Source organism: Bos indicus, chromosome 10, assembly GCF_029378745.1.
Source record: "Bos indicus isolate NIAB-ARS_2022 breed Sahiwal x Tharparkar chromosome 10, NIAB-ARS_B.indTharparkar_mat_pri_1.0, whole genome shotgun sequence".
Taxonomy (NCBI): Eukaryota; Metazoa; Chordata; class Mammalia; order Artiodactyla; family Bovidae; genus Bos; species Bos indicus.
The window spans coordinates 68,311,294-68,599,651 of NC_091769.1; the positions used below are offsets into that span (position 1 = coordinate 68,311,294).

Genomic DNA, 288,358 nt, shown 5'->3' on the forward strand with positions numbered 1-288,358 from the left:
TTTAATACGTTGTCTAGGTTAGTCATAACTTTCCTTCCAAGGAGCAAGCATCTTTTAATTTCATGGCTGCAATCACCATCTGCAGTGACTTTGGAGCCCAGAAAATAAAGTCAGTTTCCCTCCTGACATTTTTGACCTGATCACCCACCTTCTCAAAATCTTCAGTAGGACTTCTCCTCTTCAGGTTTAAATTATTCATCCTATATTTCAAATCTTTCGGGGATCTCACCTCTTCCTTATCTCCTTTTATTTATTTACTGTTCCCTGCTTGCTTCAGTTAATGTGTCTTCTTTGGCTCTGCTCTACTTACTCATTCTTATCCCACACATAGTCTTAAAGATAACTCCTTCTACACTCTAACATTTTGTTTACACTCAAAGTTTGCTGCTTTGTGGCCACCAGAATTATGGTTATAGACAATTTAGAGGTGTTTTCCCAGCCCACCTGCTGTCTTCTCTAAAATTTGCTCCCATAGCAGCTATGCTTGGACTTCATGACCCTAACCCTTAACTGCCCAAGAGTGGTTTTTGTTTTAAGCCACTAAATTTTGGGGTATTTTGTTTTACAGTAAAAGACAGCTGATACATCATTCTTCTCAAAAGTCGCTTCATAAAATCTCTAATTGTGAGTTAAAAAAATATGCTTTAGGGCCACAGTCCTTTGAACTTAATAGTCATATGATTTTATTATAAAAAGATTATAGAGTGTAAGAAACTTCTCTGTTGAATATGATGTGTCATATAAAACATATGGTAAGTCTGTGATAAATGCCAGAAAGATTATGATTTTTAAAATGCCTAGAGGAGGAGGGAGATGGCAAGGGATTTGATTTTTTAAGAATTTTCTTTTCTTGCTTTCAGCATCTGTTGTCTTGGTCATAGAAGAGTGTATAGATAACAAAACATTTAACATTTAATAAAATGTTTATAATTTCATAGAAGAAATTAATTTGGCTTGTTCAGTTAAGATTCTTTCCATTCCTTGTGTTTGATCAACTGTTCATCTTTCTGTCATATTGACTTTAGCCAATCATGACACAGGGACTGAGCTAAAGAGGGGGAAGACCCCCTCATATAATTGACCAGTGAACAAGCAACGAGAAAGGTTAACAGGAACTTAAGTCGACCAGGCAGGTGAATGTTTTACAAATTAACAGTCTTTATTTTTGTGGATCTTAAAGTGTTTAATTCCCCCATTACTCTGATTAAGTTGCCACCATGTTTAGCAAAAGGAATGGAAAATGCTTTGCCTTATTATTTAGCTTAGTGGAGCAGTGATAACTTCTATTTGTTATCAGGTGCCTGTTCCCACTTCCGTGGTTGACTGTGGGAGTCAGCTCCATCTGTGCTAAGCTTGTCTATCAGCATGCCCTTGGAGTTTTTTGTGTGAACTGGCATGTGGTAATGGAGGCTAGGTCACTCTGTTTCACGTGCTGATTTTGCTGCTAAACACACCCAGTCACTGCACATGTGTGATTGTAATGACTGAAATTAAAAGATTTTGAAAAGGTAAGGAGAAAACAAATGCATTCAGAATAACGTATGTTCAAATGGACATTCATAAGCAAGTTGGAGATGGATGAAACATCAGTTCAAAATGTTAGACTGAACTTCCTGATATCAGCTGATCTTTTAGCCCCCCTCATAATCATGCTGTTATATAGCACCTTACAGTTTGGAAAGCATTCTCATTTGGGTTCACTTCTTTATGTATTCCAATTTTCTAGCTGCTGCAACTGGAAATTTTCACAACCAGCAGGAAAGCTACAGATTGTGGAGACTCTGCCAACTGGAGTCCCACACCCTCCCTCACTGTCTCTCATCTGAGATAAGGATTTTACCTCCAAAGTATGAGCTCTTGGGACTCCCAGCTATATCTATCACAGTGCCTTAACATAATAGATCCTAAGTAAATATTTATCAAATTAACTTACTTACAGAGCTGCACAAAGCCAGTGCAGGAAGCTTTCAACACATATTTATTGATTCATTGTTATTTAATATTTCCATACCCCCATCCCACAATATTCTTCCTGCAGTTTTATTTAAAAATGACAGTGCTAAATGTGTTCTCATACTTTGCGGTACATTAGTTACTGTCATCTACATTATCTCATTGGATTTTCTCAAAAACCTTATGAGCTATATAGGCAGGAAATTATTTTTCCTAGTTCACAGATGGGCTAACTAGAAAGTGAAAGTGTTAGTCGCTCATCGGTGTCCAACTCTTTGCTACCCCATGGATTGTAGACTGCCAGGCTCCTCTGTCCATGGGATTCTCCAGGGAAGAACACTGGAGTGGGTTGTCATTCCCTTCTCCAAGGGATCTTCCCAACCCAGGGATTAAACCCAGGTCTTCTGCATTGCAGGTGGATTTTTTTCCCCATATGAGCCACTAGGGAAGCCCAAACTAAAGACATTAAGTGATGTAGAACTGAGGTCCCTGTCTTGTAAACTAGCTTGTTTTCTACTCTTTGAGGATGACTTTCTCCTGCCTCAGTTCAACCTGCTTCCTGGAGTCCCTGTCTCAGTGGTGAATGAGGGCAGGGAGACCTTTTTCCAGCGCAATCTCATTGTTACAAGTGCCTTTCATTGTTTGCGATAACTCTGGTCCTAGGCTAAGAACATAAAACTGAAGTCTTTATTCCAAAGTCATTTATCTGTATCTTCCAAAATGTGTATATTGATTTTTCATTTTTATGGTCTCGTGATGTCTATGTAGGTAAAATTGTTACAAGATTTTATTACTTATTGTTTCAACAATCCTGCTCAACTCTCCAGTGATTTCCAGTGTCAAAGAGAAGCAGTCATTACCCCAATGCCTGTATGATATGGCTCCTACCTACCTCTCCAGCTTTATCTTTTCTTTTCTTTATTTATCTATCTATTTGTTTATTTTTGGCCGCACTGGGTCTTTGTTACTGTGTGCAGGCTTTCTCTAGTTGAAGAGAGTAGGGGATATTTATTCTCTAGTTGTGGTGTGTGGACTTCTCATTGTGGTGCCTTCTCTTGTGGCATACAGGCTCTAGGTGCAAGGGCCTCAGTAGGTGTAGTTCATGAGCTTAGTTGTCCCACAGCATGTGGGATCTTCCAGGACCAGAGATTGAACCCATGTCCCCTGCCTTGGCAGGTGGATTCTTATCCACTGTACCTCCATGGAAGTCCCCAGCTTTATTTGACACCCCTCTCCAGCTCACACAGTGAGCTCTGCAACATGAAGTTCTTTCTCTTCCTCGTATGTGCCAAGCACAGTCCTACCTTAGGGCTTTTGCACTTATTGCAGTTTGTGGATGGAATATTGTTTCCTCAAATCTTGCACAGGTGACTCTGTTCTACCATTCAGTCAACTGCTCAAAGCCTCCTGAAAGAGGACTTTACTGGTCTCCTTGTTAAGTGAAAAAAGCTAGGTATATAATAGGACACATAGCGTGCTGCCATTTCTGTGTATTTTTAAAAGATTATACAAACACACACAGAGAATAGTGCTGGGAAGATACACACACACAAAAATGATAACTGGTTTCCACTAGGGAGGAGAACTGCAGGATAAAAGTAAGATTAAAACATTTTTTACTCTTTTCCATTATTTGAATTATTTACTATCTGTATCTGTTACTTTTTGAAATAATTAAAGCCTCTTTAAAAGAATGAGAAGAGCCCAGTCGATTGTCTAAACCTAACGAATTGGAAATAAAACAGGAATAAATATTTAATATTTTACTTAATAATTCAAGTGTACAGGTCCTGGTGAGATGGATTCTGCTTAAAAGCAGTTTATCTTGACAAAGACCTAAGATTTTGTTGATCACAAGCTCAACAGGACCCAACCACAAGGCTGTTAAAGGACTGAATGCCATCACCCAACAGCGGCAGAATACAGATTCTTCTCAAGTGCACATGGAACATTCTCCAGTATAGATTACATATTAGAGCACCAAACACGTCTTAACAAATTAAAGGTGATTGAATTTATATCTAGTATCTTTTCTGACCACAATGGGCTAAAACTAGAAATCAATAGCAAATACAGTTGGAAAGCTCACAAATATTTGGAAATTAAACAACACACTCTTGAACATCCAAGGAACAAAGAAGAAATCAAAAAGGAAATTAGAAAATACCTTGAGACAAATGAAAACAAAAATACAAATACTGGGACCTTCCTGGTGGTCCAGTGGTTAAGAATCTACCTGCCATTGTAACATGTATATTACCATATGTGAAATAGATCACCAGTCCAGCTTCGATGTGTGAGACACGGTGCCTGGGGCTGGTGCACTGGGATGACCCTGAGGGATGGGATGGGGAGGGAGGTGGGAGGGGGTTCAGGGTGGGGACACATGTATACCCATGGCTGATTCATGTCTATGTATTGGAAAAACCACTACAATAGTATAAAGTAATTAGCCTCCAAGTAAAATAAATAAATTAATTAAAAAATAAATTAATTGGGGAAAATGGACATCTTTATGATACTCAATGTTCTAATCCAGGTTTGTCATCTGCTTCTTCCTTGATCTGCATTTTAACATTTTCCTCAGTTTTGTTTTACAATTTGCAGTGTAGCAATCTTCAAACATTTTCTCAAACTCATTTCTTAATAAAGTTTGTAAAGTATTTATGAAAAAAAGAAAGAATCTACCAGCCAATGCAGGAGACACAGGTTCAATTCCTGGTCAGGGAGGATCCCACATGTCAAGGGACAGCTAAGCCTGTGTGCCACGATTACTGAGCACACACGCCTAGAGCTCATGTTCTGCAACAAGAGAAGCCACTGCAGTGAGAAGCCTGTGTACCACAATGAAGAGTAGCCCCTGCTCGCCACACCTAGAGAAAGCCTGTGGGCAGCAACAAAGACCCAGTGTAGCCAAAAGTAAATAAACACATTTATTAAAAAAAAAAATGCAAATACCAAAACTTATGGGATGCAGCAAAAGCAGTACTAAGGGGCAACTTTATAGTGATAAATGCCTATATTAAAAATGAAGTAGGATCTCAAATATGAAACCTATTGCTATATATCAAGGAATTAGATAAAGAAGAACATAAGGCTGAAGTTAGCAGAGGGAAAGCAATAAACATTAGAAAAGAAACACAATAGAAAATAGAAAAACAGGAAAAATAATCAATGAAATTAAGAGTTGGCTTTTTGAAAAGATTGGCAAAATCAACAAGTCTTTAACAAGACTAAGAAAAAATAGAAAGACTCAAAAAATCAGAAATGAAAAAGGACCTTATTACCACTTTCACAGAAATAAAAAGATTACAAGAGTACTGTGAATAATTGTATACCAACAAATTGGATAACCTAAAAGAAATGGATAAATCCCTAGAAACATATAACATACCAAGATTGAATCATGGGAAAATAGAAAATCTGAAAAGGCCAATTACTTAGGAAGGAGATTGAATCAGTTATTAACCTCCCAACTAAGAAAATTCCAGGATCAGATGTCTTCACTGGTGAATTCTACTCGAAGAATTAATACCAATCCTTTTCAAACTCTTCCACAGAATTGAAGAAGATGAGTTTAGTATCACCCTGATTTCACAGCCAGAAGATATTGCAAGAAAAGAAAAGAAGATTACAAGTCATTGTTACTGATGAATATGGATGAAAAAGTCCTCAACAAAATACTAGAAAAATGAATCCAGTAGCACATAAAAAGTCTCATATTCCATGAACAAGTGGAATTTATCCCTGTGATGCAAGGACGGTTCAACATATGAAAACCAACCAATGTAAGACAGCATATTAAAAGAACAAAGGATAAAAATCTCATGATGATCTCAACAGATGCAAAAGAAGCAATAGATAAAACCCAGTACCCTTTCTTGACCAAAAAAAAAAAAGACTTAACAAACTAGGAATAAAAGGAAATTATCTCACAATAATAATGGCCTTATACAAAAATCCCAAAGCTAACATCATACTCAACGAAAAACTGAAACATTTCTAAGAATACACAATGGGAAAGGAGGGTTTCTTCAGTACATGGTGTGGGGAAAACTGGATAGCCACATGCAAAAGAACGAAATTGGGCCCTTACCCTACACCATACACAAACATCAACTCACAATGGATTAAAGACTCAAGCAGAAAACATGAAACTGTAAACTCTTGGAAGAAAGCTAAGAAGGAAATCTTTGTGATATCAACTTTGGAAATGATTTCTTGGATATGATGCCAAAAAGCATCAGCAACAAAAGCAAAAGTAGACAAGTGGAACTACATTAAGTAAAAGTAGGCACAGCACAGCAAAGGAAATAGGCAGGCTACAGAAAGGGAGAAAATATTTGCAAACCATATATCTGATAAAGGGTTAATATTCAAAACATATAGAAGACTCTTATAACTCAATAGCAAAAACACTAAATAACCCAATTTCAAAATGGGCAGAGGTAATGAACAGACAATGCAGATGTCCTCCTTGGCCTTGCAGATGTCCTCCCAGCACGGGGAGCACGCCAGCCTCCTTGCTTCCAAAGAAGATAAGCAAATACAACAGATATCTGAAAAGATATTGAACAGCATTTTCATCAGGGAAATGTAAATCAAAATCACAATGTGATACCACTTCACACTTGTTAAGATGTTCATTATCAAAAAAACAGAAAATAGCAAATGCTGACAAGGATGTAGAGACACTGGAACCCTTGTGTCCTGTTGATGTGAAATGGTGTTAGTAAATCAGAATGGCACTTCCTCAAAAAATTAAAAATAGAACTACCATACAGTCCAGCAATCCTACTTCTGGATATTTATTCAGATAGTTAGAATCAGGATCTCAAAGACAGTTGCATTCTCATGTTCATTGCAGCCTTATTCACAATAAGCAAGAGGTTAAAGAACCTAAATATCCACTAATGAATGACTTGATTAAAAAAAAAAGTTACATATACATACAATGGAATATTATTCAGCCATAGAAAAGGAACACTGTCATATGTCACATATGAAACCTGAGGACAATTTGCTAAAAAATAAGCCAGTCACAGAAGGATAAATACTGAATGATTAAACATATATCTAAAGTTGTTAAACTTAAGCAAGTACAAAGTGCAATTTCTAGGAGAGGCAGGGAGGGAGAAATGGGAGTTGCTGTTCAATGGGTATGAAGTTTCAGTCAGGCCAGGTAAAAAAGCTCTAGATATCTGTTGTACTGTATTGTGCTTATACTTAACAGTACTATCAGTTCAGTTCAGTTTAGTCCCTCAGTTGTGTCTAACAATTGGTGACCCCATGGACTGCAGCACACAAGGCCTCCCTGTCCATCACCAACTCTCGGAGTTTACTCAAACTCATGTCCATTGAGTCAGTGATGCCATCCAACCATCTCATCTTCTGTTGTCCCCTTCTCCTCCCACCTTCAATCTTTCCCAGCATCAGGGTCTTTTCTAATGAGTCAGCTCTTCGCATCAGGTGGCCAAAGTATTGGAGTTTCAACTTCAGCATCAGTCCTTCCAATGAATATTCAGGACTGATTTCCTTTAGGATGGACTGATTGGATCTCCTTGCTGTCCAAGGGACTCTCAAGAGTCTTCTCCAACACCACCATTCAAAAGCATCAATTCTTTGGTGCTCAGCTTTCTTTATAGTCCAACTCTTAACATCCATCCATGACTACTGGAAAAACCATAGCTTTGACTAGACAGACCTTTGTTGGTAAAGTTATGTCTCTGCTTTTTAATATGCTGTCTAGGTTGGTCATAACTTTTTCCCAAGGAGCAAATGTCTTAATTTCATGGCTGTAGTCACTGTCTGCAGTGATTTTGAAGCCCCCCAAAATAAAGTCTGTCACTGTTTCCATTGTTTCCCCATCTATTTGCCATGAAGTGATGGGACTAGATGCCATGATCTTAGTTTTCTGAATCTTGAGTTTTAAGCCAACTTTCTCACTCTCCTCTTTCACTTTCATTAAGAAGTTCTTTAGTTCTTCACTTGCTGCCATAAGTGTGGTATCATCTGCATACCTGACCTTATTGATATTTCTCCCAGCAATTTTGATTCCAGCTTATGCTTCATCCAGTCTAGCATTTCTAGTGATGTATTCGGCATATAAGTTAAATAAGCCAGATGACAATATACAGCCTTGACATACTCCTTTTCCAATTTGGAACCAGTCTGTGGTTCCATGTCCAGTTCTAACTGTTGCTTCTTGACCTGCATACAGATTTCTCAGGCGGCAGGTCAGGTAGTCTGGTATTCCCATCTCTTTCAGAATTTTCCACAGTTTGTTGTGATCCACATAGTCAAGGGCTTTGGCATAGTCAATAAAGCAGAAATAGATGTTTTTCTGGACTCTCGTGCTTTTTTGATGATCCATCGGATGTTTGGATCTCTGTTTGATCTCTGTTTCCTCTGCCTTTTCTAAATCCAGCTTGAACATCTGGAAGTTCATGGTTCACATACAACTGAAGCCTGACATGAAGAATTTTGAGTATTATTTTACCAGTGTGTGAGATGAGTGCAATTGTGCGGTAGTTTGAGCATTCTTTGGCATTGCCTTTCTTTGGGATTGGAATGAAAACGGACCTTTTCTAGTCCTGTGGCCACTGGTGAGTTTTCCAAATTTGCTGGTGTATTGAGTGCAGCACTTTCACAGCATCATCTTTTAGGATTTGAAATAGCTCAGCTGGAATTCTATCACCTCCACTAGCTTTGTTCATAGTGATGCTTCCTAAGGCCCACTTGACTTCACATTCCAGGATGTCTGGCTCTAGGTGAGTAATCACACCATGGTGATTATCTGGGCTGTGAAGATCTTTTTTGTATAGTTCTTCTGTGTATTCTTGCCACCTCTTTTTAATAACTTCTGCTTCTGTTAGGTCCACACCATTTCTGTCCTTTATTGTATCCATCTTTGCACAAAAATTTCCTTGGTACCTCTAATTTTCTCAAGGAGATCTCTAGTCTTTTCCATTCTATTGTTTTCCTCTATTTCTTTGCACTGATTACTGAGGAAGGCTTTCCTATCTCTCCTTGCTATTCTTTGGAACTCTGCATTCAAATGGGTATATCTTTCTTTTCTCCTTTACCTTTCACTTTTCTTTTCATAGCTATTTGTAAGGCCTCCTCAGACAGCCATTTTGCCTGTTTGCATTTCTTTTTCTTGGGGATGGTCTTGATCACTGCCTCCTGTGGACTCTAAAAGTTTTGTTGAGGGTGGATCTCATTAAAAAATTGGTAGATCCCACGATACTGGATGCTTGGGGCTGGTGCACTGGTACGACCCAGAGGGATGGTATGGGGAGGGAGGAGGGAGGAGGGTTCAGGATGGGGAACACATGTATACATGTGACGGATTCATTTCGATATTTGGCAAAACTAATACAATATTGTAAAGTTTAAAAATAAAATAAAATTAAAAAAAATTGGTAGATCCCAATTTTTTAAAAAAGTGAGTGTACCTCACACTAGCAATCAAAGACATGCAAATAAAAATGATCACCTGTCATATTAGTGAGGGTTTAAAAATGCTAGTGAGAGTTCCCTGAGGCAGGCTCTCTCATTTACTGCTGGCTGCAGTATAACTTGGCAGGCATTATCATTTTGAAAAATGGTTTGGAAATATGCATCAAAGGGTCTTAAAAATGTTCATGCCCTTTGATGTAATAATTTTACTTGTAGGAAACTGTTCTCTTGCAGTAATAACTAATATAAATATGTTTATTATTTAGAAGACCAAAAGTTAGAAATCTTCCCAATGTTTCATAAGAGGAGGGAAGGGTAATAAATGTTGATACACAGGACAAAACAACAAAAATGAAGTTTTAGTGACAAGAAAAAACTGCTCACAATGTAATAAGTGGAAAAAAGGGGGTAAACTGTGTGAGAGGTGACTAGACACAGTATTATCACATCACATAAAAACTTAAAAAAGGTGAAGGAAATACATAAAAATGTTACCCAGGGTTGTTTCTGGGTAATTAGCTTATGGATAGTTTAAATAAAATAAGATACAAACATATCCCCTTTTTAATGCTTTCTAAATTTCTGACAAGGAGCTCAAGTTACTTTCCCAATCAGGGAAAAAACAAATGTATATATAAAATTTAAAAACAAAAATGTGATCTAAGTTTTCATGAAAAAAAAAAGATATTTATCATAAAATATATTTTTGAATGTATCTTCTTACTCTTTAGTCTTTGGAAACATAAACATCTAAGGTAGAATGGAGAGTGACTAAAAATTAGACTATTCTAGAAATACTGGAAGTTATTGGATTGATTTTATTTAAGGTATGGTTAAGGCAAACATAAACTTCTTCAGTAAACCTTTCATTCTAACTTAAAAGAGATAGGTATAATTGAGGCAGGGGTAATGTAAGAGGAAGCGTAACATTTTTTATTTTGAAGTTAACATATGGCCTTAGGTACCCAAGAAGCAGAATCAGCCCCCTGTGGGACACTGTGGGTGGGTCATTCTCTTCAGGAGAGTGGTTTAGGAGAGACACAAATGGAATGGCAAGCAGGGAGGGGAGGGGTGGGGGTCTGCCCTGGCAGCCAGGTCAGTCAAGCCCACCCTGGCTTTCAGTGGGTTGGCAGATGGCACAGCCAGATTGTCCCACCAGCCTAGAGCTACTAACTAAAACAATTACATTCAGGAAGAGAAAAATTCATGCTACAATCAGATTCCTAATGTTAGCAGGGAATGGTGAGGGTAACGCTCTAATTGGTTTAAGTTGTGAACAGAAAACTGTAATGAGGAATAGACAGAGAAAGGTGCAAACTGGTTTTTATGGAGACACAAGCCACGGACACTGAAAAAAATCAAATTTATGCCCCACCACTCTGTTCCCCTCGCAGCCTTGTCATTTGATTCCCCTTGAGAGGTGTTTGTTTTGTTTTTCTGTTTTTTTTTTTTTTTTAAACTTTCACTTATATATTTTCTTTAAACCAGACAAAAGCAAATTTGGGGTACTTGGGCCCAATCTAGAAAACAGACATGGTTTTGGTGGGTCTGTGCTGTATTTAAAACCTAACAACAGAACTTGTATGAGTTGCCTACAAAGTTAAAAGTTAGGAGATTTGGCATAAAACACAGGATTTGCACTTTTAAAAGAAAGTCAAATTTAGCGACTTTAATAAGTAAGCTGTTATTGTCACATGGCAACAAGTAACTGGAGAAGAATGACTGATGCCCCTCTGAGATGGCACCAATTTGCCACAGTCCTCACTCGGCCCTTTTGCTCATTTGGATTTCCTTTCCTCGTCCCTGTATGCATTCCTGAGGTTTTCCAGTGTATGATTCCCCGAACTGGTTTGCCAGCCCTGAGTTGCCTAGGATAAAAAGCTTCCACTGCTACAAAAACTAGATTCAAAGCAACATTTCCTTTAAGTAACTCTGATAAAGATAGACCTGATGAAGAACTCTTAAACAAGCTCAAAGAAATGCAGGGAGAGCAAAAAGAGAGAGATGGCCTTCTGGAAGTCAGAGTCGCTCTATGGGAAACTCTCCGTTCTCGAAGACAGCTAGAATGGAGGTCCTGCAAAGACTGGGCACCCTATGGGAAACTCTCAGCCTAGTGTTTGAAGCTTAGTAGGAGGTTAATAAATGTTTGTTTCTATCTTCCTAAGAGCAGATGCAGAGCACAGCAAGGAGGAAATGGAGCCAGAACAGTATAATGCAACGCACAAAAGCACAGCATGCCAAGAGAGAAGGAGAGAGGGGGTAATTGTAGCTTAGACAGCAGTAGCAGCAACAGAACAAGCCTAGAGAAGTTAGAATGACAAAGCCAGGTACTATAATAACCGGGGACTTCATAACCACAGCATGATCCTGATAGATCTTTGCTAGTCACACATCTATATGGTAAGTAGGAGCATAGAGTAGATAGATGAAGACTACATTAATTAGGCAGAGAAATTCAGACAGAAATTCACACCAAGACACTAGTGATGAGAAAGCATTCAACCCTTTAGTGAAGGATTGTTGGTTTAAACTAGTAATACACACACACATGTTACAGAGGATATGTAAAATATGCAGGATAGCTGTGTGCAGTTGAAGAATTTTTATACTTAGGTGAAGTAAGTTGTTTAAAATTTTTTTGTGTGTTTTATTTACCAATGGTGTGGCTTAAGTTACTTTGAGACAATTTAATTCTAAAGCCCCAATTAAAAAAAAAATTAGTCACTAACTGAAGTAAAATTTCCTGCAGATCATGTCACTGTAGCAATAACCTATCAGAGAATGTTAGACAAAGGGTACTGAATAGCGCAATGGAAGGTTATCTTAACTGTGATGAAATTTTTTTTTCCCTAGTCCTTTGCTTAGGGTCATAGCCAACCAGTCAGTGTTTATACATAGTGTTTGCAATATGTATTTAAATATTTAACAATCTTGAGAGGCAGTGACTGAAAATAATATGTAGTGTCCAGTATGAGTGCTTAATAAGTGGTAAAATACTGCATGATGAGAAACAGTAGTCAGTAAATCTATTATACTCTAAAATATTTCAAAGCCTAGTAACTATTTAGAAACGCATAAAAAAGCAAACATAATGTGTTGGCTAAATTATGATAATAAAGGAAACTTTATAGTCACTAAAAAGTTTACTCAAATACTTTTCTTTTAAATTGCTTAGGGGATTGAGAGAAGGTATGGGAAAGGGGAGAGAGTATGGATTAAAAAAAAACCACACACACACAACTGTTTTTTGAACCACGTGGAAGTCTGCTGACGACAGACCGGGTTGCTACATCCTGCAGAATGGAGGGGTGTTCCAAGCGCCTTCAAAACTCCCTCTAATCCAGTGCCAACTGGCAGAGCCTCCAAATTTCTAGACTTCTTCAAGCTTTAAAGGACTGGGTTTTGGAAGAGGAGGCTCCAGGTGCGCGTGTGGAACACCTCCGAATGTGTGCCGCAACACGGTGACACCGGGAAAGCAAATGCTCCCATATCCGGACAGCAGGTTCTTTATTTACAGCTAGCTCACCCGAGGAAACTAAGTTAGGCTTGGGAACCTAAACCGCCGTGCTTCCGGGGATCCTGCGCAGCCTTCGACCGCTGGAGAACTCGGCGACCAGGGCTGAGGTGCCCGCGCTGTTAAGTTTGGGGACGGAAGCGAGAGAGGAAAAAAAAAAAAATAGAGCTGCTCCTTTAAGAACTTCCTTTCCCTTTTACTCTATGTTTACATAACACGGGGGCGAGCCGCCGCTGGGCCCGAGGGGGCGGGGAGGGGACCTGGGCGGCCCCACGCGCCAGGGGAGGGGGCGCCGGGTGGGCGGAGGGCCGCGGGCTTCTCGCGGAGGGCGGGGCGGCTCCCACCTGCCCGCGCGCGGGCGGGGCGGCTCTGCGGTCCGGCCCCCGCCCCTCCCCCGCCCGCTGCCCCCGCCCCTCCCTGGCTCGCTCGCTCCCTCCTTTCCTCCCTCCCTCGGGGCTTCGGCGGCGGCTGCGGCGGCGGCGGCTGCGGCGCTTCGCGCGGTGGGTCTCCCTGCTGCCCGGTCCCATTTGTTGCCGAGTCCAGCTCGGGGCAGCGGCGGCGCTCGGAGCTCTAGAGAGCCCGGCAGGGCAGCCACGCAGCCACGACGGAGCAGCCGCGGGACTGGCCGCCCCGCGCCCCCTTCGCCGCCGTGCCCTTCCCCGGCGCGCTCACTCCCTTCTCGGGATGGGATTGTAGCGGCGGCGCGGACTCAGCGGGGATCGCGGCGGAGGCAGCGGCGGCGGCGGCGGCGGCCGAGCAGGGCTCCATGTTTTCCCCCGGCCCGGAGGAGCACTGTGCCCCCAATAAGGAGCCCGTGAAATACGGGGAGCTGGTGGTACTGGGGTGAGTCCGGGGATCCCCGATCAGGGGAGCTTGGGGGCGGACAGCAAGCACTCCGGGCTGGGTGGCCGCCGCGCACCCACATCCCGGAGCAGGGCCATCGGGGTGTTTTGGGGGTTTTCTGGCCATCGGTAGGGCGCTTGGGCCGGTAGGAGCGTCTCGGAGGGCTGGGACGGCGGGGGTGGGGGTGGGATGCCCCCATTCGCGCGCGCGGGTCGCTGCGGCGAGCACAGGGATGCGCTATCCGCGCCGAGGACGGTGGCGAGGGAAGTGGCGGAGCGCGATCAGCCCGGGGCGAAGGCAGCGGCGGGGACTGGGGCGACCTCGGAGCCCCGCGGGGTGTAGCGTTCGGGGACTAAGTCCTTGGCATTACTGCGGGGGCAGAAGCTCGACTTCCCCGCGTGCCCCGGGCCGGGTGTCGGGGATAGGGACCAGGGTTGAAGCACAGCCGTCGTGGGCACCTCGCGGTGTCCGAGGACTACCCTGCCACCTTGGCGAAACTGAGAGGCCCCCAGGGTCCCTCTGCTCCCGCTTACTGTGAGCCCGGGGCCCGGAACTCCAGGCGCGGCACCGGCGGCTCGGCGCTGCGGGCAGTGGGATCCGAGCGAGGGGCGTCCGCGGGCAGCGCCTTGCATATTGTTATGGTGACCGCCGCGGCAGCCGCAGCCGGAGGGCAGTGAACTGTCTGCGACCCGGGCGGCCGGGCCGGCCCTCGGCTCTCTCCGCCGGGAGTGTCGTGGAGGGGGCACGAAAGCCGCTGCGCCCGCCCGGGCTCCGTGGCGCGCGGGGCTGCATCCTCTCTGTCCTTCGGTCCTGCGATTCGGCCTCTCAGATGTCCTCCCAGCGGCGGGGAGCTCGCCAGCCTCGCCTGCCTCTGCTCCCTCTCGGCTTGTGAAAACCACATTCTGAAGATAGTAATTATCTACAATCTTTAAACGGCAGCAATTAGGGACTTCATCTACTTCCTGAGTTTCCTTGTGACATTTCTATTGTTTACACTTAATAAGCCTAGAGAGAGGCTTCGCTGGGATTAAAGCAGGATAAAGTGGGCAGTGAAAGGGAAGCGGAATGGGGTGGGGGGAGTGCGGTAAATTCGGGAGAAGGAGCAACTTGGGTTTAGCCTTGGAGGAGAAAAGAGAAAGGATTATTTTTTCCTTTAGATCTGTCACTGTCGGAAACCCGCGCTTTTGTGCTCCTCTCTTGAAAGACTTGTGTTCTGAAAATTATGGGTGCTGAAACGTAGGCTTAGCACACATGTGAAGAGTCATGGGTATGGAAGAACTCAGGGCACTCTGAAAAATGTGTTTTGATAACTGAATACCTTGAAGTAAGTGCCGACTTAAAGATAATTTTAAAGCGACGAATTTTTAAGAGAAGCTTCCAGACGCAGCCCAGCTCAAAGTTGTCCAGTTTGGCGTAGTTTGTAGCTACATTGTTAGGTGGAGTATCATTGGAACGCTCATTTACCTATTTGGAAGCTGTTTCAGACAAGCATTTTTCTCACCTGCATCTAATTGCATTAAAAGACAAACATCAAGATTCAGTGGAAGGAGAGAGGACTGGCAGGCAGAAAGCTAGAGTTTAGCTTTGTCTTATGTAACCTCAGCCCAGCCTAATTTTGTGCAGTTTGGTTTTGTTTGTGTGGCTGGCTTCAAAGTATGTTTAACATTGTGAACCTGACACGAAAGATTAACTTAGGCCAGGACTTTATTTCATTATTTCCTTTTGAGGAAATAGTCGTTGAGATGTTTCATGAAAGCAGGGTGTGAGTGGGTCTGGAGAGGGTTTGTGTTCATAGCTGGAAGTGCAGGACATTCCAAAGCCCCGAAAAGGATTTTTACCCTGAATTGTCCTCCAATCAGGCTTATACTAAAGCAGGCTATGTAAATACGTTGCCAGTTGCATGTGCTCTGTTATTTACAAATGTTTTTCCAGGGGACACTTAGTATGATGGAATTAAGTGTTAGTTGCTCAGTCCTGCCGGACTCTTTGCAACCCCATGGACTGCAGCCCACCAGGCTCCTGTGTCCATGAGATTTTCCAGGCAAGGATACTGGAGTGGGTTGCCATTTCTTTCTCCAGCGGATCTTCCCAACCCAGGGATCAAACCCGGGTCTCCTGCACTGCAGGCAGATTCTTTACAAACTGAGCTGCAAGGGAAGTCCATGACGGAATCACACTTCTGTTAATATTTTAGGCCACTCAGCAGTTGATGTGCACCTCCTGTGTGCCAGCACTGTTTAGGCATGGAGGATCCAGAAGAGCACAGGGAGCTATTTCACTGTGGTGTGGAGTGGCAGATATAAACAGAAGGAAACATGTAAACAAATGAATAATAAATGGCAGTTTCAGGTGCCGCCAAGTTCTCAACAGAAACGGGTTAGCTTAGGAGACATCTGCAATAGGTAGGTCTTGCCTTCTTTAGCTGGGAAGGCAGGGAAGGTTTCTCTGAGGAGGTGAAAGGTGAGTTGAGACCAGGCTCTGAGAAGATGCTAAGTTTGGTTTTTCAATATTTAAGAAGAATTGGGGCCATTTTCTATTTTTGAGAGTAGTTCTCTGACTCTCTAACAATATTGAACACACTGAAGAATGTAGGGAAATAGTGAAAAGGTAGGTAGACTCTAAGGCAACCCGTATTAATCATTATCCTACCCTTAGGACTTGAGGTAGTGCCCTCCCTCTTAAATCACCAGTGATGATCAAATAAAAATTATTATCAGTGTTGCATGTCTGATCATCTATAACATAATGTCAGAATTTCTAGATTTTTTTATTGATGAAATTAATCTTGAAATCTAAAAATGCCCCATATTAGTATTCATAAAAAGCTTTTTGCTTATAAAATACAGTGCATTTTTCATTAAAAAAAAAAAAAAACTGTTGTGTGATTGCTCTTTTTTTTTCTCTTCTAAATTTTGTAGTAAAATGTTGCTAAGAAATCCTGGAATGCAGATTGAGGAGCTATATATGTATATGTCTATATTCATATGCAAATACTTTGCGTCTTTTCATGTATTACACAATGTTAAGAGAATCCCAGTTAGGATTTTTGTAGGGTCATCATTTTCTTAGCAGCTTGGTAGAATTTAATTTTTTCATGATTCCAGCCAGTGAATGCATCAGAGCCACAACTTTTTGCTGTGTCCATTACGTAATGAAATGTAGAGAAATGATGATCTACCTCTCAGGTCTTTTTTGCTGTTCATTTTAAACCTGGCTAAAATGTTAAACTTGGGGAAGTGTGTCAGGATTTGAGAGGTAGTTTGATGTAGTTTGTTGGTAAGAGTATGAACCAGCATTCAGGAGACCTGGACTGAATTTCTCCTTTCTTGCCCACTGGCTTTGTGGTAGTGGCTTAGTCCTTCACTCTCTGGCTTCCCAGTTGGCCCAGTGGTAAAGAATCCTCCTGCCAATGCAGGAGATGCTGCAGAGGCTGTTTGCATCAGGAAGATCCCCTGGAGTAGGAAACCTGCTCCAGTATTCTTACCCGGAAAGTTCCACGGACAGAGGAGCCTGGTGGGCTACACAAGGAATCGGACATGACCGAGTACATGCACCCAACCCTCACTTTCTTCCTGTTTCTTTAGCAATAATGAAATATGGTTGGATTGGGTAGTTGTCAAGAACCTTTCTGGTTTATACCCTGTAATGCTGGTCAGTGGCTCAAATGTGGGAAACATAGTTAACATAATCTCAGTAATTCAGCATGCATTGATTTTGTGTATTCCTTTCGGGGAGAAATATCAATAACCTCAGATATGCAGATGATACCACCCTTGTGGCAGAAAGTGAAGAGGAGCTAAAAAGCCTCTTGAGGAAAGTGAAAGAGGAGAATGAAAAAGTTGGCTTAAAGCTCAACATTCAGAAAACTAAGAGCATGGCATCTGGTCCCATCACTTCATGGGAAATAGAGGGGGAAACAGTGGAAACAGTGTCAGACTTCATTTTGGGGGGCTCCAAAATCACGGCAGATTGTGATTGCAGCCATGAAATTAAAAGACACTTGCTCCTTGGAAGGAAAGTTATGACCAACCTAGACAGCATATTGAAAAGCAGAGACATTACTTTGCCAAGAAAGGTCCATCTAGTCAAGGCTATGGTTTTTCCAGTGGTTGTGTATGGATGCAAGAGTTGGACTGTGAAGAAAGCTGAGCGCCGAAGAATTGATGCTTTTAACTGTGGTGTTGGAGAAGACTCTTGAGAGTCCCTTGGACTGCAAGGAGATCCAACCAGTCCATTCTAAAGGAGATCTGTCCTGGGTATTCATTGGAAAGACTGATGCTAAAGCTGAAACTCCAATACTTTGGCCACCTCATGCAAAGAGTTGACTCATTGGAAAAGACCCTGATGCTGGGAGGGATTGGGGGCAGGAGGAGAAGGGGACGACAGAGGATGAGATGGCTGGATGGCATCACTGACTCGATGGATGTGAGTCTGAGTGAACTCCAGGAGTTGGTGATGGACAGGGAGGCCTGGCATGCTGCAATTTGTGGGGTCGCAAAGAGTCGGACACGACTGAGCGACTGAACTGGTGGTGCTAGAATTTGAATGGGAACTGTGGTTTAATAGTGGAAAAGATAGATGCTGTGATTACTTTTTTGGAAGTTGGTATGTGCAAAATAGCCATTTTTAAAAGTTGTAATGGTATACATATATCTGACACATTGGTGTTAGATTGTACATGAAGGTGTTCAAAATTTGATAAGACTTTCTGTTCCAGGTTTTAGGAGGGCAGTGATGTTTCAAAATTAAGCTCAGTAGGCTAAAATAACCAGCACAAGGAAGAGATAATCTGATGATGAAATTTGAGAACTGAAAGGGCCCTAAAAGGCCATGGTACATACTTCGCTCTTTAATTTTACCAATGAGGAACACGAGACTCCCAGAAGGAAGGAGGTTTGTTCAAGTTCATAGTTAAGCTGGATCACTGCACTGCCAGGTCACAGGTTCCCCACTTCAGGGCAGATTCCAGCAGTGCTATCAGTTCCCCAAAGCTGCAGGTTTTTTGTAACTTGCATGAGGGAAGCTGAATCTCTTTCTGGATTCAATTTGAAGCATGCAGCTCTCTCGCTGACTAATGGCCCATCATGATTTTTGGAAACATATTGCTTTACTCTTAGTTCCCCTCACCTCACTGCTGAATGGATAATGTCTTTTGCAAAGCTTTCTTTTTCATTTGATGCTTCACAAAATGTATTTTTATTGGATCTCTCAACCAAAGGTTTTTTTTTTTTTTTTTAATTTAATTTAATTTTTTTAACCTAGAGTTCACAGATGGAATCCAGGGAGCCCTTGAACTAGGATGGTGGGAAAATATATCTTTGCTTTTACTGGATTCAAACTGAGATTTAATATTTTACTCCATTATGTGTATAGGCAATAAATAGACCTGCTGCTGGATTTGCTATTTAATGCATTAATCCAGAAATGCATACGTTATTGTATCACAACTTATCTTTGATAACCAAGTATGATTGACTTCATTTTTAAGCCTTTGTATTGTATTTTATACGTGTAAAATTGTTTTTCTGCAAAGGGCTCAGTATACTTTAAAGACTGCCAGAAGGATCCTTTGCACACAAAAAAAATGTTAAGAATTTCTGCAGATATGACTCAAAAATAACATGTTGTAGTTGAAACTGCTCGAGATCTACAAAAGGCTGAAGGTCAGGGGGTACATGTGGTTTTCCCTTTGGATTGTGCAGCATTTTATCAGGTAAGACAAAGAGGGCTGTTGCTGGGAGAGTTTATGGTCTTTATTTTTCGAAACAAGCAGCTCCAATTTCTAGATGCCAGTTTTGTCTTAACCTTGGCACTGTGCCTTGGCCCCCCTCCTTGGTAGTAATAAGAAACCTTAAAATACATCCTAACACTTTTCCTTTTCTTGTCCTCCTCTCTAATTTGGGCCCAAACATCAAACACTAGTATCCTTTATAGACGGAAAGGTCTTTGAACTTAAAAACAAAGCAAAACAAAACAAACTCGTTGCTATCTCTCAGCATTTGGAGTGATCTGAAGAGCACAGATCTGTTTGTGTGGATGGAGTGTCTACTTCTGTAGGCTATAAAGGGTTGTGATGCGACTGGCTTTGGGTTGCTATATTTTCCTTTACTAACTTTAGCCTTGTTTGGAGTATGTGGCTGTCTGTGTGGTTTCTTGTCTGGGTCTCTCAGATTTATTTGTTTCTCTCTTTAACACACCAAGCCTGAAACCTTCATTAGGACTTTTCATTTTCAGTTGTATTTCATCAGGTGATCCATATTTGGGGATGCTTTAGGTAAACAAAAGCAAAACCAGCTTGCTTCAGGGTTTAGTAACTTTGCATGTATGCATGCTAAGTCGCTTCAGTCCTGTCTGATTCTGTGTGACCCTATGGACTGCAGCCTGCCAGACTCCTCTGTCTATGAGATTCTCCAGGCAAGAATACTGAAGTGAGTTGCCATGCCCCTTTCCAGGGAATCTTTCCAACCCAGGGATCAAACCCACATCTCTTAAGTCTCCTGCATTGGCAGTTGGATTCTTTACCACTAGCGTCACCTGGGAAGCCCTCCAGCAGCTTTACCAAAACATATCAGTAAAACTGGCAAAAGGATGAAACATGTATACAGAAAAGACCAAAAAACCGAAAACATGCTAGTTGCCATCTTTGAAGGATACCACCCTTGTCATGTTGAGGTAGTGGTTTTGTGTCTGCTATGCAGGAATCAGAGAAGGCAATGGCAACCCACTCCAGTACTCTTGCCTGGAAAATCCAGTGGACAGAGGAGCCTGGTAGTCGCTCAGTCGCTGCAGTCCATGGGGTCGCTAAGAGTCAGACACGACTGAGCGACTTCACTTTATTTTTTCACTTTCATGCATTGGAGAAGGAAATGGCAACCCACTCCAGTGTTCTTGCCTGGAGAATCCCAGGGACGGGGGAGCCTGGTGGGCTGCCGTCTGTGGGGTCGCACAGAATCGGATACGACTGAAGCTACTTACCAGCAACTTAGCAGCAGCATGCAGGAATCAGCAACATGGAGACATGGATTGGCTTTGGAATGGAGACAATAGCCCTTGATGGAGCTCGTTGGTATGGGAGTAAAATAACTGAACAGGAATTTCTAACATCATCTGATTTAACTAAGGGTTTCTCCTAGGATGAGCAGAATCTATTTTATAAGAAGAAAATGGAAGGTAAGAATGATTCCGTTAACGGTTCTTATTGAGCTTACTGTTACCTTCATCTTCTGGAGAATAAAAATAAGGAGAGCAAAAAGTGCTTCATAGTTCTTCACTTTGTCTAAATCAGCTGTTCTCAACCACTGTCTCAGCCACCTTACATGTGATGATCAGTTTTGAGGTATGTGGCCAGTAATTTATGACATGTAATAAAGTGTGGATCTTTCAAATGATTCCAAGATGTCTTGGTAATACTGTGACTTTACCCACTTGCATTCTGCTGTGTTCTCCCAAGTGGGAGAGAAAGAGGTGGGGTTACATCAGGCAAGCCAGGGATTTATTCATTCAACAAATATTTAATGGGATTGTACTCTTCCAGGCACGGGGGATATAGCTAGGCAAGGCAGACACGTGAGTTACTGTCTTATTCTTGTCACAACCCTTTAGGGAACGGCTATTACAAATATTCAGTTCATTTATTTATTCCACCAATATTTGAGCATCTGCTACATGTTGGATGCTGTCCTTGGCACTAAGGGATGCAGTGAACAAGACAGGTATCATCTCTGCTGCCATGGAGCCTACATAGAAAGCAGTGTAGAGCATAGGCTGTGATGGGGGAGCAGGATGGGTCACCTAACCCTGTGCTGGGACAAGAAGAGGCTAGCCAGGCGGAGGTTAGAGGGAACACTTGCTCTAGCAGGACGGCCCACGGTATTCTAAGATCCAAAGATGAGTGTACATGCTCCTTTGAGGAATGGAGAAAAGTCCCAGATGGCTGGAAGAAAGTGGTTGAAATGAATCATGTGGGCCAGGAGGGTGGGAGGGCAAGCCCGGCAGGATTTGGGACATTATCCTACGGGCCTGGGAGACTGTAGCTGAACTGTCAGCTCAGAAACTGGTAGCAGAGAAAGCACTTCCGCAGAGTGGGCTGCAGCAGTGGCGGGTGGAAGGAGAAGCTCAAGTCGAAGCGTGTAGGAGCCAGGATCTGATTCCTGTCCCTCAAGACGTCCAGTCACACCACTGTCCCGGGTTGTGAGTGGGCTGCCACTCGTTCACTGACTCAGAAATACTGACCGAGGAGCAGCACTGCCCTGGGCACTGGGCTGCATACAGTAGGAGTGAGGTAGACAGCCCTGCAGGGAGCTCACCTTTCAGTGCAAGAGGTGGGCGGTACAGACAAGCAGCACCTTGGTAGATACAGCTTTAATTCAGAGAGGGCCCCGGGAAATCTGACACAGGACACGGGGCAAGAGAGTGCTTGGGTGGCAGGGCAGGGGGGACTAGTTGGGTCAAGTGGAAGGGATAAGGTAGTGGGGCCCTGGAAGATACAAAAATCAGGGGAAGCATTTCTCAGAAAGGAATTCTGTATCCTCTGAGAGCTCCCAACCTTTTCCAGTTTTTTTCTTTACTTTCAATCCTGTCTAAGCCGCGCTGGGTGGGTTCCACTCTTATGGGCCATAGGATTCTGAGTAGTCTATAAGTGTCACATGCTCAGGGTGGTAATTGCATTCTCTAGGGCTCCTTGACGGAGAAGGCAATGGCACCCCACTCCAGTACTCTTGCCTGGAAAATCCCACGGGCAGAGGAGCCTGGTAGGCTGCAGTCCATGGGGTTGTGAAGAGTTGGACATGACTGAGCGACTTCACTTTCACTTTTCCCTTTCATGCATTGGAGAAGGAAATGGCAACCCACTCCAGTGTTCTTGCCTGGAGAATCCCAGGGACGGCGGAGCCTGGTGGGCTGCCCGTCTATGGGGTCACACAGAGTCAGACACGACTGAAGCAACTTAGCAGCAGCAGCAGGGCTCCTTGAGAGGATTTACTCTTCCCTCCTAGAGGACAGGCTTCCTCCCTTAGGGTACGGGGTACACCTTTTCAGGTGCACAGGAGGTGGGATTTCTCCGGCACACTGCAGCGCCCTGCTCAACTCAGCCTCATCTCTGGGGCTCAGGGACTGTTTTCCTCGCTTGGGAAGGAACGCGGATTCCCGAACACAGCTGCAGTTTTGTAAACAGCCTTCCCCACCTGAAAGGTCCAAGTTAAAGGCTTCCTGCAATACTAAACATGTACTTTACTGACATCAGATACCCCTGTTTCAACTTTTGTTTGTTTTTCTTTTTGTCAGTCACCTAACAGTCATTTTGTCACCTGCAGAACGTTCTGCCTTGAAGGGAAGCAGGCCATCTGTTCCCGTTCCACCAGCTGCCGGAGCTGCACTGCGGTGCACAGGGGTGGTGCCGAAAGGCTGCGGTCATTATTGCTGGCTAACGATGGCTGGGGTGCAAGCCTCCTCCTGGATGACAGACCTAATAAGTATGCATTGGGGGTATTTTCAGCAGCAGATTTAAGACTACTGCAAGTCATTCTTGATTGAGGTTTTATGTCCAGCCATCTGCATAATGCTTTTCACTTGCAAACACTTAACTCCATTCATACCCGGCTTTTTTGCTTTGTGTTTAGGATAAGAATCTCTAGCCTTGTGCTTCCATTCTAATTAGTACTGGTTTAGCAGAATCCAACCCAATCGGGCGGTTGTGTATTTGGCTTCCAGGCTGTTGGTATGGAACGGCTGTTTACTATTTCCAAGCACCTTCCAGGCGCCTTCAAAGCCCGCCTCCCCCCACGTCCTTCAGTCTGTACCTGGCCTGCTTGTGCCTCCTGCTACAGGGTTGTGGGGCCTCTATCTGTCTTCAGAACTTGTGATGGGTGACAAGGAGGGGTTTCTGGAGCGCTTGATTGATAAACTGATTACCTTGAGGAAATCTGGCCCTTTTTGCGCAAGGACCACAAACACAAAGAATTGTGCTTCTTGCCAGATCCCCAGAAACTTACAGACTGGGTCCTTGCTGTGGTGTGTGAGACTGCATTAGAGTTTGGGTGCTTTTATTACAACATGCTCTCGGATAGAATGCAGAATGGAGGCTGTCGTTTTGCTCCATAGCTATTTGTCTAAGGTATGCAGGAGAGCTACTGGAGAGAACAGAGGACTGTACTGTGTATGCTTCTCAACAGGGTTTTTGCATTCTTGAACTATTTCCACATAATAAGCATTCAGTTGTTTGACTCTGTAAACCATTCAGTGAAAGAACTGTATTTAAAGGCTGTGTGTTGAGGTGGACATTACCAGACTCTCCCAGTAGGACTTGCAAACCCATGTTTTCCCCCAAGTATCTTCAAATCAGGCCTGCGTGCTGGACCTCTCTGAGGTGGTGTCTCCCCTCCCCCTGCATCTGGGCTGGTTTTGTGGTTTGCTTTGAACCATCTTTGTGATGGAGGTCTGTGACTTTTGGATGCTGGCTTAAGGGGTGTTCTATCTTCCGTTTTTGTTCTCTATACTAATTTGCCAGGCTGCTATATAATAAAACACCACAGGCTGGGTGGCTTAAACAGCAGAAGCTTGCTCATAGTTTTGCAAGCTGAAGTCCGAGATAAGGTGTCAGCAGGTTGGGTTTCTCCCGAGGCCTCCCTCCTTGGCTTGCAGATGACTGTCTCTTGCTGTGTCCTCATGTGACTTTTTCTTGTGTAGGTGCCCATTCTTGGTGGCCCTGCCCCTCATATAAGGACACCAGTCATGTTGGATTAGCGCCCACTATGTGACCTAACTTAACTTTGATTTTAATATCTTTAAAGGGGCTTCCCCAGTGCCTCAGTGGTAAAAAATCTGCTTGCAATGCAGGAGACATGGGTTCGATCCCTGGGTTGGGAAGATCCCCTGGAGAAGGGAATGGCAACCCATTCCAGTATTCTTGCCCAGAGAATCCCATGGACAGCAGAGCCTGGTGGACTCCAGTCCGGGGTCACAAAAAGTTGGACATGAGTGAAGCAACTTAGCACTCATGCACACACCTCTTTAAAGACCTTGTCTCCTAATACATTCACGTTCTGAAGTGTACTGAGGCTGAGGACTTCAACATATAAATTCAGTCTACAGCACCTTCTTAAAAGGCAGTTACCATGTAAAGAAGTCTTGACTGCCCTGCCGGAGAGGGTGGCTCTGGCAGGATTACAAAAGGAGAGAGGCCTGGCCAGCCCCCAGCCACTCCAACCACTCTGCTGAGGCAACTGACCTTGAGTAAAGCCATCTTGGCTCCTTGGGCCCATCAAGCTGCCCAGGCCACACCACATGGAGCAAAGATGAGCAATTTCCTTCTCATTCTGCCAAATCAATGAGTTCCAAGTGCTGGTTGTCCTTAGAAGCTGTTGTGTTTGGGGGTGGTTTGTTACATAGCAGTAGACAACTGAGACACCGCAGTATTACACTGGTGTGTGATTCAGTTGTCACATCTGACAGACTAATGGGAATTTATTCACTGAGTTTTTGTTTCTTTCAGGTTATTGATTATTTTAATAAGCACAATTTCAGCCTTTTAGATGAGTTATTCCAAACATTAAGTACTGTATAGCCTGAAAAGCTTAGCTAACAAAAGCATTTGTGGAATAAGTTTATTATGTGTAAGTCATCTGTGAGTCTCTCTGCATTCATTAATCTCCGTAATCAATATTATCTCCTGAAATTCTTTGAGAGCAGGCAGTTGAAGAATGACCCAGCAGAGCTGAAAACCATGCTTCTGGAAGATTGGAGCATAAGCAGCTTTAACCCCAGGACAGCTAGTGGATGATGGACTTTTCAGCTTTTAAAGGCCACCCAAATGAAATAACAGAGCTAACAGAGATTTGAGGAGGTGGGAAGGTCATCTGTACGAGCATCCTACAGGGACAGGGCAATGAAGAGCTCATTTGTGTGAGTTGTACCTGTGACTGTCCGTGGTAGGAAAGAAGTATAGTTCCTGGGTCTCCTTTTCCCCACGGGTTGTGTGCTGGCTTGGGGGCAAGCAACGTCAGAAGGTGGCCTGGCATGGTGCAGTGTGGGCTGGGCTAGTGTTCTCCCTTCAGAAGCAGACAGTATGACAGCTGAACTGCTAGCCGTGAACACAGTCCTCAGGATGGAGAGAAAGAACTACAGACTCTGCAAGTGACTGCCTTCCAAGTGAGCAAGCAGCTTGACATAAAAAGAGGAAAAAGGATTCCTGTAGTAGCTGAAATGAATGGAATATCTTAAAATTCCCCCAAATTCTGTTTAAAAAGTTCTAACATTTGTCATTTGTAATCAGAAATACTGATGCATATAAAATGAAAACTTTTGCATTTAAAATTTATCAACTAAGTGTAAAAGAAGTTTAAACAAATGCTCAAATGGTATATTATGTAGCTTTTATAATTTTGTAGATTGTAAAGCTTAAAACTACACTAAAGGGACTTCCCTAATGGTCCAGTGGTTAAGGATCTGCCTCATGTAGGGGCCATGGGTTCAATCCCTGGTAGGGGAACAAAGATCCCACATATAGCTGAGCAACTAAGCCTAAGCACCACAACTAGAGAATCTGTGGACTGCAACGAAAGAGTCTGCACAAAGCAAGGAAGACCCCTAATGCCACAGCTCGGACCTGACGCGGCCAAATAAATACTAAAAAAAGAAAAAAAAAACTATACTAAAACTACACTAAAACCTATACAAATGTATAGGTAGGTATATTTTATTGCACATGTATGGATATATTGGGAGAAGGCAATGGCACCCCACTCCAGTACTCTTGCCTGGGAAATCCCATGGACGGAGGAGCCTGGTAGGCTACAGTCCATGAGGTCGCTAAGAGTTGCACACAACTGAGCGACTTCACTTCCACTTTTCACTCTCATGCATTGGAGAAGGAAATGGCAACCCACTCCAGTGTTCTTGCCTGGAGAATCCCAGGGACGGGGGAGCCTGGTGGGCTGCCGTCTATGGGATCGCAAAGAGTCGGACACGACTGATGCGACTTAGCAGCAGCATGGATATATTGAATTAAATGTGGAATTCACTGTACATACTAGAAATCAGGCAGTATCTAAGCGTATGCAGTAAACATTACCCACTCGGTTTGTGTGAGGTGATGCTGTTATGGTTGCTGTTTTGGCAATGCTGATGATCTAATGTTTAGGAACCCACGTAAGGGAATGCCCTCCAGGGGCCTACAATCTAAGGGCAAGACAGATAACTAAGCAACAAACCATACATGGTGTCGAGGAGAGATAGATGTAGGGAGCTGTTATTTCAGATGTGCTGCGTGCCAGATTCTTTTGTTTTTCTTAATCAGTCCCAGGAGTTAGATTGTGTTATTTGGAAAGTGAGGCTTCTGTTCAGGTAACTCACCTTATCAGTGGCAGAGCATGACTGGAAGGTAGGTTTGTATTACTGTGAAGCCTGATTCTCTCCACAGGGTGAAGGTTAAAGGCATGTGAATTGCTGGGAAACTGGGGAAAAAATCCTGGAAAAGGCAGCTTTTGAGCAGAGTTTTGAATTTGGCCTGGATTTTTATAAAGCAGTAATAGTAACGGTGTGGGGTTTAGAAACCTTGAAGGATTTGGCTGGAGATTGAAGTCCTTGGGGAAGGAAATAGAGTTGGAGCATCATCAGTTGGTTGGCATCTTCTCAAGCTGGGGATACAGCGGGTGATAACAGAGTGGTCCCTGCCTTCTTGGAGCTTATCGTACATCAGGAAAGAGGGACTTTGAGCAAACGAAGCCTGGGCAGGTGAAATCTCTCTTCTTTTGCCATTGTCTGTGATGACCTAGGCTCACGTGTGTATTTTGTTTACAGCTTGGAAAGGGGGCTTCAAGCCCTTCTTCTCTCTGCATTTGCCTGGATTCTCACGTCCCTGGGTATTGATTTTTTTCCTTTTCTGTCTCTTGATCTTCCTGTTAGTATTGATTAAGGGGAAGACCGTCCCCACTCCCTCCATTGCCTCCCTGATGGTCCTCAGTGCAACTTGTTACAGCAGCAGCACTGGTTTAGCTAATCTGAGAAGCACAGGGCCAAGAGTAGGCCAGGAAAGGTGTGGTGCCTTTCAATTGCTTATTCTAAGTGTGTCAACTTTAGACCAGATGCCAGTTAAGACTTTGATGAAACTATTGACTTAGACCCTTCTGGAAGCTGGTGTGGCTTTATGCTGTTCAGTTTCAATCTTCCTGTGAGGGCAGTTAAGCCTTTTCTGTTACAGATGTGAGGTGCACATGACCCAGGATTTCTAAAAAAAAAATATCCTTAACAAATAGACATCCTAAGATATCAGATGGTAAAATACTGAAGGACAAATATAGCCTCTTGATAAGCAATGTTAGATGTTGTATGGGTGAAAAGCAGACACTTGGACGCTTTGCAGGGAAGTAATTAAATCAGGAGGTTCTGATAATGTAATAAACTACAAAAGGGCGAAACTTGAGTGGTTTACACACTAGAATGCCCTTCGATTGAATTATTGTCTTATAATAGTTGTCTGCCCAGGTACTACTGTTTTAAATATTTAACAATAGCACAACTCATGATTTCCCCAGAGGGGAGAGAAAAGACACAAATCTTCATCACCTTAATAATTTGTGTGCCCTCCTTCTACCCACCACCTTTACCTCCCATGACTGTCAAAGCTCCTGTTTTGGGTTTACGAGTTGAGAAATCACATCCCTGAAGATTAAGCATACAGCTTCCATGTTGGATAAGAAACAGCACTGCTCCTCTGAGTATGCTGGGAACGTGCAGCCAGGGTGGTGAGCCTGCTGGCTTCTTGAACTCCGAGGGGATCCTCTGGAGGAGGAGGAGTTCTCCCCTTCACCCTATCTTCAGGGGTGGCTGGGTGGAGTGGCTTTTCTTTCTGTAGGGAGCATGGGAGCCTGCCTTCTCTCAGCTGCTGTACCATCTACTGACTGCAGGAGGTAGCACTCCAGGTCCCTTGCACAGCGTGAGATGCCTGTTCAGTTCAGTTTCAGTTCAGTCGCGTCCGACTCTTTGCGACCCCATGATGCCTGTTAGGGAGCCCCAATCCCTGCCGCCAGCCAGGTGCTGAGTTTCCTGGGCCCTCAGAGGAGGTGATGTCACCACCTCCATTGGAGAAATGGGGAAGCAGAGATGCCTGGAGATTGAGCTTCACCTAGGATCCTGTACAGTTATTAACAGTAAAGGATTGGAAGCTCAGGAATTTGAATCTGGGTCTCAGATTGCCCATATTGGGCTTCTCAAAACCTGGACATCTTATGTCTTTAAATCTGAAGGGTGGAATGCTTCATGTTTGGCATTAGATTCTGAAGTTGTGATTATGACAGTAGAAAGGCGGGCGATTCCCCTCTGGACCAGCCAGGCTGGGGTACACAATGGTATGGACGACAGCTCCGCGGGGAGCCGGCCCCTCCTCACAGTGTGACGGCTTGTCCTCTTACACTTCCCTTTGTGTTCCTCTCCTTCAGGGCCCTGAAAGGGTCAGAGGACGCCTGCCCCTGTTTTTCCTGTTGCCTCTGTTCAGATTAGATTCAGACAATAGAGCTTGCCCTCCCTCAGGAGATAGGTTCTCCTGTGGCCCTTTACTCTCAGCTGAAATGCATCTTTCTCTGATCTAATTGGGTTTTTAAAAAATCCGCTTGACTACTCACCATGTTAGTTTACCATAAATCACATACTCTTCGATTTTGCTTGTGTACTTATTTCACCCCAATTTCTCCCAGGGTTAAACCAGTTTTAAGTTTGTGTCCGATTCTTGTAACTTTTAGAGGTTAACACTAATCATTAATACTAATCATTTAGCTTTTCTCCACTGATAAATTCATAAATGGATTTTTTTTTGAGGCAGACCATTTATATTCAGGTAATATGGAATTAGTTTTAAAAAGCTGTATGTTGAAAAGATGTATAGAGAATATTAATGACAGTTTTGGAAGAAGGAAGACAAATCATCCATGATGCTAATGTTATTTTCACTTTTTGCACATTCACTTGTAATATTGTCTCTGTACAAAAACATTTTATGTACTTCATTTTATACATGGTTTATGGGCTGTTTTTTGAAGTGTTAGTTAACTGACCCTGATTTTAAGAGAATTTAATTAATGTTAGACATTTAACGTAAGCCAAATGTATATACATTTTTAAAAACAATAGATATTGATTAATAGATTATCTAACACAAATTCTGCTTTTTGTTTTTTTGAGGGGGGTTTGCAGAATCAGAATTGCCATGTGATTTCTAAGGTCTCTGTTCTAACAGGATATGTGGGAGGAGAATTATTCAGGGTTATTCTAGCCACTGTTTGAAGACTTTAAAAAAATCTCTGAAAAGTTAGTGTGTATGCTAAAGGCATGATTTCTGAAAATACATTTGTTAGGTTCTTAGAGAAAAGGACCCTTTGAAGAATACTGAATTCTACACGAGAAACATCCAGTCAAGCCCAAGATAACGTACTTCTTTGCCTTGCGGCCTACTCTCTGAGCTCTATTTTGGCCCCCCCGCCCCCGGCCCGCCCCGTTATGTGTTCATGGAGAAGGAAATGGCAGCCCACTCCAGTGTTCTTGCATGGAGAATTTCATGGACAGAGGAGCCTGGCGGGCTACAGTCCCATCGGATTGCAAAGTCAGACACAACTGAGTGACTAACACTAACTTCTAACTAACTATATGTTCATAGAACTTTCTTTCTGCTCTTTTCTCAATTGCTTTCACACACATGGTTCTCTCTCCTTGCTGCATCCTGCTCACCTGCTAAGATTGAACTCAGCTGTTATCTCCAGCAAGAGGCCCTTCCTGACTCCTCCTCCCTTTTCCTGCAGGCTAGAGCAGTTATTTCTCTAGAGCTCTCTGTGCCTTGTAAACGTCCTTCCTTATGGATCCTGGACAGGGTAGGGCTGGGGCTCCCTTTTCTGCACTCCGTCCCAGCGTTGTGCTACAACCTGGCACTTGTGGATCAGTCAAGGGTATGGGTGAGAAAGTGTGGCTCTGGAAATGTGAGCTTTTAATGTGGATGGTCTCTTCCCCCATTTCTTCGCTCCCTGATCTGGCTTTTAAGAATGATTATTTACTTTTCAGTAGGTATTTCATGCATTTCTGTTTCTTTAATTAGCTTCTTAAAGTATTCTCCTGTTTGCATCTTCCAAGGTAAATTGAAGAGTTCTTCAGTACATGAACATGGTGAACACTCGTTAGCAATTGTTTAGCCCTGAAATGATGGTGGATTTAAAATTTTCCTTTTACACTTAAAGATAAGGGGTTAAAGTGACTGAGGACAGAGATGTGGTCTGAAACTGACAGGAATTTCAGCTTTCAGCTTTAAATGTAGTATTAAAAATCTCCTGAGAAAAGTCAACAGATCCAAACACATTTCGATGGTGATAAATCTTTTTTTTACTTAAAATTAGTTGCTCTGGTTTCTTATCTTTCCACTCTGAAGTCACAGATAAGTATTCTTTCCATTATTTCTTTACTGATATTTATCACAGCTGGTTTTTGTGTTTGCATGCTGGTTGGGTTTGTGTATTTTCTCAGTCTTTATCTGCTCCGTTCCAACTCCTTTCTTTTGATTTTTAGAGAGCTTTATACTTATAACATATGTATAGTGTTTGCTGTTCAGCCAATTTCCCAATGTGTTCTTTTTTTCATGTCCCTACAAACATCCTTGCTGTTTGTTGACTTTTCCTCCATTCTGCCACGTTGAGTACAGCTCGTTATATATTTGAAGCAAGACAGCTGGGGTGCTCTGGAAATCAACTTGAGTTTATTTTTTCATTCCTTTTCTTTGTTTATTTAAAAAAAAAAATCATTATCACAAGGAACTGGCAATCTTGTCATTAAACTCTGTTTCTTTTGCTGGGGAGAGTTGTGTTTAGCAGGGGGTACAAGCCATCTTTCCTCCCTGGTTTTCTTTTATTCTGCCCCTGTCTCACTCCAGTTTCCCACCCTGCCTGCTGTTTAGAAGTTAGAATTCTCCAATGAATATTTGTTTCCTTTCACCATTCCAACTGCAGTTCTTAGCAGGACCATAATAGATAATGAAATGTCAAAAATTCAGGTTATTCATGAGATTTATAACAAATAAAAAGGGAAATGTGATATTTTTTAAAAATTACCTACCCATTGGAGAGCAGCTTGGTGGTATACATTATTATTATTATCTGTATTAAGAACCTCCTTTGTGGTACCTCTGCAACCCCTAAGCTATATTCTAAGTATCAAACATACACAAGCCAGGCTCTGTGAGCAGTGTGCTGACTCATGGCTTACCAGCAAGGAGAAAGGAAATGGTCTGCTGCTCAGCGTGTGCACAGATCTTTGGCAGTAAGCTGCAGTCCGTATGATTTGTGACTTGTGGTTCTATAAAGTGGCTTAATGAATTTGTTCATTTAGTTTTGATTGGGTTAGAACAAGAGACTGTATTATGGTATTTGGCTGATTATTTTTGCCTTGTTGATTTCCTTTCTGTTGTATTATTTGGCACCTGCTCTCAATAAAACTATGATCTAAAAATTGCACGTGTTTTCTCAGAATGAGAAATGTTTAGAGATGGTAGCTCGGTGGTTTTTGGTGAAATGCTGGTTGATGAGTCAGTTGATTACTGAAGATCTGTTTCAAGTGCAGTTTCTCCAAGAGTTGACATTTTTGGCTTTGTGTTATAAATATATTAGCTATACATGGTCACTATTATTAAGTTGAAAACAGCCTTTATTTTTCTGATAGGATATATTTCAAAAGCTGGAACTCTTGTCAGTTCTGTACCAGAAGTAACTGGGTTAAAAAACGACTAACAATATGCTGCATTTTCTGCTTATTAAGTAATTTTAACCGTGTAACCTCAGTCTTATACAGTACAGAGCTAGTGAAATAGAATGCTTCAGGAGTGGCATACTTAAGGACCACTGAAGTTTTGCATTAACTGATGATTAAGCAGAAGTCCCTGTAGAGGAAATTTTTAAAAAGTGATATCTAACTGACATGTATAACATAGTCGTTTCTGTTGTACAACAGGATGATTTAATATTTGTATATATTGTGAAATGATCACCATGGTAAATCTATATGTTCATCACTATACATAGTTACATTTTTTTTCTTGTGATGACATTTAAGATTTGTAGAAGATGAAAAAAAACACTCCAGTTCATGATGATGCTATTCCAAATCTAATATGAGTCTGCTTGAGTCTGTCTTTGATGAGTTAGGCTTGCCTTGTTGATCCTTCTTAACATTAGCAATCATTGAATACACTGTAAATTTAAAAGGCAGAAAACTGGAACTCAAGGGTATCCTCTGCAGTGCTTCTCAAACATTTTGTAAGTTAGATTTTTAAAATAAAAATAATGTTAAAGGTAACTGAGCTCTCTATAAGACCGACTATAGGGACGGCATTTCTCTTGGCCAAGGGCTTCATTGGTGCCCTTACGTTCTGCATATTTGGGTTTTCCAGCATCTCCCAGGAGGTGGGGTGGAGTGTTGAGGTCCTCAGCTTCTTTGATCAGAGCCCTTAGGTTCTGGATTTAGATCGTGTGGCAACAAAATAAACACATTTGCTTCTGTAGAGCATATAATTTAGAAGCATCACTGCTAACTGCCGGATTATATTTTTAACCTTTTACACTGGTGGTTTCACTTAATCTTTTGGGTTGTTGAAGATGAGATTAAATCTGGGTTTCAACTGAGGAGGACTGGGACCAGCAAGGAAAGCTCAAGCTATCATATGTGATAGATCATTCTCCAGGGCTGTTCAGTTAGAGGGATGCCTTTTGTTGAAACAAGAATAAAAATAATAATTGAGTACTCCAGCTCACTGACCTTGGTGATTGTGACATCCTCTGATGTAATTTATTGAGTGCCAAGTGTTTTTAATTGATGGATAAAGCATGGAATTTGTATGGGATGCCTGCCAGTGGTCTCACTCTGAAGTTGAATGTCTTTCTTGTACTCTTTCTTTTTCTCTTCCCTTTCCTCCCCTCCTCCCCCTCTTTTCATAGGTGTGCGCTCTGAGATCATTCCTTTCCAGGGAGACTTTGGCGGTTTGCCTTTGGCAGCTTCCTCTGGGAGTCTCCTGTGAAGAGCCCGCCGATGTAGTCAGTCTGTGTTCCAGCTCCCCCTTGAAAAGCCGTCTTGCGCTTCCCTACCCTGTGAATAAAGATGATGATGGTTTTGTGGGGCTGGTCCTACATCTGCTGGGAAGGTTTGGTTGGGTGATAACAAAGTGAATTTCCCCCACCCAGTGAAAACTAATTTTCATCTACTACTTACTGCAGAGGAGATGGGGGCATCAAGTTTACAGCCAGGAGCCTGAGATGGGGTCTGTAACCTCTTCCAGAAGGTGATTTATGGCTTTCATTAGCCTAAGAATCCCACCGTAACTTTTCTTTCCTTGGGAGAGGCTGTTGATTGTGCCTAATAAGATGGTTTTCTCAGATGAAATTTGAGAAATTTCTTTTTAGTCATTGGATTGAGTAATAAGAGAAAAAAGAGCAGTTTGAGCTGTGTAAACAAGTAATTGCTTTGTATCTGGATTAATGTGGAGGAAAAGAATGAAAACCTAAGCTGCCTGAAGCTTAGGGAACCATTGGATCCTGTTCTGTGGCCAAGATAGCACACTTTTCCCCAGGCCCCGTCTCCTTGTCACCTCCAGAATATTGTGATCTGAGCGTGTTAGGATTGATTCTTCCGCTGAAGATGATGTACACGTGTAGAAAAGATGGTTTTGTGCTTGTTTACCTTCTCGGGGTATTTAGCAGGATTGTTTGTGTGTGAGAAACCGCTACTAACCTTCCTGTGTGATCTTTAACTTTACCATCAGTTGTTTAAAAATCTCGGTTATCCGTGTGATCAGATTTGAGGCTGGTGGTTTGGGTTTAAGATCTTAAACTGTTCCAAGTTTAAGTTGCCAAGATGCTTTATTTAGGGAAGTAAACAGATTCATCTTTGTAGAAGAGTTCAGAAACCTGTTAGAGGGATGATTGGATTATTCTTGTAGCAATGTTACGCGATTGCAGACATTTCAATTTGAAGTGAGGGCCAGCTGATCTGCTCTGGGCTGCAGTTCCTCTCTGACCATCACTTCCTTACCTCTCTGGATTCTGGGGGGCCCCAGGATGTTTACTTCCTTTGGGCAGTGTCCGCTGGGGGAGGGTGCTCCCTGAGCTCTGCTCTATGCTCTCAAGGCTTCCAATGGATGCCGCCTGCCCCTGTCACCCAGCAGCCTGTGTGTGTTTTGTGCTCATCAGAGCATCACAATGCTCAGAAAACTGCTTTCTCCATGAACTGGCTGTTTTTGTTTAGAGTAGTCATTTTCATGAGTAGGTAAAAGTAAGTTCAGGAGCGTTCTTTGAAAATTGTACATGTAGTTAGCAAAAACTGCTGAAACCCCAAACAAACTGTATTTTACACAAAGCATCTTCTGTTCAGAGTTTTAGTTCTACCGTGGAATTAGCAAAGCATCTTTCAGAGTTTGAACTTATCTTCTCTTTGAAATTCCCTAGAACTTTTAAATCAAATCAAAATACAGGTGGTTCTGAGGGTTTTTTTGTTTGTTTGTTTGTTTTGCCTTTCAAAGATTGAAAAATATTCATGAATTATTGTCTACAGAAAAAGACGGAAACGGCAACTATTTTACAGAAATACTGTGTAATAGGGTATTTACAAATTTGAATTTGTAAAGTTCTGACTTTGGAAACTTCATAAAATGATCTATTTGGCACATTTAAGAAAAAGTGGAGTCTTATTGTCAGAGATGTGTGAACAATGACCAAGTATTAAAGTTGTAAAGATTTGATCCATCAAGTTAAAACAGTATGCATTTTATTCCCAACTGTACTTGATTTGTGGCATAACGAAAAGATACGGTGAGCAAATTGTTTTCAATATCTTGTCAATCTAGTAATGTCTATTGTACATGCACACAACTTGTTTGAAGTCTCAATAGCATGATTATGGAAATACTCAGTTCATGTTGAAACAGTTATTTCTCCTGTGTTGTTGGTGTGTTTGTTTTCTCAGGTGCCTTTTCCCAGCCTGGCTTTCTCTTCTTTCCTGCTGACAAAATTGATAAACATGTAGGGAGGCTGTGGGAAAGGATGGGGGTTACAAGGGATTCAAGCTGGTCCGGCCAAAGGGAGCTGAAGGGATTTTCAGGATGTAGGCAATACAGTTGCAGGGACAGCTGGGTGGAGGTGGACTCATTGGATAAGCCACAGAATCCTTAATTACCTAACTGTAGGCCTGGCTTCTCAGATACCCTGCATCATAGGGCATAACCTACCCAATCCTTGGCCTTGGTGTGGTGCTGGCCGGGGGAGGGGCAGAGAGCGAGGCAGGGCTGGTGAGGTTGAACAGAGTGGGATTGAAAAATACTGGGTTTTCTCTGTATTTGGTGGTTTCAAGATTTAATTGTCTTAGACTGGTTATGAAACTGTAATGAAAACTAGTAGTCTGTGTTTTGTGTATGCAGTTGCTTATTTACTAAGCAGAGTTTAAGCAGAGTAAACTCTAGTTTTTGGTTTATTGCTGTTTTATCGTTTGTTGAACGGATTCCTTTTTCCTGCTCTGTTCCTCCTCTTCCCATTGTTTCCTTTCCTTTCCTTTGGGTTCCTTTGTATTTTGGTCTGTGCTTTAAATCTTAGATTGACTTCTGAGTCAAGTGCCCAAGGGCCTTTTTCACTTATGCCTGTTTTTGGGTTTCTGCTTGCCTTGTTGTCCTGGTTCTTCCATGTTGCAAGTTTTTTTTTTTTAAAAGTTAAGTTTCTAAAAATATAATTCTGGTAACCAGGGAGACTCCCCTAGCACAGATGAAAAACAGAAAAGCTGGGGCCAGGAGAAGCCCTGACAATAATCACATCACACACTCCTCCCATTTGGTTAGTCAGCTTTCTAGTTGGTAAATCAAGCTCCTGTCTTTGGAGAGAGTGGTGCCCACCAGCTTCCCTATTAAAAAGGAGATGTGGGATTTTAGTATTTGAAGCTTGTTATTGGTGAGGCATGTCACTGCTGCTTAAATTTGCTTTCATCAGAAATGAGTAATTGCCTGAAAAAGAATCTTTTCTTCCTCACCCCTTCTCTCATTTCTTCCTTGTTGAAATCTTAGTGCACATCTGTGAAACAAAGATGCAGCCCTGTTGGTTATGACTGAGTCGTGCTTCAAGCGTGTCGTTCAGAGCAGGTGTCTCTTCCACCTACAGATCTAAGTTGATTGTACTTACATTTGAAAAGTTTGTAATTTTACAGAACTGATGCATCTTTCCCATTAATATCTTCAGAATTTGTAAAGACTAGGTAATAACAACCTCTTCCCCCCAAATAAAAACAAACAAACAAACTCTTTCCAATCCTGGGTACCTGTTTTAAATGATTTAAAATGGTACTGCTGCTGCTGCTAAGTCACTTCAGTCGTGTCTGACTCTGTGCGACCCCATAGATGGCAGCCCACTAGGCTCCCCCGTCCCTGGGATTCTCCAGGCAAGAACACTGGAGCGGGTTGCCATTTCCTCCTCCAATGCATGAAAGTGAAAAGTGAAAGTGAAGTCGCTCAGTCGTGTCCGACTCTTTGCGACCCCGTGGTACTAGTGGTTGCTTAAAATGAATCATTTGAATATATTCTTGTTAGGTGCAAACTAATCGAACTTTTTAAAAGTAGCAAAAGCCAGAGTCAATACAACAGTACTGGATCCTTAATTTGTATTTTGCTTTTACGGTGAAGGCTAAAAAGGAAAGGACATTAATTTTAAGCAAATCTTTAAAAATGACTCTTTCTTTGGGAAGTAACTACTTTTGAAAGTTTCTGGGTAAAGGCAGCTGCCTTAAAGGGTTGTGTGCAGAGGCCACACAGCCCTCAGTGAGATCCCAACCTTCTTTGTTGTTGTCCAGTCGCTAAATCGTGTCTGACTCTGTGTGACCCCTTGAACTGCAGGACACCAGGCTTCCCTGTCCTTCACCATCTTCCAGAGTCTGCTCAAACTGACTCCATTGAGTCAGTGATGTCATCCAACCATCTCATCCTCTGTCTCCCCCTTCTCCTCCTGTCTGCAATCTTTCCCAGCATCAGGGTCTTTTCCAATAAGTTTGCTCTTTGCATCAGGTGGCCAAAGTATTGGAGCTTTAGCATTAGTCCTTCCAATGAATATTCAGGGTTGATTTCCTTTAGGATTGACTGGTTTGATCTCCTTGCAGTCCAAGGGACTCTCAAGCGTCTTCTCCGACACAACAGTTCAAAAGCATCAATTCTTCAGTGCACAGCCTTCATAGTCCAACTCTCACATCTGTACATGACTACTGGAAAAACCAGTATAGCTTTGGCTATACAGACCTTTGTCAGCAAACTGATGTCTCTGCTTTTTAATACGCTGTCTAGGTTGGTCATAACTTTTTTCCCAAGAAGCAAATGTCTTTTAATTTCATGGCTGCAGTCACTGTCTGCAGTGATTTTGGATTCCAAGAAAATAAAGTCTGTCATTGTTTTCATTTTTTTCCCCATCTGTCTGCCATGAAGTGATGGGACTGGATGCCCTGATCTTCGTTTTTTGAATGTTGAGTTTTAAGCCAGCTTTTTCACTCTCCTCTTTCACTTTGATCAAGAGGCTCTTTAGTTCCTCTTTGCTTTCTGCCGTAAGGGTGGTGTCATCTGCATATCTGAGGTTGTTGATATTTCTCCCAGCAATCTTGATTCCAGCTTGGAATTCATTCAGCCCAGCATTTCGCATGATGTACTCTGCATATAATTTAAATAAGTAGGGTGACAATATACAGCCTTGATGTACTCCTTACCCATTTGGAACCAGTCTGTTGTTCTATGTCCGGTTCTGACTATAGCTTCTTGACCTGCATACAATTTCTCAGGAGGCAGGCCAGGTGATCTGGTATTTCCCTCTCTTTAAGAATTTTCCACAATTTGTTGTGATCCACACAGTAAAAGACTTTTAGCTTAGTCAATGAAGCAGAAGTAAATGTTTTTTTCCTGGAACTCTATTGCTTTTTCTATGTTCCAACGAATGTTGGGAATTTGATCTCTGGTTCCTTTGCCTTTTCTAAATCTAGCTTGTACATCTGAAGTTCTTGGTTCACGTACTTCAAAAAGCCTAGCTTGAAGGGTTTTGAGCATTACCTTGCTGGCATGTGAAATGAGCACACAATTGTGTGGTAGTTTGAACACTCTTTGGCTTTGCCCTTCTTTGATATTGAAATGAAAACTGACCTTTTCCAGTCCCGATGCCACTGAGTTTTCCATATTTACTGGCATATTGAGTGCAGCACTTTAATGGCATCATCTTTTAGGATTTGAAATAGCTCATCTGGAATTCCATCACCTTTACTAGCTTTGTTAGTAGTGATGCTTCCTAAGGCCCACTTCACACTCCCGGATGCCAAGGACAGAGAAGCCAACCCTCTTTAGGAGGGTCTTTGTCAAGCCCTCCCCATGGAATGAGCAGGAAAAGAGAATGTTGAAGGCTTGAAATTATTTTTAGTTTTTAACTTTATGCTGAGGACTCAGTGTTTTCAGTTTGAAATTTTGGTTCAACTGTAAGACAGGGAAAAATTGATGATATGCACGAGCTAAAGCCGATAGGGTCTGTGGATGAGTTGCTGCTGCTGCTGCTAAGTCGCTTCAGTCATGTCCGACTCTGTGTGACCCCATAGACGGCAGCCCGCCAGGCTCCGCCATCCCTGGGATTTTCCGGGCAAGAACACTGGAGTGGGTTGCCATTTCCTTCTCCAAGTGGACGGATTAGGGCCTGACTTTTCAGGAGAGGCTGGTTTTTCCGTGGGTGAAGGAGGAAGGCCAGAAGAATGCGCAGATGCAGGGAGCTTGGAAGATTGCTGACCAGAGCTTGTGGAAGTTGACATAGCAGCTGAGTGTTTATTTCTATCCTCATTACTCTTGTAAGTTTGTCTAGTTGTCCTGTCACCCAAAGAGAGTGTTCATTCAGTAATAAAAGAACAGTAGTCTTGTCTGGTTGGTCAGAACCCAAGAGGCTGGCGGCAAAGCTTGGACCGTTAGGCTGTGATGGCTGGTGCCTAGTTCTGAATTGCTTCCTTGTAAACCTGGGGTTCCCATGGATGAGATAAAAGTATAATTTGTTTTTTGCTTATTTTGTTTTCTTTTAGTTTTGAGATAGAGTTGGTATACAGCACTGGGTATGTTTAAGGTGTATAGCATAGTCCCTTGACTTGTATTCCTTGCAAAATGATTACTACAGTGAGTTTCAGTTCAGTTCAGTCACTCAGTCGTGTCCGACTCTTTGTGACCCCATGAATTGCAGCACGCCAGGCCTCCCTGTCCATCACCAACTCCCGGAGTTCACTCAGACTCATGTCCATCGAGTCGGTGATGCCATCCAGCCATCTCATCCTCTGTCGTCCCCTTCTCCTGCCCCCAATCCCTCCCAGCATCAGAGTCTTTTCCAAAGAGTCAATTCTTTGCATGAGGTGGCCAAAGTACTGGAGTTTCAGCTTCAGCATTATTCCTTCCAAAGAACACCCAGGATTGATCTCCTTCAGAATGGACTGGTTGGGTCTCCTTGCAGTCCAGGGGACTCTCAGGAGTCTTCTCCAACACCACAGTTCAAAAGCATCAATTCTTCGGCACTCAGCTTTCTTCACAGTCCAACTCTCACATCCATACATGACCACAGGAAAAACCATAGCCTTGACTAGACGGACCTTTGTTAGCAAAGTAATGTCTCTGCTTTTGAATATGCTATCGAGGTTGGTCATAACTTTCCTTCCAAGAGTTTAGTTACCATCCATTGTTTGTATAAAAGTGTAACTTGTTTTAGTCAATTTAAGACAAAGTGATATGATTAAAAAACTAAAATGTTTAAAACTCTTCAGGTGTTGTTATGTCTCCTGTGTGTCTAGATCTGGAAAATTAAATGTAGCATAGATGTTGTTAGACCAGAATCTCGCGTGAATCTTCAGGACCCTTGCATCGGGAGCTTCTGTGGAGGACGGGCTGGCAAATACACACCTATCCCTCTTTTGTCTGCCAAGATTTTTCTGAGGTGGAATTTGTCTCCCAGCTCTTAGGAGGTGATTTGTTTCATGGGCCATATTTATGGATTTGAGGTATTTTATTACAAGGAAAGTGCCTTGTAGCATTGTACAAAGGCACAGGCTTAAACAAATGAGCAATGTATTGTTTGCAGCCATTCAGTGCAGTATCAGCGTGTTCTGATCTTTTCCAGTTCTAGAGAGTTCTTTCATGAACAGTGATCTCTAATTTACTGTGACTTGGACCCGCCCATCCCTCTTTAGTGACCTTTGAAATAAAACGTAGCTGTGAGCCCATGAGCAGAATTTCACATACTGACAGTGTTCAGCCTTTTACATTGTTGCTCATCCTCTTAAACTCAAGTTTTCTTGAAGTAAATAAACAATAAATATATTATCCATTTAAAAATCTGTGGTATAAAATTGGGACATGCCACATCTTGAATGTGATAACCTCTGATGGGTCTTTGTGTCCCCACTGAGCTGAGACCCTGTGGGGCTCACACTTGGAATCTGCTCCGCTGACCAATGACTGTCCTCCAGTGCTCACAGCCGAGTGTCAGAATTAGGGACTTTGTGCTTAGAAGTGAGAGCTTTCCCACTAACTCTTGGAGTCTGTTTCATTTAGAGCCATTTCTTCCCAAAATGGAAGAAATGCAAAAAGGAAATCATTTCCTGTCCTGTCATTTCCCTGAACGCTATTCTTGGAAGAAAGGGTTACTAGAGGAAATCTCAAGGTTACTAGCAATCTGCAGTCCCAGCAGTGACAAATTGACATAGCTTCTCATTTCTTTTTCTTTTTAACAAATAATTGCCTTTTCTTAAGGAAGCTGTCACATGTTTGTCATTGAAGATACAGAAAATACAGAAACATATGAAGGGGGACATCAAGTGCGCACAGGTCCCAGCACGGGAGGAGACAGCTGCTGCCGTGTCCCCTGGCCACCCACAGGTCCCACCTGCTTCTCTGCCCGGCACACTCACTCAGCACGTGCAGAACCAGCTAGAATCGGATCCTGTTCTGGGTCTGCCTACACTTCTCAGTGGCTCCCAAGGCCCTGGCAGTCTGGCTCATGCTCCTGTGTTCTCCTTTCCTCCCCCCTCAGTCTCTGTCACAGCATTTGTGTCCTTTATAGACCATCTTTATGGACCACTTCCTATTTTGTATTTTGTTTGTTTATTTGGGTTTGGTCTGTCTCTCGCAATGGAGTGTGAGCTCTGCAAAGCACAAGGGCATGTCACCATAGTATCCCTAGGGCTGGCAAGTGCCTGGAATATTGTGGGGGCTTAGAAGTTTAAGATGCAATAAGTGAATGAATGAATATACACAATTATATATACACATTTGTCCTTTACAAAATTCTGTTTGGTTTTTTTTACCCCCCATCTTAGTAGTTTCTTTTCATTTTAAGTGAAGAACATGAGATTACAATGGCGTACTTTTTTTTTTTTTAAGGCACTAAAGGTTAGTATTTTTAGTAAAAAAATAAGAGTATATAGTCTTTCTATTTTAAATTAAAAAGATCCAGACTACTGTACTATATTTAAAACTTAAAAAAAAGAAATTTAGGCTGGATTTAGATCTCTTTTTTTAACCTGTACTTCTTTTTTTCTTTTGAATAATTTTAATCTTACATAAAAATCACGAAAATAGCACAGAGTTCACGAATACTCTTTGCCCCACTTCCTCTAATGTTTATAAGCGTTTGTAACCATGGAGCAACATTAAGATCAGGAAACTGACACCAGTACAGTACTAGAACCTGAACTACCAGCGTTACGGACGTGCATTTCGGAGATGGTCCCCTGCTGACTGTTTCCCATTCTGGGACCCAGTCCAGGATCTCACATTCCATTCGCTGTCCTATCTCCTTAGTCCCCTCCAATCTGTGACAGTTCATCAGTGTTTCATGACCATCACTCTTCTGATGAGTACCGGTCAGCTGTTTGTAGATTGTCTCTCAGTGTGGGTTGGTCTAACGTGTCCTCATGAGTAGATGGAGGCTAAGCAGTTTTGTCAAGAAGTAACATGCCAGTGTTCTTGCCTGGAGAATCCCAGGGACGGGGGAGCCTGGTGGGCTGCCGTCTATGGGGTCACACAGAGTTGGACATGAGTGAAGTGACTTAGCAGCAGCAGCAACATGCTCTACTCAGGATAGCCTGTCAGGAGTATGTGAAGGTGAAATGTCTTACCTTGAGCATTTGGCTAAGGTGATAGCTGCATAATTTTTCCTCTGTACTGATACTGTTTTTCCTTTGGATCAGTATCTTGTGGGGGAGACACTTTGAAACTGATTTTCGTGTTTTCTGTAAACATCCCGCATCCGTCTTGCCTGTAGCAATTTGCACTATGATGTCTGCCTGGTGGTGGTTTTGTGTTTTCTTCATTCTGCTTACATTTATTATTCGGAATTCTTCTGTGAAGAATTGTCCCTTCTTCTTTTATGTATTTATTATTCATATCAAGATGAAGTTATGGATATTGTATTTTATGGGTTATCTCTAAAAGTATTACTGTTCATTTTATTGCTCCAGTTGTTCATCTCCACTGGGAGCTCCTCCTTGTCCTTTTGTCATATACCCCAACCTTTGTCAATGCTTCTTTGTTTTCTGGCACCATAAGATGTTTCGGGCTTATCTTGTATTTTTCCTGCCCCAGCCCTGGAATCAACCATTTTCCAAGGAGCCTTGGTTCCTTTTATTGAAGAATGATATTTCAAAACCAAGGTCTTAGTATTAAATGAGCTCATTGCTACCAGGGTATTATTGGTTCTTTGCTCTCTCAGTGGACAGAGCTAGGAAAACACACACACACACATATACATATTTATGTATATGCTATGTCACATGTCTGACCATGCGACCCTGTGGACTGTAGCCCACCAGGCTCCTCTGTCCATGGGATTCTCCAGGCAAGAATACTGGAGTGGTTTGCCATGCCCCTCTCCAGGGGATCTTCTTGACCTAGGGATCGAACTTGGGTCTCCTGCATCGGTAGATGGTTTCTTTACCAATAGCACTACTTGGGAAGCCCGTATATATATATGTGTGTGTGTGTGTGTGTGTGTGTGTGTGTGTGTGTACACACTAACCTGTGCTTCCATGTACATCTATATTCTTTCTGTATCTTTGTAGAAATATATTTATTAAGAGCCATTGGTCTATACTGGTCCCTCTCATTCCAGTCCAACATCACGCATTTCATTCTAGCCTTCTCTCTTACTTCTAACTTATTTCTTAGGCAAGGAGAAACCCGATTCTCATGATCTATAGTGTATTTAGTTTTTAGTTCAATCCTATTGTATCATTGAGGTTTCAGCTAGAGAAACAGAACTATTAGAAGATATATTAAAAGATTTATTGCAAGGAATTGTCTTATGTGATTGTGTGGGCTGGTTCGGCAAGGCTGAAATCAGAGCAGGCCATCAGAAAGGGCAGAATGGGACTCTTGGGTGTGAACTGAAGCTGTGTCCACAGGTGGGATTTTTTTAAATTAATTATTTTTAATTGGAAGGTAATTACTTTGCAATATTGTGGTTTTTGCCATACATCAACATGAATCGGCCATAGGTATCCATGTGTCCCTCCCATCCTGAACCTCGCTCCCAATTCCCTCCCCACCCTATCCGTCTATGTTGTCACAGAGTACCAGCTTGCATGCCCTGCCTCATGCATTGAACTTACACTGGTCATCTATTTTACATATGATAATGTGTATGTTTCATGCTATTTTCTCAAATCATCCCACCCTCTCCTTCTCCCACTGAGTCCAAAAGTCTGTTCTTTATGTCACAAGCAGGATATCTAAGGAAGCCTTAGCTTTGCTGTTAAAGCCTCATTGAATCAGTCCCATGCAGATTATCTGGGATAACCATAATCAGCTGGTTATGGGCTTTAATTACATTTACAAGACACCTTCACAGCAACCCCTAGGTTAGTATTTTATTGAATAGGTGGAAACTGTAGTCTAACCACATTGGCTTATGATACTAACCATCACACTTTGCATGTGAACGAAATGGTGACAGAATTGCTAACCCATAACTCTGAGAAGCAGATACAGTAGTGCAGCTTGGTTTTTAAGCACTCTGTTTTCTGTGTAAAATTTATGGACACAATGGTGAATATAGAATGACGTTTGTCATAATCTCCAGTTACCCCTGCTGTTTGTAATCCTGTTTATTGTTTGTCTTCTCACTGAACCCCTATTAATTTTTGCCCTGTATCCCCAAGACTGGGTCTGGAGCCCTGCACAGTGACTGCGTGTTGAATGAGCAAAATGAGTAAGACCACCCATATCCTAATATTTCTTTTCTGCCAACTTTCTCCTTTCCCGGTGTTCAAGAGAGAATAGTGAAATAGAGGACGCAGTTTGGAAGGGGATTAAAAAGAGACTAAAAGATGGGTGTTAGGTTAATAAATCCTGGTTTCCAGGGAAGTGTTTTACACGTGTTCTCTACATTGGGATAGTTCACTAACAGGCGGAAGTCCATCCTGCCCCTCCCTGCTCCTCCCGCTCCTACCCCTACTCCCACCACGGTCAGTTTTCTGTCTGAGAAAAGAATCACTTCCATGGTTTAAAGCTTCAGAATAGATTAGTTGAGGGCATTACCAGACAGTAGCAATTCACATTTTTGCGGTTTAGGAGTAGTAGCATAATGTAGACTGTCATTTATTGAACCATATTTTATGAGTATTTCTCCTATGCTGTGCATTTGGGCTACAGAGAGGAAGAGATGCGGACTCTGCTATTAACATATATATATTTTAGTGCATTGTTTCTAACTTCAGTAATACATAGTTCTATTTCAAAGGGAAAAATGTATCTTGCATCCTCAGTGTTGACTTACGTTACTTTTGTAATGATGTTACTTAGGTATGTACAACCACGTTACTAGGAATGAACACATTATGCTTATATCTTTTACCACTAGAAACCAAAGCCAATTTGCAAGTCATGTAAATCCAAATTAACTGAAATTAATATGACAGATGAAGTTGTTTTGCTAAATCAAAAGCAAAAATGTTTGTATTAAACATTTTTTATACAGAATTTTGCATTGACTCATAAGGATTGAAGGTTTTTAAATATAAATTTATTTATTTTAATTGAAGGCTAATTACTTTACAATATTGTATTGGTTTTGCCATACATCAACATGAATCTGCCACAGGTGTACACGTGATCCCCATCCTGAACCCCCCTTCCCCCTCCCTCCCCATACCATCCCTGTGGGTTGAAGTTTTAATGCTTCTTTTTCTCACTATCAGTTCCCTTCGGGGACTGAAGTCTTTGTTCTTGTTCGGTGCAGTGTAATTTCACTGGGCCTTCTCTTGACCCTGATGCTTCATTGGCATAGTAGGTCTGCCTCCATTGGTTTCTTGTTAGAGCTAGATGATGAAAATGGGAATAGTTTGCATCATCTTGATTCTAAATGCAGAACAAACTGGGCCACTGAAAAAGAAGACAGAAAATATGCTTCTTGATATCTTACAGAGCACCAAGAGTACGTCCACGAATCCCTCCTGGAGAAACATTTGTTCAGGATAGAGAGAGATGTGCAAACAGAGTTCCCACATGAACCCAGTGCTGTGCTGGAGTTACATGTAAGGTTCATTGGGGTGGTAGGCGAAAATGGTAGTGTTTGCAGGGGAAGCTTGAAGGATGAGAAGGAGGAGTTGGAGAACTAACAGCATGTAGAAGGTCGTGGGGCCTTGTAACACGGGGAGTTCAATAGTGTTGTTGGAGTATACATACTACAAAGGAGAACTTTTGAAGTTGATGGTAGCATTCTAACATAGTCTCATTGTGAAATTCTGGTGTTTACATGCTGACAGATAAATTTTGCTTGTGTTATAACATTCATCTTAGAGTCTTCATATTTTTTTTTCTGTTGATGAGCAGTCTGTTTTTCTTTTTTACAGCTTTATTGATAAATAATTTATATACCATTCCATTTGCCTGTTTCAGCATGTATTTCAGTGGTTCAGTAATATATATATTCATTTATGCATTCATCACCCCAGTGCAGTTTTGGAACACTTTCATTAGCCCATAATGTTCCCTCATGCCAGTCTGTAGTGAATTCCTGTTCTTTCCCTTGGCTCTAAACAACCACTGATCTGCTTTCTGTCCCTATAATTTTGCCTTTTCTAGTGATATCATTGGATCATACCATATGTTGTCTTTTGTGTCTGGCTTACTTCATTCAGCATAATGTTTTTGAGCTTCATCCATGTTGTAGCATGTATCAGGACATCATTCCTTTTGATGACCACGTGATATCACATTATGTGGATGTGTACCACATTGTGTTTTTCATACCATTTGATGGACAGACCCCTTGGACTGTTTCCAGTTTTCGGCCATTGTGAATAATGCTGTTGTAGTCATTTGCTGATGGCAAGTCTTTGTGTGGACATATGTTTTAGTTTTTTTGGGGTTGTAGAATTACTGGTCTCATGATAAGTGTCTGTTTAACTTTTTAAGAAACTGCCAAACTTTTCTAAAGACTGTACCATCCCACTGAGTGTATAGTCTTATTGGCAACATGTCATATTGTATCTTGGGCAGAGGGAAGGAGAAGAGATCAAAGTCACTGTCATGGGTTGAGTTACTTCTTTGACTCCCACCTGATGTCCTGAATTCCTACACCAGCACCAAATTGCACAGGATGGCATGCTGACGGCGTTGCTTTCTTTTTCTCTTTTATTGGAGTATAATTGCTTTACAGTGTTGTATATGTTTCTGCTGTACAGCAAAGCGAATCAGCTACGTGTATGCATTGGTGTCTCCCTCTTAGGCCTCCCTCCCTCCCCCACCCCACCCTCCTAGGTCGTCACAGAGCACAGAGCACCGAGCCAAGTGCCCCGTGCTATACAGCAGCCTCCCAGTAGTATTTGTTTTACACGTGGTATTGTATATATCTCAGTGCTACTCTCCCAATTCATCCCTCCCACTCTTTCCATGCCGTGTCCACTTTCTGTTTGATGTTAATTACTTTTTCTCTTTATGAACTCTGGTTTTATGTGAACTATTTGTCGGACACTAGAATCTGCAAAAATACCCCAGCAGTAATCTCCAGTCTCCTCATAGCTGTCTTATCCTTTAATAAACTACTCTGGCCCAGCTTTTAGGAAGTAAGGGAAAAGCCAGGAATGTTGTAGGAGGATGAGCAAGTATTTTTAAGTGTGTGGTTTGGGTGTGTGTTGAGAAGGAACGCTGGAGTATCCTTAATGTCATTACCCATGCGGTTTGTTGACCACAGCGTCATCACTCTGGCATTGTCTCTGAGTCAGATTTGGTACAAGACTCATTATTCTGTTTGTAACTGGTCCAGGAATAGACTGGTTGAGGTTTAAAGTGTTACGAGCATCAGGTGGGAAGTACAGATGATGTCATACCTTTTGGTCATGATGTGAAGTCCAGCATCCAGATCGCTGTCTCTTCAGTCTGCCTCCTTTCCTGAAGTCCCTGTGTAATTGATACTGTGGGCTATGCAGACCGTACCTGGCAGTCAGCCTAGATCCTTCTTTCACGTCTCACATCAAGGTGTTTTAAAACATTTTCTTCCTTACATCCCACCTGCCTCCTCTTTCCCATCCCTGCCATGTCTGTTGCCTCCTGATTCTTTTTCATCTTCTCCCCCATTCTAGTTCACCCTTCACTGGTCTACTGGAGAGGTCTGTTATCAATGGAAAGCAATTTGTGTGACCCTGTTAGGATTTGTGTAAAAACATGTGTATGTGTGTGATTGACTACAGGATAAAGTGTAAACTTTGCGTGGGGTAGAGACCTTGACACGGGCAGCCTGCCCTCCTAGGCTACCTCCAGTCCGAGTGCACTGCTCACAGCCTCCTGCCCCTCTCTGGGGCTTCCAGCCTCTGCAGGTCCTACTCTGGTGTCTGGGAGACCCTGTCCTTCCCCACCCGTGTCCATTCCTAGCACATAACTTCAGCCTTCTGCGAGTTAGTTTAGGTGCCTAGGCTGCCTGAAACTTTCCCAGATGCCATACTCTGCCCTCTGGTTCTCTTGCCTTGCAGGGCTTTTCACAGACCCCTCTGTTTCTTTGATCTTGTCCCAGAGTACTGTCACCCTGTGCTGCTCTGTCCCTTTCTAGGCTGTGTACCCCCTGGTGGAAATGCTTTTCTTATACATTTGTGACCTTGGCGTCTAGTGCAGCACGTGGTACCAAGTGTGCACTCAGTAAGGATGTGCAGGTGAGAGAGCCGAGGGGTCTGGGCTAAAGGTGGTGGGAGCAGCAACTGCTCGGTCACTGCATCTTCATGCAGCTTTAGATCCAAACCCACGTGCTGTTGAAAGGACTTCATGAGAAGTGCCTCCTCTTCATACTGTTTCAGTAATGAACACCCTCATGCTCAGAAAATGGAAACTTCTGTTTTACCCAGATCCTTTATACTAGGGCTTAAGCCTTCTTTTCTAGCCTTAGTATATCCGGATCCTTCTGTGAAAGTAAACAAAACATGTAAGCCAGAATTGTAATAATTCATAGCACTGAAACAGGAGTTGGGAAGTTAGATGCCAAGATGTGTGAACTTATTAGATAGGCTTTAAACCATATATATCCCCAAGTATTGAAAAGTGAGGGCTTTGTATACAATGTTCCTTTTCCTGTTTAACTTTCTCTTTATGCACAGTTCTGCTTTATTTTGGGTATATATTGTGGATGCAGCAGTTCATTCTTTATCCCTTTTTATTTCTACAACTTGCCCAGTGTAATGCCACGTAGAATTACACTTTATAAAATAACACCTGCCTGCATGAGCTTGAGCCATCTGTGAGGACAGTGCTGTAAGGAAGGAAATGGAAAGAGAATCTATCCCATCACCAAGTATTTGGTTTCAATGGTTCCAGTTTCCTTGGAGGTGGGAGCCCACCTTTTACGTTTTTAGAAAACTATATTACAGTTGTGAAGGATCTTTTTAAGTCATTCTACTAAATTAATTTTTACCTGATCTTCAGGAGTTGTATTCTTAATTGATTTCCATATTTTATCACTTTTCATACCTTTGCAACATGTGTGGGTAAGGTGTTCAGATCTCTATTTGAAATATTAGATGCTTTATTATTTTTGTTCTTGGTTTAAGAGCAGGTATCTTTTGGTGGTGGGGGTGGGGGGCGTTGCTTCCCAAGTGGCACTAGTGGTAAAGAATCCGCCTGCCAGTGCAGGAGGCACAAGAGACACGGGTTCAATCCCTGGGTCGGGAAGATCCCCTGGAGGACAGGATGGCAACCCACTCCAGTATTCTTGCCTGGAGAATCTCATGGACAGAGGAACCTGGTGGGCTATAGTCCATGGGGTTGCAAAGAGTTGGAGGCAACTGAACACACACACACATCTTTCAGAGGATAATGCAGATATTTTGTGTTTTACTTTTATAATTTTTAAGGGAGATTTAATGTCCTTTATTGGAGAAGGAAATGGCAACCCACTCCAGTGTTCTTGCCTGGAGAATCCCATGGACGGAGAAGCCTGGTAGGCTGCAGTCCATGGGGTCGCACAGAGTCGGACACGACTGAAGTGACTTAGCAGCAGCAGCAGCAATGTCCTTTATGTTCAGAGCATACATTTTTTTCCTTTTTTGGTGAGGGGTTGGGGAGAGACTTAACAGCTCCTGCTTTCCTATAACTTTCTGTGCTGGCCCCAGCGACATTGTGGACAAGATTGATGGCTTTTTCTAGAAATCCATGGCATAGACATTACCGATATTGTTGAGAAGAAATTTTAATAACTTAGACCTCTATAGTTATGCTTGGTACTTTCCTTCTCAAGGCAGGTGTAAGAATAAATAAGGTAAAGTGCTTTGATCTCCTCAAAAGCAAAACAGTTCGAGAAGGAATCATAATGGGGATTATGTCCCTGGCAACAAAAAGCACTGTGTAACTGTCAAGTATGTCTGATGGTTAACACTAAGACTCAGTGTTGACTGCCAGAATGCCAACTTGAGGGAAACCGTTTCTCCACAGGTAGCCAAAGTAAAGAAACTCATTTGAACAGAGTTTAAGAATCAAGATGTATTTTAATAAATGCCATGAGTGTTGATTGATCGAATATAACCTTGTTATTGATTCCATTATCTATTTCTCTTACGTTTAGTTTTTTTTTTTTCTTTTACCATTTTGGTAAATACTTTTGAGTAGTCACAAAATTTTCAGGTTAGCCTGTAGATCTGACATAGTACTTAGTGGCGCAATATTTATTAATGAATTTTGGGAGTAGATACTTTACTTTACATAAGTAAGTGTTTAAATATCTGTTTACATGTATTTTGAACTGTTTATAATACTTGAAAAATACCTTAGAATCTTTTGTTTCTACAATTGTAAATATTTGAAAGCCTAGCTGGTAGAAAAGGGACAGGTTTAGTTGTGTTGCTTAAGACCTGACATGGAGAACTCGATAAAGAAACCAAATGTAATGTAACGTAGAGAAGACTCGTATGGGCCCCAGCACAAGCTGGCTGCCCCATGGCTGTGTGCCAGTAGTGGGCGGCTGGGTGGCAGTCTGTCTCAGACACAGAAGAGTTGGCTGTTGGTGGCAGTGGGAAGGCTAGACCAAGGTTTCTTCAACCCTCAGTTTTGTGACCCCTTGGACTGCAGCACGCCAGGCTTCCCTGTCCATCACCAACTCCTGAACTTACTCAAACTCATGTTCATCTAGTCAGTGATGCCATCCAACCATCTCATCTTCTGTCATCCCCTTCCTCCTCCCACCTTCAATCTTTCCCAGCATCAGGGTCTTTTCCAGTGAATCAGTTCTTCACATCAGGTGGCCAGCGTATTGCAGTTTCAGCTTCAGCATCAGTCCTTCTAATGAATATTCACAACTGATTTCCTTTATGGTGGACTGGTTTGATCTCCTTGCAGCCCAAGGGACTCTCAAGAGTCTTCTCCAACACCACAGTTCAAAAACATCAATTCTTCAACCCTAGATCCTGAGAAATCTGATGGAACTTTACAGATAAGACTGAAGTCTTAGGGAGATTAAATGATTTTGTCTTTTGGAGGTTAAGAACTTAAGAAAACAAGACCTTCACGCACCTTTGTCATATTTATAGCCAAAGCTTAGAAAAAAATGAAAATGAGATTGAGGATAAATTGAGGGTGTGTTGCTGACCAGTGTCTGGCAGTGACATCTGCCCGCATCCACCCATGATACCCTGTGTTACTCTGAAGCATCGTTGTTCACTCTAGGAGCAATTTTAAGGGTTTAATGCCACATAGCTGTTGCATATAGAGTCCCTTCTGCTTCTTCCTGTCCCCTGCCCCCTTCTCCCATCCATCTGGCGAATTTTTTTAATCATTCTTTTTGTTTTTACTAATTTTTCTGAATTAAATTTTTTAAAATTAATTTTTATTGGAGTATAGTTGTTTTACATTGTTGTGTTAGAGAAGAAATCTGTGGAGTGATGCACAGATGGGAAGTAAAAATTCATCCGATTAATCAGCTATAAGTATGCATAGTATGTATAATATTACAGTATATTATGTTTCTCCCCTGTGACCTCTCTCTCGACCCCTGTGTCTCTTTAGCCCATACTTGACTGACCCAGGCTTCCCTGGTAGCTCATCTGGTAAAGAATCCGCCTGCAATGCGGGAGACCCCAGTTCAATTCCTGGATCAGAAAGTGATAGGCTACCCATTCCAGTATTCTTGGACCTCCCTGGTGGCTCAGATGGTAAAGAATCCACCCGCAGTGCGGGAGACGTGGGTTCAATCCCTGGATCGGGAAGATCCCCTGGAGAGGGGAACGGCTACCCACTGCCCTAACCCTAACCCCTAACCCTGCAGTGTTCTGGCCTGGAGAATTCCATGGACAGAGGGGCCTGGCAGGCTACAGGTCGTGGGGTCGAAAAGAGTCAGACACGACTGAATGACTTTCACTCACTTCACTGACTGGCCCCGGTGCTCCATTCTTGGTGCTCCCTTTGGACTTCAACCAGATCCACTTTAGAACAACTGTGTTGTAGTGGTGTGTGTTTCTCTGGGGACTGAACTTGCTAACTATGAATTTGATAATGCCTCAGCCATTGGAACATACCTGTTCTGCCGGGACTCAGTCAGAGTGTTTGGGTTTTCACTCCAGCTCTGTAATGTCAACTGATTGCTTCATGGTGCCTCAATTTATCATCTATTGGCTGAGGATATTAATAGCATCCCCCTCCACCCACTGCCATATAGGTTTGTTAAAAAAATTAAGGAGTTAATATGTGTGTTTAGAATAGTGTCAAGTAAGCATTTAATAAGTTGTAGTTATTATCTGGACCAAAACTGAGAACCAGGTTATTAAGAAATGCATTACTAAGTTTTTTTTTTTTTTTTTAAAGAAAGCAAAGCATGTTCTGAGCTAAAACAAAAATGCGGCTAAGTTTCTCTTAATAAAGCTACTCCCAAAATACACCAAAATAGTAGAGCTGAATTGTAGTAGATGTTTCCACTCTCATGAAAAAGCCCAGCATGGAGCAATCCATCATTGCTACAGTCCATGGGGTCCTTCGAAAACCCATCTCCATTCATGTTATTACTCTCAGGGAGCTGGTCTCACAGAGTACAAGGGTCCTGTCTCCCATCCGTATTCCAGACCTCAGGGAAGAGGAAAGTCAGGAGAAGTGCTCTTAGCCTGAAGGAGAGGAGCCAGAAGTTGCCTATATCATTTATGGTCCTAGTCCTGTGTCCCCGACAGTCACATGACCACACTTACCTGCAGGGGAAACAGAGGGTTTCCCCCAGTTGGACTGGTTAGAGTGCCAGCTCTGCCACTGAACGGCTGTGAGACTTGGGGGAAGTTGCTTCACCTCTCTGTGCCTATTTTCTTGTTTATAAAATGGAGGTAAGTGAAGCATCTGAAAGTGAAATCTAGTCACTCAGTCATGTCCGACTCTTTGCGACCCCATGGACTGTAGCCCCCCAAGCTCCTCTGTTCACGGAATTCATCAAGCAGGAATACTGGAGTGGATTACCATTTCCTTCTCCAAAGTGAAGTACCTACTGTGCTTCAGTTAACTCAAAGCATGGAGTTACCGTGAGGATTCCATTAAGTTCATTAATACATGGGAATCATTCAGGACAGTGCCTGGCACAAAGGAGACATTATGTATGTATCAGTGACTATGATTATTTTACCAAAAGATAGAAAGGAATATGATTATTGGGGAACAGTGAACAGTCTCTGCCATTAGAGGACAACCAGAGACTGAGCTCCCAGCCTGCCTCATTAGCTGAGGTTTCTGGGTGGCTGCAACTTTGTTATAATCACTGCAGGTCCCAGGAACTTTTACACTCCTGTCTTGCACAGGTCTTGTTTAGGCCTCCCTTGGGTCAGTACAAGAAAGGTTTATGAGCTGTGTTTATGGTTTTGACCTCTTAGTTTCTCATTTCTAGCTCTTCCTTCACTGTGGCTTGTCATTAATATACCAAGGAAGTAAATTAAAGGAAACATTCTATTTACAACTATATTAGTTTATAACATTCATTCTTCATTATAGTAGTTATAGTAGTAAAAAGATGATTGTAAAGTGAAGTCCATTTCCAGTTGGTGTTAATCAGAAAATGTGTATAAATGGGAAATGGAATTGCAATATGCAATACAGCTGTTTCTAACTTCTGCTTTTTTTCCCCAAGACATTATCCCCCTGCGTTTGTAGTAACAGTGGGCTGCATGGTGTAAGTGCATTCTTCCCTTCGCAGTTCCCAAACTTGACTGCTTGGTCCAGGAAATTGTTGGCTCTGCACATGCCATGAGAGTGGGCTGTTAGACCAAGTCAGTGGGAAATACTGTCTGCCATGTCTTCCGCTTGGTGATTCATGGGACATATTAGCATATTATGGATGTGAGCAAATAAACCTGCTTAATTTTCTTTAATTCACTTGACAGACTGGCTTCAAAATGAATTTTTTTGTTTATTGATTTGAGTAGTGATGCTATAACTATTTTTGGTGAAGAGGATTCTATATGTACTGGCTTGCTGCTGCTAAGTTGCTTCAGTCGTGTCCGACTCTGTGCGACCCCATAGACGGCAGCCCACCAGGCTCCCCCGTCCCTGGGATTCTGCAGGCAAGAACACTGGAGTGGGTTGCCATTTCCTTCTCCAATGTATGAAAGTGAAAAGTGAAAGTGAAGTCACTCAGTCATGCCCAACTCTTAGTGACCCCATGGACTGCAGCCCACCAGGCTCCTCCGTCCATGGGATTTTCCAGGCAAGAGTACTGGAGTGGGGTGCCATTGCTTTCTCCGTACTGGCTTGGACAGTATGAAAAATCCCAGTCTGCCTCCCAAGTTTAAGGCAGATCAGGCTGCTAATTGTGTGAGTTGCCTGCAGTTCCTGATCTTAACTGCATTCGAGTCAAGGTGTGAACAGAAAGCCTAATACCATTTTCATCTGGAGGGAAACCACCAGAAAGACATGGAAGTTTGGCATTGCATGATTAGTGGTGCAGAGAATTTTCTTCTTTTAGGAATTAATCTCTTCTTATAGGTAACAGGAATTTCAGACTTAAAATTTCAACAGTCTCTGTCTTTATACCCAAGAAATCATTTTCCTACCCTGATGATAAATTACAGGGGTTAGAAGTTTGATTAGGATTGTACATAAAATAAATAAATATATCTGTGTCAAGAATATCTATAGTAAAAATGGAAAACTTGGGAATCTTTACAAGTTTTAAAAATTCAAGAATGATAGGTGCAAAGAGGTTTTTGTAGAATAACAGCTTTCACAGCTGTGAAAAACCAAGTTCTTGGGTGCCTGAGAAAATCTATGCATGAATGGTCTTTTCAATGTGGCCGTTTAACAACTTAGACACATTGTGGCCTTCTTTTGAGTATAAATTTAAATCTTCTTTAGGTCCTCAGGGTTGATTTTATTTCTAGGTCTTGTTTCAGATCTAAATTGATTAATACTGTATTCTTAGAAGTCCACCTTTATTTCGTGAAATATATACTTTTAAAACATTTAATTCATTTGAAAAATACACTCAACATAGATGTTTTTAAAAGATACTGAAAATATAAGCACTAAATCATATAGTTTCTAACAATAATTGCTTAATATTTTAGTGTGTTTATTTCAGTCTTCCCTATTAAATAATTTGAACATGTTAGAGATGATACCATATGCATATTTTTTATTCTCTGGTTTTCAAAATCCTTTTTCATTGCTATTAAGAATTTGCAGTAAATATAATTTCATCATATAGAATTATAATTATCAAGTTAATCCATTATTATTGAACAATTTAGGTTATTTACAGTCTTTTGCCATTATAAATAATGACATAGTTAACATTTTTGTGCATAAAACTCTACTTATATTTCAAAACTATATTGTGAGGATAGATTCCTTCAAATTAGTTACTAGCTCAAAGAACATAAGTACATTTATTAAGGCTGTTGATACATATTACTAATTATTTTACAGTGAGGTTGTGCCAGTTCAGGGTCTTACCAGTGATATACTTGAATTCTGTGTCATTTCAACAGTTTGATAATTTTATTGGCAAATAACGATCTTGATTTAATTTCATTTTCTGATTACTGATGAGATTGAACGTTAAAAAGAAATGTCCTTTAGCCATTGTTTCTTCTCTGTGAATGTTCTATTCATGTTCTTTGCTTATTTTTCTGTAGTATATCTGTGAGGATGTCTGTTTTTCCTTTTACTTGTAGTAGCATTTACCTATTAATGTTATTAAGCTTTTTCATATTATTACCAGTGGTTTTTCTAGTTTTGTTGGACATATAATTTTAGAGTTCCTGATATGCAAAAGTTTCACATTTTTACGCATTTAAATGTACCAATATTTATGTTTGTAGGCTTTTTTTTTTTAACTGTGTTTATGTTTAGAACATTATTATTGACTTAAGTAGGGCTTTCCAGGTGACACTAGTGGTAAAGAATCCACCTACCAGTGCAGGAGACACAAGAGATGCTGGTTTGATCCCTGGGTCAGGAAGATCCCCTGGAGTAGGAAATGGTGCCCCACTCCAGTATTCTTGCCTGGAGAATTCCATGGGCAGAGGAGCCTGTGGGCTACAGTCCATGGGGCCACAAAGAGTTGGACATGACTGAGCACTTATATGATACATAGTCAACTTTGGAATTTTTGTGTGCAGCTCTAAGAAATTTTTTTCTTTCAAAGTAGATGGTTGGTTTCTGTACACGATTGAATAATCCAATTTTTTTGCATTGGCTAGTGGCCCTTACATCATCTTACATTACTTTATCTAGTCAAGGGTCTGTTTCTGGGGTGTTTCTTCTCCGTTGGCCTGTGGTTTTTGTTCTCAAGTAATTGACATTGACATTGACAAGTCGCTCAGTCATGTCCAACTCTTTGCGACCCTATGGACTGTAGCCTACCAGGCTCCTCTGTCCATGGGATCTTCCAGGCAAGAGTACTGGAGTAGGTTGCCATTTCCTTCTGCAAAAATATTTCTTTGAGCCCCTTTTTTTTGAGGGGGCAAGAATACTGGAGTGGGTTGCCATTCCCTTCCCCAGGAGATCTTCCCTACCCAGGGATTGAACCCGGGTCTCCTGCATTGTAGGCAGACGCTTTACCGTCTGAGCCACCAGGGAAGTCTTCCTACAGCAGTAATACTAGTTTTATATCTTCTTTTCCTTCAGTTAATACCTCTTATTTCTAACTCAGTGTTCTTGGTTAGACTAGGATTTATTTTAGAGTGGTGTTTAATAAAAATGGTAATGGTAAGCATCCTTGTTTTGTTCCTGATTTTTAATATAAATGCTTTTTAGTTTACTCTTTTACTGTTAATTATGAGATGAAAATATTTTATTCTCAGCTCTTAAAGACATTAATCTGAAACAGATGAAGATATCTATCAAATGCATTTTCAGTGTCTGTATTAAGTGTGCATTTTTTAAAAATCCCATGTAATATAACCAATCTTAGAAAGTTATACATTTGGAATTATTTCCAATTATCTCTAATTTTAGACTTTTTCCTTCATAGTGAAAGAGAATTCTTTATATAAAACTTTCATTTGGTATATATTTTATATTTTTGCTTTTTTAGCCCAAAGATTTTAGATACTGAAGAAACTATGTTAATTGTTTTTGAAATTCATCTACTTTTTGCTGTATAATGCTGTGTAACAAATCATACCCAAACTCAGTGACTTGAAAGAAACAGTCATTCGTTCTCATGAGTGTGGGTTGGTTGAGATGGCTCTGCTCTAAGGTGTGATGGAGTGGCTCTATTTGTGCTGTGTTTATGGGATTTGGATCTCCTCCAAGTGTCACTTGTCCTCCTTGGCAGGCTGGCTGGGACATACTCTTCCTATGGCCATGACAGAGGTGACAGAGGATAATCCTAACTGCCAAGCTCAACTCAGACCCCTGCTTGCATCATACGTTAACATCCAGTTGGCTAAAGCAACTCACTTGGTCCAACCCAAAATCCAGGGCCAGGAGGTTAACTGGAAGTATAAAGTCATGTCAAAGGGCATATTTTCAGGGAGGAGTGAAGAACTGGGACCAGTATTTCAGTCTACCACATACAGTTTATGCACCTGTCTTAATTGAGGTGATGAGATTAAAATAAACATTGGAGTGATAATAAATGTGTGGGATTTAATTTGGTTTTCAAGATTATTAATTGGCAACCAGTGTGGAGTATAAGTTGGTAATAATTCTAGAGATTTCCATATTAAATGAAGAAAATCAGATAAGTATATGATATGATATCACTTAAAAGAATATCTATATGTATATTTATATATAAACTGAATCACTTTGCTGTACACTTGAAACTAACACAGCATTGTAAATCAACCATACTTCAAGTGTTAAAAATGGTTAAAAAGAACACATGATTACTAATGGCAGAGATGTGACTCAGACTGCCCTCTCTCCCAAAAAAGACGGTGCAAATTCAAGAATAAGATAAAGTGATAAGTCTTTACCTGGTTTTGAATTGTACAAATCTTTTACTGTATTAAATTCATTTCTTGTTATACTTTAGTTTTTTCCCTTTGTGTGATATTTTCTCTTTTTGTTGTTGCTTTAGTCACTAAATTGTGTCCAACTCTGGCAACCCTGTGTACTGTAAGCCAGCAGGTTCCTCTGTCCATGGGATTTCCCAGGCAAGCGTACTGAAGTGGGTTTCCATTTCCTTCTCTAGGGGATCTTCCCAGCCCAGGGATCAAACCTCTGCATCTCCTGAATTGCAGGTGGTTTCTTTACCACGGATCCATGTGGCTTATTTTCTCTTCTAGGAATACAAAATTACTGCAGGGTAGTACTTAAACAATAATTTTCACCCCTAGGGTAAAAAAAAATGTTCTTTGATATAAAGGACTAATCCAATGGCAGAATAAAAGATGTAGTCATCAGTATCTTAAAAATAATGTAAATAGCCTTCTCTATGCCTCATGCTTTGTGTACCTTCCGATATTCAGTGAAAAAAAACTCTATTGTTGGCCCTCCAGTGATGCTAAAAAATCAAAGATTCAATACTGTATAAAAACAAAAACAAAACCTTTATTTGGTGTTTTTTTAGTGGCAGTACTGGTTTAAAATGAAAAAGGGAGGAGAAAGACTTCAGATAATATGCACATGGCTAAGTATTAGATAATAAATATTTTTATTTTCGCGAATAGTTCTGTGGACTGGATTCGCTTTGCATGCTCTTATCTTTCCTGTGACCTGGTTGAAAGAAGCAGCAGGTTGGGGCGTGCAGCCTTCTTTAGTCCCAGGAGTTGAATGAGTGTGGAGAGAACAGAGAGAACAGGGGTCAGTGAGGGGTGTGCTGCTGACGAGGCTGGAGTTAGGGCCTCTCTGGACAGCTTTACCCTCATCTCCCACCCCTAAACGGCTCCCGAATCCAAGCTGTAGGATGTTAGGCCTTCTTCCTACTTGATGGGAGGGGAAGGTGAGGTTCTGAGATGTGCAGGGACTTGTGTGAGTGTGGGACTCCATGCAGGGCCAGCGTGGGGCCTCCATTGCCTTCCTGCTGTACTTTCTGCTGCAGAGAGGCTGAGTGAGGGTGTGTGGGTGTATATATCCCAGAAGAAGGGCTGAAAATCTACTGTGTGTGGGAGCAGTTCTGTGTTCCTGATAACACAGAATGTTTTAATGTTTCGCCTTGGGAAATACTGCAGTACAGGGAAGCTGGAAAACCTCAAGACAAAAAGCAACGTGCGAGTGTATCAACAGCTACACCTCAGCTGCCGTAAAGGCTTGAGGGGTCTTTGGACAGCCACAGCCTCACCCTTCTGAGACAGGATCCTGGTATTTGAGTTGGAGGAAATGCCTTGTCCATATCGAATTGAAATGTTTGAAAGAGGTTTGGGAATCTCTTTTTAATATTGAAATTGTAACTCTGTGTTGCTATCTTTGTAGCTGAGAAAACAGTCTCATCTTAGGTAAGTTCACAGCATGAGCTCGGAAAAGAATTGGAGCTAGAAATCCTCTCTTGATCCCTTAAACGATTATCATTATTTCCATACCAACATGGTGACTGTTTCATTGAGACTTTCCTTGGTTTTAAGGTACCATGTAGAGGTGAAGGGGAGGTACACAAAGACACAGGAACTCCTCAAAGACCATCCAATCCAAATGTGTGTGTGCATAGTCTCTGTAGTCGTGTCTGACTCTTTGTGACCCCGTGGACTGTAGCCCAACAGGCTCCTCTGTCCATGGGGTTCTCCAGGCAAGAATACTGGAGTGGGTTGCCATGCCTTCCTCCAGGGGATCTTCCCAAGCCAGGGATCAAACCTGGGTCTCTTATGTCTCCCGCACTGGTGGCAGATTCTTTACCACTAGTGCCACCTAGGAAGCCAACAGATACATATGATAGCGCAAATAATGAGGCTGTAATGATGCTTTATTGACTATGCCAAAGCCTTTGACTGTGTGGATCACAATAAACTGTGGAAAATTCTGAAAGAGATGGGAATACCAGACTACCTGACCTGCCTCTTGAGAAACCTATAAACAGGTCAGGAAGCAACAGTTAGAACTGGACATGCAACAACACACTGGTTCCAAATTGGGAAAGGAGTGCATTCAAGGCTGTATATTGTCACCCTGCTTATTTAACTAATATGCAGAGTACATCATGAGAAACGCTGGGCTGAAAGAAGCACAAGCTGAAATCAAGATTGCCGGGAGTAATATCAATAACCTCAGATATGAAGTTGACACCACCTTTATGGCAGAAGGTGAAGAAGAACTAAAGAGCTTCTTGATGCAAGTGAAAGAGGAGAGTGAAAAAATTGGCTTAAAGCTCAACATTCAGAAAACGAAGATCATGGCATCTGGTCCCATCACTTCATGGCAAATAGATGGGGAAACAGTGGAAACAGTGGCTGACTTTTATTTTTCTGGGCTCCAAAATCACTGCAGATGGTAACTTCAGCTGTGAAATTAAAAGACACTTACTTCTTGGAAGGAAAATTATGACCAACCTAGACAGCATATTAAAAAGCAGAGACATTACTTTGCCAAGAAAGGTCCATTTAGGCAAGACTGTGGTTTTCCCAGTGGTCATATATGGACGTGAGAATTTGGACTATAAAGAAAGCTGAGCACCAAAGAATTGATGCTTTTGAACTGTGGTGTTGGAGGAGACTCTTGAGAGTCCCTTGGTCTGCAAAGAGATCCAACCAGTCCATCCTAAAGGAGATCAGTGCTGGGTGTTCACTGGAAGAACTGATGTTGAAGCTGAAACTCCAATACTTTGGCCATCTGATGCGAAAAGCTGACTCATTTGAAAAGACCCTGATGCTGGGAAAGATTGAAGGCAGGAGGAGAAGGTGATGACAGAGGATGACATGGTTGGATGGCATCACCGACTCAATGGACATGAGTTTGGGTAAGCCCCGGGAGTTGGTGATGGACAGGGAGACCTGGCGTACCGCGTTTCATGGGGTCGCAAAGAGTCAGGCACGACTGAGCAATGGACTGAACTGAACTGAATGATGTAAAGCCAGTGTCAGGCACTTACTTACTGGCTTATGTGTACCTTCTTATGCACAGTTGGAGCAGTGTGTTAGTGTGTTCACTATTGTGGTGAATTGACATGCACGCCTGGACGTGGGGATCAAGGTATGGGGTTTCTCAGACTCCTCGCTTCGTTTACACATCTGTTCCCTCTGGTGTCCCAGGCCTGTTCATCCACAGTGTCTCAGTTACAGTAGTTGCTTGTGGTTTATCTGTGCTGGTGACAGAGATGTTGCTTTCGAGGGAGGGCAGCACCTTCAGTCTGTAACAGGAAGCGAGGCTGCCTCTGGAATGTGGCCTTTGGTGCTGACAGCGCCTCCTCTCCTGTAACTCACGTTCTCATTCCCGTCCACATAGGTGCTGCTCTGTGAGTTCAGGCTGGTTAAGATCCAGTGTGATGCCTCTGCAGTGTTCTGGAAGCCCTTGGCATGCCCTCTCTTGCTGTTATTTCCTATAGAAGAGTCTTTTTGACAAATGCATTTTTTAGGTGGCAGGTGTCTTCTCAAGAATGTATCTTTGTGTCATTTGCCAGGAGGTGCCTTGAATTTAAAAGTTGTCAGTATTGGCTACTGGAAACAGTGCACAGTTTGGAGTCAGACAAAACTGGGTATAGATTTGCATGCTGCCTGCCGCCTCTCGGCTTCTCAGGTGATGCAGTGGTAAAGAAGCTGCCTGCCAATGCAGGAGACTCAAGAGATATGGATTCGATCTCTGGGTCAGAAAGATCCCCTGGAGTAGAAAATGGCAACCCATTCCAGTATTCTTACCTGGAAAATCCCATGGACAGAGGAGCTTGGAGGGCTACAGTTCACGGGGTCACAGAGTCGGACATGACTGAGCACATTTTATGTACTGCCCGTTTCCAGCCATGTGATTTATGTGTGGTTCAGTCATTTGAGCCTCTTACTGCCCTCTAGGAGCCTCCCTCACAACGTTTCTTGGCACATAGTAAGTGCACAGCAAATGCCATTAAAAAGAATTAATGTGTGAACTCTGGATTTTAAACCAAAAGAAACCATATATTACTTTGTGAGGTTTCTTACAAGTGTTCTTCATTGTCCTCTGCAGCTTCTAAATACCTTTACTAATTATTTGCCCTGCATATACGATGAGCTACGTTTTCATCACACGTTTATTCAATAAGTGGAATTTTTTTTAAGTCTCCAGATTTTTTTTTTTTAATGTGAAGCTTGAAAGGCCCTGTTTAGCAGCAGCAGCAGCAGCAGCCGAAACAGATGTGCCTGCAGCGCTTGGAAATCTTGTTTTTACAAAGTCGCTGGCTGAAAACCTTGCCAGGCCAGAGAACATTCTAACTTTCTTTCATAGGATAGTAACTTTTTGCCTTTATGAGCAGGATCTCATCTGTCTGTCTGGGTTCTGCTCTGCTGCACAAAAGACAGACCGTCTGTCATGTAGCTGGCTTGGCAGGTGTCAGTGCCTGTTGCAGGCACTAAGGCAGGTGCTAGACATGGATTCACATTCTGGGGGTAGAAGGGTGGCGTGGGGAAGGGACCAGGCAGGGAGGTGAGAAGGGCATGGGGAAGATTTGGTGACAGTGCTTGCCTTGCATTAGATCAGAGGTCAAAGGGGAGGCTGTGAAACCAGGAGAGGGAGACCATGCTGAAGGGTGTGGCTTGTCGCAGACGTCATCATCTATGCCAGACCTAGGGGATGAACACATCCACCATGGTACTTAACACATGATTCTCTTAGGCGAAGCACACTGACTGAAACTGCCCACCCTGGCCAGGCACCATAGTAACCATTTGCATGAGTTGTTTTATGACAAGAGGTCCTGGTAAGGACCACAGAACTAATAAGCTACCACCAACCAGAAGAATTCGGGAAAGGTCAAAAGGAGACACCATGTGTCTGACCACCTCCCGGAATCCTTCTCGCTGGCATCCATCTTGGCTAAGCAATGCATGCACCACCAGGAAGGACTCTGAGTCAGAATGAATGGGCAGAGACAACCGGGAAACTAATCCCATCACCATAAAACCTGAGACCAAGCCAGGTGGCAGAGCAGTTCTCCTGTTCTGGAGAGGTAAGCTTCCCTTACCCTGCTGCTCTTCTCCTGGGTGCTCCTTCTCCATAAAAATCTCTTACTTTGTCAGCACGCGTGTCTCCTTGGACAGTTCATTTCCAAGTGTTAGACAGGAGCCCACTCTCGGACCCTGGAAGAGGTCCCCCTTCCTGCAACATTTCTGTGAGCCAGGAATCTGGGCAGTACTCAACCAGGCAATTCTTCTGTCCCATGTGGGATCAACCTAGGTCAGCTGGTGTAGTCAGCTGATGGATGGGCTGGTCTGGAGGGGCCACGGCAGCTTCAGTCACACGTGTGCTAATTGAGCAGGCTGTCGGAAGGCTGGGCTCAGCTGGGACTGCTGACTGGAGCCACCTCCATGTAGCCTCCTTGGCATGGGAGGTCCCAGCTTCCTTACAAGGCAGCTCTGAGCTCCCAAGAGACAGAAGTTCTAAGGCTTTTACAAGACCTGGCTTTGCAAGTCTCAGCATGTCACTTCCTTCCCATCCTGTTGGCAAATAAGCCACTAAGGCCAGCCCAGGTGTGGGGAGATGGAGTTAGACTCATGGTCCCTGGGAGAAGTAATGGGAACTTCTGGCTGTTTTTAATTGACCATGTTGTGTACCTTGATAGGAGAGCCATTGAGAGACATAAGGCGGCAAGTTGGATGATGGGTAGATGACATCATCAAATGTACTTTTCGATTTGGAGGCAGATGATGTGTGCTCAAGGTTGGAATTGGGGTGGTGCGGGTGGAGTCCTGTTTCAAGGTTCTCGGCTATGAGGAGAAGATTAGAAAGAGAGAGGAGGTGCTGAGTGAGGCTCCGTGTTGGAGAGGCTTGCTTGTGTTTACTTGGCTGGTTTGCTCTGAAGAAGGGTGAGGTCATCAAAGACCCATTCTTTTCCAAATCACACTGGCCTCTTAACTGATGACATGCCATTCAAAGTCTCTCTCCTCCTATCTTTGGCGATACAACTTTCTCTTGGTCCTGGTTCAGTGGCCTGTGACTAAGAGGGGTTTACTTATTTATTTGAAGGTATAAAAGGTATTTCTTGCCATATTTGTGCGTCTCTGCTCCGCCGATTGAAATTAAAATGTTTCTGTATATGTTAAGTTGACATTCCTGGTTTTTGTGTTTTCATCTTTATATTAGATATGGCTTTGGGGTTGTAGGTAGAAGAAACCAATCTGAGTTAGCTAAAACCAGAAAGGATTTCATGAACAGGGGTCAGAGTACATTTGGGCCAAGAGACACCCTTAAGGATCCTCTTTGCATCTCTTTTCATTTCTTGTCCCTGTTCATCTGCTTTGCTCCTCACTTCTCTGCTGCTTCATCACAGAACAGACTCTGACATCCCCACAGCTCCGACGCCTACAGTTTGCAGCTCTGGCCATCCACACAGACTGGTGGGTTGTCTCTGGGTCCCGGCTTTGTGTTTTCTGACATGAGACTGTCATTGGCCAATTTGGACCAAACGTCTGTCACCAGCCACTCAGTGGGGAGGGTGCTGGCCTGGCCATTTCATTCAGATGTAGTACTGGGCTTACCTTAGGGTGTTCAGGGCTGGATTTCCTAGAAGGGATGTCATAGTGAGCAGGTCTCTTAAAAAGCATCTGCCACATTCTTTGACTAGTTTCAGCAGTGTGTAGTTGAGAGAAAGGTGCAGCGGAGAGCTGGGCAAATGTAAGGGGCACAGGACACCTTGCCAGATCTTGTACCAGTTGTTCCAGGCCACAGTGATGAAAACGTCCCTTTAAATTGTTTAGACCCTGCCTTTAATTCACATATGTTTCTCTTGATACAGGGCGCTCATCCTGGTGTAAGTGATGTACAAATATATTAAGACACAGTTGATTTATAATGGTTGTTTAATCAGGGATATGTTTGTTAGAGTAGCGATCACAGGTATGTTTAAGAAAATCATGTCCATTATTCTGATCTTGGCTCTAAAAAAGGAGAGGAGTAAGACCTGAAACAAATGATTTCTGTACTCTGGAGACATTTTCTGTAGCTGACGTTCCTTTATGATGGAGATGGAAACAGTTAAAAACACAGCAGGAATAACTTCTGGTAATGTAAATCCATTATCATACTGCAGCTACAGAATAGTAAAACAAACACCGCAAACCCTTGTTCCAACTTTTGCTGTTCGCCTTGGGCCTCGTGTCCCCTTTGCCACACTGCCCACCGTGCTCTCTGGGTAAGATGGGCGAGTGGCAAAGGCAGGACTTACAGGAGAGCGTGGAGCCGCCACCCACGTCACCTCTGACTTTGGTGCTTGGCGGGAGCCTCAGAGTTGTCATGTTTATCCACACAAATTTGCAACAATTCCTCTTTTGGTTCTGTTCAAAAGAACTTCTGCCAAGAGGGAGCTGGAGAATAAACAGGGCATGAGACAGAAGTCAGAATGTACAGACACCTGTAATCTAGATTAGAAAATACAGGTGAAATGGAAATGCTCTTGCACACCTGCGTTCTTTTTAAACACTGGTATTGGCTTTCAGGCAGGGGTCCCCACCACCACCACCCCCCCCCAAAAAAAAAACGGGGGACTGCATAGCAGGAGGTGAGCAGGTGAAGCTTCATATGTATTTACAGCTGCTCCCCATTGCTCACATTACAGCCTGAGCTCCACCTCCTGTCAGATTTGAGATGGCATTAGATTCTTCCCTCATGGCTTAGACGGTAGAGCGTCTGCCTATAATGCGGGAGACCCGGGTTCAATCCCTGGGTCAGGAAGATCTCCTGGAGAGGGAAATGGCACCCCACTCCAGTATTCTCGCCTGGAAAATCCCATGGACAGAGGAACCTGGTAGGCTACAGTCCATGGGGTCACAGAGAGTCAGACACAACTGAGCGACTTCACTTTCTTAGATTCTCATAAGAGAGTGAGCCCTACTGCGAGCTGCTCGTGCCAGGGGTCTGGGTTGTGTTCTTCTTATGACAGTCACCCCCAAACCATCCCCCCAACCTACCCCCTGGTCTGTGGAGAAATTGTTTTCTACAAAATCTATCCCTGGTGCCAAAAAGGTTGGGGGTCACTGGCTTACGGTATTAATTTAGGGAAATCTGCTTAAGGACAAGTACTATTTCCCAGGTGACTTTTTAAGATAGTTGATAGTTTGTGGACTAAAACTCTGCTTTTATACCTTTGGGCTTTTTAATGGGCAACCTTATAGAGGCATACTTTGTTTAATTTTTAAGGCTAGCTTTCGCTAACTTGACAGTATAGGGTTCAAATAGCAATTGGAATGGAGGTAGAGAATTTGGAACTTTTAAGAATGCAAGCAACTAAATTTGATCTTACAAATAAAGATCCTGCAGACATTAAGATGATTTGAGAGTGAGAGATGAGGTTTAATTAGTATGCTCTTTTCTAACCAATTCATTTAAAAATATTTCTCTAGTGTTTCTCCAGGGTCCATTAGGATGACGTTTGTTGAATTGAGCTGGCGCTAATAGAGCCTCTGCAGAATTCTCATTTGCTTATTTATACTTGGTCTCTTCTGCAAAGATTTGAAGAGTCTGACTTTATAGAATAAGGAACCTATAATTACTTGGTATATCACTCTTAAATTAAGTTTCTGGAAGTGATTTGAATTTCATTACAGCCGAAGTCTCTAAGTCTGTTTTGTATCCCTTTTGTGGGGTGGTTAGTGGACAAGTCTTTATGAGCATTCCTGTCTTTTCCCTTAATTCTATCAGACTTTTATTCTGAATGCCTTTAAAAATCTACAAATAAACGAACTCTTTCATCTCTGTTTATAGGTACAATGGTGCTTTACCTAATGGAGACAGAGGCCGGAGGAAAAGCAGATTTGCTCTCTATAAGCGGCCAAAGGCTAACGGAGTCAAACCCAGCACAGTCCATGTGATATCCACTCCACAGGCGTCCAAGGTAGGGGACTCCTTGGAATGGGGAGGGCCGACAGTGAATCGTGGGTGTCCTTGTCAGCTGCTCTTTCCTTTCAGCCTCATTTCTCTGTGGGCCAGTGTCTCAGCCATTTAAGCTGGATAATCTTGGTTGTGAAAGGCTGTCGTGTACACAGCCCATTGTGTGTTTCACAGCATCCCTGACCTCTACCTGCTAGAGGCCAGTAGCATATCAACCCGCATGTCCCCAACCGCTTTTGGGACAACCAAAACTGTCTCCCAAACTTGCCACGTGTCCTCTGGGGGCCAGGAGGGTGGACACACCTTTCCCTCTGTCCCCTACCCCCTCCCATATGAACCACTGCTTTAGGAGGTAGTGGCGTCAGCATATATCAATTGAGGATAGTTGTGGTTGAGAGAGAAACGATGTTCCTTTTCCTGAAGAGTGTTCTGTATTAAATTTTGGTATAAACCTCATTAAGATTTGCTGTTTTCCTCTGTTACTTGAGTAGTGGGTGTTTTCACACAATTTGCATGTACATGGAATTGAATTTGTGTAATTATTAGATTGGAAGTAAATAGAGCTAAGTGCAATAAGAAGTCTATGATACATACTTCTTCTTGTAATTGAAGAAGTATGCATTCTATGCATTCCTTCATCTGCCTTCAACAAATGCCAGCATTATCCCATGGGCCCTACTTGAATTTCTCTGAGGCAGCTACAGGTTGCCCCGTCAGATGAGTGTGGGGAGGTAAACGAGGTAACTGGACACATACTCATGAGTAACACCATCCAGCTGACTGTGGGGTACTGCTGCCATGTACCTGTGTCAAACCTGCACTTGACTCATAGAGCAATTTATTCTTGATGTATGCGATTGCACACTGTAATTAACAGAGCACACTAATAATTTGTATAAATTATATATATCAGATCTTGGGTATGGTTTTTACATTCTCCCATGGGGAACGTCTTCCTTCCCGACGTGGAATTGTACATTGAAATTTGGTACGGTGACCTTTGTGATACCACCAACAAGAGAGTTAAGAACCGAGTGAAAGGCCCATGGCTGATTCTACCATGCTCCCAGATTAATGTATATAGTTGATTGGAATGAGGTTTTATGAATATTCATGTTTTTTGAAGGCCTTTAATTTCTGTTCTGCATATTAGCTTTTAATGTGTGATTAAGAGAGAATACTTTGACACCTGTAAAAAATCAAAATACTACTTTTTAAGACATTTCACAAATATTCACTTACATTACAGGCTGAGGTATTTTATTCATATGTATATTTATACCAATAAAATGATTTTACAAGTGGAAAAAAAATGAACATTTTTTTGAATATTTTTTCATTTTTTTATGAATATTTCATTTGTTTTCTGATCTGTAAGTGTAGAGGAAGCCTGAGTTTCCATTCTGGTTTATATAGTCTACCTATTAGATTTTATAACAATTTTTCTTTTAATTAAACATGTTACTTAATGTGTATAGTTTACTTTTTAGAAAATAATTATATCTATATGAAGTTATTTTATATGGGGCACTGGCTGTATATATTTATCATAATGGGTTTGAACCATCTGGAATAAATAAGAGACTTTCTTTCTTTCTTTTCTTTTTTTTTGCTGAAAACCAGCGGTTCAAAGAGAAATGAACAGCTTCATGGAAGCATATGTGGTATTTATACTCAGAAACAGGTCACCTCTGTTAACCTTTTTATTTAAAAGTTCTTGTTGTTTCTGAAGCAGTGCCATGGAAGAAGTTTGCGAGATTGTGCCAATTAAGAATCTTTTGTATTAGGGAGGGAATGGTTAGACCAGAATCTATCAAATACCAAGGAAACAGGAAAGAATAATACATAGTGGCCATATTTTTGGCTAGAGAAAGGGAAATAAGGTGCAAGTTTTAGGCAGGGAAGGACACTCGCTAGGGTAAACAGAGGAAATCAGCCTTACTGATTCTGAGAAAAGGAGGAAGTGAAATGGCAACAGAATCTTGGAAAGTCAAAGAATTATGAGAAATATTTTATAGTCCAAAAATATTTGGAGGGGAAGGATACCAAGCCAAATGTTTTTAAGCGTGTGATGAGTGCCAAAAATACTCTGCTATTATAGACATGGTCTTTATAATTTTGTCTGTGGATCGATATTTATCTTTTCTCCTTTTGGTTCTGTACCTTTTCATGTCTCCGTTTTTCAATCACAGATTTTATATTGATACAATGGCTTCAGATATTTAAAAAAATTATAGAAATCTTTGGTTTCTTAGGCTTCATGTTATGGTAGGATATGAAATATACCTTCCAATAGCTACTCTTAGAATATCATGTGTCTTCCTCACTCTTTACCCACCTCCATCTGCTCTAGTTTTAGCTTTTTCTATTTTACCTTTGTATCTGGAGTTTATCTGATGATATTTAGATTATAAATCTTTTGGAAGCGGTCTAAATCTGTTTAAAAGTATCATTGAGAATACTAATAGTAGGGGAAATTGTGTTTTGGTGTTACCACCTGGAAAAAAATGCATTCTCAGGGCCTCCGTTTCTCATTTATAAAATGAGTTTGTGATGGGCAGGAGCCATGTGGATTCAGGGAAGGTATTTTGGTTACAAGCAGCAGAAATAATTCTGGCTATATCATGCCAAAAAAAGGAAATGTGGAGACATTATTAAAGGTTAGGATGCAGCTAGCTCTCTGAATTGGGGGAGATTTTGAGTAACCAGGTTTTGTGAGAGAAGTGAACCAGAGTGTTCACAGGAGTTAACGTAGATATTCTTTCCAGGGTGTTATAAAGTGGCTCCACTTTTTTAATTTTCAGGAAAGAGAATCCGATAGGTGTGCACAGGGTCCGTCAAGCATGACCAAGGGAGATGAGTGGACCTGACATTTTTATCGTGAGCTGATCACTTGCCCATACTGCCTTTCCCTTACTCATCTTGGGACCTGCATGTCCAGGGCCTCATGCACAGTACTTCATCCTACCTGAACTGGTACCTTAGTCACAAATCCCTGTTTTTCTGTTCCCTTTTGAACTCCCACCCCCAGTCGACATTGCCCGGCTGCTCCTGTTGCCACCTGCTCTGTTGGCCCTGGACAAAGTCTCATGTGTTAAATCTTTTCCTCAAATGCTGCTCCTCTACCTCACCTTAACTGAGTCCTAGTTTTTCCCCAGGATGCTCTTTTTCCATCTGTTTAGTTCATGACACTAGAAATGATTTCATTTTGCTTCCATTTCAGTCTCTTCTTTTGTAACCCTATGTTTTTCATCTAAGTTCCTTCCTCGCCTCCTCCTCCGGACCTCTCTGATCTATAGCCCACTCTTCTGCATATTTCCATGACCCAGGCCCAAGCTCAGTCTCCCTGACTCTTCAGGCCCCATTCAGCCATATAGGAGCATCCATGGTGTAACCTTTTTTTTTAAAACACATCCATGGTATAAATTGAAAAATTGTAACTTTTCAGTTTCACAGACTGTCACTTCTGTTCCACTTTCCCTACTAATATGATGGACTTGAGAGTCCACTGTCACTTAACCTCTACTGTTACCATAACTTCGAGTTCATTCTCGTGTATGCATATACTTTGCTTATCTGATTTCATCAGGGCTTACAGTCCTTTAGCCTGTCCTTACTTGCCATGATTGTTAGTGTGTTTCAAGTCTTCCTTCCCACTCACTCTGTTTCCCATCAGAAGGCCTGGGTATGTGGTCGTCTTGGCAAAAGCTGTTTGACCTGAACCAGCACATGCTTTGCTGTGGAATTTCTAATGCTGCAATATGGGTAATGAAAGGATCATCTTTGAGTGGAATTGTACAAGTGAGATCTATTAGGGTGGGGGTGGTTACTGTTCTTAGAACGGGAAGGCTTGGCCTCTTGACTAGGTTGTTTCTTCCCTCTGCCACAATCATTCCTTCTGCCCCACAGTCTGGGGAGAGACCAGGGAGACCTCTTTGCTGATGGTGGTGGCAGCTGGAAAATGGGCCCTCTTAATCTTCTATGCATCCCAGCATCCAAGCTAAGTCAGGTGAGGGTGGCAAGTGTGTGCCACTGTTGTGTAATTGCTATTTGTATAATCACTATTTTTATAATCCTCATTTGTGTACATATTTGCTGTTGAAATAGTAATACTCAAAGATATTTCTCCTGTTATGTAACGTGTTTTAAAAAAACGAAACAAACCTGAAGCCCTGTTTTACTTTTAGCAGGTCTATTACATAGATATTGGGCATTTAGCAATTTATTTCCATTTGTGTTCAACGGATATTTATCTAGCCCTTTTCTGTGGCCAGGCATCATTCTAGGTATCGGATGTACTATAGGGACCAAAACGTGTCTGCATGGAGCTCTTTGTCTTGTGAGTAGGCAAACAGTAAGTTATCATGTGGATACATTCTTAACTGCACATTTTGAAGAGCATGGTGCAGAAAAAGAATAAGGGGCTATGAGAAGAGGAGATGCAGAGTTTCGTCTGGGTGTATGGGGAAGGATCTCTAAGGAAGTGTCTTGTGAGCTTCAAGCTGAAGAATAAAAAGGAGTTAGTCAGGCCAGCAGAGAGGTCTGGAACTCTTAGGGTTCTGGTTGGAAGAAAAAAATTTTTTTTTCCCCAAGGAGAAACATTGAAGGGTGTTCAACAAAGAGCGTGGCATAATATGACTTAGAATTTAGGTCGATTTATGCTTGTTCATTTACTTTTCAGTGATGGGGGTGGGCAACGATTTTACTCTTACTTAACCTGTAAATAGTAGATCGTTGTGGTGGGGTTGGTGATGATGCCTGATGGGTAAATATTTTGCTGGCAATGTGGTTTAAATTTAGCAGCATTACTGTGGAAAACTCTTCATCATGGTTTCCCCTCTTAGACTGTATTTTATTGAAATCTCCTTTTTTGGAAATTTTTGCTTTTAAAAAGAAATTGAATAGCACTGTGTTCCAGTTGGCATTATTTCAGAATGGAAAGTATCAGTGGTCCTAAGAGTGACAGTTTAGAGAAAAATTAGGGCTATTTAGTGTGACTGTCACAACCAGGACTGCTTTTAAGCTATTTACATTGGGATGGCTCTACTGGTTGATAAGATATTTAAACTCTTCCTTATCAGTCAGTGAATGATGTAATAGTAAATGTGAGAAGTGGTAAAAGCTAATAATACACATTTCAGTGTGAACTCATTAGTTCAGCTGATTTTCTGGGCTTTAGTGGGGTCTGGTTTTGCAGCACTCATGATCTGTCCAGCCTGGGTCTTAGTGGCGTATCTCCACTGCACATTCCTTGTGAAGCTGGAGCCTTCTGTGCTTTCAAAGAATCATCTGTTTATCATTATCTTCAGATTTTTTAAATTACTACAGCTTTTTAAATAGTTGAGTTTTAAATAGTTTTTATTTTGGTTCCTTTCGTTGTTACTGCACTATAATTCTTGCGTTAGTAGTATCTGTTGTTTTGATATTTATAAATGCAAGAACTAATTTTATTATATTATTATAAATGAAGAGGCAGCAAAATTTTATTGTCTTAGACATCATAAACATGAATATTCTGAATCTGTCAGAGGCGATAAAAAAGAAATATTAGTAGTGAGCTGAAATCCAGAATATCTCTTGATACTCCACAGGAATACAAACCTAAAACAAATAATTTGTATGTCTAGGGTGAAACACAGTTTGATTATTTTAACAAATAACATAAACACGAACAGCCTATCTTTTTTAAAATTTATTTTTTATTGATGTATAGTTGAATTACACTGTTGTGTTAATCACTGCTGTACAGCAAACAACCAACCTATCTTTATTCCTCAAGGGACTAGCAAAAGAACAAACTTAAGCCCAAAATTAGTAGAAGGAAGGAAATAATAATAATAAAAAAGGTAAGAGCAGAAATAAATGAATGAGCCCAAGGAGATTATAGAAAAGATTAGTGAAACTAAGAGCTGGGTTTTTTTCACTATAAACAAAAGAAACAAGTCTTTAGCTGGATTCAGCAAGAATAAAAGAGGACTCAAAATTCGAAATGAAAGAAATGTTACAACTATACTATAGAAGTCAAAAGATCATGGGAGACTGATATGAACAACTATATACCAACAAATTGGTTAACATGGAAGAAATAAATTCCTAAAAACGTAAACTCTACCAAGACTGAATCATGGAGAAATAGAATATCTGAACAGATTGATTACTAGCAAGGAGATTATATCAATAATCAAAAACCTCACTACAGACAAAAGTCCAGGCCCAGACTTTGGTGAATTCTACTGAATGTTTAATGAAGAATTAATACCAATATAATCCTTTTCAAACTCTCCCAAAAAGTTGAAGATGAAGGAACAGTTTTAAACTAATTTTTATAAGGCCAACGTTACCCTAATACCAAAACCAGACAAGGACACTACAAGAAAAGGAAAAATACATGCCAGTATTCCTGATGAACATAGAAGCAAAAATCCTCAGTAAAATTTTAACAAACTAAATTTAATAGTACATTAAAAGTGTACATCGTACACTTTGATCAAGAGGGATTTATTCCAGGGAAGCAAGAGTGATTCAACAACTGCAGATCAATCAGTGTGATATGCACATAACAATATGAAGGATAAAAACTGTGTGTTCATGTCACTAAGTGCAAAAAAGCATTTGACAAAAAAATCCATTTATGATTAAAAAAAGACCTCAGCACACTGAGCACAGAGGGAATGTACCTCAACATAATGAAGACCATATACGATAGCCCACAGCTAACATCATAATCAGCAGTGAAAAACCAAAAGCTTTTTCTTTAAGATCAGGAATAAGACAAGGATGCCCACTATGGCCACTTGTATTCAACGTAGTACTGAAGCCCTAGCCAAAGCAATTAGGCAAGGAAAGAATGAAAAAGTATCCAAATTGTAAGGGAAGAAGTAGGATTGTCTGTTTGCTGATAACTTGAAATTGCATATTGAAAACCCTAGAGATTCCACCAAAGAACTTTTAGAACTAATAAATTCATTAATGCTGTAGAGTACAGAATTCAGTAATGAATTATAAGAGTAATGAAAATAATCCCACTTACAGTTGTATCAAAAAGAATAAAATCGCTCAGAATAAATTTAATCAAGGAGGTGAAAGATCTGTACACTAAAAACAAAAGTCATTGATGAAAGAAATTGAAAAAGACACAAATAAATGGAGGGCTATCCTCTGTTCATGGATTAGAAGAATTAATACTGTTAAAATGTCCATAGTACTCAAAGCAATCTACAGATTCAATGTAATCTCTATCAAAATTCCAGTACCATTTTTCACAGAATGGAACCACACAAGGCTCTAAATAGCCCAAGCAACCATAAGGATGAAGAACAAAGCTGGAGATACCATACTCCTGCCTTCATTCTGTATTTCAAAGTAATTGCATCATAATCAGAGCAATATGGTATTGGCACAAAAACAGATATATAGAGCAATGTAACAGAATAGAGAACCCAGAAATAAACCCACACATATATGGTCAATTTATGATGAAGCCAAGAATACTCAATGGGGAAAAGATAAATGCTGTTGGAAAAATCGGACATCCACATGCAAAAGAATGAAACTGGACCACTTACACAAAAATCAACTCAAAGTGGATTAGGATTTGAATGTAAGGCTTGAAACCATACAATTCTTAGAAGAAAACATAGCTTTTTGACATTGGTCTTGGTGGTGATTTCTTGGATTTGACACCATAAGTAAAGGCAACAAAAGCAAAAATAAGCAAGTGTGTCTATACTAAACTAAAAGACTTTGGCACAGCAAAGGAAACTATCCACAAAACGAAGAGGCAACCTACTGAATGGGAGAAAACATTTGTAAATCTGTGTCTGATAGGGGTTAATATCCAAAATATATAAATAACTCATATAACTCAATAGCAAAGCAAAGAAACCATAATGATATGATTTAAAAATGGGCAAAAGATCTTAAAACACATTTTTTCCAAAGAAGGCATCCAGATGACCAACAAATACATGAAAAAGTGCTCAACGTTACTAATCATCAGTGAAATGCAAATTAGAACCAGAGTGATATCACCTCATGCCTATTAGAATAGGTGTAATCATAAAGACAAGAAATAAGCATTGGAGGGAACCCTTGTATACTGTTGGTGGGATTGCAAGTTGGTGTAGCCACTGTGAAAAACAGTTTGGAGATTTTTTCAAATAACTGAAACGACAATGACCACGTGATCCAGCAATGTAACTCCTACACGTGGAAAGGAAATGAAAAAGAAAATCTTGAAGAGGTATCTGCTTGAATGAATATCCCATGTTCATTGCTATATTATTTGCATTAGCCAAGATATGGGAACAACCTGTGTTCATCAACAGTTGAGTGCATAAAGGTGTGACATATATACAATGGAATATCGTTTAGCCATGAGAAAGAAGGACATCTTGCCATTTGCAACAGCATGGATGGACCTTAGGGGCATTGTATAAGTGAATTAAGTCAGGGAAAGACAGATAACTGTGTATCACATATACATGGAATCTGAAGAGGTGAATTTATTAGAAACAGATTAGAATGATGGTTACCAAGGGGTGGGGGAAATGTGGAGATGTTAGTCAGAATATAACCCCCCAGTTACAATTTGAATAAGTTCTGGGGATATACTGTTTTAAATATTTGAGAACTGCTAAGAGGGACTGCAGGGAGATCCAACCAGTCCATTCTGAAGGAGATCAGCCCTGGGATTTCTTTGGAAGGAATGATGCTAAAGCTGAAACTCCAGTACTTTGGCCACCTCATGCGAAGAGTTGACTCATTGGAAAAGACTCTGATGCTGGGAGGGATTGGGGGCAGGAGGAGAAGGGGACAACAGAGGATGAGATGGCTGGATGGCATCACTGACCCAATGGACGTGAGTCTGAGTGAACTCCGGGAGATGGTGATGGACAGGGAGGCCTGGCGTGCTGCGATTCATGGGATCGCAAAGAGTTGGACACGACTGAGCGACTGATCTGATCTGAAGAGTAAATCTCGAATGTTTTCACCATACGAAAGAAATAGTAATTTTGTGAGATGATGGAAGTGTCATGAAATATTTCATGAAAATATCAAATCAATCTTGACAACATATCTGACAATGCACCTTGACAACAAGGTATATGTTGTGTACTTTGACAACATATCCCATTATAGCTGGAAAAAATAAATAGAAGTCAGTTTTCAAAAAAATGAGAAAATAACTTCCCAAAATATTTTATCAAAGGGTATTTCTAAAGCAAAGGAAGAAGTATTTATGAAACACTGACACAACATACTATATAAAGTAACTTTCTGACTTGAAGTATTTATCAACACTTCAAAAAATAGTTCTTATATGAGTGTATCATGGCAGAGTTATAGTCCTGATTGTTGTAAAACACATCTATTGAGATAAGGGAACAACTTTTTGGAAAACTTAAGAATTAGGCAGTAAAATTTTGGTTATAGACAAAGCTCCCATCATTTCACATAGAAGTGGTTTAATAATTTACTTAAAATGCAATATTCAGGATTTGAAGATAGATGCTGGTTTTTGTTGACCTCACAGAGCTAAAAGGAATAGCATCTGAAATATATTAAACTTTATTGTCATACCCAAGAAAAATGGTCTTAATGAGAAATATTTACATGAAAACTTCATGAATTTTGTTCAGGTGGTGCAAGTATAGTGCTAGGGAGAAAAAAGTCTGAAATCATAGGAAAACTTCTAGATATTTTTATTTGATGTTGTTTACTTATTTCTGGATCATGGCATAAAAAGATAGAAGTCAAATAAACTTATGATTTATTTGATCTTGTGTTATTTAACTTCTGGTATTTGGTATACGTAAGAACTTGGAATTGAAATAAGTACAGTTGACCTTTGAACAACACAGGCTTGAACTGTGTGGGTCCACTTATACATGGATTTTCTTTTTTCAATAGTAAATGCTGCAGTACTGCATGATCTGCAGTTGATTGAATCCCTAGATGCGGAGGAACCATGTATATGAAGGGCTGACTAAGTTATACTAAGATTTTTGTACTGCATGGAGGGTGTTTGCCCAAAGCCTCCATGATATAAACTTCAAGGGTCAGTTGTAGTTGCCTTTGGATGGACTCTGTTTGGAAATCATGTAAAGACGACGGCTTACTTTAGTAGATAGCATTTGGATAATTAGTTTTATTTGTTTTTAAAGATTTAACTTTATTATATGCTATTCTAACTAATCTTATTTCTTAATTTTAGAAGAAAGAAAATTGCTAACTATTAAAATGGATAGATTTCTTTGACAAATAATAGGTAATAGAACATATAAAACAAAATACAAGAAACTGATAGAAAAGCAGAGAATGTTAGAGAAACATTTCAAATGAAGTATTCCAAGAGAAAAATTATTAAATTATCCAACAAGTTACATGAAAATATACTTATTTGATGACAAATCTGAGGAATTGTTCAAAGAAGTTATATATATTTAATATATTGGTTCTTTTTAGTATATTGGTTCTTAGAATTTAGCTAGTTGATTTTTATCAAAGCGCCATAGATTGAAGGTAAACAGTATTTTATAAAAATAAGCTAGATAATTGAATATGACAGTTCAGTAAGTGATTTTCATAGTGGTGATAGAAATAGTGAATAATATTAAGGTTAGAAAAAAAGTTGAATTTAATTGACATTAGTTCACCATAAGATAGTATAGTATTTACCAAGAACAGTACTATGTTATGGAGAAAACCTGTATTATCAAGACTTAATTCACCTGTTGTCTTTCAGTAACTAGGGGGTATTACTGAAAGAGCTTGGTTTGTTGTACTGAATCATGTCTCAGACATTGCTTACTTGTGACAGACGCACATCAAATAAAGGCTCACACCAGGATTTTTAACAATTAACAGATGACTTGGAAATTATTAACATGATTTGATGAATGCTTGGTGTTCTAACTTGCAGTTTTAAACTGTGTGTAGTTCATACTTAGAGAATAAAATGGAAGGCTAAATTTTTTTTGATTTATATGCTTATTAATTTTCATTATAATTCTGATTGTTAAATATTGTCACTCCTGACATGAATAATTTTAATATATCTGAGATTAGGCGGTTATCTCATTTTTTGTTTTATGTAGCGTGAGTTTTAACATCAATAATTGGTTATTATTAACTAGTACATTTCAGTGAATTTTAACTCAGTACATTTATTGATGCTTTTCTGAAGTTTTTGATAGTTACTACAAATAGTGTTACATGTAGCAATTTGCAAGTTCTCTTCCCCTCCTACTGTTTTTGGTTTAGCTTTGACTTCTGTTCACAAAGTAAGCAACAGTAGGCTTGCTTGTTTAAGTACATTTTCTTTCAAATCACCAAAGTGAAGTGTTGAGAATTTTTACTGCTGTGTTCAAGTGAGGCAGCTTGACTTGTATTGGTACTTGTATTTGACTGGGATAGCATAATGAGCAGCATTTCCCCATTCAGATTTGTGTGAGAGCCTTTATGGTAGGTTTTAAGATTTGTATAGTACTTTTAAGATTAAAGTTTGAAATGTGATTCACTGCTTACTGAGAATAATTCCACAAAGTTGAGGACTATTCCATTTTTCTTAGTCTCTGCAATTAATACAGTTTGGTACTAACATTTTTGTCTCCTCTAGTCCTTCTTCCAGCATACATGGTTTCATCGTTTCAGGCACTAACGTCTAATTGTGAGGGGTTTTGTGTGTGTGTGTGTGTATATGTAGAATAATTGCTGCCTTCCTTTCTGTTCATTGATATTTAATCTGAACTTATGCTTTGCTGTGTGGTATGAGCAAAATTATTCATTGATTCCTAGCAAAAGAGACAGTTTTGTCTTTTGTATTTAACATGTGGTTGGCAGACTAGTGCCCACCTGCCCCCTCCCCCCGCCCCCCCATCAAGATGCTCATGCCTGGTCCGTGGAACCTTGTGAGTATCTCGCATGGCAGAGAGGACTTTGCCAATGAAGGTCATGGAGCTTAAAATAGGGATTTTACCTTGGATTGTTGGGGTGGCCCAATGTAATTGCAGAACTCCTTACAAGTGGAAGAGGGATGTGGAAGACTCAGATGTGAGGGAAGGAGCAGCAGGAGGGTTTGAAGCGTGAGCAGGACTCAACTTGCTGCTCCTGGATTTGAAGACAGAGGAAGGGGGCTATGGGCCTAGTAATGTGGGCAGCCTCTGGGAGCTGAGAACGACTGTGGCAGACAGCAGCAAGGTAACAGGGACCTCAGCCCTGCCAGCACAGGGAACTCAGTTCTGCCAGCAGCCTCAGTGTCTCTGGAAACAGATTCCTCCTAGAGCCTCATAAAGGCCCACAGCCTTCCTGACCCCTGGATTTCTGCTATGTGAGACTTGGGCAGAGAAACCAGTCAAGCCTACCAACATCAGACCTGTGCGATAATAGAGGTGTCGTGTTTGTAGCTGCTAAGCTTGGTGGCAACTTTTTACAGCAGCAAGAGAAAACTTACATATAGTATTTCATGGGACATGAGGTACAAAGTACCTTGAATTCTGAGCAGTTCTTAAGTTTGAAAAGGATAGGGAAGCCATCAAAGAATTGGCAGGCAGAGAAGGTGGTTTTTGGTTCTTTTCTCTCGGATCCAGAGTATTGGAGCTGGAGAGCTTGACTCTAGCATGTAGTAAATCATCAGTGTAATTATCTGCATTACTGATATATAATAATTATATGATTTACTTGATTCATGTATTAATTGGAAAAATCATATTTAATTTGTGTTGTCCTGAAAGCACCATTTTATTAAAAAGTTGCTTTTAACATGTCAGTGTGGGTTAATATTTGTATTTATATTTATAATTAAGCCTTTGCCCAAACCTATTTGAATTATGACTGATTCAGTCTCTTGAACCCATCCTGTCTTTTCATGGAGGAAGAGAATCTATTGCTATAACTTTCTTTAATAAAAACATGGAACATGAAAGTTGGAAGGAACTGTATTCAGACTGACTTTTCATTTTACACATGAGAGACCTTACATGCAAAGAAGCCGTCTTTGCACTTCTCAAGTCACTGAGTAAGCAGTCTCAGGTCACTGAGCCATGCCCAGGACCTAGGAGTATCAGTCTTTTGGTGTAAGTGGAGAATCCCAGGGACGGGGGAGCCTGGTGGGCTGCCGTCTCTGGGATCGCACAGTCGGACATGACTGAAGCGACTTAGCAGCAGCAGCAGCAGCAGGTGGAAAGTGCCATGAAGGACAGGAACCAAGTTGGTTCTGCTCTTAGATTCTTACCTCCCAGAAGTGTGACTTGGAAAATCCATTTGTTTCCAAACTGGGAGTCCTGTGATGACGAAAGAGATGAATGTGGTATTTGTTAATAAAAATGGAAGTTACTTTGTGAACTTAAGGATCATTAGCATTGTTGGGATAAGTTGTCCAGTTGGAAATCAGGTGCTTGGCAGAGAGAGCCTTTGCTACAGAAGGAACAATGATGGAGACTTGGATTGAAGCAGCTGGGTTGTTTATGATGGTAGTCACAACAACAAGTGGTAACAGGTATAGTTCAGTTCAGTTGCTCAGCACGTCCAACTCTTTGTGACCCCATGGTCTGCAGCACATCAGGCTTCCCTGTCCTTCACCACCTCCCGGAGCTTGCTCAGACTCATGTCCATCAAGTCAGTGATGCCATCCAACCATCTCATCCTCTGTCATCCCCTTCTCCTGCCTTCAGTCTTTCCGAGCATCAGGGTCCTTTCTAATGAATCAGTTCTTTGCATCAGGTGACCAAAGTATTGGAACTTCAGCATTAATCCTTCCAATGAATATTCAGGACTGGTTTCCTTTAGAAGTGACTGGTTTGATTCCCTTGCAGAGTCTTTAAGAGTCTTCTCCAACACCACAGTTCAAACACATCAATTCATCAGTGCTCTGCTTTCTTTACGGTCCAACTCTCACATCCATATATGAATACTGGAAAAACCATAGCTTTGACTATGCGGACCTTTGTCAGTAAAGTGATGTCTCTGCTTCTTAACATGCTGTCTAGGTTGGCCATAGTTTTTCTTCCAAGGTGCAAGCGTCTTTTAATTTTATGGCTGCAGTCACCGTCTGCAGTGATACTGGAGCCTAAGAAAATGAAGTCTGTCACTGTTTCCACTGTTTCCCCATCTGTTTGCCATGAAGTGATGGGACCAGATGCCATGATCTTCGTTTTTTGAATGTTGAGTTTTAAGCCAGCTTTTTCACTCTCCTCTTTGACTTTCATCAAGAGGCTCTTTAGTTCTTCTTCGCTTTCTGCCAAAAGGGTGGTGTCATCTGCATATCTGAGGTTATTGATATTTCTCCCGGCAATCTTGATTCCAGCTTGTGCTTCATCCAGCCTGGCATTTCTTATGATGTACTCTGTATATAAGTTAAATAAGCAGGGTGACCATATACAGCCTTGACGTACTCCCTTCCCAGTTTTGAACCAGTCCGTTGTTCCATGTCTGGTGCATGGTACCTCAAAGTGGATTTTGTGCGGCTGAACAGAAGTCACACCTCTGAGGGGTCATTCGTTGGCTGACTTGAACTTGCTGGGGCCTGTTCTGTTGCACCTCTGCCTTTCTCATTGTAGTACATGGTTGACCTTATCTTTTGTGAGAAAGTGCCTCAGCCTGTTTGAAGTCCTGTGCTGCAGACAGTTTCACAGGGATACCTACTTACAAGCTCTTTGTTGATCACACTCTTGTCACGGGTGAGTGTGAAAGAGTGGCTTCGGGAACCTCTGGCTTTGTGCTACCAGAGGAGAGTTAACGGGAGCTTGGAGGAGCCTGGGCACAGGAGCTTCCAGGGGCATGATAGCTCCTGCTCATCTCTTATTCTGCCGCCAGGTGAGCCCTGCAGATCAGCCCTCTCACCTTTGTGTTTCAGCATGAGGTTCAAGTTAAATTCCCGAGGTGGCCATGTTTTCCCTCCCCTCCACCCCTTCCACGTTCTCATTTTTTAGGATGTCTTCCAGCCCTGTGCACTAACCTGAGCTCTCCCATCCTTTAAAACCCAGCCTAGATGTCACATCCCCCCAGGAACTCTGACACTCCACATTCCCCGCCTTAGAGACGTCCTTCTGTGGACTCCTGAAGTTCAGAATACATGTGTAAATCTCTCTCAGTGCCCTGATGCTGTGTTAGAGTTATTGGTTTGCTGTCTAATCATGTGGGGCAGCAAGCTCCTTGAAGGCAGGAGCAGTCTTTTCTGTCTGTGTTCCCACTGCCCAGCACAGTTTGTGGGGTTAGTAACCAGATGTGGCATGACCTGCCTTGGGCATGTGCTGGGACAGCTGGTTGTTCTCATGGGTCAGTGACTGATGCCTTGGGATTCTGCAGACCCATAGGCACATGCACAGGTCAGTTGATATTTCAGGCATATTTGGTAAATTAAAATTGAAATAATCTTTTTCCTATTATTTCCCAGTCTCCTTCTTTTTTTTTTTTTTTTATAGTTATTTTAAAATTTTTGGCTGTGCTGGGTCTTTGTTGCTGCACAAGCTTTTCTGTAATTTCAGTGAGCAGGGACTTGTCTAAGTTGCGGTACATGGGTTTCTTTTTGCGGTGACTTCTTTTATTGCAGAGCACAGGCTCTAAGGCCCTCTGGCTTCAGTAGTTGTAGCGCATAGGCTTTGCAGTAGCAGCTCTTGAGCTCTGGAGCACAGGCTCAATAGTTGTGGTGCGTGGGTTTAGTTGCTCCATGACATGTGGAATCTTCCTGAATCAGGGTTCGAACCCATGTCTCCTGCTCTGGCAGGCAGATTCTGTACCACTGAGCCACCAGGAAGGCCCCAAGTTTTCTTTATTATTTACTTGTATTAATAAAAAACAATAGTTTATAATAAAGGTAAGCAGCTTTGTACAAAATCTTGTGTCCATCTCTCATCTCTTTTCCTTTTGATCTCAGAGAATCACATATTTGTTATTGAGAGTTTTAAGAAGTTATATTTATTTTGTAAAATATGAAGACGAGAATTGAATGACGAGTGTGGGGATTGGAGTTTTGACTTCCTGAATTCTTAGTTTCCTCTGTTTACTTGCTGTAGACTCCGGGGTAGAATACTTTTCAGGGGCTCGCATTCCACTTTCATACAACAGAGATTTGTCTCAGGCAGTACTGGCCTGTTTAACCTGAAGTAACAAGCACCTCCGAAATCTGAGGGGTTTTATAGCAACACAACATGTTGATTACTCACACTTTGTCATGGATTAGCATGGAGACTGTATTCATCGCGGACATTCAGGATCCAGTTGGAAGGTGCACCTTGACTTAACAAATTTAAAAATCATGGAGGGAGGTAAGAGAGACAACACAGCTCTTAGAGGTTCTGCCTGGAAGTGATGTACTTGAATTTCACTGGCTAAAGCAAATGTCCTGGCTGCTGCCGCTACCGCTAAGTCACTTCAGTTGTGTCTGACTCTGTGCGACCCCATAGACAGCAGGCCACCAGGCTCCCCCGTCCCTGGGATTCTGCAGGCAAGAACACTGGAGTGGGTTGCCATTTCCTTCTCCAGTGCATGAAAGTGAAAAGTGAAAGTGAAGTTGCTCAGTCGTGTCCGACTCTTAGTGACCCCATGGACTGCAGCCTACCAGGCTCCTCCGTCCATGGGATTTTCCAGGCAAGAGTACTGGGGTAGGGTGCCATTGCCTTCTCCAATGTCCTGGCTAACTTAGTTCAAAAGTTAGGGACACATATTCTTTTGTGGGAAAACATCAGATATTTGCAAATGTTAGTGTAGTCTGCCTCCAGGTAGTGACTTATGAAGGAAAACACTTGGAACGTATCATGTGCCTAGTACGTGATAGTGATTGATTAATGGAAGCTAATATTATTAGTGATTGGTTTCTCTGCAAAGTATTATATGTTATAAGAAGTTATAAATGGGCTCAGGATACAAAGAAACCTAGTATCCATAATGAATTATTGGCAGCTTGGTTGTATTGGGTTAAAAAGTTGTATTTAAAATTCACTGATAGATTTAAAATTAAAACTGCAGCATCATGGTTCTGATAGATTTAAAATTAAAACTGCAGCCTCATGGTTCTGATAGATTTAAAATTAAAACTGCGGCCTCATGGTTCTGATAGATTTAAAATTAAAACTGCAGCCTCATGGTTCTGATAGATTTAAAATTAAAACTGCAGCCTCATGGTTTGAAGATATGTTTCCTCTAGACGTTAGAATGTAAATTTATCATTTTCTTTAGAATCACAGCAATTAAGGTTTAATAATGAATAGTTTCTGAATTATTGAACCCAACTTGGAGATTCAGAGTATTGCCTCATTGGAAAAGGTACTTAACAATTATAACATTTTAGAAAGATATTCTTAGGTGAAAATGCTTCTGGCCTAAGTCATTTGGTTCTTCAGGTATTCCACAGAAGCTAACATTAGCTTCATTCCTTGCCTTTTGAACAAAGAAGTAGTTCTGTATTTTTTCAGTGCAGAATAAAACCTTTGTTTCACATGAAGAGTTAAGTCATAACAGTTTGTCTTTCCGTAGTGCCTAGTTGAAATAAACATGACTGTTAGTGATTTCCACACTCCCAACCTGCATTTTAGGAAGTCATGTTTATTATTTTATTCTGCAACTTAGTCTCATAGATCCAAGAATATAATTTTTAAAATCTCTAAATCCCATTGATAGACATTTTATGAGCAAGATAGAATGAATGTTATGAAATTTAGTCCTTATATATGGCTGTGTCCCTTTGCTGGCCATCTTAAACTATCACAACATTGTCAATCAGCTACACTCCAGTACAAAATAAAAAGTTAAAAATAAATTAGGGTCCAAACAAGGTTAAAAAAAATGCTTAAAAATGAGAAATTGGGTCAAGAGATCTCACCTAGCATTTTAAAAATTTTAAGATATTCTTTAAAGTATACACATCATAGATGTAGAGTTTAGTGGATTTTCATAAAGTGAACATACCATTTAAGAAGTATCCGGGGCAAGAAACAACACTGCCAGTACCCTAGAAGACTCCCAGGCTCTTCCTTCCAGTCATTGCCCCCTAAGCCTAAGAAGGAACCAGGTAACCATCGTTGTGACCTACCGCCATAGACTAGTTGTCCTGTTTTTGTACTTTATATACATTGGGTCTGGTAAACACATTTTTAGGGCCTCTCTGGTGGCTTTGGCATCAGACAGTAGAGAATCTGCCTGCAATGCAGGAGACCTGGGTTTTATCCCTGGGTCAGGAAGATCCCCTGGAGAAGGGAATGGCTACCCGTTACAGTATTCTTGCCTGAAAAATCCCATGGACAGGGGAGCCTGGTGGGCTACAATCCATGGGGTCACAAAGAGTCAGACACCATTGAGCAGCTAACAGTTTCACTTCATTTTTCAAGCACATTAAAAAAAAAAATTATTGGAGGTTAGTTGCTTTACAGTATTGTACTGGTTTCTACCATACATCAACATGAATCAGCTACACATATGCATATGTCACCTCCCTCTTGAATCTGCCTCCCATCTCCCACCCCATCCCACCCCTCTAGGTTGTCACAAAGCACTAGATTGAGCTCCCTGTGCCACACAGCTATCTATTTTGTCTATTTTCCCACTGGCTATCTATTTTACATACGGTAATTTATGTTTCCATGCTACTTCTCTCTCGATTTGTCCCAACCTCTCCTTCCCCCACTTTGTCTACAAGTCTGTTCTCTGTGAACAAGTCCATTTTTATTTCTGATCAAAATAAACAGAAGTCAGTCATAGCCAACGGCATTCACATGTATAGCCTGCAGCAGTTTAAAACCTTGCTACTTGTTGAACAAGTGAAAATGTTTCCTCACTTAGAAAACTGGTGATTTTGCTAAAATAGCTATGATTTTACAGAATTGAATATCTGGGGGAAGAACTCTTAAGTTTATACAGAACCTTGAATTTTGTGGTGTCTTGTTTTCCTCTCCTGAAGAACTACCTGTGTGACAGCTCAGGGCCGGCATACCAAGTTTTTCTCACTTTCCACAGTTGTGAAATAGGGATCCACCCTGACATAGGAGGCAGAAAGAACACAGACTTCGATGCAAAATGAACCTAACTGAGTCTTGGCTCTTGTCTTTGCAAGCCACGCAGCCAGGGCAAGCCACAGAGCTCCTCCAGGTGTAATAGCTGCCTTTAAAGTTGCTATTAAGTTTTGTAAAATATGAAGAAGAGCCTTGAATGACAAGTGTGTGCTTTGGAGTTTTGACCTCCTGAATTAGTTTTCTCCACTTACAGAATGGCAGTGCACACACCTTCTGGCTAGGGTAGGCTCTTGGGAATTAGTAGCTGTTCTTTTAGTAACTTAGCACGGAAGTTGTGAACACGTGATGGAATCATATGGTCCTTTGAAAGCCACTCTGTGTGCCTCCAGTATAGGGCTTCCCAGGTGGCTCAGTGATGAAGAATCTGCCTGCCAATGCAGGAGATGCGGGTTTGGTCCCTGGGGTAGGAAGATTCCCTGGAGGAGTAAATGACAACCTACTCCATTATTCTTATCTGGGAAATCCCATGGACAGAGGAGCCTAGTGGGCTATAGTCCATGGGGTTATGAAAGAGTCAGACATGACACAACTTAGCAGCTAAACAACAACAACACAACAACCCCTCCAGTGTGGTGGTTTTTGTTCAGCCTGAGCTAGGCCAATTTTCTTAACATAATCTGTGACTTGAAAAGACTTCAGAGTGACTCCCTCCTCAAATGCCATAGCCGCTCGTTCTCATTGTGTAGTTGGAGTTCGAGTTTATGAATGTAAACACATCCTTCAAACTTAATTATTCACTTGACACCAAAAATAGCATCTTTAAAACTTTATTTTTTAATTAATTTTTAATTGAAGGATAATCGCTTTATAGAATTTTGTTGTTTTCTGTCAAACCTCAACATGAATCAACCATAGGTGTACATTAATCCTCTCCCTTTTGCATCTCCCTCCCCCCACCCATCTAGGTTAATACAGAGCCCCTGTTTGAGTTTCCTGAGCCATACAGTAAATTCCCAGTTGGCTCTCTATTTTACATATGGTAATGTAAGATAAAACTTTATGTTAAAGAAAGTTGAAAGTTTGACCATCCCCAGATGCTCCCTCCCTGTGAAACCTTGACAGTGCAAACCCCGCCTTGCATTAGACCTGCCCCAGCAAGTCTCTGCTCCCCGAAGACTGTAAGCTCCAGGGATCAGGCCCTACCTTTACAGACGGCCCCTGAGGAGAATGCGCAGTTGCTGATGAAATGCACAGGAGGCATCCATGGTTTTTAGAATCCATTGCTTCTCAGTTAATATATGTGGTTTCATGAAAGTGCCAAGAAGTTTGGAAACTTTTGCCCAGAGACAGATGAAAGCTTTTCTCAGACAACACATGTTTTTAGCTTTACAGATAGTTGAACTGGTTGAAGCGTTTTCTTATTTCTTTACCTGACACCCAAATGGAATCCTCAAGGGGGAAAATGAAGTATGGCTGATTGGTAGCTATGAGTCATGTGGGAGGATCTTCCAGCAACAAAGGCCAAACTCCAGTAGAAGTGTTGACTGGGGTGGGTGTACAGTGAGGAAAGCAGCAGATGTCCTGAAACGCTACTGTCCAGATAGGTGGATGCAGTCCCTGGTGGAGGACCCTTACCTGCAGGGTGTCACTGGTACCCAGGAGGAGCCCCTTTCTGCTTTGTCCCCCTTCTGGGCCTGAGAGATTAGATAGAGACAACATGAGTTTCTCTAGTGGAGTCACTGCCACACTATAATCTTTAAAATTTGGCGACTGAAACTGTAATTTTGAGAACTTTTTTTTCACTTGAGCTGTGATACAAAATCAGTTTGTCCAAGAAGTTTGGACTCTGATTGCTACCTTTGTTTTGTTCTTCAGAATGGAACACTTTGAGTTTTTTTAGTAGGAAGCTTTTGGGGGGTTTTGTTTTTTAATTGAATAAAGCTTTTAGCACCAATTTACTAACTTTTCTTCCACTTAGTGTTTTAAATCACTAATGTGTTTCTAGTGTTGTATGTTTCTTGTTTCTTATTCCCTGCACTGAGTCATATTGAACATGGTAGAAGAGGGAAGGATGATTAAGAAGTTTAGGAGTATTTAGACCAGAGTTTCTGAGCCTTGGCACTATTGACGGTTTGTCTGGATCAGTTTGAGGCAGTGCTGTACATTGTTGGATGTTTAGAAGCATCCCTGGCCTCTAGCTACTCAGTGCCAGGAGTTGCCCCCCGTTGTGATAACTCATACTATCTCCAGACACTGCTGAATGTCCCCTCTGGGGGCAGAATGACCCTAGTTGAGGACCACTGATTAGACTCTGGTCAGTATGGAATGTGATTCAAAGTGTACACTTTGGAGTCACATTCCCCATGTTTAAGCCCCAACTGTTCTTTGGCCAAGTGATAACCACGCTGAACCTCAGTTTACTCATCTCTCAAGTGACAGAAAATACTAATACTTCTCAGCCCCTAGGTTGAAATATGTGAGTCAATACATGTAAAGTTGTTAGCTTTTAGAGTGGCATCTGGGACATTATAAATGCTAGATAAATGTTAACCATGATTATTATTTCTGCTTATAAGAATATTGGGTATCATAGTACTTCTTTCCTTCCTTCCATTGCTGCTTATTTTTGCACCATGTCACAGAATGGAGACCTAAAGGGAAAGCATAATTGAGAAAGTTTTTCCGCACATTAATCTTCATTTTTAAAAGCGACATCACCTAGTGTTTTGGCAGGCGGTGTGGCAAAGTGAATTGATATCAGACTCTTCTTCAGTGATTTGTGGGCTGTGTAGCAGAAACCATTGCTCGAAATCAGGCTTTGTGGAGATAGAGAGGGGATGTTTTACAAATTGACTTTGCCTCTGGGGTTAGTCTGGCTTTGGCCTGGATTGAGAAGGGATTCCGAATGGGAGTATGGGCTGGAAGGAACACTATTTTCCTCTATTACCCCGGTCAGTCGAAGCTCCCTCTTTCTTAAATTTCATCCATTATCTAATCTGACAAACACAAATACATTTTGCCAGAGCTTTGATTGTGGCTGTGGTTGCTGATTTCATAGACTGAAACAAGCAGTATTGGGGAAGGGGTGGGGTGTGTCAAGAGCTTGAATAGGGGACATGAAGAAGGGGCAGCAGAGATTTTTGTGAAGGGAATAAAGTTCTTTAAAATCTGAGAATGGAAACGGAAGAGGAGGAGTTAAGACAAGTGTGTAGTCATGCATATGAAAAGAGCCTTGAAATCATTTGTCAGAACAGTGTCTTCTCTGATGATTCGTGTAATTGAATTGCACACATTTTATAGGTTAAAAAAATCCATATGAGTTAACCCCAAATATGTTCATGACAAATATGTTTAATGTTTTACTGGGTTTCTGACTCTTCAAACATACTATTGATAAAGAATAGAAATTTTCAGTTTGGAAAAATATTTAAGTAAACATGAGATTTTAAAAGGTAAGTCAGCTTCCTTTTTTGACAAAATAAAGGAATATAAAATTTGTCCCTGGTTATGATACCATTTTTCTGTAGTATTGCACTGGGAAGATTCTGGTTCCTCCTGGTCGCTTTTCCCAGGATGAAAACTGAAACCTAGAGTTACAGGACCTTTCTGGGATTGCTTCACGAGTTGAACTAAAGGCTTTAAATTCGATTAGGTGTTTTGTTGTTAGATTCGGTTTTTGAGAAGTTGATAAAAGTCTTTTTACCACTTTGTTCTTTTTTATTAAAGTCATCATTGTTGCTGAACTCCATAGATTCTTATGTAGTGAAAAGCACTTCGGAAAACACAGCTGGGTGTAAGACATCTCTTATTGCAGGATGTGGGGCACATACCATGAGCTCCCAGCGTCTCTTCCCACAGTTCGGCAAGGGGCACCTCTGTTCCTGTCCTGGCATCTGCTCCGAAACCCACTTCTCTCCTTCTGACTCATCTGAACGTCCTGGTTTTGGTTCTAGTCCCATCACCACCTACCGCATAGTTTAAGTGTTTACATGGTCTCATGCTTAACCTTTTTTTCCCTTAGTAACCCCAGTACCACCCCCTACCAGTGAGCCTCCAGATCCTGAAGAACTGATGTCTACACTGACCCTGAACTCCCCTCTCCCCATCTTCACTGGCCACCCCTGCTTTGCCATTTGCAGTGTTTCTTGAACGGAAAGATGGATGCAGTCCTGACAGTTTTCCTTTCTCCCCAGGCTGTAGTTGCTTTAGCATGTTAGGTGCCACTGAGGTGCTAAAATGCTTTTCAGGTCATGTGAAGCTCTCTCTCCACTTCATACCTCTGGGTCTGCTGAGGGACATCTCTTCACCCAGTTGAAACATTGAATCCTTCTCTGTCACACACAAGGTAAGTTCTCCCATGCAGAGAATGGCACTGGAGGTCTTTCAGAGAATGGCTCCCATGCCCTTTTGATCTCCTTTACTCTCTTCCATAATTCAGTTAGAGATCGTAAGGGGTTAGTACTTTTAAGATCTTGTTCTTTCAGTTCAGTTCAGTTCAGTTGTCGCTCAGTCGTGTCCAAGTCTTTGCGACCCCATGAATCGCAGCACGCCAGGCCTCCCTGTCCATAACCATCTCCTGGAATTCACTCAAACTCACGTCCATCGAGTCAGTGATGCCATCCAGCCGTCTCATCCTCTGTCGTCCCCTTCTCCTCCTGCCCCCAATCCCTCCCAGCATCAGAGTCTTTTCCAGTGAGTCAACTCTTCACATGAGGTGGCCAAAGTACTGGAGTTTCAGCTTTAGCATCATTCCTTCCAAAGAAATCCCAGGACTGATCTCCTTTACCTATGTGAAAATAAGAACTGAATGTGGACCTGTTTGTTAGAGTTAAGGGCCAGCCACGTGTAATTCAGGTGTTCCTGTGCTCCCCGTGTATGGTGATGGCTTTCATGAACCCTGGAGCGTTCATGTCCCACTAATGAGAATTAAATATAAAGCTCTAAACTGGGTGCTGATTAATGTTTTTTCTTGACACATGTTTCTACAGCTTTGCATAAAAGCATTTTCAGGCTTTTATGCACTTGGAAGAATACATGCAAGTCAGAGGTAAACAGTCTAGAAATGAATGTAAGTCCTATTTGGCAGTCCTTATAATCAGCCCTGTAAAAACCACCGCCCCCCAACCTCCCCATAAAAAGTGCTTTATTTCTAAATATCTCTTGTGGCTCAGCATTCACACTGTTTACTTATAATATTGTGTCTTTATATCTGCTTCTTACCGTTTCACCATTGCCTGGTTTTCTTGGTAGGGTGCAGAGAGACAGACCCTGCCCATTCCCAGGACACAGAGCTGGGCTACACCCTCCCACACACAGCCCCTCCTGAGATGCCCTTGCTCTTTGTTTAGATGGCGCTCCAGTGGCATCGTCCATTCTCACCTCGCAGCTGGTTTGAGGCTGAAGCCATTTTCAACAGCATCTGTTCACTAAGGCAGTTCTGAAGCTGGTTGGGCATTTTAATGGCCATAAAACAGAATTACTGTGTGAGAGACCTTTCAGCAATTTAGCTAAAGGCTTTAGAGGCAGTGGAGATGTTTTCACTTATGAAAATTGGCACTAATGAAACATGTTGGGGATACCTTTCCTCTAAATGCCACCACGTTCTGTGTGAAAGTCATGCAGACCACCCATCAGAAGCAACTTCCCCGCCTTTGCTGTTGTAGGTTTTATTATTAAACAATTTTTTAGATTTTGGAGTGGTGCCGTGGAGATCTTTTGGTTATTTAAATGTTTGTTTCTTGTTTTGGCCACACAGCACATGGGATCTGAGTTCCTTGACCAGGGGTCAGACCCATGTGGAAACAATGGAAGTGTTTGTCAGTGGATGAGTCAGTAAAGAAGAGGGGGTGGGGTGGGGGGTGGAGTGTGTGTGTGAATATTATTCAGCCAGAAGGAAGAAGGATATCCTGCCATTTGCAACAACATGGATGGACCTCGAAAGCATTATTCTGATTGAAATAAGTCAGATACAGAAAGACAAATACTGCATATCACTTAAATGTGGAATCTATAAAAAAAGCTGAACTCGTAGAAAAGAATATAGGCGTATCTTGTTTTATTGCACCTTGCTTTATTGTGCTTTGCAGATACTGTGCTTTATTAACGGATTGAAGGTTTACGGCGACCCAGTAGCCAGAAGTTGTGTTGGTGTCCCTTTCCCAACAGCACCTGCGCGCTTCATGTCTCTGTCACACTTTTATCATTCTTGCAACATTTAAAAAATTTTCATTGTTACGTTTGTTATGGTGATCTGTAATCAGTGGTCTTTGATGTTACTACTGTGACTCCCTGAAGGCTTAGATAGTGGTTAGCATTTTTTTAGCAATAAAGTAGTTTGTAACTAAAGTATGTGTGCAAGTTGCTCAGTTGTATCCGACTCTTGGCGACCCCATGGACTGTAACAGTCGGTGGAATTCTCCAGGCCAGAATACAGGAGTGGGTAGCCTTTCCCTTCTCCAGAGGATCTTTCCAACCCAGGGATCAAACCCAGGTTTTCCGCATTGCAGGTGGATTCTTTACCAGCTGGGCCACAAGGGAAGCCCAAGCTATGCATACTGTTTATTTAATATATCATACTATTACACTTGATAGACTACAGTATAGTATATGCACTAGGAAACAAAAAAATTGGGGTGACTTACTCTGTTGTGATAGTCTCTTTATTGTGGAGGTCTGGAATGAACCTGTGGTACTTCACAGGTATGTCTGTGCTAGAATGGTAGTCACCGAGGGCTGGAGGGTGGAGGAAATCGGGAGATGTTGGTCAGAGGTACAGATTTTCAGTTATAAGTTCTGGGGATCCAGTGTGATTATAGGAAATAATACTGTATTATATTCTTGAAAGTTGCTAAGAGAGTAAATCTTAAATATTCTCACCACACACACATACACACACACACACAAAACAGTGATTTGAACATGATGGAGGAGTTAGTGAAAACTGTGGTAATAAGCATTTTATAATATATGTGTATCAAATATACACATATCAACAAATCAACAGGTTGCACACCTTTAACTTACACAGTGTCAGTCATCTCTCAATAAAGCTGCGAGAAATGTGGATTGGTTGTCAAAAAGCTTAATGCGTTCAGCTGGCAGTTTTGGACACCATTCCTAGAGGCTGAGGGCTGTCGCAAGCTGCTGTTTGCACGTGTGGTTGTCAGGCAGAATGTAAATGGTGCTCCGACAGCAGAGCGCTGTTTCTAAGAGTGTATTCCCAGTTGGCAGGCTGTATTTTTCATTCAGTTACAAGATGTTAATTTAGGAATACCACGGTAGGGATACGGGGAGATTCTGATAGAATTATGCATTTACTCATCTTAAGAGATGAGTAAAATAGAGTACAGAAATGCTTAAAATAGCAGCTGTAATTTTTAAATGCAATTTCCCAGATTGTGGGAGTTGTATTATATGAACAGAACTGATACCAAGTGAATCTGCAAGCTAGAGAGACGCAAGAGATTCCTGAGGAGTAATTTCCCTCCTTAAAAATAACTGTATCTGTTTCTAAAGCTTTTTTCTTTTTTTTGTGAGGGGATGCATGTTGTGAATTTTGAAACTAATGTGTTTGGCATTCGTTTTTGAGGAAGGTTCTTCTGAGTCTGCATTTACTGAGGAATTCTAGCCACTGAAAAAAATCTAGTCCTTGATGTTTTGCTATCTGGTGAGGAGACTGTAATTATGCCCCTGTCTCATGGTTGGTGATCTTTGTTTTGCAAAATGAGTAATCCTCTACTTCAAACAAAGTCTGTGTGGATTCATCGCAGATGTAGCTGTAAGGAAGAAATCTTCAGCCCCTCCTTTCCCACATTCCTTTCTCTCTCTCAAGCTGTCTGGCTCACTGCACTGAGACTGTACGCAGCTGCCCACTTGAAAAGTGACCAAGACAACCATTTTTTAAATCATTATCTTCCATCTTTAACAAATGTTTTGTATTTTTATTTTTTAAATGTCAGTTAATTTTTGCCAATCTGATGGGCTAAGACTGGAATTTCTGCTAAATTCCTGGTATTTTGTTCAAATTTCTTCCCTGTTTTTGAATTGTATCGTTTGACTTTTTTAAATGTGTAAGACCTGTTTGTTACATATAATACATATTGCATATACTTCAGTTGTCTTTTAACTTTGTACATGGCATCTAATCACATATTTGAGATTTTTAAACTTGGTGTAATCATATGTAGATTTTTTTTTTCACCAGTTACAATTTGTAAGTTTCTTGTTTTGCTTAAGAAATAGTCTGTCTCAAAGCTTATATGTCTTTTTTCCCCAATTACTATTTTGATTTTGTTTTTTATATTTAGGTTTTTCTTCTGTTTGAAATTTGTGCAATTTTAAAACTAATTCTTGATATTAATATTTATTATTAATTCAATTAATTATTGCCAATTAATTATTGATTGAGCATCTCCTCTGTGCCAGGCCTGGGGCTCTGCAGTGAGAGTTAAACAAACATGGTCCCTCTACTAGTGGAGGCTGAAGTGGCAGAGACAGGCAGTAAATAAAGTAATCAGCAGATATGCAATTTTCATCCTGCTTGGTGCCATAAAGAAAACAGTGATAGAGAATACTGTGTCGTCCAGGGGCACAACCTAAGTGATGCTGAGGAATACAGCATGTCTATGGAGGAGTCCATAGACATTAGCTTTGCATAAAGAGGGGGAGGTGGACTCTAACCAGCAGCAGATTCCAAGACCTTGAGGCAGATGTGAGGGTTGGTTAGTGGAGAGTTGAAGCTGGGGATGAGATGAAGGTCCAGAGGTGATGGATCCTTTGGGTCTTGGTGGAAAATTCTGAAAGAGATGGGAATACTAGACTATCTGACCTGCCTCTTGAGAAATCTGTATGCAGGTCAGGAAGCAACAGTTAGAACTGGACGTGGAACAACAGACTGGTTCCAAATAGGAAAAGGAGTACGTCAAGGCTGTATATTGTCACCCTGTTTATTTAACTTATATGCAGAGTACATCATGAGAAACGCTGGGCTGGAAGAAACACAAGCTGGAATCAAGATTGCTGGGAGAAATATCAGTAACCTCACATATGCAGATGACACCACCCTTACGGCAGAAAGTGAAGAGGAACTCAAGAGCCTCTTGATGAAAGTGCAAGTGGAGAGTGAAAAAGTTGGCTTAAAACTCAACATTCAGAAGACGAAGATCATGGCATCTGGTCCCATCACTTCATGGGGAAATAGATGGGGAAACAGTGTCAGACTTTATTTTGGGGGGCTCCAAAATCACTGCAGATGGTGACTGCAGCCATGAAATTAAAAGACGCTTACTCCTTGGAAAGAAAGTTATGACCAACCTAGATAGCATATTGAAAAGCAGAGACATTACTTTGCTAACAAAGGTCCATCTAGTCAAGTCTATGGTTTTTCCTGTGGTCATGTATGGATGTGAGAGTTGGACTGTGAAGAAGGCTGAGTGCCGAAGAATTGATGCTTTTGAACTGTGGTGTTGGAGAAGACTCTTGAGAGTCCCTTGGACTGCAAGGAGATCCAACCAGTCCATTCTGAAGGAGATCAGCCCTGGGATTTCTTTGGAAGGAATGATGCTGAAGCTGAAACTCCAGTACTTTGGCCACCTCATGCGAAGAGTTGACTCATTGGAAAAGATTCTGATGCTGGGAGGGATTGGGGGCAGGAGGAGAAGGGGATGACAGAGAATGAGATGGCTGGATGGTATCACTGACTCAATGGACATGAGTCTGGGTGAACTCCGGGAATTGGTTATGGACAGGGAGGCCTGGTGTGCTGCGATTCATGGGGTCGCAAAGACTTGGACACGACTGAGCGACTGAACTGAACTGAAGGGGCCTTGGTTTTAATCTAGGTGTAGTAGGAAGCTCTTGGTGGGTTTAAAGAGAGAGATCCACGAAGGAAGAGGGTTTTTTGGCTTTAATATGGAGGGTGAAGATGGAAGCAAAGAGAACTTATGAGGCTACTGTAATAGGTTAGACCGGAGCTGTAGTGGCTTAGACTCAAGTGATGGTTAATTTTACGTGTTAAGTTGACTGAGCTACTGGGCCTAGATATGTGGTCAAACATTATTCTTGATGTTTATTTGAGGGTGTTTTTGGATGAGATTAAAATCTGAGCAGTGGAGTGTGAAGAACAGATTGTCCTTCATAATGCTAGTGGACCTCATCTAAATAGATTGAAAGCCTTAACAGAGCAAAGACTGTCCTCCCCAAGCAAGAGGGAATTCTGCAGGAGCCTTCAGACTTGAACTGTAGCATCAGCCTACCCTGCAGACTTTGTACTTGGCAGACTCTATAATCACATGAGTCAATTCTTTCAAATAAACAAACAAAAACACTCTGTACACACACAGACACACACACCCCCACAGAGATTCTGTTTTTCTGGACAATTCTAACTAATACAACAGAGGTAGTCACAGTGAAAATACAGAGAAGTGAACATACTTTGGAGGAAGAAACAGCAGGACTCACTAAAAAGAATAAATTGTAATTGAACAGACAGTGATGCCAGTCACTGAAGTGAAGGCAGTAGAGAGAAGCCAGTGTAGGGAAAAATTTAAGAGTTTTGTTTGGGACCTGCTTAGTTTGAGGTGCCAGTAAGGTATGAGTGGAAAGGCTGAGGGTACGAGTTGGTGATGTGATGCTAAAAGTCAGCAGTGTAGAGAGGGCGGAAGATTTAGGACTGAGCACTGGAGAACCCAGCGTTTAGAAAAAGACGAGGAGGAGAAACCAAGAGGGCTTCTTATGCTGGAAGATGAGAGCAGAGTGTCTCTCGAGCAGAAGGGAGGCTCTGACAACATCTTATGGTACTGAGTGGTATAGAAGATGAAGACCAAAGAAAAACAACTATTAAGATTTGACAGCTTGCAGATTGATGGTTACACTGGCTAAAACATAGTTGATGGAGCAGTGGGAGCAAAGTGGAGGATGGAGTGGTCTGTGGAGTGACCGGGAGATGAGTGATGAGCACAACTGTGGCCGCTCTTTGGAGAAGTGCGGTGACGGGAAACAGCAAACCCAAGAGACCAGTAATTGAGGGTCTGCAGGGGTCAAGAAGGGTACCTCTTTTTTACTTTTTATTGATGGGTGATTGGAGAGCATGTTCACTTGCTGATGGAGATGATTCAGTAAAGTGGAAGTTTGATGAGGAGGAGAGAAGAGGGTGTGTAACTGAAGGAACAATTCTTGGGTAAAGGAAAGATGCGTCTCAGAGCACATGTAACTAACTGCCTGTGAACAGGAGTCTGGAGACAGAAGGGGAGAGAAGAACCTGGCTGCAGGCAGATGTGCATGTGGAGGGTGGGAGAGGGGTCGGGATGAGGGACTCCCATGGGTTTTCAAAGGGAATGGGATAGTAGGAAGGAAGCTTGAAGAAAGAGATGAAGAGGTAGATTGGGGAAGAAAGTTAATTCAAGAAACAGAATTGCTGGGTAGTGTTGAGAGCCTACTTGAGGGGTTGAGACTGATTTAGAGTGACACTAATCTATCTGTGTTTTTCCAGTGTAAATATTTTGCTGCTTGGCTGTGGCTATGGAAAAAGAAGAAAATTGGGTTAGAGTCTGACAGGCAGGACAGAGAGAAAAATTCTTACAGGAGAGATTAAAGTGATGGATGGAATTTCAGTGTGATGAGAAGAGTACTCATGGGTAATTAGAAACATCTAGCAACTGTGGTGAGAGGTTTTATGTATATGGTGTGAGGTAAGAGGTCCAGTTGTATTATTTTCAGGAGAAGCAGTTGTGTCCCACTCCTTTATTGAACAGTCCCTCCTTTCTTCACTGACTTGACTTGCTACTGTTGCCATTGGAGAAGGAAATGGCGACCCACTCCAGTGTTCTTGCCTGGAGAATCCCAGGGATGGGGGAGCCTGGTGGCTGCCGTCTGTGGGGTCGCACAGAGTCGGACACAACTGAAATGACTTAGCAGTAGCAGTTGCCATATATTAACTTTCCATATAATGCATGGAGCCCTCTTGGCCTGTCCCCATTCTGCTCCTGGATCTCTTTGCCTCGTGCTCTGTGGGCACATACTGTCTTACTCTGGGGCAGGCACATGCGAAATAGTTTTCCAGACCTACCACCTGGAATGGAGTTGCTTGGTAAGAGGTAAGTTCATCTTTTGCCATTGTGTGTTCAGTTGCTCCGTGGTGTCTGACTCTGCCACCCCATGGACTATAGCATGCCAGGCTTCTCTGTCCATGGGGTTTCCCAGGCAAGAATACTGGAATGGGTTGCCATTCCCTTCTCCATGGGATCATCCCAACCCAGGGATCGAACCTGAGTCTCCTGCATTGCAGGCAAATTCTTTACCACTGAGCTATAGCTAATTTGTCTACAAGGTGTTTGTAGCATTTTACACTCCTACCAGCAATATGCAAATTTCTGTTTCTCCACATTTCTACAAATATGTGATATTATCAGACTTGCATTTTGGGGAGCGGATTTTGCTGACCATCTCACTACATCATGCTGGAATCAGAAGGTTTTATATTTTAATGTAGTTGGATAAATCTGTTTCTTCTCCACTTTTTGTGGCTTTTGCTTTTGTGTCTCTTATTTAAGTCATCTTTCCCAGTGCTGATGCCATAGGCAGTTTATGATACTGTCTTTTAATATGTTTTAAGGTTTTCCTTTCCATAGTTAGGACTTTAAGCCATCTGGAATTTATTTTTGTGTAAGTTGTGAGCTAAGTAAGGATTGAATTTTGTTTTTCCATGTTGACAACTAGTGTTCTCTGCACTTTCATGTGGACCCACATATATAGCTCTCTATTCTCTTCCATTGGTCTGTTTATCCCTGTACAAGCGTACCCCAGAGATATTGTGGATTTGGTTCCAAACCACAAAAGTAAAGCAAGTATTGAAATAAGGCAAGCCATACAGATTCATTGGTTTTCTAGTACATGTAAAACTTATACTTACATTATAGTGTAGTCGTTAAGTCTGAAGTAGCATTATGTCTTAAAAAAAAAAGGAAAAAAGCCCAATACTTTAAAAATACTTTATTGCTAAAAAAAGAAATGCTTGTCATCATCTAAGCCTTCAGGGAATTGTAATCTTTGCAGTAGTAACATCAAAGATCATTCATCACAGATCGCCATAACAGATACAATAACTTGAAAAAGTTTGAAATATTGCAGAAATTACCAAAATGTAACACAGAGACATGAAGTGAGCAAATGTTGTTGGGAAAATGACACCAATTGACTTGTTTAATGCAAGGCTGCCACAAACTTTCAATTTGTAAAAAAAACGAACAAAAAATGCAGTTATCTGCAAAATGAAATAAAACAGGTATATACCAACATCATATTTTAATTACTGGACCTTTATGATAAATCCAAATGTTGAAAAGTCCCACACACCTTGTTCTTTAGGAATGTATTGACTATTCTTGGCTTTTTCCTCTTCCAAATGAGTTCTAGAATCAAATTGCCAGGTCCTACCAAAAGAAATTTTGTTAGAATTTTGATAGGATATGCCTGTAATTTATGGGCTTCCCTGGTAGCTCAGCGGAGAAGGCAATGGCACCCCACTCCAGTAGAGTCGGACACGACTGAGCAACTTCACTTTCACTTTTCACTTTCATGCATTGGAGAAGGAAATGGCAACCCACTCCAGTATTCTTGCCTGGAGAATCCCAGGGATGGGGGAGCCTGGTGGACTGCTGTCTATGGGGTTGCACAGAGTTGGACACGACTGAAGCGACTTAGCAGCAGCAGCAGCTGGTAGCTCAGCTGGTAAAGAATCGCCTGCAATGCAGGAGACCCCAGTTCGATTCCTGGGTCAGGAGGATTCCCTGGAGAAAGGATAGGCTACCCATGCCAGTATTCAGGGGCTTCTCTACTGGCTCAGACTGTAAAGAATCTGCCTGCAATGTAGGAGACCTGGGTTTGATCCCTGAGTTGGGAAGATCCCCTGAAGAAGGGCATGGCAACCCACTCCAGTATTCTTGCCTGGAGAATCTCCTTGGACAGAGGAGCCTGGTGGGCTACAGTCCATGGGGCTGCAAAGAGTCAGGCATGAGCCACTAAGCATAGCTCACAACATGTAATTTATAGATCAATTTGGGGTAAAAGCTTTACAGTATTGAACATTCCTATCCATTAATATGATTTCTCTTTATTTAGGTTACTTTCTTATAACTTTTAATGAAGTTCATTTCCACAGGGATTTTTTCTTTTTAAAAATTTGGTCCTATATAACTTTTAGTTATAATTGCTATCATAAATAAATCTATTTTTAAAATTATGTTCATTTGTAAAATGGAGTGCTATTGATTTTTTATATATCCATGCATATAGTTTTTTGGGTCCTGTTTTCTGCCTATTTTTTTTTTTTTTATCAATTTTAGCAATTTTATATTTTCTTTAAATATTACTCCTTTGCTCTGGATTTACGGACAAAGTTATCCATAATGTACACTTTGTATTTCTTTTAATCATTCACATCTGTAATAATACCCTTTTCTCTTACTAATGTTTTAGATTTTTATTTCTTTTTTCCTCTTTTTTTTTGCTGAAGTATTTTTTACTTACATTTTTCAAATAGCCGTATTTTTCCTTCACTTATTTTTCTGCTGCTTTTTTCTTAAATTTCACTAGTTTTAGCTCATATCTTTCCCTTCTTACAGTGTAATTCTTTAAACAAAAACACTTTATTTACTGTCATGTATGAGCCAGAAGTTTCTGTCTTACTGCTCAAGGCCTGTCTCACGAGAATGATCACATGACATTTCTGAATCATCTTTAGTGACTGTTCTGGATGTCCCCGCATGTCCATGTTTGGAAACTGAATGTCTCAGTTCTGTGTGGGCTCAGGAGCCATTTCCTTCTGCTCCATTTGTGTGTTTCTTCTGTGTTTGGTCTGGGTCATTTCTCCTCATATGTCGCTGCTGGGAATCTCATTAAAGAAATAAGAACTTTGAGAATGACAGGTCCAGCTGATCATCTAAGATGGCAGATTCCCAAATTTAACTTAAAAGCATTTCTTTATTATCAAGAATTAATATTCTTGACAATAGAATGGAAAATTCTGTTTTAAATAATACTCTAATTAATCTACCAATGCTTCACGGTTCTATTGATTTCTCAGAGTGTGGTTAGCAATGACCCTAGGTTTATAACTGGCAGGTGTGAGTGAAAAAGCCCTGTTCTAAGCAATTAGGTTTAATAATCGTTTATAACATTTTCATTGTATTTATTCTGATTAACTTCAAACCCTACTAGTTATATAGACAGAAAAAGTTATTTTGATAAAATATGTGAATATACATGATAAACCAATCTCTCAGCTTTTTGTCCAAACTATATTTATGTATAATTTGCACTCAGTTTCCTGGGACCCAGGATTACATTCTGCTCCACTGCAGGTCTTGTGTATGGTCATGCCATGTATACAGGTGGTGCTCCATAAAGGTTATGTTGATGGATTGTACCTGCAGTTTACCTTCCCTGTAGAATCCACCTTACAGGTATGGCAACACTCGGTGTATTCACCTGGTAGATAGCAGGTCTGTATCAAGTCTGGATGTCTTAGCAGTCAGCAGCTTTAAGTGTTTAATGAAGAATTTATATAAAACAGGGAGCAGTGATTTAAAGGCAGAATTCAAGGCCTTAAAATAAGTGTTTATACTCTTTGCAATCTAGTTTATTATTCATTTTTCAAATATTTGTTGTTGTTATATTTCTTACTGGAGGAAAACAGAATGTACTTCTAGGGTACTTTGCTTCGCTTCTGCCCTAATCATAATCACAGTGAGAACTCAAGACTGCTTGCTTGTATGGCAGATACTGTGCTGAGAACTTTTCATATATTTCCCTTTTTTCCCTCTCAGTGGTCTTATGAGGTCAGACTTTATCATCTCCATTTTTAGAATGATGAATCTGAGGCACCGAGTAATTAAGTAACCTCCCCACTACAGCTTACTCTTACAGCAGCAGGTCTGCCTGATGCCCAAGCCTGCTTTCATTAATGACCACATTATGTTTTCTTATAGTTTAGGGTGCAGTCTGGAATGAAGGAAAGAAATCTTATTAAAAGATGGCAAAAAGAACCAATGTAACTATCATTCAACCAAAAATACAATCCTGTGTGTTGAAATCTTGGATATTAGGTTTTTGGAAAGTTGATGTAAGTGAGCATCCTCCAGTCCTGTTAGACTACTTTTGAATATTGAAGCAGGCTTCAGCAGAAGAGCTGTTGGCATTTTTATTATCTTACATTGACATTTCAAACATTCTGATTGTTTGACTCACAGATTTTGCCCTGTCTAGAGGCCAGCGTGTGCTCAGTTGCTCAGTTGTGTCCAGCTCTTTGTGACACTGTGGGCTGTAGCCTACGAGGCTCCTCTATCCGTGGGATTTCCCAGGCAGGAATACTGGAGTGGGTTGCCATATCCTACTCCAGGGATCTTCCCGACCCAGGGATGAAACTCCCATCTCTTGCGTCTCCTGCACTGGCAGGCAGATTCTTTACCACTGAGCCACCTGAGAAGCCCATAGAGGCCATTAGTGATCGTTATTAAGGAAACTGTCGAAGGATCTCACAAGTATGTTTGGATTTCACAGGCCACCATTTTTACATCAGAAAGGCACACAGAGTCATCTTTAATGTTAAAATACATGTGATCTGGACATAAAACACGACATAAAAGAATATCAGGCTTTGGTCTTTAAATGTATACCCCAGGCAGAGCACCGGCCTGTGCATTTGGAGCTCAGGAACTTTCTCTCTGCTAGGAACTCCAAAGAAATGATTTACTCTCTGAGCCTCAGTGAGGAAGCTGTAAAGTGACACTGTAAATAAGTCCTGTTTCCTGCACTTCTTCATGATTCATTATTCCATCAAAGTATGATTCTGGATTGGCTGGCTGTTTTTCCATAAGGATGTTACTTAGGAGAAATGTAGAAAACATAGAGAAAGATAAGCTGGAACCTACAACAGGGTTTTCTCCTTTTTTTTTAAGTAGGCTTGCAAGGTGCCTTCTACTTGGTTTAAGATAGCCTTTCATCCTGGGGTTTTAGACAATAATGTATCCAGTGGTGACAGTTATCCAGGAATGGTTTCAGGAATTTAAAAAGTGTAATGGGGTACTCTGCTTCTCAGTTCATGTTCCTGTGCACATTGAATTTTATATGTATTCATTCAGCATTTACTAAGGGCCTACCATGTAGATGTTATTTTTCAAGAAAACTGTATTTCTCCCTGTATACTTTAGTTGAATTGTATTGTCAGACTCCACCTGAAACCATTCTGTTCTCATAGGCTCTCATCCATGTAAACTGCAGAGTAATATGAAGTGAAGTGATGCTTTTGAGATGCTGAACGTCTTTTTTGCTCTCTTTAGTGGATGGTTCAGTTGCATTGTGGTTTACCAAGATGCAGTTAGAAATGTTTACCGAGAATTTGACTAGCTAATTACTGACAGTAATCTCATGAACTCATGATCAATCAGTACATATTCTTTTTCTATAAAAGCTGAATTCTTCTTGCTGAGTCATTTTAAAGTTAAAACAGGCTTCTTGACATTACAATATAATATTCACTATGATTGGAAAAGTGTGTTGAACATTCATTATGTACCAAGTTATTCTGTGTTCTTGATGCATTAACTCCTCTTATTTTCACAACCCAGTGAAGTAAGTTCTGTTACCCCATTTCACAGATGAGGGAAGTGAAGCGCGGAGACAGACACACGTGGGGTGTCTTGCCAGTGCCACACAGCTGGTAGGTGACAGTGCCAGGTCGCCAAAGCCCACACTCTTAACCATCTGAAAATTGCCCAGCTGCAACCGTGTAAGGTATTTTTATAAAGAAATGCTCTCTTGTTGTCACCGAATAACAAGGAGGATGACAGTAAAAATGAAGTGTGTGTGTGTGTGTGCTCACTCACTGAGTCGTATTCAACTCTTTGCAATCCCATGGACTGTAGCCCGCCAGGCTCCTCTGTAAAGTAGATAGAAGATCATCCCTTTAGCAAAAAAATTATTTTAAGAAAGTTTGCCTGAAATGTAAAATCAGTCCTGCAGTTAGCAATTGCTTTTTGTCACCGTTGTTGCTTCGTTTTTGGTTTTTCTAGAATAGCTTCCTACTGCCTCTCTCCCAGAAGTGTCAGTCTCCCCTTAGAGCATCTGTCTCATCTGTTACCTGTCAGCTGTCTTTCTTAGTGGAGATGTTCCTCCTGGACCCTCCACTCATTGACTTCACTCAGAACTTGTTGCTCTCCAGGCCGCCTTACTCCCTGCCAGCAGCCTGCTTGCTGTCTCTGAAGGTGTCCCTGAAATCTAATGGTACCCAGTTGTCTGTTCTCATGTGAGGCTGGGGTCTGGGTGTGGAGAGGGGACAGGCTCCTGTGGGAGTGGACTGCACGGCAGAAGATGGAGTTGGGGCAGGGCCGTATCTTCTGGGGGTTGCGTCTCCAGATGTGATGCAGCAAGAACGCAGGGACCTGGGACATACTCTTGACATCTTTGACCTGCATCTGATCCTTGAGAAACAGCCAGACAAATCCAGATCAGGGGGCATTATTACAAGATACCTGGACTCTTCAAAAACATCTGTTGTGGAAGACCAAAAACTTTTTAAAAACAGACAGTGGAGCTGTTCCTTATTAGAGGAGATTACATAGGCAGGAAGCCACACACAGTGTGTGATCGTTCTTCCGGTCCTGGACTTGTAAAAAATGCTATTAAAGTGCAATTTTTAACTACTTGGGGGACTTTGAATATGAGATGAAATAGATAATCATTGTATGAAGGTTAGTTCCTTGGGTGTGGTAATGGTGTGATGAATATGTAGGAAATTGCTGAAATATCTAGGAGTGAGGTATGATGTTGCAACTTACTCTGAAGTAGTTCAGCCAGAAAAAAAAGTTTATTTGTTTTTTAAAAGTTTATTTATTTGTGTTTCTCGCCACACAAAACATACACACTGTACCTGTAGCTCACTTTCTCTATAAAGATAGATACCACACCACCTGCCTACCTACCTGTTGGTTGAGAGAATGGGTGCACATGAACAAATGTGGCAAAAATGTTAACAATTTTGAATCCAGATAAAGACTATCTAAAGTTTTCTGTAGATTAGGATATGTCAGAATGAAGTTGGGGTGGAGACTTGACCTAGCATTTTTGTTATGGTGAGTCATATGGCTCTTCCCCTCAAGATCAATTCTGAGATTAAAACTGTTTCTAACTTGTGGTAACACACATTTATGAAGGAAGTCAAAGCACAACTTACTCTTTAAAGTGTAGAAGAGTTAGTGCTCGCTTTGGCAACAAATACATTAAAATGTAGAAGAATTAAAAGATGAGATACTGATTCTAAGAAATATATTTTCACATTTTAATAACTGAAATCAGAATATGATTTTACAAAATTTCACACCTAGTACTGTGTTGTAGTTTAATTAGCATTTCTTTTTTACTTGTGTTTTAGTGACACATTGAATTGTGATGTGTCTTATAATCAACAGTGTTCTTGGAATATAGTATTTAGCAGAAAACCTGATATCTGGACATAATAGAACTTAAAGATGGGAACATTGTATGTTTGGCTCTTCCCTTAATGGTGAATCTTGATAGCAGAGGCTGGTACCCAAAAGATGCTTGTATGTGAAAGTGTTAGTCACTCAGTCATGTTTGACTCTTTGCGACCCCATGGACTGTAGCCCTCCAGGCTCCTCTGTCTGTGGAATTTTCCAGGCAAGAATACTGGAGTGGGTTGCCATTCCCTTTGCCAGAGATTGAACCTGGGTCTCCTGCATTGCAGGCAGATTATTTACCATCTGAGCCAGAAGTAAATGAATGGGGTGTGTTGATTTCAAATGTGTTACTTGATTTTTGCAACTTTTTACCATAAAATAATGAGTGACATTGTTGATTAATGATGATTTCGTGAGTATTGGACTTCATCCAGATTTGTTGTGAAACTTATCATTAAGCTAAAATTGTTGGTTAAATTTCATTTTTTATATCCATTTGTAACTGATGGAGTCTTGTTGTTAAATTGAAACCTCTGGTATCCATTTTTGATGAACATTTCAGTAGTTTTGGCTTTCCTGAGTTTTGGGTCATTCCAGTGAATAAATAATCTGATTTTCTAGATAATGAAATGGATACTAAAAGGAGTTCTGGCATCAAACTGAAGATCAAGGAAAAGATGAGTGCTTTTTTTTTTTTAAATTGAGAGAAAATGGGCATGCTGAGAGGGTGTTAGATTGCTGATCATTAACACTTTGTGTATGTATATAAATACCTATCTGTATACTTATATGTATTTGTATAGTGTGCGTGTGAGATGTATATATGTTGACATTCTCTATATCTGTAAACTTCTGGGGATTATTTTATTTACTCGAAAACATTAGTGTTTACTTGTCAGAGTTGGACAATGAAGGACAAAAAATGATTCAGAATTCAGTGAATCAGTTGAAACACGATGGTTATAGGGTCACTTTCTTTATAACCCCTATCCCATATATATACAACAGGGGCTCCCGCCTACCCTGAAGGGTAAAGAGAATCAGCTTCTACAGAAAGCAACTTTCTGCTGAGTTTTCTGAAGAAAGATGAAGAGTTAACTATGGTAAATGGGGAACTGGATAGAAGGATGGAGAGAAAGTGTAGGATGAAGGAAAAGCCAGAACAAAGGCCTTGTGGCTGGAAAAGATGATGAGGCTTCCTACTTTTGCTCAGGGGGTGGTTGGGGGCGGGGGGTGGGGTAGGTACAGAGACCCGAGTTGTAACCAGGGCCCAGCTCCCCAAAGGCTTGTCAGCCCCAATATCAGGCAGGCATCACCGACTCGATGGACAAGAGTTTGGGTGAACTCCGGGAGTTGGTGATGGACAGGGAGGCCTGGTGTGCTACAATTCATGGGGTCACAAAGAGTCGGACACGACTGAGCAACTGAACTGAACTGATGAGGGCTTTCAGCAGGGAACCAAGGCATGAAAGTCCCATTCTACAACAGCCACAGTGGTGATCTCCTTAGCATTATAGACACGGGCAGGGATTTCAGAGGTTGGTGAATACCTGGAGGTCAGTTAGGAGCTGTTGCAGCAGCCCAGGTAGGAGGTTGTGATGTCGTAGACTGAGGTGGTGGCAATGGGAATAGAGAGAAGTAGGCACATTAGAGTGATGCAGAGAGTAGATGAACTGGATGCTTGACTCCATCCTTAGATTCGTTGAATGTGGCAGGTGAATACAGAACAAGAAGACTAGAATGACATCTGAGCTTCTGGCTTGAGGACGTGGAGGGATGGTGTGAATCCTGGAGAAGGGCTGAGGGGGTAGGAAGACATGATTTCTGTTTTGGATGTGCTGAATTTGAGAACTTTGTGAGACTTACAAGTGCTGATTTTCTAAAGGCTCTGAATGGGTCGGGGGCTCAGAAGTGAGACTGGGATATGGTGAGGGAGTTAGAAAGATGGCTTTAGAGAGAACATGTGCCCCTGGAGGGAGCTGGAGGAAGAAGGAAAGCTTGGGAGCATAGATCAAGATAATGACTCAAGGGAAGATTAAAATGAATATTTAAAAAGTAAAGCCATTCATTGGTTTGGAAAGTAAACACAGTTTTGTACCTTCAAATAGTATTCCTGTGGGGCCAAAGATACAGCAGATGCCCCTGTCAAGTACAGCAAGGACCTCTCATGGCTGATGGGGGACATGTGCCTGGGACAGCAACCCCCTTGTGCCGGCTGCTGGATCTTGGGGTTAGGAAGGAGCTGGGGAAGGAAAGGGAGTAGTTAATTAAATGCAGTTGAAATAAAAGGCTATTCCAGGCTGCTTCCATGTCCTGGGTATTGTAAACAGTGCTGCAGTGAACAGTGGGGTGCATATGTCTCTTCAAATTATAGTTTTCTCTGGTTATATTGGAGAAGGCAATGGCACCCCACTCCAGTGTTCTTGCCTGGAGAATCCCATAGACAGAGAAGCCTGGTAGGCTACAGTCCACGGGGTCGCAAAGAGTCGGACACGACTGAGCGACTTCACTCACTCACTCCGGTTATATGGGATTGCTGGATCACATGGTAGTTCTGGTTTTGGTTTTTCAGGGAACCTCCATACTGTTTGCCACTGTTTGTGGTTGTGCCAATTTACATTTCCACCAATAATGTAGCAGGGTTCCTTTTTCTCCACACCCGCTCCAGCATTTATTATTTGTAGACTTTGATGATGGCCATTTTGACCAGAGTGAAGTAATACCTCATTATGGTTTTTATTTGCATTTCTCTCATAGTTAGCAACGTTGAGCATTAGGAAGCAGCTTAAATGTCCATTGACAGAGGAGTGGATAAAGAAAATGTGAGATAGATATGTAATAGAACATTACTCGACCATAAAAAGGAATGAAATAATGCTGTTTGCAGAAACATAGATGGACCTAGAGATTAAGGGAAGTCAGACAGAGAAAGACAAATACTATATAATATTGCTTATATGTGGAATTAAAAAGATACATATGAACTTTTTTATAAAACAGAAATAGACCCACAGACATAACAAAATAATTGTTACCAAAGGGGAAAGGGAGGGCAGAGGCATAAATTAGGAGATCCAGATTCATATATACACACTACTGTGTATAAAATAGGTAAGCAACAAGGGCCTACTGTACAGCACGGGGAACTCTACTTAATATCTTGTAATAACCTATAAGGGAGAGAATCTGAAAAAGAATATATATGTGTGTATACACACTCATGCACACATATGTAGGTATGTGTAACTGAGTCACTGTGTTGCATATCTGAAACTAACATGACATTGTAAATCAACTATGCTTCAATTTTTTCTTTTAAAAGCTATTCTAAGTATCACAGGTGTTTAAGGAGGTAATTAGAGATTCAGACTTTTTTTTTCTTGTGAAGTAGTCAGTAACCATTATTTTGATGCAAGAGAAGACCACAGATAATCCAGCAAGGCACAGTTAGCTTGTACGCAAGAGTTCCCCAGCAGGGAGCTTGACAGGCATTCAGAGGGCTTACTCTCTCTGGAAGAGGCTGAGGACTGACGTCGCGCACCTCATTTACCAGGGTGTTTGCACTAGGAAGGTGGCCTAATCAGAACAAATGGAAATGTCAGGAACTTTCTAGTCTTCTGGTTACAGGGTCAGTGCCTCAAATTACTTCTCTTTACTTGATTTGAAAGGGATTTGTTGTGACTTGTGACTAGAGTTAATCAGGGGAAAAAAGTGTTTATATTAAATGTGGGTTTGCATATCACCCTTCCATTTCCTTTCTAAGGAAAAGATTTTTTTAAGTTATTCTTGGTTGAAAAAAATCTCTCCTGCTTTGTCCTCATTTTATAACAGTCTCCTTCACAAAGTGGATTATACTTGGTAAACCTTTTAAGAGCTTCCTCGCAGCTGACGTCACTGTTCTGCTCGCAGCAGGTCCGCCAGTAAGTTGTCATCTCAGAGTTCAGTAAATGCCTTTCTTCATGTGCAAGCCTGGCCGTGATACTTCTATTTCCAGAATTCCATTAAAGGCCACTTGTTTTCCTGACGGCTCTACATTCCTAGAATACACAGAGTGGTTTCCCTTCAGATGTTTTAAAATAACATAAAAATCATGGATTTCACCACCAGCCCACGTCAGATTCTGTGACTTTTCCCATTCCTCCTTGAGCATTTTCTTTGTTTCCTGCTGTTTGGAGTTTTATCAGTCTAATAGCAATTTCCCTCTCGGTGTACGGCTCTCAGACACTGGCTGTTAACCTTTGATGCGGAACTCTGTCAAGTGTTTTCTGAATTCTGAGATCACTGCTGCTCCTTTTATTGAAGTTGTCGGTGCTCTCCTCAGCGGGGTTCACCACGTGCTCTGTGAGAATGGCTGGCCGTGCCGGAAAGCGGGCTGCCTATGTCGAATCAAGATGCATTCGACCAGTTATCAAATAAGGGCCCTGGTTTTCAGTGATTGCATGACTATTGGATTGTGAGTCTGCAGTGAAATCCTGGGAAGACAGAGGAAATTAATAACAGGAATTACCTACCACTCAAGAGCAGAGCGAACGTAGGGTTTTAAGATTCCAGAACTGCTTCGTTTCTCATGGCATTTAGACACATGCTAAGATGATGAGATCCGAATAAATAATATTCTTTGCACATTGCCAGCAAGGCCAGTAGAGCAAAAAATTACTGAATGGTACATATAAACCCTAATATTGTTGTCACTGTCAACATATCACAATCAGCACAGCTTTGCCCTGTTAGTTCCTGACTGTGTCCCGTCACTGCGTTAAGAACTTTCCACACGTTATCTTGTGTAATTGCCTCAGCAGATACATTTTGAGCATCTGCTATATTCCAGGTACTGTGGTAAGTCCTGGGGGTATTATAGGGCTTCCGTGGTAGCTCAGATGGTAATGAATCTGCCTGGGGATATTATGCTCCATGACCTCTAGGAATTTATAGTTTAGTTAGGAGGTCTGTGCAAGAAAATTAGAAGACCCACTAGAGCAGGATATGGCTGAGTTGCATTAGGCACAAGGACTGACTCCTCTAGCAGGTTCATTTTCCTCCACCAGACTGTATTTCCGTAGAAACATAGTATCGCACAGAGTGGATAAGGCACAATGAGGCTTTATTGTCACTTTGACCCAGTGGGAGGAAAGGGATAGGGGGACCGGTAGCCAAAGACGGCTGACAAAGGCTCGCATGGCATCGCTTCCGTGGGCTTTCACAGCAGCTGATGGCTGAAAGGGGCACAGCTGCCAGGACAATTGAGGCCTGTCTCACCTGGTCAGAGGTTGGACGGCACCTACAGTGGCAGAGTCCTCTGGCACAGAGCAGTATTCTGCCCCGGCGTGGCCCCCATTGCCTTTGCTGTCCTGGGGAGATGGCCATCGTGCTTGTTCTCCAGAAGGAGCCTGGATCCTTACCTAGATGATACATTGGATCTTCAGGAATTCAGGAATGAGGCTAACCAGGCAGACCTGAATCTCTCATCTTTTTCAGACTTGGAGGCGGTAGAAACCAGACACCTCGTGCGTGTCAGGCCTGGCCTTGGTGCCTACATGCAAAGTGCTGTCTGTGTTATCAGGTTGCGTCAGCCAGCTTTATAGAGAGAGCTTTAATTTGGGGGTAAGAGTCAGCCTGATGAGCAAAGGAAAAATCACTCTTGAGTGTCTGCCAGGATGAAGGAGGGCGCCAGTGGGGAGGGGGTTCTCAGGAGCACCTTCCCAAACTCCCTGACCGTAGCAGACAGGCACCGTGGGAGTGCCAAGCAGGGTAACCTGACCTGTTCTAAGCAACATGGCTCCAGACCTGAAAAATAAACCAGGGCGGAGACAGGGACTTGACAGTTGAGGTAGGCACAGCACAGCCTGCTCCAAGAATCAGAAGCATTTCCATTTGCCTAGAAGGAGAGGAGAGAGAGGAGACTGTTAGAAAGCTGTTGTATGTGTCTTTGTATTTGTCTTTCTCTCTATGTTGACATGTGCACTTATAGGTCAGAAGCAATGGTGGGTTGGGACTTCCCTGGTGGTCCAGTGGTTAAGACCTCACCTTCCAATGCAGAGGATGTGGGAACCATCCTTGGTCTGAGAGCTAAGATCCCACATGCCTGTTGGCCAAAAAACCAAAACATAAAACAGTCAATATTGTAACAAGCTCGATAAAAGGACTAAAAATAGTCCAAAAAAAAGCAGTGACGGGTAACACTCCTGGCACCTTAGCCTGAATCAAGGGACTGGCTTCAAAACAGTCATTTTATTCACAGCCATAAAAGCACCTGCAGTTTTGTTTTGTTTTGTTTTGTTTTAAATGTGCTTTCACTAGTTGAAGCCGTGAACGTGATTTTGATTAAATCTTGACCCTTCAGTATCGACTTTGTCTTACTCGTGAGGAAATGGAAAGTGCAGATGAAGAACTTGCCTCACCTACTGCAGGATGAGAGTCATCTTGAGAAAAAGCACTGGTGCAGTGTGGGTTTGCATCCTGGCCTCGCCACTCTAAGGGAACAGCATTTGCACTTAAAAGAATAGCATATACACGTGGTTACTCAGATTTGAGTATTTGCCACCTATATCCTAAACAAAAGCCATAGAGAGCTTTTGTTGCCTATGTTAAAATTCAAGCTTTCAAGTAAAAATTAGGATTTGAGAAAACTTGTATCTGCTATCAAGTCTTGATAGTTCCTAATACTTAAGACTTCTCTGATGCGTGGGGTGATATTAATAAATACAAATTTTGATACATAACAATGAGATGTGAAAGAACACATTTGGAAGAGCTGCATAACTCAGTCTTCTCAGGTGGCAGTAGTGATCAAGAACCCACCTGCCAATGCAGGAGACATAAGAGATGTAGGTTCAATCCCTGGATTGGGAAGAACCCCTAAAGGAGGGCATGGCAACCCACACCAGTATCCTTGCCTGGAGAATCCTATGGACAGAGGAGCCTGGCGGGCTACAGTCCATAGGGTTGCAAAGAGTCGGACGCGACTGAAACCACTTAGCACACATACATATGTATGTACATAGTTTAAAGATCCATTCAAAGTACAGTTAAATCAATGAATTTTTATATGGTAATTCTATTTTTATTTTTTGAGGAATCAGTACATACACATACACAATGCCAACCATGATGTTTGTACCATTTTATATCCCCACCAACAGTGCATAGATGTTCCAATTTCTTTACATCCTTGACAAAATATATTTTCTTTTTTTTGATAATAAACATCCTACTGGTTGTGAGGTAGTATCTCACTGTCTTTTCGGTTTGCATTTCTCTAATGGTTTATTATGTTGAACATCTTTTCATATGCTTATTGGTCATTTGTATGTCTTCCTTGAAGAAATGTCTATTCAAGTTTTTTGCTCATTTTTTTTTACCAGGTTGTCTGATTTTTATTGTTGCATGATAGGAATTTTTAATTATTCTGGACTTTAACCCCTTACCAGATATATGATATGCTAGTATTTTCTCCCATTACAAGGCTGCCTTTTTACTCTGTTGATTGTGTACTTGGATGCACAGAAGTTTTAAATTTCGATATGATCCAACTTATCTGTTTTTTTCTTTTGTTTCCTGTGTTTTTATTGTCATGTCCAAAAAAGTATTGCCAAATCCAGTGTCATGAAACGTCTCCCCTGTTTTCTTCTAAGAATTTTGTAGTTTTTACTCTTACATTTAGGTCGTTAATCCATTTTGACTGATTTTTTTTGTGTGTGGTATAACATAAGGGTTCAGCTGCACTCTTTGCATATTGATAGCCAGTTGTTCAAACCATTGGTTGAAAAGACTTTTTTCCCCTCAAATAGGCCAGAAGATTTTAATGTGCCACAGTAAGAAAGGCTCAATGATGTGACTTCAGATTCCTCATTGCAACACATCTTTAAGAAAGGATGAGTTGTCCAGTTTTGGTATTGTATCATAAGAGTGTGGTAATCGTATTGCAGTTACGTAGAGCAAATGTCCCTCTTCATAAAAGGATTCTGAAGTAGATGGGGTGAAATGTCACATTTCAGATGGTTTAGCAGAAGAGAAATATGTATATGTAAAATGAGAGGGCAATGTGATGTATTGTTCAGTTCAGTTCAGTCTCTCAGTCGTGTCCGACTCTTTGCGACCCCATGAATCACAGCATGCCAGGCCTCCCTGTCCATCACCAACTCCTGGAGTTTACCCAATCATTGGTAAATTTAGGTAAAGGGTATACACATAGAGAGATTCACTGTACTATTTTTTAAAACCTTGTTTTAAACATTTACTTTTTTTGAAGTTTTTTTCAAAATAAAATGTTGATGAAAAATATAATAGCCAGGATAAAAATAAATCTATCAGAGGCTTGGAAAATAAAAATATCTCCTACAATGTAAAACAGAAAGATAAAAATGATGGAAACTAAAAACAAAGTGAGGGAGGAAAAAAAGGCTCAATCTAGGAAGTCTAACATTGAGTAATTGTCGATCTTAGAAAGCAAACTGGAAGAAAAAGAGTTATCAAAGGAAAAACAGAATAAAATGGGATAAAGTAACCCACAACTAACGAATCTCCAGACTGAAAATACGTACTAGGTGCACAACACAATGACGGAAGGAGAAAGCCACATCAAGGCACAGCATTGTGAAATTCACAAGAGCTGACTGGTTTTCTCCAGGATGGAAAGTCAATATTGAAGGAACGACAGGGCTGAGGATTCTGTTTCATTTTAAACCTTACAGAAGGACTTGAGGTTTTTGGTTTTATTTTAGACTGTGTATACATGTGTTTCTTAAACAAAAGCAGGAGTTTGTGGTAAAATTAGTTCAAATTTAGGATTTCCAGGCATAAAGAAATGGTAAGACCCAGAGAACGGCCTTCGGAGTGGTGAATGGAGTGAAATCTTCACAATTAATGAGGTCAGAGAATTGAAAGATTAAGGTTCCTTCTGACCCCCAGGTGTGTTGAAATCGCCCACAAAAATGACAGGATTTGAGGTGCCAGACAAATAGTGCCTGGGGTCACAGTCTTCAGTCTGGAGCCTCATGTTCAGTAAGTAGAGATGCTGGGACTCAGCTGTTTCTGTCTGACCTGCAGCTGGATGTCTTGAGTTTTCCTTCACATAAATTAAAAATGAGTATTTCTCTCTAAATAATTAAAAATAATTTGAATAGACTATTGTTACTTTTGGTGGTACCTATTGCTCATTTCCTTGGTCTTAAATAACCACTAAGAATGTTTGGTGCGGCTCATACAATCTGAGCATATTGTGTGTGCAGGATTTCTAAGCTGCTAGAAAAATGCTACATAAGCCTGTCTATAGTTCTTTATCCTGCAGCACAACTGAGAAGCCATCATAAGGGAAGATAAAGCTCTCAGGTCTTTGGGCATTTGCTCCCTCACCTTCTCATCTCCTTCCTAACGATGGTAGAGGTGGCTCCCAGCCCTGAAGGAAATCCTGTTGGTCACTGTGAGTGCTGCTGATTCCATAGTTGCTGGCTGACTCATTCTGGCCACCAGAAAGGTCATCACAGAGTCCTAAGGTGATTTTTTTTTTTTTTTTTTTTTGGTTGGTAGGTGGGCTTCTGAGTTGAGATGTCACAGTTTTGCTGTGGTCACCTCCTGTGAAGTCTGTCCACCAGTCACCACCCCTCCTGCCCTGGAATCCACAGGGTTAAATGCTGCAGTAGTATGCGTGCCTTCGTTGTTCGGTCGCTCAGTCGTGTCCGACTGTGCAACCCCGTGGACTGTAGCACTCCAGGCTTCCCTGTCCTTCACTGTCTCTTGGAGTTTGCTCAAACTCATGTCCATTGTGTCAGTGATGCCATCCAACCATCTCATCCTCTGTCGGTCCCTTCTCCTCCTGCCCTCAATCTTTCCTAGCGTTGGGGTCGGAAGAGCCGACTCACTGGAAAAGACGCTGAAGCTGCATATTCATTTGTGATCGTATAGAGCAGCTCTATAAGTGTCTGTATTGTTTTTCAGCCTCGTTAGGGTAGAGAACACATTTTATTGATATCTATATCATCTGCTCTAATTAGAGTACTCAGCATCTAGTGAAAAATGCACATTTTTGGTTAGATGGATGGGTGAATATAAATAAGATAGGCATTTAACTTACATCAATGTTTTAGAGAAATTTTCCTATAGAAGTATTAAATATTATATTTGTTATTCCCAGCTGGTAAGTTTGCCAGACAGTTGAATTCCAAGTCAGAGTGGTGTGGGGGATACTAGTTAAAGACTCTAGGTTTACTTTTGTCTTTTTTCGTACGTATAGCTAAGTCACTTTTCGTTTTTTTAAAGAGGGAAAAAAGATCCCTGGTTTCAAAACTCAAAATCCATATGAATACATCCATGTTGGCTTTCCCTTGGTGGTACAGGTATAATTCTGTGGAACACTGAAATCAAAAACCCAAAGTCAAATAGCTGACTAAAACCTTCATTCAGTCAGGGAGCAGTGTATTCAGAAGAGCCTGTTATGCTCAGAATAGTTATGGTGGTCATTGTTTGAGGCAAAAAAAAGAAAAGCAAAAACTAACACTCTGAGAACTAGTTGTAAAAAAAAGAGCAAGGCGCTAAAACCAGCCGGAAGATGGAGACAGTTTCCTTGGATATTATGTGTCCAGAACCAACTAGGGCCCACACCTGAAGTCCCTGAGACAGTCCATTCTTTCACTTTGTCAGGGCCTGGGCAGAGCTGCTTTTTTCAAATTCTACATAGCTCTGCCTTTCAGAGGTATTACTGTGCTGTATTTTATTTTTTTCACTGAAAAATTTTCACTCTTTCCCGCTCAACTCCTGCCAGGACTGACTTTCCGTAGGTTACAGACGTTGAGTCCCTGCTCCTGAAGAATCCTTGCTCTGGACCACTGCTTCTGCCCAGCAGACTGATCCTGGATCCCCGGGTGAGGCTCTGTTCTGGGACCCTGACCCCACAGGTTAGCTGAGCTCCTGCCAGGGAATTGGAAGACACGATATATGGGGTAAGGAAGGAAGGGGTGCTGGGCTGGACTTCCTGAGGACATCTGAAGTTCCTCTCTGCTGCCTTACAGATGCTTTTGGAGGAAGAAGATTATGATTTGGGGTTCTATCACAGTCATGCAGGTGGGGGGTCCAAGGCCAGGCTCGTGTGATCAATGTCTGAGGCTGTTACGGAGAGCAGTAAGTCTCACCATCACTCTGTCTTTCCTCAGCACCTCCTGCTTGCAAGTGTCCTGGAGACCAGATCAAGACAGGGACACGCACATTCCAGGGGTCAGCCTGGGCGTGTACCCTCCAGGAGAAGGGGAGGCGTAAGCCATGGCTAAGAAATCAAACTGAGGCCGGTGGTCAGAGGCACCAGAGGTGCTGGATGTGAAAGACAGGGGTCTGGAGGAGGGGGCTTGGCTGCACAGGCCACTTGTGCCCCTTTGGGAGCCCTGGCTCTGAAGGGAGTAGCCAGGGTCTCTTTCTAGACCTGCAGCCTGCCAGTCATTGCTCTTCACAAATCTTATGGCCTCTAAATTACCAAGTGACTGCACAGGCAGACTGCCTAGCCTATCAGATGAGAAAGAACACAGACTCTGGCCTTGGGAGACATCATTATCACTTCCTCAGGAATTAGAGACACCGCCTGGATAATGTTATCTATTCTCCTCCAACATGTGGGGATGAAGTTACAGTTTGTGTCATTATGAGTTTGCTTTTTATCTGCTTTGCATCCTGCCTTTTGGGCTCAAGCAGAAGTTTTGTACTGCAGAGGCAGAAGGAGATCCAGAAGAGAATTAACCCTTTAGAAGTCCAGGGGGCAGTGTACTTCAAGGGCATAGAAGGCATGGTCAGAGTTAGCAAGGGAGGGCAGGGGTAGACCCACTGTGCAGTTGAGTGCAGTTTCCAAAGTGCAAGAGGCATAAGTGGAAGATGATCTGGGATCAAAGCCTTGGGTGGACTCTTGTCCCTGAGAGTTTGGTGGTTTGATGATGAAGGAAAGACTGGTGGTGGTTTTTGGACAGAGGGGGCAAAAAATGAATTTGTTAGTGAGGTTAATAAGCCAGTTTCGCAGGGTATTAACGTAGCATGAATGAGGCTCGGGGTGAACATTATTGATAATGGGTAGGAAGATGCCAGCAAAAAGCTTAGCTTTATTTATTTTGGTGGTTTTCTCCTGAGGGTTGTATCAGTCTTCTGAACAACAAATAGAGGCCTCATGCAGTGGTAGATTTTTAAGGACTCATTTATAAGGCTTGCTCTAATGTCATTATGATTAAAACTCATAGATTCCAAACTGAGATACACAGGGATGTCTATAGTCTTAAATTAATTGGGATGCAGAACCAGAAAATCTGTCTTGCACTCTCATCCAGGCTCTGGGACCAGGGAACCAGGGAAGCCAGCCGAACTGGGAGTCTGCTGCTGTGAGGCTTGGAACTTGGGTGGGAGGAGGGGGGCAGGGGTTGGGAGGAGAGTGGCTAGGGGATTGTGAGCCCTGTGCTGTGACTTTGCCAGGTGCCAGCTGAGTTTGGGTTAGAAAATGATGCTATTTTTTCCTTGAATTCATTTTTGAATGTTAATGACACTCACTAGTTGGACTGGTTTTGCGTGGGAAGTATTTGGAATGTCCATAGATGATAACATGCCCATGGTCATTGCTCTTGTAGAATATCCTCATTCATAGTCTTTCTTCTTCTTCCCAGTCTTCCTCCTGAGTGTGTCCACTGAGGTGAATTTTGTCAAACAATTGCTTCTTGGTTTGTTCTCTTGGTAGGTAGAGGATTCAGATCTATGTGTCCCAGAGGGAGCTGAACTTAGAGTCCAGCTGCGTCAAGGGCAGCCTTGGAGGGGGCCACCCCTGGAGTTTGGAGGATGGATATTCACCTTTTTTAAAAAGTGGAACATTTAATATGTATTTTGCATCTGTAAGATATTTTGATATTGAAGGACCCCAAAACAGCATTTTGAGGTACTATGCTTGGTCAGCAGGAGAGAAGGTTATTTGGAAGGGAAGACTTTGAAAGGAGACCTTGAGAATGTTTTGAATGTCACACAGAGGGTGTCCTTTCAGACACTGGCTCCCACCTGTGGAGTATCAGGTAGCTCTGCTCTATGCTGGGGATGGATGGGCTAAGACAGGTCTTACCCTCAGGGATTTCCCAGCCTGGGGAGAAATGGCCAAGGAGATAAACAGTGAAGCTCTGAGTTTATCTCCTCACTTTGATAGAGGAGCTCATGGATGGAGTTGACTGCATGGGGTCAGTAGTCTACCTAATTTTTTTTTTTTTTTACTTAGAAATGCTGGAGGTTTTATTAACTTCTTTCACTTGAAGTCGAATCTTGAAAATTTTGAAGTAATGGTCACACACACAGTTGATTAGTAACCTGAGAAAAGGAGCTATCAGTAATTAATATCTGCCTTTTGCTTAACTTTAAGATGCTGACACATCTCATTCATGAATCTCACGCTTGTGACTATCTATGGTATAGTCTCACGTGGTATTATATGTGATGTCAAGACAGCTCTGTATCAGTTTGATTTATGAAAACTCAGCGCTTGAAATTGTTCTCTTTCTCATCCTTAGAAGTTGCTGAATAGGAAATAATTCTGTAGACTATTAATAATGTGTCTTGCAGGCTAAACCCTTTTCATGGAGCACCAAGGGCTTTGCGAGAGGGCATTCAGGGGTAGATATGCTCCCATATTGATGCTGAAGCAAAGCAACACACAGAGTAGCCAAATGAAGGGAAATGTTGCTGATTGCCTCGTGAGTGAATTTACTTTGGTGCTCTTTTCACACAGCTTTGGGTTCAAATAGCTGGGCAGAAGGAAGCAATACTTGTTTTCTAGATTTAAGACTCATTTAGAGCATTTAATGCTTTTTAAAAGCATCATTAGTGGGCTTCCCTGATGGTACAGTGGTTAACGATCCACCTGCCGGTACAGAGGACACAGGTTTAATCCTTGGTCTGGGAAGATCCCACATGCTGCAGAGCAGCTAAGCCCACGCAAGGCAACTACTGACGCCTGTGTGCCCGGAGCCCCTGCTCCACAGCAGGAGAGGCCCAAGCATCACAAGAAGAGCAGCCCCTGCTCGCCAGAACCAGAGAAAGCCTGTGGGCAGCAATGAAGACCCAGCGTAGCCAAAGATGGATGATGGGTGGATGGATGGATAGATAATTAAAAAAAAAAAACATTATTAGTTCATGAATCAAGACTAAAGGATTTGATCAGAAGGAAAATAGATCAATTGTTGAAAGTTCACATTAGGTGTTAAACTATACTATTATTTGAAATGAAGTCTACATTTTGGTAGTAGAACACATGAATTAAGGAGCACTTTATTTTCAAAATCAACTGGATCTTAAAGAATCAGCCTTGAAATGTAGCCCAGTTTTACAAATACAGTTTGTAATTGAATTCATGGCTCTTTAATTATACCTGTCAGGTCCGGTCACTGTCACTTGTGGTGTGGAATTTAGGTACCCGAGGTTACTGAGCTTCAGTAAGTGACTTAAGCCTGCAGAGTGTGACTGCACGGTAATAGCAATGCAGTGGCTTATAGAAATCATGCGGTTTTGTTTTGTAGTCACGTTTCACGTTGTTATGATGCTGTGGAATACACGTCACATTTGTCCTAATGTTATAATTTTATTTTTTACATTTATTCTTAATTGAAGGACAGTTGCTTTACAGTATTGTGTTGTTTTCTGATAATTTTATTTTTACATGGGAAATACATGTCAACACTACTCAGGAACTTGCTTCATCTGGCTTATGTTTTGCAGAGGTGTCACCTCTCAACTTCCAAAGTAGCATTGAATTTTACACTTCCTGTTTAACAGCATTGTAGAAAAATTAAAACCAACCAAACAGAAACCTTGTATACAGTGGCTAGTGCATTTGTGTTTTATGTAGCCATGAAATCATTCATCTTTTATTTGGTTCAGACTATGTGTGTGGGTGTGGAGGGGTCAGTTCTTAACTGGTGGTGGGGTGCTGTGTGCTGTGCTTAGTCACTCAGTCATGTTCAGCTCTTTGTGACCTCATGGACTGTAGCCCGCCAGGCTCCTCTGTACATGGAGATTCTCAAGCCAAGAATACTGGAGTGGGTTGCCATGCCCTCCTCCAGGGTATCTTCCCAACCCAGAGATGGAACCCAGGTCTCCTGCATTGCAGGCGGATTCTTTACCATCTGAGCCACCAGGGAAGCCCCTGAACACTGGAATGGGTAGCCTATCCCTTCTCCAGGGAATTTTCCCGACCCAGGAATCAAACTGGGATCTCCTGCATTGCCGGCGGATTCTTACCAGCTGAGCTACCAGGGAAGCTCTGGTGGTACAGCGGGGGCTGTTCAAAGTCTTGGAGTCATACTGGATTGCTTTTGTTTGTTGTGGTGTTATTTGTTAAAGTTCTTTTCTGTTTTATTTCCTGCTTTATAAGGCAGTTATGGAGTTACCCTGTGCTCAATCTTCTTCTCTTGATTCATTCCCAAGTTTATTATAACAGTATATTAAACTACTTGTTCAGCAGAGGATGAACTCGCATAGTTGAATATTCAGGCAGGACTGTTAATTGTAAAATACACATAATCATACCCAACAAGGCATAGGCTGTTTCATGCCGCAAAGCATAGTAGCTTCTAAATGTGGATATTTCATGTGATTTGTAAAATTGTTGTCAAATGTTTAATTCTCTGTCTTAGCTGCAGTGCCTGAGTCTGCATACATTTGATGCTAGTTTTTCAATGAATACTGTTAGGCAGTTATAAACCAATTGTAAATTGCATTCATTTTCATCTCATTCAGAGGGAAGAAAGGAATAAAACTCTGCAGGGAGGGGCCATGTTCAGACTCCACTGTGCTCAGAATTCATGACATCGGGGCTCAGTGTTGTGGCTCCTCTGAAAAGCTAATTCAGTTTCTTTAGGCATCGACTTACCCAGCAGACAGTTGGCTCCCTGCCATAAGCTGTTGACAGTTATTGCTTCTCCTGAGGCTGATTAGCATGCAGTGTTACAATGTCCCGAAGAATCATTTTGCTTACCTATATAATAATTTAAGGGTTTAATCATTTCCAAACATGTCCTAAGTTATTCAGTCCTTTGTCAGCATCTCATTTCAGCTCTAGAAGTTGTTTGTTTTTTTTTTAAGCATCTGCTGTAGGTGTAATAGCGTGTTAATACATTAAGAAAAGTGTTCCAAATAGGTGGTTATTTCTAGTAATAGAATTCTTTCCATTCTTTTGCTGCTTTATAGTTTCACATACACCTCACTTGATGGCGATAACAAAATCTAAGCAGTGTATCTTCTTCCCTTTTTGCAGATGAGGCAAATGAGGCCTGGAGAGGGTGATGGGTTTGATCAGATCCACAGAGCATGTATGTGCTGTAGGTCAGCCTGTGACCCAGCAAGTCCTTCCACACCAGTGAACTGACCAGATTCGATTGGTGTTGTGTCGTTATGGGAAGAGGAGGATATTCCTGGCTTTGGAGAGAATGTGTCTAGCCTGGCCAGGGCTCCACTGGCTGCTGCCACTCTGAGTGACAGCTGAGGCCCGGATCATTCCTCCTTGCCCCACCCCCCAGCCCTGCTGCCTCAGGAAAGCCTTTCACACGTGCCATTTCTGACATTTGTATTAAAGGAAACACTTGATAATCTTTGATTCTGCTCCACGCTGAAAGCTAGACATATATTTCACTACAGGAAAAACAAAATGAAAAGCATGTAATAGAAAAAAGGCAATTTATACATTTTATCATCGCCTAACCTTTGAGGCTTGAACATTCTGGCAGCCATCTCTCTGTTCTCCTTTATTGTCGCTGTTCTGGTCTAATGTGGAGGCATTTCCTCTTGGTAGGCTTCCCTCTCTCCCTTCGGCATGCCCTTTACATCCCCGTCTTGCATGTCTTTCAGGGAACACTATTGGTGTTCTCAAGCCCTTGCTCAGCTAGCTAATAAAGGGCTCCTGCTTATTAAGGGTCATTTGTCCGGCAAGCACTTGGCTGAGCAGGTCTCAGAGGGCATCTCATATAATTCCTTCTAGCCACCACATCACTTGGTGTTCTAATGCATCCCCATTTTGTATTCCCACCCCCCTCCAAAAAAAGAGTGTTGTGAAGAAACCTGCTCAGTATCACACAGCTAGTAAGTGACAAAGCTGGGATTCACCTGTTCTGTCTGCCACCAGAGCCGGTGGTCTGATAACACAGACAGACTGACGGTGTCCCTGCCTGTGGCCGGTTCAGCAGCTGTGTGCTCTTATTATTTTGTGGGACATCTCCTTTCACAGAATGTAATCTGGGCTGTTTGTTTTAATAGCTAGCTGATTTTGCATTTGAGTTTTTTGTTGTTGCTGGCTTAATAGCTACCTGATTTTGCACTTAAAGATTTTCTCCTATTCTGATTGTCAAAATTAGTCTAGTGTTTAAAACATAAGCCAAGAATTTCATTTTCTTCTTATTTATACCTTTATGGTTGCAGAGCAGAGAAGTTTGCTTAGGTGGATCTTGTGTAACAAAAATGATTGGTTGTTGGAACCCACATTGCTGCTTTCTTAATTGTTGCCCATTTGGACATATTTGAGGACTGCATAGAAACCTTCTGTTGAATAGAAGTTTGTGTTTTGTGACAAATTTTAAGGCTAATTTACTGCTGCCTACTCTTGTACCTCCTAGAAGTTTTCCTTTATTTTTTCCCCAGAGATGGAAATGTTATTCTGCTTTGTGGGTAATACATTCAGAAAATCAGATGTGTGTGTGTTTGTTGGTTTGTGTATGTGTGAGAGAGAGAGAGAGAGGGAAGAGAGGGCAGGGAGAGAAAAGAAGAAAGAGGAGGAGGAAGAAGAAGGAGAAGAGAAAGAGGAAAAAGAGTTAGGGGGAGAGGGAGGTAGACAGGATTTGATTTGCCAGGAAGATTATAGACTCAGCTACCAAAAGCTGTTGATCTGAAGCCGTATCTGTAGTATACAGTATGATTCACACACAGAAAATGTGGTCACAATTAAATGTGATGAGAGTTTAGTTCTCAAGGATGACATATATGAAGAGGGTGGTTATGTCATGCTGTGAGCGTATAAAGCAGCTGACAACATTCTTGTGCTGCTTTTGCCTGGACTTTATAGGATACCTGGTCCTTAACACTTTCTTGAGCATGACTAGGTTGATGATCCTCTTTTCCCTTTACCTTCTTTACTAATAGTAATCAGATTCCTAAGAAGTGAAAGTATCTTCAGACACAAGCCATTTGGTGTATCCTTGTCTCTTAATTCTTCATAGATTTTTTTCATTAATGTTAACTTTGCCCAAAGTTAAAAACTGTTTTCTACTCGAGTTCAACATTCTAGCTGTTTCCAGTGTCCAGGCCCCTTTTGTTATCCTTTTCCTCCCCCAATAGCTACTAGATGATCTGTTTTGCCCCTTAGTGCCCAGCTCCCACAGCTGTCTCTCACCTTCTGCAGCCACCTCTCCATCATCTGGAAGCAGCCTGCAGCAGTCAGGATCGGCAAGGAAGCCACTCAGGGGTCTGGGAGCTGCCAGATGCTACAAGGGGATCCTTAGCCCTACTCGCAGGGCTCATTTGTTGTTTTTAGACTCTTCTGAGCTGACTGATTATTCCAATAGATGGGAGAAATTATACTGCGATTGGCAAACTGAAGAGTGACCTGACTCAACTTCGTTTAATCCAGCTTCATTCATTTGTCTATTTCTGTGTCCTAGTACCCTGCCCTCTTCCTCTTCAGGTGTGAGACCACTGACATCCTCACAGAAAGTGCCCCTTGTTGTGTCTTTAAGGGACAGAGGCTCTTTCAAAAAGCTTGGGTTGAAAAACCTGCTGCATAAAAGATCACTTAAGGGTTCTGCTAATGCTTTTCATTGCTCTGTCAATGCTCTATCAATCGGGAATCCGATTGTAAGCAGTCCAGGTAAACGGTGAACCAGCGCAGACACGGAGAACTTGTCTATTTCACCAAACGTGTTTCTGACCTGCAGGCTGCAGACACTCAGCGGCAGCCTGTTCCTTGCATCTGATCTCTTCACAAGGCAGCGGATGAAGGGTACCTGCAGATGTGTTCCTGATGCTGGCCGTCTGTGATGGAGCAGCGTAACCAGTGCTGCGGCAACGGCGGTGGGCCACGCACCTGCAATGATGGTTTCATTCTCTGCAGCTCGGAAGGCAGATTAATTTCATTTGTGCACAGGCACACAGGCAGGGAAGTGTTCTACCGTTTGACACACAGATGACAGTCTGGCTGGAAGCTAGCAATTGGGGGGGAAATAGCTGAAAACAAAATGATAGTTTTGAAGGCAACATAGTTACAAGACCCAGTATGTACCTATCATTTTCTTCTGAAAATCAAAATTTTCACCATGGAAAAAGCACCCAGAAACCAAGCAGTGCCCTCCCTGTGTTTTAGCACTTATGTAACAGTTTGTATAGAAGGACACTGTTGTATGTATGGTTGGTTAATTTTGCCAAAAACCATGAGATGAAACAATTAGTATGTTTGCTCTTTTTGATTTGAAAATGTTAAGAGGATCTCAGTGTAAAGTAGGGGTGGGGGAGGGTGAAACCTGCAGAAGGGGGCAGTCACAGCTTGGTGGGAGCATCACTTGAAAATCCAGCTCTCTGCATGAATAATTGGTAGAGAGCCACCACCAAGCTCCGGAGGAGCTAACAGAGGGGCATGAAGTGGGAACTAGGAAGGAGAAGACATCCCCAAGTAGTGCCAACCTCAGGGACTGAAACCCAGAACCCTATAAGGACAAACAGCTGCGCAGTTGAACTTAACACAGATATTACACTTACTCACAGTTTTCAGAAATTCGTAAGTGCTGTCAAGGTGATGAGAGACACATCACCTGGTTGATGAGATGGACAAAAGGCTAAGCCCCGTGCGCCATCAGGGCAGACAGACACAGCTACCCTCACTCTGGGAGCTGAGCTGTTTGGCAGACTGCACCTGAGACTGTCTGCCCCTAAAGCAAACACACACCATGTGGGAGACTTCATTTAGGCAGCTGAGGAGGAAGGCTGTTTAAGGAGCTCAGCCTCTCTCAGATTCTGAAAGGAATGGCTCAGGTGACTAGTTGAAGGAGTGACGAGCAGGTGGAGGTGAGGTGACCAGAGAGGGTCACATGAAGGATATGGAGAGGTGGGTTCCTGGCCCCAACCCTGAGGTGTTGGCAGCAGGTGCTAAAGGTTTGCCTGGTAACTGTTGAAGCGAAAATCAGAAATAAGCACACTTTTCTCCAGTGTCCCAGCCTCCACCTACCCACGATGCTCAGGAATAATCATTTCATTTTATAAAACAAACCATAGAAGCCTCCTGTTTGCCTAACCTGGGGTCTAAAAGTGTCTGTAGCTGCCAGGATAGCAGGGTCTTACACCTTCAGTGACACTCAAGTGCAAACCCAGGGTTGCCGGAGACACTGGCATTGAGAAGTCTCCCGCCTTTTTCTTTTCTGTAGATGAGCAAAGGAAAATGTTACGCAAGGACACCTTCAGCTGTTCAAACATCAGTGATGAGTGATTCTGTACAGATGAGTTTTATAAGTAGTTGGTGGTGTAAGATTCCCATTTTATTTAATCTTTTGGGTTATTATGTTCTCCCTCAACACATTGTTCATATTTGTTGTGCTTCCCTTTTATGAAAGAGGGGTGACCGTGCCCAGCAAATAGAATTGTGACAAGCTCAGCGTACACATCCCAGTAGTGCGTGGCTGCCAGAGGAAGAACACGGTGAAGTTTAACTCTGCGTCTTCCCTCCCACAAAGAGAACACAGAGCCCTTGGGGCTGACTGCAGTAACAGTTATTTGTGTTAGGGTATATTCCCTCTAAGCATAATGGCCAGAGGCCACTGTCCTTTTCTAGTTTAGGACTGCTTTTGAATTTTTCTGCCTCAAGTTTTTTAAAAAATAAAAGTTAACTGAGCTCCTGCTGTATTATGCTAGGAGCTTTTATCTGTGTCAACTCATTTAATTTTCATGTAAAATTATCCCCCTTCATTGGTTTTCATATGTATGGCTTAAAATTAAATACATTTTGTAGCTGCGATACATTTTTCCAGTTCCCGCAGTCATTTTGCCTGATAAAGATCGGAGACAGCAAAGATTTAGTTCTCTTAATTCCTCTAAGGTAGATCTCTCTCATGTCATTATTGAAAGTATTGGAAATGCTAGGTAACGCCAGCATTGAATGGCACTTTAGAAGGTAAGAGTAACAACATCTCATATATTTAGTAGGTGGTTACCACGTGCCAGGCACTGTTCAAAACTCATTATTTATTTATTTCAATTAAAACAGCTCTATTTGACTTAAAGATGAACTCTGTCTACAAGAAAAGATGTGCTAATGTCATACTACGCCTTAACATGAAAAATATTTTTATCGAAGAATGTAAAAAGATTTTGTTTTGAGGGAAGACCACTCTTTTTAGTTCATAATGCTGACATAAAGGGGCAGGGAACAGAGCTAGCCTTAATCCTGTGGAGGATAAAGTGGGGTGCTCTCTGGGCAGATGCTGTCCCTGGGCTGCCAGGCGTGGTTACAGGATGGTGCTTTGGTGCAAAGTAGGAAAAGGCCTCCTTTTCTCACAGTCCATCACCAGGGTGGGAGGCCAGAGAACCAAGCTGACTTTCAACCAGGCTGACTTTGAACCCCTTGTGTGTGAGACACAGCTTGGCTTTACTCTACAGGGCAGCTCTGGGGGATGGGTGTGTGTATAGAGAGTGGACGGTGGGCGGGGGAAGGAGTGGATGGCACGCAGGGAGGAGGCTGCAAAGATGTCCATGGAGAAGGGGCAGGGAGTGAATCCAGGACAAAATAGGCAAATGATACATTGTTTGCTGGTTCCGGGTCTAAGGACTTTGAAAATGGGAGCAGGGAAGAATGGCTGTGCCTACTTCTGCTCAGGGCACGTAAGGCAATTTTGTTCCTGAAGTGACCCTTGATGCCATGACCTCATTCATCTCCAGAGGCTATGGGCAGAACCCACCAGGGGGACTCTGCAAACTCCAGGAAAGTTAGGCTGCTCTTAACCACCTCCTGCCTCCAGAACAGTTTTTCTTTCTTTAGCTTAACTTCCTTCCCTGGTCATTTTTTTTAACGGCAGCGTTTAAACACAGAGTTTAGTCCGAGGGGGCAGAGCTTATTCCTCAACTCCCAAGGCTTTCAGGGAGCACGGAGATAAGAGATATTGGAGGGCTGGGATGAAATGTGGTGGCTCTTTGACATTCTCCCCCTTGGTCATGGGTGGGTTCTCTTGAACAAACTGATTCCCTGCTACTGAATTTTCCTCAGCCCAGAGGTCGTGAGAGCTGTCCTTGGCCTTTGAAGAACAGCCGGGTCTATCCCTGCAAGAACCCCACATATTACTCTCTTCCCCCTGTGGATTGCAGATGTTCGGAGAAAGGCCACAGCTGTGGGTTGGATGCAGTCCTAATAATAGGAAAGCAAAATACGGAAGCAAATACGGGTTGGATGCGGAGAAAGGAAAATCTAGTTGTAAAAGAGCCGATGTGTAAAAGGATACACATCTTGATTATTTCTTTTCATACTAGAAAATACTCGATCATTTATTCTTAGCTTCATTGAGAGCCAGATGCAGATTTTAATACCACATGTAGTAACTTTCTAAAATTACAGAAGCGTGCCAGGAATCGTAGGAGTTTTTTTTCTTTTTTCATTTTTCACGTTCAGAAATAAACTCAAATTTCACCAGTCTGTTTGCTGCAGTTCTAGAAGATTAATTTGTGTGTGTATCACATAATACCTGTTTTCCTCCTCCCAACCCCCGTTTTGGCAAATGGAGATGTGTAAGGATGCTGAGATCAACATACTTCACAGCGCATTTCTGAGGGAAAATAAATGACTTCGTGGTCTGAAAAGTAATGGGGCAATACAAATTGGTCTTATGTGGAAATACGAATGAACATGGCTTTTAAAAGGAGAGAAGAATTCCGAGGAGGTTCTGGTTTAGAACGCATGCCAGGTTCAGAAGTATCCGAAATAATACCTGGATGGTTTGGATATCCATTTGAATGGGCTGGTTTCACGCAGAGGGCTCCATGTTTGGTTGTAGGAATAGTACTTGGCTTTGGTAAAATGATTTAATATTGCTCTCAGACATGGAGACTTGTGAGTTAGACTCAGGGAAAAACACGGTCTTTGCTTGGGCACCCATTTACTTAATCTATCCCAAATCTCATATCCCAGCAAGGGGTGACCGTGGCTGGTGTGCTCTGCAGTATTTGTTAAGTTCGGGTTTCCTTACTAGGCAAGTCCACTGCTATCTTGCCCTCTAGTGGCTTTTTAAAAGCTCCTTAATAGTTCACTCTGAAACTTAGCTGGTAAAATTGTGGCTCTTGAGAAAAGGGTCATCTGTTCAAAGTTCATTAAGGACAGAATTCCTACAACGGAATATGATATGTTTTCTATCTTTCCTTTTAGAAACTGAGCTCATGGATGAGTTCCACTCACTCTGCTGCTGCTAAGTCACTTCAGTTGTGTCCGACTCTGTGTGACCCCATAGACGGCAGCCCACCAGGCTCCCCCGTCCCTGGGATTCTCCAGGGAAGAACACCGGAGTGGGTTGCCATTTCCTTCTCCAGTGCATGAAAGTGAAAAGTGAAAGTGAAGTCGCTCAGTCGTGTCCGACCCTCAGCGACCCCATGGACTGCAGCCTACCAGGCTCCTCTGTCCATGGGATTTTCCAGGCAGGAGTACTGGAGTGGGGTGCCATTGCCTTCTCCGTCCACTCACTCTAGTTCGTCAGAATTTTGTTTTCATTGTTAATCCGTGAACACAAGTCAAAACTTTCGTGGTATATTTTATGTGTAACAGAGAAGGTTTTGCTACCTTTGTGCAGGGTTTCTCATCTTCTGTTTTGAGAAGGTAAGCTTTTCTTCACTGGACTTGGGAGACTTGGAAAACATCAACATGTAAAGCTATAGTTGGATCAAAATGTAAAGACCTGGTTGCATGTCTTTTCCTCTGTCTGCTCCTCTGGGTCCCCTCATGTTCTGTACACAGTCCTGTCCCAGAGGAGTCATGCTGCCCATCCATTGATTGTTTCTCCCTTGGTGCTCTGCATAATTTGGAGGTCTCAGGCTGTGAGATACCTGTGTGTCTTTGGTGTATGTGTCCCCAGAGCCTACCGTAATGCAGGGTGCTTTGTACACAGAAAGTGGGTAAGCACATGGACCCACATGTGTGTGATCAGTCCTTGGTAAAGACGACCAGAGAGAACAGAGTCTGACCTGGGAAACGGGGAAAGGGTTCCGAGCAGCTATATGAAATTGAGCTCTGGAGAGCCAGGCTGAGTTGGGCATCGGGCCAGTGTTAGGAGAGCAGTTTTGAAGCAAGGCAGAGGGGCTGGTTTCTCCAGAAATCTGGGTATCTGAGAATTCCAACTGAGCACTGAGCGAGAGAGGAAGGTAAAAGAAAGAAAAGAAGAAAAAGTGACAGTGACCCCAAGGCTCTTAAGAGCTAGAGGAGCAAGTGCAGATTAGAAAGAACCCCCACAGGAGGCCTCTGTGTGCTGGGCCCTTCCTGGAATTCCATGGATGGGGGAGGGTGCCACCGTTGACCTGGACTGGACGTGCTTTCAGATGGGGGCCTGTGCTGGTATATAAGGCATCGTGTCCTGGGCTGTGCTCCTGTGGATGTGCAGGGGAGCTGCAGTGAAGAAAGACAGGGGCCTTGGGCCCGGCCAGCAGTATTCCGTCTGCAGGAGAACCCTAGTCTACTGTGGGTCTTCTCCATTCTATTTTTCTTGTCCTAGAGGAGCATGGGGGGAAATCTGGCCAGAAAAGCCTTCTGACTTGGGGCAGCCCCCAAAACTGCTTCCCCACAACTGCCCTTCCATGGTTGCCGACTTCCCCAGGGTGAGGAGAGGGGGGACTCCTTACTCTACTGATCCCCATTCTGGTGTTTAGGATCCATTATCATGTGGAAATGCAGCCCAGGATTGCTGCTCTCCATCTATGTGATGGGACCCCTCTGTCCACAAGACTCTTTGGATTCCAGTTATCAGGGGTAAAGAGGTGCCCTGTTAATTCCTCATTGTGCTTTTTTCCCTAAGCCACTTGGATGGATTTTGAGGCTTTCCTGGTGGCTCAGATGGTAAGGAATCTGCCTGCAGTGCTGGAGATCCAAGTTCGATCCCTGGGTCGGGAAGATCCCCTGGAGAAGGGAATGGCAACCCACTTCAGTATTCTTGCCTGGAGAATTCATGGACAGAGGAGCCTGGCGGGCTACAGTCCGTGGCGTCACAAGAGGCAGACATAACTGAAGTGACTAACACTGGATGGATTTCAGACCAAATTTCTAAATAAATACACAGAGAATTAAATATCCCTACAATTCTGTTGATTTCACATGCTTGTACCCAAATTACTTGAATTCCTGGCTTACTCCTCCTTCCAGACATAGATGTATTGACACTTGGGTTAAGGTGACAGTTATTTGTGAGCTATTAAAACTTCCTGAATGGACCTTTTCATTCATTTTATTGGAGAAAAAAATCACGCTTTGGGGCTTCTATGTTACAAAGGAATGGTGTTCTGTTTTATTTGCTTAGGCATAAGTTGTAAAATTCTAGGGTACATTGACTAGTATTTAGTGAACTTTATATTTTTAACCAGCACTTAAGTGACCATGTTTTGTGAAAATCAACTTTTGCAGAACAGACACTTTAGGAGGGATTATTCACACTACAAAACGACTTTTTGCTATTAGTTATTATGAAATAACTTGCCATAGTGTTATTTTAAGTAGAAGGCCCCCAGGACTCTAAAATGAATTTTCTGTATAAAAACTTAAATGTCTGTGGAAATTTTCAGGTCTGTGACTGTTACATAATGAAAATGTACCACTTGTCATTAGTTATATTTTATTTTTTTTAATTTGTCTTGCAGAGATTTCAGAGATGTACCAATCTGGCATTTTTCTTATACCTTTCTTCTTCTATATTAAAATTATTACCAAATTCTTCTTTCTACTTCCTCAGCAGTGGGACCAGGCAAGGTAGCTGTTTGTGTGGGAAAGAAGTGGGTGTAGACCATGGTGATGCAGCTGGGGTGAAGAGCGTGTCATCTTAGGAGGGCAGCCCAGCACTTCTGTCAGAGCCTGAGGGAGGCAGCCGCATGGGAGGAGGGGGCACGGCTGCGACCTAAGGAGGGCAGCCTGGTGTGGGGTGTTGGATCCTAGGGGTGAGATGGGACCGGGGTGGTGTGGCGTATGGCAGTATTAACCTGTTTGATGCCCAAATAGAATGAGGAGTGTTCCCCACCGGGATCAGTGTCAGCAGTGAGATGAAATACATGTAAGAAGTTGGACCAAATACGTTAAGTTCATCAGGGAAAATGGAAGCCAGATTTTTTACTTCTGAGAAGGGAAAATTATGGGAAGGGAGAAAACTAGAATAAATGCTGTGGTGCCAGGTTGAAATTGGATGGATTTCTATAAACTTGGACGTACAGAAATGCAGAGGACAGGCCTCTCGTTTCAGTGCAGTCCCCAGGGATGTTCACTGACAGCCCGAGGGAAGCAGCACTCCAGTGGCACTGAGCACTCCTAGGCTAGAGATCTTAGTCGCTATATCCCATTCTTCTCTGAAAGGAACCAGGACTCCTTGGGGAAATGGTCCAAGCCCAGGGCCTGAGGAGGGCAGGTACAAGGTGAGCCCCAATGCTATGTTGTGTGAAAAAGTAAGGAAGGGCTCAAAACATGGTGAAGACATGTCAGAGGGACTCGGGAGTTACTCCTTTCGTATCACCTCTTGACAGAAAGTTGATGTTGTAGCAAATGAGTTGTTAACTGCTCCAGAAGTAGTTGATAAGACCACAATGTTAAGAAAAAATAGTAACCATGACAAATATAGTGTCAGAACATCTCTCTCCACATTCGGACACTTTTGACCAAAATCTTTAAAAACACATGTTTTTCTTAGAGGGAGACAGAAATCTTATTGTGATCGCGCAGAGTATGTGGTCCGCTCTTCTCGGCAGTGCTGTGGTAACTTTGATAGGACCTTACCGCTTTAGGATTTGTTACACAGTCGTCACCTGTTCTAAGGGGACTTTTCCCAAAATAAACCATCCTATATGAGCTGAGAGATAACGTGGATGTTTGCTTTTGTTTCCCAGCTGTGGATCATTTCCTGTGTTCACTGAATGAAATACTAGAGAGTTCTTAAATGTTTGTTCTGACCTTCCTGTCTCCTTTCTTGTACAGAATCCTCTGAACAGCATCAGTACACCCGTTGATGATTATCTTGGCCTTTGTGGTGGCCAAAAACAGGTCAAGATTGCAGGGATGGTTGCTGTGTTGTGGTTGGGACTTTTCTGATGCCAGAAGAAACATCCTAGGGCTTCCTAGGTGGCTCACTGATGTGGACTTGATCGCCGGGTCAGGAAGATCCCCTGGAGAAGGGCAGGGCAACCCACTACAGTATTCTTTCCTGGAGAATCCCATGGACAGAGGAGCCTGGCGGGCTACAGTCCACAGGGTCACAAAGAGTTGGACATGACTGAAGCGACTGAGGTCGCAAGAAACATCCTAGAGCTAGGTCAGGTGGGGTTGACTGGGGACAAGGAGCTGTAAAGTCACCACTGAGAGTTCTTGGGGGAGTTTAGGGCAGCTGGGCCTCTCCTGTTCTTGCTTATTGTCTTTGTGAATCTACTCTGGTCTCCTTTCTCCCTCCATCTCTCTGCCATGTAGGTTCTCTGGTCTCCTTTCTCCCTCCATCTCTCTGCTGTGTAGGTTCTCCACTCGTGTGCCTTCAGCCTGGAGCTGGTCCCTGTTGTCTTCTGAAACCCCGCTTCACCTTGCCAGCTCTCATCTTCTCTCTGTGCTGAGGGGCGGCGTGTCTGTATGTCACTTCGATGCCTTTTCAGAGCCAGGCCTAGAGCCACTGGGCAACCTGTGAACTGACTGCTCCAGACTCAGGCTGCCGGCCCTGCCATGGTCACTCGTGTACAGGGCCTGGCCGTGTCAGAATCGTGCAGCCTGAGCCTCCCCACTCGGCATGCAGTGAGATAAGCAGGACCAGTTCATGGAGAGTCATGGCAGATCTAAATCTTGCAGTGTTATGAAAGGGTGGAGGATGAATGTTTTCATTTCTAATGCATGAACATCTCCCCTGCAGAAGAGAGCTATCTGCACAGTTTTCTAGTTGGCTCCTCCCATCCTGCTTTTAAACCACAGAGGAGACGCTGAAGGGAGAGGCATTTATGCATACTTTCAGGTGAAAGGCATATCCTGTTTCTGGATGCTGGGGTTAGGTCTCTGTGTGCGCATGTGTGTGTGTGCGCTGCTTTTAATTCACGTGGATTAGTTTTATGACTACAGGAATCAAATTCTGGAAGTAGTTTAACTTCTGGAATTTGCTTTTGCATTTGTTTTGGTGCTAGTGGGACTCTACTCCCTCATGCCTCTTTGTCTGCATTTTCCTAGATATTTGGTGGGATATTGGAAGAGGTTGCATTAGGAGCTTCTAGCTGCATAACCTTGTTTTAACTTGACTGAACATTTGACAGGTTCAAAGCTCCAGTTTAGCATCTGTTCCCAGGTGTATTGCATCAGTCTAATAAACCTACTTCTATTCATCCCTCTGACTCATCACCATCCACTTTTGAGGGTTAGTAGTGTTTGGACCGTGGCAAACCTTCCCAAAGAAGGAACCATATGAGGCACCGCCAGGGTCCTGAACTTCCAGCAGCACCAGGTATCTTTTTATGGGGTCATTGAAACCAGTGGAACGAGAATGCTGCTGTCCTTGGATGACTTTACCTGACACACGTTCTATAGATGCACATTAGCATTAAAGTCGAGAGCGAAGGAAAGCATTGGGTAATGGAAAGTCCACTTTAAACTTGAGTTAACCTCTCTGTTTTACAGTGAAATTTCCCAGTGTTTGGTTTTGTTTTAGTTCCACATTCCATTAGCTGAAGACTCTGACTTGGAACCCATACCAGTGACCATTTCCCACTTATTCCTCGATTGCCTTTGACAGTAAAAGTGGCAAATGAGTTTAGCGTGAGGATGAGAATTTCCAAGTGGCAGCAGCTGCTGCAGAATTCAGGTATCACTCTAACATGTTTTGTATTTCTTGTAATTTTTTCTTAACTCTTTTGTCAGTTTTTATAGAATCAGTTTCTAAGTTTGACCACTTCTGCCTATGCTGGGATGTTTCAGAATAAGCATACTTGTTGATTTAAAATACACGTTCAGGACTTCACTGGTGGTCCAGTGACTGAGACCTTGCCTTCCAATGCAGGGGGTGGGGGTTCGATCCTTGGTCAGGGAGCTAAGAGCCTACATGCCTTGTGGCTGAAAAAAACCAAACCCTAAAACAGAAGCAATATTGTAACAAATTCAATAAAGACTAAAAGTGGTCCACTTAAAAAAGGTAAAACACGTGTATACAGGCGTGTATAGACAAGAACTTACACAGCCTTGTTCTAGCAACTCTTTGTACAGAAATAAGCTAGTCTAATGGTTACCAGGAAGAGACTTTGATGCTCAGGTTTTGATTATGCTGTAAGTATTAACTTTTACAGCAGTTCTAATAGATGCTTTTGAAGAATGAATGAGACTCAGCCTATGCAGAATCCTGGCCAGCTTAGAGTATCGTGTATATGGTGGTACATGTTTATACATGTCTTCTGCTTCAATTCTGTTTTTGACAAATGCAGTAGCTAAAGCTTTTGTAATTCTGACTCTCTGTTGTCTTTGCTAGCTCTTAACTCATGGTGTCTTTTTGTGTTGTTGGAGTTTTTTTGTTTTGTTTTGTTTTTTGAGTTTTCACTGTGAGTTCATAATCCTTGGATTCTATCTGTGGGAATTTTCTGCCATCAGAGTTGAGGGTGAATTTCCCAAGAGAGCAATTGCCTTTGCTTCTCCCAGATGAATGGAGTCCTCTCCAACCCTCAGAATTCCTGGAAACTCAGCTCTCAGCTTGAGGTGTTTTGGAGCTCAAGTTATTTCTGCCACAAATTTGTATAAAGCCTGATTTGTGGTTCTGAATTCTTGGAGGTACAGGAATCTCCTCTCTTCACTGAGCACCAAGATTTGAGGCAGGCAATTGTCTTTGTAGTTCTGAAGTATCAGTTTACTTCTAGCAAACACTGAGGGTGTGCTCCTCTGGTTTGTCCCAAAAGATGTTCCTTCTGGGAGGTTTTTGTTTTGTTTTTCCCTGCCTCTAGCACCACTGTGAGACTGTGAAAGCAAAAGCGGAAGTCCACCCAGACCAGCATTTGCGCCCAAGATAGAAACCACTTCTAGTCTCTTCCTTGTGCGTGTGTGTGTGCTCAGACGCTTAGTCGAGTCCAAATCTTTGCAGCCCGTGGAATTTTCCAGGCAAGAGTACTGGAGTGGAGTGTCATTTCCTATTCCAGGAGATCTTTCTGACTCAGGGATCGAACCAGCGACGCTTGAGTCTCCTGCTTTCACTTAATCTTTGGCTTCCAATATGCCTTACTAACCAATCAGGTCATATCTAGCTATTTTTTAATGCTTTCCCCAGTATTTTTGGGTTTCAGGGTGAAAATCACTCAGAGCAATGACTTGGACAAACCGCTGGAAATGGATAAAGCTCTCAGTTGTTTCTTAATACTGCTTTGAACCTTTCTCAGTTTCACCGGTGTATTTGCCACTGCGGGACCTGACATCCGTTTTATAGAATCTTGTCAGACAGGCATCCAGACCCCACTTTAACATTCATTGCTCACCGCTTGTTTAGAATCCCATTCCGTTCAGACAAGTCTGATGTTTAGATCCTTTTTTCTTCCACGAAACTAAATTCTAGCTCTCTTTAATTCTCCCGTTGCTTAATATTCTGCTCCTTGAAGCAAGACAAGGTAAATCTCCCTTTTTCATGTGGCATGATCTGAGATCTGCATCCCCAAACATCAGGATTGTTGATATCTCTACTTGGGATCTAGTTTGTCAGCTCCTCAGGCATTGCGTATTCAGAACTGTATCAGATATTCTCAGGATCGCCTGATCATGGGTGGACTCCTAGCCACTCTCTGTGGCTTTCTGTAGTAGCTCTATCACCAGATTCATTCCGATTCACTCAGCTAATGATCAGTTCTTCCCTCCCCACTCTCGCTTCCTCCTGCTCCTCACCCTGATCTTTTTCATGCAAACTGTTTTCAGCCAGATCTTATTTATCCTGAAAGATTGGATAATGTGCACTTTAAAAAGGTAATTCCTTTTGGAATGGGCATAGTAAATAAACCCTGATATTATTTTATTTATCTTAAGAATAATTTCCTTGAATGGAAAATAATCTAGGAAACAAAAATTCTTCAGTTGTTGGTTTAAAACCCTAGCACATTGACCTGATATGTCGCCATTCAATTCTGTCTGTAGAAGTTATTCACTTATAATTAATAACTAAATCTACTGAATTAATAATATGCCTCTTGCAGTTACAGTGACTCTTAAAAAATATTTTACAGAGGAGTTTCATTTACTATCCTTAATTTAAAGGAAGAGATTAAAGTTCTTAAAATTTCATTTTATCCAATGTATGATGTCAATTACTATTTTATAGTGACTGCATTAATTAGATTTCTGCTGATTTTGGCCTTCTAGTACATAATATAACAAAAAATCTATTACTTATAATTTAGGTTCTCGTCATAAATATTTTTAGAACACTGTGCCAGCAGGGGTGGTAGCCGTTAAAGATGTTCCAGTTTTTAATCCATCTCTACAGTTATTTTGCTCTTCTCGAAATAAAACCTTGATCCATCTTTTTTCTGTTGTGATTTCCTGACTTTGGACTGTGAGGCTTGTTAGTTTTGTGTAGATTGACCGTGGTTAAATGTCTGACAAGATACCTTCTAAATTTCAGACAATCAATTTGGGGTCTAATTAATCAGTTATTAAGCTGATTCATGAAACTAATTATACAGGGACATGCAGCATGTGTCTGAAAGCCAACCATGGCAGTTTCAGTGCCTGGGAACATGTTTGACAAAGATGTTAACCAGGAGGATTTGTGGGTTAACAGTTATTTTAAGGAAATACCTTTGCTAGGAAAGGATTTGTTCGGTGAACTAGGAGGAGAAAATCCTTGCCTAGAGATGAGAGATTAGAAAAGCAACTATTTAGGAAGGTAGCTGAAAGCTTCCTTCCAAGTGATTAAAGCAACTCAAGCAATAAATTAAGCGTGCTTCATTGTTAATGGTGAAAAATGTTTTCTCATTGATTTTGGTTGGAAGCATGAATTAACGCTAAATCGTATCACCTATTTTTTGAAGAGGACTTTTTATGCTATCATGTGTCAGTCACCTGGGGATTTTATCTTAAAGTAGAAAATCCTCTTCATAAAAGGGCTAAAATGATGAAAACTTGGCAACGTTATTAAACCGCAAGTGATAGTTACTGCTCACCGTGGTCTGTATAGTTTCAGAATTGCACAACAGTGGCCTTAATCAGTTTTAGATAATCTAGAAAAGAAGCAATATTCATATGTTCTTTCTTTGGAATTGAGAATAGGGAAATAGTCTTCAAGAAGAGAGTATCTTAGCATAGCTGCCATTTTAGAATTCTTGATCACCTTACAGGAGAAAGCCTGACTTAGGTCTTCCTCCTATGTGACAGGTGAGAACTGACTTTTTAAAGAGCAAACAGGAATGTGGTAATGCCCTCTTTGGTTAAGCATACCCTAGACTTTTACTTTTAAACCTGCCTTTGTTATACTAATAGCATATGTGTCGAGTCCTTTCCTGTTTCTCTTCTCCCTTGATTTCCACAAGAGCTCTGAGAGGCAGAATAAGCATTACATTTACCCTGTGTGTACACACACACACATGCACACGTGACCGTATTGCAGCTCCTTTTAACAAATGAAGAAACCAAGATTCAGCCAAGTGAAAGACTTGAGTAGTTGTACAGAGTTTGTAGACTGGAGTCCAGGTCTTCTGAGTTCAGTGCTCCGTAGATGGGGCCCCCACGCCCCCACTGTCCCCCTCCCCCAACTCTGTATGTACCGCCCAACTCTGTACGTACCTGTGGAGAGAAACTACCCTGGTTTGCACCTGTGATTTGGGAAGCCCTACAGAAGGGCAAATGGAGCACAGAGCTCAGGGTGAGCTATGCTGGGCCCCTGAGGAAATGGATGACATTGAGCAAGTCCCCAACTCCACATTTCTTTATCTGTCATCAACTCTTGGTCCCATTTCTTAATAGAAATGACAAGGAGGATGGATCGTGTGGAATAGACAATGCAAGAACTAATCCACCAGGAGCAGAATGAGGTGGGGTTTAGAGATGAAGACCTAGATTCAGACTCTAGTCCTAGAGCTGGGGAACTGGCAGTGGCAGCAAGTCTCCTGACCCCTCTGAATGACCAATTTCTCATTCTTACCATTGGGCCAGATCGTGAAGGCTTTATATAAGCTATGATAATGATTTGGAAAATTATTTCAAGGGCAGTGAGATGCCACAAAAGTAGTTTAAGCAGGGATGTGATGTCAAATTTGCATTTTAGGAATGTCATTCTAGGTGCTGTGCAGAGGGCAAGACTTGAACTGGGGAGGTCTGTTAGAGTAATCCAGTGGTGAAATAATGGAGAGAAGTGGATGGGTCACAGAGATGTAAAGGAGGTGAAATTGACCAGCTCAGTAATTGTCCAGGTATGTTAGGGTAAGGGGGAGATTGGAGACAAGGATGGTGCTGAAAGTGTGGACAAGGTTGTTACTGGTATTAGCAAGAAGAGTTTCATTGGCATTATGGGAGTGGGTGCCACATTTTAGAGAACTGATGAGTGAGGGGTTAATGAAGTCTTAGAATGCAAGAAGATTACTCTTTGTGGTTGCCTTCAAGATCTTAGTACAGAGTGATAAGCAGATGGAGATGAGGGTCAAGATAAAGTTAAGACAGCCAAGTCCTAAGCATGAGTTTGAATGCCAACTCAAGAAGGCAGTCAAGGAGAAAGGGAGAAGCTACAGATTGGGGCGTGCCGGGCAAATTTTCATTACTGAGCTTTGTGGTTGGGAACTGTGCCCTCTTTGGGCTTCCTATGGATGATCTCTCTGAACATGTGTAGTAGCATCATTTATACTACGCATCTGTCCTATGAAATTCTTCTCTAGATTATAACATACCCTACTTGCCAGATGGTTTTGTAGTTCTTTTCTCTATTTTAAGCTCTCTTTATTTTTTGGTCATGCCATGCAGCTTGTGGGATCTTAGTTCCCCAACCAGGGATCAAACCTGAGTCCCTGACAGTGAAAGTGTGGAGTCCTAACCACTGGACTGCAAGAAGACTACTGAAGTCCCTGTAGTTATTTTTCTTAAAACCATGTATTTATAGTTTAAATTTTTTAAAAAAGTAATGTAAAACATGTGCCTGTTCTGTAGCAGCAGGAAAAATCTCTTTATTCCAGGACAGAGCAGGGCACAAGGACAGGGTGGTAAGAAGTCTTCCATCCCACAGCACAGGAGCCATTTCTGGGCACAAGATTTGGGCTGTGGCATGTGTACAGTCAGGGGCATTTCAGAGTGTCTGGTGAAGCTGAGTAGTCAACCTTTTTTTTAGGGAGGAAATACTGGTATTTGGAGTTTAAGAGTTGCTGGAGAAGGATTGCTTGTAGAGAGTCTAGAGGCCTCTTCGGAGAAGAGGGACTAAGTCCATCCTTTGCCCCCTGACACTCAAAGTCACAGAAGTATGTCAGGATGTGATGGTGACCACAGCCCGTCATCAGGGTCCACTTGGGTAGTGATCATGGCCCCTAATCATTATGGGGAGGAATGTATCCGGCTAGAGGAAAGGCCCCTGGTCTTTTTGGAAGTGTTTGCTAAGAGCAGGAAAATGGTACCTTATTGAAAATTGGGGATCAAGTGAATGCTCACATGCTGAATAGTAAGATCTTCTGTTGTCTTCCTTCTCTCAGTTTCTAAAACAGTAGAAGTGAGACCAGTAACATCAGCCAGGAAATCTGAGGATTCTTCTCTGAGGAAACCTACCAGACCTAGAGAAAAGACCTACCAGCTGCCAAGTTTCAGAATTCTGTCCCCATCAACAAAACAGATGAGACTCTTGATTACTCAGAGCTGGGCCTATAAGAAAGAAAGAACTAATAACTAAGTATTTGGTAACCAGAGGTTAAAGCAGCTTTCAGTGATAGTAAGATCAAGGTGAAGGTAGAACAGTGAGGAGGAAAAGAAAAAACACTTGGGAACCAATCAGTCAACTTATGAGTCCAACCCTTAACTAACGTGAGTTCCAGAAAACAGTAGTGGGGAGAAAACTACAAAGAAATGATTCAGGAAAATGCATGTGCCTCCAGATTAAACGGGCCCAGCAGGCACAGACAAACCTTGTTCTTTCGTTCCAGTTGAGCAACTGCTCTATGACAGAAATATGGAAGAAAAGAAATATATTCATTGTATATATATATATATGAAGTCTGTAAATATTTATACTCATATACTATAGACCCAGCTGTGGATATTATGTAGATAGTCATAACCATGACAGTGAATATTTAATAAAAAATTACTTTATATTAGCAAGATGAACGAGGGAAATCTGGCTGAGAAAGTTAAAGGCTCATCTTGCAAAATAGGAAGTCAAAACTAACATGTAACTGAAAACCGAGAGAGAGTACCTCGCTAGGTCATGTCACACTGAACCAACTTGCCGAGAAAGTCTGTGGAATTTCCACCCTGGTGTGACTTGAGACAGGATGGAAAGCAATCTTTCAAGCCTTTGCTGATGACTTCTATGACCGGATTTTGTCTCTGGGGTAGGTGGGGCGGCTTTATCGTAGTGAGATTCCTCAAGGAGCTATGCAAGCTTCTTAGGGCAGGCTTGTTTAACATACCCTTTCTAAGGAATACTCTTGGGTTACAAGGACTGCATCAGTGCATTCATCTTATTCTGACAAGCCCTGATCTCTGCAAGTTTCTTTTCTCCTATTTGAGAAGGAACATATTATGGGGAAAATACAGGCTCTGGAGTTGGACTGCCTGGTCCCACATCCTGGTTCTTTGTGACCTTGGGCAAGTGAAGACACACCCAAGTTTCCCCATCTATAAAACAGTGATGATAATACTGCCTCCTTCCTAAAGTGATTGTGAAGAGTGAATCAGTTAATATATTAAATAGGTAAAATCTTTCAACTAGTGTATGGCACATAGCATACAGTTGTACGTTATTTTATATTAATAGTTTTTTATTTAGTTAACTTTTTTATTTTCTGCTATTACACTGTTGTCTTCTTTATTCAGTTCCCAAAAATGGACCAGTAATTTAGAAGCAATTCATTGAAAAATGAAAGGAGTGACAGAAATAGGAATGAAATACCACAGCTCAGAATAACATCATAAACATCAATAGCGACCAGAAACCCAGTGTAATTATAGAATGTGAATCTGCCAGGTTGATAGTTTTACTCAAATGACAGAAAAAGAAAAATTGTGAGCAGAAAGGAGCACAATGACTGTCTGAAAATTGAATTTTACTTGGCAGATCATTTTTTTGTCCACAGTCTCCAGTGCTTTCTCTGTTATGAAACTTTGTCAAATAGTGACATGAAACGCTCAACACTTTTGAGTCATTTTCAGGCAAAGTACAGTGGCCTTTCCTAGTAAGCCAGTTGTGTCTTCCCAGATCAAGTATACAATACTGTTTTCAGGGTGAAATTGATGAATGTTGTCGCTAAGGGCCCAGAATAGAATACCTCGGAGGCATGGTTCAGAATTCCATTCGTCATAGCCAAGGCAGATTTGCCGAGGAGTCTGCAACATCAGCCTCAAAGCTGATGGCAAATATACTCGAGAAAGAGGGACAAGCTTTTGGCGAAATCACTATATCAATTGCTGCTGTTGCCTGTCACATAACGTCAGTGGTACGGGAAAGTCATCTTGTGTGTGGGGGTGAATATTTTACTTTATAGCTTGTTGAAATCACTGATATACAGGGTACAAGTCAGTCCTTAGCATATATCTGATAACATATATCAGGGAGAAGGGTTCAGGAGTTTTTAGAGAGTTTTTTAGATGCTTATTTTGTGAGCTCTGATGTCAGTCAGGGGGTCCCTTAACATTCCTAATGGCAGAGCACCAGCTGAGTAAGCAGCTGGGAAGATGTGGCTATGTGGATGCTGGCCCTCATTTCCCTTTTCCACCAAAAGAGTGATGAAAGCTTCATCATTGAATGTGTCTTTCCTACTGGGCTCTACAAAGAAACATTCAGCAATATCTCAGCTTTTTTATGTTGAATTTTGCTAGCTGTTGCTAGCTTATCTTTTATGAGATAAGATATGAAATAAAGTCTTTGTTCATAATCCTATTGTGAGCAAACACCATTTCTATGACTTCATTTGGATGAGGTGGCATATCATACAAGTATTTTTTCTTTTCTAATTTAGTCTCTCTTCCTGATCAATGACAGAAATAAGATACTGACGATTTTAGAAACTGGATGATGGCCTTGACAATTTGATCAGCAGGAATTTGACTCTTTACTAGCATATGCTGATTTTCGTCAAAAAAGCCAGGAAAACTTGTGGTTCAGTCACTAAGTCACGTCCGACTCTTTGTGACCGTCTTGGACTGCAGCACTCCAGTCTTCCCTGGAGTCCTTCCATGGCCTCCATTATCTCTCGGAATTTGCTCAAATTCACGTCCTTTGAGCCAGTGATGTTATCTAACCTCTCATCCTCTGCTGTCCCCTTCTCTGCTCAGTCTTTCCAGCTCAGTCTTTCTCAGCATCAAGGTCTTTTCCAGTGAGTTGACTCTTCACTCAGGTGGCCAAAGTATTGGAGCTTCATCATCAGTCCTTCCAGTGAATATTCAGGGTTGATTTCCTTTAAGATTGAATGGTTTGATCTCCTTAGGGTCCAAGAGACTCTCAATTTGAAAGCATCAATTCTTCGGTGGTCAGCCTACTTTATGGTCTAACTTTCATATCTGTACATGAATACTAGAAAAACCATAGCTTTGACTATATAGATCTTTTCCTTCCAAAGAGCAAGCATCTTTTAATTTCATAGCTGCAGTCACCATCTGCAGTGGTTTTGGAGCCCAAGAAAATAAAGTCTGTCACTGTTTCCACTTTTTCCCCTTCTATTTGCCATGAAGTGATAGGACTGGATGGCATGATTTAGTTTTTTGAATGTTGAGTTTTAAGCCAGCTTTTTTCACTCTCCTCTTTCACGTTCATGAACAGGCTCTTTAGTTCCTCTTCACTTTCTGTCATTAGGGTGGTATCATCTGCATATCTGAGATTGTTGATATGTGTAGCCCATTAATTATTTAAAGTCAACTACTACTCTTCCAATATACAGCCTTGATGTACTCCTTTTCCTATTTGGAGCCAATCTGTTGTTCCATGTCCAGTTCTATCTGTTGCTTCCTGACCTGCATACAGATTTTCTCAAGGTCTGGTATTCCCATCTCTTTCAGAATTTTCCACAGTTTATTGTGATCCACACAGTCAAAGGCTTTGGCATAGTCAATAAAGCAGAAATAGATGTTTTTCTGGAACTCTCTTGCTTTTTCCATGATCCAGCGGATGTTGGCAAGTTGATCTCTGGTTCCTCTGCCTTTTCTAAAACCAGCTTGAACATCAGGAAGTTCACGGTTCACATATTGCTGAAGCCTGGCTTGGAGAATTTTGAGCATTACTTTACTAGCGTGTGAGATGAGAGCAATTGTGCGGTAGTTTGAGCATTCTTTGGCATTGCCTTTCTTTGGGATTGGAATGAAAACTGACCTTTTCCAGTCCTGTGGCCACTGCTGAGTTTTCCAAATTTGCTGGCCTATTGAGTGCAGCACTTTCACAGCATCATCTTTCAGGATTTGGAATAGCTCAACTGGAATTCCATCACCTCCACTAGCTTTGTTCATAGCGATGCTTTCTAGACCCACTTGACTTCACATTCCAGGATGTCTGGCTCTAGGTCAGTGATCACACCATCATGATTATCTGGGTCGTGAAGATCTTTTTTGTACAGTTCTTCTGTGTATTCTTGCCACCTCTTCTTAATATCTTCTGCTTCTATTAGGTCCATACCGTTCTGTCCTTTATCGAGCCCATCTTTGCATGAAATGTTCCTTTGGTATCTCTGATTTTCTTGAAGAGATCTCTAGTCTTTCCCATTCTGTTGTTTTCCTCTATTTCTTTGCATTGATCACTGAGGAAGGCTTTCTTATCTCTTCTTGCTATTCTTTGGAACTCTGCATTCAGATGCTTATATCTTTCCTTTTCTCCTTTGCTTTTCGCTTCTCTTCTTTTCACAGCTATTTGTAAGGCCTCCCCAGACAGCCATTTTGCTTTTTGGCATTTCTTTTTCTTGGGGATGGTCTTGATCCCTGTCTCCTGTACAATGTCACAAACCTCATTCCATAGTTCATCAGGCACTCTATCTATCAGATCTAGGCCCTTAAATCTATTTCTCACATCCACTGTATAATCATAAGGGATTTGATTTAGGTCATACCTGAATGGTCTAGTGGTTTTCCCTACTTTCTTCAATTTAAGTCTGAATTTGGTAATAAGGAGTTAATGATTTGAGCCACAGTCAGCTCCTGGTCTTATTTTTGTTGACTGTATAGAGCTTCTCCATCTTTGGCTGCAAAGAATATAATCAGTCTGATTTCGGTGTTGACCATCTGGTGATGTCCATGTGTAGAATCTTCTCTTGTGTTTTTGGAAGAGGGTGTTTGCTATGACCAGTGCATTTTCTTGGCAAAACTCTGTTAGTCTTTGCCCTGCTTCATTCCATATTCCAAGGCCACATTTGCCTGTTACTCCAGGTGTTTCTTGACTTCCTACTTTTGCATTCCAGTCCCCTATAATGAAAAGGACATCTTTTTTGGGTGTTCTAAAAGATCTTGTAGGTCTTCATAGAACCATTCAACTTCAGCTTCTTCAGTGTTACTGGTTGGGGCATAGACTTGGATTACTGTGATATTGAATGGTTTGCCTTGGAAACAAACAGAGATCATTCTGTCATTTTTGAGATTGCATCCAAGTACTGCATTTCAGACTCTTTTGTTGACCATGATGACTTCTCCATTTCTTCTGAGGGATTCCTGCCCGCAGTAGTAGATACAATGGTCATCTGAGTTCACCCTGGGATTTCTTTAGAAGGAATGATGCTAAAGCTGAAACTCCAGTACTTTGCGAAGAGTTGACTCATTGGAAAAGACTCTGATGCTGGGAGGGATTGGGGACAGGAGGAGAAGGGGACGACAGAGGATGAGATGGCTGGATGGCATCACTGACTCTATGGATGTGAGTCTGGGTGAGCTCTGGGAGTTGGTGATGGACAGGGAGGCCTGGTGTGCTGTGATTCATGGGGTCGCAAAGAGTCGGACACGACTGAGCGACTGAACTGAACTGACGGACTACTCTTCCACTAAGACATCACTTCTAGGGCTCGTTGCTCCAGTCCTTGGAATTCTTTCTGTCTGCTTCCCATTACCTTCTGTGTCTTTGCATTTGAATGTTCTTCAGGACAGTTGTGGTCCACCTGCATTGTTTAGAATAGTTACTGTGTTATGTAAGAAGCAGTGTTTACTGAGGGAGGTCAACTGCATGCCAGGAAATGTGGGCTTGGCATGGTCCTGTTATTTAACCCATAGAACTTTGCAAGTAGGCTTGATTATCAACAGCAGACTGGTAAGAAACAGACCAGATGTTAAGTAAGTTACTCAAGGTAACTTCCCCAGGAAGTAGCAAAGATGCATGTCCTGTTTCTTTTTATTATTTCATTGCACCATTAACTTACATTAACAACCTCTCTTATACTTACTGCCTCAGCCACATGCCGCCTTGTGAATTAAAGAAGTACTACTTCCTTTCTGAAAACATTTAAGCATTAAAACATTAACATTAAATGTTTGAATCTTTCCCCACCCCAAGAATTCTGCTGGTAGTGTGAAATGTGATTGCCTTTTTACATTGTTGATCTACTGCTTAACTTTAGTACCTAAATATGACTATGTACCTGTTCCATTATAAGGATTGAACAAGACAATATATATAAAGGACATATAGAATAGTGTCTGGAATATAGTAAGAGCTCAAGTGTTAGTTGCTCTTATATAGACAAAGACAAATACAAGCAAATTCTTATATATGAAAATAAACATATATAACGTATGTACAGTCAACTAATGTTTGACAAGAAAGTCAAGAGTACTTAACTGAGAGAAGATTAAAAAAATGGATAGCCACATGCAGGAATAAAAGAGAAAAACCAGACTCAATCATAACCCATAAAACTTATCTCAAATAGATTAAAGACTTAAACATAAGACTGAAACCATAAAACTCCTAGGAGAAGACATAAGGGAAAACCTCCTTACCTTGTCTTAGCAACAGTTTTTGAAAATGATACCAAAAGCCCAAGCAACAAGAGCAAACGCATGGGACTGTATCAAACTAAAAAGTTTGTGCAAGGCAAGAGAAACAGTCAACAGAATGAAGAGGCAGTCTACAAAATGGGGGAGAATATTTGCAAACCATGTATCAGAGAAGGGGTTAATCTCCAAAATATATAAGGAATTCATACAACTCAAAAGCGGGAAGACTAATACCCCAATGAATAGATAGGCAGAGGACCTGAATGGACATTTTTCCAAAGACGGACACTTGGCCAATGGGTAGATGAAAAGATGCTCAACATCACTAATCATCAGGGAAATGCAAGTCAAAACCACAATGAGATATCACTTCACACCTGTTTGAATGACTGTCGTCAAAAAGACAAGAGGTAACCAGTGTGGGCAAGGTTGAAGAGAAAGGACCCCTTGTGTACTGTTGGTGGAGATGTGAACTGGTGCAGCCCCTATGGGAAGCAGTATGGAAGATGCTCAAAAAATTAAACGTTTAAGTAACATATGACTTAACAATCCTAGCTTCTGGGTATGTATCGAAAGGTAAAGAAGTCACTTTTCTGAAGAGAAATCTACACCCCCATGTTCACTCAGCATAATTTCCAATAACCAGAACATGGAAACAGCCTCGGCGTCCACTGATAGAATGGGTAAAGAAAGTATGGTGTGTGTGTGTGTGAATATGCAAGGAAATACTCAACATAAAAAAAGAAATATGCACCAACAATCTGTGTATAATATCCTCAACCTGTTTTTTTCACACCCAGATTTATCCATACATTCTTCCATATCATTATATTTAGGCTTCCTATAGTTTTTTTCTTCTTAGAGCTGCTGCTGCTAAGTCACTTCAGTCGTGTCCGACTCTGTGTGACCCCATAGACGGCAGCCCACCAGGCTCCCCTGTCCCTGGGATTCTCCAGGCAAGAACACTGGAGTGGGTTGCCATTTCCTTCTCCAATGCATGAAAGTGAAAAGTGAAAGTGAAGTCGCTCAGTCGTGTCTGACTCTGTGCGACCCCATGGACTGCCGCCTACCAGGCTCCTCCGTCCATGGGATTTTCCAGGCAAGAGTACTGGAGTGGGGTGCCATTGCCTTCTCTATCTTAGAGCTGCACAGTATACTCTATTCAGTTAATATGTTTAACCATTCCCTTGTTGATGAATATTTATGTTGTCTTCTTGCTATTACAAATAACAATGTGGAGGGCAGTGGTATACATACCCTTATTCATGAGACTTGATTGTCTGAACCTACACATAGAAATTTACATTTGTCTTTTTCAGAATATTTTATCTTGTTAGATTTGACCTGTTTTTATAATGTCTTGTTATTGGATAGATTTTGACGCTTTCAGTGGCTTCACTGACTTTCATTTTGCTTCATTTTTGTTATTGTAGTCAACCACCTCTCCATTACATCTTGAAAATTTTGGATTAAAAAAAAAAAGATTGAATTCAGCAAAGATTAGGACAGAATTCTATAGTTGCCACCAGAGGGCTTCTGTTAGGTCGAAACTGATCTTCTAAGCATAGTCACTCACCCAGTTATATTTTCTAACATTTCTCCACTGTATGCATAAAAATGTCATTACAGACCTTATCAGATGCCTTTATGAAATCCTGTTAAGAAAGTAGTCATTTAGTGAGTCATCTTTGCTACCCAGACTGGAAGGATGCTACTTTACTCTCTATTTGGGGAAACTTGAAATATAAACAACAGATGTCTATAATTTGGGAAATGTCTGAAAAACATCTAAAAATGCCCACAGTTTCATTGCACACACACAGCAAGTATGAATGCTATTTTGATTCACTTAGGCTAGCTGCCACAGAACTGACATCAGTGTTGATGCTCCATTTGGAAACTTTGCAAGATCAAATTTAATATAATCGGTTAAGATGTATTTTCAGAATATTGGGTTGATTTAGACCATTAAAAGCAGTTGCATGAATGTGAAATAGAGTACAAAAATAATTTTGAGTCTCTTCTATGCTATTAGTATGCAGCAAACATGGCATATGAGCCAACTAAAAATGAGGCTGCACTGAACATAGTAAACAATGAGAACATGAAGTTCTGTGCACATTTTTATTCATCCTTCAGCTCTTTAAGACTTTAGAGGTTAGAACCACATACAGAACCTCATTTGAACCTTTCAAAAGCTCTGAAGTGACAGAATACAGATCATTCTTCCCATTTTCTCTAGTCGAAGGAAGTGAAGCACAGAGAAATAAAATAACTGCCCAGCAGAAGGAGCAGTTCATTCTGATCATCAAGAGAGACTTGGAAAGCTTCACACAAGAGATGGCCTTTAACCAGGGCTTATTCTGTTAAGGGGTGATTTGTGCAAAGGGGTGTCCAGGCCGAGCAGCCAAGGTGAGGAGGTGTGGAAGAAGCCCAGACCCCAGGAGGGTCTGGAAAATAGAGGGAAGGCCGGTGACTGGCACATACCAGGAGGTTGGCCTGAAGGGGTGATGCAAGATCAAACCCTGGACCATCCTGAATGCCTGGCTCAGGAATTTGGACCTGTGTCCATCACAGTGGAAGCTGACTGAAAGGATGAGAGGACTAGGAACAGAGTGGAGACCCGAGAGAGCTGTTGCTGCTACCTATTATTCTGAGGCTTAGTTGTTTGAAACTCACAACAGTTGGTTAGGTGCCCACAGGAGAGCTGGTCACTGCTAGTGGTCTGTGATCACAGGACCAGTTTGTAAGAGAGTCTTCCTCTAAGCAAATACCTCCTAAGCGTGGCTAATTGCCAATTCAGAAATGAAATGCTCACTTTTCTCTCCCAGCTGTTGCCTTGAGTTCAGTGTCCATGCTTTACAGGGCCGTTCATGGGAAGGCTTGAGTACTTTTATCACTTCATCCCTCTGGTTATTCTGTGACATGGCCATGAGAGATGGATTACTTGATGCTCAAAAGTGTTTCCTGGTTTCAGAAGATTGATATGGGCAATATGCCAGAAATTCCTATATGAGAAGTCTAAGTTTAAGAAATCAACATCTAAAAAAAAAAAAAAAAAATCAACATCTACTAGAATCCAAACAATAGGGAGTATTTACTCTGTCCCAGGCCACGGGGGTGTGGGAAGAAAGAAAAGTTCACAACCCTGGCAAGTTCATTGTCTCCATTTGTTAATATCATTTACTTAGGTTATTACACATTTGTCTATGGCAGTGCTTGCTTTTTCTTGTTTGCAAGTCTTGTCTCTATGTGTGCCTTCCCCTCCCCCAACATACCTTTTTCCCTCATTCTGTCTACATCCTGCCGTGTCAGCATCCCACTCAGGGACCACTTCCTCCCAGAATCCTCATCCAGCTCTTTCCAGCCCACAGTGAATTTAATTCAACACATTCTTTCAGAGCAATCTATTAGGTGCATGGTCCTATGTGAGTAACACAGGAACAAGAACTGTGTCTAACTCAGTTTTTATAACCTCGGCACTAATTTTGGTGCTAGACATATAATCAGGGCTCCAGGGTTGTCTTGCAAGTAAGTAAGGGGCCCCTGTTCCCTTGAGGAGGCAATATGTAGACACACACCCAAAACCACACAGGGGGATTTGCGGCACACGCATGGCCTGTGTTCAGTTCTGTGGGAATTCAGAGGGTCGAGACTGGAAAGAGGGCGGAGAGCGTGTTCCCACTGCTCTGTCCATTAGTGTGTGTGCAGTGACTCATTCAGTCACAGGTCGCTGAGTGCCCACTGTGGTCACCAGCTGTTCTGGGCCATGTAGATATGTGAACCTTGATGTCATGCTTTTGGGGTGGGTGAAGCATTTCTGGGAGATTTGTTTGACTCCTGTGAACAGACTAGATTAGAGGGATGTTTTACACAGGGGAGTGGGGTAGGTCTCATGTTCTCCAGGGAACAGAAGGCCCCTTCACTTGCAGGACTAAAGGATGCTCTAAGTAGGGTTTATCCCACCCCAGCTGTAGTACTATGTGCTCTGCCCAGACCTCGGCTTCTGACTTGTTTCCAGTGGCCACCAGCCTTGGCTGGACTTGGGGAGTGCTGTCTGTTGTGCTGTGGGCTTTAAGGAAAGCCTGGGCCATCCTGGAAGCATTGCTAACACACTGCCAGACAAGTCAATCCTGGAAGTTATTAGTGGTCTCTAGATTAGGTTCTTTAAATGCAAAGCCTGGATAATGGTTTTTCGAGGAATTGCTGTCAGAAGAAAAGATAAGGAAGCCAGGGGAGCGGGAGAGCCAGAAAAGAACCTGAGAAAAGGTGCTGTTATCCAAGGTCTAGCCTCAGCCTGGTCCCTGCAGAGCCCTGAAGGATGGGTCCACAGTCACCAACTTTTCTGTTAGTCACGGGCTGCAGGCTGCTCTTGGAGAAAGAGCATCCTCTTCCAGGCATTTCTGAACTAGGTGGTCAAAAAGGGACCTTCCCCAGAAAAGGGTTCAGTTGGGAACCATCAGTGGCCCACACTCAGCTGTCCACGTCCCCATGGGGGCGGAGAGGGAGGTAGTGTGCTGGCCCTGCGAAGTCACTGACAGGCTCGCTTCTTAGGCAGAAGTTGACACGTGTACTTCTTAACCTTTCTGTGCCTCTTAGCATCACACTTGGAATTACCCTCCTAGCAAGATAGTGGCATAATCTTTGTACAGAGCTTTGAAATAAAAAAGTCAAGTTTATTTTCTTACTTTGCATTATCCTGGTAAGTAGGATAGTTATTGATGGCTTTACAGTTGAGAGCATTGTAATTTGGTAGTGACTTAAGGTCAAGTCCTGGCTCAGATGGTAAAGCGTCTGTCTACAATACGGGAGACCCGGGTTCAATCCCTGGATCGGGAAGATTCCCTGGAGAAAGAAATGGCAACCCACTCCAGTACTCTTGCCTAGAAAATCCAATGGACAGAGGAGCCTGGTGCAGGCTACTGTCCATGGGGTCGCAAAGAGTTGGACACAACTGAGCAACTTCACTTCCTAAGGTTGAGTAGCAGTATTTTCACAGGGTACTGTTTCAGCCTTGCAGGAATTCTCTAAAGTGGCTGTTGTTGTCCCCAGGAGTTGCGACACAGGGAGGTTGTGTGATGTATTCTCGGCTGCTGTGCAGTGGACTGTCCTGTGTGAGTGAGTTGAGTTCAGTCGCTCATCAGGCCTCCCTGTCCATCACCAGTTCCCAGAGTTCACTCAAACTCATGTCCATTGAGTCAGTGATGCCATCCAACCGTCTCATCTCTGTTGTCCCCTTCTCCTCCTGCCTTCAATCTTTCCCAGCATCAGGGTCTTTTCCAACGAGTCAGTTCTTCATATTAGGTGGCCACAGTATTGGAGTTTCAGCTTCAGCATCAGTCCTTCCAGTGAATAGTTAGGACTGATTTCCTTCAGGATGGTCTGGTTGGATCACCTTGCTGTCCAAGGAACTCTCAAGAGTCTTCTCCAACACCACAATTCAAAAGCATCAGTTCTTCGGCACTCAGCTTTCTTTATAGTCCAACTCTCACATCCATACATGACTATTGGAAAAACCATAGCTTTGACTAGACAGACCTTTGTAGGCAAAACAATGTCTCTGCTTTTTAATATGCTGTTTGGGTTGGTCATAGCTTTTCTTCCAAGGAGCAAGAATCTTTTAATTTCATGGCTGCAGTCACCATCTGCAGTGATTTTGGAGCCCCCCAAAATAAAATTTATCACTGTTTCCATTGTTTTTCCATCTATTTGCCATGAAGTGATGCAAACAGATGCCATGATCTTAGTTTTCTGAATGTTGAGTTTTAAGCCAACTTTTTCACTCTCCTCTTTCACTTTCATCAAGAGGCTCTTTAGTTCTTCTTTGCTTTCTGCCATAACCGTGGTGTCATCTGCATATCTGAGGTTATTGATATTTCTCCCGGCAGCCTTGATTCCAGCTTGTGCTTCCTCCAGCCCAGAGTTTCTCATGATGTTCTCTGTGCATAAGTTAAATAAGCAGGGTGACAATATACAGCCTTGATGTACTCCTTTCCCAAGTTAGAACCAGTCTGTTTTTCCATGTCCAGTTCTAACTGTTGCTTCTTGACCTGCATACAGATTTCTCAGGAGGCAGGCAGGTGGTCTGGTAGTCCCATCTCGTTCAGAATTTTCCACATTTTGTTGTGATCTCTCCTGTGTAGACCACCGGTTTTGACTCCACACCCTGCTTCAGTCCCATCATACCCTGCAGCCTCTGCTATTTAGGCAAAACCAAGTCCAAGACCTAAGTTTTTGACACCTACAGTTCCTGAAAAGAGGTCTCTAAGCATAAATGAAGGGAACTATTGGATGTGACATTCTAAGTGTTAATTGTTTAAAGCTAGCATTGAGTAGTATCAGGATAGCCTGACACAGCTCTGGAGTTGCCACAGCTAGAGTATCTGTGGACATGATACTTCAGCTGTTTGGTTTATATTCATCTTGTGCTCCTGCCTGGATGGACATGATGGCCTGAGCTTCCACGCATTGTGTACCGTAATTCTCTTGGTTTTGTTCATAGTGAGGCATACATGTGTGAGGAGGTAGAACTTCCAGATTTTTTAATTAAATTTAAGAATAACACAGGGAAATAATGTCTCAGGCGTCTAGAATGCTTGAGAGGTTTGGGTATTCTGGTTCAAGAATTGACTCATTTGGCAAAGACCGAGCACTCTCTGTGCCAGACATCATGTAACTAAACAGTAAGGAGCTGACACTTTATAGACAAGTCAGTCATCACCCTAGCACAGGGGGAGTCAAGTAGCCAGACTTGAAAAAATGATGGTTTGGCCTTTAAAATTAGTTTCATAGTGAATGGGTTGCATACCACTGTTTTAAAGTAAGATTTCCCAGAGCAAAAATGTTCCTACACCATGTTCATTAATACAGCCAAGTCTTTACTGGAACATCTGTTGGACCTAAATTTCTATAATGCAGTCCCTTCACTTGCCAAGTCAACAGGCTTTGAAAGAGGTCTTAGAAAACAGGATGGTAATGCTTTTCATGTGATAACACATCTAGCTTGTAACATATTATGTGTATTGGTGGTCATGATGAAGTCACCTGGGGTTACACGAAACAAAAAGTATCATTCACTTCAGAATAAAACTAATCAGAAATTCAAAAGCAGGTTGATTCTGGAGAAAGGGGGTATCCAGAAAATATTGATTGAGATCTGATTGAAAATACATGTAAACTTCAAGTTGTCTCTGTATCTTTTAGCAAAGACTGTATTTTGAGGCTGACTTTTTGTTTTAATTTAACACAAATTGTAGTTAGAAAGCAAAAACTTTAAAACTTCTTGGGCAGTAACTAATACATAGACTTAATGAAATCACTCTTTAACCTTGTCTGTAAATTCTTAAATAACAAAAAGATTTTATCACAGGTAGGTTTTAGATAGGTCTCACCTCCTTAATCTCATATGCTCTGATTAATATAGGTCATACCTGTTAAAGTACAGATTTCAAGTATATGTAGCTTTCATCCTTATGTTCATAATAGTGCATACTGCTAGAAGGTGCCAGGTGCCTGAATATTTCTATAGGATGCTCTGGGTTCTTAAATACTGTTTACTTTGGCAAGCATTAGAATATATAGTGTTGTTTTTTCTTTCAGAATATGAATTTGAGCATTTCTTTCTTAATAATTGCTTGGATATACATAGCTGCTGCTGCTGCTAAGTCACTTCAGTCGTGTCCAACTCTGTGTGACCCCAGAGACAGCAGCCCACCAGGCTCCCCCATCCCTGGGATTCTCCAGGCAAGGACACCGGAGTGGGTTGCCATTTCCTTCTCCAATGCATGAAAGTGAAAAGTGAAAGTGAAGTCACATAGTCGTGTCTGACTCCTAGAGACCCCGTGGACTGCAGCCTACTAGGCTCCTCTGTCCATGGGATTTTCCAGGCAAGAGTACTGGAGTAGGGTGCCAGTGCCTTCTCCAGGATATATGTAAAGCTCTATTTTAATATTATCTGGTGAACATCAAGGGCAAATAGGATATGATTTAACCAAAATTAACTATATAACAAATATGTGTGTTTTCTTCTTTTATAGGAGAGATACCTACCATATTAATGAATAGATGTATACATTGTCTTATAAAGTAGCTGTGTCCTTTGTATCCCAGGAAAACACACAATTCACAGCTACTTTATAAGATGATGTGTACTTATAAGTTATTTGCTCTTTATTTTATTTTTTTTTAATTTAATTTAATTTTTTTTAAACTTTACATAATTGTATTAGTTTTGCCAAATATCGAAATGAATCCACCACAGGTATACATGTGTTCCCCATCCCGAACCCCCCTCCCTCCTCCCTCCCCATACCATCCCCCTGGGTCGTCCCAGTGCACCAGCCCCAAGCATCCAGTATCGTTCATCGAACCTGGACTGGCAACTCGTTTCTTACATGATATTTTACATGTTTCAATGTCATTCTCCCAAATCTTCCCACCCTCTCTCTCTTCCACAGAGTCCATAAGACTCTTCTATACATCAGTGTCTCTTTTGCTGTCTCATACACCGGGTTATTGTTACCATCTTTCTAAATTCCATATATATGCGTTAGTATACTGTATTTATGTTTTTCCTTCTGGCTTACTTCACTCTGTATAATAGGCTCCAGTTTCATCCACCTCATTAGAACTGATTCAAATGTATTCTTTTTAATGGCTGAGTAATACTCCATTGTGTATATGTACCACAGCTTTCTTATCCATTCATCTGCTGATGGACATCTAGGTTGCTTCCATGTCCTGGCTATTATAAACAGTGCTGCGATGAACATTGGGGTACACGTGTCTATTTCCCTTCTGGTTTCCTCAGTGTGTATGCCCAGCAGTGGGATTGCTGGATCATAAGGCAGTTCTATTTCCAGTTTTTTAAGGAATCTCCACACTGTTCTCCATAGTGGCTGTACTAGTTTGCATTCCCACCAACAGTGTAAGAGGGTTCCCTTTTCTCCACACCCTCTCTAGCATTTATTATTTGTAGACATATGGATCGCAGCCATTCTGACTGGTGTGAAATGGTACCTCATAGTGGTTTTGATTTGCATTTCTCTGATAATGAGTGATGTTGAGCATCTTTTCATGTGTTTGTTAGCCATCTGCATGTCGTCTTTGGAGAAATGTCTATTTAGTTAAACTCTTATCTTTTCAAAATCCAGCTCCCATGTCAACTTATGTGTGAACACTTCTAAGAACCAACATTCTTCCTTGGGTCAAGTTCCCATTGTTTGGTGTTGATACTCAGCCAGAGCCTATGATGCTGCTAAGTCTCGTCAGTCGTGTCCGACTCTGTGCGACCCCATAGACGGCAGCCCACCAGGCTCCCCCGTCCCTGGGATTCTCCAGGCAAGAACACTGGAGTGGGTAGAGCCTATGATGGAGAGGTTCAAAGTCTGTGGACCTTGATATCGGGGAAGACCAGATTCAGGTTCTGGCTTTGGCAATGCATGATGTTGAGAAGCTTACTTATTACTCAAATCAGGGCTGAACTAGCAAATGCTATTCCCCCAACAAATTCTGTTTGATTATTACCACCATCATTGACACTTAAGAAATGACCCTGAAACCAAATGCACACATATTAACAGTCTTGGGGCTGAGAACACTACATCTTTTCTTATTTGGAGCTTAATAAGAGAATGCCCAAGATGCCTAAATAAATCGTGTTCCTTTTCTTTGTTTCTCTAGTTTGTAAACTGGGAATTATCAATTTGATTTATTCTAGTGCACAGGTGTAAAACAACTATGAAGAATTGGCTCTTAAGAGATTAGTTGTTTGTCAGTTGCTTCATTTGCTATTATTTTCTCCCATTCTGAAGGCTGTCTTTTCACCTTGCTAATAGTTTCCTTTGATGTGCAGAAGCTTTTAAGGTTAATTAGGTCCCATTTGTTTATTTTTGATTTTATTTCCAATATTCTGGGAGGTGGGTCATAGAGGATCCTGCTGTGATGTATGTCAGAGAGTGTTTTGCCTATGTTCTCCTCTAGGAGTTTTATAGTTTCTGGTCTTACGTTTAGATCTTTAATCCATTTTGAGTTTATTTTTGTGTATGGTGTTAGAAAGTGGTCTAGTTTCATTCTTTTACAAGTGGTTGACCAGATTTCCCAGCACCACTTGTTAAAGAGATTGTCTTTAATCCATTGTATATTCCTGCCTCCTTTGTCAAAGATAAGGTGTCCATATGTGCGTGGATTTATCTCTGGGCTTTCTATTTTGTTCCATTGATCTATATTTCTGTCTTTGTGCCAGTACCATACTGTCTTGATAACTGTGGCTTTGTAGTAGAGCCTGAAGTCAGGTAGGTTGATTCCTCCAGTTCCATTCTTCTTTCTCAAGATCGCTTTGGCTATTCGAGGTTTTTTGTATTTCCATACAAATTGTGAAATTATTTGTTCTAGCTCTGTGAAGAATATTGTTGGTAGCTTGATAGGGATTGCGTTGAATCTATAAATTGCTTTGGGTAGTATACTCATTTTCACTATATTGATTCTTCCAATCCATGAACATGGTATATTTCTCCATCTATTAGTGTCCTCTTTGATTTCTTTCACCAGTGTTTTATAGTTTTCTATATATAGGTCTTTAGTTTCTTTAGGTAGATATATTCCTAAGTATTTTATTCTTTCCGTTGCAATGGTGAATGGAATTGTTTCCTTAATTTCTCTTTCCGTTTTCTCATTATTAGTGTATAGGAATGCAAGGGATTTCTGTGTGTTGATTTTATATCCTGCAACTTTACTATAGTCATTGATTATTTCTAGTAATTTTCTGGTGGAATCTTTAGGGTTTTCTATGTAGAGGATCATGTCATCTGCAAATAGTGAGAGTTTGACTTCTTCTTTTCCAATTTGGATTCCTTTTATTTCTTTTTCTGCTCTGATTGCTGTGGCCAAAACTTCCAAAACTATGTTGAATAGTAATGGTGAAAGTGGGCACCCTTGTCTTGTTCCTGACTTTAGAGGAAATGCTTTCAATTTTTCATCATTGAGGATAATGTTTGCTGTGGGTTTGTCATATATAGCTTTTATTATGTTGAGGTATGTTCCTTCTATTCCTGCTTTCTGGAGAGTTTTTATCATAAATGGATGTTGAATTTTGTCAAAGGCTTTCTCTGCATCTATTGAGAGAATCATATGGTTTTTATTTTTCAATTTGTTAATGTGGTGTATTACATTGATTGATTTGCAGATATTGAAGAATCCTTGCATCCCTGGGATAAAGCCCACTTGATCATGGTGTATGATCTTTTTAATGTGTTGTTGGATTCTGATTGCTAGAATTTTGTTAAGGATTTTTGCATCTATGTTCATCAGTGATATTGGCCTGTAGTTTTCTTTTTTTGTGGGATCTTTGTCAGGTTTTGGTATTAGGGTGATGGTGGCCTCATAGAATGAGTTTGGAAGTTTACCTTCCTCTGCAATTTTTTGGAAGAGTTTGAGCAGGATAGGTGTTAGCTCTTCTCTAAATTTTTGGTAGAATTCAACTGTGAAGCCATCTGGACCGGGGCTTTTGTTTGCTGGAAGATTTTTGATTACAGTTTCAATTTCCGTGCTTGTGATGGGTCTGTTAAGATTTTCTATTTCTTCCTGTTCCAGTTTTGGAAAGTTGTACTTTTCTAAGAATTTGTCCATTTCTTCCACGTTGTCCATTTTATTGGCATATAATTGTTGATAGTAGTCTCTTATGATCCTTTGTATTTCTGTGTTGTCTGTTGTGATCTCTCCATTTTCGTTTCTAACTTTGTTGATCTGATTTTTCTCCCTTTGTTTCTTGATGAGTCTGGCTAGTGGTTTGTCAATTTTATTTATCCTTTCAAAGAACCAGCTTTTGGTTTTGTTGATTTTTGCTATGGTCTCTTTTGTTTCTTTTGCATTTATTTCTGCTCTAATTTTTAAGATTTCTTTCCTTCTACTCACCCTGGGGTTCTTCATTTCTTCCTTTTCTAGTTGCTTTAGGTGTAGAGTTAGGTTATTTATTTGACTTTTTTCTTGTTTCTTGAGGTGTGCCTGTATTGCTATGAACTTTCCCCTTAGGACTGCTTTTACCGTGTCCCATAGGTTTTGGGTTGTTGTGTTTTCATTTTCATTCGTTTCTATGCAAATTTTGATTTCTTTTTTGATTTCTTCTGTGATTTGTTGGTTATTCAGCAGCGTGTTGTTCAGCCTCCATATGTTGGAATTTTTAATAGTTTTTCTCTTGTAATTGAGATCTAATCTTACTGCATTGTGGTCAGAAAAAATGCTTGGAATGATTTCTATTTTTTTGAATTTACCAAGGCTAGTTTTATGGCCCAGGATGTGGTCTATCCTGGAGAAGGTTCCATGTGCGCTTGAGAAAAAGGTGAAATTCATTGTTTTGGGATGAAATGTCCTATAGATATCAATTAGGTCTAACTGGTCTATTGTATCGTTTAAAGTTTGTGTTTCCTTGTTAATTTTCTGTTCAGTTGATCTATCCATAGGTGTGAGTGGGGTATTAAAGTCTCCCACTATTATTGTGTTATTGTTAATTTCTCCTTTCATACTTGTTAGCATTTGTCTTACGTACTGTGGTGCTCCCGTGTTGGGTGCATATATATTTATAATTGTTATATCTTCTTCTTGGATTGATCCTTTGATCATTATGTAGTGACCTTCTTTGTCTCTTTTCACAGCCTTTGTTTTAAAGTCTATTTTATCTGATATGAGTATTGCTACTCCTGCTTTCTTTTCGTCCCTATTTGCATGGAAAATCTTTTTCCAGCCCTTCACTTTCAGTCTGTATGTGTCCCCTGTTTTGAGGTGGGTCTCTTGTAGACAACATATGTAGGGGTCTTGTTTTTGTATCCATTCAGCCAGTCTTTGTCTTTTGGTTGGGGCATTCAACCCATTTACGTTTAAGGTAATTACTGATAAGTATGATCCCATTGCCATTTACTGTATTGTTTTGGGTTCGAGTTTATACACTGTTTTTGTGTTTCCTGTCTAGAGAATATCCTTTAGTATTTGTTGGAGAGCTGGTTTGGTGGTGCAGAATTCTCTCAGCTTTTGCTTGTCTGAAAAGCTTTTGATTTCTCGTTCATACTTGAAACTTATAAGTTATTTGTGTACTCTAGGTACTAGAGATAAATCAATGAACAGCATAGAAAAAGTTCTTACCTTTTAGAAATTACTTTGTGATATGAGCTAGGAGGAAGACAGTATACAAATAAAATAAATATCAACTATTGAGTGTTCAAGAAAAATAAGATTTTCAGGAACTGAATTGGAGTACAACTCATATTTAATGTTACTAGGAGTATTATAATTCAAGAAAATGAATTGCTTAAGTTTAAAATTGTCATCACTTCAAGTATACCAGATTCTACCCCTGGCCCCCAGATTTCTAACTGTATACAAAAAAGAGTTTTGTTTCTACCCGTCAAGAATTATCTCCTACAAAAACTTTCTCTCTGCCCTTGTTGTAGACAATGAAACATTGGGCAGAATATATTAAATAACTGTTTGCAAACATTGGACCATAGGCAGCTCAGTGCTGTGATCTCTAAAAGAAGGGAAATGAATGAGATAACCCCCACTCCCATCCTGATGGCCTGAAGGCAGTTTCCAGGCCCAATCACAGAGACAAAGAACCGCACAGCTCTGTGAGCTTACTGAGTTGAAGAACCAGGTATTACAGGTGAGGCAGCTAGATTTGGGGAAGGAGAATCCAGAGATGGGGGCTTCCTAGGGAGGAAGAGCTCCTGATAGCTACAGAGGATGAAGCCCATGAGCCCCCAGGGAAGCACTGCTTTGCTCACCTGTGGGGTAAAAGTCCACAGGGTGGGAAAAAAGCCACTGGAAATCAGTGGGTTAAACCACTTCTGTAGCTCACAAAGGTCTGGAGATTAGTTCATGTTCCCACTTGCAGAGTAGAGAGATTTCATAATACAGGGGAAATAGGATAGAGTCTATAGCAGAATAGGAGATAATGAGGCTAAATGATCCCTAGGTCAAAGTCTGCCCTGAACTTGCTAACAAAGCTTACAAGCAAGCCCTGAGAGAGAAAACTGATCCAAAGTTAGCATAACTGCTTGCCAGAACAAGTTCAGCACCTTTTAACAAAATTCAGTACCCCAGAACATGAAAATAACAGTGTCTGGCATCCAATCCAAAATGATCAGAAAGGCAGAAAAGTAGCAAAATTATGACGTTTACTGAGACAAGAGTGGTGAGAATCAACCAACAGAAACAAATCCAGAAATTATAGACAGAATTAACAGATAAGAATGGTAAAACAACTGCAATAGTTCTATTTCCTGTGATCAAGAGTGTAGAGGAAAACAAAGACACATTGAGAAGAGGAATGGAAGTACAAAAAAGGACCCAACTGAAACTTATAAAGTGAAAAATGAAGTGTTTAAAGTGAAATACACACTGGTTGAGGTCAACAGCATTTTAGAAACTGAAGAAAAGGTCACTGAGCTGGAAAACATAGCAATATAAAATATTCAATAGAAGGAAAACAGCTGAAAAAACAATGAAGAGAGCCACAGCTAAAATGTAGAAAAATACCAAGTGGACTTAAATATGCTTAATTGGTGTTTTAGAAATATAAGAGGAGAGAAAGAAAGAAAAAAATGATCAGACACACTACTATACATAAAAATAGATTAAGGAGCTGCTGTATAGCATAGGGAACTCTACTCCATGCTCTATAATAGTATATATGGGAAAAGAATGTGAAAAAGAGTGAATATATGTATATATATTCACTGTGCTGTATATTTGAAACTAACATAACATCATAAATCAACTATACTTCAATAAAGTTTTTAAATGGTCATTTTCCCCCCAAATTTAATGAAAATGAAAAACCCAAGATCCAAAATGTTCAGTGAACCCCAAAGAGAAGAAACACAAGGAATACTACAGTAAGACTTATCACAGGCAAATTGCTGAAGACTGATATAATAAAATCTTGAAGGCACCCAGAGAAAGAGGAGGCAATATGTTAAGGGGAACAAAAATAAGAATGGAAAAACAAAACAAGAAAATTTACCAGAAATGTTGCGAAACCAAAAGACAGTGGGTTGACATCTTCAAACTACTGGAAAGGAAGGAGGAGGAGGGAAAGAAAAAAAAGAGACTCTCAACCTAGAATTCTATACCTAGCACAAATATCTTCCAAAAATGAAAAGACCCATTTCAAACAAACAGAACTAAAATAGTTATCAATAGCACAACAATAAATGTTAGATTTTTAGGCTGCAAAAAAGTTACCAGAGGGAAATTTGGATTTGCACAGAGTACTCTGAACACAGTAAAAATAAGGATAAATATAAAAGACATTTTTATAGTCTCTTCAGAAAATAATTAACAGGTTAAAGCAGAATTAATAATAATACACAGGGTTTATAAGGCTTCTTTGCTGGCTCAGTGATAAAGAATTCATCTGCCAGTGCAGAAGATATGGGTTTAATCCCTGGGTCAGGAAGATCCCCTGGAGAAGGAAATGGCAATCTACTCCTTCTAGCTCAGCTGGTAAAGAATCCACCAGCAATGTGGGAGACCTGGGTTCCATCCCTGGGTTGGGAAAATCCCCTGGAGAAGGGAAAGGTTGTGCACTCCAGTATTCTGACCTGGAGAGTTCCATGGACTGTATAGTCCATGGGGTCACAAAGAGTCAGACACGACTGAGCAACTTTCACTTTCCTCCCCAAACACTTTTATTCTTGCCTGGGAAGTCCCATGAACAGAGGAGCCTGGCGTACTGCAGTCCATGAGGTTGCAAAAGAGTCAGACACAACTTAGTAACTGAGAAAAACAACAATAACAGGGCTTATAATATATGGAGAAGTCAGATATATGACAGTGACATCAAGGGCAGGAGGGAGGAATTGTAAGATTTCTGAATTGTTTATCCCCGGATTTCAGGGTTGGTTTGTTATTCAAAAATTAATGTATTTCTTTATGTCTCCTGCCATATTCATGAATTGGAAGGTATTATTGACATATCAGTTTTCCCCAAAAAATTGATCTAAAGATTCAACACAATTTCAGTTGAAATTTCAGATTGTTTTTTTTTTTTGTGGAAAAAAAATTAAAATGCAAACTTACCATATGTAAAATAAGAAATACATGTTATTCTCTGCCCCCCAGTTCCTGCTAATTATTTTATCTTGACCTCATTTTCTGATATAGTGCTCCTGAGCAATAGTGTTTGCTACAGAGTTTGTATTGTAAATCCCTTGGAATGTCCTGGGTGATAAGAGTATCATTTGTTCTGGCAAAGCAAAGGCAACTCTTGGTGGGCTCCTGGATGCAGGGTGGTTACCAGAGTGACCAAGCCATGATGAGAAATTTGGAACTTTCAACCCCAAATCCCCATTCTCCAGAGAAGTGAGAGGAGCTGGAAACTGGGGTAATAATCAGTCACGCCTACATGATGAAGCCGTCATAAGAAGTGTGAGGTTTGGAGAGTTTCTGGGTTGGTGAACACATCTATGTATTGGGAGGATGGCACACCCTAGCTCCATGGGGACAGACCTCCTGTGTGTATAACCCGTCCAGACCTCTCCCTGTGTGTTTTCATCTGGCTGTTCATTTGTATCCTTTAAAACATCCTTTGTAATAAATCAGCAGTAGTGAGTAAATTCTTCTTGGGTTCCATGAGCCACTCCAGCAAATGATCAAATCCAAGACAAAGGTCATGCAAACCTCAATTTATAGCCAAATTGGACAGAACGTGTGAGGAACCTGGAGGCTTACTATTTGTAATATCTAAAGTGGGGAGCACTCTTATGGAACTGAGCCCTTAACCTCTCGGGTCCATGCTAACTCCAGACAGTTAGTGTCAAAATTGCATGGTGTAGAAAATTCACACTTTTGGTATCGGGCATGTTGTGAGAAGAATTAGAAAAATAGCAGAAAACAGTTTTCCCCCTGCTCGTCTTCTGGTCCAGCAGTCCTTTCCTAGGTATTTACCTAGGAGAAATGAAAACAATATCCACAGCCTTGTTTGTGATAGCCAAAAACTATAAATAATGTGAATACCCACTAACTGACGAATGGATAAGCAAATCATTGTCTACCCATACTGTGGAATATCACTAATAAAAACGAACAGGCTACTTGTACACATAATGTAGACAGATATCAAAAAGCCTTTGGTAATTTAAAGAAGTAGGTTGTTGGTCTAGGGGTGTGATTCTCACTTTGGGTGCGACGGGTTCCGGGTTCAGATCCCAGCCGAGCCCAGAGGTTTGGGCTTCCCAGGTACCACCAGTGGCAGGGAACCCTCCTGCCAGGGCAGGAGGTGCAAGAGATGTGGTTTCTATCCCTGGAATTAAGCCAGATACAAAGGACTACAGATTAAGTGAAAACACATTGTTTTCATTTATATGATACTTTAGAAAAGACGTAACTATCATGACAGAAAGCAGATCAGCTGCTTATTGGGGCAGGGGAAAAGAGAATTGGCTACAAAGAGTGATGAGGGAACTATTTGGCTTGCTAGAACTGTTCTGTATCTTGATTGAAGAGATGGTTACATGACTGTATTTATTTGTCAAAACACATCAAATTGTGCACTTAAAATTGGTAAACTTTTTAAAATGTAAATTATACTCAGCTGATTTTTAAAAGTATGTGAAACAGATTTTCATAAACAAAATTTGAGGGTTTGATGATACTCCTAGTGTGAGTAAATAGTATGATGAGTACCTCAAGAAGCCAACACAGTCTTATGCTGAAGCTGTACAAGCAGGGTTGCCTGCTTGCTCTCATCAGCCCATATGTAGATTGTTATGTTCTGTTACGGATATTTCAAAATGAATGTAAAGAGACAGGTCTGTGTTCAAATTAGGATAGCCAGGAGAGGAAAGGGATTTGAAGTCATGTGTTTTGAAGGAAAAACAGAAGTAATGAAAGATGTTTCACCAAGTGAAGGAATACTGAAGGTGAGGTACAAACTGCCTGTCTCTACATATTTGAGGGTCTCTTGTATGGGGACTGGAGACTTTTGTTTGTTTGTTTTTTACCTGAATGTTCTGACTACAGGGAAATAGATTTCTATACACCACAAAGCTTTCCAGACTATTCAAGTTCAACACTTATTTGGACTAGATGGTATTGATAAGAGTGGTATGCTGTCAAGGAGATTCTAGAAACTTCTGAACAATATGCCTTTCTTTCAACTTGTGTTAATAATTGTAACCTATAACCCTGTGATTGCACAGATGATTTATATGCATTGTCCTCCCTGATTTCTGCTTCTTAATCTCTCTGCCCCAGTTTTGATCATCTCTTGTTTTTGTAACTCATTCTTAACATTTTATTTGCATGATGCCATACTTTTCTGGTTCTCATTGTCACTTATGGTTCTTTGTTCCTAATAATGGAAAGATTTGATAGGTCACTGAACTGCACTGCTTTCGAAGTGATTTGCCAGACTATGATCTCATAAATCATATGATTATGAAAGTTGATATAAATGCCCTCCCCCAAAGTTGGAAATTGTTTTTCTATAAAGCAATGAAGTGTAATGAAGAGAGTTTGCAGTACAGTGTAGGCTCACTCATTTCACTAAGGAAATAACTTACTCTCCCCAAGTCAGTTTTCTTATTTCACAAAATGGGGACAGTTATGTTTACATTGTAGTGGCTGTGTGTGCCAGATGATCAAGTAAAATAATATGCACAAGAATGCTCTACCTTGAAAAAGCACTGTATATGCAGAAATCATTACTAGGTTGGTTATTAAGGTGCAGATGTTTCTTATTTTACAAATCTATTTTGAATTTCTTTTTTTAGAGTTGTACTCAAGCAGAGAATTTTATGCATGTTGATTGCTAACCTAATTGAATTTAACATATAAATATATGGCTGAAGGGTGTTGACTTTCCTAGTACCATAAATGAGACTTGCTCTGGTCACATAGGTTATTCTTGAGAAGTTGCTTTGATAGGTAGCATCTGTAGGGTTGGGTTTCCCAGGTGGCTCCGTGGTAGACTCTCTTGGTTCAGAATCTGTCTGCCTAGCAGGAGACTTGGGTTTGATCTCCGTCGGGAGGATCCCCTGGAGAACGAAATGGCAACCCACTCCCATATTCTTGTCTGGGAAATCCCATGGACAGAGGAGTCTGGCAGGCTTCAGTCCATGGAGTCACAAAGAGTCAGGTACAGCTTAGTGACTAAACAACGACAGTCTGTAGGGTTTCCCCCTCAGCATAGGCTTCATCTACTAGATAGCAACACATTTGTTTGTTAAATATATTTATATTCTGTCTCTTCCCCAAAAGTATTAGAGACAGGGCTGTGTTTTGTTTTGTTTTTTTTTAATTAGAGTGTAGTTGTTTTACAATGTTGTGTTAATTTCTGCTGTACAGCAAGGTGAATCAGTTATACATATACATAAATCTGCTCTTTTTTAGATTTCTTTCCCATTTATGTCACCACAGATCATTGAATAAAAGCTGGTTTATTTTAAGCAGCAGTCTGCAGGCAAAGTCCTTAGGCAGATCTGTCCCTTCATCTGTCTTCCTTTAGCTGGACAGCGAGTGTAATAACACAGCATTGACCCTGCTCATTTTTAGCTGCAGTTCTCAGAGTTTCCTTCCACAGCATCACCCAAGGAATACACATTGTGTTGTCTACTGCATGGATAGATCAGTGGTAGTAATCTTATTGACTTAATAATCAAATAAGATCTGATTCCCCAATGCATTCAATATCAAGCCATTTTACTTTCCCATTGATTTCTTATGTAAAAATGGAGTATCTATAGATTTTTCACATCAAACTGTTTTCTCCGTGATGTCCCTTACCCCCTATTCTTGTCCTTTAGCCCTTAATTTCTGAAGGAATGTAAACAATTTTAATAATAGCTGAGGTTGGGTAGAGGATGGTAATGATACTTCTCCCTGTTATTATTGTTTTTCAGTCACTGAGTCATCTGACTCTTTGCCAGCACACCAGGCTCCCCCTCCACTATCTCCTGGAGTTTGCTGAAATTCATATTCATTGACTCGATGATGCCATCCAACTATCTCATCCTTTGTTGTCCTCTTCTCCTCTTGCCCTCAAATCTTTCCCAGCATCAGGGTCTTTTCCAGTACGTCAGCTCTTTGCATCAGGTGGCCAAAGTATTGGAGGTTCAGCATCAGTCCTTCCAATGAATATTTAGGGTTGATTTCCTTTAGGACTGACTGGTTTGATCTCCTTGCTGTCCAAGGGACTCTGAAGAGTCTTCTCCAGAACTACAATTCAAAAGCATCAATTTTTCAGCACTCAGCCTTATTTATGGTCCAACTCTCATGTCTGTACATGACTACATGGAATGTGTCCTTAGAATGGAAAGTGGCATGCTGTGCCACTGCTTTCCTGTTTTACCAGATTTGTAAGGTTTTTGTAATATGCAGAAGGACTCCATTAGTTAGTGTTGGGGCTGACCGTCAAACTGACTTGCTCCTGACCTGACATTCTTTCCACTGTCACATTACGTCCCAGTGCTGTCATCCCCATTTGATTCTTCTATTATATAATATCCCTGATTTCTTTGGATGATATTCTTACCAAATATAGCCAGATTGTAAAAGTCTTAAGATAGAATATGCACAGAGGAAAACATTTTCGTGTACAAGATCTTTTATCCATTTTTATCCGTGACACATTTCATCTGGGGGTTGTCTGAAAGGTTATTGCACTATGCTAGATGCTTAGATTCTTTTGCCCAAGGGCTTCATCATCTAGTGACCCAAGATTTCTTTACTTCCTCCAAATTTATTTTATACAAATATTGTTAAACATGCTTGAACTCAAGATGTAGAATTTTTATAACCCCTCACTGAAGAAATTACTAGAAGACAAATTTCAGCCAAATAGGAGGTGAGTGGAGAATTGTTGGCAAAGAGACTAACACCTAAATGTTGAATTAAATACTTTCTGTAGGACTCAGTTCAGTTCAGTCGCTCAGTTGTGTCTGACTCTCTGTGACCCCATGAATTGCAGCACGCCAGGCCTCCCTCTCCATCACCTACTCCCAGAGTTCACTCAAACTCATGTCCATCTAGAATAAAGTAAAAGTGCCTTGTCACAGAACAGAATGTAAATGTTATAAATTCTACAATGTAGAAATAACAAATAATAAAAGATGAGAGAGGCAGAGGAGAAAAGGTGGAAAGTGTATGCATGCTAATATCCTCAGATTTTATAGCTGGGAGATAAAAACTATCATTTAAAACAGAAAGATATAAGTATATTCAATGTTTTTTTCAAAAGCAAACAGCAGTAAACATTGTAAAATCAATTAAAAGTGTGTGTGGGAGGATGGTAGAGAGGAAATGAAAATATTCTCATTTATCATTGCCCTTATTAGAGAGTTAATGAGTGCAACCATATTTATATAGTTATATACATAAAAGTAACACAAGGAAAGAAATATAACCCTTCTAAGCAATCATATAAAATACAGAACATAAGGCAAAGAAAGCACAGGCCATAATCTGCAAGATTTTTTTAAGACACTACAGAAGCTCAGAAGTTGAATTTTTAAAAAAAATACCACTTACAATAGCATCAAAAATGGAAAATACAGTTGACCTTCATTATTTGCAGGTGCCATATTTGCACATTCACTTACTAGAATTTATTGGTAATCCCAAACCAATACTTATGGCACATTCACAGCCATTTGTAGGCATGTGCAGCATATGGTGAAAAATTTGAGTTGCCACTTGAGGTTGAACAAGGTGACACTCTGCATGTTGGACAATGAATTATTTGTGAGAAGTATATATTAAACCAGGCACCTTTAAACAGAAACCCATATAAAACAAGGTTATATGTTGATCAACTGACAAAAATGTTGTGACCCAAGACTCACAGGGGCCTTATCCTGCATTTCTCCTAGGTATTCACAAATTCCGTGTTTGTCAAAACTTTATAGAATATAACTCTGGTGAATAACAGGAATGAACTGTACTTAAGGATGAAGCTAACAAAAGATGTGCAAGACTTGCACACTAAAGACTACAAAACATTGCTATGAACCACATCTCCAAATATATGAAGGGAAAGTCTGTGTGTTCGTAGATCAGAAAATTCAGTGTTGATTTCAGTTCTTCCCAACTTGATTTGTAAATTCAACACACTCCTTATCAAGATTCCAACAGACTTTAAAAAAAAAGAAACTAATATTTACTTGAAAATGCAAAAACCTAAAAATACCAAATGTTTTGAATAAGAAGAACAGAATTGGAATACTCACCCTAAGTGACTTCAAGACTTTTTTTGGCCATGCCACACGGCATGTGGGATCTTGGTTCCCCAACCAGGGATCATATCCACTCTTAACCACTGGACTGCCAGGGGAGTCCCTTTCAAGACTTTTTTTAAGCTGTAATAATTAAGATAGTGTGGTATTAATATAAAGATATATAAATAGATCAACAGAATAGGGTCCAAAAATAGGCCTGCACGTATATGGACAACTGATTCTCAATACAGGTGCAAAGGCAACTTAATTGAAAAAGATACCCTTTTATACAGGTGATTCTGGACCATATGCAGAAATACAAACTTCGATCCATTCCTTTTATCATGTAAAAAAATTAGCTTAGGATGAATCATAGACCTAAATATAAAACTTCTAAAAGGTGAACCGTGAACCTCCAGATGTTCAAGCTGGTTTTAGAAAAGGCAGAGGAACCAGAGATCAAATTGCCAACATCCGCTGGATCATGGAAAAAGCAAGAGAGTTCCAGAAAAACATCTATTTCTGCTTTATTGACTATGCCAAAGCCTTTGACTGTGTGGATCACAATAAACTGTGGAAAATTCCGAAAGAGATGGGAATACCAGACCACCTGACCTGCCTCTTTAGAAACCTGTATGCAGGTCAGGAAGCAACAGTTAGAACTGAACATGGAACAACAGACTGGTTCCAAATTGGGAAGGAGTATGTCAAGGCTGTATATTGTCACCCTGTTTATTTAACTTATATGCAGAGTACATCATGAGAAACGCTGGGCTGGATGAAGCGCAAGCTGGAATCAAGACTGCCGGGAGAAATATCAGTAACCTCAGATATGCAGATGACACCACCCTTATGGCAGAAAGTGAAGAGGAACTCAAAAGCCTCTTGATGAAAGTGAAAGAGGAGAGTGAAAAAGTTGGCTTAAAACTCAACATTCAGAAAACTAAGATCATGGCATCTGGTCCCATCACATTATGGGAAATAGATGGGGAAACAGTGGAAACAGTGGCTGACTTTATTTTATGGGGCTCCAAAATCAATGTAGATGGTGATTGCAGCCATGAAATTAAAAGACACTTACTCCTTGGAAGAAAAGTTATGGCCAACCTAGACAGCATATTAAAATGCAGAGACATTACTTTGCCAACAAAGGTCCATCTAGTCAAGGCTATGGTTTTTCCAGTGCTCATGTATGGATGTGAGAGTTGGACTATAAAGAAAGCTGAGTGCAGAAGAATTGATACTTTTGAACTGTGGTGTTGGTGAAGATTCTTGAGAGTCCCTTGGACTACAAGGAGATCCAACCAATTCATCCTAAAGGAGATCAGTCCTGGGTGTTCACTGGAAGGACTGATGTTGAAGCTGAAACTCCAGTAACTTAGTCCACCTGATGCGAAGAGCTGACTCATTTAAAAAGACCCTGATGCTGGGAAAGATTGAGGGCAGGAGGAGAAGGTTTGACAGAGGATGCTATGGTTGGATGGCATCACCGACTCGATGGACATGAGTTTGAGTGAACTCAGGGAGTTGGTGATGGACAGGGAGGCCTGGCGCGCTATGGCTCATGGGGTTGCAAAGAGTCAGACACGACTGAGCAACTGAACTGAACTGAAAAGGACACATAGAGAAAAAACTGTTTGTAATTTTGGATTAGGAAAAGCTTTCTTAGACCAAACTAGATTTGTAAAAGAACAAATTGATAAAGATTGAAAACTTCTGCTCTTTGAAAGAAATTGTTCATAAAATGAAAAGGATACACCAGACAGAAAAATTCGCAAATCATACTTATGATAAAGGATTTGTATTCAGAATATATTATATAGAGTTACAGAATTCTATATTAAGAAAATAACCTGATTTTTTAATAGGCAAAAGATTGAACATTTTACCAAAAAAAGATAAAATATAGATGGCAAATTAACACATGAAAAGACTCTCAGTGTCATTACTCATTAGAGAAAAGCACAATGAGATACCACTTTGCACTCATTGAGAAAAGCACAATGAGATACCACTTTGCACTCATAGGGACAACTGAAATGAAAAGATGACAATACCAAGGGTTGGCAGAATGTGGAACAATTCCTTGCTGATGGGAATACAAAACGGACAACCAATTTGGAAAACAGTTTGGCAGTTTATTTAAAAGTTTAACAACACCTACCATATGTCCAGCTATTCCACTTCTAGATATTTGACCAAGAGAAATGAAAGGATATGTTTATACAAACACTTGGACATAAATATTCATAACAGCTTTATTTGCAGTAGCCAGAAACTAGTAACCTGGTATCCATCAACGGATGAATGGATGAACAAAATTATAGTATATTCCTATAAGAGAGTACTGCTCAGCAAAGAAGTAATGAACTGTTGATACATGCAACAACACAGATCAATCTAAAAAGGATGATGCTAAATAAAAGAAGCCAGATTTAAAAAATAGTACATAATGTAAGATTTCAGTTCTATAGAATGATAGAAAATGCAATCTAATGTCTATAGTGATAGAAAACAAATCCTTGGCTGCCTGGGCATGAGGAAATGGTTGGAAAGGAAAGATGAATTGCAGAGGTGCATGGTGAGGAAGTTTCGGTAGGTTATTGATAGGTGCATGATTTTGATGATGATGATGGTTTTATCATGTAGAGAAATGACTCATTGAAAAAGACCCTGAGGCTGAGAAAGACTGAAGGCAGTAGGATAAGGGGGGCAACAGATGACAAGGTGGTTGGATGGCATCACTGACTCAATGGATGTAAGTTTGAGCAAGCTCTGGGAGATGGTGAAGGACAGGGAAGCCTGGTGTGCTGCGGTCCATGGAGTCGCAAAGAGTTGGACACGATTGAGCAACTCAACAACAAAATGTGTCAAAACTTATCGATTTGTGCATTTATTTATTATGGCTGAACTGGATCTCCGTTGCACCTGGGCTCCTCATTGGGGTACATGGGCTTTCTCTAGTTGCAGCACGTGGGCTTCTCTAGTTGTGGAGCACAGGCTCTAGAATGAGTGGGCTCACTCATTGCAGTGTGCCGAGTTCTCTGGTTGTGGCACACAGGCTCTCTAGCTGTGGCAAATGGGCTTAGTTGCCCTGCAGCATGGGGAATCTTAGTTTCCTGACCAGGGATCAGACTTGTATCCCCTGCATTGGAAGGCAGATTCTCCACCGCTGGACCACCGGGGAAGTCCCTGTACATTTTAAATAGATGCAATTTACTGTCTTAATTAGACCTTAGTAAAACTGTTTCTGTAATAAAAGGCAACAACAGTAATACAAGCAGAGTAAAGATATATCTTGTATCTATCGATAAATGTAAATATTCTAAACTTACATATTAACAGAATTGGATCACATAGAAAAATGTGATCCAGTTATAGGCTATATATAAAACACATCTAAAACAAAATTATTTAGATTTGTGGTAAGATTATGGAGCATATCAAAGAAATGCAAACAAAAAGAATTGAAGTTGCATCTTAATATTAAAAAGGATTGAATTTAGAGTAAAAAATATGTATTAACTCAAAGAAAGTTTCTGTATAATGAAAAGGGATGTAACCCAATGAAGGCCTAAGAGTTGTGATCATTATGTAGCAAATAACAGAATCACTTTCTCTAAACAAAATGTGCAGAAAATACAAGGAAAAAAACATTTTGCATGGTATGCACGTATTATGACTTTTATGTGCTAAAAATAGAAAACTTATCTTTACAACCACTTACTACTGTTCAAATAAGTGTTCAAGTAATATTTTTAATCATAAGTAAAATCATAAATGTACTAAAAAATGGAAAATTGTTCACTTTATTTGGGATTGAGGAAAGCCTTACTAATTATGAGGTAAAAATTTGGAAACCATTAAAAAAATAGATGTATCACTTGATAAACTTCTAAAAAGCATGTTGTTCGGTTAGTCACTTAGATGTGTCTGACTCTTTGTGACCCCATGGGGTGTGGCCTGCTAGGCTCCTCTGTCCATGGAATTATCCAGGCAAGAATACTGAAATGGGTTGCCATTTCCTTCTCCAGAGATCTTCCCAACCCAGAGATTGAACCCGGGTCTCCTGCGTTGCAAGCAGATTCTTTACAGTCTGAGCCCCCAGGGAAGTTCATTAAAGTCAGAATCCAATTGAGTGGGGTAATTGGCAACTCTTATCACAGACAATGGGGATAATAATGTAAACAGTACCTGTAAATCAAAAAGAAAAAGACCAGTAACCCAAAAGAATAATGGACAGAAGATATAAACAGTTCATAGTAAAGAAAGAGGGATGACTTTTAAGCACTTTAAAACATGTTCAGCTTCAGTAATGATAACAGAAATGCTTAAAGGCCACTTTTCACATATCCTACAATACAGACACATGCACTTAAACTCTCTGTGTTGGTGAGGGTGGGGAAAATACACTCTCAAATACATCTGATGAGAATTTAAATTGGTATAACTTCTAGGCAAAGTAGTTTGACAGTAACTATCAATATTAAAAGTGCACAATTTGATCCAGCAATTTTCTCTAGGAATTTATCTTTTAGATATGTTTCCCTGTATGCAAATTGAATGCATGGATATTCATTGCAACATTGCTTGTAAAATAGAAAAATGTTTAAATGAACTTTAAAAATTGATAAATCGGGCTACATCTGGACATCAAAAAGAATGATGTAGCACTAATAGCCAGGGGATACAGATCACTGTACAAGTTGTTAAGTGAGAGAAGCAGGGTACAGAGCACTGTGGACAGTGTGCTGTCATCTCTGACATCTATGCTGTGTTAGCTTAGACATAGATTTTCCCTAAAAGGATATACATGAAACTAGGACTGGAGGTGCTCTCTCTGGAGGGCTGCGTCGGAAGGAGCATGTTGTTCCCTAGTAACATTTGGTACTCTGCATGCATATTAGCTTTGGGACTTCCCAGGTAGCGCTAGTGGTAAAGAACCCACCTGCCAATGCAGGAGCCGTAAGAGATGTGGGTTTGATCTCTGGGTTGGGAAGATCCCCTAGAGGACAGCATGGCAACTCACTCCAGTATTCTTGCCTGGAGAATCCCATGGACAGAGGAGCCTGGTAGGCTACAGTCCGTGGGGTCACAGAGTCGAACATGACTGAAGCAACTTAACACACACACACATTAGGCAACAACATGTAACAATATTCTCTGCTTTCCAAAACAATCAGGAATCTGGAGCACCCTATATAATTAAGTATTAAATTATCTGATAGATATCTGTTTTAATCATAAAAATAACTGACTAGAATAATAATTATTATTTATTGGGAACTAAATTCTGTGCCCTTTAAAAACATCATTCGAGGTTTTCCAACAACTCTTCAATGCAGGTATTGTACTTTACAGGTTAAGAAGTAGATTCAGAATATGGCCCAAGAACACGTAGATAACAGAGGCCCTTCTAAGAAGTCCAGTTGATTGAGGCTTGAGGAGGAACATCCAAAGCATGTATGAATGGCTTGCGTGGGGGCAGGTATACATGTTAGGTACATGTATGTTTCCGTGTACTTCAGTCATTGTCTTACTCAAAGTTTTGTGTAATAGGATTGCAACCTGCATCATTCCAGCAGGCTGAACATCTTGAAAATACCAGCTGCCAAGATAAATGTTGTCTTTTGAGAGTAAATATTTTCATATTTCTACATAACTGTGATGTGGCCTTATTCAACTGGTTTTATTCTGTGAAGAAAATGAGATTCTTCAGCAGATGGACAAATTTTAAGGCCAAATTTTCAAGGCCAAGCCTTAAAAATAAAATCCCAAGTAAAATGAAGGAAAAAATTGAACTCCCCCGCCCCCCGCAACTTTTCATTTTTTTTTAAATGTCTTTTAAATGAGAGCTTTTGCTTTTTTCACTATAGGTAATCAATAGAGTTTTATATTTTATTTTGAGGCAAGGGTAAATTTTAGTCTTTTTATTCTTCAGTACTCAAAGGATCGTTTTGACAACTGATAAACTGGCCTACATATTAAAATAATTGTATGGTGGGTCTTTGAATATCTTAGTATAAAATCAATTTATGTCATATTCAATTTATAGCACTGGGAAGTTTGCCTGCTTATGGCAACAAATTAGACCTTGCATTTACTGGTGGCTCCCTGTAACACATAGTTTATGGTAGATACCTGTGTATCTTTGGAAACAAGATATACTTTGTTTTACCCAGTAAATGCATTATTTATGAAAAGTATATAAATGGAATTATTGAACAATGAATTTCACTTTTTCAGCCTAGTCATTTTGCAAGATACTGTTATTTATAATTCATATTTATTAGGGTTCATTCTTTGAATTAGCTTTGTCTCCTGTGACAGGTAGCTCTTATGTATGCAGATACTCTAATGTTCAGATAAGTAAATTAGATGTTGCAATAGACAAATTCACACCCATCTTTTAACGCATTGTCCATTGACTGACTAAATATGTCTCCATAAAGTTTACCACCTCCTGTTATAAGAGACCACGGTTAGGTTTCTCTCTTCTAGTCTTAAGGTGTACAACAAAGAGGTATCTCATCGTTGTTTTCATTTTCACTGAAATACATGGCATTTAAAATACATTGCATCTTCATCTTTTCTTCCTATATCCCTTCTTTCTCACATCTCACGTTCCAGAGAAAACAAATGGCTGTTCTGGTGAATGTATTTGTTAGAAGTCAGTTTCTCTGTCTCCTACCAGATGAGTGTGACCCCCACCCCCTCCATCCTTCTCCAGGGACCACGGTGGTCGTCACTACCTAGGTAGTCAGCGGCTGTGACATCTGCTGTGTGGGCCTTGAGAGGGGGGAAGCTCCAGAGTTCTGCCTTGTGCTATCAGGACTTTACCCCTCCCTTGTCCTCTCCTGTTTCATGGGCGCTGCCATGCAGCCAGTGTGGGGTGATGTCTTTGAAAAGTCTGCCTTTTCAAAGTCACCATTAGAAATTGACCATCACTAATGGTGACTAGCGCACACATGTGGTTGGTAATGTAACCGGTTCATGCGTCTAGATGTGTGTCCTCTGTGGGAAAATTGCACATCATCCTTATTTTCCAAAAGACAGGAGACAAAAGTAATGGAAACCGGGGATTGCACATTAGGATAGCCTAAGAGGTTTATACAGACTCGGATCTGAACCTGTCCGTCATTCAGCACTTGGTGGTAAACTGGGAGGATATAAAAGTCGCTAAAGCATCTTTGCCCTGAGATAGCTCTAACCTTCCTGGACCGAGGACCAGCACTTGTAAGATGACAGAACTGAGGCACGGAGCATTTAAGTAACCTGCGTAGAGTCCCACAGCTGGTCATCAGTGAAGTAGGAAACCCACCTGATCTGTACTTTTAGCCACGCAGTATTCTGCCTGAATCGAAGACTGATTCAAAAAGACAGGAGTTTCTGCCCTCAAGGAGGTTTTCTTTCCATCAGTGTAAGCGGTGTACGAGTTCCTGGGAACAGATCGCTGTTCTGTTCTGAACACACACATCAGCGTGTTCCTGCCCAGCCCTCCAACCACAGCCCTCAGTGTGTCATACTCTGAACTGTATCAAGTGATCTCCTGTGATTGGTACCGTGACCAAATCCAGCTTCAGTGTAATTAGGAGTGACTCCAAGTTAGAAACACGTTTCTGCTCAGACATCCTCTCTGGCATCTGTGTTTGCTGGATTGATTGACCGCGTCTGCTCCAGCCCTGTGCACGCACTGGGTTCTCTGCCAAGGTTTGTGGAATAGCTCAGTGAGCCAATCCCAGACGGGCGTGGGTGTGGCCCACTGCCAAGTTCAACGCCATCGCCTCTAACAAATAGGCTTATCATTTTGATTTATTTATTTTATGAAACACTGTTGATTCTGATGAAATCCAAGTAGGCATTTTGTGACTTTCTAATTGTAGCCGTGGTTTGGGCACTCATTTGAAATATGGCTCCTTGAAAAGATAGAATATTTTAAAGAGTATATTAATGCAAAAATAAATTATGAATTCCCTTTAGCCACCTCCTCTCTTTAGAAATAGTACTCATGCATATTTTATACATAAATTGACAAGGATGGCAGAGATCTCATCTTCCCTGTAGCAATCTGAACCAGACTGATTGATGATTTATTGCCTAATTATACTTGTCAGCTTGACATAAAAGTCATTAGTTCTGGAAAAACATGTTTTTCAAACCAGGATTATCTCTAATTAATACAATCAATGTCCAACACATATTTAAAGCTAAACGGAACAGTAATCTCTAAAGCTTTTGTTATGGACTACATGAAAGTGCTGGCTCCAAGCACAGGTTTGTATTTGAGGAGAGACAGTGTCATGTTGTACACCATTCCCTCTGCTTTGAATACAGTGTTGTGAATGCTACTGACATTGACCCATTCTGTTGATAAATTATAAAGGTAATAACTTCTGTGAAATGGTTACAGTGGGTGAGTGACAAAACGAGGATCTAGGTGTGGGGCCGAGAGTGCGGCTTTTTCCTCAACATCAGAATCCACTGGCCACTGATCTCTGCAGTGTCCACACGTGGTCTTATTCTCCTTTCCTAAAGACTCCCTAGAGAAGGAAATGGCCACCCGCTCCACTGTTCTTACCTAGAAAATCCCATGGACAGAGGAGCCTGATGGGCTACAGTCCATGGGGTTGTGTTGCAAAGAGTCGGACATGACTGAGAGACTAACACTTTCACTTTTCAAAGTACATGTAAACTTGGAAGCTCAGCAGGATAAACCAAGTAGTCATATTGAGACAGCCATCTGGCGTAAATATTCCCTTTTGCCCCGTGTTCAGGCATGTGCTGGATTACCAGTGGATGTTGCAATGAGGCAAAGCAATGCCAGAGACCTATAGGGCAGCTACACTGTGCCCATATGCGCTGGTACCCTCTAGTACCCACCCCCCACCTATACGGCCCCAGCATCCCACAGTGGACACGGTGCTCTGGGTAGTAAAGCCATTCATCAGTTATTTCCAATATGCTACAGAGTTCACAGCAGACTCATTCATCTGCTCATAAATGTGCACTTTTCTGCTCTAAATATCAGAAGGTGTTTTTGAACAAAGAAGGTTACATTCATTGGCCCAGTTCAGTCCTACCCCATAACAGATTCCATTATTAAGTTTTTCCATGTCAATTAAAATGTTGTTTCTATAGCAGTCCATCCTATCACAGAAGGTTTGTATTTATAACCAGAATGGCTGGGAAAGGTCAATGTAGTTCTTTTCCATTTTATCAGTTCATTTCAGCAATAATAGTTTTGCATAGTTATGTATTTGAATTGTACAATGGGCTGAAATATTAACTTACAAATTAGAATGAACAGTTAAAGTAGCTTAAAATAAACTTGCCTAAAACATGGCTGGGGAGCCTGTACTTAATCTACTGTGCCTTATTAAAGAGTGCCAAGTTGTGGACATCATCTAGAAGGCTGTAGAGAATACAAGCTCATGTTATGTTTCTTGGTGGGACCCAAAAGACGAATGGGTCTCTGGCTCCATGAGTAGACTGTTCAGGACATTTTTAGGCTTGTCCCCATCTGATGGGTTGTTAGAGCATCTCTAACTTCTTTGTGAGATGTTTCCTTAGAAACTGAAAGACGGGGTGTGGTGAACAGCATCACAGAATGGCACCAAGTTCAGACACATGGTGCAGAGCTCTTCAGAGCAGCTCTATGAAAACTTGAGATTTATCTGGAAAAGGTTCCTTTAATGCCTAAGCCTGGAGAAGGCAATGGCATCCCACTCCAGTACTCTTGCCTGGAAAATCCCATGGACGGAGGAGCCTGGAAGGCTGCAGTCCGTGGGGTCGCTAAGAGTCAGACACGACTGAGTGACTTCACTTTCACTTTCCACTTTCAAGCATTGGAGAAGGAAACGGCAACCCACTCCAGTGTTCTTGCCTGGAGAATCCCAGGGACAGGGGAGCCTGGTGGGCTGCTGTCTATGGGGTCACACAAAGTTGGACATGACTGAAGTAACTTAGCAGCAGCAGCAGCAATGCCTAAGCCACACCTGGTGTCTGGCCCTCTGCTTTGGCAGGCAAAAACATTATTATCTATCTATTCACAAGAAGAGAAACTATAGAGGCTGCTGCTGCTTTCAAAAACTCACTCGATTTAGTCTGACGCTGTGTGGCAAAAGAGCAGTAATCAGTTCTGTAGTAGTCGGCATCCTGGATGCCTCGACAAGGGATTGTTGAACCCTTGGGTCGTTTGGTTCTGAGATACAGCAATACAAGTATGCTGTGGATTTGAAGAAAGAGAATTTCATTTCATTGGAAACCCAGATTCACACACACACACATCACATTCCCTTGAATACGGCTGACTCTAGTTGAGGAAGGCATGCCCCATTGTGTACATAATACGTGTGATTTGCCAGAGTTGGACATCGTAGCTTCCCCAGTGACACCCGCAGACATCTGGGTGATGGTGTTGTGTGCAGTGTGACTCTCACTTTCTTTTAACCTGATAACTGACGATTATCACAGTAAAAACAGATATTTGTTATAGCCACAAACAACCTCTTAATATGTACTCAGGAGCCTTTGAAGGTGCCATCAGAAACCCAACCCCTGTTCTCTGTAAAGGCACTGTGCTTATCTATACCTGTCCCATGCCCTGGGACACACAAATCACCTTGATGCCTTATGTGATAAGTCACATAAGACAGAAAAGATGCTCTTGCCCCAGCAGGCCATGAAAACAGATTGGCTCAGCTGCCATTAGTTGTATAGCTAACTACTGCAACACTTGGCTTAGCGAAAACCATTTGATTTTGTTCATAATTTTGTGGGTCAGGAATTTAGGAAGGGCTCACGTGAGCAGTGTCTGATCAAGGCAAGTGCTGGGTCAACTGGAACTAGAGGGTCTGTTTCCAGGGTGGTTGCTTCACTCACATGTCTGGGTCTTGCTTCTCCATGGCCTCTCCCCCATCATATGGCATTTCAGTCTCCAGGACTCTCCTCGTAGCTTGCACTTCCTCTAGTGTGGTGGCCTCCAGGGAGTTGGGTGTCTTCTGTGGTGGCTTAGAATGCCAAGAGCAAGTGTTTGAGGGCAACAAGGGGAAGCTACAAGCCTCCAAGTGTCATCTGTCATTTCTGCTGCATTACATTGGTCAAGTAAGTGACTACGGGCAGCCCAGCTTCAAGAGAAAATGGATTAGATTATACCACCAATCTCCAAAGCAGAAAGTTATGGGCTATAAAGGAGCTGGTTGTAAAACTCCTTTGGGGAATAAATCAGTTTTGCAATTACTGGTTGCCCAACAGCTACTTTGTATTGGAGAAGAAAAAGTGAAATGTCGCACATTGTTTGTTCTGTTTTGTATTTTTTCTGTGCCTTCATGCAGTAAAATCAGTGAGCTTGCCTTTGACTCACGGTTAAATTTTAAGTATGAGGGTAATTTGTTATTGTTTAGTCGCTAAGTCGTGTCCGACTCTTTGTGACCCTGTGGACTGTAGCCTGCCAGGCTCCTCTGTCCATGGGATTTCCCAGGCAAGAGCACTGGAGTGGGTTGCCATTTCCTCCTCCAGCGACACTAATAATTAACTGTATATGGACAACAGAGGCAAGAGAGGGCTGAGAGATGACATAAAAAACTTTTTTTTTTTTTAACATTTGATTGCATTGAGTCTTAGGTGCAACACCCAGGATCTTTCATTGTGGTACAGGGACTCTTGTGGCACATGGGCTTAATTGTTCCACAGCACAGGGGATCTTAGTTCCCCAGCCAGAGATCGAAACTGCATTCCCTGCATTGCAAGGCAGATTCTTAACTACTGAACCACTAGGGAAGGCCCAACATGAAGGTTTTAAGTATGATTGGTTGGAATATGGTTACTCTCTTGACTGAATTAGGAAACCCAGGAGGAGACAAAGTTTGGGCTAAACAATATGATGCTTTACACTGCAAGTAACAAAATACCCAACCGAAAGCACCCTAAAGCCCTTCATTTTTCTCACAGCTAGTCTGGGGCAGATACGTTTCAGATTTGGCTCAGCTCAAAGATGTCAGGGCTCAGCTTGCTTCTCTGAGTCTTTTGGACTTCCTTTCATGTTGAGTGATGGCCATCTCAGCTCCAGCCATCCCTTAATCATTGTTCATTTCTTCTATTACCAGAAAAAGGAAAGAATTCTCTCTTGACATCTCCCAACCCAGGAACTCCACAGCAGATTTCTCACAAGTCCCATTGGTCAGCATTGGGTCACCTTTCCATGTGCTAGCTTTAGAGGAGACTGGAGGAGCTAGTCTTTTCATTTTCAGGCTTTTATGTAAGCAGCCAGCTCAGCTAGCAGGGTGAAAGGCATTAGGTAGGTAACCAACAATGTTTGCCTCCGTGATGAATATCATTTTCTCTCCCTACACAGTTGATAAAGTCTCACTTAGAAGCCATATAAAGCTTGAATTAAATGGGCTAAATTGTAACTCTAATAAATTAGTATTTTCTAGAAACCAGTTAGTTTCTCTTTGGGCTTTCTCCCTTTTACTTTGTGATTGAACACCAATCCCACTGCTTCTTAATAAAAGATTAGATTATTTCCCTTATACTTTAAAAAATTGATTGAAAGCTTTTAAGCTTTCATGAATACATGAATCCATCTTGTTAGGCATCTTGTAGAATTGCCTTTCTGATATCATTACATATCTTTATTCAGTTCAGTTCAGTCACTCAGTCATGTCCAATTCTTCGCAACCCCATGGACTACAGCACTCCAGGCCTCCCTGTCTATCACCAACTCGCGGAGTCTACTCAAATTCATCTCCATTGAGTCCATGATACCATGCAAGCATCTCATCCTCTGTCATCCCCTTCTCCTCCTGCCCTCAATCTTTCCCAGCATCAGAGTCTTTTCCAATGAGTCACTGCTTCGCATCAGGTAGCCAAAATACTGGAGTTTCAGTTTCAACATCAGTCCTTCCAGTGAACACTCAGGACTGATCTCCTTTAGGATGGACTGGTTGGATCTCCTTGTAGTCCAAGGGACTCTCAAGAGTCTTCTTCAACATCACGTATCTTTATAAGTGACTTGTAAAGGCTTGTATATAGGGCTTCCCTGGTAGCTCAGTCAGTAAAGAAACTGCCTGCAGTGCAGGAGACCTGGGTTCAATCCCTCAGTCAGGAAGATCCCCTGGAGAAGGAAATGGCAACCTACTCCAGTATTCTTGCCTGGAGAACCCCATGGACAGAGGAGCCTGGCAGGCTACAGTCCATGGGGTCGCAAGAGTCGGACATGACTTAGTGACTAAACCACCATATATGTATATAGGGGCTTATAAGAGGAAGACAATTCTGTAGACATTGTGAGCCTTGTTGTTGTTGTTTTTTTTTTTTTTTAAAAAAAAAAAAAAAAAAACCTTTTTGTAAAGTCTGGAGGCTTGGAGGACTCTGTCATTTAGTTGGAGTTGAACCAGGAAAACCAACTGTAGCTGTTGCCTGGATGTCAGCAGATAACTCAGCTGAGCCAAGCCTGGGACACAAGTAGAGTAAACCCGAGAAGTAAAGGTCTTCAGCTGGGAAGAAAGAGTTCTGACTCAGAAAGGGCCATGGTTTGGGCATCTGAGCACTGCTTAACTTCCTAAGCTGGATAAAGTTGGAATCCTTTATTCTCTGGATCTGTAATCGTCTAATATTTAATTGTCAAATTGTGATATTTTTTAACCTGAAAAAAATTCTCACGTAATAAATTTGAGCTGAGTGTGTCAGTGTTAGTACCTTTGCTAGTGAAAGGTAAAGGAGAGGTGGAGAAGACACAAGGAAAGACACTGCAAGTGTCATCTTAAATCTGTAGCAGTTCATTCACTCATCTGACCTCCCTTGAATGCCTGCCATGCTCTCAGTGCTGGGGGTGGAGACCACAGAAGACCAGACCTGTCTTTGAGGCACTGATAGTAAGCTGACACGGTGTCAGCCACCTTGCTTCCCCGTCACAATAGAAAAGTGAATATGGCAGATCAGTATTGTCTGCCAGGCAGGTTGGTTAGGCTGGTTCCCCTTACCATTTTAAAGATCTTGGTCTCTGTGTTTGAATGAGTGTAGTGAAATCACTTTATATTACAGTAACTGTGTTTGTACTGAATTCTGTTGAGTGCCAAGAGAAGGCCAACCTAACCTACTCTCCTTTCTGATATTTCAAAAATAGATCTCAAAGCAACTCGGTGTCTTGGGGAAAATGTTTATTTCCAAACTACCTGAAATGATTGATTCAAGTCAGTGAATCTGTAACTTTCTAGAAACTCTGAGAGCCATATCTTAAATATTAAAATTACTGCTGAGAAATTGGTACTTTTCTAACCCCAGAAAAGTTTAATGCTTCATATGCAGAGAGAAAGCAAAAACTAATGCCAGGTTTATTAAACTCCTCTGTTAACCTTCTCTTAAACCCCCAAGTCTGGCCCAACTCTAGACTCGAATGCACAGACAAAATCATGTGAGCCCTGATTCATGGCATCAAAGGCAAGTGGACGCTCTCCATTATTTCTGGGGGGCCCACTGGTGGCCAGAGGTGGCCTGGTTTTTGACTGCCCCCTTTTGCTCCAAACCTCAGTCCTGGCTTAAATCTCCAACTTATTTCTCCAGGACTTAAGTCCTGGCCAACTTATCTCCATGCTTCTCCCCACTATAGGTACAGCCTATTGGGTGGGGCTCTTTGCAGGAAGGCCTCCCCTCCCCACTTAGCACTCACCGAAGGAGACCCCTGCCAGACAGGAACTGATTTAGGTAGGTCACAGGGATCTGAAGTTCCTCAGCCATCTCCACCACAGTGGGGAGTTCATCACTTTCTAGGACTTGTTCCTCCTTGGAGGATCTCTTTTTCCATTTCTCCATCTTCCCTAAATCCAGAGACTTCCAAAACGGAGCTCTTGTTTAAAACTTTCTTAATTAAATAGTCTCAGAAAATGTGTTTTCCTATGCTCAAAGCATTCACTTTTCCTAAGACTGGTGATCCACATTGATAGCCACACTTGGGAAACTGGAGGAAGTCTGAAGTTGTAGTTTGTCTTTAAATGGACTCATCATTCAAGGTGTCCTGAATCAGCATTTAATGCCTTGGGGTCCCCTCGGGCAGGGGCTGGTCTAGATCTTTGGTTCCCCTGGTTTTGGTCTGTTTCCAGGAGTGGCACTGGGCTCATGCTCCCTATAAATAGCCTTATTCTCTCTTATGATACTCTGGGTCACAGGAGTAGTTTTAGAATAAAACACTCTAGAAGAACTGGGCCCAGAAGCAACTTAGGGCCTGTAAAATGCCTATTTCCAGGACTTCCCAGAGTGGCCCAGAAGCTGCACTAGGTCATGGGGTGAGCACAGCAGGTCTTCCTGGGCATTGATTTCCCAGCAAACTTGTAAAAAATGTTTAAATGTTAAAACTACAGCATGTTAAGGAATAGAATACAAACTTCAGACCGATTTCAAGGTAAGACGTTTCAAGCATGAGAAGCTTCACTTGCAGGCTACTCGTACAAAAATGTCCAACTTTTTAAAAGGCGTTCTGTTCTGGCGTTTGTAAACTCCTTCTTTTGCAGATAATTTGCAGACTACAGTTATTTTGTGTAGCATATGTGCCAAAAAAGTTGAGTTGGTGTACTTATAAATGGAAAACTTAAACGCAATAGATACTTTTTAAGGAATCCTAAAATAAGTTAGTGTATAAATAATTACTCCCCGGTTATCAATTTTGTAACTCTGAGCATAGTAAAATATTTTAAGTGGGTTTTTTCAATTAACTATAAACATCCACTTATCTTAATTGGAAATAGTTCTTTATTAATTTGATTTTGAAAAAATGTCACATATCAATAACTACTGATTTCATGTGACTTTGAGCAATGAAAATTTAAGGTTTATTACTGGAGTTGAGTAATCTAAAAAGTATTTTTTTAGATCCCTAATATATTAAATATATAAATTATTATTTCTAATACTTGCATTATCTTCATGATGCATGTACAACAAAGCATCAATTCAATGATGACGTTCTTGAGAGCAGCTGATTAAATAACCATGAGGTTAACCAGGCTAACTTCAAAGCTGATTTGTAATCTTATACTATTTATTACTATAAGCAATTGTATTAGTTAAATGTAAATGTTCAGAGTATATTTTCATTAATGTGCTATATATATGTCTAGCTACTTCCAAATGTTTAGTCTTTCTTGGCCTTCATACAGTGTGATCATTCAATAAATGTTTAATAGATAGGCTTATTAAAGTTTTGTTTATTGTATTTAATGTAAAACATTAGAAATGAAGATAAATTAGGGTAAAGTGGAATGGACAGTATAATTGAAATAATCTGGAGTAGAATTTAAATAAACTTCTTTTGTTAATTTGGAAATTTAAAACTATGTGACCACAACTTAGGATATAGTAAAATATATCATTATGGAGGAAAAAAGAACAATATTGTATTATTGGTTTCTAGATTCACTGAACCAAAGACTATATTATGTTTAGTCTAGTCTAAAAAGAGGTGATGAAACTTAGATGAAACTAACTTAGCTACGTTTTTTATTAACTCAAAAACTATCTGGATTAAGCAACTGTTTATACAAGATTTAAATAAGATGTAGATCAGAGTATAATTATCATTGGCTAAAATAGTACATTATTATATGGAAGTTTTAATAGAATATTTACTTTTTTCCAATGATTGTTTTACTCTCATTATAATCCCTATCATGTAGGAAAAATACCATTACAAAATGTTATTGAGTTACCTGTTTCATTGTGAAATAAATTAAGAAATTTTAAATCATGTTAGTCTGAAAAATTCTATTACTGAGTTAAGGTAACATGGAGAAAGTATATATATTTTTTTAGGGCTATGATTAAATCAGGGCTTGGAAACTAGTAAATTAACTTTGATTTGACTTAAGTAAAATATTGTTCCTATTAGGGATGAATATTTGGTAAATCCAGTCTTGTCAATATGGACTCTTCTGTAATTCAGGGCATAGCAGGATCAGACTCTGGTCTTTAGGAAACCACTAGCTTGTGCTGGGTTTTGCTGATAGAGTGATGTCTCAACTCTAAGCCGAGTTGTGATAAGTTGCTGAAATGTTAATGAATTTTTATATATTTTTCTTTCGCTATCAGGCTATCAGCTGCAAAGGTCAACACAGTATATCGTACACTCTGTCAAGGAATCAGACTGTGGTGGTTGAGTACACACATGATAAAGATACGGATATGTTTCAGGTAACATCTTTCTTTTTTCATGGAAATCTTTACCACATTTTTCCTTCGATTCTTCATTTTGAAACATAGTCAGAACTCCTGGCACAGTAGTGTTTGGTGATGTCCAAGGGGAAAAGGTGAAGATAATATTAAAATTATTCCTCGTTGGTTTTCAAAAGACTAAGAAAACAGTTCTAAAATTGCAAAAAGAAATTGTAAAGACTACATTCTCAGATCTCAGTGCAGTAAAAAGAGACTCTAAAAACAAGAAGAGAGACTTTTAGAACCAGCTGTATTGAATTATAGCCAATTAACAATGTTGTGATAGTTTCATGTGGACAGCAAAGGGACTCAATCGTACATATACATACACATGGGCTCCCTGGTGGCTCAGATGGTCAAGAATCCACCTGCAATGCAGGAAACCTGGGTTTGATTCCTGGGTTGGGAAGATCCCCTGGAGGAGGGCATGGCAACCCACTCCAGTATTCTTTCCTGGAGAATCCCCATGGACAGAGGAGCCTGGCAGACTACAGTCCACGGGGTTGCAAAGAGTCAGACGGAGTTGAGCAACTAAGCCCATTCGTGTATATATACATCTTTTCTCCCCCAAATTCCCCTCCCATCCAAGCTGCCTCATAACATTGAAGACAGTTCCCGGTGCTATACAGTGGGTCCTTGTTGCTTATCCATTTTAAATACAGCAGTGTGTACATGCTGATCCAAAACTTGTTAACTATCCATTCCCTTCCCGTCCTTCCCTCTTAGTAACCATGAGTTTGTTCTTTAAGTCTTATTTGTAAACAAGTTCATTTGTATCATTTTTTTAGATTCCACATATAACTGATAGCATGCTATATTTTTATGTCTCTGCCTGACTTACTTCACTCAGTATGACAGTCTCTAGGTCCGTCTATGTTGCTCAAATGGCATTATTTCATTCTTAATGGCTGAGCAATATTCCATTGTATATATGTACTACATCTTCTTTATCCAATTCCTTGTTGCTAGGCATTTAAGTTCCTTCCATATCTGTTGTAACCAGTGCTGCAGTGAACACTGGGGTGCATGTATCCTTTCAGACCATGTTTTTCTCTGGATATACACCCAGGAGTGAGACTGCAGGGTCATATAATAGCTCTATTTTTAGTTTTTTAAGGAACCCCCATACTCTTCTCCATAGTGGCTGTACAATTTGCATTCCCACCAACAATATTGGAGGTTTCGCTTTTCTCCATACCCTCTCCAGCATTTATTGTTTGTGGATTTTTTGATGATAGCTATTTTGACTGGCGTGAGATATCTCAGTGTAGATAAATGATTTACATTTACCTAATCATTAGCAATGTTGAACATCTTTTCATGTGCCTCTTGGCCATCTGTATGACTTCTTTGGAGACATGTCTACTTAGGTTCTCTGCCTGCTTTTTGAGTGGATTGTTTGTTGATTCCTACTAAAGCACATCATTGCTTTGTCACCAAAAGAGCAAATGTCAGCATCTTCATATTATTATAAAACCAATTTTGGCTTCAAGGACCTGGGCCCATTGAAAAGGTCTTGAAGACCCTCAGAGGTTCCTGGACCAACTGAGAAATACCAAATTTTACTATGCTAACCTCTTAATTTTATAACTGAGAAATTTGTGTCTTTGAAAAGAAAGAACTTAACCTTAATTGGGCAAAAACAGCACTGGTGGCAGAACCCAGATTTAAGTCTCCTCAGTTCTCCAGTCTCTACATAATACCTACTCAACTGCTGTAAATAAGGCATGGTAATTCAGCAAAAATTTATAGATTTATTAAGAAAACATAACTCATTTATTTTTACTGAAATAATTTCATTCCTTTTGCAGACTAACTGGACATACTGGAGATTAATGTCAGATTAATCTGAGTAGAATTAAGCAGCTCTTAGAAGGCCCTAAAAAAATCAAGCTTGTTTTAATGTTTTCCTCCTTTTAACAAGTTTATGTGTCTAAATTCTACCACTGAAAGAAATCACTGAGCAAAAGCACTGCTGCTGCTGCTGCTAAGTCACTTCAGTCGTGTCCGACTCTGTGCAGCCCCATAGACGGCAGCCCAACAGGCTCCCCCGTCCCTGGGATTCTCCAGGCAAGAACACTGGAGTGGGCTGCCATTTCCTTCTCCAATGCAGAAAAGTGAAGTTGCTCAGTCGTGTCCGACTCTTCGCGACCCCATGGACTGCAGCCTACCAGGCTTCTCCACCCATGGGATTTTCCAGGCAAGAGTGCTGGAGTGGGTTGCCATTGCCTTCATATTTCTCAAGTATGGACCTTGTTGCTGAGGGCTGTTGATTTTAGCCACTACCCATTGAAATGATTTGTAGGTTAACTAAGCATTTAAAAGCAGAACATCAGAATGAATCAAGAAAGGGCCTTTTGCTGCATTTCCAATAGTGGAATCAGATAATAGGCTCAGAAGTCAGAAATATTATTGTCTGAAAAAGTCAAACCTAGCTCTAAATTTAAGAAATTAGTTAAGACTGATAAAATATGTTAATATAGTCAGAATAAGATCTTAGTCATTATTTTCTAGAATAAGGGTAAATAAAGGGAACAAGAAATGAGCATAGGTATTGAGAAAGTAGAATATAAAGAAGAATACAGTTTAGAAAAGGAATCAAAGGCAGTGATGAAGTGTTTTACAGAGCCCCTAAAAGGGAAAGCAGTGATGCCATATTCATTCTGATCGTGGGGGTAAGGAAACTGGCCAGGTCCTGAAACCAGTGTTAGTGGTCATTTCCCCCTCTGGTTCCTAAGTTTTATATGCTTCACACCAAAGTGCTGCAATGCCTTGTATTTTGATGGGGTTTTTTATTTGTTTTTTAGTTGGTTTATAGTAGTTCTAGATGGTAACATTTCATTAGCATCTATGTAGTTGAAAAAAATGTTGGGACTGTTTTAAAATTATCTCCTAAAACATTGGACATGTGTGTGCATGTTTGTGTATGTGGCTCACCAGGTTCAAGGTCATAACCTTCCATTGATGAGTTTTGTTTCTTGAGCACCTACTGTGTGTCAGATCCTCATCTAGTCACTGGAGGTAGACAGCTAAGGCTCCCCTCTCATGGAACCTACATCCTGGAGTAGACAGAGAGGCACCGAGGAGCAAGCACTACAGCAGTGCCAAGGCCCCACAGCAGAGCGGAGGACGAAGAAAGTGGTGTGAGATGAACTCAGAGAGGTAGGCGGAGGCCAAGATGGTAAGGGGCTTTTAGGCCAAGAGTTTGGGTTTTATTCTAGGAGTTTTGGGGAAACTGTTGGAGGATTTTTTAACAAGAAAGAGATAAAATTCTACTTCTATTTGATTAAGATATCTCCAAGGACTGTCCAGAGAAGAATGTAGGAGGCAAGTGTGAAAACAGGGAGAAAGATTGGAGGCTGAGGTGATGCAAACCAAGAACGAGCTGATGGCAACTAGAGCTAGGGTGGGGAAATGTGGAAGGACTGACGCTGTGTTTGGAGGAAGAGCTGACAGAATTTACACGAGGTTAAACATGAGTGTGGAGAAATTGAAGAATCAAGGGTGACTCGTGGGTATTGATTTTTACCTTGAGCAAACTGGGTGCCAGTCACTGACATGGGGAACCTAGGGCTTGAAGAGGACCCAGGTTCTGCTGGAAACATGTCATATTTGAGATGCTTATTAGACATCCACATGGAGATTGTATGTGCTAGTCTGAAGCAAAGAGAGATACCAGGACTTTGGGGCTAATAAATGGGATTTGATGAGATAACCTGGGGAGAGAACAGAAAGAGAAAGGGGCTGTTTACCAGCTAGCCTGGAAGGGTTTCATCAACCTAATACTAGGTACAGATATACCAGGACATGCTGAGTGTAAGTCCTGGAAACGTCAGCAAGCAGGGTTTCAGTGGAGCCAGGCCTGCTGAGAGCATGATGATGGAGAGGCTCAGGAATGGGTTACAGGATGAGGAAGGAAACAGAGGTAGTAACTAGTGACAAGTTTTTCAGGAAGTATTACCAGTAGAATGAATCAGAGAAATGGAGCTCTAGTTTAAAAATGCTTTCCTTTGTTGGAAAGCAATTCTTAAAGATGAGAGACTAGTCTAGAACAGTGCTATTCAGGCTGCTTAACCAAGCAGCAAACGTCCAGGATGAGGTAAGTGAAGAAGTTGAGAAGGAATGCATTTGGAAACTTGTAATAGTGGTTTGACATTCCTGAAACATCGAAGCGGATGATCATTTTTCTAATACTGATTTTTGTTATATTTTGAAAAGATATTAAGTGACAGGTTGAAATGTTAAAAGCAAACCAAAAAGCTAGTCCTTTGCCTCACAGTCCCATAATTTGAGAAGCTCTGGAATGTTTGATGGCTGACTGGATAGGAGCAGCAATAGCTCATCCTAGTAATAGGAGGGAAGTGAGAAAATAAGGTTACAGATGCAGGGGCACAGGTAGGATTGATTTGTCTAGAGAAGATGAAGGAGGCCCTTTCAGGTGTTTCTATACCATTTTACCTGTACTGACTTTGATTGACAACCAGGCAAACCCAAACTTTTCTCATATGTGTACACAATTGAAGTGCCATATGATGCTGTGTGTGTCTATCAGTCAGCAGCAGGGACAAAAATTCTCCTTGTGCCTACTATATGAATATCAGATGGAGTTCAAATACATCATGGCTGGTCCACATGACTAACCTTAATGTAGAATTGATCCAACAGTCAGAGAAAGGACAGGCTCCAAGTCTTCCTCATTGGGTGAGTTTTCATTAGGACAGTGGCCTCATCCCCCCGCCTCTGGCAACATGAGGTTTGTGTCCTAAAGTATAGAAATATACTAACACTCTACAAGTTAGATTTAAGTGGAAGGGAACTGATAAACAAATATTAAATGACCACTTGGGTAAGTATCCCAACTTGAAATAATTGATCCTAGCAGTATGTTCCAGTTGGAATAAAATGTCATGTTTTACAGGCAATTTCAGTTAATTCATCAAGACATTAATTTAATACATGGGGGATGGCCTTTCTTGAAGAGAGTAATCTCTGTAGACAAGGAACAGTTGTGTGACATTCTGCTGGAGTGTGGTTTTAGCTTTGAGCTTTTAACAGAGCGTGAGAAATCTTTGCCCTCTTCCACGGAGGTGACAGAAATTAGGTCATGGCCTGTGTCTTTGTGAGAGCTCGGGGGTTTGTGTGATGACCTGCCAATTTTAGAACTCTTCACATTTTACTCCTGAGCGTCAATGGAATAGAGGTTCAGGACAGATTTGTTCCTGAGTTTGGCATAGTCTCCTGTGTACTTTCCTATATTTGTAAAATATGTTGCAGTGTATCTGTTACTTTTCTAATTAAAAAAACTAAAGTGAAATCAAACAGCAAGACAAATGTTGTATAATATCACTTATATGTAAAATATGAAAATAATTCAGAATCATAAAAGTGGAAATTAGAATGGTAGTTACAGCGGGGTGCAGGATTGGGAGATGCTGGTCAGACACTGCAGGCTTCCAGCTGTGAGATGAGTAAGTTCTGGGTATGTAATAATACAGCATGGTAATCATAGTTAATAATACTGTATTATATACTTGAAAGTAGCTAAGGAGGGTAGTTTAAAAAAAAAAACAGCCTGAAAAAATCAGAGCAGTCTGAATCAGTAGAGCTTCTGAGTTACACATCCAGCTTTTCAGTGAACCTAGCAGAGGGAAGATTCTGCAGCTTTAGAAAGATATAATCTAAATTTTATGTTGCACTTTGTAAAAAGGTGTATGTTTCCTAAACCTGAAATCCATATGTTTAGGATAAATGCATCTGTTTAAGTTTCAGTGAACCTGGTGTTTTAGTTTATTCCAGGAACATTTTAATAGGATAAGAAATTAAGCATTGTTAAAAAAAAAAAAAGAGAAAATAGATGTCTGTTGTCTGTTCTTCACAATGCTTATGCTTTAGGTAGAATTTTTAGATCAGGATAAACATACCTAGGAAATTGAATTTGGGGGCCTTATATATATATGTGCCTTGGAGCTCTGTGTGTTCCTTCCACTGACAGCTTCAGAATCAGTCACTGCTGTTAGGAGAGAACATTAATATCATGTTTAACAAGATATTGTTTACATAGAAATTATTTTAAGACATATCTTTGGCATATAGAACATTTATTACTGTTTCCTAGTTAGAGAGTCATAGAACATCATTACATAGACAATTTAATATTTTGTCATGAGGAATTCCTTACCTGTAAAAAATACTTCCCAGGACACAGCAGTACCTGTCTTATTTGGATTTAGTGAATATGAAAAAGCTTTGTTGGAACTCTTAAGATCATGCTAATGAAGTATATTCTTTCTGGCAGCATTTAAACTTACCAAGGAAGTAAGCCAATAAAATATTATTGTCAGCTTTTTACACTTTGCCAGGATCATTCTTTAAAAATTCAAAATTGAACTGTTTGACCAGCATTTTTAAATCTTTCATATGACTGTATCTCAAGCTTTGGGCTGACTTGTATAGCATTTTACACCATTCTTACTTACATTGAGGAAGGGAAGTATGCAGTGGGTCTCTCAAGTCTGGGGTAGGGCTGTGTGCTGTGCCATGAGTCACAGGTGGATTCACTTAGTGTAAAAAACCAGGCCCTGGAGTCTGGAGCCTGGCAAGAGGAGGGGAAATAGGGCTTTAGTTTGCTGGCTGCCTTTAGAATCTTTTTTTTTTTTTTTTTCTCACTTGGAAATACAAGAGGGGAAAAAGGAATGATTTTCTATGACAGTAATAAATTTTCTACCTGATCATACATCTGTTTGGGGTGAGATGTATTTTCTTCCAGAATAGAAAATGGAGTTTTTTTTCTTAACATTTAAAATCTGATGGTTGGTTACCATAACATCTCCCTTAAACAAGAGAAGGAGCAGACTTAAGATTTTTTTATTCTAACCTTCCTAGTAGAGATAATGAATATTAAAGGATCCTGAACACTTATTTCATGTGATGAATATGGTGATATATTTTTGGATATGAGTGGATCATGAGTATAATTTTATTTATTTAGGTGGGCAGATCAACAGAAAGCCCTATCGACTTCGTCGTTACAGACACAATTTCTGGCAGTCAGAACAATGATGAAGCGCAGATTACACAGAGCACCATATCTAGGTTTGCCTGCAGGATAGTCTGTGACAGGAACGAACCTTACACAGCACGAATATTCGCAGCTGGATTTGACTCTTCCAAAAACATATTTCTTGGAGTAAGTACTATTAATCAGTACATTGTGTCTAGAAAAACACCCATTATCATCATATATGTAATCTTTAATTGTGGCCAGAATATTTGCTTTGCAAAATGCTTCTGGTTTTAGATTTTTGAAATTTTCATTTTCATGAAAAACTTATTAAAAATCTGAAAATAATATGGCAAATACAACAAGTAATGACCATTAACTATAAAATGTAGAGTGACTTCTTAAAAGTATGTATATTACCACATGTAATGTATTTATGGTAGATTTAAGGGGGTTTATTTCAGAAGGAAAAACAAATGATCAGATCTAGATAATTGGGGTTCAAAAGAAAATGTTCATTTATTCATTCAAAAATTTGTTAGTGTTTACTTTGTTCCATATTGGCAGTTACAGACGTGGTATCACAAAGAACAAAACTAAAACAAAGACTAAAAATATCTCTCTTCATAGACTGTCCATGTAAATAAAAAACCCACAGTTGTAGTGTATATCCTGTTTTAATATAGTCCCTTTTTGAATCAAGGTATTTTTGCAAGGGAAAAAAAGCTCTCTTAAGATGGCCTAAATGGTAATAAAAAAGGGTCATCCCATATTACAAGAAATGCCCAGGAAGGCCAGCTGCAAGATTGGTTGATCCAGTGATTCTGTACTGTCAGGGGAGCCAGATTTATTCCATCTTGCCCTCTGGGCACACCAGTTTCCTCAGACGAGGTCCTGGTGTGAGTGAGATGGCTCCTGTACTTCCACACCCTCCCCACTCCCCGCAGCTTGACAACTTGCTGAAGAAGGGCAGCAAGGGCCGTATTTCTTCCTGGTCTCTTTTTAAAGAGCGACAAAATCTTTACAGGAAGCTTCCCAGAAGACTCACTTAGGTCTCACTGGTCAGAACTCAGTCACATGCCCACCCCTAAACCAGTCATAAGTGGCTTACCTTAATCAGATTTACCCAAGTCCTGTGAACAGTATCTGGCTCTGTCCCCAAGAAAGAATGGCCAGGTGTCCAGTCTGCCGTTACATCCAGTCGCTTGTGCCTTCCACCTTTGATGATTTAAACACTGATCCGTATGAAAACAAAACACAGTGGCCACAACCTGTTGGCCTAATGTATTTTGAAATTTTGTTTGTTGAATGAAAAATTTTCACTTCCTTCTAGTACTTACCTGATAATGAGTTCATACAAAACATTTTTAGATAATAGGATGAAAGCACCGCACAAATAGAATTGAATACGTACTGGATTCCTGAAATCACCTGGGGTTGATGGGGTTGTGGGGGGTGGGGGGAATGTGGTTTGAAAAAGAATCTCTGAGGTAGAGGCCCAGACATCAGGTTTTCTTTTGTAAAAGCCCAAAATAAATATAATCTGTCTCCAGTGATAAATCATTCATCTATTCTTACACTTCTTTCATTTTCTCAGACTAATTGCATATTTTAGCCTTCTGATTATTGGCTTTAAATAGAGAATGAAAATTGCTCACTTTCCTCCCCTCTGCCCTTACCCAGTATTTTGGAGAGATTCTAGAACCTTTTTGTGTTGAACATCATCTTTTCTGTGGTATGCTTTCCAGGAAAAGGCAGCGAAGTGGAAAAACCCCGACGGCCACATGGATGGGCTCACGACCAATGGCGTCCTGGTGATGCATCCAAGAGGCGGCTTCACGGAGGAGTCCCAGCCCGGGGTCTGGCGTGAGATCTCTGTCTGTGGGGATGTGTATACCTTGAGAGAGACCAGGTCTGCGCAGCAAAGGGGAAAGCTGGTAAGTGGACTTCACACAAGAAAAATGCTTGAAACTAGAAACACATAACTGGAACACTGTCATTTTTCTCCCCTGAAATTCAAAACCTTTGTCTAGGTCTTAGGGTTGTGTTCCACTGACCCAGGAGAATAGGAATTTTCTCTGAAAATAAGAAGGAAATGGCCTTATTCACTGTCATGATTAAGCTTTTCCAATAGTGGAAGAAAATTACCTTTTGTTCCTAACTACATTAAAAGCATAATTCTATCACTATACTTCACCATAAAATTCTGTTTAAATTCACTTTAAGAAAAATGAACTTATTTTAGTGTAAAACTTTACTAATTTGGAAAAATCCTGAGCAGTCTAAAACTAATTAGTGAAAATTATGAATTACAGAATTATTTACTAGACTTTCTGGGGACAAAAAAGATAATTAAGTTAGCTTTTTTTTTCTTGTTCATAATAAGAAATTATAGTTCCCTATATAATTCAAAGTTACAGTTTTACTTGAAATAGTTCATATACTACATTGACTTGGCATGTTAATATTTTTCCTATAAATATTACTGCTTATCCAAAATGCCCTAAAGCTGTTGGGTTTTTAACACTTTCTTCTATGGAGAATCATTTTAATATCTTAAATACTAAGTTTTGGGTTTCTCATACTGCCATGGCTGTGTGGCACAGCACTAAAAGGTTCTCAGTAAATTTTCCACTCCAGTACTTTTAATTAATTGTTGGGTAGAAACTAGAACAAGAGAGAACAAGTGTTTTCTTTCAAACTACCAGGGAAATAATAATATAAATAATAGAGGATGTGATCTAGTTCACAGAGAAAGATAATATTTCTACGATAGAAAAAAGAAGATGGGGGATTTTACAAAGCTGGTTTGCTATTCTCTACTGGATGTTTGTTTTTAGGGGATAATTATTTTTATTACTTGCTTACACCATTATTCAGCTGCAGGTATAGCTTCTGCCTTTTGTGATAAAATCCCAATCTTGGAGCATTATGATTAAAAATGAAAAGCACTTTCTATGAAAGCCAAACAAATTCAATAAACTTTGTAAATAGGAAAGAGGATGTAAAATCTGTTTTTCAAAAAAAGTTTTGATCATAGGATAATTCTACACAAAACTGGGTTAGGATGGTCAAATGAGTTATTGATCATTATTAACAGCAACAGTAAGCAATCAGTGTGTGTTTGCTGGGTGCAGACATTGCATTAAATGAGCTAATGTCTTAGAAATGTTAATCTGCACACCAGCCTTGTCAGGGAAGTGGAATTATCCCCATTTTATGGATGAGGAAGGTATAGCATAGAGAAGTTGAATATTGCCCAGTCACAGAGTTAGAAGGTGGCAGCAAATGGGATTTTAAATCAGGAGGACCTGAGTTTAAATTTGAACTCCTGGCTTCTACTCAGTACCATCTTGTAGGGAATCACACTTGGTTGGCACATAACAGGATAAGTTTCTTGCCAACTCTCATTCATGTATTTTGTTCAAAGATAGAAAGAACATGTAAAAATAACAACTAAGAGGGAAAACATGCTGCTGTTTGAGCAGGTACTGCATATTAATAGTTCTGAAGTCAAGCCATAGTTCCAGGTCCTGATCTACCACTTAGCTCTACAGTTGTGAAGTGGTGACTTGACCTCATATCCATGTAACTGGAATAATACTAGTACATACCCTTTAGAATTACTGTGAGAACTGAGTAAGAATGGAGCAGTGCTATACCCAGTCCCTAATTGGTTGCCATGACTAAGAAGGAGCTAAGGGCTGGGAATCTGATAATGACCAGGATGCCCAGGGCTCTGCCCTCAAATTGTGGCGTCTGGAAAACTTACAGGTGAGGCCACAAATCATTAGCATATTTGTGATCAGCACAGTCATAAGAAAGTACTGGAAGGCACAGGAGTCTCTCAGAGGGACACCTATCCTAGACATAGGAGTAAAAAATATGTGGAAAATAAGAGACCATAGACTCAAAAGTTACGTTATTTACCAAGAACTTTCTTGCAGGAAGGAAAAAGGTTGTTCCACCTGGCTAAGGGGGCAGAGACAAGATGATAGAATATGAGCTCACCTCTTTGTACGAAAAGTGAAAATCACAATGAACTATTAAACAGTCATCAACAACAACAACAACAAAATAAAACCCCCCAGAACCTACCACAAAAGATATCCTACATCCAGTGAAAAGGGAAGCCCCAGTGGAGTGGTAGAAGGGGCACAGTAGTAATAAAATCAAATCCAATACCCACTGGGTGGCTGTCCCACAAACTAGAAAATAATTATATTTGGTTCTCCCACAAGAGTGAGACTTCTGAGCCACACAGTAGGCTCCCCAGCCTGGGGTTCTGGCAACAGGAGGAGGAGTCCCCACAGCATCTGGCTTTCAAGGCCAGTGGGCTTTGATCACAGGACTTCCACAGGACTGGGGGAAACAGAATCTCCATTCTTGGAGGGCATACACAAGGTCTTGTGCATATCAGAACCCGGGAGGCATTTGGGGGAGGGGGGAATGGGAAACAATGACCACTTAGGGGCCTGACTAGACCTACCTGCTGGTATCAAAAGAGTTCCTGTGTAGGGAGCAACTGTGGCTCACTGTGGGGACAGAGACACTGGCAGTGGTAGTTCTGAGGAGTACTCATTGGCATGAGCCCTCCTGAAGGCTGCCATTTTTTCATGAAAACCTAGCCCTACCCAACAGCCTGTAGGCTCCATTGCTGGGATGCCAAACAACCAACAGGGTGGGATCACAGCCCTCCTCAGTAGGAGACAGGCTGCTTAAAGTCTCCTGAACACATAGCTGCCTGCTCAACATATCCCTTGACATGACCCTGTGTACCAGAGGGATAAAACTCAGCTCCACCCAGCAGTGGCCAGGAAGCAGTCCCTCCCACTAGGAAGCCTGCACAAGCCTCTTAAGACCAGCCTTATTCACCAGGGGGTAGATAGCAGAAACAAGAACTACAACCTTGCATCTTTCAGAATACACACTGCAATCACAGAAAGCTACACAAAATGAGATGTCAGAGGGAGGAATATACCCCAGACAGAGGAACAGATACAACCCCAGAAGAACAACTAAGCGAAGTGGAGATCTACCCAAAACAATTCAGAGTAATGATAGTAAAGATGACCAAGGGATCTCAGGAAAAGAATGGAAGCACACACTAAGAAGATAAAAGAAATGTTTGACAAAGACCTAAAACAGAAGAACAATACAATAATTGAAATGAACAATACAATAGAAGGAATCGGTAGAAATCACTGCTGTGGGACAGAATAAAAGAATAAAAAGAAATGAGGACAATCTAAGAGACCTCCAGGACAAAATTAAATGCACCAACATTCACATTATAGGGGTCCCAGATGGAGAAGAGAAAGGACTTGAGAAAATATTTGAAGAGATAGTAGCTGAAAACTTCCCTATCATGGGAAAGAAACAGTCGCCTAAGTCCAGGAAGCATGGGAGTCCCAGGTAGAATAAACCCAGAGAGACATGCCAAGATACATAGTAATAAAATTGACAAAAATTAAAGACAAAATATTGATATTTACCTTGAATATAAATGGATTTAAATGTATGTAACCAAAAAACACAGACTGGCTGAATGGGTACAAAAACAAGACCTGTATATATGTTATGTTGTCTACAAGAAACCCACTTCAGACCTAGGACACATACAGACTTAAAGTGAAGAGATAGAAAAAGAAAGCTGGAGCAATACTCAACAGATAAAATAGACTTTAAAATAATGACTTTATAAGAACAAGGAAGATCACTACATAATAATCAAGGGATCGATCTAAGAAGATATAACAAATTATAAATATTTATATACCCAATATAGAAGCACCACGATACATAAAGCAAATGCTAACAACCATAAAAGGGTAAATCAACAGTAACCCAATAATAGTAGGGGACATCAACACCATATTTATACAATGGACAGATCTAGACAGAAAATAAGGAAATAAAACTTTAAATGACACAGTAGTCCACACTAGATTGATATTTATAGGAAATTCCACCTAAAAGCAGAATAGACTTTCTTCTCAAGCAATAGAATTAACATGGAACATTCTCCAAGAGAGATCCCACCTTTAATCACAAATCAAGCCTCGGTAAATGTAAGAAAATTGAAATCATATCAGGCATCTTTTCCAGTCACAATGCTATGAGATTAGAAATCAATCACAAGAAAAAGAAAACTGTAAAAAACACAAACACGTGGAGGTTAAACACTACTAAATAACCAAGAAATCACTGAAGAAATAAAAGAGGAAATTAAAAAATACATAGAAACAAATCACAATGGAAGCACAACAATCCTAACTCTGTATATTACTGTGTTAGTTGCTCAGTCATGTTCAACTGTTTGCAACCCCATGGACTGTAGCCTACCAGGTATCTCTGTCCATGGGATCATCCAAGAAAGAATACTGGAGTGGGCAGCCATTCCCTTCTCCAGGGCATCTTCCCAACCGAGGGATCAAACCTAGGTCTCCTGCACTGCTGGAAGATTCTTTACTATCTGGGCCAACAGCAAAAAGCAATCCTAAGAAGGAAGTTAACAACAATTTAGTCTCACCTCAAGAAACAGGAAAAATCTCAAACAAACAATCTAACCTTACACCTAAAGCAACTGGAGAAAGAAGAACAAAAGCAAACCCCAAAGTTACTAGAAGGAAAGAAATCATAAAGATCAGAGCAGAAATAAATGAAATAGAGAAAAAGAAAATAATATCAAAGATAAATAAAACTAAAATTTGGTTCTTTGAGGAGATAAAATTTATAAACCTTTAGCCAGAATCATCAAGAAAAAAGGAGAGAATTCAAATCAGTGAAATTAGAAATGAAAAAGAAGAAATTACAACTGACACTGCAGAAATGCAAAGATCTTAAGCGACTATATTGGATAACCTGGAAGAACTGTACAAAACAACTTTCTCAGACAGAACTAGAAAGAAATAGAAAATATAAACAGACCAATCACAAGTAATGAAATTGAAAGTGTAATTTAAAATCTTCCAACAAACAAAAGTCCAGGACCAGATGGCTTCACAGAGAAATTCTATCAAGCATTTAAAAAAGAGCTAACACATCCTGCTCAAACTCTTCCAATAAACTGCAGAGGAAACAACATCCCAAACTCATTCTACAAGGTGACCATCACCCTGATACTAAAACCAGACAAAGATATCACAAAAAAGAAAATTACAGACCAATATCACTGACATAGACACAGAAATTTGCAACAAAATACTAGCTAACAGAATATAACAACAAATTAAAAGGATCACATCATGATCAAGTGGGATTTATCCCAAGGATGCAAGGATTCTTCAATATATGCAAATCAACCAATGTGATACGACATATTAACAATTAAAGAATAAAAACCATACGCTTATCTCAATAAATGTATAAAAAGCTTTTGACAAAATTCAATACCCATTTATGATTTAAAAAAAAAAAAAACTCTCCAGAAAGTGGGCATAAGGAGAACCTATCTCAACATACTGCAGCCATGAAATTAAAAGATGCTTGCTTCTTAGAAGGAAAGCTATGACAAAACCTAGACAGTGTATTAAAAAGCAGAGACATCACTTTGCCAGCAAAGGTTCATATAGTCAAAGCTATCGTTTTTCCAGTAGTCATATACAGATGTGAGAGTTAGAACATAAGGAAGGCTGAGCACTGAAGAACTGATACTTTTGAATTGTGGTTCCGGAGAAGACTCTTGAGAGTCTCTTGGAGAGCAAGGAGATCAAACCAATCAGTCCTAAAGGAAATCAACCCTGAATATTCATTGCAAGGACTGATGCTAAAACTCTGATATTTTGGCCACCTGACATGAGAAGCCGGCTCACTGGAAAAGACTGATGCTGGGAAAGATTGAAGACAAAAGAAAAAGAGGGCAGCAGAGCATGAGATGTAGATAGCATCACTGATTCAATGGACATGAGCATACTACAGTCCATGGCGTCATAAAGAGTTGGACATGACTTAGCGGCTGAACAACAACAAACCTCAACATAATAAACCCCATATACAACAAACCCGCAGCAAACATCATTCTCAATGGTGAAAAATGAAACCATTTCCTCTAAGTTCTGGAACAAGACAAGGTGTCCACTCTCACTACTGTTATTCCATATAGTTTTGGAAGTCCTAGCCACAGCAATCAGAGAAGAAATAGAAGTAAAAGGAATACAAATTGGGAAAGAAGTAAAACTGTCACTGTTTGCAAATGACATGATAACTGTACACAGAAAATCTTAATGATGCATCTGAAAACTGCTTGAGCTCATCAATGAATTTGGTAAAGCTGCAGGGCACAAAATTAATACATAGAAACTTATTGCATTCCTATACATTAACAATGAAAGATAACAAGAATTTAAGGAGACAATGCCATAACCACTGCACCAAAAAGAATAAAATACCTAGAAATAAACCTACCTAAGAAGGCAAAAGACTGTACTCAAACAATAAAGCACTGATGAAAGAAACCAAAGATGACACAGATGGGGAGGGATACACCATGTTCTTGAATAAAAGAATCAATATTGTGAAAATGACTATATCACCCAAAGCAATCTACAGATTCAATGCAATCCCTATTAAGTTACCAATGGCATTTTTAACAGAATTAGAACCCCCAAAATTTACAATTGGTATAGAAACTCAAAAGACCCCGAATAGCCAAAGCAATCTTGAGAAAGAAAAGTGGAACTGGGAAAATCAAACTCCCTGACTTCAGACTATACTGTAAAGCTACAGTAATCAAGACAATATGATACTGGCACAAAAACAGAAATATAGATCAATGGTACAAGATAGAAACCCAAAGATAAACTCACAAACTTGTGTTACCCAATCTGTGACAAAGGAGGTAAGAATATACAATGGAGAATAATTTCTTCAATAAATTAGTCCTGGGGAAAACCAGGCGGCTACATGTAAAAGAATGAAATTAGAACATTCTTTTAACACCATATTCAAAAATAAACTCAAAGTGAATTAAAGACCTAAATGTTAGATTAGACACTATAAAACACACAGAGGAAAATACAGGAAAAACACTCTTTGATATAAATCACAGAAAGATCTTTTTTGACCTACCTACTATAATAAAAATTAAAAGTAAACAAATAGGACCTAATTAAACTTAAAAGCTTGTGGACAGCAAAGGAAATGATAAACAAGATGAAAAGATAACCCTCAGAATGGGAGAAGATATTTGCAAATGAAGCAACTGACAAAGACAGTTGCTTTGGAGGATTAGTCTCCAAAATAAGCAGCTCATGCAGTTTAATATCAAAACAAAAAACAACCCAATCAAAAAATGGGAAGACCTAGATAGACATTTCCTCAAAAATGACATACAAATGGGCAAGAGGCTCGTGGAAAGATGCTCAACATCACTAATTATTAGAGAAATGCAAATCAAAACTACAATGAAGTATCACCTCACACCGGTCAGAATAGCCATCATCAAAAAAAATCTACAAACAATAAATGCTAGAGAGGATGTGGAGAAAAGAGAACGTTCTTGCAGTGTTGGTAGGAATGTAAATTGAACAGCCATTATGGAGAACAATATGGAGGTTCCTTAAAAAACTAAAAATAGTTTGTCATATGATCCAGCAATCCCACTACTGGGCATTCACCCTGAGAAAACCATAATTCAAAAAGATACAAGTACCCTAGTGTTCATTGCAGCACTGCTTACAATAGCCAGGACATAGAAGCAACCTAAATGTCCATCAACAGATGAATGGATAAAGAAAACATGGTACATATATGCAATGGATTATTAGCCATAAAAAGGAATGAAGTTGGGTCATTTGTAGGGATGTGGATGGACCTAGAGTCTGTCATACAGAGTGAAGTCAGAAAAACAAATATTGTATAGTAATACATATGTGTGGAATTTAGAAAAATGGTACAGGTGAACCTATTAGCAGGGCAGGAATGGAGGCACAGACATAGAGAACACACATGTGGATGCGGGGGGGTGAAGGGGAGGGTTTGACGAATTCGGAGATTAGTAATGACATATATACACTACCATGTGTAGAACAGATGGCTAGTGGGAAGCTGCTGTATATCACAGGGAGCTCAGCTTGTTGCTCTGTGATGACATAGATGGGTGAGATAAGGGAGTGGGAGGAAGGTCCAAGAGGGAGGGGATATATATATATCACATGATTCACGTCCTTGTACAACAGAAACTAACACAATATTGTAGAGCAATTGTAGACGATTAAAAAAAGGAGAAAAAGGGGAGAGGGCCCAAATTATTACAATCACAAATGAAAACGGAGAAATTACAACCACACCACAGAAATACAAAGGATCAAAAGAGACTACTATATGCAACTATATGCCAGCAAAATGGATAATCTAGAAGAATTGGACAAATTCTTTAAAAGGTACACTCTCCCAAAACTAAACCAAGGAAAAATAGAAAAAAATGAACAGACCAATTAACAGTGCAGAAATTGAGTCAGTAATTTTAAAACTTCCAAGAAGCAAAAGACCAGGACCAGATGGCTTCACAGGTGAATTCTACCATTTAGAGATGAGTTAATACTTATCCTTTTGAAACTACTCCAAAAAATTGCAGAGGAAGGAACACTTCTGAATTCATCCTCTGAGGCCACCGTTACCCTGATTCCAAAACCAGATAGATATCATACATGCAAAAAGAAAACCACAGGCAAATATAATCAATACAGAGGCAAAAATCCTGAACAAAACACTAGCAAACCTACTCCAACAATACAGTAAAAGGATCATACACTATGATCAAGTGGGATTTATATCAGGGATGCAAGAATTTTTCAATATCAGCAAATCAGTCAGTGTGATATACCACATCAACAAACTGAAGAATATAAATCATATGATCATCTCAAAAGATGCAGAAAAAGCTTTTGATAATAGTCAACATCCATTTTGGATAAAAACGCTTCAGAGAGTGACCACAGAAGGAACATATCGCAACATAATAAAGGTGATGATATATGACAAACCCACAGCTAACATCACACTCAACAATGAAAAGCTGAAAGTATTTCCTCTAAGATCAGGAATAAGACAAGGAGGTCCACTCTCACCACTTCTATTCAGCATAATTTTGGAAGTCCTAGCCACAGCAATCAGAATAAATAAACAATGGAATCCAAACTGTAAAAAAAGTAAAACTGTCACTGTTTGAAGAGGACATGATTCTGTACATAGCAAATCCTTAGCATCCTAAGATGCTACTAGAAAACTACTAGAGCTCATCAGTGAATTTGTAAAGTTGCAGGATACAAAATTAATGCATAGAAATCTGTTGCATTTCTATACACTAACAACAAAAGATTAGAAACAGAAATTAAAGAAACAATTCCATTTATCATCACATCAAAAAGAATAAAATACATAAGAATAAATCTACCTAAGGAAGCAAAAACCTATATTCTAAAAACCATAAGACACTGATGAAAGAAAACAAAGATGATGCAGACAGATGGAAAAGTATATCATGTTCTTGGATTAAAAGAATCAATATTATGAAAATGGCCATACTAGCCAAGGCAATCTACAGATTTAATGCAATCTCTATCAAATTACCTATGGCATTTTTCATAGAACTAGAAATCTTTATGGAAACACAAAAGACTGTAAATAGTCAAAGCAATCTTGAGAAAGAAGTACAGAGCCAGAGGAATCAGTTTCCCCATCTTTAGACTATACTACAAAAGTACAGTCATAAGAACAGTATGGTACTGGTGCAAAAACAGAAATATACATCAATGAAACAAGATAGAAGATCCAGAAACAATCTTAGGTACCTATGGTCAATTAATCTATATCAAAGGAGACAAAACTATATGATGGAGGAAAAATATTCTTTTATAAGGAGAACTGAACAGCTACATGTAAAATAATGAAATTAGAACATTCTTTAATACCATACACAAAATAAACTCAAAATGGGTTAAAGACCTAAAAGTACAAAACTCTTGCAGGAAAATATAGGCAGAACACTGACAAAAATCATAGCAATATTTTTTTTCAGCACTGTCTCCTAGAATAACAAAAATAAAAACAAAAATAAACAAATGGTACCTAACTAAACTCAAAAACTTTTGCACAGCAAAGAAAACCATAAACAAAATGACACAATCCATAGAATGGGAGAAAATATTTGTAAATGATGCACCCCACAAGGAATTAATCTCCAAAATTTACAAACAGCTCATGAAACTCAATATCAAAAAAAAAAAAATAAAATCAAAAACTGAGAAGACATTTCTCCAAAGAAGACAGACCAATGGCAAACAGGTACATGAAAAGATGTTTACCATCACTAATTATTAGAGAAATGAAGATCAAAATGACATATCACCTGAGACCAGTCTGAATGGCCATCAAAAAATCTACAAACAGTACATGCTGGAGAGGATGTAGAGGAAAGGGAAGGAACTCTCCTACAGTGTTGATAATGTGAAAACGAAAGTGTTAGTCCCTTAGTCATGTCTGACTCTCTGCGACCATGAACTGTAGCCTGCCAGGCTCCTCCATCCATGGGATTCTCCAGGTAAAAATCTAAAAGAGTTACCGTGTGATTCAACAATTCTACTTCTGGGCATACATCTAGAGAAATTCATGATTTGGAAGGACACATATACCCCAGTGTTCACTGCAGCACTGTTTACAATAGCCAAGACATGGAAACAATCTAAATGTCAACAAATGAATGGATAAAGAAGCTGTGGTTTGAGATAGTGTCACCTGGAACTTGAGCCAACTGCACAAGGGTATTGGAGGTCTGGTGAGAGACCATGGCCAAGAACAAACTACTAGGGCAGAAGTCTAGGAATGTATTCCACACAGCCAGCCAAAAAAGCTTTAAGGTTAAAAATAAAGCAAAACCAGTTGCCACTAATCATAAGAAGATAAACATTGCGAATGATGAAAAAGTTACCAGAGTGAATAAAGCTTTTGTAGATAAAGAAAAGAAAGTTGCAAACTTCTCAAAAGGCCTTTCCCTTGAACCTCTGCAGAAACAGCTGATTTGTTAGCAGTGTCATGAAAACAGCAGTTAATGTTGATGAAGCTACAAGATTAATGGCTCAGTTGTAATACACTGGTGATGCATCAGATTTCCCCAAAGACCAATAAATTAAACATTTTATAAAAAAAAAAGAGAGAGAGATGTACATATATACAGTGGAATATTACTTAGTTCTTAAAAAGAATGAAATAACCTCATTTCAAGGTTATTGCAAGATGTATAAACTTGGAGATTATCATACTAACTGAAGTAAGTAAGAAGAGAAAGACAAATATCCTGATATTCTATTACATGAGGAATCTTTTAAAAAGTGATACAAATGCCCTTACTTACGAGACGAACAAACTCACAGAAGTAGAAAACACACCTGTGGTTACCAAATGGGAAAGGTAGGGGGAGGGACAAATTGGGAATTTGGGATTGACATAAACACACTACTATATTTAAAATAGATTAACCAACAAGGACCTACTGTATACAACAGGGAACTCTGCTCAATATTCTGTAATAACCTAAATGGGAAAAGAATTTTGGGAGGGATGTTCAAGAGGGAGGGGACATAAATATACCTATGGCTGATTAATGTTGATGTTTGGTGGAAACCAATACAAATTGTAAATCAATTATCCTTTAATTAAAAATAATTTTTAGAAGAATAGATATATATATGTATGTATCACTGATATAAACAAAAAGCAATGAATAAAAAGTAATCATAAGGGGGGAAAAAAAATGTGACCCAAACTCCAATTTATTACCCCAGCAGTGTTCTTACCCAGTTTCATGCAGAGATGAAACCTCCCCTGAGAATTATCTGTTGTCAAGGGACAAGGGAGACTCCTGACATCTAGCAAGAAGGGAGGAGATCAGGAGGTGTTCAGGGGGGGCGGTGGAGTGAGGAGAGAGATTCAGCAACTTAAAGGCTATTGAAAACCTGTCTCTGTGTTTTTCCTGTAAAATATTAAGATCTATCATTTTGTTGGGATTTTACCTTTTTCTAACAGTATTTGATACTTTTTTAGGGAAGGACTGCTTTCATTATTAAAGGACAACTTCTAGGCAAAGTGCCATCCAAGTAAGCCTTGAATGATGAGTGGGAGTTTGCCAGGCCCTGGGGTAGACTAGGATGGGGTGAGCCCAGACAGAGAATTCTAGGCAGAGGGGACTCATGCACGTGCCAGAGGGCAGTTCACCTGAGTGCATCCATAGAGCGCAGGTGGCACACGGAGGCAGGGATGAGGTTTCTGTGGACCATGTCTAACTGTGCTGCGTGTCAGCTGTTAATCAGTCCTGTGAGCACTTGGTATGTAGCACTGCCAGTCTTTTAAATGATGTTCTGAAGCTCACAGTAAATGTTTCTGCTTCAAACCTTAGGAATGCAGGCTGAATGATAGATCGTGTGAAGCTAAAGGTCACCAGGAGTCACTGGCAGCAGTGCAGTGTTTATTGCAAGGCCCACCAAGGGTCTTCTGAATTGACTGTGGTCGAAATCAGCATAAGTCTTCACCAGATGAACTGGTTGGACATCTCCTATGCCTTATGAGACCAAGGAGGTGGTGTGCTATTGAGGAGGAAAAATAAAAATCGAAGGAGACTTGTGAAGTTTGTTAAAATAACCACTACAGTTACAACCATAGTAATTATCCTCCAATTAAAATGATTTTTTAAAAGAAAAATAAACCACTCCATTAATTGAACATGTAAAATTAAGTGTATTCAAGCTTGTGCCTTTATTATGTATCACATATATGATTTATATCCAATGTTCAGATGAGGAAAGGGAGGCTCAGAGGGGCTAGTTACCCTCCTAGTTTTCAAGGAGGCTGTGGGATAAACTGCCTCGTTTTTATTTCATAGCTGATCTTTAAGAGGAAAGAACACTGGCAAGATTTGCCAATTTTTGCTTTAAAAAGACATGTCTGTCAAACTTGTAGGTGGAAACTGAGACCAACGTCCTGCAGGATGGCTCCCTCATCGACCTGTGCGGGGCCACCCTGCTCTGGAGAACAGCAGATGGCCTCTTTCACACCCCAACCCAGAAGCACATCGAAGCCCTGCGGCAGGAGATCAATGCGGCGCGGCCGCAGTGTCCAGTGGGGCTCAACACCTTAGCCTTCCCCAGCATCAACAGAAAAGAGGTGGTGGAGGAGAAGCAGCCCTGGGCGTACCTCAGCTGCGGCCACGTGCACGGCTACCACAACTGGGGCCATCGCAGCGACACGGAGGCCAACGAGAGGGAGTGTCCCATGTGCAGGACTGTGGGCCCCTACGTGCCGCTCTGGCTCGGCTGCGAGGCGGGCTTCTACGTAGACGCGGGACCGCCCACTCATGCTTTCACCCCTTGTGGACACGTGTGCTCAGAGAAGTCTGCGAAATATTGGTCTCAGATCCCGCTGCCTCACGGAACTCACGCCTTTCATGCCGCCTGCCCTTTCTGTGCCACACAGCTGCTTGGGGAACAGAACTGCATCAAATTGATTTTCCAAGGTCCAGTTGATTGATGCCCTCAAGAGCCATCAATGACTTTATTAACAAGTTACTGTGAAGATTTTGCCACTAACTCTAGATTTTACCTTTTTATAATGCCGTTTATTTGGGGGAGGGGGGGGGTCCTGAAGCTAGGAAGAAAGAGGGGCACGGTGATGAAACATGCCAGGCATTGACCATAAAAGTGGTGTGTTGCATGCTCAAAACAGCGGCATCATCATTGAAGTGTGCTTGATTAAACCGTAATACCTTTGTAACAATTGGATTTAAAATGCCATGCTTTCATTTCAACCTTGGGGTTTCTTTGGTAAACTGGGACTGGAGTTTAAATCCTATTTTAAAACTCCAGAAGAAATGTATTCAAAAGTTGTTGGCTCTTAATTGCAACCTTCGGTGCTGCGTGGTATAGGTTGTAGTCATGCCATGTCTGGAAATACTTAATACAGATTAGAATCTGACTAGATGCCAAAAGAGTGGCTCTGTAAGATGATGTTGGGGACAGGAGACCTTAAGTACAGGTGGTTGTTTTGAAATCTGGGGCTTTTTAAATTTTTCTTTTGAGGGGAGGGAATATGTTGTCATTATTATTATTTCTTTTAACTTCAGTGGAATTTAATTACTTTATACACACATTCATCAAATCCCTTGGCATTTCAAACAAAGAATTTTCTATAACTTTTTGGTCTGCCTTTTGATCTGCCATGGTCTGTGTCCCTGACACTCATCTTGCATGGGTAGAACTATTTGGTTGATTAAAATGTAACAACTCTTATTAAACATTCATTAAATGAAGGTGATTATTGCAGCAGGAAACATGGCCCAGGTTATATAATATCAAGTTCATTTGCTTACCGAGTAATTGAAGAGTGATTAGAAATAAGGTTTTACTCTTTAAAACCACTTGTTGGGGTTTCCTAAGTTTTTCTTAAGAAAGCCAAAATTCTGTGAACTTAAAAGCAACATGTTACAACGATGCAGTCAGTTTTGTTCGCTCCCCTTCTGCCATCTGTCGCCTTCCACTGCAGCTTACAGAGCCCTGTAAGTTTTGAAAATGTTTGCAAATCAAACTAAATTTAAATGTAATCATTAGATACACAACACCAAGTGGTACATCTGCAGAGAGCATTTGAAATTCCTGATTTCGAGAGAGCAAATGAGTGTTTACTGAGGAATAATTAAATCAGAATTTCATATGAGCTCCACCAGCCCTCTCTGTTAGTTTCATTTCATTTTTGAATAATAATTCTTGGATGTTCGTTCTCTGTGCTCGGTACCAGTGTATCACCATTCCCATGATGCAAAGATCCTTCAGGACATGCCCCTGCCAGAGCTGGCTGGGATGAAAGCTTCCTGCCACATGGAGCAACTGTTTAAATTAACATCCTCTTAAATTGACCATTGCAGATTCGTGCCGCATTTTTTTAACCTTTGTAAAGATATATAATTTATATGATTCTAATATACTGTATTCCTGTTCTAATTGGATTTTTCCATGGTTTGCCTGCTGGCAAATATTTTGCCTATTTTCACTTGTTCTAACCCATTTTGAAAGCCCTTTTCCTTAACATGATAAGATCTATTCATCTTGATTGCTGCTGCTTAAGTTGATTTAATATATAAAAAGTTCAGCCTCTAAGTTTTCAAATAGCTTTACTTCTTAGTGGAGATTATTGTTTATGATGAGGTGGTTTTGTTTTGGTAATTTTTAAGTGCTGTGAAAATCCAACAACAGTCCTCTTATTGATAGCTTACTGTATTCTGTATAGCTTGCTCAACCTGCAGATAGAGAATGAAACAAAAAAATGAAATTGCCCAGAATATCGAATGCCTTTTGACATACCCAGAGTCTCCCATGGTTAGCTTTTACCAATGCAATCTGTGCCGCTTTAGGCTCCACAAAATGATGCAGGAAGCACACAGTCCCTTTTCTTGCCATATGAAGAAGGTGATTTGAGGAGTCTTGATACCTTAAAAAGCATCTTGTAAGATAAATAGGTAATATCTTAGCCTTTCTAGATGCAAGACTATCAAAAACTTTTTTTTCCCAAAAAGTCACCATCTGATATAATTTTCTATTTCAAGGACTATAGTAGTTAAAGTGTAGTACTTCTACATCAGCCTATGCTGATGCCCCAAAATAGTTATGTTCCAACTTGAAAGCTTTGAATTTTAGTAAACTTGGGTAAAAGATTCCAAGCTCTTGGAAGGGGTAACAGTGACCCACCCTCTGTTAGTGCCACCCACATCTTTTCTTCTGACTTCCAAGTGAGGTTCCCTTTCCCCTGCCTGGGGAACCACAGCTAGGTCACACCTCTGTAGAAGGAAGCCAGGCTCATCTTGGCCACTTCCAGTAAGATCTGCTAACGTTGATTAATGAGACTCCCCCTACTCCCCATATTTGAGAGCAATTTCATTTGTGAGAATAAAGAACTCTAGCTCAGAGTAGAGTCATATAGTTCAGAAAAGGTAACTTCTCAGAGGTCATGCCTGTTGTTATGTCTTGCTTGACATCACATTCAAGGACAAATCCCACTTCCCAGGTGTATACATAGGAAATTGCAGACTAATTATCCTGATCTCAGCCTGACCAAAATGCCTTTTGTGACTACATTTCCAGAAAAACCCCAGTGATGTATTCCCATAGTTTTCCACCCACCGCCCCCCACCCCCAGTTGTTTATGCCAGTTTATTGCCAAAAAAGAAGAAGAAAAAGAAAAAAAAAGGTTCAGAGTTAATGGGATACAACTCTGAATATTTTTCTAGCCTGGAATTTTTTTTTATTATCACTAATCGGTGCTGCCAGGTCATGCATGCTGCAACTCTACATTTTCCTTATTTGGTTTCACTTTTTGCAAGAAGGGCTACAGTTCACATGGCAGAGTAAGTATTATGCTTTCTGGTTTTTTTTTCTAACTGTAGCCCAAAAGAATTAAAGTCTTTTAATATAAATAGCATATTTATCATTCCTCGATAGTTAATTATAGAGTTTGGTACCTTTGTGCCTCAGGGAAGCCACGTGACATAACTGGTTATAGAATTTCAGGGTTAGGGTTTAAAGAAAGGAGAAAGCCATTGGAAAAATGATGGGCTCCATTAAGGAGACTAATGAATCTGGATGCAGAAATATGCCAAGAACTGGCATACACATGATTGTAGTAGAATTTATTTCCAGGATCAGTAGGGAAATTACTTTTAAGTTATTACATCTACTATATTATCAAAGTTGAGGAGAACTCTTTTCTTCATAAAGCTTCAGTGCTTTATTTTTGCTTACATTAAAAAAATTTTTTTTCAACCCCTGCTGTTTGGGAGCTCAGTATTGTTATTTGGGCACTTTTTGAGAGTTTAAAAAGGAGCATGTTTTCTCCTTAATTTAAGTGTAACATAGGTTACAGAGTTGTTACCTGCAGTTCTATGATTTTGATCAATGTTCCTTTTTAAATCCATTCTGTTCTTTGGATTGAAAGGATATATGATCACGATGTTGTTAATGCTGGCTAAAAAACACTTGTCAGCTTCATGCAATCCTGCCTTTTAACAGTGGAATTTCTGATAGACAAACAACAGAATCTTGATTTTAAGCCGGATCCAGCTCTGTTCTTTTGGCTGTAGCTCTTACATCTCCACAGTTTAGCCTTCGTGGGCAGAGGGTATGAAGTTCCTCCTTGAGTGCTAGAAGGAGAGCATGGCTCTGTTATCATTTCTTTATGACCCAGTCAAAGACCAGTAAGACAACTCCAGAACCTTTTTAAAAGAATGTAAGCATTATTGAAGCAGTAAAACAGAAGGTTCAGTATTTCTTTTTAGTAAAACTAATATCCTCTCAAGTTTTCACCCTTATGCAGAATCCCTAGAGGAAGATAGGGAAAAGCAAATATTTTTCCAGTTCTACTTAACTATTTCTAAACAAACAAAAACTCGATAAAAGGGAAGTTGTTTCTTTTTAGCTGAGATGACAGATTGTTTCTCTGTATTAAATAGTCTAGAAGCTAAGAGGGTGGTCATATTTACCATGTATAGTGTTATGAGCAGTTAAATTTTATGGATATATTTGTAAAACTGTTCTTTTATATTTCATGTCAAATTGAAAAGTTTATTTCTTCACTATTGTATCTGTGGAAATACAAGCCATTTTACAGGAAAAAAATCTTCAAAAACTATTAAATGGATCTCGGTATCTTTGTGAGTCATTGTCTTTATCAGACTGTTCAATAGGAAGTAGATATAAAAGTAGACTTGACTTCTGCATTTTTCAAACTTTCAGGTTGATCCCAAACAGTTGAGCTGATCATTGTTTTATATTCTGCACAATACCTATTTAAATCTAGATTTATGAGAACAATTTAGTGGGGAAAGAAGAGTATTTAACAGATGGAGCTGGGATACCTAGATATTCACATGCAAAAGAATGAAGTTGGACCCCTTCCGCACACAGTATACAAAAATTAACTCAAAATGGACAGAGCAAAAACTGTAGAAGAATAAACCTTTGTGACCTTAGTCATTGAGTTCTTAAACATCAAAAACACAAGCAACAAAAGAAAATAAATTGGACTTCAAAACTAAAATATTTTGTGTTTCAAAGGACACTGTCCTTTACACTTTGTCAAAAGTAAAAAGACAACCCATACAATGGGAGAAAATATTTGGAAATCATATCTAATAAGGAAATAGTATCCAGAACACCTGGAGATCTCAAAACTCATCAAGAAAAGGACAGATGGCCCAGTTTAAAAACAGTCAAAAGATCTGAATAGGTATTTTTCCAAAAAGGATACACAAATGACCAATAAGCATGTACAGATAACCAGGAATATTAGGTATCAGAGAAATGCAAGTGAAAAACCAGAAAAATACCACTTCATACCCACTGTGAGAGTAGCAAGGGAAGAACAGAATCTGACTCCTTGTTGGATTTGTTTTACTTTAGCCTTTGCTCTCCATTGCTTTTTTTACTATAATCACTGAAAGGATGCTGTCTGTAAGCTGTAAGCATACATAATGGCCTGCCTCTCTGCCTGAAATGGGAAACCCGCCCCTCTGTCTCAAAGTTTAACTAAGGTGCCTTTGTTCAGCTCACAGGGAGACATTTTGACCCTGCCCACTTGTGAAAGGTTGCAGGAAAAAAAAGTTATCCCGGCCCCTCCCCACTGCTGGTTAATCCAGGAGATATTCTGCAAGGCTAATGGCATTTTTTACTTCCTCACCTTGTCCCTCTCTCTGTTCTACAAAAGATACTAGCATCCAGACCCTGATAAGACTAGAAACACTTATCTGCCATCTTCTCAGATGCCCGGCTTTTCAAATAAAGTCACTGTTCCGTTCTATTCCTTGTCTCAATACCTCATCTCCTGATTATTTGCCTGTCATGCGGCAAACAGACCAAGCTTGGATTTGGTAACAATAGCTAAAATCAGAAAGACAGTTACAAGTGTTCAGAGTGTGTTGAAAAATTGGAATTTTCATGCACTGTTGGTAGAATTATAAAATGGGGGGGAGGAGCCAAGATGGCGGAGGAGTAGGACGGGGAGAACAGTTTCTCACCCCACAAATTCATCAAAAGAGCATTTAAACGTCGAGTAAATTCCACAAAACAACTTCTGAATGCCGGCAGAGGACATCAGGCACCCAGAAAAGCAACCCAACTCTTCGAAAGGAGGTAGGAAAAAAATATTAAAGACAAAAAAAAGAGACAAAAGAGGGAGGGACGGAGTTCTGTCCCGGGAAGGGAATCTTAAAAAGAGAGAAGTTTCCAAACACCGGGAAACCTTCTCACTGCCGAATCTGTGCCGAGCTTTGGAAGCACAGAGGGCAACATAACAGGGAGAAAAAATAAATAAACAATTAAAACTTGCAGATTGCGAGCCCTACGGTAACTCCCCCAGCGGAAAAGCAGCGCAGATGCCTGCATCCGCCATTAGCAAGCGGGGGCTGGGCAGGGAGGCGCGGAACGGGCTGCATCGCTGAGAGTAAGAATCTGGCCTGAATACCCTGAGCGCTATCTGAGCGAAATAATTTGGGCTAGCAAACCAGACTGGGATATCTACCACGCGAAAAGCCAGCCCTAACCTAAGACCGCCAGGCCCACGCACGGAACAAAGGACTGAACAGAGATAGCCGGCTGCAGACCTTCCCCCTCCGGTGACAGGCAGCCAGAGCCGGAAGGGGGCAATCGCAGCCCCAGAGAGACATTATCTATAAAACTGTAAGCAGGCTTCTTTGCTAACTAAAACTTCTTGGGGGTCTGGACGATCAACATCTGCCTGAGAAGGTGCGCCGGTTTTACACCCAGATAACCGAGTGGCGGGGAGGCGATAAGTCGCAGCATTGGCGCTCGCCGAACACCTCATCACCTGAGCTGCTCGGACCTGGGAAGAGCACAAAACGCAGGCCCAACTGAGTCTGCGCCTCTGAGGACTACCCGAGTGCCTGAATCTGAGCGGCTTGGACCTGGGAGGTGCATGCAACCCAGGGCCGGCCTCGGATTGTTCCCGGCGGAACAACCTAGAGCCCGAACAGTGTGGGCAGGGTGGCTACACGTGCCGTGAGCGGGGGCAGACCCAGGGTGGCTGAGGCACTGCGAGCCCACGCCAGTGTTATTTGTTTGCAGCATCCCTCCCTCCCTCCCTCCCCACAGCGCGACTGAACAAGTAAGCCTAAAAAAAAAAAAAAAGTGTCCTCCACCGTCCCCATTGTGTCAGGGCGGAAACCAGATACTGAAGAGACTAGCAAACAGAAGAAGATATAACAGAGGGAAACGCCTTGGAAGCTACAGGCAATAGATCAAAACCCTGTGGTTACTACGGACTACATAGGAAGGGGCCTATAGATCTTGAGAAATATAAGTCGGACCAAGGAACTAGCCAAAAATGAACTGAACCCACAACACCCACAACAAAACCAAGAAAGTCCTAGGTATATTTTTATTATTTTTACAATCATTCTTTTTTTTTTTAATTAAAAAAAAAATTAAGTCCTCTATTGTTCCTTTAATTTTCACTTTTATAACCTATTACTTTGGAAAAAAAAAAAAAGACCCTATTTTTTTCTTCTTCAGCAAACTTCATATATATATATTTTATAATTTTTTGACCTTGTGTCTTTTTTTTGTTTGTTTTTTCCTTCTTTTCTTTAACATTGTATTTTTGAAATTCCAAACTCTACTCTAGATTTTTAATTTTTGCTTTTTTGGTATATGTTATCGATTTTGTACCTATAGTTTTTTTTTTATATAATTTCTGTGACTTTTTTTTTTTATTCTTCTTCTCTGTTTCTTTCTCTTCTTCTTTTATATAACATTGTATATCTGAAATTCCAAACTCTACTCTAGATTTTTAATTTATGCTTTTTGGTATTTGATATCAATTTTGTACCTGTATTTTCTTTATAATTGTTGTGACATTATTTGTTTTTGTTTGTTTTCTCTCTTTATTTTTCTTCTTTTTTTTTTTTTAACATTGTATTTTTGAAATTCCAAACTCTACTCTAGATTTTTAATTTTTGCTTTTTGGTATTAGTTATCAATTTTGTACCTGTACTTTCTTTATAATTTTCGTGACCTTGTTTGTTTTTGTTTGTTTGTTTTTTCTCTCTTTTCCTTCTTCTTTTCTTTAACATCGTATTTTTGAAATTCCAAACTCTACTCTAGATTTTCAATTTTTGCTTTTATGTATTTGTTACCAATTTTGTACCTTTAAGAACCCAATCTTCAGGACCCATTTTTCACTAGGGAGCGAGATTACTGGCTTGACTGCTCTCTCTCCCTTTGGACTCTCCTTTTTCTCCACCAGGTCGCCTGTGTCTCCTCCCTAACCCCTCTCTACTCTACCCAACTCTGTGAATTTCTGTGTGTTCCAGACGGTGGAGAACCCTTAGGGAACTGATTACTGGCTGGATCTGTCTCCCTCCTTTTCATTCCCCACTTTTATCCTTCTGGCCACCTCTGTCACCTTCCTCCTTCTTCTCTTCTCTGTATAACTCTGTGAACATCTCTGAGTGGTCCAGTTGTGGAGTGCACATAAGGAAGTGACTACTGGCTAGCCCACTCTCTCCACTATTGATTCATCTCATCTCATTTGGGTCACCTCTAACTCCCTCCTCCCTCTTCTCTTCTCCATGTAACCCCGTGAACCTCTCTAAGTGACCCTCACCGTAGAGAAACTTTTCATCTTTAATGTAGATGTTTTATCAATGGTGCTGTATAGAAGGAGAAGTTTTGAAACTACTGTAAAAATAAGACCGATAACCGGAAGCAGGAGACTTAAGTCCAAACCCTGACTCCAGGGAACTCCTGACTCCAAGGAACATTAATTGACAGGAGCTCATCAAATGCCTCCATACCGACACTGAAACCAAGCACCACACAAGGGCCAATAAGTTCCAGGGCAAGACATACCAAGCAAATTCTCCAGCAACAAAGGAACACAGCCCTGAGCTTCAAGATACAGGCTGCCCAAAGTCACCCCAAAACTATAGACATCTCATAACTCATTACTGGACATTTCATTGCACTCCAGAGAGAAGAAATACAGCTCCACCCACCAGAACACCGACACAAGCTTCCCTAACCAGGAAACCTTGACAAGCCACCTGTACAAACCCACACACAGTGAGGAAACGCCACAATAAAGAGAACTCCACAAACTGCCAGAATACAGAAAGGACACCCCAAACTCAGCAATTTAAACAAGATGAAGAGACAGAGGAATACTCAGCAGATAAAGGAACAGGATAAATGCCCACCAAACCAAACAAAAGAGGAAGAGATAGGGAATCTACCTGATAAAGAATTCCGAATAATGATAGTGAAATTGATCCAAAATCTTGAAACTAAAATGGAATCACAGATAAATAGCCTGGAGACAAGGATTGAGAAGATGCAAGAAAGGTTTAACAAGGACCTAGAAGAAATAAAAGAGAGTCAATATATAATGAATAATACAATAAATGAAATTAAAAACACTCTGGAGGCAACAAATAGTAGAATAACAGAGGCAGAAGATAGGATTAGTGAATTAGAAGATAGAATGGTAGAAATAAATGAATCAGAGACGATAAAAGAAAAACGAATTAAAAGAAATGAGGACAATCTCAGAGACCTCCAGGACAATATTAAACGCTACAACATTCGAATCATAGGGGTTCCAGAAGAAGAAGACAAAAAGAAAGACCATGAGAAAATACTTGAGGAGATGATAGTGGAAAACTTCCCTAAAATGGGGAAGGAAATAATCACCCAAGTCCAAGAAACCCAGAGAGTCCCAAACAGGATAAACCCAAGGAGAAACACCCCAAGACACATATTAATCAAATTAACAAAGATCAAACACAAAGAACAAATATTAAAAGCAGCAAGGGAAAAACAACAAATAACACACAAGGGAATTCCCATAAGGATAACAGCTGATCTTTCAATAGAAACTCTTCAAGCCAGGAGGGAATGGCAAGACATACTTAAAATGATGAAAGAAAATAACCTACAGCCCAGATAATTGTACCCAGCAAGGATCTCATTCAAGTATGAAGGAGAAATCAAAAGCTTTTCAGACAAGCAAAAACTGAGAGAATTCTGCACCACCAAACCAGCTCTCCAACAAATACTAAAGGATATTCTCTAGACAGGAAACACAAAAACAGTGTATAAACTCGAACCCAAAACAATAAAGTAAATGGCAACGGGATCATACTTATCAGTAATTACCTTAAACGTAAATGGGTTGAATGCCCCAACCAAAAGACAAAGACTGGCTGAATGGATACAAAAACAAGACCCCTACATATGTTGTCTACAAGAGACCCACCTCAAAACAGGGGACACATACAGACTGAAAGTGAAGGGCTGGAAAAAGATTTTTCATGCAAATAGGGACGAAAAGAAAGCAGGAGTAGCAATACTCATATCAGATAAAATAGACTTTAAAACAAAGGCTGTGAAAAGAGACAAAGAAGGTCACTACATAATGATCAAAGGATCAATCCAAGAAGAAGATATAACAATTATAAATATATGCACCCAACACAGGAGCACCGCAGTATGTAAGACAAATAATAACAAGTACGAAAGGAGAAATTAACAATAACACAATAATAGTGGGAGACTTTAATACCCCACTCACACCTATGGATAGATCAACTAAACAGAAAATTAACAAGGAAACACAAACTTTAAATGATACAATAGACCAGTTAGACCTGATTGATATCTATAGGACATTTCATCCCAAAACAATGAATTTCACTTTTTTCTCAAGCGCACATAGAACCTTCTCCAGGATAGATCACATCCTGGGCCATAAAGCTAGCCTTGGTAAATTCAAAAAAATAGAAATCATTCCAAGCATTTTTTCTGACCACAATGCAGTAAGATTAGATCTCAATTACAGGAGAAAAACTATTAAAAATTCCAACATATGGAGGCTGAACAACACGCTGCTGAATAACCAACAAATCACAGAAGAAATCAAAAAAGAAATCAAAATTTGCATAGAAACGAATGAAAATGAAAACACAACAACCCAAAACCTGTGGGACACGGTAAAAGCAGTCCTAAGGGGAAAGTTCATAGCAATACAGGCACACCTCAAGAAACAAGAAAAAGTCAAATAAATAACCTAACTCTACACCTAAAGCAACTAGAAAAGGAAGAAATGAAGAACCCCAGGGTGAGTAGAAGGAAAGAAATCTTAAAAATTAGAGCAGAAATAAATGCAAAAGAAACAAAAGAGACCATAGCAAAAATCAACAAAACCAAAAGCTGGTTCTTTGAAAGGATAAATAAAATTGACAAACCATTAGCCAGACTCATCAAGAAACAAAGGGAGAAAAATCAAATCAACAAAATTAGAAACGAAAATGGAGAGACCACAACAGACAACACAGAAATACAAAGGATCATAAGAGACTACTATCAACAATTATATGCCAATAAAATGGACAACATGGAAGAAATGGACAAATTCTTAGAAAAGTACAACTTTCCAAAACTCTACCAGGAAGAAATAGAAAATCTTAACAGACCCATCACAAGCACGGAAATTGAAACTGTAATAAAAAATCTTCCAGCAAACAAAAGCCCAGGTCCAGACGGCTTCACAGCTGAATTCTACCAAAAATTTAGAGAAGAGCTAACACCTATCCTGCTCAAACTCTTCCAAAAAATTGCAGAGGAAGGTAAACTTCCAAACTCATTCTATGAGGCCACCATCACCCTAATACCAAAACCTGACAAAGATCCCACAAAAAAAGAAAACTACAGGCCAATATCACTGATGAACATAGATGCAAAAATCCTTAACAAAATTCTAGCAATCAGAATCCAACAACACATTAAAAAGATCATACACCATGATCAAGTGGGCTTTATCCCAGGGATGCAAGGATTCTTCAATATCCACAAATCAATCAATGTAATACACCACATTAACAAATTGAAAAATAAAAACCATATGATTATCTCAATAGATGCAGAGAAAGCCTTTGACAAAATTCAACATCCATTTATGATAAAAACTCTCCAGAAAGCAGGAATAGAAGGAACATACCTCAACATAATAAAAGCTATATATGACAAACCCACAGCAAACATTATCCTCAATGGGGAAAAATTGAAAGCATTTCCTCTAAAGTCAGGAACAAGACAAGGGTGCCCACTTTCACCATTACTATTCAACATAGTTTTGGAAGTTTTGGCCACAGCAATCAGAGCAGAAAAAGAAATAAAAGGAATCCAAATTGGAAAAGAAGAAGTCAAACTCTCACTATTTGCAGATGACATGATCCTCTACATAGAAAACCCTAAAGACTCCACCAGAAAATTACTAGAACTAATCATGACTATAGTAAAGTTGCAGGATATAAAATCAACACACAGAAATCCCTTGCATTCCTATACACTAATAATGAGAAAACAGAAACAGAAATTAAGGAAACAATTCCATTCACCATTGCAATGGAAAGAATAAAATACTTAGGAATATATCTACCTAAAGAAACTAAAGACCTATATATAGAAAACTATAAAACACTGGTGAAAGAAATCAAAGAGGACACTAATAGATGGAGAAATATACCATGTTCATAGATTGGAAGAATCAATATAGTGAAAATGAGTATACTACCCAAAGCAATTTATAGATTCAACGCAATCCCTATCAAGCTACCAACAGTATTCTTCACAGAGCTAGAACAAATAATTTCACAATTTGTATGGAAATACAAAAAACCTCGAATAGCCAAAGCGATCTTGAGAAAGAAGAATGGAACTGGAGGAATCAACCTACCTGACTTCAGGCTCTACTACAAAGCCACAGTTATCAAGACAGTATGGTACTGGCACAAAGACAGAAATATAGATCAATGGAACAAAATAGAAAGCCCAGAGATAAATCCACGCACATATGGACACCTTATCTTTGACAAAGGAGGCAAGAATATACAATGGATTAAAGACAATCTCTTTAACAAGTGGTGTTGAGAAAACTGGTCAACCACTTGTAAAAGAATGAAACTAGACCACTTTCTAACACCATACACAAAAATAAACTCAAAACGGATTAAAGATCTAAACGTAAGACCAGAAACTATAAAACTCCTAGAGGAGAACATAGGCAAAACACTCTCTGACATACATCACAGCAGGATCCTCTATGACCCACCTCCCAGAATTTTGGAAATAAAATCAAAAATAAACAAATGGGACCTAATTAACCTTAAAAGCTTCTGCACATCAAAGGAAACTATTAGCAAGGTGAAAAGACAGCCTTCAGAATGGGAGAAAATAATAGCAAATGAAGCAACTGACAAACAACTAATCTCAAAAATATACAAGCAACTCCTACAGCTCAACTCCAGAAAAATAAACGACCCAATCAAAAAATGGGCCAAAGAACTAAATAGACATTTCTCCAAAGAAGACATACAGATGGCTAACAAACACATGAAAAGATGCTCAACATCACTCATTATCAGAGAAATGCAAATCAAAACCACTATGAGGTACCATTTCACACCAGTCAGAATGGCTGCGATCCAAAAGTCTACAAATAATAAATGCTGGAGAGGGTGTGGAGAAAAGGGAACCCTCTTACACTGTTGGTGGGAATGCAAACTAGTACAGCCACTATGGAGAACAGTGTGGAGATTCCTTAAAAAACTGGAAATAGAACTGCCTTATGATCCAGCAATCCCACTGCTGGGCATACACACTGAGGAAACCAGAAGGGAAAGAGACACGTGTACCCCAATGTTCATCGCAGCACTGTTTATAATAGCCAGGACATGGAAGCAACCTAGAAGTCCATCAGCAGATGAATGGATAAGAAAGCTGTGGCACATATACACAATGGAGTATTACTCAGCCATTAAAAAGAATACATTTGAATCAGTTCTAATGAGGTGGGTGAAACTGGAGCCTATTATACAGAGTGAAGTAAGCCAGAAGGAAAAACATAAATACAGTATACTAACGCATATATATGGAATTTAGAAAGATGGTAACAATAACCCGGTGTATGAGACAGCAAAAGAGACACTGATGTATAGAACAGTCTTATGGACTCTGTGGGAGAGGGAGAGGGTGGGAAGATTTGGGAGAATGACATTGAAACATGTAAAATATCATGTAAGAAACGAGTTGCCAGTCCAGGTTCGATGCACGATACTGGATGCTTGGGGCTGGTGCACTGGGACGACCCAGAGGGATGGTATGGGGAGGGAGGAGGGAGGAGGGTTCAGGATGGGGAACACATGTATACCTGTGGCGGATTCATTTTGATATTTGGCAAAACTAATACAATTATGTAAAGTTTAAAAATAAAATAAAATTAAAAAAAAAAAAAAGGAAAAAATAAAAAAAATAAAATGGTACCTGGTGGCTCAGATGGTAAAGAATCCGCCTGCAATGCGGGAGACTAGGGTTCGATTCCTGGATTGGAAAGATCTCCTGGGGAAGGGAATGGCCACCCACTCCAGTGTTCTAGCCTAGAGAATTCCATGAACAAAGGAGTCTGGCAGGCTATCGTCCATGGTTTTGCAAAGAGTTGAACATGACTGAGCGACTTAAGCGCTCACACAGCAGCCATTTTGGAGCTAACAGTTTACAGCTCCTCAAAATGTAAAATAGTTACCCTGTGACCCAGTATTTTCACTCCTGAAAAGTGAAAGTGACTCAGTTGTGTCCAGCTCTTTGTGACTCCATGGACTATACAGTCCATGGAATACTCCAGGCCAGAATACTGGAGTGGGTAGCCTTACCCTTCTCCCGGGGATCTTCCCAACCCAGGGATCACACCCAGGTTTCCTGCATTGCAGGTGGATTCTTTACCAGCTGAAATACAAGGGAAGCCCAAGAATACTGGAGTGGGTAGCCTGTCCCTTCTCCAGTGGATCTTCCCAACCCAGGAATCAAACTGGGGTCTCCTGCATTGCAGGAGGGTTCTTTCTCAACTGAGCTATCAGGGAAGCCCTATTTTCATTCCTAGTGTGTACCAAAGAGAATTGTGAAACCAAGCCAGGACCCTGTGGGCTCTCCGGGGTATAGATCTTTCTTTTCATGTCCCCAGTTTATAGTTTGTAGGAAAGAGGCTTTGTTCAGCGTGCCCTGAGTTCCAAAGGGTGGATTCAGACAGTTGCTAATCAGAAAAGGGAGGGGATGCAGAAACAAAGAAGGAGCAGTCAAGAATTGCAAAGAGTTGAACATGACTGAGCGACTTAAGCACTCACACAGCAGCCATTTTGGAGCTAACAGTTTACAGCTCCTCAAAATGTAAAATAGTTACCCTGTGACCCAGTATTTTCACTCCTGAAAAGTGAAAGTGACTCAGTCGTGTCCAGCTCTTTGTGACTCCATGGACTATACAGTCCATGGAATACTCCAGGCCAGAATACTGGTTCCTGGAGTAACATGGCAGGGTCCTGGTTCCTCCTCAAGGAATAGACACAACAATATATCTTTGAGTTCTTCTGCAGGAACTAAGGCCCCCACTACTCAGTCGGGGACTAAGGGAACTATCCTCTATCCCCCACCTGGATAGAGGATGTTAACTTATGGCTGAGCCAAGATTCCTGGAGTACCACCTTGTTACCTCACTACCAAAAAATCACACCCCGTAGCACTCACCTGAAATTATGCCTATAAAATCTTGTCCCCAGAAACCACCAGAGAACTCAGGAGTTTTATTCTCTTTTATCATGAGCCATCCTGTCCTCCTTGCATGGTCGTGCAGCAGAACTGTCTCTGCTCCGGATTCTGATGGTTTGGTTTTTTTGGCTCACTGTGCATCATGCACACAAACGTGTGTGTGGTAACAGTGGTGACCACAGTTGCACAACTCTGAATATACAAAAAGCAACTGAGTTTTATATTTTTAAGGGGTGACTTATGATATGTTAATTATATATCAAAACTAATTTTTAAAAGATATATACTGAATTCAGAGATGTTACAAAAATGTGATTCCTAGAATTGACTATAGTAGCATATAGCAAAGGAAACCATAAATAAAAGGTGAAGACAACCTGCAGACTGGGAGAAAACATTTGCAAAGAATGCAATGACAAGGGTTTGATTTCCAAAATATACAAATAGCTCCTACAACTCAACAACAACAATAACAACAAACCCAATCAAAAAATGGGCAGAAGACCTAAATAGACAATTCTCCAAAGACATGCAGATCCAAAAGGCACATGTTCAGAATTACTAATTATTAGAGAAATGGAAGTCATTGAGATACCACCTCACATCAGTCAAAATAACCATAATTTTAAATGTACAAATAAATGCTGGGGAGGCTCTGGAGGAAAGGGAACCCTCCTGCACTACTGGTAGGAGCGTACATTGGTGCAGCCACTATGGAAAACAGTATAGAGGTTTCTCAAAACACTATAGAGTTGCCATATAATCCAGTAATCGCACTCCTGGACATATATCCAGACCAAACTCTAATTCAAAAAGACACATGCACCCCTATGTCCCTAGAAGCACAATAACCACAACAGCCAAGACATGAAAGCAAACTAAATGTTCATCAACAGAGGAATGGATAAAGAAGATATGCTATATATATGCATATATATACACACAATGGAATGCCATTTGGCCATAAAAACAATGAAATAATGCCATTTGTAGCAACAAGGATGGACCTAGATTTTATCATACTAAGTGAGGTGAGTCAGAAAGACAAATATCATATGGTATTACTCCTATGTGGAATCTAAACTATGATGCAGATGAACTTATCTGTGAAACAAAAACAGACTCACAGACATAGAGAACAGACTCATGGTTGCCAAGGGGGAGGGATGGATTGGGAGTTTGTGATTAGCAGATGCACACTATTATATATAGAGATTGGATAAGCAACACGGTCCTACTGTGTGTGTGTGTGTGTGTGTGTGTGTATGTATAACAACCATTTTGCTGTACAGCAGTAATTAACACACTATAAGTCAACTATACGTCAATAAAATTAAAATATAGTACCACATCTTTCTTAGTCATTGAGATAAAAATATTCAAGATCCTCAAATTTTTGCCTATCTTGAGATGTTTTCCAAAGTCTTACAACATAGATCATTTCTTTCTATCTTGCTTCCACTGGTCATTAGCTAAAGAGAATATACACATAAGCCTACTTAAAAGATTACAAGACAGCATCATATTCTTAAAGACCGTCTATTTTTGCTATCAGGATGAAAAAATAAAGCACTATTTCTGAATGAATAGAATGCTATTCTAAGGCCTCAAAATCGACTTTCTTTGAAAGCAAAAATTTTTATAACCAAAATAAAAGCCAACAGAGGTCAATTTCCATGTCTTGACTACTGTGAATAATGCTGCAGTGAATATGGAAATGCAGACATCTGGTCTTACTCTTAGTTATTTGATTACAAGAATTTTTTAATGTAAATTAAGAAATGTGGTTTTGGAAACAGAGGGAAACATGATGACTTACATGTTCTGTAGTGGGTTTCTCAGTAAACAGCTCCAGAAGAAAGTTCTCCTTCCCAGAAACACAAAATGTGCCCAAGACTGGCAAAATAAGACCACAATGGTTATGGCTGCCAAAGCTGTAAGCCTGAGAAAGCTATGTTCAAACTGTTGTGGCCCCCTGAACACCCATTGCCAATTGCGGGACTTGCACTGGAATGCCCAAACAGGCTATTCTTAAGCATTGCTTACTTCTTTTCTCTTTTAAACAGGTTCTAGTTGAATATCAAGGCTATTCTTATTAAAAAGGTATAATGGACTTTCTTTTTTTGCCTAATTCCATGTTTAAACTTAAGCTTACATCAGAGTGCCAAGAAATGTTGCTTATAATGCAGATTCCTTAGTCCCATCAACAGAGGCTGATATTCTAGTTCTCAGTCTCTCCAGGAATTTACATTTGACAACCTAGGTGACTAAGAATACTCTGCAGGTAATCCATGTTCCATGCTTTGAGAAATTCTTCAGCTAAATGATTGTGTTGATTGTATGCCTCTGTGGTCAAACTAACTAATTCCACTCTGTGGTTTTGGTTCTCCCAACAAGGTTTCCTAGGAACTTGAAGTGTATGGACCCACATAGAGATGGGAATGAATGACCTGACCAGTCAAGTGTTCTTCCTACCCTGTGATTCTAACTTCCATTTTCTATCACATGACTGGACCTTACTCAACTTCACTGCTGCTTTTCTAAACTTTTGTTCCTTCTCCTTTAGGACTGATTTAATACACACTTTAACCATTTATATGTTACAAGGAAAACAATCTCCAAAAATTCTCAAATTAGTTTGAGGGAGTTAAGAGTTAAAAATAATTTTGGGAACTTGCTGAGTTTTCAAAATTGTTATTTAACATGATGAAACTTGCCTGGATCAGTCAACTGGATATCATCACAGCACATTTCACAGATTTATGGTTCCTATCACTTAGTGATATATTTCTAATAAAACTTGGAAGGGAACCTTTTTTAATCCCAGAGTTTGACTTCTGCATATATTCTGTAAATGTTCTGCTGTTTAGATCCATTGCATTAAACAGACAGGTATTTCCTCATCTATAAAACAGAAGTGGTAATAGGCTTCAACTCCGTGGAGATGTAAAGGTAACATGGTATAGGCACCATGGTACGTAACTGCTCAGTAAACAATAGTGATTTACAATATATTGCTCCCTTGCGAGTGAAACCTGACAGGACCCTATGGTACCCTCCCAGATATGAATACTTTTCATGTCCCCGGTTTATATTTTGTAGGAAACAAGCTTCATTCCTTTCATTGACTTTCCCTGGGTTCCAAAGGGCAGGTTCCCACTGTTGCTAATCAGGGAAGCAAGAGAATGCAGAAACAAAGGAGTAAAAATCAAGAAACAGTAATGCAGGGATGGACCTGAAGATTATCCATAAATATCACTTATATGTTGAATCTAAAATATGATACAAATGAACTTATTTATGAAACAGATACTGACTCACAGACATAGAAAACAGACTTGTGGTTGCCAAGGGGGTGGGGGTGGGAAGACTGGGAATTTGCGATTAGCAGATGAAGATGCAAGCTATTGCATTTCTGCCGCTACTGCTAAGTCGCTTCAGTCGTGTCCGACTCTGCGACCCCACAGACGGCAGCCCAGCAGGCTCCGCCGTCCCTGGGATTCTCCAGGCAAGAATACTGGAGTGGGTTGCCATTTCCTTCTCCAATGCATGAAAGTGAAAAGTGAAAGTGAAGTCACTCAGTCGTGTCCAACTCTCAGCGATCTCATGGACTGCAGCCCACCAGCCTCTTCCATCCATGGGATTTTCCAGGCAAGAGTACTGGAATGGGGTGCCATTGCCTTCTCCATTTCTAAGAACATTTCTAAGATTTCTAAGGTTTCTAAGAACATTTTTAAGAATGTTTCTAAGAACATTTCTAAGAACATGGAAAAACAACAAGATACTACTGTATTGTACAGTTCAGTTCAGTTCAATCACTCAGTCGTGTCCGACTCTTTGAGACCCCATGGACTGCAGTACACGAGGCCTCCCTGTCCATCACCAACTCCCGAAGTTTACTCAAACTCATGTCCATTGAGTCAGTGATGCCATCCAACCATCTCATCCTCTGTTATCCCCTTCTCCTCCTGCCTTCAATCTTTCTCAGCATCAGGGTCTATACATAATAATATCTTCGAGTTCTCCTGTAGGAACTAAGCTTCCCACCCCACCCCCGGCAACCAGGTGGAGGTTGATAACTTCAGGCTGAGCACAAGATTCTTTGAACACTGCTCTGTTATGTCACCACCAGTTGGTTAAGAAGAAAATCTGCACACGGTGGGAGATGATAAAGACTGATGCCTTCCCCCAAATGGTTAACGAAAATTAACTTTCCCTTTCTTCTAAGACTGTCATCACTTGGACTGCAAGGAGATCCAACCAGTCCATTCTGAAGGAGATCAGCCCTGGGATTTCTTTGGAAGGAATGATGCTAAAGCTGAAACTCCAGTACTTTGGCCAACTCATGCGAAGAGTTGACTCATTGGAAAGGACTCTGATGCTGAGAGGGATTGGGGGCAGGAGGAGAAGGGGACGACAGAGGATGAGATGGCTGGATGGCATCACTGACTCGATGGACATGAGTCTGAGTGAACTCCGGGAGTTGGTGATGGACAGGGAGGCCTGGCTTGCTGCGATTCATGGGGTCGCAAAGAGTCAGACACGACTGAGCCACTGAACTGAAGACTGTTATGGTCAAGCAGAATCTTTGAAACTGGTTTTTGGACACAAGTCCACTTTCTTCACAAGCTGCCAACCTCCTACATAAAGCAACCTTTCCTTTCCAACCAACACTGGTTTCTCAAGCACTGGCTTTCAAGCAGTGAGCAGCTAAACCTCATTTGTTTATATTTCTCAATGTGTCATCTTTAGAACTTAAAAGTCTTAGAAATTGTTCTCCAAAGAAGTCTTTATAACCTTGACAAACAGTCTAGTACATTCCATATTTAACAGACCTCCATTTTTTTTCTTATATAATGTATTTTAAATTCTTGAGGAAAGCTTTAATTGTTAGGCTTTAGCCATTATGGACCCATTATCACACATTCTCAAGATAACTTATTTTAAATGAAACAAGTGAGCATGAGCCCAACACTGGCCATTATTATTCATGTGGTTCTAAACCCTAATCTTTAAATAAATACACTATTGTTGCTTATGCACTGCTCTGACTTAAATATTTTAATAGTTTTTATGCTGGTGACCACACAATGATATTACTTTATGAAAAGAACTATTTAGCAAATATGCTTGTGACTATATATTTACTTGTGTGTATTTACTATATATATATACTTGTGACTATTGACAATTATGTAGCACTCTTTGGTAGATGTTTCCCAACTTTAAATACATTTATATTTGATAGTCTCAGAGTCTCAGTCTGTTTATTAGAATTAGTTTATTCACTTGGAATAGTGTACCTCATGGACTGAATGGACAGCAAGATGGATCACCACTCTGTGTTGCATTAGGATCTTTGATTTGTTCTCCTGTTAGTTTCTTGTAGAGTAAGAACATTTAAAACACGACTAACTATATGATTAAATCCAATAAACTAGCAAAATTTCAAGTCCCTCCAGCCCACCAACATTTCCACTGAATGAGAACTCATTTCTCTGAACCAACTGATAGCAGTTAGATTCTTAAAATGTATTTCACAGTCTGCTTATATTTCTAAATTTGTAGGATGAAGTTTGCTTTAGAAAATGAAGGTTTCAGTGATTAATTGAGTCTAATCAACACAACTGAAAAAAAAAAAAGCCAATGTGGTCAGTGGGAAGAGCACTGAGTTAGGTATTACTTCCTGGTAATGGTGTGACCTCTAATTAATTGTGTAATCTCAGGCAAGTGACTTAATCTCTGCCTGTTTTTCATATGAGAGATGATGAAATTAAAATAAAAATCGATCACATGTCAGATCACAAAACAAGTTTCAACAAATTTAAGAGACTGATAATTAAACTAAGTATCTTTTCCTGCCATAATGGAATAAAACTAGGAAATAACAACAATGGGAACCAGTAACAATTCCCAACAACAATGGGAAACAGTAAACTTCACCAAAAAAAAAAAAGTGGGAATGCAACAGCACACATTTGAGCAACCAGTGAGTCAAAGGGGAAATTAGAAAAGAAATTGGACAATACCTTGGAGCAAATGAAAATGAAATGTCAACATATCAAAATTTACATATTATGAAATTCATAACAGTAAGTGCATACATTAAAAGAAAGATTTCAAATAAACAACCTAATGTTATACCTCAAAGAATCAGAGAACAAATTGAGCTCAAAATTAGGAAGTAAAGAGCAGAAATAAAATTTAAAAAAATTTTAAATAGGAAACCAGTTGGCTTTTTGAAAAGACAAATCAATTTACAAACTCTTATGCTGGACTAAAGTAAAAAATAAAATCAGAAATGAAAGAAGAGATATAACAGAAATAAAAAGGACAAGAGACTACTATGAACAATTATCCACTAACAAACTGGATAAATTAGAAGAAGTGAATAAATTCATAGTATACAGGACCTTACCTGTCTCTTGAGAAACCTGTATGTGGGTCAGGGAGCAACGGTTAGAACTGGACATGGAACAACTGACTGGTTCAAAATTGGGAAAGGAGTATGACAAGGCTGTATATTGTTGCCCTGTTTATTTAACATATGCAGAGTACATCATGTGAAATGCCAGTCTGGATGAACCAATCACAAGCTGGAATCAAGATTGCCAGGAGAAATATCAACAAACCTCAGATATGCAGATAATACCACTTTAATGGCAGGAAGTGAAGAGGAACTCAAGAGTCTCTTGATGAAGGTGAAAGAGGAGAGTGAAAAAGCTAGCTTGAAACTCAGCATTCAAAAAACTAAGATCATGGTATCCAGTCCCATTAATCACTTCATGGTAAATAGAAAGGAAAAATGGAAACAATGACAGATTTTATTTTCTTGGGTTCCAAAATCATTGTAGACGATGATAGAAGCCATGAAATTAAAAGATGAAAGCTATGACAAGCCTAGACAGCATATTAAAAAGCAGAGACATCACTTTGCCCACAGATGTTCATTTAGTCAAAGTTGTGGTTTTTCCAGCAGCCCTGTACAGATATAAGAGCTGGACCATAAAGAAGGCTGAGCACCAAAGAAGTGATGCTTTTGAATGTAATGCTGGAGAAGACTCTTGAGAGTCCCTTGGACTGCAAGGAGCTTAAACCACTCAATTCTAAAGGAAACCAACCCTGAATATTCATTGGAAGCACTGATGCTTAAGCTGAAGCTCCAATACTTTGGCCACCTGACGCAGAGAACCTACTTATTGGGAAAAACTCTGATGCTGGGAAAGACTGAAGGCAAAAGAAGAAGGGGAGGCAGAGGATGAGATGGTTAGACAGCATTCCCAACTCAATGGACATGAATTTGAAAAAACTCCAGGAGATACTGGAGGACAGAGGAGCTAGTGTGCTGCAGTCGATGGGGTTGCAAAGAGTCGGACACGACTCAGCAACTGAACAGCAGCAGCAATACGGGACCTAGCAAAACCAAATCGTGAAGAAATAGAAACCAACAGACCCATAACCACTATGGAGATTTACTCAGTAATAGAAAACCTCCCAAAGAAAACTCAGGATCAAACAGCTTCCCTGGTAAATTCTATCAAACATGTGAAGAAAAATAGTGCCAATCGTCTCAAACTGCACTCAAGGTTGGAAAGGAGGGAAGGAACCCTTTCAAATTCATTTTTTGAAGTCAGCATTACTTTAATAACAAAGTTAGATGAAGACTTTACAAGAAACAAAAACTATAAGCCAATATCTCTAATGAATATAGATGCAAAAATTCTCAATACTAGCAAAGGATCTTATGCCATAACCAAGTGGGATTTATCCCTGAGTTGCAAGGATGACTCAAAATATGAAAATTGATTAATGTGATATACCACATTATGAGAATAAGGATAAAAATTGCATGATTGGAAATGGCCAAGATGGCAGAGTAGAGCCCTAAGCTTACCTCCTCTAATGAACAAATCAAAATAACAATCTGCAGAACAACAATCATTGAGAAACACTGAAACCTACCAGAAAAGATCATCTACAACTAAACAAATTAAGAGAGAACCACAAGACTGGTAGGAGAGGCAGACTTGTGATATAATCAAATCCCATACCCTCAGGGTGTGCAAACCACCAACTAGAGGATAGTTGTATTACAGAGATTCTACCACAGTGGTGAGAGTACTGAACCCCACGTTGGGCTCCCTAGCCTACAGTCCTGGCACCTGGAAAAGGAGACCCCAGAGCATTTGGCTTCAAAAGCCAGTGGGCTTCATTAAAAGAGGCCACAGGAGTGGGGGAAATAGAGGCTTCACTCTTAAATGGTGCACACAAAATCTCATGCACCCTGATGAAAAACAAAAGCAAAAATTTGATAGGGAGCTGGGTTAGACATATCTGCTGGTCTTGGAGGGTCTCCTGGGGAGGTGAGGAGCAGGTGTCACACTGGGGATATAGACACTGGTGGCAGATATATCATTAAGCATTCATCTATATGAGCTCTCATGGAGGTGACAATTTGGCACTAAGACCTTGCCGCACCTAATGGCTTTTGGACTGCACTACTGGGATGCCTTGGGCCAAAAAGCAAACTAAGGATGGACAGAGGCCCATCCATCATCAGACAGGCTGTCTAATGATTTCCTGAGCCCACAGCCACCTCTAGACATGGCCCTGCTAACCAAAGGCCCAACAGCCAGCTCTAACCTCCAACAGGCAGGCACTGACACCTCCCATCAGAAAGCCAGCACAAACCTCTAGACCAGCCTCACCCACCAGGGGGCCGGTACCAACAATAAGACAACTACAGAAAACTAACCAAAATGATAACATGGATCACAGCCCTGTGTAACTCAAACTATGAGCCATGCCGTGCAGTGCCACCCAAGATGGACACGTCACAGTGGAGACTGGAGTAGGGAATGGCAAACCACTTCAGCATTATTGCCTTGAGAACCCCACAAAGAGTATGAAGAGGCAAAAAAATTTGACACAAAAGATGAGCTTCCCAGGTCAGTAGGTGTCCAATATGCTATTGGTGAAGAGTGGAGAAAAGCTCCAGAAAGAATGAAGAGGCTAAGCCAAAGCAGAAACGATGCCCAGTTGTGGATATGTCTGGTGGTGAAATTAAAACCCAGTGCTGTAAAGAACAATATTACATGGGAACCTGGAATGTTAGGTCCATGAACCAGGCTAAATTGGATGTGGTCAAACAGGAGATGGCAAGAGTGAACATTGACATTTTAGAGATCAGTGAACTAAAATGGACTCAAATGGGCAAATTTAATTCAGAAGACCATTATATTTACTACAGTGGGCAAGATCCCTTTGAAGAAATGAAGTAGCCCTCATAGGCAACAAAAGAGTCCGAAATAGAGTACCTAGTTGCAATATCAAAAACGACAGAATGGTCTCTGTTCATTTCCAACGCAAACCATTCAACATGACAGTAATCCAAGTCTATGCCCCAACCACTAATGCTGAAGAAGCTGAAGTTGAATATCTATGAAGACCTGCAAGACCTCTAGAACTAACACTCCAAAAGATACACTTTTCATCGTAGGGAACTGAAATGCAAAAGTAGGAAGTCAAGAGATACCTGGAATGACAGGCAAGTTTAGCCCTGGAGTACAAAATAAAGTGGGGCAAAGGCTAACAGTTTTGCTAAGACAATGCGTTGGTCATAGCAAACACCCTCTTCCAACAACACGAGACAACTCTACACATGGACATCACCAGTCAAATGCAAAAAAAGCAAAATGGTTGTCCAAGGAGGCCTTACAAAAGCTGAGAAAAAAAGAGAAGCAAAAGGCGAACAAGAAAAGGAAAGATAAACCCATTTGCATGAAGAGATCCAAAGAGAGATAAGGAAAGACTTGCAAGGAGAGATAAAGAAAGCCTTCCTCAGTGATCAGTGCAAAGAAATAGAGGAAAACAATAGAATGGAAAAGACTAGAGATCTCTTCAAGAACATTAGTGCTATCAAGGGAACATTTCATGCAAAGATGGGCACAATAAAGACAGAAACTGTATGGACCTAACAGAAACAGAAGATATTAAGAAGAAGTGGCAAGAATACACAGAAGAACTGTACAAAAAAGATCTTAATAACCTGGATAATCATAATGGTATGATCACTCACCTAGAGCCAGACATCCTGGAATGTGAAGTCAAGTGGGCCTCAGGAAGCGTCACTATGAACAAAGCTAGGGGAGATGATGGAATTCCAGCTGAGCTATTTCAAATCCTAAAAGATGATGCTGTTAAAGTGCTACATTCAACATGCCAACAAATTTGGAAAATTCAGCAGTAGCCACAGGACTGGAAAAGGTCAGTTTTCATTTCAATGCCAAAGAAGGGAAATGCCAAAGAATGTTCAAACTACCGCACAATTCCACTCATTTCACAAGCTAGCAAATTCATGCTTAAAATCCTCCAAGCTAGGCTACAACAGTATGTGAACTGAGAACTTCCAGATGTACAAGCTGGTTTTGGAAAAGACAGAGGAACCAGAGATCAAATTGCCAACATCCACTGGATCATCAAAAAAGCAAGAGAATTCCAGAACAACATCTACTTCTATTTCCATTGACTATACTAAAGGCTTTGACTGTGTGGATCACAATAAACTGTGGAAAATTCTTCAAGAGATGGGAATACCAGACCACCTGTCCTGCTTCCAAGAAAACTCGTATGCAGGTCAAGAAGCAACAGTTAGAACTGAAGATGGAAGAACAGACTGGTTCCAAATAGGAAAAGGAGTACATCAAGGGTGTGTATTGTCACCTTGCTTATTTAACTTATATGCAGAGTACATCATGCAAAATGCCAGGCTAGATGAAGCACAAGCTGGAATCAAGATTACTTGGAGGAATATCAATAATATCAGATATGCAGATGACACCATCCTAATTGCAGAAAGCAAAGAGAAACTAAGAGCCTCTTGATGAAGTTGAAAGTTCAGTTCAGTTCAGTCGCTCAGTCATGTCCGACTCTGCGACCCCATGAATCGCAGCACGCCAGGCCTCCCTGCCCATCACCAACTTCTGGAGTTCACTCAGACTCACGTCCATCGAGTCAGTGATGCCATCCAGCCATCTCATCCTCTGTCGTCCCCTTCTCCTCCTGCCCCCAATCCCTCCCAGCATCAGAGTCCTTTTCAATGAGTCAACTCTTCGCATGAGGTGGCCAAAGTACTGGAGTTTCAGCTTTAGCATCACTCCTTCCAAAGAAACCCCAGGGCTGATCTCCTTCAGAATGGACTGGTTGGATCTCCTTGCAGTCCAAGGGACTCTCAAGAGTCTTCTCCAACACCACAGTTCAAAAGCATCAATTCTTCGGTGCTCAGCTTTCTTCACAGTCCAACTCTCACATCCATACATGACCACAGGAAAAACCATAGCCTTGACTAGATGGACCTTTGTTGGCAAAGTAATGTCTCTACTTTTGAATATGCTATCTAGGTTGGTCATAACTTTCCTTCCAAGGAGTAAGCATCTTTTAATTTCATGGCTGCAGTCACCGTCTGCAGTGATTTTGGAGCCCAAAAAAATAAAGTCTGACACTGTTTCCCCATCAATTTGCCATGAAGTGATGGGACCAGATGCCATGATCTTTGTTTTCTGAATGTTGAGCTTTAAGCCAGCTTTTTCACTCTCCTTTTTCACTTGCATCAAGAGGCTTTTTTAGTTCCTCTTCACTTTCTGCCAAAAGGGTGGTGTCATCTGCATATCTGAGGTTATTGATATTTCTCCCGGCAATCTTGATTCCAGCTTGTGCTTCTTCCAGCCCAGCATTTCGCATGATGTACTCTGCATAGAAGTTAAATAAGCAGGGTGACAACATACAGCCTTGACATACTCCTTTTCCTATTTGGAACCAATCTGTTATTCCATGTCCAGTTCTAACTGTTGCTTCCTGACCTGCATACAGGTTTCTCAAGAGGCAGGTCAAGTGCTCTGGTATTCCCATCTCTTTCAGAATTTTCCACAGTTTATTGTGATCCACACAGTCAAAGGCTTTGGCATAGTCAATAAAGCAGAAATAGATGTTTTTCTGGAAGTCTCTTGCTTTTTCCATGATCCAGCGGATGTTGGCAATTTGATCTCTGGTTCCTCTGCCTTTTCTAAAACCAGCTTGAACATCAGGAAGTTCACGGTTCATGTATTGCTGAAGCCTGGCTTGAAGAATTTTGAGCATTACTTTACTAGCGTGTGAGATGAATACAATTGTGCGGTAGTTTGAGCATTCTTTGGCATTGCCTTTCTTTGGGATTGGAATGAAAACGGACCTTTTCCAGTCCTGTGGCCACTGCTGAGTTTTCCAAATTTGCTGGCATATTGAATGCAGCACTTTCACAGCATTATCTTTCAGGATTTGAAATAGCTCAAGTGGCATTCCATCACCTCCACTAGCTTTGTTCATAGTGATGCTTTCTAAGGCCCACTTGACTTCACATTCCAGGATGTCTGGCTCTAGGTCAGTGATCACACCATCGTAATTATCTTGGTGGTGAAGATCTTTTTTGTACAGTTCTTCTGTGTATTCCTGCCACCTCTTCTTAATATCTACTGCTTCTGTTAGGTCCATACCATCTGTCCTTTATCAAGCCCATCTTTGCATGAAATGTTCCCTTGGTATCTCTCATTTTCTTGAAGAGATCTCTAGTCTTTCCCATTCTGTTGTTTTCCTCTATTTCTTTGCATTGGTCACTGAGGAAGGCTTTATCTCTTCTTGCTGTTCTTTGGAACTCTGCATTCAGATGCTTATATCTTTCCTTTTCTCCTTTGCTTTTCACTTCTAAGAGGATAGTGAAAAGCTTGGCTTAAAACTCAGCATTCCAAAAGCTAAGATCATGGCATCTGGTCCCATCACTTCATGGAAAATGGATGGGGAACAATGGAAACAATGACAGACTTTATTTTGGGGGGCTCCAAAATCACTGTAGATGGTGACCGTAGCCATGAAATTAACAGACACTTGCTGCTTTCAAGAAAATCTATGACCAACTTAGACAACATATTAAAAAGCAGACATCACTTTGCTGACAAAGGTCCATATAGTGAAAGCTAGTTTTTCCAGTAGTCATGTGCCTATTGACAGTTTGACCATAAAGAAAGCTGAGGACTGAAGAATTGATGCTTTTGAACTGTGTTACTGGAGAGACTCTTGAGAATCCCTTGGACTGCAAGAAGATTAAACCAGTCAGTCCCAAAGGAAATCAACCCTGAATATTCATTGGAAGGACTGATTCTGAAGTTCCAATATTTTGGCCACCTGATGCAAAGAGCCAACTCATTGGTAAAGACCCTGATGCTGGGAAAGATTAAGGGCAGAAGGAGAAGGGGGAGACAGAGAATGAGATGTTTGGATGGTATTACTGACTCAATGGACATAAGTTTGAGCAAACTCATGTCCATTGAGATGGTGAAGGACAGGGAATACTTGTGTGCTGCTGTCCATGAGTTGCAAAGAGTTGTACATGACTGAACAACTGGAAAAGAAGAGCAGCTCCTCAGCCTACAGATCAAGTCTGCAAATACAGGCCAGACACCACCCTGGGACCAGCTGGCCCCTAACCCTTGGATAACAAGTGGGGAGTACACTGCTGGGATGCATAGGATAGCTCCTACTGAGGGCCACTGCTCCTAAGTTGAGAAACATAACCAATATACCACATACATAAAACGACAAATAGCAATTTAGACAAAATGAGGTGACAGAGGACTATGTCTTAGATGAAGGAACAAGATAAAACCCCGGAGGAAGAACTAAGTGATGTGGAGATAGGCAATCTACCCAAGAAAGAATTTAGGGTAATGATTGGAAAGATGATCAAAGAATAAAGGAGGAAAATAGGTGACAGAGTTAGAAATGATAACTTTTTATCAAAGAAATAGAAAATATAAAGAAAAACCATACAAAGAATACAATAACTGAAAAGAAAAATACATTAGAAAGAATAGTGGAATAAATGAGGCAGAAGAAAGGATCATGAGCTGGAAGATACAGCAGTGGACATCATGCTGCCAAACAGGAAAAAAAAAAAAAAAAAACAGGATGAAAGAATGAAAATAAATGAGGGGAGTTTAAGAAACTACTGAGACATTGTTTATGCTAATACAATTGAGTATTACATTAGAGGGATCCCAAAAGGAGGAGAGAGAGAGAAAACGGGCCTGAGAAGATATTTGAAGAGATAATAGCTGAAAACTTCCCTAACCTGGGGAAGGAAAATAGTCACCCAAGTCCAGGAAGCACAGACAGTCCTATACAGGAATACACTACAACACATTGTAATCAAAATGACAAGTTAAAAGTTGTGGAGCAAAAGAAACCCTCCTACATTGATGGTGGGAATAATAAATTAATACAACTATTGTACTATGGAGAACAGGATGGAGGTTCCTCAAAAAACTAAAAATAGAGTTACGTGATCCAACAATCCCACTCCTGGCCATATGTCCAGAAAAGATGAAAACTCTAATTAGAAAAGACACACGAGATCCAGTGTTCATTGGAGCAGCATTTACAATAGTCAAGATGTGGAAGCAACCTAAACGTCCATCAACAGGTGAATGAATAGAGAAGATATGGAATACCACTCAGTCATTAAAAAGAACAAAATAAAGCCATTTGCAGCAACATGGATGGACATGGAGTTTAAATGAAATAAGTCTGAGAAAGACAAATATCATATGATATCACTTGTATGTAGAAACTAATACAAATGATACAGATGAACTTATTTACAAACCAGAAATGGACTCACAGATCTCAAAATCAAACTTACAGTTCCCAAAGGAGAAACATGGGGTGAAGTGATAAATTAAGAGTTTGGAATTAACTTATACACACTAAGGAATAGGGAACTTTCCTCGGTATTCTGTAATAACCGATATGGGAAGAGAATCTGAAAAAGAATTAGAGGCTACATATATTACATATATATAATCTGATTCACTTTGCTGTAAACCTGAAAGCCAACATTGTAAGTCAAGTACACGCCAATAAAAATTTTTTTTAAATAAAGAGAATATTAAATGCAACAAGGGGAAGGCAACAAATAGCCTACAAAGGAATTCCCATAAGTCCATCAGCTGAGTTTCAGCAGAAACTTTGCAGACCAGAAGGGAATAGCATGATATACTTAAAATGATGAAAGAGAAAAACCTACAACCAAGAATACTCTACCCATAAGGCTCTCATTTAGATTTTATGGAGAAATCAAAAGCTTTACAGACAAGTAAAAGCTAAAAGATTTCAGGACCACCAAACCAGCTTTACAACAAAGGCTAAGATAACTTCTTTAGGTGGAAAAGGAAAAACCACAACTGGAAATGAGAAAACAACAAAATGGAAAAGCTCATCTGTAAAGGCAAACATACAGTAAAGGTGGGAAATCATCCAGGCACAGCAAGGAGGAAGTTAAAAGACAAAAAGTAGTAAAATCATTTGTAGTCACAATAAGCAGTTAAGAGACATATAAAACAATTAGATGTAAAACACAGTATCAAAAACAGAATGGTGGGGGGAAATACAAATGCAGCATATCTAAAATATACTTGAAATGAAGAGATAAGCAACTGAAGGGCTTCCCTGGTGGCACAGTGGATAAGAATCCTCCTTCCAGTGCAGGGGACACTGGTTTGATCTTTGATCTGGGAAGATTCCACATGCTATGGAGCAACTAAGCTTGTGTGCCCATAACTACTGAGCCTAAGCTCTAGAGCCTGTGAGCAGCAACTACAGAGTCCATGTGCTATAACTGCTAAAACTCTCATGCTCAAGGGCCCGTGAGCTGCAACCACTAAGCCTGTGTGCTGCAATGACTGAAGCCCACGTGCCCTAGAGCCGTGTTCTGCAACGAGAAGCCACCGCAATAAGGAGCCTGTGCACTGCAATGTAGAGCAGCCCCTGCTCACCACAACTAGAGAAAGTCTGCTCAAAGCAACAAAGACCCAGCACAGCCGAAAAAGAGAGAGAGATAAGCAACTGAAACCAAGCACAAATAAATGGTGACTCCTATACAAAAGTGTCACAGTAACCATAAAACAAAAATCTCTAATAAACTAAAAAGAAAGAAGAATCCAGATATAACACTAAAGATAGTCACCAAATCTCAAGAGAAGAGGATAAAGGAAGAAAAAGGAAAGAGAGATCTATAAAAACAAATTCAAAAGGGAGAGAGTGGAGACAAAATGGAGGAGTATAAGGACAGCCACCTCTTCTCATGAAAACAACAAAATCACAACTAACTGCTGAACAACCATGGACCCAAAAAATACTAGAACTGAAACAGGAGAGAAGGGGGAAAGGCACAACTTTCGAAAGAATGACATAATCTAAGGATACAACATAAACCGATTAGAATCAAATGTGTCCAAGATGGCAGACAAGTCAACTTCGACTAGACCTTGATCCTCAATCAGTAAGCTAAAAGACACACCCAGAGGCACCATGACAGTCCCTGCTGCTACTGCTGCTAAGTCGCTTCAGTCGTGTCCGACTCTGTGCAACCCCATAGACGGTAGCCCACCAGGCTCCCCCATTCCTGGGATTCTAGGTACCATCAAAAGACCAAAAAGTGTCTGGTGACCCAACTCCTGGAAATCTCTACCCTTTCCCCAAAATAGTTGGAATAATCTTCCCATTCATTAGCCTATGAATTACCCAACCCATACAAGCTAGAGTGAGAGTGAAGTCGCTCAGTCATGTCCAACTCTTTGCAACCCCATGGACTGTAGCCTACCAGGCCCCTCTGTCCATGGGATTTTCCAGGCAACAGTACTGGAGTGGATTACCATTTCCTTCTCCAGGGGATCTTCCCAACCCAGGGATTGAACCTGGGTCTCCCGCATTGTAGACAGATGCTTTACCGTCTGAGCCACCAGGGAAAGCTAACCATGCTGCATTTTCAAGGTCCCTGAACTCACCCACCGGGATGGCCCACACTCTGTCTATGGAGTGTGTTTCTCTCTGAATCTGAATACATCTACTTCTTACCTATCACTTTGTCTCTCACTGAATCGTTTCTACAATGAGACATCAAGAGCCTGAGCTTAATTCCACCCTGAAACCAGGTACTGTAGGTTTGAGCTTGGTTCATGTCCCAACCATGTTTGTTTAGAATCATAAACTGGGTTTTGGCTGGGTTTGAGTCCCAACCATGTGGGTTTAGAATCATAAACTGGGTTTTGGTTGGGTTCGAGTCCTGGCCATGTGGGTTTGAGTTCCAAACTGGGTTTTGAGTCCAAGCCACGTGGATTCAAGACCTAAGTAGGGTTTTGGCCAGGTTCAAGTCCTGGTTATGTGGGTTTGAGTCCCAAACAGGATTTTGGCTGGGTTTGAGTCCCAATCTGAGGTAAACAATTTCAGAACCTACCAAAAAAGATATCCTACCATCCAAAGGAGACAAAGAAGCCACAATGATATGGTAGGAGGGTTGCAATAGCAATAAAATCAAATCCCATACCTGCCAGATGGGCAACTCACAAACTGAAAATATTTATACAACAGAAGTGAACATTCTAAGCCCCACATCAGGCTCCCCAGCCTAGGGGTGCGGTAATGGGCGGGGCACCCAGAACATCTGGTTTTGAAGGTTTGATCTCAGGAATTCCACAGCACTGCGGGAAACAGAAATTCCACTGTCAGAGGACGCATACACGGTCTTGTACACTTCAGGACTCAGGGGAGGAAGCAGTGACCTCATAGGAGACTGCACCAGACTAAACTGTTGGTATTAGAGAGTCTCCTGCAGATGTGGGGGGTGGTGTGGCTCACTGCATGGACAAAGACACTAGGGGTGGTAGTTCTGGGGAGTACTCATTGGTGTGAGTCCTCCTCGATGCCACCAAGACCTAGCCCCACCCAACAGCCTGTAGGCTCCAGTGCTGGGATGCCTCAGGCCAAACAACCAACAAGGAGGGAACACAACCCCACCCAGCAGCAGCTAGGAACCCTGAAGTCTTTCTGAGCCCACAGTTTCCTACTAAACACACCCTTTGACACAGTCCTACCCCGCAGAGGTACAAGACCCATCTCGACACATGAATGGGCAGGAATAAGTCTCTCCCACCAGGAAGCCTGTGCAAGCTTTTTAGATTAGCCTCATTCACCAGGGGGCAGAGAGCAGAAGCAAGAAAAACTACAACTTTGCAGCCTGCATAATGGAAACTGCAATCACAAAAAAATTACACAAAATGAGATGCCAAAAGAATATGTCCCAGACAAAGGAACATGATAAACCCCCAGAAGAACAACTAAGTAAAGTGGAATTAGGCAAGCTACCCAAAAAAAGTATTCAGAATAATAATAGCAAAGATGATCCAAGACCTCAGAAAAAGAATGGAGGCACACACTGAAAAGATTCAAGAAATGTTTAACCCAGAAGAACTGAAGAACAACAAAAAGAGGTGAACGATATAATATCCAGAATGAAAAATATACTAGAATGAATCAATTGCAGAATAAATGAGAGAGAAGAATGTATAAGCTACCTGGAAGACAGAATGGTGGAAATAATTGTCATGGAACAGAATATTTTAAAAAAGAATGAAAAGAAATGAGGACAGTCTAAGAGACATCTGGGACAAAAGTAAATACCCCAACATTCTCATTATAGGGGTCTCAGATGGAGAAGAGTTATGACCAATCTAGACAGCATATTAAAAAGCCAAGACATTACTTTGCCAACAAAGGTCTGTCTAGTCAAGGCTATGGTTTTTCCAGTAGTCATGTATGGATGTGAGAGTTGGACTATAAAGAAAGCTGAGCACCAAAGAATTGATGATTTGAACTGTGGTGTTGGAAAAGACCCTTGAGAATCCCTTGGACAGCAAGGAGATCCAACCAGTCCATCCTAAAGGAAATCAGTCTTACATATTCATTAGAAGGGCTGATGCTGAAGCTGAAAATCCAATACTTTGGCCACCTGATGCAAAGAGCTGACTCATTGGAAGAGACCCTGATGCTGGGAAAGATTGAAGGTGGGAGGAGAAGGGGACGACAGAGGATGGTGGTTGGATGGCATCACTGACTCAATGGACATGAGTTTGAGTAAGCTCCAGGAGTTGATGATGAACAGGGAGGCCTGGCATGCTGCAGTCCATGGGGTTGCAAAGAGTCAGACATGACTCAGCAACTAAACCAACTGACTGATGGAAAAGAGAGAAAAGACTCGAGAAAATATTTGAAGAAATAGCAGCTGAAAACTTCTCTAACGATGGAAAGGAAACAATCACCTAAGTTAAGGAGGAACAGAGAGTCCAGGCATGATAAACCTAAGGAGGAAAGTGCCTAGACACATCATAATCAAACTGACAAAAATTTTTAAAAAAGAGAAAATATTAAAAGCAACAGGGAAAAAAAATAAAAATAAAAAAATAAAAGCAACAGGCAAAGACAACAAATAACACACAAGGAGTCTTCCATAAGGTTATCATTTGATTTTCCAGCAGAAACTCTGCAGACTATAACGGTCTGCATGATATATTTAAACTGATGAAAGGGAGAAACCTAAAACAGAGAATAACCTACCTAGCAAGGCTCTCATTCAGATTCAATGGAGAAACCAAAGGCTTTACAGACAAGCAAAAGCTCAGCAAATTCACCATCACCAGACCAGCTTTGCAACAAATACTAAAGGTGGGAAGAAAAAGGCCACAACTATACAAGAAATTTATGAATGTAAAAGCTCACTGTTAAAGGCAAACAAAGTAAAGGTAGGACATCATCCACATACAAATATGATATCAAAACCAGCAACTGTGAGTACAGGAGAGTGCAAATGTGGGGTACTAGAAGTGCATTTTACATTAAAAGACCAGCAACAAGTAGTCTTGTTGATATACAAACTGCAATATCAAAACCTCATGGTGACCACAAACTGAAAATTCACACATACAAAAAAGAAAAAGGAAACCAAACACAAAAGTAAAATTAGTTATCAAATCACAAGAGAAGAGAACAAGAGTGGAAGGGAAGAAAAGCGTACAAAAATAAATCCAAAACAATTAACAAAATGACAATCAGATCAGATCAGATCAGTCGCTCAGTCGTGTCCGACTCTTTGCAACCCCATGAATCACAGCATGCCAGGCCTCCCTGTCCATCACCAACTCCCGGAGTTCACTCAGACTCACGTCCATCGAGTCAGTGATGCCATCCAGCCATGTCATCCTCTGTTGTCCCCTTCTCCTCCTGCCCCCAATCCCTCCCAGCATCAGAGTCTTTTCCAATGAGTCAACTCTTCGCATGAGGTGGCCAAAGTACTGGAGCTTCAGCTTGAGCATCATTCCTTCCAAAGAAATCCCAGAGCTGATCTCCTTCAGAATGGACTGGTTGGATCTCCTTGCAGTCCAAGGGACTCTCAAGAGTCTTCTCCAACACCACAGTTCAAAAGCGTCAGAACATAGATATTGATAATTACCTTAAACATAAATGGAATAAATGCTTCAACCTAAACACACAGATTGCCTGAATGGATACAAAAACAAGATCCATATATATAGACCTACCTCAGATATAGGGATATATACAGACTGAAAGTGAAGTGATGGAAAAAGATATTCCATGCAAATGGAAATCAAAAGAAAACTGGAGTACCAATACTTACATAAGACAAGATAGACTTTAAAGCAAAGGCTGTTAAAGGAGACAAAGAAGCACACTACATAATGATCAAGGGATCAGTCTAAGAAGAAGATATAACAATTGTAAATACATATGTACCCAACATAGGAGCACCTCAATATATTAATATAAGGCAAATACTAACAACCATAAAAAGAAGTTGAGAGTAACACCATTAATATTGGAGAGCTTTAACACCTTACTTTCACCAAGATCATCCAGACAGAAAATCAGTCAGGAAACACTAGCTTTAAATAATAGATTAAACTAGATGGACTAAATAGACATTAATAGAGTGTTCTATCCAAAGGCAGCAAGATGCACACTCTTTTAAGTGCGCATGAAACACTGCCCAGGACTGACCACATTCTGGGCCAAAAAGTGAACCTCAATTAACAAAACCAAAATGATGTCAAGCACCTTTTCTGACCACAACACCAACAAGATTAGAAATCAACTACCAGGAAAAAAAAAGGCTGTAAAAAACACATACATGTGGAGGTTAAACAATATGCTACTAAACAGCCAAAGAATCGCTGAAGTAATCAAAGAGGAAATTAAAAAATACCTAGACACAAATGACAACAAAAGCATGATGATCCAAAAACTGTGGGATACAGCAAAAGCAGTTCTAAGACAGAAGTTTATAGCAATGAAATCTTACCTCAGGAAAAAATGAAAAAACTCAAATAACCAACTTAACTTTACATCTAAAGCAAGTAGAGAAAAATAAAATAAAATCCAAAGTCACTAGAAGGAAAGTTCTCTTGTAGCTCAGTCAGTAAAGAATCTGCCTGCAATGCAGAAGACTCAGGTTTGATTCCTGGGTCAGGAAGATCCCCTGGAGAAGGAAATGGCAACCCACTCCAATATTCCCGCCTGCAGAATCACAAGGACAGAGGAGCCTGGCTACAGTCCATGGGGTCTCAAGTGCCAGACATGACTTAGCAACAAAACCACTACAATTATAAAGATCAGAGCAGAAAGAAAATAAATAGAGACAAAGAAAATAATAGAAAATATCAATAAAACTAAAAACTGGTCCTTTGAAAAGATAAACAAAATTGATACACCTTTAGCCAGACTCATCAAAAAGAAAAAAGGGAGAGGGCCCAAGTCAATACAATTAGAAATGAAAAAGGAGAAGCTACAACTGACACCACAGAAATAAAAAGAATCATAAGAGACAGCTGCTGCTGCTGCTAAGTCGCTTCAGTCGTGTCCGACTCTGTGCGACCCCACAGATGGCAGCCCACCAGGCCCCGCCGTCCCTGGGATTCTCCAGGCAAGAACACTGGAGTGGGTTGCCATTTCCTTCTCCAATGCATGAAAGTGAAAAGTGAAAGTGAAGTCGCTCAGTCGTGTCTGACCCTCAGCGACCCCATGGACTTCAGCCTTCCAGGCTCCTCCGTCCAAGGGATTTTCCAGGCAAGAGTACTGGAGTGGGTTGCCATTGCCTTCTCCGCATAAGAGACTACAAGTACCTATATGCCAACAAAATGGACAACTTAGAAGAAATGGACATATTCTTAGAAATGTACACTCTCCCGACTGAACAAGAAAGAAATAGAGAAAATGAACAGACCAATTTCCAGTGCAGAAAACAAGTCAGTACTTTAAAAACTTCCAACAAGCAAAAATCCATGAACAGATGTCTTCACTGGTGAATTCTACCAAACAATTAAGAGCTGATACCTATCCTTCTAAAACTATTCCAAAAATTGCAGAGGAAAAAACTTCTGAACTCATTCTCTGAGGCCACCATCACCCTGATACAAAACCAAAAATATCACACACACACAAAGAAAATTACAGGCCAATATCATTCATGAATATAGATGCAAAAATTCAGAACAAAACACTAGTAAATCTATTCCAACAATAAATTAAAAGGATCATTGACTATGATCAAGTGGAATTTATCCCAGAGATGCAAGGATTTTTCAATATTTTTAAGTCAGTCAGTGTGATGTATCACATCAACAAATTGAAGAATAAAAAAGCCTTATGATCATCACAGAAGATATAGAAAAATCTTTTGATAAAGTTCAACTTCCATTTTTGCTAAAAATTCTTCAGAGAGTGAACATAGTAGGAACATACCTCAACATAATAAAGATGATATATAGTAAATAAAAGCTAACATCACACTCAACAGTGGAAAGCTGAAAGCATTTCCTCTAAGATCAGGAAGAGGACAGGGATGTCTACTTTGGCCACTTCTATTCAACATAGTTTTGGCAGTCCTAGTCATGGCAATCAGAGAAGAAAAAGAAAAAATTCAAATTGGAAAGAAGTAAAACCATCATTGCTGATGACATGATTCTCTACATAGAAAATCCTAAAGATGTTACCAGAAAACTACTAGAGCTCATTGATTAATTTTGGCAAATTGTTGTATATAAAATTAGAATACAGAAATCTTTTGTATTTCTATACACTAACAATGAAAGATCAGAAAGATAAATTTAAGGAACAATCCCATTTACCATCATCAAAATGAATAAAATACCTAGCAATGAATATACCCAAGATGGCAAAAGACCTATACTCCAAAAATTGCAAGACACTGGTGAAAGAAATGGAAGATGACACAAATAGATGGAATGATATACCACATACTTGGAGTGGAAGAATCAATATTGTTAAAATGACCACACTACCCAAAACAATCTACAGATTCAGAGCAATCCCTATCAGATTACCAATGGCATTTTTCACAGAAGTAGCACAACATTTTTAATATCTGCATTGAAACACACACACCAAAAAACATGAACAAGTAAAACAATCTTGAGAAAGATGATTAAAACTGCAGCAATCATGCTCCCTGACTTTGGATCATGTTACAAATAGAGTAATCAAAACATTATGGTACTGGCACAAAAGCACACAAATAGATCAATGGAATAGGATGGAAAACCCAGAAATAAACTCACCCACTCATGGTCAATTAATCTATGACAAGGAGTTAAGAATATACAGTGGAGAAAAGACAGTTTCTTTAATAAGTGGTGCCGAGAAAACTGAACAGCTAAATGTAAAGAAGGAAATAAAAACATTCTCTAACACCACACACATAAACACAAACAACCTCAAAATGGATTAAAGACCTAAAAATAAGATGGGATACTATAAAACTCCTAGAAGAAAACAGGCAGAAAACCTTTTGACATAAATTGTAGCAGTTTTTCTGCTTCTTTGGGATCTGTTCCTAGAATAATGGATATTTAAAAAATAAACAAATGGGGCTTCACTAAGCTCAAAAGCTTTGGCACAGCAGAAGAAATCATAAATAAAATGAAAAGACAATGCACAGAGTGGGTGAAAATAATTGCAAACAATTGCAAACAAACACACCAAGTGATTAATGTTCAAAATATACAAACTACTCACACAGCTTTAATATCAAAATAAACAAACATGACTAGAGAAATGAAATCAATACTACAATGAGGTTTCACCTCAGAACAGCAATCATTTAAAAGTCTACAAACAATAAATGCTGGACAGGGTGTGAAGAAAAAGGAAACCTCCTATACTGTTGGTAGGAATGTAAATTGATGCAGCCACTATGGTAAACAGTATGGAGGCACCTTAAAAAACTAAAAGTAGAGTTTTTCATATAGTGCAACAATCCCACTCTTGGGCATATATACAAAACTATAGTTCAAAAAGATACATGCAGCCCAATGTTCATAGCAGGACTATTTGCAATAATAAAGACATACTGCTACTGCTAAATCACTTCAGTCGTGTCCAACTCTGTGCGACCCCATAGACGGCAGCCCACCATGCTTCCCCATCCCTGGGATTCTCCAGGCAAGAACACTGGAGTGGGCTGCCATTTCCTTCTCCAATGCATGAAAGTGAAAAGTGAAAGTGAAGTCGCTCAGTCATGTCCGACTAATAGCAACCTAAATGTCCATTGACAGATGAGTGAATAAAGATGTGATATATATATATATATACACACACACACACACACACACACAATACAACCAACCATAAAAAAAGTATGAAATAATGCTATTTACAGCAACATGAATAAACCTACAGATTACCATATTAAATAAGAGAGAAAGACAAATATATGATATCACTTATTATGGAATCTAAAAAATAATACAAATCAACTTACAAAATAGAAATGGAAACATAGAACATAGACATAGAACAGAACATAGAACATAAACATAGAAAACATAGACATAGAACCATAGAAACCATAGAAACCATAGAACATAGAACCATAAAAAAAGTATGAAATAATGCTATTTACAACAACATGAATAAACCTACATAGAACCATAGAACCACAGAACCATAGAAACCATAGAACATAGACATAGAAAACATAGAACATAGACATAGAACCATAGAAACCATAGAACATATGCTCTATAGACATAGAACCATAGAAACCATAGAACCCATAGAACATAGAACCATAAAAAAAGTATGAAATAATGCTATTTACAGCAACATGAATAAACCTACAGATTACCATATTAAGTAAGAGAGAAAGACAAATATATGATATCACTTATTATGGAATCTAAAAAATAATACAAATCAACTTACAAAATAGAAATGGAAACATAGAACGTAGAACATAAACATAGAAAACAAACTTATGGTAACCCAAGTGGATGAAGGGTAGATAAATTAGGAGTTTAAGATTAACATACACATTCTACTATAATAAAATATGTAAACCACAAGGGCCTACTGTATAGCAGAGGGAATTCAATATCTTGTAATAACTTATAATGGAAAAGAATCTGAAAAAGTATATATATGTATATATGCCATATATAACAGAATCACTTTGCTGTAACCTTATTTGAAAGACAACATTGTAAGTTATACTTCAATTAAAAAATTTTAAATTGCATGATTGTCTCAATAGATGCAAAAAAACCTGATGTGATCAAATTTAACATTCATTCACAATAAAAACTCTCAATAAATTAGGAATGAAAGGTAAATATCTCAACATTATAAAGGCTATAAATGAAAAGCACACAGCTAACATTCCATGGTGTATAACTGCAAGTTTCCTCTAACAGTCAGAATACGTCCACTCACCATTTCTATTTAACATGGTACTGGAAGTTCCACCCAGAGTAATTAGACAAGAAATAAAAAGCATCCAAATTGGAAACAAAGAAGTAAAATCATCCCTGTTTATACACAATGTGGTCTTGTATATAGAAAACACCAAGATTCCATTGAAAATAATTATAATCAATGAAATCAGTAAATTTGCAGGATACAAAAGTCAACATACAAAAATCAGTTGCATTTCTGTACACTAACAGTGAATTATCTGAAAAGGAAATTGCAAAAACGATGCCATTCACAGTAGCACTAAAACAAAGAAAATACTTAGGGATAAACTGAGGTGAAATATTTATATACTGAAAATTAAAATACCGATGACAGAAATTTAGAAATAAACAAATGGAAAAACTTCCCATTTTCATCAATTGGAAGACTTAATATTGTTAAAATGTTCATTCCATCCAAAGCAATAGACAGATTCAACAAAAGCCCTACCAAAATTCTAAAGAATTTTAACAGAATAGAAAAGCAATTCTACAATTCATTTGAAACCACAAAGAATCACAAATATCCAAATCAATTCTAAAAAGAACAAAACTAGAAGGTATCACAACTTTGATTTCAAGACATTTTATAAAGATACAGTAAGCAAAACAATACGGCACAATCAACAATACTGCGATTTTTAAAAAGTGTGGTACTGGCATAAACAGACATATAAACCAAATAGAACAGAATAGCGAGTCCACAAATAAATCTTGTATGATCAACCAATTTCAACAAGAGTGCCAAGAATATACGATAGGGAAAGAAGAATCTCTCCAACTTTTTGGTATTGGGAAAAGGGGATATCCACATATTACAGAATGAAGTTGGATCTGTATTTTACACCATCTATAAAAATCAACTCTAAATGAGTTAAAGATAAGAAATCTGAAAATGTAATAGTCCTAGAAGAACACATAGGGGAAGTCTTTATGCCATTGGTATTGGTAATGATTTCATGGATATGACAGACACCAAAAGCCCATGGAACAAAAACGAAAATAAACAAGTGAGACTACATCAAACTAAAAAGCTTCTGCATAGCAAAAGAAACTATTAACAGCGGGAAAAGGCAACGTGTGGAATGAGAGAAAATATTTGTAAACCACATATCTGATGAGGTGTTAATCTCCAAAGTATATAAATGACTCATACAACTCAACAAACAAAAAAACCTAATAACCCAATCTTTTAAAATGGAATGAAGCCTTAGATACATCTTCAAAGAAGATACACAAATGACCAACAAGTATATGAAAAAAAATGCTCTTTATCACATATCATCGAGGAAATTCAAATAAAAACCACAATAAGATATCACCTCATACTTGTTAGAATGGCTTTAAAAAAAAAAACCCACAAAGACAAGTGTTAGCACGGATGTGTAGAAGCCCTGCACACTGTTAGTGGGAATGCAAAATGGTATAGCCTCCATGGAAAGCAGCAGGAAAGTTGCTCAAAAAAAGTTAAAAATAGAACTTCTTTATTATTCAGCAATCCCACTTCTCAATATATATCCAAAGAATTGAAATCAGGATCTTGAAGAGATCAGATCTGATCAGATCAGTCGCTCAGTCATGTCCGACTCTTTGCGATCCCATGAATCGCAGCACGCCAGGCCTCCCTGTCCATCACCAACTCCCGGAGTTCACTCAGACTCACGTCCATCGAGTCAGTGATGCCATCCAGCCATCTCATCCTCTGTCATCCCCTTCTCCACTTGCCCCCAATCCCTCCCAGCATCAGAGTCTTTTCCGATGAGTCAACTCTTCGCATGAGGTGGCCAAAGTACTGGAGTTTCAGCTTTAGCATCATTCCTTCCAAAGAAATCCGAGGGCTGATCTCCTTCAGAATGGACTGGTTGGATCTCCTTGCAGTCCAAGGGACTCTCAAGAGTCTTCTCCAACACCACAGTTCAAAAGCATCAATTCTTTGGTGCTCAGCCTTCTTCACAGTCCAACTCTCACATCCATACATGACCACTGGAAAAACCATAGCCTTGACTAGACGAACCTTTGTTGGCAAAGTAATGTCTCTGCTTTTCAATATGCTATCTAGGTTGGTCATAACTTTCCTTCCAAGGAGTAAGCGTCTTTTAATTTCATGGCTGCACTCACCATCTGTAGTGATTTTGGAGCCCAGAAAAATAAAGTCTGACACTGTTTCCACTGTTTCCCCATCTATTTCCCATGAAGTGGTGGGACCGGATGCCATGATCTTTGTTTTCTGAATGTGAAGAGATATTAGCCCTTTAATCTTCATTGCAGCACTATTCACAATAGCTAAGTGAGGAAACAACCCAAATGTCTGTTGACAGATGACTGGATAAAGAAAATGTGGTATATACATACAATGAAATATTATTCAGCCTTAAAATAGAAGGAAATTCTGAAATTTGAAACAGAAGGAAATTCTACTATTTACCCTACCAAATTTTTATGACTAAGTAGTACTCCATTGCGTATATATACCACATCATTTTTATCCATTCCTCTGTTGATGGGCATTTAGTTTACTTCTGTCTCTTGGCTATTGTACATACTGCTGCTATGAACATCAGGGTGCATGTATCTTTTCAAAATGGAGTTTCTTTTTTCAAATATATGCCCAGGAATAGGATTGGGGGATCATATGATAACTCTTTTAGTTTAGGAAACCTCCATAATGTTTTCCATAGTGGCTGCACCAATTTATATTCCCACCAACCATGTAGGACGGTTCTTTTTTCTCCACACCCTTTTCAGCATTTGGTATGGGAGACTTTTTAATGTTGGCCATTCTAACCAGTGTGGGGTGATATCTCATTTATTTGCATTTCTCTAATTAAAGAATCCACCTGCCAATGCAGGAATGTGAGTTGGGAAGATCACCTGGAGAAGGAAATGGCAACTCACTTCAGTTTTCTTGCCTGGGAAATCCCATGGACAGAGGAGCCTGGTGGGCTACAGTCCATGAGGTTGCAAAAAAGTCAATCATGACTCATCAACTAAATAACAATAATTACAGATGCTGAGCGTTTTTAACATGCCTGTTGGCTGTCTGTGTGTCTTCTTTGGAGACATGTCTATTTAGGTCTTCTGCCCATTTTTTTATTACATTTTTTGTTCATGGTGTTATTGAGTTGTATGAGTTGTTTGTATATTTTGGAAATTAAGCCCTTGTCAGTCGCATCATTTGCAGATATTTCCTCCCAGCCTGTACGCTATCTTTTCATTTTGTGTATGGCTTCCTTTGCTGTGCAAAAACTTGTAAGCTTGATGAGATCCCATTTGCTTATTTTTGCTTTTATTTCTATTGCCTTGGGAGACTGACCTAAGAAAACATTGGCATGATTTATGTTGGAGATTTATGTTTTGCCTATGTTCTCTTCTAGAAGTTTTACAGTGTCCTGTCTTATATTTAAGACTTTAAGTCATTTTCAGGGTGAGTGTGTGCAAGGAGTGAGAGTGTGTTCTAACTTCACTGAGTTACACGAGGCTGTCCAACTTCTCCCAACACTACTTGCTGAAGAGTCTCCAGGAAAAAGAAATATTTTAGGTATACATTTTGTTTGCTTAAATTGGCAAAATTACTCAAATAAGAAAAAATTTGAAATCAAGGATTATCAAAAATAGTTATAATCTTATATCAGCCTTATCAGTTACTGTGTTGGGTTGGGGAAAAAAAGAGTCACAACACACCTTCAATCTTAATACTAGTCAATACAAAGCAGGAGCTTGAAACAGAAATACAAAATCTTTTCAAAGTTAAATCACTGACAACGATATCTATTCTTATAAATATTCATGTCAGACAAAAATCACCTTTTAGAGTAATACAAAAACATTTATAGTATGGTACCTTGCATGATGGGGCTTCCCAGGTGGCTCAGTGGTAAAGAATCCTCCTGCCAATGTAGGAATGTGAGTTGGGAAGATCACCTGGAGAAGGAAATGGCAACCCACTCCAGTGTTCTTGCCTGGAGAATCCCAGGGACGGGGGAGCCTGGTGGGCTGCCATCTCTGGGGTCACACAGAGTCGGACACGACGCGACTTAGCAGCAGCATCGGCAGCCAATGCAGGACACGTGGGTTCAGTCCCTGGGTTGGGAAGATCCCCTGAAGAAGGAAATGGCAACCCACTTCAGTATTCTTGCCTGGAAATTCCCATGAACAGAAGAGCCTGGTGGGCTACAGTCCATGAGGTCACAGAGTCAGCCACGACTTAACAACGAAACAGCCTTGCACAATATCCAAGTGCAGGCAGACACCAAGTGGACAGGCCTGAGCTGCATTCTTGTCACAGGTCTGAATTTAAAAGAATTCCACTCCCATATTCATGCGAATATTGGTGGCATTCTGTGCATATCATACGCACATTATTAACTCCATTCTTCATAAACCTGAGTCTGAAAGTGGTCTAACGTGCCACATAGTACAGTACAACTTGCAATGCATTAATTTGGAGCTTCCAATAATCCAATCAGGATCAGATTTTGCCTATCAAGCCATTTCTTTTCTTCCTAAACTCGTGAATGAAGACAGTAGAGGAAAACTTTAAACTTCAGAAAGCCTGTTTTGAGCACAACAGAAACATCATTTATGTTAAACATATTAATTAAAAGAAATTATGACTATGAATATATTACATGCATCCTATATAACTATCCTATGTTACTATGGATATATTACATGTATATATTATAGTACATGTACTGGTGATACCTATATACATTTCATTTTCATTCTTTGGGGAAAAAGTTTAATCAATACCTGATGGTAGTGTGACTGGACCGGATTCGTTCTGCAGGATGCCCGAAGTCAGAAGCTGAGAAGCGGAGGTTTGCAGCAAAAAGAAGGTTTTAATTTGCAAGGCAACCAAGCATGAAGACAGAACAAGCTTCCGGCCCACCTTCCTGAAGGCCAGGGTTCTGAGAATTTGGGGGAAAGAGCAACAGAATGTTCTGAGCCCTGTAAGCATGAGTTGTGAGAGGGGCTGTCGGGGGCGTGAGTGGTGTGGGGAAAGGTGGTTGGAAGGTTTGTAATTGCACTTCTGCGTAGGCGTAACTAACTACACGCCTATGTAGCTTCAAACGTGGAGGCACTTGGCGTGATCTGGGGGTGGAGTTTTTCGGCCCTCTGAAGTCAAAAGGTCATCAAGTGGACGCTCACGCATGTCCAGTGGGAGGGTTGGTGGTCCTATCCAGTCTTAACCAGCTGAATCCAAACTAGATACAGCTGAGTCCAAGTTCCTGGAAAACTCGTGCAACTATCTTATTGTTTAGGCTACAAGCAGCTTGGAAGACATCCAAGTCTTAAAACCTTGATTAGTGAAGTCAGGTGAAATGGATTTGACTAATGATCAGCCACATTTTCACAAGTTTAACTTGTCTAATTGTTGAAGTATCACTTATTTTAATTCTCTGGAATACTCCCCCTTTAGCTAACAAAAGCTGTTCCTTATCCTGAACAACTCTTTCTTAAAAAGCTCTTATCTAACCTTCTTACAGGATTGACCACTATTCTCCATTCCTTCTATAAAACACAGTGAAAGGTGCCCATAGCATGCTTATGCTTGCAGCTACTTCCTACCCTCTGTTAACATTCTTTCTGACCCTGCAAGACTATTAAGAGTTCAGCTGTTTTCTCCACCTCCAGTAGCAGTTCTCTGTCCAAAGATCATATTCTCAGGCTTTTACTCTATATCCAAAATCTGAGAGGTCCCAGATTAACGGAAGCTGCCAATCAACAGCCCTGCTATCTGTGATTCTACCCTTCTCAAAGTGTTATTGTTGCTTAGTTGCTAGGTCATGTCTGACTCTTTTGTTCTCCATGAACCATAGCCTGCCAGGAGCCTCTGTCCGTGGGATTTTCCAGGCAGGAATACCGGAGTGGGTAGCCATTCCCTTCTCTAGGGGATCTTCCCAACCCAGGGATCTGATCTCCTGTATTGGCAGGTGGATTCTCATAACACTGAGCCACCAGGGAGAGAGAGAGAGAGAGTTAGTTGCTCAGTTGTGTCTGACTATTTGCGGCTCTATGGACTGTAGCCTGCCAGGCTCCTCCGTCCATGGGATTCTCCAGGCAAGAATACTGGAGTGGGTTGCCATTCCCTTTTCCAAGGGAAGTCCCACCAAAATACAGACCCGTCTAGTTGTGATGCATGGGCATCAGCAGCCCTATTAGGTAGTTTAAGACAAATTTTAAATCAGTTATATTTTATGTGGCATTTCTAGTCATCCTCAGAGCACAGCAGCTTACACAGGGGAAGTTCCACACCTGGATGTGAAACTGCAGGGCAGGAGCCGAGGTCAACCATGTAGCTTCTGTGTATCCAGTTTCTGCTTCAGGGCTCTGAAAGTTCTTCTCTGCTCAGAAAGTTAGTGCTCCTCAAGATTTGACCAACACAACCCAAGTAAACCGTTTTTTTCTCCTTTTACCATTTCTTCCAAAAATGTTAGCACATAACTTTAAATGATTCTACTTTAAATATGCCATTCAGCGATGATCTGTTAAGTCAGCTTTATTTTAATGGAGTGTGTCGTCTCACTTGAAGTTGACCAGAATTCATTTGGTGGAGAGAACCATCCTCTCCCTGGCTTCTGAAGGAGCCATTATGCATAGAAACAGAGAGATGGTCTGTCTTTGATGCTCAGAGCAGGAGAGATGCAGTTTCACTGTAGGTGCTTCAGCTGGTTTCTTTGGAATAAACAGCCAGTGAGCCCAGCTGTGGGCCATGTCAAGATCCAAACATCTGTCTCTGCAGAAGCCATCTTATTGTACTTAGTGAACCTTTTCAGCAATTGGCCTTCCTCTAAGCCTGTGGCAGCACAAGGTTAGACAAAACCAGGCAAACATGGAGAATGTGTGTGGGGGGGTGCTCAGTTGCTCAGTAATGTCTAACTCTTTGTGATCCATGGCCCGCCAGGCTCCTCTGTCCATATAGACTAGCTTTCCCCAAGTCAAAACCCAGATTGAGTTGAGGACTTGTAAAGATGTCGATGGGCTTGCTCCTTGACTAAAGTCATTTGGATCTAGACCTTAAGGACACCAGAGTGGATGCTGATTTCCATTAAGAAAAGTGAAGAGAAATGCTTACAGAAATGGTACCACCTCCCTCCAAATCCATATCCCCCTCCCTCCCTGCCCTCCAGCTCCTCTATTCACCTAGCAATCACCTGAAAGGAAGAGCTTCCTGAGCTGACAGGGTCCTTTAGAGGGAAGGTAATTGTCCTCTCTCTAAGATTACCCCTCTATTTGAAACGAAATGCCACTGTCACCCCTCTGCAGAGTCATGCCACTATTTTTAGTGTGTCCTTGTGCTTTTGGGTGATGAGTCAGGACTCTCTTTTTTAAAATATTAAATACTTGGCATTCCTCAGAAAAAGATAGACACATTTAATGTTGCTACTGTTCCAATCACCAAGTAAAGATTTGCTCCTTTTCTTAGCTGCCCTGAGCCCCACAGAGCTGTTTGGGCTGCATCCCCCACCACCCCCCATGCTACTGCTCATTTCAAAAGCAACAGCCAAAGCAGATGAAAGGGAGACGCACTGGTGCTCATAAATTCAAGGAGCTAAAATAGCAACAGCTGTGGCAATTGCAGGATTTCAGCAGGTAATCAACTAACTAAGAGCCAAAAGAGGGATTTGACAATTCTACCGGGGACTGGGACAGAGGGCAGCGAGAATTTGAGCTTCAAGGAGAACCTTCCCTACCATCAACGAAAATGAAAACTTCGTGACTTTACCCACTGAAGCACAGCAGACTTTCCTGCTTTTGATTCCAATCCCTGAGCAGTAGGATTATCTTTTCTCATCTCATAATATTTGGCTTTCTTAGATATATTTATCCTATATTGTATACTGTGGTTCACCTGTGTATTTTGAGTTTAATCCATCATTGGTTTAATACCATCTTTCCATAGATTTATATACTTATGATAAGATGGGCATTTTTTAAGGAGAAGTATTGTGTCAATTTAGACTGAAGCTCATGAGTAGCATTTCTTCTGAAATGTTCTTTTCCAGTCTAAAGGACAGTGATTCTCAGATTCTCATATAAAGAGTAACTAGGGTTTCTTGTTCACCTTTGAAGGTTAAAACAGCACTCAGGGACCAGGGAAGCATATGAGACATAGAAAGGAGGTAAGAACTGTGCCTCGTTCTCTTCTGTTATGAAAAAACTTTCCCAGTGAGAGGACAGATCCAGGCTCTAAGTATCAGTGCGGTGGCTAAAAAACACAGACTAGAGCCAGTCTGCCTGGTTCAAATCCCAGCTCTTCCACTTCTAGGCTCAGTAATTTTCAACAAGTTTCTGGACTATTCAGGGCCCCAGTTTCTGTCTCTGTGTAATAATGCTAGCAATACCCACCTCAAAGGATTTTATGAGAATTAAATGATTCACTAAGTGGAAAGTGCACATCTCACACATAGTAAGCTCAGTAAAAGTTATACAAATCATATATCTCTTCACTATTAAGCAATTGTTCAACAGTTGGAACACTACAAAATAGCACTATCAAGTAAAAATATCTTTTTGACATTTTAAAGACATTTTTTGTATTAATTAGAGTGCTGTTGGTTGCAAGTTCAACTTAAACTAGCCTAAGGGGACAAAAAATTAATTTATTGGCTCTTACCTTGGAAGTTTAAATGGTATACCTGGCATCCCAACAGCAACCTCAGAAACAGCTAGATTCAAGGTTTCTGTCTCTCTCCACCTCTAGGCCGAGCTTACAAGGTGTCTTCCACATGACGGGAAGTTGACCGCCACCAGCCCCTTTCTTATACCCTCCTGGCCTATCAACTCCAGCAGACAGTCCCCCCTGATGCTAAAGCATCAGAGTCTCAGGAAGCACTGTGATTGGTTCAGCCTACAACCAGTCACTATATAAGCCAGGATGGTGGTATCCAGCCAGAACCAAGTGCCTTCCCCTATAAAGCTAGGGGAAAAGCATAGGGAGGTTGAGGTTGAAGAACAACAGAGGGTAAAACTGGCTGCTGCAGTGCCAGCCAAACCTTATCACACACAGGGAATCGATTCCCTGTGGAAGAGAGTTGTCCTGATATCAAAGCCAAGTAATAGATGCCCACCTAAAGCCACCTGGGAAATGGGCTAAGTTAACATTGCACATTTCCTAAGATAAAGATCCATTATAAATACATAAAGATCAAATTAATCTTTAACTTTTAAATCCATAAACAATAATTTATTGATTATCTTTCAATCAACAATTCTAAGATTTAATTGTAACTCTACATAGAGACAAGATCTTCATTCTTTCATATAGAGATGGCAAATAGATTAGATATGCATTATATCTCATATAACCTAGGAAAATAGGTTATGAATTCCTAGAATGCTATCTTGAGAGATTCCAAGGTTGCAACCTTGCTCAGACAAAACATGGAGAAGGCACTGGCGACCCACTCCAGTACTCTTGCCTGGAAAATCCCATGGATGGAGGAGCCTGGTAGGCTGCAGTCCATGGGGTCGCTAAGAGTCAGACACAACTGAGCGACTTCACTTTCACTTCTCACTTCCACGCTTTGGAGAAGGAAATGGCAACCCACTTCAGTGTTCTTGCCTGGAGAATCCCAGGGATGGAGGAGCCTGGTGGGCTGCCGTCTATGGGGTCGCACAGAGTCGGACACGACTGAAGAGACTTAGCAGCAGCAGCAGCAGACAAAACAATACCACTCATGGGTATAGTCTAGAGAATAGTGGCCCATACGCCAGGTGATAACTGCCTCTATGATGCCACTCTAAGAACACTTATCCACAAACCAAGGACATTATAGATGGAGAGATTTTCAATTAGAGCCATGTGTCAGAACTGAGCTCCCAAACAATGCTAGAATTAATTCAAATGACCAGCATGGCGGGTTAGGCACTTAAGTGAGAAGCTTTACAACACCACAGATGAGTGTTGAGAGGCTGACTCATCTGTGTTAAGAAGGAAGAAAATGCTGATTTACCTCTTTCAAAGCCCCCCCGGAGCAGACTCACAAACCTGGCGCTGAGATACTTCACTACAATACAACAAATAAATAAGAGCAGGAAGGTAACTTAATCTTTTCTTCCTCATTTTAGCATTCTTAGTTGAATACTTCAAATGACAGTGTACGTAGTATTTCACTAATTGCTAGACATAGTAAGCTTTCATCAGTGATAGCTATTTTCATGATTATTTTCACAAATTTTCTCCTTTATAATGCATGTATTTTATCACTAAGTAAAAAGTGAGAGATCTGTGTGGCCAAACTTATTTATTTTGAAGATTTTCTTGGAGGGTTTCAGAGAAGATCCCCCTGTGTTGCCATGTTTTTCATTGTCTATATTTTATGATGTTGTGACATCTTGGGGGCCTTGAGAACCTGGAGAGAGACTACCGTTCCAGAGCTAGCTAATTCTTTGAGATAAAAAACACCTTGTCTGTGAGCACAACTTTCATAAACAAATCAACCAATCCAAAGTGCACGTCCCCAACCACCTCCTTTATCAAATGCTCACACAGCAAGCCAATATTTTCCCTGCCTCATATCACCCTGGGGCCTGGGAATGGACACCTAAAGACCATCCTCATAGCCCAGAGCCCATCCAATCCTAAGCCTGCTCAACCTTGCCAATCCTGCCTCTGCCATCCCTTGCTGCAGAGACCACAATAGAGGCCTGGGCTGTGCTTTTCCATTACTCCTGCTTCCCGAATGACTTGGGTGCTTCCCCTGGTGGTCACAGCATTCCCTTTCCTCTTGGGAACTGTAATAAACTCTTCTTTCAAGTCAATTGTCTCTGTCTGTCATCTTTTTATACCTGATTAAAACAAATCCCAGGGACATTTTAGGACATTCCCATAACCACAAACAATAGGACTGAGGAATAGCATGTGAAGAAGGAAAAAATACTCTCAAAATCGAAGTAAAAATGTGGGAAGAGGAAAACCTTTGAATACAGTAAGTTGATATACTTTATTACTCATTTTATCTCTCTAGTTGCATTTGAAAAGAAGTTACCTAAATCTAAGTATGGGCTTCCCAGGTGGCTCAGTGGTAAAGAATCTGACTTCCAAGCAGGAGACATGGGTCCAATCCCTGGGTTGATCCCGTGGGAATGGCAACCCATTCCAGTATTTTTGCCTCAGAAATCCCATGGACAGAGGAGCCTGGTGGGCTACAGTCTATGGGGTTGCAAAAGAGTCAGACATGACTTAGTGACTAAACAACAACAAAATCTAAGTGTGTATATATATATATATATATATGTATAAGAACTATGGAATTCTATGGAAATAAATATCCATTTGCTGTAGGATACTTGGCAGAGTTCTAAAATTGTGGACAGAATTAATTTTAGCAGAAATAATCTCCAATGTAATCTTTCACAATTCAACAGTTAATCTCACCAAAACATGTTCAAACTTGGACCAATCTTTTTTTGTATTTTCTTTTATTTTTGAGAGCTTTTAAGTAGTTTTTCTCGATTTTACTGACAAATTTTCAAACACCAGCCCTTGGGTTAGAGGTCACATGCCCATGTGTAAAATTAAGCATCAAAAGAAAAGCCTAATTATAATGGCTCTTTGGAATAAAGAATGAAGAGGGCAGCCATGGTGAGGAAAAGCTGGACCTGTGAGAAACTGCAGGGCACACACACAAGGAAACAGCATCAGCAGTGAACATTCCAAGGACAGGATGGAAAACGCAGCCACCAGAGTGTATCCTGCACAGAGATGCTGTGTACTGAAAGGAGGAGGAAACAATTTATAGACCAAGAAAGCCCTGGACAGAATTATCCATTTTGGGAGGAATCATTTTTGCTGAAGCAATGAAGACTTTCTAGAGAGCTATTTGAGGAGGCAGATGTTTAGATAATATATTGCTGCTTTGCATTTCTATAACACCTTTCATCTAAGAGCTGCAGAGTGTAACACAAACATTAACTAATAAATTAAGCCTCGTGGCACCTCTGCATGATCCATAGACATAACAGCCATTTTCACAGCATCCGGAAAGGCAGTGCCCTGCTCAAAGGTGCTGAAGTCATTTGCCAAGGTCACGAAGGGGAGAAAACAGCAAACTCCTTCACAGTGAGTGTCAGTTCATCTGCACCCTCCCCACAGGGCACTTTTTCTCACTTGGCAGGTCAACAACTTCAAGAGCATGTTTTCTTCTCTGGGACACTTAGTGGTAACGAAAGGAGCACAATGTCTACCCTGGTTTCCAGTGATTCCCTTCAGGAGATGGCTCTTTAATTGAACTGGGAGATGATTTGAAAATCCTATGTCTTGGATCAAAGCCTGAACGCCTTTCTCTCTGGTTTACCCAGGAATTAACTTGTGTGCTTATGCTGGTCTCTTTCCTGGAATGACACTAGCTTTTAGCTCTGGAGTTACTTTTCATGTGATCTAATCCGATTACCCAAAGGACTTAAACTATTACAAGAATATCAAACAACCCCAACACATCTATTTTGGCATTCATATAATTATTGATATTTTTCCTGTTATTTTAATTTCTGAAAAGCCCATAAAATTGTCATTGAAAACTAAGATGTGACATTGTGACAGAAGACAGTTTCAACTCTAACCAGAATCTAACTGGCTTGTCAGTAAAATTTGTTTTACTTTGGTCAGGCATCACTGTATCTTCCTAAATGCTAGTCCTTTCCTTTGGCTCATCAACAACCTATTCCACAGTGGTATTACATTTTTCCTCTTTCTCTCTGATAGCCCACATAATTTCTCCAGTAGAATAATCAGGTAGAGAGAAAATAAAGCAAGGAAACCAGTTATAACACCCTGATGCTCAGAATCTTTCCAAAAGGAAAGAAAACCACCACCCTATTATACACAGACATGATTATTTCTACCTTGGTACATATTTTTAAACTTCTCAGAAAGTAACAGGCTCACCTCTAAGTCATTCACATTCCTGATTTCCATTTGTTTTCTCTTTTCTATTCCCTGGTGGCTCAGTTAGTTAAGAATCCCCCTGTAATGCAGGAGATCATCTGCAATGCAGGAGACCTGGGTTTGATCGCTGGGTCAGGAAGATCCTCTGAAGAAGGAAGTGGCAACCCACTCCAGTATTCTTGCCGAGGAAATCCCATGGACAGAGGAGCCTGGCAGGCTGCAGCCCACAGGATCACAAAGACCTGGACACAACTGAACACACGTGCACAACTGCAACCTCTGAGGCAGCTAACAAAAACCCAGAGCACATGAAATCCATCCTACCAGTCTTCCAGGGAATTTGTGCTTTGTGACAGAATAGAAAAACTGTTTCTTAATCATCTGAACCCCTGCTTGACTGAAAATTGGCAGGGTGGAATGGTTTTGTGACAACAGAAGAAGACTTGTGGCCATAGATTTAGCTAAAATTCTCACCTGAAACCATCAACAAAATGAAAAGGCAACTTACAGAATCGGAAAATTTATTTGAAAATCATATATCTGATAAGGAGTTAATATCCAAAATATAGAGAGAATGCGTACAACTCAAAAGTCAAAACCCAAACAATCTAATTTGAAAATGGGCTGAGGACCTGAATAGACTTTTTCCCAAGAAGACTTACAGGTAGCCAATAGACACATAAAAAGATGCTCAACATCATTAATCAAAGAGAAATGCAAATCAAAATCACAATGAGATATCACCTTACACCTGTTAAAAATGGCTGTTATCAAAAAGACAATAAATACCAAGTGTTAATGAGAATGCGGAGAAAAGGAAATCTTTATGCACTATTGTTGGGAATGTAAATTGATGTAGCCACTGTGGAAAACAGTATGAAAATTCCTAAAAAATTTAAAATAGAACTATTATATGACCCAGCAATTTCATTTCTTGGCATATATCAGAAACAACTGAAGTCAGGATCTAGAAGAGATACCTGCATTTCCATATTCACTGCATCATTATTCACAGTAGTCAAGACATGGAAGTAACAGAAGCGTCTATCAACAGATGCATGGATAAAGATGTGATATATCTATGTCTCTCTCTCTGTATATTTATGTATGCGTACATGCGTGCTAAGTTGCTTTAGTTGTGTCTGACTCTTTGTGACCCTGTGGCCTATAGGCCCCCAGGCTCTTCTGTCCATGGGATTCTCCAGGCAAAAATACTGGAATGGGTTGCCATGCCCTCCTCCAGATGATCTTCCCTACCCAGTGATTGAACACGCATCCCCTATGTGTCCTGCATTGGCAGACTGGTTCTTTAGTACTGGTGCCACCTGGGAAGCCCATATTTATGTGTAGGTATATCTATATCTATCTAGCCACACTGGAAAAGGTCAGTTTTCATTCTAATCCCAAAGAAGAACAATGCTGAAGAATGCTCAAACTACTGTACATTTATGCTCATTTCACATTCTAGTAAGGTTATGGTCAAAATCCTTCAAGCTAGCCCTCAGCACTAAGTGAACCAAGAACTTCCAGATGTACCAACTGGGTTTAGAATAAGTAGAGGAACCAGAGATCAAATTGCCAATATTCATTGGATCATAGAGAAAGCAAGAGAATTCCAGAAAAACATCTACTTCTGCTTCATTGACTACACTAAAGTCTGTGGTTGTGTGGATCACAACGAACTGTAAAAAATTCTTCAAGAGATGGGAATACCAGACCACCTTACCTATCTCCTGAGAAACCTGTATGCAAGTCAAGAAGCAACAATTAGAACCAGACATGCAACTGACTGGTTCAAAATTGGGAAAAGACTACAACAAGGCTCATTATTGTCACCTTGCTTAACTTTTATGCAGAATATGTCATGCAAAATGCTGGGCTGGATGAATCACAAGCTAGAATCAAGATTTTCAGGAGAAATATCAACAACCTCAGATGTGCAGATGATACCACTCTAATAGCAGAAAATGAAGAGGAACTAGAGAGTCTCTTGATGAGGGTGAAAGAGGAGAGTGAAAAAGCTTCTTAAAACTCAACATTCAAAAAACAAAGATCATGGCATCCAGTCCCATCACTTCATGGCAAATAGAAGGGGAAAAAGTGGAAGGAGTGACAGATTTTATTTTCTTGGGATCCAGACTCACTGTGGACAGTGACTATAGCCATGAAATCAAAAGACACTTGCTCCTTGGAAGAAAAGCTATGACAAGCCTGTGAAAGTGAAAGTGAAGTCACTCAGTCGTGTCTGACTCCTTGCGACCCCATGGACTGTAGCCTACCAGACTCCTCCGTCCATGGGATTTACCAGGCAAGAATACTGGAGTGGGTTGCCATTTCCTTCTCCAGAGATGACAAGCCTAGACAGCATATTAAAAGCAGAGACATCACTTTGCTGACAAAGGTCCATATAGTCAAAGCTGTGGTTTTTTCAGTAGTCATGTACAGATGTAAGAGCTGGATGATAAAGAAGGCTGAGCACCAAAGAATTGACATTTTTGAATTACGGTACTGGAGGAGACTCTAGAGAGTCCACTGGACTGCAAGGAGATTAAACCAGTCAATCCTAAAGGAAATCAACTCTGAATATTCATTGGAAGGATTGATGCTGAAGCTGAAGTTCCAATACTTTGGCCACCTGATGCAAGGAGATCACTCATTAGAAAAGACCCTGATGCTGAAAAAGATTGAGGGAAGGAGGAGTAGGGGGTGCCAGATGATGAGATGGTTAGATAGTATCAGTGACTTAATGGACATGAATTTGAGCAAACTCTGGGAGATAGTGAAGGACTGGGAAGCCTGGTGTGCTGCAGTCCATCAGATCACAAAGAGTCAGACACAAGGACACAACTTAGGGACTGAACAACAACAAATCCCTAACACACACCCCCACATATATATAATTCAATATTACTCAGCCTTGACAAAAATGAATCCTGCCACTTGTGACAACATCTATGAACTTTCATAGCATGGTACTAAGTGAAATAAGAGAAGGACAAATACTACATGGTATTGCTTATGTGTGCAATCTGAAAAATACAAAGTCCAACTTATAAAAACAGAGTGCAAGAGTGGTTGTCAGAGGCTGGGACTGGGGGAATAGGGAGAGATACAAGGGTATAGACTTTCAGCTATAAGATGAATAAGGTCTGAGGATCTAATGTAAAATATAGTTGATAATACTATTGTGCCACTGAAACTTGCTAAGAGATGAGAACTTTCTCACCAAAAAATATAAAAATACAAAGATAAATATTTGAAGTATGGATGTGTTAATTAACCTTATGAGGGGAATCCTTTCAACAATAGAATATGTGTATCAAATGACTCTGATGGATATACACTTTAAATATCTCACAATTTTTATATCATTTATATTTCAATAGCTGAAATAAAATTAAATTTAAAAAAGATTCTCAGTTAAAAAAATTGAATTCTCATTTGACTTTAACTTCAACTATTACTTTAGAATATGAAAGAAATGGAATTTTTTCTTTTTGTCTTATCACTAAAAATTACAAACTACAGAAATTAACACAGGGTAACTTAAGCAGAAAAGGAATTTACTAGAAGGATTTTAGTGCAGAATTAACAGGAGGGCTGGAGAAACCAGGAAAAGGGGCAGGAACTAAAGGAGACAAGACACAATCGAGCGGTTCTCAGTTGGTTTAGGATGCAGCACTGGCAGTGCCACCCTGTAACTCACCAGCCCTCCACTCAACTCCATGGCAGATCTGGCAGAACCAGGTCTGGAGAATCCTATGGACAGAGGAGCCTGGCAGGCGGTGGTCTGTAGGGTTGCAGAGAGTCAGACACAACTGAAGCGACTTAGCATGCATGCATATATATATATATATATATATATATATATATATATTTACGTATATATATGTAGGGACCATCATTAGGTCCCTCCCTCAAGCCTTAAAGTTCTGGGTGTGAACATGCTACTGGATAGTTTCCACTTGTTCTATTCCTTGACCTCTAGAGAGCAGGTGGGGAGAACCTTTGCCAGCCTTCATCTTCCATCTTGAGATCCCTCCAGAGCAGAGGAGATTTCATTGCTGAAGCCAAACACCGCAAATGCTACCCACATTCATGTCTGCTTAGGAAGTTCTACCACCATACTACATAACTCATTCTCTCTCTCATACACACATACATACATATATATCTTATGCAGTATATATACACACACACATATATATATACACACGCATATATATATGCACACACACACACATATATATGTATGTGTGTGTGCTAAGTCACTTCAGTTGTGTCCGACTCTTTGCAACCCTATGGACTGTAGCCCACCAGGCTCCTCTGTCCATAGGATTCTCCAGACAGGAATACTGGAGCGGGTTACCATGCTCTCCTCCAGAGGATCTTTCCAACCCAGGGATCGAACCTGCATCTCTTATGTCCCCTGCATTGGCAGACTAGCTCTTTACTACTATTTAAAGCCATTTTTAAGTGTGAAATTTAGTGGCATTAAGCACATTCACAAAGTTGTATAGCCATCACACATTATGAGGCTAATTTCAGTCAAGTGTTTTCCTCTGGTGAATGCAGTCGAGAGGGGACTAGAGGTAGCTCTGTGGAAACCAGGATGCCAAGGGGTCCCTTACAAGCAAAGAAGCCTGGGTGTCCTCTTCATGCAACATTATAGCAGCTGACAAAGGCCATTTATACAACAGCACAGCTTTTACCACTGTGGTTCATTAGCACATGGCGGCTGGTTTGTATTGATAAGCAGACTGTCCCAAACCCCTGGACTCAAGTGTGGCCGGCTAACTTAGCAGTGAGGTCCCTCCCCAGGCCCCATTGGTTGTTTCATAAACAACGTCCCAGTACAAAGTTAAGATGTGAATGAATGAATTCTTGTGATTCAGCTCCTAATAAGTGACATTGTCTCCAGTGTAACTCCAATGAAAATTGGAATTGTCTTGGTAACTAAGAAACCATTTACTTTATTCACCAATATATTATCTGTAACTGCATTCTAGACACACACTTCACACTTAGCATCATCTAAGAAGAGAATGCTTCTTTGGCCCCTACTCTTGTCCCAGTTCTAAAGTCACTGACTTCAGCAAACAGCCCCTTCCCCGATGTCCCCAGAGAGGGGAGGAGTTGCCTCTACTGCAACAGGACCAGCACTATTGACTACAGTTATGCAATTGATTCCACTGTTACTAACCTTTTGGAGTTTTAAAAGCGAAGTACTTTACATACCCTGCCATTGGTAGTGTCCTCGAAGTTATTGTGGTTATTGTTTACATCTCCTGTCCACATCAGGCAAGTTATTTGCCCAGTAAGTAGATTTTTTAATCCATCAGTTTTCATTTTAAATAGAGAAATTGGGACTGATGTGGTGGTGGGGCTGGGGAGAGACTGTCTCAGAGAAGCTGTTTCAGTGGAGTTTGACTAAAGCAAGAGAGAAAGTGAAGAATTATATAAAAAGACTACAAAGTTTTCATTGATTATGCCCTGCTTTACAAAAGGCAGGGGGATGAGAGTCGATAGTCAGCCCTATGACCTACAATATATGATCAGCTACCCTGGAGGATTCTAAGAACTTAGTGCCTGATAAATGCCAGTCCTCCATGATCGGGAAGGGAGGTATACATGCAGATTGTGGGTTTGGTGCCTGTGACTTCTGTGTTGTTCTAGCTTGGTAATTGGCCCTTAAGTGGAGGGTGGGTTCTAACGCCCGGATTAGATAGAATCCTTTCCCTGAGGGAAGCACCTCCTTCCTGCCTTTTGGAAGCAGTGATTCCACTTTCTCCTTCAAGCTCATCATTTTATGACACCATTATCTCCCTGCGTTCTCTTCCCCCTTCCTACTCTGCCCAGAATAGGAAATGGCAATTTTAGGGAGGGGAATAGAGTAAAATTGGCAATTATAGGGAGCTTGGAAATATGATCTCTAATGCCTTCTTACTATCCATTTCCCCCCCACATGATGAATTGCTGGCAAACACAATTACAGAGGATTTAAGTCACAGATTAACTTGATTTTTGGTGTTAGTGTCTCCCGCAAATTGTTTGTCTTCTCCTTTCTAGGTCTTTGCCCTGGAAGGTACATAATTACAACTTCCTGCATTACCATGCCAACCCCTATAGTTATGTTAAACTTTCCAGACTCACAGAGTCTAATTTGATTATAGGGATTTTGATTAATGACTTGTATGTTTTGTATAATAGCACATTTTAAAAATTAATGAATTATAAACAGAAAATGGTAGTTAAATTAGTTTTGATTAAAAGACAGTTTATTTACTTAGCTAATGCTGCTTCAATTTATGTTGCTCAGAAGACTGGGTCTTATTTCAACCAGAATCTTTACAACAAAAAGACTGGTACCCACTTCTGTAACAGTCTGAAATACCAGGTACCTCTGATGGGAAACTCATCATTAGGAAAATCTAGTAAAGTTGGTCTTGTCATATTGGTGTCTGCTTGCTTGTCATCTAAGGATGCTATCAATACTTAGTGAATAATGAACTGTATCAAGGAAGAAGACCATTTAAACTTTAGTATGATTTTTGAGGGAAACATTAGGAATTTTCTTCTTCTGTTTGGACTTGATCAGCAAACATTTGCTCGTTAAATGAGTTATTACACGGAAAGAACTTAGGATAGTACCTGTTACTTTGTAAGCACTCAATGAATTCTCATCATCATTGTCTACATCTTCACGATGATTCTAGTATAAAAGGATTGAGCATCCTGGCCTCCTTACCATGCTGGGCTTGTGTGTTCTCATCACACTCTTACATCTTACTTTGAACTTTCTCTGCTGTGAGCTCTTTTTAGAAAAACATTATTTATTTAGTCTTGGCTGTTCTGGGTCTTCACTGCTGCACGCACGCTTTCTCTAGTTGCAGTGTATGGGCTTCTCATTGCAGTGGCTTCTCTTATTGCAGAGCATGGGCTCTACAGCTTGAGGGCTTTAGTAGTTGCAGTATGCGGGCTCAGTAGTTGGGGTGCACAGGCAGTTGCCCCTCAATATCTGGGATCTTCCCAGACCAGGGATTGAACCCATGTCTCCTGCATTGGCAGGCAGATTCTTAACCACTGGACTACCAGGGAAGTCCTCTACTGTGAGCTCTTGATTCAAGTTTTCCACATGCCTTTGCACCTTTCAGTTTGGATGGTTTTATAAGATTTTTATTTCAAAGAAATTTAAGAAGAAGAATTTCATAACATTTCGGGTTGCCATGTTATTTGCTGGTTAAGGTGAATACGTTTTTGGTCACATAAGTCACTATTACAAGAATCTTCACTACTCTGCAGAAACAATAAAGAAGTTGCATCATCATGTCTCTACTTTCTGGACATTTTATCCCAGGGGCCTCTAGGATGCGGGTACATGTTTCACTGTCTCCATCCAAAAATAGGTTGGGGTGGTAATAACTGGGAGGTAGAGATGCTTTGGTGAAGGAGACACAGCCAACAATGGCAACTCACTTAGCTGTCCTCTTGTGGCACAAATGAGAAGAACCACCCAAACAAAGACCCTCATGACTCTTGTTTCTCGAGGTAGAGTCCCTCACTCCTCTCTGCTCTTTGGTCCTAACACCTCCTCCAACCCTGATATCACCCCTCCAAGCAGCCTATCCTCTTCCCCGAGAAACCTATGCCCCTCCTCTGAAAGAGGAGTAGGTTTTCAACACCTTCCTCTGACTTGCAGCTTGAGTCAATGCCTTGGCATCTCAACAGTCTTTGATGGTGCTTCCTCTTCTTGGGTTTTGCAAGCTCTGGAGGAAAACAGCGATGAGTCCAAAACATCGATGTAATGGGGCACTCTAATCCTAGACCAGCTTTCCACCTAAGGGAGTTGCAGCTAAGGAAAACAGATGAACATTAATTTTTTTCTTAAAGTGAGCAGCCTAATTTCATCTCAAAGAAAGTTTCCTCCATGGCCGTGAATGTGGTCTTTCCCTTCTGATAGAATAGGCCCCACCACATGACCCTTTTTTGACTCCAAGCTCTGATGTCTCTTTCAGTTCACAAAACCGTGAATCGTGAACTTCCAGATGTCCAAGCTGGATTTAGAAAAGGCAGGGGAACCAGAGATCAAATTGCCAACATCTGTTGGATTATCAAAAAGCAAGAGAGTTCCAGAAAAACATCTATTTCTGCTTCATTGACTATGCCAAAGCCTTTGACTGTATGGACCACAACAAACTGGAAAATTCTTCAATAGATGGGAATACCAGACCATCTGACCTGCCTCTGGAGAAATCTGTATGCAGGTCAGGAAGCAACAGTTAGAACTGGACATGGAACAACAGACTGCTTCCACATCAGGAAAGGAGTATGTCAAAGCTGTATATTGTCACCCTGCTTATTTAACTTATATGCAGAGTACATCATGCAAAATGCTGGGCTGGAAGAAGCACAAGCTGGAATCAAGATTGCTGGGAGAAATATCAATAACCTCAGATATGCAGATGACACCGTTCTTATGGCAGAAAGCAAAGAAGAATTAAAGACCCTCTTTAGTTGGCTGGTTCCATCTCAGCAAGGAGATCCAACCAGTCCATTCTAAAGGAAATTAGTCCTGAATATTCATTGGAAGGACTGATGTTGAAGCTGAAACTCCAATACTTTGGCTACCTAATGCGAAGAACTGACTCATTTGAAAAGACCCTGATGCTGGGAAAGATTGAAGGCGGGAGGAGAAGGGGACGACAGAGGATGAGATGGTTGGATGGCATCACCGACTCAATGGACATGAGTTTGAGTAAACTCTGGGAGTTGGTGATGAACAGAGAGGCCTGGCATGCTGCAGTCCATGGGCTTGCAAAGAGTTGGACATGACTGAGCGGCTGAACTGAACTGAACTGCTCTCTTTAGAGAAATCATTTAGTTGTCCATGGTTGTTTTTCTGTCTATCCATTCCTGGGTGAATGGAGCTTCTTCTATGTACCTCTTGAGAAGAAACTGTTGTATGCCTTTGGAGTAGTCATGGTGGAGTGGGCAGTGGAAGGATGTAAGAAGGTGATTGTCAATTCATCCCATCATCAGGGCTAGAAGGAAAAATAACTCTATTGGCCTCCAGTGTCAGGAAGGAGGCCATGTTTGTGACCAAGAGGCACTATGCTTAGAGAACTATGGCCACAACACAACAGGTGCTTGATGAATCTTCCCTCTCTAAGTTTAACTATCTTCCTAGCATTTGATTGCTTTTAGCACATCCAGAAAGTGGAATAGGAAAAACAAAAAGAAGGATAACATGATTTTCACTGGCTTTGAAACACAATGGGATATTTACTTTATCAGAGACTTTTGATACACATTAATGGTTTAATCACAGAAATGATCATAATGCATTTAGAATTTTTTTCTATTCTTGTGTTCATCTTCATCTTTGGGTTGCATCAGTTGACAGAATGATTGTCACCACCATTAGGGAACATAAGCCCATAGAAAAGTGTCAAATGTGTCACTTTCTCATAAGTAAAGACTGGATGCATGAGAAGCATCACATTTTGTAGCATATGTTCAATCTATGTTATGATCTATGTCTCAGAAGTTATCAGAAAGGGTTTATACATCATGTCTGATTTTTGGCCCTCAGAAATGTACCAAAGAGAAACTTAGCCCAAACGGCACTCAAATCTTGCAAGCAGAGCTGACAGTATTGGTGGCCAAGCTGCATCCTATATGGAGTTAATGCTACAGCAAATTATGCAGAACAAAGCAAGACAATGGCAAAGGGAGTTCAAAATGCCCCCTCCTCCCCAGCTCTGCCTCTCTGCTCAGCCCTGTTCACTTTTGCTAATGGACTGCCTCTACAGACTCCAGTCCAGCCTGGTCCTGACCCCCAACCTTACCCACATACATGTGGGAGAAGGCAATCCCGTGCATCCCCATCCAAACCTACATGTGATGGAGAATTAGCCAGATGAGAAGCTGCAATTCAGCCTGCCAGAACTTCCTCCTCAAGATCTGCTCTACGTGGAAACTGACTGGAGCCAGACTCATTCGCTTTCTAACTCCATATCAACTCAGAGCCAAGCAGAAAAAGGCCTGGTAGCCTGACAGAGACGCTGTGGTAGATGAGTCATTTTGTCCTTTAATTAACATAACATCTGCAAGCAGTCTCTCCCCGTCCCCATAATCTTACCAACAACATTGGCAGGTTCTATGTGTTTGTTGGCTATGTGTACTGTGTGTTTCAAATAATTGATAACATACAGGATTTTTGTGCCCAGACATAGAGCATGATTAATTCTGCATATTCATTAAAAAAGAATTTTTAAAACTTTGTATATGTCAGATTCAAAATCATCTTCTGGTATTGAACTATATCCATGAATTTTTATTTGTTTTTATCATCATGTCATGATCAAAAAGATTCATGGAAAGTTTGGAACATGGTGGTGTTGAATTTTTCTGATTTTTGCCTGATTTGTTTACTTTTAGAAAGCAAGCTGTAAATATTAGTAGTAATGATGTGTTGAGTGGAACTACATTCCTACATCAACCTCAGAAGGATTATAGTAATCCAGAGGCCAGAAATCAGCTGAATTTCTAACTGTCCTATCCCTGGCTGAAGTTTTGAAGGAATATTTTTAAGGGTAGTTTGTGGCTGAAATTGCATATTTCCTCTGAAGTTTTATTCTAAGTATTTGAAAATACAAAAGAATATATATGATACATGTAACATCATCAGTTATATCATACATAATATATAGAATGAAGATAACTATAAAGCAGTTCACCAAATTGTACCTGACATGTAATTCATATTAAATAAATATCTGATAAATGAATAAACTAAAGAAAATATGCAGTACCTAATAGGGTCATATCTGATTCCTGTAACCAAGTGAAAAAACCCCACAAAATGTGGCCAGATACACTCTGGGAAAGCAGATAACCAAATTGGGCAGCATTCCACAAAATAGAAAGGACCTCTTGATGAGTGTGAAAGAGGAGCGTGAAAGAGCTGGTTTAAAACTCAACATTCAAAAAACAATGATCATGGCATCCAGTCCCATCACTTCATGGCAAGTAGATGGGGAAAAAGTGGAATCAGTGACAGATTTTATTTTCTTGGGCTCCAAAATAACTGCAGATGGTGACTACAGCCATGAAATTAAAAGATGCTTGCTCCTTGGAAGAAAAGCAATGACAAACCTAGACAGTGTATTAAAAAGCAGAGATATCATTTTGCCAACAAAGGTCCATATGGTCAAAGCTATGGTTTTTCCAGTAGTCATGTACAGATAGATGTGAGAGTTGGATCATAGATAAGACTGAGCACCGAAGAAATGATGCTTTAGAATTGTGGTACTGGAAAAGACTCTTGAAAATCTCTTAGACTGCAAGGAGATCTAACCAGTCAATCCTAAAGAAAATCAACCCTGAATATTCACAGGAAGGACTGATGCTGAAGCTGAAGCTCCAAGGCTTTAGCCACCTGATGCAAAGAGCTGACTCATTGGAAAAGATCCTGATGCTGGGAAAAATTAAGGGCAAGAGGATAATGGGGTGGCAGAGGATGAGATGGTTAGATAGCATCACTGACTCAATGGACATGAATTTGAATAAACTCTGGAAGATAGTGAAGGACAGGGAAACCTGATGTGCTGCAGTTCATGGGGTAGCAAAGAGTCGGACACAACTTAGCAACAGAACAACGACTGCAGCATGGTGAAAATATGTTTTATTCATTTGAGAAAGTCTTATAAATCAAGCAAAGTCAGTCAAATAAGCATTTCTTGTGTAAATTTTAGCTTTTCTTCTCTAAATTCAAAGTGGGCCAGGACTCGGTTCACTCAGGACATTCCCTTGATGACTGGGTATAGCCAGAGAGGTTGCCTGGCTGTTGTTGAACTTGGTCAAAAGAGCCTCTCAAGCATCCTTCTCCAACCTAAATGTCAGGGAGGCAGAAACAGACACACTGAGTCCAGTGCCCAGAAGGCATTATAGAAGGTGCCAGGAAGGTGGAAAAGGAGTTTTGAATCACTGATGGCAGGCTCCAAACATTTAAAGATGAGGGAGAGGAGAGGAGCCTGTGGGGTGGTGGGACCCCAAGGTTATATCCCTTGCAAGGAGCCATGTAGGGCAATTGTTGTTGTTTTTTAGTCACTAAGTCATGTTGAACTCTTTTGCAACTCCATGGACTATAGCCTGCCAGGCTCCTCTATCCATGGGATTTCCCAAGCAACAATGCTTGAGTAAGTTTCCATTTCCTTCTCCAGGGGATCTTCCCCATCCAGGGACTGAACCCATGTCTCCTGCATTGCAGGCAGATTCTTTACCACTGAGCCACCAGGGAAGACCATAGGGCAATTAAAGGAGTATTAATAATAATGATGATCATCCATGGAACTCTTGCCAAGTGCCAAACACTGGATGACCTCATAATCCTCATAAAAAAGGGAGAGGTAGATATTACTATACCTTCATTCTGCCTTCATTTCACACAGAATGATAGAATAACCTGTCCGGGAGATACTATTAGTAGGGTTTCAAGTCCAGATGGTTGGATACCAAAACTGAGCTATTAATGCTTTGGTCAAGTGCCTTTGCTTGACCAAATGAGGTGATAGGAAAGTAGTGCTGAAGATTTTACCATGATTGCATGACCACAGATTGCACAGACCACCCAGGCATTTATGAACTATTCTCTAGCACGGGGTCTGCAGCACGTCAAGAAAACCCTAGACCCTCAGAAATCCAGAGCAGCTACTCCATGGTACCCACTGTCCCTGTATGAATCATTGCAACTGAGGGAACTGTGTCCCTCTCAGTTCCCTTGTGTTTGCCTCATGCCCTTGGATATACCCTGGTGCCCCTTCCTTCCAGGATGGCCTCTTCCCTGCTCTTCACCCATCAGATCACCCCCTCCCTTAAGACCCGTGAGGTTTTCATTGGCTGGTGCAGTGCCAGGGGTGACTTCTGCTTTTTCACTGTACACATCTGTCCACTCAGTCAGAAAATAACTATTAGTATGCTTTCAGAATACAGTTACAGGAAGTCCATCTGAAACTGGATTTAGCAACAATAGAATGGTTGGTTCACATTCCTGGAAGTCCACAGGGAGAGCCAATATGTGGGTTGCTTAGCCCAGAAGATCTAGCTATGTTTTTATGTGATTCTCTTAACGCTGCCCTGCTTTGCACATGGGCTTCATCCTTATTCTTGCAGAAAGATGAAACAGAGAGAGTCACTTATGGAAGCAGGAGACAGAACTTTTCCAGAAGCCCCTAGAAACCTTCTTATTGATCTGATTTGAGTGGCATACCTAGCCTGAACCATTCACCACCAAGGAGGACAGAATTACCCTTAATCACAGAAGTTGTGAATAGGGTGGTGTATAATGTTGCACCTCCGCTGCTCACATGCACGCTCCACTTCCCACTGTCCCATCAGACTTCACTTACAAGTCACAGATTCAAATGTACAACTACTAAGAATGTGAAGATGGTGATAGCAGAGCATGTAACCAAGCATGGAGCCCTCTGAGCATGAAGCCCTGTGTGACTGCACAGGTCACATCCATGAAGCTGGCCCTGGATAGGAAGCTACCTACAAAAAATCGAGGCGGCGGTGGAAATTGAATTCGCAGTCAGCACTAACCCCCATTGGCATTATCTTCATTTTGTGGATAAGGAATTGGGTACTCCAAGGTGTCAGCATGTAGTTGTTTCAAAGCTGATGTTCAAACCCAGATCAGCCTGCAACACCGCAGCACTTCCACTCTGGCCCTCCCATTCTCATACTGATAACCTGTGTCTGGGGATTGCTTTCTGCCTCCTGATACTTATGTTCCAGTGGATCATCACTGCCTAGAAGCCAGTGCCCCTGGGTCCTCCACAGAGACTAATTGGAATTCTGCATAAACACAGACATTGCCTAATGGTCTCCAGGAAGAACTATTTAGTGTGGGTTTATTTATTCAATTTGTTATCACTGCCCCTATTGCTAGGAGGTATGCATTAAAGAAAGATAGATTCAGATATTACATTAAGAGAAGTCAGTAAAAGCCCCACTGAAGGGGAGTCAGATACCAACTGTTCCAATTGCCTAGTCTCGTTTTTGAAACATGCTCACTTTTAAAATGCTTGGGCCTTCACTCTGGAGATGTGCCTCCCCTTCTCTGTGATCACAGATTTCATGGGGCTCTGCTGTAGGGATGAATTCCCAGAATGACACTCAGGTATTAGGAAGGAAATGATGAATGGGCAGACATTATTTGGGCAATGCGGTTTTCAGACAGGGGCTGCAGGAGAATATATTTTCAGGTGCTTCTGTTGGTGTTTAACTTGGAGACTGTATGTACAGTAAATCAGGAAGGCCAATAAAACAGTGCAGAGGGCATGTTTTATGTATGGTTCTGACAGCCTCCAATGGCTGCCTTGGTGGAGGGGGCTTGTGGATTTATGGTCCCACACCTGCAGGTGGTGGCAGCTAATATGTAGCACAGCTCTCTGTCTATACCTGGGAGTATTTATTTTTTGGTTCATCTGGAGGTAAAGGAAAAGTATAAGACAAACCGTGGACTTATTGACACAGAAATGCAGCCTGGGCAGCGACTGCATAACTTTTAAAGAATGGAGAAATTGCTTAGACATAACACACTTGTCCACAGATCTCTCCAAGGTCATTTCTTGACGGCAGCATCTTCCAGTGAAGGGAGGTTTTGATTTCCCAATGGCTCACTCATTTTATCCATGGAGAAGAACTGAGTTATCCAACAGGGACTAAGTGTTGGGGGCTCCTAAAAGTTTTAGGCCAAGATAAATGTTTCAATTATAATTTCTTTTAAAATATGAAGCAAATGAATATAGTTGGAAGGAGTAAAGAATGATGGATCCAGCATAGATTATAATTGTCTTTACACCACTGAAGTTGTCAAATATTTTTTTAAAGATTTTTTGGTGTGGATATTTTTTTAAGAGTCTTTATTGAATTTGTTACAACACTGCTTCTGTGGTATGTTTTTATTTTTTTGGCCATGATGCATGTGGTATTTTAACTCCTTGGCCAGGGATTGAACCTACACCCCTTGTGTTGGAGAGTGAAGTCTTAACCACTGGACTGCCAGGGAAGTCCCTGACGTTGACAAATATTTTATCCTTTTTTTTTTTTTAATGGAGGAAGGAGCTCATGATAACCAAAGTGCCAAAGGCCCATGAAAGTCATAAAGTATCCCTACGGTGGCGATAACATTGTGCTTAATTAAAATCTAACATCTTCCATCCCCACAGGCAGGTAGGGCCTGTGGCATCTGGCGAGGGTGAGTTAGTCCTAGCCTAGAACTGTCTCCAGAGAACCTCAGGGAAGGACTGGGGCTGTCTGTGAACCACACCTGTAGCCTGTTCAGGCAGTGCTCCCACAACCCTGACTCCAAGAGCACCCACCTGACCCATTAATGGGGTTTGCAGTAGCTTTCAGATGACTCCTTCAGCTCTCTCTCTAGCTTAGTAGTTTCCTAGGGCTGCCATAACAAGTCCTTCTTTCCGCACAGTCCTGGAGGCTAGAAGTCCAAATCCAGCTGTTGGCACAGTTGGCTCCTCCTCAGGGCTATGAGGACAACTCCGTGCCAGGCCTCTCTCCTAGTTTCTTGTGGTTTGCTGGTGATCTTTGGTCCCTGACTTGTAGCAGCCTCATCCTGATCTCTACTGTCATTGTCACATGGTGATCTAAGAGCTCATCTGTGTCCAAATTTCCCCTTTTCATAGGTCATGCTGCATGTTGCTGCCTGCTCAGTAGCTCAGTTGTGTCCGACTCTTTGCGATCCTGTGGACTGTAGCCCACCAGGCTCCTCTGTCCATTGGATTTCCCAGGCAAGAATACTGGAGTGGGTTGCCATTTCCTTCTCCAGGGGATCTTTCTGACCCAAGAATTGAACCTGTGTCTCCTACATTGGCAGGCAGATTCTTTACCCCTGAACCACCTGGGACTAGTCATCAAATTAGGCTATTCTTGTATGATCTCTTCTTAACTAGTTACATCTGTGATGACCCTGTATCCAAATAAGGTCACATTCTGAGGTCCTGGGGTTTAGGCCTTCATGAATTTTGAGAGGACACAATTCAGCCCCTAATGGCAGTTCACACTGAGCCTGTGACCTTAACATGGGCCTTCAGTGAGAGCCTCTTATGCCTGAAGTTCCAGAAAGCAACTCAGTGTGAGTCATCTGCCTATCTCTCATTTCACCTTCTCCTATCTTTCATCCCGTGATTGGTCTATGTATTCTCACTTCAGTGAGTGTAATCAGGGATCTGTGTTCCCAATGCCAGCTAGGGATTAAGGAGAAATGAGAGGAGGGGCTCTCTATCATGCTCCTTTGCTACCACAAAGCCTACTCTTCAAAAAAAAAGACAGAAAAGAGTGGGCTGCCGAGATATAGGTGAGACAGAAGGTCACCAGACGTGAGAATAGAGAGGGAGGTGATAGACAGGTAGGACCAGAGCCAGCAGGCTTGATCTGATTATCTCTATGTCAACTACACAGAACTCTTCTCATTAGCAGGATGGAGAATCCCTTGCAGGCCAGGGTCAGGAGCAGAGATGCTGAGTCTGAAATGCAGGTGTGGGTGTGGGGAGATGGAGGGAGATTTTTAGGGCTGGCATTGAGCCTAGGATGTGTGGGAAGACTGAAAGTTCAGCAGAGCAACTGTGGGCATTAACCAGTTTACTTACTCAGCAACACCAGCCCCCCTGGACTCGTCAGCCTTGTGTGCATATCACAATGCACAGGATTGGGTGCAGTGAAAAAAGAATAAATGGAATTATACAGAACTGAATTTAAATTCCAAATTCTGAGTCCACTGGCTTTAGGCAAATCACTTTATCTTTCTGGCCACAAGTTCCAACATCTGTAAAATGGGACATACAATAAGAACAACAACACTATCCCGTAAGATTGTTGGGAACACGAGATATGTGAAGTGCTGATAGAATCTTGGCATGTAGTAGGTAATGAATAAATGGCAGCTAGTAAAGGTGATGTGAGAGTCTTGAACCAACTAAATGCTGTCTTTGTTCAAAGTGTGTGAAGCTGAAACTAAGGCTAAATTTCCAGGATTTTTCTTTAATTCTGAGTTTTAAATGTACACACAAAGTCTTAGGTATTACCTCTGGGTTAAAATTCTTGTAAAACAACTTGATTCAAGATGAAGGTGCCAGGGTTGCCCTGGATAGTTTGCCCTTTACTATTATTGATGTGGCGGCTGCCCGGTTAGTGACCTGGCACTTTGATCTCTGCTCTGCTCTCCTTCAAACGTGAGTGGAAAAGTAATGATAATAATGAACACTGACATGATGTTTACCATGTGCCCAGTCCTGTTCTCTATATAATCCCCACAACAACTCTAGGGAGTTAAGCGCTAGTAATACGCCCTCATGTTTATGGATGAAAATGTTTCACATCCACAAACACAAGGACAAAGTCTGACTGCAGAGGACTCACTCATAGTCATGACACTCTGCTGCCTTGCATGCTGTGCTCTCTACACTGTGGCTTCCCTGAAGTGGGGCATGTCTGTGTCAGGGTGTCAGAGAGCACCAAACCCTCACCTCCCAGCCACTGTGCAGAAGGCAGGGGTGAGTTGCTTCATTTCCGCTGTTCTCTCTACTTTTTGTAGAACTTGTCCGTTGAAGAATCTTAATACAGGAAATGAATACAGGTTTCGAAACAAAATTGAGACCAAGACAGCTCTCGTCTTCTGCATATCTGATAAATAAACCCTCCCAGTAAATAAGCTCTTTGATATGAAACTTCTGTCCCTGGAATATTAATGCTGTAGGACACTATAAATAACGGTGGTGTAGTTCATTTCCCGAACTATGTCATGGCCATCTGCTCAAACATCTCCCTTCTTTTTCCTGTGTTATAAGGAAAGAACAACTCTTTGGACTATTACGTCACCATTAAAAACGGCAACTTTTAAACTTAAAATGTGTAACAATGAAAAAAATATTTATAATATGAGTGAAACAGTTGCATAGATACATGTAAAACATGTGTGCAAGGAGATGAGACCTGAAGGACTTGGAAAAGAAAAATCATTTCCCACAATGTGGACTTCTTTTTAAAAGTTTTGCAGTTATTTTTTTTTTAAATGGGAATAAAGCAAGGTATTTACCTGTGCCATCAATTACAAACATAACACATACCCAAAGACTCATGGTTTTGGGGAGCTGGGGAAGGACTCTAAGATGAACAAAAATTAGCTATTAAAATGACAGAGATTATACTGGATGTTGGAAAACTTATTACTGGATAAGTAATGTGCTTTCCTTATCCTGTCTGAAATTCCTAAGTGATTGAACAACATAAGAAGAGGGAGAAGATGAAGACAATCATGTCGGCTTTTCCTTTACAACGTTATCTTACACCAGGTAAGGAGGGGGAAAAAAGGCAGACCAAATCCTTTGGGGAAGGAAGCGGGACATAAATAACAAATAAAATACGAGCTAAATGAAATATTACTTCAGAAATCTTCCTAGATGCATTTTTCAATGAACCTGAAACCTATTAGATATTTTTCAGGTCTTCATTTTCTTCACTAACTCCAAGTCTTGTTTGCCCGTGTTGCTTTGTTCTACCTTTAGTTTACTCACTGAATCATTTGTTCTCAGCTTTGGGCACTTGAGGTTTGCTAGAGTGAAATGAATCTTTTATACTTCAGCTCTGCGTCTTAACAGATATTTTTAAAGGTAGATTTGCACATAAAAAGAGTATTTTTTAAGTGCAGTGCCATGCCATCTGTGCTTCATTTGCTCTGTTGGTCTGGGTCAGCTAAGAAGCCAATACATCTTTAGTATTGATGCATCAAAGGACTTAGAGAAATTAATCAACTGCATTCCAGAATGGAGCCTTCATTCCAGAGGAAGTGTGGGTCATTAATAAAAGCTAATTTTCCCCATTTCAAAATTCTGTAACATAGAAATGAAAATGAAATGACTTGGAGTAAGTCCAGCCCAAGACTAATTTCCATTCAAAGTAAACTCTTAGGTTAGGTTGAAAAAAAAAGTTGAAAGTGTTAGTAGCTCAGTCATGTCCAACTCTTTGCGACCCCATGGACTGTAGTCCACTAGGCTCCTCTGTCTTTGGGATTCCCCAGGCAAGAATATTGGAGTGGGTAGTCCCTTCTCCAGGGGATCTTCCTGATCTAGGAATCAAACCTGGACCTCTTGCATTGCGGGCAGATTCTTTACTGTCTGAGCCACCAGGGAAGCCCCTAGTTTAGGTTGGAACTAGACAAAATCGATTTGTCTTCTGACCCTAGGAGGTCAAATCAGACATATTTGTGATCATTCCTGTTACCAGAGTCCCTGGAACAATCATGTTTCCTGATTCTGCTTAAAGATGTTGAGTCTAAGGAGATCCCTTGAGAAATCAGTGCAAATGATGTGTGATACTAAGTTCTAAGCAACAAACTTACAGCATGCAAGCTTGCTAAGAACGTCCAAAAGGGCCTATTGTTCCTAAATAAAAAGATTCTGGAAGATTATGATCAAGGAGTAGGTACCAGCAGAGAAGAAGAAGAATCAGAGTTTGGAAATGTGCTAAATTTCCATCAGTATGGCAGAAATGAGACTTGCCTCCAGTTGAGATGTGCTGCTGCTCAAGGTGTGGCCTTTGGGAGAGTGTCAATCTCAGCATCATCTGCAGGCCTGTTACAAACACAGATCCACCAAGAGCAGCTTTCTGTCTGTCTGTTCCCTTGCTCCCCTTGTGTGTTTAACAGTGTCTAGCACACATAATTTCTGGATGAACTCATTTCTTCAGCCCAATCCAAAACCATTAAATAAAAATCTCTGAAGGCAAGTCCCTAGAATCTGCATTTTAAACACGATCTCTAGGTGGTCCTTCAGTTCAGTAAGTCAGTTCAGTCGCTCAGTCGTGTCCGACTCTTTGCGACTCCATGAATCGCAGCACGCCAAGCTTCCCTGTCCATCACCAACTCCTGGAGTTCACTCAAACTCATGTCCATTGAGTTGGTAATGCCATCTTGCCATCTCATCCTCTGTTGTCCCCTTCTCCTCCTGCCCCCAATCCCTCCCAGCATCAGAGTCTTTTCCAATGAGTCAACTCTTCACATAAGGTGGCCAAAGTACTGGAGTTTCAGCTTTAGTATCATTCCTTCCAAAGAACACCCAGGACTGATCTCCTTTAGAATGGACTGGTTGGATCTCCTGGCAGTCCAAGGGACTCTCAAGAGTCTTCTCCAACACCACAGTTCAAAAGCATCAATTCTTCGGCACTCAGCTTTCTTCACAGTCCAACTTTCACATCCGTACATGACCACTGGAAAAACCATAGCCTTGACTAGACGGACCTTTGTTGGCAAAGTAATGTCTATGCTTTTGAATGTGCTTAGACACAGTTAAATGTGAGGACTCTTGCCCTGCTGGGCACAAATGCTGACCAATACCTTATTAGGCCTAAATGGTTCCCCTGAATGCACTACAAGATCTAGGTGCTTAAAGATAAAGGAACAGCCATACCTTGGTTTCTACTGGGGCAACAATGACTGTCCCCTGACTATGTAAGACATTTACTCCATTACCTCTGGGTGTTGGGGAGGCAGTTTTCCTTATCCATGTTTTACAAGTAGAGAAACTTAGACATAGGCAAGGTCAACTAATGAACAAAATAGGAATCAAAACCTACCCCACTAGACAGAGGTTAGGAAATTCTTTTAGCTCCTTGGACAAAAGGCACCGCGTAAATCCCCAGCATTAGTATTCCTGACATTTGGCACAGTGTTAGATCACTTTCCTCTAATCACTCCATTCTCTTTTATGAGACTTGAGGTTTAATTGGAGGTTCCAATAAGAGATTTTATGTGCTTAATGGATTTTGGTGTAATAATCAGAGTCTGAAATGCTAGTCAGAAGGCCAGCTGACTTCTAACGAAGCTGAGCTTGGGGGAATAGGTTTTTAAAAAGACATTACATGTCTACACTATAGAAGTAGAAATGCAAATATTTAGGGGAAACAATATGTATAAGGCATATGGTTACTTCTGAAACCTTGGATATGGACAGACATGTATATTAGAACACGCACTGTTACAATAGCGTCAATCATGATAGAAATTTAAACTGTGGAGTGCCCAGCACAGTTGAAGGCCCCTGAGGGAATATCATGGAGATGCTTTGTCAGTTTCTCCCGTTAGTCACTCCTGGAGCCTCCCTGGGACAGGCTTACCTTCCTGACTCCTCTTCCTCTCACACCCTCTGCAGAATGGAAGGCGGATCTCGCAGCTTCCCTAATTCTACCCCTTCCTTGATGTTCCCGAAAAATGCCATTGTTGACCTCTTTTTAATTACGTAAGAGGTTTTTCAACTAGACATTACAAGAATAATGGAATTAACACAAAGAATGAGAAATGAAGAAATTAATCTTATGGGAAATCTTATATTTAGAGCTATATCAGAGCAAATTCCCCAGGACATTTTATGGTATATTGCTGGCTAGACAATTTCTTCCATTCTCAGCATTGTTGGCAATATTTTAAATACCAGACAAGCACTCTTACCACAAAGCTATATTAAGTTGAATATACTTAAGAGTACTGTACAATACATCTCAAACTTTAAGTGCATGGCCTACACATGGAATTCATAAGTGACCTCACCGGCAGCCGATGATCCTTTGTGCTTCCCAAGGTGGGAACGTGAAACAAGGATCCACTTTGCTATTCCACCCAGGTCACACAGCCTTAGATCCTAGAACTTTACTGGTTTCTCCCTGCCTTTTACTAAAATGTAACTGATGCTAACCAGACTTTTTATACTCATTTTTATAGACTAGGGGATCAGTGGTTCTTAAACTTGAATGTGCACAAGAGACACCCAAAATACTTATTAAGAATTTAGATTCTTGGTCCCCAATTCCACAAATCAATTCAGCAGACCGGGTGGGGCCCAGGAATGGGAAACTGCACTGGTTTAATGAAAGCTCCAAGGTGATTCTGAGGACTCCTCTTTGAGCAATTGACTTCTGGATCCTGCCTGGAGAAACACAGTGTGTGGCCCTATCTGGATGGGACAATTTGGACCATAGCTCTTGCCTGAGAAACACGAGTGAGTCTCTGGGTCACTCGTGGGGCCCTCACTCATCCCAAAGCTGCTCAAGCTTTCTTGGGTGGAGCTTTGGGTTGGTGGATGAAGAATTCTTCCCTGTGTGTGATCGCCAAAGTTTCCACCTTCCGTGGGCTGCGGGGCATCCTATATTAATAAAAAACATTAACTAAGCTCCTGCACCTAACCTGGAGGGCCTTGATTGTTTCCTAGTAACTTATTAGTTGTTTAATTTGACAACAACATTGGTTTGTGATTTCAGACTATAGGGCTCAATTTCTTCTTAGCCCATTTTGCTGCTCAGTCTCTCAGTTGTGTCCGACTCTGTGCGACCCCATGGACTATAGCCTGCCAGGCTCCTCTGTCCATGGGATTTCCCAGGCAAGAACACTGGTGTGGGTTGCCATTTCCTCCTCCAGGGGAGTTTCCTCCAGGAGCCCATTATGCTAGTGGTTCTCAGACTTGGGTAGGCATCCAAACCACCTGCACAGCTTCTTAAACCTAGGGTGCCAGGCTCATCTCAGACCTAGAGCCACATCCCTGGTGTCTGTGCCATCAACTCTGTGATTCTGTATTTGACGAGCTCCACTGGGGGTCCAGGTGCCACCAAACACTGAGAATCTTTGTATAAGGAGTTCTTCTCACTTGTCAGGGGTATTGGAATTACCCAGAGAACCCGCTTAACCAAGTCACTGGGACCTACCACCCAAGTGTCTGATTCAGTAGATCTGAGTGAGGCCTGAGAATTGGAACTTCTGTCAAGTTCCCTAGTGATTCCGATGTTATGATATAGGGTCCACACTTAGAGAGCCACTAGGCAAATATCTGAGTTGAGTCACACTTAGAGCTATTAATAATTGTTGTTGTTTAGTTGCTAAGTTATGTCTGACTCTTAGCAACCCCATGTACTATAGCCTGCCAGGCTCCTCTGTCCATGGGATTTTCCAGGCAAGAATACTGGAGTGGTTTGCCATTTCCTTCTCCAGGGGACTTTCCCACCTCAGGGATCGAACCCATGCCTCCTGCACTGCACATGGATTCTTTACCACTGAGCCACCAGAGAAGCCCTTAGAGCTAATGAACTGTCTTAATAAAGACAACCGCTTTCTATGAAACATTGCTTTAAGCCTGAGAGGGTCTTCTGCTCTCAGATCACTGGCAGAGTAGCAGAGGCGGCTGAGAGAGGTCATTTCTCCTCTTTGTGATGTCTCTCATCTGACAGTGTCCCTGTCGCCTGAAAATTACTTTGGCCATTGGCCACTGCAACAAGGGACCCAAGTGGCATCCCTCATCCTTTGTTAATTGTATTTTTCTGTCCAGCTCAGGCTTAGCCTGTTTGGTGGTCCTGGATTACTCATAGGCACTTTCTCAAAGACTGAGCCCCTCTGCAGATTCCACTCCTCCATCTTCAATAAAACTGCAAAGGCATTATTTGGTAATGTTGATTTTACAGGTGTTTCATGTCAAGATGGAAAAGAGATTACATTACATACAGCACAGCAAAACTTCATCAAAATCTCCACCTTAGTCATCTCCTTCTCTCCCCTGTTCTCCCACCCCTCCACCAGTTTTTGTTAGTCTCTTCCTTCCTATTATTGTGTAGAATAATTTAGGTGCCCTCCCCTACCAATTAGCATTCTCCCACCTGAATCAACCCAATGCCCCATCTTAGCAACAAGAAATTCTCTTTAGGATAATTCCTCTTTAGCAGGAGGGAGGTGTAAAAATGTATCACTTTTTCAACCACTACCTCACCCTGATATAGACTCCAGTAGAGGTTCTCTTTAGGAGAGGATGCTTGCCTTTGGGGAGAGTGTGGTCCATTCTTTTGGGAGTTCCTTCCTCTCCACATCATTAGTTCGGGCACAGATGTGAGATGGAGAGTTACCTTCTTCTCTTTCTGAGTTCTAACAGGTAGATCACAGAGGGGCTCTGGGTGCCACCACTGTCACTCTGAAGCAATGTGGACACCTGGAGCTTTGGGGAGGGAGGGGAGGAGATGCAATATAAACGTGTGGAGCCTTTTCTTGGGGAGTGTGGGGAGGTGCACTTGAAGATACAGTATGCAGACTTGGAATCTTTTCTGGGGAGGAGGATGCACTTGGAGATGGAATATGGACATGTGGAGCCTTTCTCGACCAGGAGAAGGCAGGGGCTGCAGTTCACAGCCCTCAAACACTTCAAGAGGCTGAAGTCCACTCTTAGCTACATCACCCTCAGATCTGGACTAGCCCTGTGAACAGACAATAGATTTCCCCCCACCACCACTCCTACTGTGGTTTTTGGGTGTGACAGCCTGCCCCTAGATGAAGTAACCTGCCAGCCAGCCACAAAGGACTTAGAGCTACATTTTAGTCTCCTGCTGCAGCACAGAGTTCCATGACACAGCATGGAATGAATCAGCAAAGTCAAAGAAGGACAGTGAAGACAAAGGGAATGATAATCCTTTTGGTTAGAGCAATGAACAAAGGTCATCATTAGCGAATACCCACAAAGCACAAATTGCCACGGACTGCAGTTCCACCTGCCGGCTGGGGGCCATTTAGTATTATTCTTGCATTGGCTCCATTCTAGAAGCTGTTCTCTGGGCCAAGATTTCAAACAAAGGAGGCTGTTCAGGTAAGCTGTCTCCCTGAACTAGATTTCAGAAGAGGTTGTTTTGTGAGTCTCTCTCATGCCCTTATGGAACTTCTCTTTATCCTTGAGGAACTTCGGTGATCTAAAACTCAGTAACGTCTAAAACTGTTCAGAGATGTTGAAGGTGTTGGAAAAAAAGGAAGAAAATATACGAAACCTAGCTGCTAAAATATGTCTCTTTGATGCTTTTCATGTGCTTAAAAATCTTCAAGGCACAATAAAATGATCACCAATCAAACTGTTCATGTAACTGTGTAAATGGCCACCGTCCTTCCCTAATTGTTGAAGGCATCCAGCTGCAGTCTAGCTCCTCAGTGGACGAGTCTGTGCAAATGGAATTACATCTCCTCTATCTGCTCTGCCCCATAGTTATAGACACAAATAGTCTTTAAGTTTGTTAATGAAGATGGATCCATATTTCAGTGATATCACCATTGTTGGCTGATTATTTATCAATGTGTTTCAAGCAGGGATTGATTCCAGGATCATAAAAGAAGCAGAAATACAGACATCTGTTTGAGATTTGTCTTTAAATTCTAATACCTGTGACTAAAGATTTTACTGCCATATCCGTTTCTCTGCCAGATTAATGAAATACTTTTCTATGGGCATAAGATTAACTTTCTTCTTTCTCATCTCCTGGAAGTGTTAGCCAGCTGGACCTCTGTTTAACAACCTCTGTGAAGCATTGTGCTCTGACAACTTGCTTGATGGATGGAGCTGTCAGC

The 288,358-nt window shown here is 40.9% G+C and overlaps 1 protein-coding gene, 1 non-coding gene and 1 pseudogene across 2 annotated transcripts; 2 read left to right on the top strand and 1 right to left on the bottom strand.

Moving 5' to 3' along the window:
* The first annotated feature begins 13,318 nt into the window (after window positions 1-13,318).
* Window positions 13,319-213,393, top strand: PELI2 (pellino E3 ubiquitin protein ligase family member 2). The gene is made up of 6 exons (XM_070797647.1): window positions 13,319-13,771; window positions 67,506-67,635; window positions 186,589-186,690; window positions 193,700-193,897; window positions 195,460-195,648; window positions 208,664-213,393. The coding sequence occupies exons 1-6, from the start codon at window positions 13,695-13,697 to the stop codon at window positions 209,228-209,230; spliced, it is 1,263 nt and encodes a 420-aa protein (XP_070653748.1). The 5' UTR covers window positions 13,319-13,694; the 3' UTR covers window positions 209,231-213,393.
* Window positions 57,252-57,323, bottom strand: TRNAC-ACA (transfer RNA cysteine (anticodon ACA)). Its single transcript has one exon. It is a non-coding gene; the product is annotated as a tRNA-Cys (tRNA).
* Window positions 195,658-208,657, top strand: LOC139185306 (ribosomal biogenesis factor-like; annotated as a pseudogene).
* Window positions 213,394-288,358: the final 74,965 nt, after the last annotated feature.

Excerpts from the sequence above, each read along its gene's own strand:
- PELI2 (XM_070797647.1), top strand. The coding sequence starts at position 13,695 with ATGTTTTCCCCCGGCCCGGAGGAGCACTGTGCCCCCAATAAGGAGCCC. Across the intron at positions 67,636-186,588 it reads CCACTCCACAGGCGTCCAAG|GCTATCAGCTGCAAAGGTCA; the intron begins GTAGGGGACTCC and ends TTTCGCTATCAG. Across the intron at positions 195,649-208,663 it reads CGCAGCAAAGGGGAAAGCTG|GTGGAAACTGAGACCAACGT; the intron begins GTAAGTGGACTT and ends TCAAACTTGTAG.